The sequence below is a fragment of the Pseudophryne corroboree genome, chromosome 2, assembly GCF_028390025.1.
Source record: "Pseudophryne corroboree isolate aPseCor3 chromosome 2, aPseCor3.hap2, whole genome shotgun sequence".
Taxonomy (NCBI): Eukaryota; Metazoa; Chordata; class Amphibia; order Anura; family Myobatrachidae; genus Pseudophryne; species Pseudophryne corroboree.
The window spans coordinates 93,292,296-93,580,653 of record NC_086445.1 but is presented as its reverse complement, the minus strand read 5'-3'; the positions used below and the strand labels follow the sequence as shown (position 1 = coordinate 93,580,653).

The following is a 288,358-nucleotide window of genomic DNA, read 5'->3' as shown; positions in this document are numbered from 1 at the left end:
CCTACGGCGCGCGTCGCAAAAAGGGGCATGGTCTCAAAAAAGGGGCGTGTTACACAATAGTAATAACGCCCACAGTAGTAGCACCCCATAATACACATAATGCCTACAGCAGTAGAACCTCTTATACAATGCCCACAGTGGTAGCGCCCCTTATATAGAGCCCATAGTAGTGGTGCCCCTTATGCAATGCTCGCAATAGCAGTGCCCCTTATGACCCCAGGATTGATGCACCTTATGAAGTGCCCCCTTTACAATGCCCTCATTAGTAGTGCCCCCAGTAGTAATGCCCTTAATGGTAATGCCCCCAGTCGTTTAGCCCCTGTAGTTATGCCCCCTTGTAGTTTAGCCCCCAGTAGTAATGCCTCCAAGTAGTAATGCCCCCAGTAGTTTAACCCCTGTAGTTACGCCCCCAGTAGTAATGCCACTGTAGTTATGCCCCAAGTAGTAATGCCCTCCTGTAGTTTGCCCCCTGTAGTTTGCACCCAGTAGTAATGTCTCCCAGTAGTAATGCCCCCAGTAGTAATGCCCCCAGTAGATGCCCCTCTGTAGTTTGCCCCCCAGTAGTAATGCCCCCCCAGTAGTAATACCCTCCTGTAGTAATGTCCCCCAGTAGTAATGCCCCCCAGTAGTAATGTCCCCCAGTAAATGCCCCCCAGTAGATGCCCCTCAGTAGTAATGCCCTCCTGTAGTTTGCCCCCTTGTAGTAATGTCCCCCAGTAGTACTGCCCCTCAGTAGTCTGTCCCCCAGTAGTAATGCCCTTCTGTAGTAATGTCCCCCAGTAGTAATGCCCCCCAGTAGATGCCCCTCAGTAGCTTGCCCCCCAGTAGTAATGCCCTCCTGTAGTTTGCCCCCTTGTAGTAATGTCCCCCAGTAGTACTGCCCCTCAGTAGTCTGTCCCCTAGTAGTAATGCCCTTCTGTAGTTTGCCCCCTGTAGTTTGCTCCCAGTAGTAATGTCCCCCAGTAAATGCCCCCCAGTAGTAATGACCCCAGTTGATGCCCCTCTGTAGTTTGCCCACCAGTAGTAATGCCCCCCCCCAGTAGTAATACCCTCCTGTAGTAATGTCCCCCAGTAGTAATGCCCCCCAGTAGTAATGTCCCCCAGTAAATGCCCCCCAGTAGATGCCCCTCAGTAGTAATGCCATCCTGTAGTTTGCCCCCTTGTAGTAATGTCCCCCAGTAGTACTGCCCCTCAGTAGTCTGTCCCCCAGTAGTAATGCCCTTCTGTAGTAATGTCCCCCAGTAGTAATGCCCCCCAGTAAATGCCCCCCAGTAGATGCCCCTCAGTAGCTTGCCCCCCAGTAGTAATGCCCTCCTGTAGTTTGCCCCCTTGTAGTAATGTCCCCCAGTAGTACTGCCCCTCAGTAGTCTGTCCCCCAGTAGTAATGCCCTTCTGTAGTTTGCCCCCTGTAGTTTGCTCCCAGTAGTAATGTCCCCCAGTAAATGCCCCCCAGTAGTAATGACCCCAGTAGATGCCCCTCAGTAGTTTGCCCCCCCAGTAATAATGCCCCCGTAGTAATGACCTCTCAGTAGTTTGCCCCCCAGCTGCTACACAAATAAAAAAAATAAAAAAACACAGCACACACCATACTTACCAAGCCCCGCTCCGTGTCCGGCCGCTGCAGTCCTCTCGTCGCCCGCTCCTCTGCACTATGAGAGAGACGTCATGACGTCTCTCCCATAGCGCGCACTGACTGAGCCGGAAGGCGGAGCTCAGTACTGAGCTCCTGCCTCCGGCTGCCGCTGTGCGGGAAGACGGGCGCAGCGGGCGCCCGTCATCTCCCTGCAGCGACGGGGGACACATCGCCGGGTTAGGTGAGCCAGAGGAGGCGGAACTGCGTTCCGTCTCCAAGTGGAACTGACGGAACGCAGTTCCGCCCCGTTCCGGCTCACTTTAACCCCTGGTCAGGAGTGTCTAAAGAGTTAAACTCCCTGGCCAGGGAAGCATAGTTAAACCCTGATAAGAAATTTTAAATTCCTCAGAGGTTTTTAGCTACCTTTCCCCTTCCAGCTGAGAACAGGAAGGTATGGGAAAAACCCCCGTCAGTGGATACGTCTGTGTCCAGACTGTCTAAGAAGTTGGTACTGCCGGTGCCAGGGGCAATATCCCTAAAAGAGCCGGCTGACCGTAAAATTGAGACCATTCTCAAGGCAATTTATACAGCAGCAGGCGTAGCACAGCGCCCCACAATAGTTTCTGGGTGGATTTCCAGGGCAATGGTCAAGTGGTCCGATAATATTATTAATGGATTAGACAATCTGCCCAAGGATGAGGTCATTACTCTGCTGCAACACATACAGGATGCTGCAAATTTTATGAGCGAGGCTATAAAGGAATTGTGTAAGATAAATGGGCGCACTACTGTTATGCCAGTTTCGGCACGCAGAGCTCTGTGGTTGCGTCAATGGTCAGCGGATGCTGATTCCAAAAAGGGTGTAGAAAATCTTCCCATTACAGGTGATGCCTTGTTTGGGGATGACTTAAATAAATGGATTTCCCAGGCAACGGCGGGTAAGTCTATCTATCTGCCGTCGGCTGCGCCACCTGGAAAGGTTCAGAGGCAGGGGCCGGGGAGTCTCCACCATCCCGAGAGGATCTCATAGTAAGTCCTGTAACCCTACAACTGCTACATCCCTGGACCAGACCACCAGATCCCCTGCCGCTAAGCCTTCCGCGTGACGGTTGGCCCCAGCAGCAAGGCGACTTTCAGGTGAGTGCTCGCCTTCAACACTTCACCCACGTGTGGGCGAAGTCCTGCAAGGATCCTTGGGTGAGGGATCTCATTTCCCAGGAATACCGGCTGGAATTTCAAACACTTCCTCATCCCAGATTTTTCAAATCGGGCTTACCAGTTTTGCCCGCTGCAAAAGTTATCTTGCAAGAGGCAATTCAAAATCTTTTGCTGACACGGGTGGTGGTCCCAGTACCTCCTCCATTACACAAAAGGGGTTTTTACTCCAGTCTTTTTGTCATTTCAAAACCGGACAGTTCGGTGCGGCCCATCTTAAACCTGAAGTCTCTAAACCAGTATCTGCGGGTGTTCAAATTCAAGATGGAATCCCTACGGGCAGTGGTGTCCGGTCTGGAGGAGGGGGAATTATTGGTATCCCTAAATGTCAAGGATGCTTACCTACACATTCCCATTAGGCCCCCTCATCAGGCTTACCTCAGGTTCGCTATCTTGGATGACCACTTCCAGTTTCAGACCTGGCCCTTTGGCCTGTCCACAGCTCCGAGGGTCTTCACCAAAGTCATGGCGGAGATGATGCTGCAACTGCGCAGGATGGGAGTCAACATAGTCCCCTACCCAGATGATCTCCTGATAAAGGCTATGTCCAGGGAGCATGTATTGCACAGTATCGATCTGACGACTTGCCTGCTTACGGATCATGGGTGGATTCTAAACTTCCAGAAATCTCACCTGGAACCAACCCAACATCTCCAATTCCTGGGAATTATACTGGATACAGTGTCTCAAAAGGTATTTCTCCCGATGGACAAGGCCTTGGCTATCCAGGATTTGGTCCGCTCAGTGCTCTGCCCTCGCAAGGTGTCCATACGTCTTTGCATACATTTTCTGGGCAAGGTGGTTGCTGCTTACGAGGCAATCCAATACCGCAGATTTTGTGCCCGGCCATTTCAGCTGGATCTGCTGGACAAATGGTCAGGGTTTCACCTTCACATGATCAGGAAGTGACCTTATCTCCGAAAGCCCGGATTTCTCTATTATGGTGGCTACAAGTTTCTCACCTGGTAGAAGGCAGCATTTTCAATATCCAATCATGGATTCTGCTGCAATGGATGCCAGCCTCCGGGTTGGGGGTCTGTGACCCAAGGAGCCCAGTTCCAGGGGATATGGTCAATTCAGGAATCTGCTCTGCCGATAAACATCCTGGAACTCAGGGCAATTTACAATGCCCTTCTGCAAGCTTCCCATCTACTGAGGGATCGGGCGATCAAGGATCAATCAGTCAACGCCACGGCGGTGGCGTACATAAACCGACAGAGCTACGATGCGAGAAGTGTAAAAAAATAATCTTCTGGGTGGAGGCCAATGCAAGGGCCATCTCAGCCATATTCATTCTAGGAGGGGACAACTGGGAAGCGGACTTCCTCAGCAGACACGACCTCCATCCGGGGGAATGGGGCCTACATCCCCAGGTGTTTCAACAGTTAATTCACCGGTGGGACTGTCCGCAGATAGACCTGATGGCTTCTCGTCTCAACAATAAGCTATGCTGTTACTGTTCCAGAATGAGGGATCCGCAGGCTGTAGCAGTGGACGCGCTGACGACGCCTTGGACGTACCAGTTTGTGTACCTGTTCCCTCCTCTACCGCTAATCCCAAGGGTTCTAAAAAGACTAAGAAGGGAAAGCGTCCAAGCAATTCTAATTGCCCCGGATTGGCCTTGACAGGCGTGGTACTCGGACCTCCTAACAATGGCTCTGGAGGATCCCTGGAGGATCCCTGGCCTCTACCGCTCCAAAAGGATCTTCCCTCAACAAGGTCCGTTCGTCTATCCAGACTTACAGCGGCTACGTTTGGCGGCTCGGAAGTTGAGAGGGAGATTCTAGCAAGAAAAGGTCTTCCCTCCTGGGTTATTTCCACCATGGTCCAAGCCAGGAAGATGGTGACGTCAAAAAATTATCATCGTATGTGGAAAAAGTATGGTTCCTGGTGAGAGAGTAGAAAGGTGTCTTTTAGAATCAATTGTTTTCTACTTTTCCTGCAAGCGGGAGTGGATATGGGCCTACGTTTAGGCTCCATCAAAGTCCAGATTTCGGCACTTTCTATTTTCTTCCAGAAACAACTTGCCATGTTGCCGGAAGTACAAATTTTCCTAAAAGGAGTGCTTCATATGCAACCGCCCCTTCGTGCTTCCCACAGCTCCGTGGGATCTCAATGCGGTTCTGTCCTTTCTTCAGTCGGACTGGTTTGAACCCTTATATAGGGTGGAGTTAAAATTTCTCACGTGGAAAACGGTGATGCTTTTAGCATTGGCGTCTGCAAGACGTGTCTCTGAATTGGGGGCCTTATCCTGTAAGAGCCCTTATTTGGTTTTTCATGAAGACAGGGCGGAACTCAGGACCTGTCCTCAGTTTTTGCCAAAAGTGGTTTCAGCTTTTCATGTCAATCAACCCATTGTGGTTCCGGTGTTGTCTGACGCTTCCGTTGGGCCAGAGTTCTTCAATGTAGTGAGGGCTCTAAAGATTTATGTCAAGAGGACAGCTCGTCATCGGAAATCTAATTCGCTGTTTGTCTTTTAGGATGACACCAAGATTGGTTGTCCGGCTTCCAAGCAATCCATTGCTTGTTGGCTCAGGTTGACCATTCAACAGGCCTATACTTCGGCGGCTCTGCCTTTGCCGACATCTATTCGGGTCCACTCGACGAGGTCTGTGGGCTCTTCCTGGATGGCTGCCCAGGGTGTCTTGGCCTTACAGTTGTGCCGAGCTGCTACTTGGTCTTGTTTGAACACTTTTGTGAAATTCTATCGGTTCGACCGGATGACCTTCAGTTTGGTCAGGCGGTTTACAGGGGTCTCAGCACTCTCCCACCCATTTGGGAGCTTTGGGACTTCTCCATGGTACTAAAGTACAGACCCCCCAGTATCCACTAGGACAGGCTTTTTCAACCAGTGTGCCGTGGCACACTAGTGTGCCGCGACCAGTTGCAAGGTGTGCCGCGGAGCCAGAGCAGCTTCCTGCACCTTCAGAGTGAACTGTTGGCCGGGCTCTTTTTAGAGGATCAGTCGTGCTCTGGCCGTGACCTATGCCTTGAAGATGCGGCGGTGTGATATCATAGGTCACGGCCGCCGCATCTCACCACCCAGCCAGCCCACCTGCCTGCATACATATCTTCCAGTTCCCGCCTGCATACACAGCTTTCCTTTCCCACCCACATCCACACCTGCCCGACTGCCTGTTGCTCAGTATTCGCAGCACTCCACTATGAACCACTCCCGCCAATGAGGGATAGGGAGGAGGACAGCTGACCGGTAGGGGTCTAATATTTGTTATTTTATATCTCCTGTGGGGAACAATAAGATTTCAATAGGATTTATGGGGGGAACAATGTGAATAATTCATGTGGGGAGCAATAGGATTTATGTGGTGAGCAATGTGATTGTTTTTTCTGTGTAGGCCAATGTATGTGTGGATTTATTTTTTTTACTGTGAGGGCCAGTGTGTGTTTTTTTGTTTGTTTTTTCTGTGGGGAACTGATGGTGTGCCTTGGGAATTCTAAAATAATGTTTGGTGTGCCGTGAGTAAAAAAAGGTTGAAAATCACTGCACTAGGACGTTAGAGAAAATAAGAATTTAATACCTACTGATAATTCCTTTTCCCGTAGTCCGTAGTGGATACTGGGCGCTCGCCTCAGTGCTTTGATTCTTGCTTACTTGAGTAAGTATTTTGTTGGTCCGCCGTTGCGGTCCCTTTATGTTGTTGGTATAGTTGTGCTATCCTGGTTGGGTTGGTGTTGCTATCCTCTGTTCTGGTTAGCGCCTTTTGGTTATGGTTGAGTGTTGGCTTGTTGCCTCACCGCTGTTGTATTTATTCCTTCTCTCGTGGTATGTCCGTCTCCTCGGGCACAGTTTCCTAGACTAAGTCTGGTAGGAGGAGCATAGAGAGGAGGAGCCAGCACACACATACACACACTAAAAGTTTTAAAGTGCCAGGCTCCAGTGGACGCGATCTATACCCAATGGTACTAAAGTACAGATCTCCAGTATACACTATGGACTACAAGAAAAGGAATTACCAGTAGGTTTTAATTTCCTATTTTTACTTAACCAAAAATTACACATACTGTAGGTATCAACTGGGTATCATATGAATAAGTAACGTTTTCTTTTACTTCCCTTAACTATAGAAATAGAGACCAAAAAAAGCTAATATACTTTTCCTACAGTTCTATATTTATTATAATCCCAAAAATGACTGAAGTATAAAAATACCAAGTATGGGCTTTTAATATTGGTTTAGGAAGTACGTATTCACTAATATGCACTAATGTTTTGGACCCGTCACTAGCTATAGCACCATTAGGGTGTTCTTACAAGAACTTACACTATGGAGAAACTTTTGATAAAGAGGTCTTCATTCTGACCAAACAGTTGCGCCACCCAACAAAATATAATAAAATTATTGTTCACAACTTAATTTCATTAATCACATTGTGAGATTGTATTAAGCGATTAAAGATGGCCATATACCTACAGATTTATTGTCAGATCTGGCTGGTTGGAATGAAAATCTGGTACTGGATCAGAGCAAATGACAATTGACCATTTGCTCCCAAACACTGGAAAACAGACAAAAATGGTCAATCAGACAAATTGGTTAAATCCACGTCCATTTTTGTCAGTTTTACGGCATTTAGGAGCAAATGGCCAACTGTCATTTGCACTCATCAATTACCAGGTTTTCATTCCAACCGTCCAGATCTGACAATAAATCTTTAGGTGCATGTTGTGTGTTGCAGTTCATTAGTGAAAACTGTTTTGTATGTAACTTTGTAAAATAGGAACCAACTATGTGGTTGATGGAATGCCATCACATTAATTGTGGCCCCCATGGATTTGCCCCTGTGCAGGGTACCACCCCGCTTTTCTGCGTGTACAGTATTATTTTGTGAAGGTATTTTTTAAATAGGGGGCATGGTCGTGGCTCCTCATAATTAGGTCACACCGCCTGCATTACCCAGGGCTGGTCCCTCTCTACGCACCTGGGGGGTCATTCCGACCCGTTCGCACACAGCGGTTCATCGCTGTGGTGCGAATGGGTCAGAAATGTGCATGCGCGGCGCCCACAATGTGCAAGCGCGTCGTTGCTCAGCGACAGCCGTCGCCGGGCAACGACCAGAAGAAAGAAGAAAGTGATCGCTAGCGCGATTGCAAAAAGATTGACAGTGGGGAGGCATTCTGGGGCGGATACTCACCGTTTTCCGGGCGTGGATTTTCGAACGCAGGCGTGTCCAGGCGTTTGGAGGGCGGTTGTCTGACGTCAATTCCAGGACCTTCATCGCTGGATCCATCGCACAGGGTGAGTAACTGCAGGGCTGGTCTTGTTCTGCACAAAACTTTTTTAGCATATCAGGGCTGCACAAGCGATCACAGTCCTTCTATGCTAAAATACACTCCCCGATAGGCGGCGTCTAGTTGATCGCATGAGCAGCAAAAAGTTGCTACGTGCGATCAACTCGGAAAGACCCCCCTGATCGGGAAAACCTAATAAAGTGTAGGGAACTAGGAAATTAAAAGAAAGAAGAAAAAAAAGGAAAGCAGAAATGCAAGGAAGAGAGGTCTAAAAGGGGGATATGTGACACAGTGACAAAAAGGGAGGAGAGAAATTAGAAGGAAAAAGCTTGAGGGGAGAAAGGGAGGAGAGAAGAAGAGGTGGAAGAAGGAAATGTCACCTTTTTACTACATTGCATTTCATAAATCTCAGAAAATAATTACACATGTATAAACATGTATAAACAAAAATCAAAAAAGAGCCGTAGGATTCCCAAAAAAGGAACATGGAGAGACGGCTCATCGGCGCTCTGAGATTATATTATCTCCAAACGCCAGTAGAGGCATTAACACTTCCCCCGTGTACAGTGTGAACGGCACTGACCTGGGAATAACGGGAAAATGGTCTTGCCTCATTTTGGACTTATTCACATGAGTGAGGAGACATCCGGGATGGAATGTAATAGATTTCGAATTGTCTGCAATTTTGTGGTGGGGTTCTGGCGATTTACTCCTCAAAGCCGATATATGTAATAGAAGGTGTTTTTAAGACTCAGGCCACGATTCAATTAGCTGTGGTAGATCCTCCAGGGCTATCCAATTAGCTCCGAAGCCAGGAGTTATCAGGGATTTTTTTTTTCACCTGCCTCAGTGAGTTAATGGGTGCCGTGACCTTATTAATGCACAAATCTGTGAGCTTTTCACAGATTCTGTGTGTTTACGCCCATTAACCCATTTTAACGCCCGTTAACACATTAAGTTAACGGGCATTAATGAGGCTATCGGGAGAAGTTGGGAGTTCAGTTGAATACCCCCGGGGGTTAAAGCCCATGGCTACCTCCCGTTTTCACCCGCAGTAACTTAAAGCGGGTAGTTGAATATTGCCAAATGTATGAAACTGACGGCGAGTTTCAGGGGTTTGTGGCAGATGAGAAAGGACGGGACTGGCTGGTGATATTGCTCAGACTACATGCATTGTGAGATATCTGCCCGGGTAACATAGAAACATAGAAAGAGCCACATTAAATATATGTGTGTTAGGTGCCGCGGTCCGCGGCGCCGCTCGGTCTGCTTCCGAGCGACGCTCACGGCCGCCGCACCTCCCTCCCTGCTAGCCCGGCGCCTAGCAACGCCAGGACGCCGTGCGTACTGTAGCCGCCGGGTCCCTGGCAACGCTCGGATGCCGGGCGTCCTCAGCCGCTGGGTCCATAGCAACGGGGACGCCATTGACGGACCGCGTTCCCCGTTGCCAGATAGGATTGATTAGTTGCTCGTGCAGCAGGGCAGCTGCACGGCAACTAGTAATTAGGGTCTGGGGGCTGGTCTTGCTGGCCCTCCTGTCATTGGCCAGCAGGGTCTTTTTATGGGAGCCAGCACACTGCAGCCTCGCCGGTGATAGCTTCCTGTATGCTGTTCCTGCCTTGCAACGTCTGTTCCTGGTCAGCTGTATCTGGTCGATCCTGCTCCCCGTGCTCCTGAGTTCTGGAGTTCTGAAGCCGGTCTTGGGAATCCTTCCTGTCCAAGTAAATGTGTTGCGGTCATCTGGGGGTTCTCGCTTGTTGGGGTTCTCTCCCGGTTTCGTGAGTAGCGGCTTCTGCCGCATGTTGCGGCCTAGGCCGCTTAGTCCTTGTTTTACTTTTGTATTGGTGGTTTTTGCGGAGGTTTCCGCTTTTCACTGTCCTCCCTGGAACTCGGCGGTGCCGTGTGGGGGAGTGGACAGTGGTATCTTTTGTTGTTCTTTTCCTTTGGCGGCGTGCCGCACATATATTTACTTTTAGGGTAGTTAGTAGCCCCTAGCTGTTTGCTTTAGTTAGAGGTCCCCTTGTTATTATCCTGTCTCGGTTCACGCCTTGTCTCACTCTAAGACCTGGGGGCATCGGAGTTGGGCAGACCTAATCCGCCCTTCAAACGCGGCTGCCGTGGGCCCAAGAAACCATAGTCACTCAGGCGTGAACTGACCACACGGGTAAAACAACGGAGGTAGGGTGCTAGGGGCTATTCCCGTACCATCCCTTATTTCAGCGTCACGTCCTGGTGCTCTGGACTCTCTACACAAACATCTCTCCAGTTCTGAGCATCAGGAACGTAACATTATCACCGGCCCAAAAAAAAAAAAAAAAAGAATAATATTAAGAGTTATTTGTTTTTGGTGGGCCTTGAAATTCGTCCTCATGAATCCGGCAGTATTAGGACCGAATCCCAGCCAGCTTTTGGCCAACCAGATTCAGGAACTAACTCAGATGGTTCAGGATCTTACTCTTCGGGTGAGATCGCAGGAAGATCTTTTGCGAGCCTCCCCGAGTATGATTCCAGAACCAAAGATGCACCTTCCTGACCGTTTTTCAGGTAACCGAAAGGATTTTTTTAATTTCAAGGAAGCTTGTAAGCTTTATTTTCGTTTAAGGCCCCGATCCTCTGGTACTGAGTCTCAACGGGTCGGGATTGTGATGTCTTTACTACAAGGCGATCCGCAAACCTGGGCTTTTGGGCTAAAAGCCGATGATGTTGCCTTGCTATCTGTAGATGCCTTTTTTAAGTCTCTAGGCCTTTTGTACGATGACCCTGATAGAGAAGCGTCGGCTGAGAGCCACTTGCGTGCACTTAAGCAAGGGAAAAATCCAGCAGAGGCGTATTGTACCGAGTTTCGCCGTTGGTCGAACGACTGTGGCTGGAATGACCCGGCCCTGCGCAGTTTCGCCTCGGTTTGTCTGAAGTTATTAAAGACAGTCTCCTGCAGTACCCCGCTCCAGAGACTTTAGACAAACTCATGGAGCTTGCTATTAAAATTGATCGTCGTCTCCGGGAGCGGAGGGCTGAAAGAGGAGCTAGTTTCAGGCCTAGTCCATGTGTGTATACTTTCCCTGAGGACGTCGAGGAGCCCATGCAAATGGGTCTCTCCCGGCTGTCCCCAGAGGAAAGAACCAGAAGGCTAAATTCTGGTCTTTGCTTGTATTGTGGTGGCAAGGGACATATCGCACGTAATTGCCCGAATAAGCAGGGAAACGCTCTGACCCAGTGAATTGTGAGGGGTTCACTTGGGTCTGCAGTTGATCTCCTCTAATGATTCCTTATTAGTTCCTGTAAAAATTTCCTTTGGTAGCCTCAGTTCGTTGGTGTCGGCCTTCGTCGACAGTGGAGCTGCGGGAAATTTCATGGATCTTGGTTGGGCTCAGGCTTTGGGCGTTCCACAGATACCTTTGGATAAACGTATCACCATGCACGGCTTGGATGGTGGTCCGCTTTCTAATGGGGTAATCACTCACCACACACCTCCAGTACAACTGACAGTGGGGGCCCTACATTCGGAGAAAATCGAATTTTACCTTACCCATTGTCCGGCTGTCCCCGTAGTTTTGGGTCACCCCTGGCTTGCCTTTCATAATCCCACCATAGATTGGCGGTCTGGGGAAATTTCCTGATGGGGTCCCTTTTGTGTTAAAGAATGTATTTCCCGTCCAGTCCGGGTTGCGGCAGTCACCCCAGAACTTATTCCTTTGGAATATCAGGACTTTGCCGACGTTTTCTCCAAGGGTAATGCGGATATTCTGCCTCCTCATCGGTCCTATGACTGCGCTATCGACTTAGTTCCCGGTGCCTCTTTGCCTAAGGGGAGACTATATGCCCTGTCTGAGCCGGAAACTACGGCAATGAATGATTATGTACAGGAGAGCCTAAAAAAAGGCTTCATTAGGCCCTCGAAATCTCCATTGAGTGCAGGGTTCTTTTTTGTTGAGAAAAAAGATGGGTCGCTCAGACCATGTATTGATTATCGGGCTCTGAATAAAATTTCTGTTAAAAACACCTACCCCTTGCCACTGATTTCAGTACTGTTTGATCAGCTCCGGACTGCCGTTATCTTTTCCAAGATCGATCTTAGAGGGGCTTACAATCTCATCCGAATAAAATCTGGGGATGAGTGGAAGACGGCTTTCAGCACACAGTCGGGACATTATGAATACCTGGTGATGCCGTTTGGGCTGTCTAATGCTCCTGCTGTATTTCAAGATCTCATTAACGACGTCCTTCGCGACTTTCTAGGAAAGTTCGTAGTCATTTATTTAGACAACATTTTGATTTACTCTGAGTCTTTTGAACAACATATTACCCATGTGCGACTGGTCCTTCAGAAGTTACGGGAAAATCATTTATACGCCAAACTGGAGAAATGTGATTTCCACATCACAGAAGTGTCCTTCCTGGGGTATATTATTTCTCCTAAGGGGTTTTTCATGGAACCAAAAAAACTCCAGGCCATCCTATATTGGGCACAACCCACGAACTTAAAAGCAATTCAGCGCTTTTTAGGGTTTGCAAATTACTATAGGCGTTTTATTCATACCTTCTCAGATTTGGTTGGTCCTATTGTGGCATTGACTAAAAAAGGAGCGGATCCTTCCAATTGGTCGCCTGAAGCCAAGTCTGCCTTTCTGGCCTTAAAGCAGGCCTTTGTCTCAGCTCCAGTACTCAGACACCCTAACCCGGATCTCCCCTTTATTGTCGAGGTAGATGCCTCAGAGGTTGGAGTTGGGGCTATCCTTTCTCAGGAAGACCTGGAGTCTCAGGAATTACACCCATGTGCCTTCATGTCCAGAAAATTCTCCTCCGCAGAACCCAACTATGATGTTGGTAATCAAGAATTGTTGGCAGTTAAATGGGCTTTCGAGGAGTGGAGGCACTGGCTGGAAGGAGCAAGGCATACCATTACGGTGTTTACTGACCACAAGAACCTGCAGTATATTGAGTCAGCTAAACGGCTTAATGCTCGACAGGCACGTTGGGCGCTGTTTTTTACTTGTTTCAGGTTTATTATCACCTTCAGGCCCGGTTCCAAGAATACAAAAGCCATTGCCCTGTCACGTTGTTTTCTTCCGGTTCACAATAACCACCCGGCTACTACCCCCATAGTCCCATCGTCTGTCATCCGGGCTGGCCTCACACAGGATTTATTTACACAGCTAGTCCAGCTTCAGCAGCAGGCTCCCAAAGTCACTCCTGTAGATCGTCTCTTCGTCCCTGAATTTCTGAGAGGCACTGTTCTAGCTGAGTTTCATGATAATAAGGTTTCTGGTCATCCGGGTATCACTAAGACCTTGGAGTTAATCTCTCGCTTAGTGTGGTGGCCTAATCTTTCTAAAGATGTAAGGGAATTTGTCCGTTCCTGTCAGGTTTGTGCTCAGTACAAGGTATCTCGATCGTTGCCGGTCGGGCAACTCATGCCTTTAGCCGTTCCTCTCAGGCCATGGTCACATATATCCATGGATTTCGTGGTGGACCTTCCTCTTTCAGCTGGATTTCGAGTCATTTGGGTGGTAGTAGACCGTTTTAGTAAGATGGCCCACTTCATTGCTCTCCCCCGATTACCCTCTGCTCAAGGGTTGGCAGTTTTATTTCTCCGCCATGTGTTCAGGCTCCATGGTTTACCCAGGGATATTGTCTCTGATCGGGGACCGCAATTCATCGCCCGTTTCTGGAAATGTTTTTGTGCCTCATTAAATATGAAACTCTCTTTAACATCTGGGTACAATCCACAGTCTAACGGACAAACTGAACGTGTTAATCAGTCGTTAAAACAGTATTTACGGCTATATTCGGCCAAACTTCAGAATGATTGGTCTGAATTTCTTCCTTTGGCCGAGTTTGCCTATAATAACTCTTGTCATTCTTCCACCAAGGAGTCTCCATTCTTTTCGGTCTTGGGCTTTCATCCTAGAGCCAATTCTTTTTACCCTCATTTTCCAGTCTCCTCGTTGACCTTAACTTCCCGTCTCAGAATGATTTGGAAAAAGGTGCACTTTGCCCTTAAGAAGGCTGCCTTCCGAGAAAAAAAAATTTCTGATAGGTTCCGACGCCCATGCACTTTTAAGGTGGGAGATAAGGTGTGGTTGTCAACCCGCAACATCAAGCTCCGACAACCCTCGGCTAGATTGGGACCCAAATTTATTGGACCGTTCCTTATCGTTAAGAAGGTCAACCCAGTTGCTTTTCGGCTACGCTTGCCTAAATCACTCAAAATTGGCAATACTTTTCACTGTTCCCTTCTGAAGCAGTATTTTTCTTCCAGGAGATTCCCTCGGAAGACTTCCCAGGGTAGACCTCCGGTGGATGTTCAGGGGCAACAAGAGTTCTTGGTGGAGAAGGTTTTAGATTCCAAAGTTTCTCGGGGCCGACTTTATTTTTTGGTTCACTGGAAAGGCTATGGCCCGGAAGAAAGGTCTTGGGTCCTGGATAACGATTTACATGCCCCTAAACTTAAGAGATTATTCTTTTAGGAATTTCCTCAGAAACCCGGCTAAAGGGGTTCTTTAACCCCTCCTCAAGGGGGGGGGTACTGTTAGGTGCCGATGTCCACTGCGCCGCACGGTCTGCTTCCGAGCGACGCTCACGGGCGCCGCACCTCCCTCCCTGCCCGCCCAGTGCCTAGCAATGCCAGGACACCGTGCGTACTGTAGCCGCCGGGTCCCTGGCAACGCTAGGACGCCGGGCGTCCTCAGCCGCTGGGTCCATAGCAACGGGGACGCCATTGGCGGACCGCGTTCCCCGTTGCCAGATAGGATTGATTAGTTGCTCATGCAGCAGGGCAGCTGCACGGCAACTAGTAATTAGGGTCTGGGGGCTGGTCTTGCTGGCCCTCCTGTCATTGGCTAGCAGGGTCTTTTTATGGGAGCCAGCACACTGCAGCCTCGCCAGTGATAGCTTCCTGTATGCTGTTCCTGCCTTGCAACATCTGTTCCTGGTCAGCTGTATCTGGTCGATCCTGCTCCCCGTGCTCCTGAGTTCTGGAGTTCTGAAGCCGGTCCTGGGAATCCTTCCTGTCCAAGTGAACCTGTTGCGGTCATCTGGGGGTTCTCGCTTGTTGGGGTTCTCTCCAAGTTTCGTGAGTAGCGGCTTCTGCCGCATGTTGTGGCCTAGGCCGCTTAGTCCTTGTTTTACTTTTGTATTGGTGGTTTTTGCGGAGGTTTCTGCTTTTCACTGTCCTCCCCGGAACTCGGCGGTGCCGTGTGGGGGCGAGTGGACAGTGGTATCTTTTGTTGTTCTTTTCCTTTGGCGGCGTGCCGCACATATATTTACTTTTAGGGTAGTTAGTAGCCCCTAGCTTCTGTTTGCTTTAGTTAGAGGTCCCCTTGTTATTATCCTGTCTCGGTTCACGCATTGTCTCACTCTAAGACCTGGGGGCATCGGAGTTGGGCAGACCTAATCCGCCCTTCAAACGCGGCTGCCGTGGGCCCAAGAAACCATAGTCACTCAGGCGTGAACTGACCACACGGGTAAAACAACGGAGGTAGGGTGCTAGGGGCTATTCCCGTACCATCCCTTATTTCAGCGTCACGTCCTGGTGCTCTGGACTCTCTACACAAACATCTCTCCAGTTCTGAGCATCAGGAACATAACATTGTGTTCCTTTCAGTAATTAATAGTCAAATTAGAGTCCCCTAAATTAATAAAAATATAACTGAGCCATAATTATTTAAATATTTTATTTTATTTGGGCAGCCAGTAGACATTCAAATTGGGGATGCCTAATGGGTGTTGTTTAGTGGAGGGCAGGGGCCTAAGTGGCAGCCCAACACTTCATAAGTGTTCCAAAACAGCACTAGTATATGTATATTACCTCTTAATTATAGTGCAAGGCCAAAAACCTAAGCAGCTATGCCAGGACTCAGTGAATTGCAAATATCCCTATTGTCTTATCTGCATGTCTTTATTGGGAGTGTTCAGCTTATCTATGAATTTAATAGGCCCTACACACTGGCCGATTTGTTTGAAAGATATGAACGATCTCGTTCATATCTTTCAGTGTGGAGGCTCCAGCGATGAACGATGCGCGGCCCGCGCTCGTTCATCGCTGGTCCCCCGTCGGCTGTGCATGCAGGCCAATATGGACTATCTCGTCCATATTTGCCTGCACTTCAATGGAGCCGTGTGACGGGGGGAGTGAAGAAACTTCACTCCCCCCGTCACTGCCCCCCTGCCGCCGGGTCGCTCGTCGACCGTATCCTCCGTCGGGCAGCTCGGCGGCGGATCGGCCAGTGTGTAGGGCCCATTAGTCCTCTGCAGGCAGGGTTACCCAGAGTAGGAGTCACCAGCTTTTGCTGTCCTCTGGCCATCCAGGGAGAGAGGCTAGTAGATATTTTTCTCCTGTAGCAAAGCCTGCTGATTAGAGTTAGAATGTAAGCTCTCACAGGCAGGGCCCTCTTCCCTCGTTCCTTTACGTCTCTTACTTAACCTGTCTTCTTTTTAATACTCCCTTTGATGACACCAAATCCTTCGGTTTTCTGCCACCCTGATACTTATTTCAGTGCTGTTTACTGACGCAGCTATATTTATATATCCTGTACTTGTCCTACTGTATATTGTATTGAATTGCAAGTCACCATCTTCATGTTTTGCTTATTTGTTTACTCTGTAATTGGGCACTGAGGATCCCATGTGGCACCATATAAATAAAGGATAATAATTCTGGAGCTACAAACATTGCCTGGAGCTGGACAGTCTGGAGCATATAAACACATTATATATATACAGAATAAAGGGCACTTACACTGTACTCAACATACCCACATCAAGGAGCAGAGCCAGAACCAGAACCTGAATTTCAGTGAGTTCTCCCAGAACCCCTGGAGAGTAGAGCACCCTACTGCAGGGGCACCGGAATGGTTTGTGTTTGGGGGGAGCATAGTAAAAAAAATAGGATTTTAATTACCTACCGGTAAATCCTTTTCTCGTAGTCCGTAGAGGATACTGGGGTCCATTTAGTACCATGGGGTATACACGAGTCCACTAAGAGCCATGGGCACTTTAAGAATTTGATAGTGTGGGCTGGCTCCTCCCTCTATGCCCCTCCTACCAGACTCAGTCTAGGAAACTGTGCCCGAGGATATGGACATACTTCGAGAGAAGGATAGATAAGGATAGTGGTGAGATTCTAAACCAGCACACACAAACAGAGGAAAGCCATGCTAACCAAACTTGAAACAGCAACGGCTGAACCAACATTACTTAACCAAGTAACAGTGCAGGAAGAACGAAGCACTGGGCGGGCACCCAGTATCCTCTACGGACTACGAGAAAAGGATTTACAGGTAATTAAAATCCTATTTTATTTTACATCCAAGAGGATACTGGGGTACATTTAGTACCATGGGGATGTACCAAAGATTCCAAACCGGGTGGGAGAGTGCTGAGGTTCCTTCAGAACTGATTGGCCAAACTGAAGGTCCTCGGAGGCCAAAGTATTGAACTTGTAGAACTTTACAAATGTGTTCGAACCTGACCAAGTAGCTGCTTGGCAGAGATGTGAAGCAGAGACACCATGGGTAGCCACCCATCAAGAGCCCACCGACCTAGTAGAGTGGGCCTGTACAGATTTTGGACATGGCAAACTTGCCGTGGAATAAGCATGCTGGATAGTAAGTGATCCAGCGAGCAATTATCTGCTTTGAAGCAGGTCACCCAATCTTATTGGGATCATAAAGAACAAACAGCGAGTCCGTCTTTCTGTGACGAGCAGTTCTTTTCACATACACCTTCAAAGCCCTCACAACATCCAAAGGCCTTGAAGTAGCAGAGGTGTCGGTGACAACCGAAACCACAATAGGTTGGTTGATGTGAAACGCAGACACCACCTTAGGAAGAAATTGCTGACGAGTTCTGAGTTCGACTCTATACTCATGGAAAATTAAATAGGGACTTTTGTGAGACAAAGCCCCCAGCTCCGACACACGTCTTGCTGAAGCCAAGGCCAACAGTGTGACGGTCTTCCACGTAAGATATTTTACGTCCACCTTCAATTGGAGGAAATGCAGCACCACATCGAGATCCCAAGGTGCCGTGGGAGGCACAAAGGGAGGTTGGATGTGCAGAACACCTTTCAAGAACGTCTAGACCTCAGGGAGAGAAGCCAATTGTTTCTGAAAGAAAATGAACAAGGCCGAAATCTGTACTTTTATGGAGCCCAAGCATAGGCCCACATCCACTCCTGCTTGTAGAAAAAGCAGGAAACGTCCTAGATGGAATTCCACTGCAGAAAATTTTCTGCTCTCACACCAAGAGACATATTTCTTCCAAATACGATGGTAATGCTTAGACGTTACCCTCTTCCTGACTTGAATCATAGTCGGGATAACCTTGTTAGGGATGCCTCTCCTGGCTAGAATCAGCTGTTCAACTTCCATGCTGTGAAACGTAGCCGTGGTAAGTCCTGATAGAGGAATGGGCCCTGTTGCAGAAGATCCTCGTGAAGAGGAAGAGGCCACGGATCTTCAAGGAGCATCTCCAGAAGGTCCGCGTACCAGGCCCTTCTTGGCCAGTCCGGAGCAATTAGAATTGCTTGAACCTTTTCCCTTTTTATTCTCTTTAGAATTCTTGCGATCAGAGGAAGTGGAGGAAACATGTACACCTTCTGATAAACCCATGGAGTCATCAGGGCGTCTACCGCCACCGCCTGTGGGTCTCTCGACCTGGAACAATATCGCATGAGCTTCTTGTTAAGACGAGAGGCCATCATGTCAATCTGTGGATATCCCCATCGACTTGTCAAGCACCTGAACACTTCCGGGTGAAGGCCCCACTCCCCCGAGTGCAGGTCATGTCTGCTGAGGAAGTCTGCTTCCCAGTTGTCTACTCCCGGAATGAAGACCGCTGACAACGCCACATCGTTTCTCTCTGCCCAGAGGAGAATTCTTGACACCTCTGACATTGCTGCTCTGCTTTACGTTCCGCCCTGTCGGTTTATGTACGTTACTGCCGTCACATTGTCCGACTGGACCTGAATAGCCCGATCTTGAAGAAGATGTGAGGCCTGCAGAAGGGCGTTATATATGGCCCTGAGTTCCAGAATGTTGATTGGAAGGACAACTTCCTGACATGACAATCTTCCTTGAAACTGCACCCCCTGAGTGACTGCTCCCCAACCCCTGAGGCTTGCATCTGTGGTTAACAGAATCCAATTCTACATTCCGAACCTCCAACCCTCGACAAGGTGAGAAGTCTGTAGCCACCACAGAAGGGAGATCCTGGCTTTTGGCGACAGACGGATCCTCTGGTGCATGTGAAGATGCGATCCGGATCATTTGTCCAACAGATCGAGCTGGAAGGGTCTTGCGTGAAACCTTCCATATTGAACAGCCTCGTAAGAGGCCACCATTTTCCCCAGAAGGCGAATGCATAGATGCACCGATATCTGGGTTGGCTTTAGGACATCCCGAACCATTGACTGGATCACTAATGCCTTTTCCAATGGAAGGAACACCTTCTGTGACTCCGTATCCAGTATCATTCCCAGGAATGGGAGCCTCCGTGTTGGCTCTAGGTGAGATTTCGGAAGGTTCAGAATCCGCCCATGATCCTGGAAAAGTTTGGTTGAGAGAGCAATGCTGTCTAGCAACCTTTCCCTGGACGGTGCTTTTATCAGGAGATCGTCCAGGTACGGAATTATGTTCACTCCCTGTTTGCGGAGTAGAAACATCATCTCTGCCATCACCTTGGTGAACACCCTTGCTGCCGTGGAGAGACAAAATGGCAGGGCCTGGAACTGGTAGTGATAGTCCTGCAGAGCAAACCGTAGGTAAGCCTGATGAGGCGGCCAGACCGGAATGTGATGGTAAGCATCCTTGATATCCAGAGACACTACGAATTCCCCCTACTCCAGACCTGAGATCACCGCGCTCAGAGACTCCAGCTTGAATTTGAACACTTGTAAGTACGGGTTCAACGACTTGAGGTTCAGAATCGGTCTTACCGAACTGTCCGGCTTTGGTACTACAAACAAGTTGGAATAGTACCCCTTGTTTTGCAGATGAGGTAGAACTGGAACAAGGACGTGAGTCTGTACCAGTTTTTGGATGGCATGCCTCTTGTGAAATTGGCAAGCTTGATTTGAAGAATCTGTGAGGTGGGAGCTCTTGGAACTCCAGTTTGTAGACCTGGGAAATAAGATTTATGACCCAGGGACCCTGGCACGAATTTGATCAGATTTGACTGAAGAATTGTAGGCGAGCTCCAGGCATTGCGGTCCACCGTCATGCTGAAGTCTTTGAGGAAGCAGAGCCTGAGCTCTGGTCCTGAGCACCTGCTGTTGCTGGTTTGCATGGTTTACCTCTTGCGCCGCTGGAGGACATAGAAGCACATCTGGATTTCCCCTTGAACTTGGCTGTCCGGAAGAACTGTAACTTAGAAGCTCAATAAGTCTTCTCGGTTGGGAGGGCTGCGGAAGGAAGATACGTAGACTTATCCGCAATAGCTATGGAGATCCAGTTGTCTAATTCATCTCCCAACAAGGCCTCTCCTGTGAATTGTAGGCGTTCCACGCCTTTCCTGGAATCTGCGTCAGCAGTCCACTGGCGTAGCCACAAGCCTCTGCATGCCAACACTGCCATAGCGTTGGTGCGTGCATTAAGCACGCCTATTTCCTTTATAGCTTCCACCATAAAGTTCACAGAGTCCTGTATATGCTGCAGGAGTAAGACAACATCCCCCCTAGATAAGGAATCTAACCCCTCAATTAGGTTGCCTAACCATTTTGCAATGGCTTTAGTGATCCACGCACATGCAATAGTGGGTCTTTGGGCCACCCCAGCAGCTGTGTACAATGATTTGAGTGTAGTCTCAATTTTATGATCAGCCGTGTCTTTCAGGGAGGCTACACCAGGGACAGGCAATACAATTTTACGTGACAGCCTAGAGACTGATGCGTCCACTATCGGTGGATTTTCCCATTTTTTCCTATCCTCCAGAGGAAAAGGAAAAGATGAGAGCAACCTGTTAGGTATCTGAAAATCCTTATCAAGATTAACCCATGGTTCTTCAAACAGGGTATTCAATTCCTTTGACGTAGGAAAAGTGACTGAGGACTTCTTTTTTACATTAAAATAAGATTCTTCACACTCCTCTGACACCTTATCAGGAATATGCAGAACATCTCTGATAGCCTCTATAAGAGCCTCTATTCCCTGTGACAGAGCTGCATCACCCCCCCCCCCCCCTTCTGAGTCCTCCTCCCCATCCTCCATGTCTGATCTGTCAGAGTCAAACTGCAGGATATGGGCGTGAGATCGCTTTTGCGGACAAATGGGAGGGGATTGAGATGCTGTCGTGGGGACTGAGTCTCTGTTCATCCACAGTCTATTTTAAGTATTGCGTCTCTTTCTCATTGCGGGACAATTATGTAGAAAGAGTTGAGATCATTTCCTTAAGAGAATTAACCCATTTTGGTTCAGCCCCGCTAGTCTGTGAACCCTGAGTACCCAGTAGTGAGCCCCCTGGTGAAGAGGAACACTGCGGTACAAGACACACACTCTTTGCTTGACATAATGTAATGTGGCAGCACACACACACACACACACACACACACACACACACACACACACACACACTCACACACACACACACACACAAGGTTAAGCACAATTAACCCACAAAGAGCCCTTCAGGGAGACACAGATGTTTGGAGCCAGCCCCCACCGCGCCCTTATCGCTAATGCCAAGCTTAGTCGGGTCGCAGACTAAGTACCCTGATAGGGGACTTAGGGGGTCATTCCAAGTTGATCGTAGCCCTGCAAAATTTTGCAGGGCTATGATCATGACAATAGACATGCGGGGGGACGCCCAGCACAGGGCTATCCTGCCTCGCATGTCAGTACCGCCCCCCCTTTCCCCCGCAGAAGTGGAAAAGCATTGCACAGCGGCAATGCTTTTGCACTTTAGGAGTAGCTCCCGGCCAGCGCAGCTTTAGCGTGCAGGCCGGGAGCTACTCGTCGCTCCCCAGCCTGCAGCGACTGCTTGTAAGGTCACGCAGCCACTGCAGCCCGCCCCCCGCACAGCCGTGCCCACAAAACAACGGCCAAACGCCGCTGTTCCGGCCCCCCACTGAGGCGCCAGCACATGCGCAGTTCTGACCCGATCGCTGCGCTGCGATAAACTGCAGCATACGATCGGGTCAGAATGACCCCCTTAGCACACTAGTGATCATTTCACCCCAGTTATAACCCCCTGGAACCGCTGAGGTAATTTGGAGTCACACTGGAGGAGCTGCACGTCCCTGTCAGTCAGCGTCTGTGTCCACTGCAGAGGGAAAATGGCGCTGGTGAGCTGCTGGATCCACTCATAGACAAGCACCACCGCTTCAATGGCACGCGGTCTTCCCGCTTTTTTTATACTTGGTGAGGAATCTGGTGCTTAAAATGGAGAAAACCGTTTTAAGGCTGTTGTGCCAGTATGGGTACTGTGTACCAGGGACGTGCAGTCAGGGGAGGCAGGGGAGGCAGTGCCTCCCCTGTCATAATGATTAAAATAATAAAAAGAAAATATTTATAACACAGAGTCTGTTATAAATATCTTCTTCTATTATTTTAACCATTCCCCCCTGTTACTGTGGCTGTATCGTAGGGTTGGAGGCAGCGGGAGATGTGCCTCCCGCTGCTACCATTATAGTCCGGGCAGCGGGGGGCGGGCAGCAGGGCGGGGCGCAGCAAAGGGGGCTGTGACAGCCCATTGAAAATGCATGGGGAAGCGGCATCTTTACTGGTGCCGCAATGACAGGGGCGTGCATACAGCCCCGATGAATGCACGCCCCTGTCATTCCTCCAGATGTGATTGGCCCAGCGGATCCAGTGCTGGATCCGCTGTCCAATCACTAGCGAGCCCCCTTCCCGGCTGCAGCAGGCGCCGTGGGGCTGTGTGGGCGCCCGCTGCAGCCAGCGCCACTGACACTAGAGGTCATAATTGACCCCTGGTGTCTGAGCGGCGCTACTATGGGAGAGACGTCATGAGTCATGACATCTCTCCCATAGTTGAGAGGAGCCGGCGGACGGAGACGGAGGCAGCGCTGCAGGAGTGGTAAGTATTGTGTGTGTGGTTTTTTTTTTATGTGTCTGTGTTTGGGCTTTGGGGCACAGCCACAGGGGGCATAGCTATTGGGGGCAAAGCTACAAGGGGCACAGCTACAAGGGGCACAGTGACTGGGGGCACAACTACAGGGGGCACAGCGACTGGGGGCACAGCGACTGGGGGCACAACTACAAGGGGCACAACTACAAGGGGCACAGTGACTGGGGGCACAACTACAAGGGGCACAGTGACTGGGGGCACAACTACAGGGGGCACTGCTACAAGGGGCACAGCGACTGGGGGCACTGCTACTCAGGGCACAGCGACTGGGGGCACAGCGACTGAGGTCACAACTACTGGGGGCAGAGCCGGCCTTAGGCATAGGCAATCTAGGCAACTGCCTAGGGATTCTGGCATGCCTAGGGGCACAAGCAGCTTCTGCTGATTAAAATGATATGTGTGCCTATATTCTGTGTGTATCATTTCGTATGCAGATACAGCCACAGTTGCACACATTATATAGGCATGCTGCATATCATTTTAATCAGCAAAAGCTGCTTGTGCATCCTAGCCACATAGCAATGCAAATAAGATGCATTTTTATAGGCACCCAACGTTAGCAGAGCTGCCAGTTGACTCACGCCAGGAACTATATGTGTCATTATGTGTATAAGGGCATTAATAATGTGCAACATATGAGTAAGGGGCACTATGTGTGTCATCATTATGTGTATAAGGACACTAATAATGTGGCGCATATGTGTAAGAGACATTATGTGTGTCATTATGTGTATAAGGGCATTAACAATGTCTGACATATGTGTAAGGGAAATTATGTGTATAAGGGCATTAATAAGGGTTGCCATAATGTGTAAGGCGCATTATGTGTGTAAGGACATTAATAATGTGTGTCGTATGTGTAAGGGGCATTATGGTGTGGTATTATGTGTATAAATACATTACTAATGTGTGGCATTATGTGTATAAGGTGCTCTACTGTGTGGCGTAATGTATAGAAAGGGCACTACTGTGTGGTTTAATGTGAATAAAGAGCAATATGGTGTGGTGTAATGTGAATAAGTAGCAATATGGTGTAGTGTAATGAGAATAAAGAGCAATATGGTGTGGTGTAATGTGAATAAGGAGCAATTCAGTATGATGTTATGTGAATGAGGGGCACTACTGTGAGGAGTAACATATATAAGGTGAAGTGGTACTACTGTGTGATGTAATGTGAATAATGGACACTATCGCATTATAAATTGTGAATAAAGTTACACTATTGTGAGGCATAAATTGAATTGGGGGTACTATTGTGTGGCCATGCCCCTTGCCGGCAAAAACACATACGTTTTTGGGCTGTGCGCTGAATGTGCACACTGTTCTTATTTAAATTACAGGGGGTAGGGAAAAAAAAGGACTGCTATGGGTGGGGGGTGATGGTGCTGGGAAAGGGGTGCAGGGTCAGAGGCGGAACTAGCGGTGGTGCTAGGGGGCACCAGCCAAAATCTTGCCTAGGGCATCATATTGGTTAGGGCCGGCTCTGACTGGGGGCACAACCACAAGGGGCATAGCTACTGGGGGCAAAGCTACAAGGGGCACAGCGACTGGGGGCACAACTACTCGGGGCACAGCGACATGGGGCACAGCGACAGCGGGCACAACTACTCAGGCACTGTTACTGGGGGTACAGCTAGAGGGGTCACAACTACTGGGGGCACAACTACAGGGGTCACTGCTACAAGGGGCACAGCTATTGGGGGCACAGCGACTAGGGGCACAGCGACTGGGGGCACAATTACAGGGGTCACAACTACTGGGGGCACAGCCACAAGGGGCACAGCTACTGGCCGGCAAAGCTACAGGGGTCACAACTACTCGGGGCACAGCGACAGGGGGCTCAGCGACAGCGGGCACAACTACTCAGGCACTGCTACTGGGGGCACAGCTAGAGGGGTCACAACTACTGGGGGCGCCTGCTCCATCCTCCCAGCCAGCAGCAGCACTCTCCCCTGTCTGTGCTAACGCCTTCCCGCGTCAGCGAGTGCATAATATTCATTCATTTCTTTCTCTCTCTCTCTCTCTCTCCCCCCCCCCCCCCCTCCCTCCTGTGGATTACTTAGTTTGTAAGTTTAATGTTCATTTTTACAGGTACCGGCCCTATTGGATTCTACTGGACAAGTGGACGTGATCGTCGTGGGATGTAGGTAAGTAATTGCTCTCATTTTTACAGGTACCCCTATTGGATTCTACTGGACAAGCGGACGTGACCGGCGTGGGATGTAGGTAAGTATGTGTGAGTGTGTGTGTTTTAATAAATTTTTACTTTCACAGTCTGTGTGTTGTATTTTTATTTTGGTAGTTTTTTGTTGTTGTAGAACTACAGGTACCAGCGGACCCGTTATTTCCCCACATGCTGGTACTTGAGGTTCTCCAAGTACCAGCAAGCGGGGGAGGCTTGCTGGGCCTTGTAGTTCCACAACAACAATTATTATTTTTTTACACACTAATGGCTATCAGCCCAGCACCCACCGCCCAGGGGTGCTGGGGACAGCCTCCGGCTTCACCCCTGGCCCTTGGGTGCCTGGACGGGGGGGGGGGACCCCTTGATTTAAGGGGTCCCCACTTCTCCAGGGAACCTCAGCCAGGGGTGACTAGTTGGGGGGGGGTAATGCCACGGCCGCAGGGACCTACATAAATGTGTCCCCCGGCTGTGACATTATGTCCCTGGCTAGTGGAGCACGGTGCTGGTTTTAAAAATACGGGGGACCCCTACATCTTTTGTCCCCCATATTTTTGGAACCAGGACCGGACTAAGAGCCCGGTGCTGGTTATCTAAATACGGGGAACCCCTGTCCAATTTTTTCCCAGTATTTAAACAACCAGGACCGGCTCATAGAGCCCGAGGCTGGTTATACTTAGGAGGGGGAACCTCACGCATTTTTTTTTTTTTTTTACATTTTTTAACCCATTCAGACCTTTCTCCATTAAGTTAATGGAAGCCCTGGACAACAAAATTGCACTCATGTCCTCCTCCCACTCCCTTCCCAGTCCCAAACACTATTTTTTTTTTCTATAAAAATGTACAATATATCACAAGTATGATGAGCAGGCAGGCAACGGGCATTGGCGGCATCGGACTGAGATGCAAATTAGTAGCGGAGGGCTGGGTCAGTTGATGATGGGCAAGTTTGTAAGCCATTGGCGGTGGCAGCGGGCATCGGCTCAGAGGCAGTAGCGGGCATTGGCTTGGCGGCGGTAGGGGTCATCGGCAGGATCCAGCGAACATTATGGTTGTAGTGCCTCACCAGCCACTGACCTCACCGCACGCCACTACTGTGTACAGTGTACAGGGACGCAGTTGTGTACTGTGTCCGGAGATGCATTCCGCCCAGTTTAGAAGCCATGCGTTTCCGTACCCTCATGCCGCCATAATGGCCGGCGCCCCGCTTAGTACTCACCACTCTTCATTCTTCTGGCTCTGTTAGGGGTGGCGGCGTGCTGCGGGAATGTACGCTCGCCGTGGTGGGGCCTGCGAATAGGTCCCTCTTGAGCTCAGTGTCCTGTCAGCGGGGAATGGGACCATTAACCCTTCAAGGGGTTGGGCCGTTCCCCCCCTAAGTCCCACGAAGCAGGCAGGCTGGTGCTATCCAGCCCTGCCTGAAAATAACAAACACATAAAATAAATGCAGAAAACTCTTCAGGAGCTTCCACAAGCGTGACCGGCTCCTCCGGGCACATTTTCTAAACTGAGTCTGGTAGGAGGGGTATAAAGGGAGGAGCCAGCCCACACTATCAAATTCTTAAAGTGCCCATCGCTCCTAGTGAACTCGTCTATACCCCATGGTACTAAATGGACCCCAGTATCCTCTAGGACGTAAGAGAAATAAATGTTGGCGCCCCCCCGCACCTACCGATTCGCCACCCCCACTCCCCCCCTCATGCAGGGAGCGCTTACTTCCGGACCGATCCCTGCGGAGACTCCTACTTTAAAAAGGGTGACGCCGGCACCGCAGCGTGCTGCCCCATCCTGTGTCCTGGCTGGCTCTTCAGTTCACTCTTCAGGGATGCATTACTGGGAGGAAGCGTGTCCATGCTGGGCCTGCTGGGACATCCCCGCCTCCTCCCAGTAGTGCACCAGTCAAGAACCGGCTATAACAGGACAAGGAGCAGCACACAGCGTCGCCGCCGGCAGCTTTAAAGTAGGAGCCCCTCTGCGGGGAACCGGAGGTAAACGCTCCCCCTCCCCAGCGGCTGTGCCTCTTACATGTTTTGGGGGGGCATCCTTCTCCCTTGCCCCCCACCGCGTTCTGATGCCACTTCCCTCCTGTATCCTGTCCACTACACCATTTGTAGATAACTGCGTCATCATGGCTCTGCCGCGCCCAAGCAAATTGCTGATCATGTTGCCACGCCCCCTGCGCTTGCCCCTTGGGCCCTCCCTCCAAGATCTCCTGGAAGGCAGTCACAGAATGTAGGGAAGTATGTTAGTAAGATGAACGAATCTATATGCAAATGTGTCAGGAACTTATCAGTATTTAATGTATTGTATATGATAGAATGTAAGTAAATATGTTTCAAGGCTACTGGAGGACGCAGGGGAGTGTCCAAATTGTCTGCTGACATAGCTGAATACAGTAACATGTTACACAGAGTAAGAGCCAGGTGGTAACTGGAAGGTGATAATGCTCCGGCCAATCAGCTCCTGTTATTTTTCAAATCTGTAATGATTGGCTGGTGCGTTATCACCTTCCACTTATCACTGCTTTATCACTTCTCCAGACTTAATACATCTGCCCCTCAGTGATTTCAGGTGTCCGTGTACAGAGGAAAAAAGTAGCAGGTGCACTATCTCACACTAGCTCAACCTGTAATAACCAGAGGCGTTTAGCATATTCCTGGCCAGGGCTATGAGTTTACCCACCGCATCAAGGTAGCCTCTCATTGGGTAAGTCCCTAACACTAACTACAGGGGTTCAGGTCCAGGGGGCAGGACACCCCAAAGCCACCCAGCCAGACCACCCCAGGGCACCGCAAGAGTGATACAAACAAAGAGTTAAGTGGGTAGGAGCAGCTACTGCTGCATGTGTGCATAATGTGAAGAGTGAAAGAAATTAGTGTGAAAGTGTTACATATATATAAAACAAACTATAAGTGCCATAGTATATTGAATATACTATGGCACTTATAGTTTGTTTTATAATAAGAATTTACTTACCGATAATTCTATTTCTCGTAGTCCGTAGTGGATGCTGGGGACTCCGTAAGGACCATGGGGAATAGCGGCTCCGCAGGAGACTGGGCACAAAAGTAAAGCTTTAGAACTACCTGGTGTGCACTGGCTTCTCCCCCTATGACCCTCCTCCAAGCCTCAGTTAGGATACTGTGCCCGGACGAGCGTACACAATAAGGAAGGATTTTGAATCCCGGGTAAGACTCATACCAGCCACACCAATCACACCATATAACTTGTGATCTAAACCCAGTTAACAGCATGATAACAGAGGAGCCTCTAGAAAAGATGGCTCACTACAGCAATAACCCGATTTTTTGGTAACAATAACTATGTACCAGTATTGCAGACAATCCGCACTTGGGATGGGCGCCCAGCATCCACTACGGACTACGAGAAATAGAATTATCGGTAAGTAAATTCTTATTTTCTCTAACGTCCTAAGTGGATGCTGGGGACTCCGTAAGGACCATGGGGATTATACCAAAGCTCCCAAACGGGCGGGAGAGTGCGGATGACTCTGCAGCACCGAATGAGAGAACTCCAGGTCCTCCTCAGCCAGGGTATCAAATTTGTAGAATTTTGCAAACGTATTTGCCCCTGACCAAGTAGCTGCTCGGCAAAGTTGTAAAGCCGAGACCCCTCGGGCAGCCGCCCAAGATGAGCCCACCTTCCTTGTGGAATGGGCTTTTACAGATTTTGGCTGTGGCAGGCCTGCCACAGAATGTGCAAGCTGAATTGTACTACAAATCCAACGAGCAATAGTCTGCTTAGAAGCAGGATCACCCAGCTTGTTGGGTGCATACAGAATAAACAACGAGTCAGATTTTCTGACTCCAGACGTCCTGGAAACCTATATTTCCAGGGCTCTGACAACGTCTAGCAACTTGGAGTCCTCCAAGTCCCTAGTAGCCGCAGGCACCACAATAGGTTTATTCAGGTGAAACGCTGAAAACCACCTTAGGGAGAAACTAAGGACAAGTCCTCAATTCCGCCCTGTCCGAATGGAAAATCAGATGAGGGCTTTTACAGGATAAAGCCGCCAATTCTGACACGCACCTGGCCCAGGCCAGGGCCAACAGCATGACCACTTTCCATGTGAGATATTTTAACTCCACATATTTAAGTGGTTCAAACCAATGTGACTTTTGGAACCCAAAAACTACATTTAGATCCCAAGGTGCCACTGGAGGCACAAAAGGAGGCTGTATATACAGTACCCCTTTCACAAACGTCTGAACTTCAGGGACTGAAGCTAGTTCTTTTTGGAAGAAATTTGACAGGGCCAAAATTTTTACCTTAATGGACTCACATTTCAGGCCCATAGACACTCCTGTTTGCAGGAAATGTAGGAATCGACCTAGTTGAAAAATTCCTCCGTCGGGGCCTTACTGGCCTCGCACCACGCAACATATTTTCGCCAAATGCGGTGATAATGTTTTGCGGTTATATCTTTCCTGGCTTTGATCAGGATAGGAATGACTTCATCCGGAATGCCTTTCTCCTTCAGGATCCGGCGTTCAACCGCCATGCCGTCAAACGCAGCCGCGGTAAGTCTTGGAACAGACAGGGTCCTTGCTGGAGCAGGTCCCTTCTTAGAGGTAGAGGCCACGGATCCTCCGTGAGCATCTCTTGAAGTTCCGGTTACCAAGTCCTTCTTGGCCAATCCGGAGCCACGAATATAGTGCTTACTCCTCTCCATCTTATAATTCTCAGTACCTTGGGTATGAGAGGCAGAGGAGGGAACACATACACTGACTGGTACACCCACTGTGTTACCAGAGCGTCCACAGCTATTGCCTGAGGGTCCCTTGACCTGGCGCAATACTTGTCGAGTTTTATAAACATGTGGAAGACTTCTGGGTGAAGTCCCCACTCTCCCGGGTGGAGGTCGTGTCTGCTGAGGAAGTCTGCTTCCCAGTTGTCCACTCCCGGAATGAATACTGCTGACAGTGCTATCACATGATTTTCCGCCCAGCGAAGAATCCTTGCAGCTTCTGCCATTGCCCCCCCTGCTTCTTGTGTCACCCTGTCTATTTACGTGGGTGACTGCCGTGATGTTGTCCGAATGGATCAACTCCGGGTGACCTTGAAGCAGAGGTCTTGCTGAGCTTAGAGCATTGTAAATGGCCCTTAGCTTCAGGATATTTATGTGAAGTGATGTCTCCAGGCTTGACCATAAGCTCTGGAAATTCCTTCCCTGTGTGACTGCTCCCCAGCCTCGCAGGCTGGCATCCGTGGTCACCAGGACCCAGTCCTGAATGTGCGGCCCTCTAGAAGATGAGCACTCTGCAACCACCACAGGAGAGACACCCTTGTGCTTGGTGACAGGGTTATCCGCTGATGCATCTGAAGATGCGACCCGGACCATTTGTCCAGCAGGTCCCACTGGAAAGTTCTTGCGTAGAATCTGCCGAATGGGATTGCTTCGTAGGAAGCCACCATTTTTCCCAGAACCCTTTCATTGATGTACTGAGACTTGGCTCGGTTATAGGAGGTTCCCAACTAGCTCGGATAACTCCCTGACTTTCTCCTCCGGGAGAAACACCTTTTTCTGGACTGTGTCCAGGATCATCCCTAGGAACAGACGACGAGTCGTCGGAATCAGCTGCGATTTTGGAATATTGAGAATCCAATCGTGCTGCCGCAACACTACCTGAGATAGTGCTACACCGACCTCCAACTGTTCCCTGGATCTTACCCTTATCAGGGAATCGTCCAAGTAAGGGATAACTAAAATTCCCTTCCTTCGAAGGAGTATCATCATTTCGGCCATTACCTTGGTAAAGACCCGGGGTGCCGTGGACCATCCATACGGCAGCGTCTGAAACTGATAGTGACCGTTCTGTACCATAAACCTGAGGTACCCTTGGTGAGAAGGGTAAATTGGGACATGAAGGTAAGCATCCTTGATGTCCCGAGACATCATGTAGTCCCCTTCTTCCAGGTTCGCAATCACTGCTCTGAGTGACTCAATCTTGAATTTGAACCTCCGTATGTAAGTGTTCAAGATTTTAGATTTAGAATCGGTCTCACCGAGCCGTCCGGCTTCGGTACCACAACAGTGTGGAATAATACCCCGTTCCCTGTTGCAGGAGGGGTACCTTGATTATCACCTGCTGGGAATACAGCTTGTGAATGGCTTCCAAAACTGCCTCCCTGTCAGAAGGAGACATCGGTAAAGCCGACTTTAGAAAACGGCGAGGGGGAGACGTCTCGAATTCCAATTTGTACCCCTGAGATATCACCTGAAGGATCCAGGGGTCTACTTGCGAGTGAGCCCACTGCGCGCTGAAATTCATTGAGACGGGCCCCCACCGTGCCTGATTCTGCTTGTAAAGCCCCAGCGTCATACTGAGGGCTTGGCAGAGGCGGGAGAGGGCTTCTGTTCCTGGGAACTGGCTGATTTCTGCAGCCTTTTTCCTCTCCCTCTGTCACGGGGCAGAAATGAGGAACCTTTTGCCCGCTTGCCCACGAAAAGACTGCGCCTGATAATACGGCGTCTTCTTATGATGAGAGGCGACCTGGGGTACAAACGTGGATTTCCCAGCTGTTGCCGTGGCCACCAGGTCTGAAAGATCGACCCCAAATAACTCCTCCCCTTAATAAGGCAATACTTCCAAATGCCGTTTGGAATCCGCATCACCTGACCACTGTCGTGTCCATAACCCTCTACTGGCAGAAATGGACAACGCACTTAGACTTGATGCCAGTCGGCAAATATTCCGCTGTGCATCACGCATATATAGAAATGCATCTTTTAAATGCTCTATAGGCAATAATATACTGTCCCTATCTAGGGTATCAATATTTTCAGTCAGGGAATCCGACCACGCCAACCCAGCACTGCACATCCAGGCTGAGGCGATTGCTGGTCGCAGTATAACACCAGTATGTGTGTAAATACATTTTAGGATACCCTCCTGCTTTCTATCAGCAGGATCCTTAAGGGCGGCCATCTCAGGAGAGGGTAGAGCCCTTGTTCTTACAAGCGTGTGAGCGCTTTATCCACCCTAGGGGGTGTTTCCCAACGCACCCTAACCTCTGGCGGGAAAGGATATAATGCCAATAACATTTTAGAAATTATCAGTTGTTATCGGGGGAAACCCACGCATCATCACACACCTCATTTAATTTCTCAGATTCAGGAAAACTACAGGTAGTTTTTCCTCACCGAACATAATACCCCTTTTTGGTGGTACTCGTATTATCAGAAATGTGTAAAACATTTTTCATTGCCTCAATCATGTAACGTGTGGCCCTACTGGAAGTCACATTTGTCTCTTCACCGTCGACACTGGAGTCAGTATCCGTGTCGGCGTCTATATCTGCCATCTGAGGTAACGGGCGCTTTAGAGCCCCTGACGGCCTATGAGACGTCTGGACAGGCACAAGCTGAGTAGCCGGCTGTCTCATGTCAACCACTGTCTTTTATACAGAGCTGACACTGTCACGTAATTCCTTCCAACAGTTCATCCACTCAGGTGTCGACCCCCTAGGGGGTGACATCACTATTACAGGCAATCTGCTCCGTCTCCACATCATTTTTCTCCTCATACATGTCGACACAAACGTACCGACACACAGCACACACACAGGGAATGCTCTGATAGAGGACAGGACCCCACTAGCCCTTTGGGGAGACAGAGGGAGAGTTTGCCAGCACACACCAGAGCGCTATATATATATACAGGGATAACCTTATAAAAGTGTTTTTTCCCTTATAGCTGCTGTATTTTTTTAATACTGCGCGTAATTAGTGCCCCCCTCTCTTTTTTAACCCTTTCTGTAGTGTAGTGACTGCAGGGGAGAGCCAGGGAGCTTCCCTCCAACGGAGCTGTGAGGGAAAATGGCGCCAGTGTGCTGAGGAGATAGGCTCCGCCCCCTTCTCGGCGGCCTTATCTCCCGTTTTTCTGTGTATTCTGGCAGGGGTTAAATTCATCCATATAGCCCAGGAGCTATATGTGATGTATTTTTCGCCATCTAAGGTGTTTTTATTGCGTCTCAGGGCGCCCCCCCCCAGCGCCCTGCACCCTCAGTGACCGGAGTGTGAAGTGTGCTGAGAGCAATGGCGCACAGCTGCGGTGCTGTGCGCTACCTTATTGAAGACAGGACGTCTTCTGCCGCCGATTTCCCGGACCTCTTCTGTCTTCTGGCTCTGTAAGGGGGCCGGCGGCGCGGCTCTGGGACCCATCCATGGCTGGGCCTGTGATCGTCCCTCTGGAGCTAATGTCCAGTAGCCTAAGAAGCCCAATCCACTCTGCACGCAGGTGAGTTCGCTTCTTCTCCCCTTAGTCCCTCGATGCAGTGAGCCTGTTGCCAGCAGGTCTCACTGACAATAAAAAACCTAAAACTAAACTTTTCACTAAGCAGCTCAGGAGAGCCACCTAGTGTGCACCCTTCTCGTTCGGGCACAAAAATCTAACTGAGGCTTGGAGGAGGGTCATAGGGGGAGGAGCCAGTGCACACCAGGTAGTTCTAAAGCTTTACTTTTGTGCCCAGTCTCCTGCGGAGCCGCTATTCCCCATGGTCCTTACGTAGTCCCCAGCATCCACTTAGGACGTTAGAGAAATATATGTAACACTTTCACACTAATTTCTTTCACTCTTCACATTACTTACACATGCAGCAGTAGCTGCTCCTACTCACTTAACTCTTTGTTTGTATCACTCTTGCGGTGCCCTGGGGTGGTCTGGCTGGGTGGCTTTGGGGTGTCCTGCCCCCCGGACCTGAACCCCTATAGTTAGTGTTGGGGACTTACCCAGTGAGAGGCTACCTTGATGCGGTGGGTAAGCTCATAGCCCTGGCCAGGAATATGCTAAACGCCTCTGGCATACTTGCCGACATTCTGGCTGCTCTCTGCGGGAGAGAGCAGCCAGATCGGCTCAGCAGGGGGGCAGGGGAGGGTTGTGACGTGGGGAGGTGGACCGGAGGCGGGACGGGGGTGGAGCAGGGGCGGGCCGGCGGCGGAGTTTCGGTGGCACATCCTTTAAGCCACGCCCCCGCTCTGTAATGCCGCGATCCCCGGCATTACACTGCAGGGGGCGTGGCTATGATGACACGATTCAGCAAGAATCGCATCATCAACTGCCCGGACCGCCCACTTTACACACTAAGTGGGCGGACGGGCAGGGGGACCCCTGATTCCGGGAGACTTGCCTGCTCTTCCGGGGGGCCGGGAGGGTCACCCGATTTTCGGGAGCCTCCCGGCCATTCCGGGAGAGTAGGCAAGTATGTCTCTGGTTATTACAGGTTGAGCTAGTGTGAGACAGTGCACCTGCTACTTTTTTCCTCTGTACACTGTATTAAGTCTCAAGCAGAGTAGCACCTCATTACCTAATTATGGTGTGCAAATTAGGGTCCCCTTCCCTTTGTAACTTCAGGTGTCTGTGCTGGCCAGATTGTATCATTTTATAAAGGGGAGGAGAGCAGCTTAGCATGTGAGGGTGGTGGCTGCAGGGATACTACATGTGGCTCCTACTGACAGGAGAAGCAGGGCAGAAGAGGGCTCAATTTAGGCTAGGAAGTGGAAAGGGCATCACACTCTGCTCACATGCAGGACGAGTGGGAATAGTCCCTGCTGGTTGACATGCCAACCGTCGGGATTGTGAGGGGGCGGGATGTAGGGGGAGGTAATGTGACCAGCGGTCTCCTGATCGCCGGTCACTTACCTACATCCCACTGTGAGAAAGCTTTTTAATTATCCTTAAGTAAAAAAAAAAAAACACCTTCTGCACTAGTGTAATTATAGCAATAATAATTCTATTTACTGTATATAGCACTCACACCCGGCTTCCTCAGCCAATATTTACTGATACATGAACGGTGTTTATATACTACTAGGGCCTAGGGCAGTGGTTCCCAAACTTTTTGAAATCACAATGCCCTAGGGTATCAGAATTATATTCACGGCACCTCTTGGCAAAAAGGTTCTTATTGCGAAATTTAGAAAATAAATATTAAATAAAGTGAATTGTGTTTATATGTCAACCTTAGGTTTAATTATGTCTGTTTGTCCACATAGTTTATGACTGGAAGCCGCCAGCACTGGTTTACCTATTACATTGTCCATAGATAATTCAAATTGGTCCTGGACCAGCAACCAAAGGAACCCCTGCAAGTGCTCTGAGGGACGCCATGGCACACAGTTTGGGAATCACTGCCCTCGGGCCTCTTGGGTGTACATTTATTTAAAACAGTGCCCTGTGCTGGCCACGCCCCCTGAGTGCATGACATCATGCTATGGAGATGGGGCCGATAGACCAATGATGAATGATTGCAGGGACATGCATTGTTCATCGTCGGTGCCTCTACACTGAACGATATGGACAACATAGTGTTCATTTTTTAACAATATCGTCCATATCATTATTAAATATCTACCAGTGTGTAGGGCCCTTAAGTATTACCAAGGGTAGTTTTATATTGGTGCATTTGCATGCAAAAATGTATGCACTGCGCATGTACATGTCCTGTGCCCTATAAGCAGTGGCGACGGAATGGGGGAGGGAAGGCGCTGGGGAGGGGGAGCTCTTACCCCCAGATCACCGCGGAGACTCTGACTTCAAAACTCTGGCACCAAGGCGTGCTGCCCCAAGTCCTGTCCTAGCCGGCTCTCACAGATGCATTACTGGGAGGAGGTGGGGATGTCCCAGCAGGCTTATCATGGCCACGCCTCCTCCCAGTAATGGATCTGTGAGAGCGGCTAGGACAGGACATGGGGCAGCATGCTGCGGCGCCAGAGTTTTGGAGTCAGAGTCTCCGTGGTGATCTGGGGTAAGAGCACCCCGCATGAGATGGGGTGGGGTTGTGGGGGGGATGATCGTGGGGGGAGGCAAAACGTATTTTTATTTACGCCACCCAACCACAACACATTCTGGCGATCCTCCCTATAAGGATGACGTGTAGTGGGGTGGCAATCCCCATGATGGAAAAGATGGCTGGTTGAGGGAGCATCCATGCTACCCTAGCCTTGCCCCCAGGATGGTGGCACTGCTCGCACACTGCCCTGTTCCTGTAAGGTCAGAGCCGGCCTTAACCAATATGATGCCCTGACAAAATTTGGGCTGGTGCCCCCTAGTATCACCGCTAGTTCTGCCTCTGACCCTGCGCCCCTTTCCCAGCACTATCACCCCTCACCCATAGCAGTCCTCATTTTGGTCCCCCTACCCCTTATTTTTTAAATAGAAACAGTGCGCACATTCGGCACACAGCCCCAAAAAGGGCGTGTTATTGCTAGGAAGGGGCATGGCCACACAGTAGTACACCCAAATCCAAGTTACACCACGCAGTAATGCAACTTTATTCGCATTATGTGATGCAATAGTGTCCCTCATTCACATTACATCACACAGTAGTACCACTTTACCTTATATACGTTACTCCTCACAGTAGTGCTCCTTATTCACATTACATCACACAGTAGTACCACTTTACCTTATATACGTTACTCCTCACAGTAGTGCTCTTTATTCACATTAGACCACACAGTAATGCCCTTTTTATACATTACGCCACACAGTAGAGCACCTTATACACATAATGCCACACACTAGTAATGCCTTTATACACATAGTACCACACAGTAATGCCTTAGACATATGACACACATTATGCGCCATGCCTATATGTGCAACTGTTACTATATCTGCATGCGAAATGCTACATTACAGTGATTTCCAGGAATACACTGTAGCGTGGCATTTCGTATGCAGATACAACCGTAGTCACACACAGAATATAGGCATGCCGCATATAATTTTAATCAGCAGAAGCTGCTTGTGCTCCTAGGCATTCCAAATGCCCTAGACATTTTCCTAGTTAGCCTATGCCTAGGTGACGGCTCAGTGTAAGGTTAAGATCCTTTGTATTTGCATTATGATATATTACTGTATATACTGTAACTTTCAGAATCACTGAAGGAAACAACAGACCCAGATATATGGCCCAGTTTGTCTATAATAAGCATGACAGAATTAATATTAGTTCAACAATATGAACTAAGGGGAAGGATACATTGATCAACACTGTGTAAGGAGATCCTTATCTATACTGTGTAATCAGTCACTTTCTAAAAGATAGAAGTACTGCTATTTAGCCCTCCAGAGGGCTAAATAGCAATCAAACGTGTACAGTTGTAGACTTCAATTGCAAGTTTATCTTGGCCTCTTGTTAGAAGCCGTGTTGCACAATTGTGCACGCTTGTTACTGAGCAGTGATCTGCAGAAGTACATATCAAAGTGGTTTGTTTTTTGCCCTGCAGAAATGTCACTTGCAAGAATCTTGTCGATCAAGTTCCCTCTGTGAACCGAGGACCTGTTTTAAAATGACAACTGAGCATGAGGGAGGCCAGTGAAACGGGGAACATTTACTGACATTTATCAGTAGAAATCAACTTGGTCAGTTTCCCCCAATGCAGGAAAGAAGTCTTCCAAAGTTTATGCTTTTCCAATATCTTCTTTTATTAAATCCAAAACAGCTTTGTTTTAAGCTGTATTACATGTGTAATGAACATGAATGTTGTTCTGCAATGACAGTCAGGTTAAAGAGTGTCTGTCGCCTACATATTAAACAGATATCTGATCAAACAAGGCAAATAACTAAACATTAACATCACAGTCATTTCTGATTAACTTTTTGCATGTCTTCATGAAGCTAGCCATGTACCCAGCAGGTGTAAATATTCATGAGAAAGAGCTTTAGTTTCTCTTACGTCCTAGAGGATGCTGGGTTCCACATCAGTACCATGGGGTATAGACTGGTCCACTAGGAGCCACTGGCACTTTAAGAGTTTGAGAGTGTGGGCTGGCTCCTCCCTCTATGCCCCTCCAACCAGACTCAGTTTAGAAAATGTGCCCGGAGGAGACGGTCAAAGCTAGGGGAGCTCCATAGGAGTTCTTTTAGTTTTAGTATTTTATTAGAGTTTAGGCACAGGGAGGCTGCTGGCAACAGCCTTCCTGCTTCGAGGGACTAAGGGGGGGAGTAGTGTCCGCCCTGCGGGGTCTGAGCCACTATCTCCGCTGACAGGACACTGAGCTCCTGAGGGGATCGAACGTTCCCGGCCACAGGGGATCGCTCAGCCCAGCAGCATGCCGCCACCCCCTTACAGAGCCAGAAGATTTGTGGCGAGTTAGTCACCGGCCCCCCTGGCAAGCAGGGAGCTGGTGTGAAGATGGCAGCAACAGGGGCTCAGCGGTACATAGTGCGGCGATGTGAGGGGCGCCCTGAGCCAGCACCTATACCCTACACTGACCTCCAAGTCTGTCAGGGTCCCAGGATCGCTGCCAGCACAATTCCTCAGGCCAGTATAGTCTTCAGAAGAGCGGGAAGACAGCGCCATTGAAGGGGGCGGAGCTTCTCCTCAGAGCAGACCCAGTAGCATTTAGCGCCACTTTCCTGCCTGCAGAAGCGCTGTCAGTGAGAGCTGTCCCTCCAATTCAACTCCAGCTATCTTATACGATACAAGGGGGTTGTAGAAGGGACAGGGGGGGGGGGGGAGGGGGCTGTAAATCTGTACTGTGCAACCTATTAGGGTGCACAGTAAGCGCTGGATAAGGGTTTCCCTATATCCTGAAGCGCTGTGTGTGGGTTGGCTCCAATCTCTGTGTCTCTCTTGCCATTCTTAGGGGGGAAACTCTGTCTGCCCCTTACGTGTGTGTGTGTGTGTGTGTGTGTGTGTGTGTGTGTGTATGTGTATGTGTGTGTGTGTGTGTGTGTGTGTGGTGTTTGTGGTCTCCATTAATCTGTGTCATATGCTGCTGAGGATATGTCCTCTCAGGATGACCCCATTCCATGTAATCAGGATTGCACTGTGTTAGCGCAGGTCCCAGCAAGGGAGCCTGAGTGGTTAGCCTCTAGTAAAAGTATGATTTCTCAGATTTCTACTAGAGTTACACAAAATGAATCTGCAACTCAGGTTTTACAGAACTCTATGGCAGTTTGGTCCAGTTCTGTTACCTCAGGGGCCCCTACTGTATGCTCCCAAAAACGTGCTCTTGCCCAGATTATGCAAGATGACACGGATACCAATTCTGATGCGGCAGACGGTGATGGGGATGTGCTGAGGGGGGCCGCAACGTTTGCTAAAGGGGTGCAGTTGATAATAGAGGCCATTAGAGATGTGTTGAATATTGCTGATACAACACCTGAGCAGGTTGAGGAGGCTTACTTCACTGACAATAAGAAAGCCTCGCTAACCTTCCCTGCGTCTAAGGAATTAAATGCTATATTTGAGAAAGCCTGGGAAAACCCAGAGAAAAAATTTCAGATCCCTAGAAAGGTTCTGGTTGCTTTCCCTTTCCCTGAGGAGGATAGGAAAAAAATGGGAAAACCCACCCATAGTTGACGCGTCAAGACTCTCAAAAAAGGTGGTTTTACCAGTCCCTGGATCTACCGTGTTAAAAGAACTGGCTGATCGCAAAATTGACACTACGCTCAAATCCATATACACGGCTTCAGGGGTGATACTACGTCCTACTATTGCCTGTGCATGGATTTCCAATGCTATAGTAAAGTGGGTAGGCACATTACTTGAGGATTTGGATACACTGGATAAAAGTGACGTTGAATTGTTTTTACATTACATTCAGGATTCTGCAGGATTTATGGTGGAATCCATGAAAGACCTGGGTTCGATGGCTGCAGGGATATCTTCCATGTCTGTCTTAGCTCGTCGAGGACTGTGGCTGTGCCAGTGGTCTGCTGACGCGGAATCCAGAGGTGTGGAGACCCTACCCTACTGTCACACGCCATAGGCGGCGTTCACCACGCTTACCCCTGTGTGCCTGCTGGTCTGTGTTGCGGCCTCCGCCTTCGGTGGTCCACGGGCTCCGGCGTCTGGCTGGCGCGGCTCCCGGCGGTTCCCCGGGGCAGGGGCGCCGCCATGACATCCGGCATCACGTGGGCGGGGAGCGGGTGACGTCATCAGACTGTTCCGCCAATCCAGCGGAGGCGGGAGATTCAAAGTCAGACGCCGGGCAGAGCCTCGGCGCCTGAGTATCGTCTTTTCCCCTGAAGTGGATGCCAGTGCTCTCGTTCCCGCGAATCTCTCTGCAGTCGTACCCCAGTGTCTCCGGCACTTTCAGCTGTCAGTTGCTGCACAGTTCCAGCGTATCCAGCGGCTGATGTGTTCCTCTGCTATCCAGTCACCAGTGCTTCTTGGAGTCAGCATGGGCTGCGGGCTAAACGCCGCTCTCAAGTTCTACAAGTCATCAGTGTCTTTAAACGCCGCTCTCAAGTTCTACAAGTCATCAGTGTCTTTAAACACCGCTCCCAAGTTTTGCAAGTTACCAGTGTCTTTAACCATCGCTCTCAAGTTCTACAAATCATCAGTGTCTTTAACCACCGCTCTCAAGTTCTACAAATCATCAGTGTCTTTAATCACCGCTCTCAAGTCATACAAATCATCAGTGTCTTTAACCACCGCTCTCAAGTTCTACAAATCATCAGTGTCTTTAATCACCGGTCTCAAGTCATACAAATCACCAGTGTCTTTAACCACCGCTCTCAAGTTCCGCAAATCATCAGTGTCCTTAATCACCGTTCTCAAGTCATACAAATCATTAGTGTCTTTAACCACCGCTCTCAAGTTTTATAAATCATCAGTGTCTTTAATTACCGCTCTCAAGTCATACAAATCCTCAGTGTCTTTAACCACCGTTCACAAGTGTTTTAAATTATCAGAGTCTTTAACCACCGTTCACAAGTTCTTCAAATCATCCGTATCTTTAAAAACATCACTCACAAGTTCTTCAGTCACTATTATCTTGTACCAACACTCACAAGTACTTCTTTCTCTGGAATCTTTGACATTGCTTACAAGCTCTCCTATAAGCCTGGACATTTCCCCCATACGTTCCTTCTTTGCTATGTGACATTGTGTTGCTCCCTTCCTGCAAAGTTCTTTAATATTTTCACCAAGCTCTACTGTCAGAGTCCTGTATGAGGAAGACCTATATCAGGCCATCCCTGTTCCGACCCAACTGTGGTTCCTCTCCCCTACCATCGGGAGAACCCCCGAGTTCACAACACCCCCAACCTAGGTCAGTGACAGTATACTCAGGCCTCATGGACCCGGGGGATCGGAGCCCAGAGGCAAGTACCATCCAGGACTTGATTTCTCGAGTACAAAGTCAAGAAGCAGCTCAGGGCCAGGTGATGCATTATCTCCAGGAATTATCTGGTCGGCTGGATCAAATTCAGACTTCTCTGGCTACAGTAGTACCGGCCCCAGCTCCAGTACCCGCTCCAGTGGTTGTCTCTAGTAATGTTCCATCCTCCTCTGGAACCAGGTCACGCCTTCAGCTCCCTACTCCTTCTCGCTATAATGGGAATCCAAAGAATTGCCGTGGTTTTCTCAATCAGTGCGAGGTACATTTTGAACTTCTTTCACATAACTTCCCTACTGATCGGTCCAAGGTGGCATACATTATTTCTTTGCTCGAGGGTTCAGCGTTGGATTGGGTGTCTCCATTATGGGAGCGATCTGATCCATTGGTTTCTAGTTACACTAATTTCATTACGTCATTCCGGAGGATCTTTGATGAGCCCGGCAGGATGACCGCTGCCTCTGCAGACTTGCTTCGTGTCCGACAAGGCTCTCGTTCAGTGGGACAGTATGTGATTAACTTTCAGACCATAGCTTCAGAACTGCGCTGGAATAATGATGCCCTTCGGGCTGCCTTTTGGAACGGGCTCTCCGATCAACTAAAGGACGAGTTGGTCACTAGAGATTTGCCGGATTCTTTAGAACAGTTGATCTCGCTCTGTGTAAAGGTGGATCTTCGCATGCAGGAACGAGGTGGCGAACGTAGTCGGTCAGATCGATCAAGGGTCCGATCTCTTCCGTCTAAGCAAACGGTTATTCCAAGTCCTGATGAACCCATGCAGATTAATCGATCCCGGCTGTCCCCAGAAGAACGTCAGCGTCGTCGTGAGGGTAGACTCTGCCTCTACTGTGGAGCCGCGGATCATTTTCTCAAGTTTTGCAAGTCTCGCCCGGGAAACGGGCAGTCCTAGCTTGTTCCGGAGGAGTCGAGCTAGGGGTTTCTTCTAAACCTTCTCCGACAGTGGACTGTTTACTCTCCGTGTCTCTGTTCTCCGAGTCAATAGCCAAACCCGTTAAGGCTCTGCTGGACTCAGGGGCTGCAGGGAATTTTATTTCCCTTTCCTGTGCCCAGAATCTGGGTTTTCAGTTATGGTCGGTCGAACGACCTATTACGTTGACTGCTATCAATGGTACCCAAATGTCTAACGGTCTGATTTCAAGTTGCACAGTACCAATCACTGCAAGTGGTAGCTCTGCATCAAGAACACCTGGAGTTCCTAATTATTCGGGAGATGCCCCACGATCTGGTTCTTGGCCTTCCTTGGCTTAAACTTCACAACCCTCACCTCGACTGGAGTTCAACACAAGTAACATCTTGGAGACCTTTTTGTCATTCAAATTGTCTCACTCCTGTCTATCCGCTCCGTGTATCTTCCAAGTCAGATGAAGGGCTCATTCCGGAGGCCTATCGGGAGTTTTCTGATGTGTTCTCGGAGCAAGCGGCCGATCAGCTACCACCGCATAGACCCTGGGACTGCCCCATTGAGCTCATTCCGGGGAAAATGCCACCTCGGGGTCGCACTTATCCCTTATCATTACCCGAGACCCAAGCTATGTCGGACTATATCAAGTCTAATCTGCAGAAAGGATTCATCCGCCCCTCTACCTCCCCGGCGGGGGCGGGTTTCTTTTTTGTGAAGAAGAAGGACGGAGGGCTGAGACCATGTATTGACTATTGTGGTCTAAATGATGTCACCATTAAGAATAAGTATCCTTTGCCGCTCATTACGGAGCTTTTTGATAGAGTTCGCGGAGCCCGAGTTTTCACCAAGCTTGATTTAAGGGGAGCTTATAATTTGATACGTCTCCGACAGGGGGACGAATGGAAGACGGCCTTCAATACCAGGGACGGGCATTACGAGTATCTGGTAATGCCGTTTGGCCTCAGCAACGCCCCTGCCATCTTCCAGGGATTCATTAATGAAGTCTTTCGGGATATGCTATACCTAAGTGTAGTGGTATATTTGGATGACATTCTGATATTTTCTAAGAATCTCACAGAGCACAGAATACAGGTCAAAGAGGTACTTCTTCGGTTGCGAGAGAATCATCTTTATGGCAAGATTTCCAAATGTACCTTTTGAGGTTCCTACTATTCCATTTCTTGGGTACATTATTTCGGGCACGGAGCTTCGTATGGATCCAGAGAAACTCACTGCCATCCGGAACTGGACTCAGCCTCTTTCTTTGAAAGCGGTACAACTATTTCTGGGTTTTGCAAATTACTACCGGAAGTTCATAAAGGGATTCTCTACCATCGTGGCACCTATTACTGCCCTAACCAAGAAGGGTTCTGACCCAAGTCATTGGTCCTCCGAAGCTGTAACAGCGTTTGCTCAGTTGAAGGCAGCCTTTATGTCCGCTCCAGTACTTCAACAACCACATTTTTCAAAACCATTCTTTTTGGAGGTTGATGCTTCCACGGTAGGCATAGGTGCCGTGCTTTCGCAGTACGCTCCAGATGGGAAGTTACATCCATGTGGTTTCCATTCTCGCAAATTCTCTCCTGCGGAACAGAATTACACCATTGGAGACAAAGAGCTTTTGGCAATAAAATCTGCCTTGGAGGAATGGAGATATCTTTTGGAAGGTGCTAAACACCTAATTACAATTTTCACTGATCATAAGAATTTGCTGTACCTCAAGACGGCCCAGTGCTTGAATGCCCGTCAAGCTAGATGGGCGCTCTTCTTTACTCGGTTTTCGTTTGTTATTAAGTACCGGGCTGGGACTTTTAACACCAAGGCTGATGCTAGATCCCGTTCCTTAACAGCTTCGGATGAGGAGAATTCAGTTGAGAAGGCTTTAATTCTCAGTTCAGTTTCTATGTCAGCGGCTCCCACCGCTCTGGGTCCTCCTCCTGGGAGAATGTCTGTGCCAGCTAAATTTCGACCAAGGTTGTTGCAGTGGGCTCATATTTCCAAGTTTTCCGGTCATCCTGGAGTTCAAAAGATGTGGGAGTTTCTACGAAGGTCTTACTGGTGGGACTCTATGAAGAAGGATATTCAAGATTATGTCAACTCATGTCCTCAGTGTGCTCAGCACAAAATTCTTCGTTTGCCTCCTGCGGGGTTGCTGCATCCACTGTCCATTCCTCAGAGGCCTTGGACCCATATCTCTATGGACTTTGTCACCGAATTGCCCCTCTCCAAGGGTCACAATACTGTCTGGGTAATTATTGACCTTTTCTCTAAGATGGCACATTTTGTACCTTTGACCGGGTTACCATCAGCTCCCAAGTTGGCTTTGTTATTTATCCGAGAACATTTCCGCCTGCACGGCTTTCCTCAGGAAATCGTCTCTGACCGGGGGGTACAATTCACTGCAAGATTCTGGAGAGCTCTCTGTACGGCCTTACAAATGAAACTCAAGTTTTCATCCGCTTACCATCCACAAACCAATGGGCAAACTGATCGCGTCAATCAAGATTTAGAGACTTTTCTCCGTGTTTATCTCTCTCCCTCGCAAGATGATTGGGTGGAACTGTTGCCATGGGCCGAGTTTGCCCATAATCATCTGTACCACTCTTCGACTGGTGAGTCCCCATTTTTCATTAATTATGGGTTCCATCCTCAAATTCCTGAATTACCCATTTGTCCTCCGGAGGATGTTCCTGCTGCAGCCTCTACTCTCCGGCACTTCAGTCAAATTTGGAGTCGAGTTCATGCTAACCTCAAGAGAGTCTCCGGTCGCTATAAGTTCTTTGCGGATAGGAAGCGACGAGCAGCTCCTCAATACAAGGTTGGTGACTGGGTATGGCTCTCCACCCGCAACCTCCGGTTAAGGGTGCCTACTATGAAGTTCGCCCCAAAGTTTATTGGTCCTTACCCTGTGGTACAAGTCCTGAATCCGGTTGTCTGCAAATTGGGATTGCCTTCCCACCTCCGGATACCAAACTCCTTTCATGTCTCTCTCCTTCGCCCCCTTATTTTAAACCGGTTCCATTTAAAGTCCCCGAGGCCAACCTCTGCAGAGACTGAAGCTGGAACGGACTTTGAAATCAAAACTATTCTTGACTCTCGTTATCTTCACAAGAATCTACAGTATTTGGTGAAGTGGAAAGGTTTTGGCCCCGAGGAGAGGAGCTGGGTCAAGGCTACTGAAGTTATGGCTCCCCGACTGGTGCGGATTTTCCATTCCAAACATCCAACAAAACCTGGAAAGTGTCCGGGGGCCACTCCTGGAGGAGGGGGTACTGTCACACGGCATAGGCGGCGTTCACCGCGCTTACCCCTGCGTGCCTGCTGGTCTGTGTTGCGGCCTCCCCCTTCGGTGGTCCACGGGCTCCGGCGTCTGGCTGGCGCGGCTCCCGGCGGTTCCCCGGGGCAGGGGCGCCGCCATGACACCCGGCATCACGTGGGCGGGGAGCGGGTAACGTCATCAGACTGTTCCGCCAATCCAGCGGAGGCGGGAGATTCAAAGTCAGATGCCGGGCAGAGCCTCGGCGCCTGAGTATCGTCTTTACCCCTGAAGTGGATGCCAGTGCTCTCGTTCCCGCGAATCTCTCTGCAGTCGTACCCCAGTGTCTGCAGCACTTTCAGCTGTCAGTTGCTGCACAGTTCCAGCGTATCCAGCGGCTGGTGTGTTCCTCTGCTATCCAGTCACCAGTGCTTCTTGGAGTCAGCATGGGCTAGGGGCTAAACGCCGCTCTCAAGTTCTACAAGTCATCAGTGTCTTTAAACGCCGCTCTCAAGTTCTACAAGTCATCAGTGTCTTTAAACACCGCTCCCAAGTTTTGCAAGTTACCAGTGTCTTTAACCATCGCTCTCAAGTTCTACAAATCATCAGTGTCTTTAACCACCGCTCTCAAGTTCTACAAATCATCAGTGTCTTTAATCACCACTCTCAAGTCATACAAATCATCAGTGTCTTTAACCACCGCTCTCAAGTTCTACAAATCATCAGTGTCTTTAATCACCGCTCTCAAGTCATACAAATCACCAGTGTCTTTAACCACCACTCTCAAGTTCCGCAAATCATCAGTGTCCTTAATCACCGTTCTCAAGTCATACAAATCATTAGTGTCTTTAACCACCGCTCTCAAGTTTTATAAATCATCAGTGTCTTTAATTACCGCTCTCAAGTCATACAAATCCTCAGTGTCTTTAACCACCGTTCACAAGTGTTTCAAATCATCAGAGTCTTTAACCACCGTTCACAAGTTCTTCAAATCATCAGTATCTTTAAAAACATCACTCACAAGTTCTTCAGTCACTATTACCTAGTACCAACACTCACAAGTACTTCTTTCTCTGGAATCTTTGACATTGCTTACAAGCTCTCCTATAAACCTGGACATTTCCCCCATACGTTCCTTCTATTGCTATGTGACATTGTGTTGCTCCCTTCCTGCAATAAAGTTCTTTAATATTTTCACCAAGCTCTACTGTCAGAGTCCTGTATGAGGAAGACCTATATCAGGCCATCCCTGTTCCGACCCAACTGTGGTTCCTCTCCCCTACCATCGGGAGAACCCCCGAGTTCACAACACCCCCAACCTAGGTCAGTGACACCTACACAGGTCAGGCTCTCTTTGGAGAAGCGTTGGATGCGTGGATTTCCACGGCTACAGCGGGTAAGTCACTTTTTCTTCCCTCAGCTGCACCTACTCCGAAGAAACCTTTTTCTTCAGCTGCCTCACAGTCCTTTCGGGCTGCTAAAACAAGAAAGGCCAAGCCATCCAACACCTTCTTTAGAGGAGGTCGGCCAAAAGCCAAGAAACCTGCTGCAGTGGGTTCCCAGGAACAGAAGCCTGCTTCAGGTACGCCAAAGTCCTCAGGTGGACAGCGCGGCCTGGAGGTGGGGCCGGTGGGGGCGAGACACAGGCATTTCAGCCACGTCTGGGTGTCGTCCGGCCTGGATCCCTGGGTGCAAGATATTGTGTCCCAGGGATACAGGCTGGAGTTTCAAGATCTCCCTCCTCACCGATTATTCAAATCAGGCTTGCCAGCTTTGCTGGCGGACAGGGCTATCCTACAGGAAGCCATCCAGAAGTTGGTGGAGTCACAGGTCATTGTACTAGTTCCAACCCATTTGCGAAACAAAGGTTACTATTCGAACCTTTTCGTGGTACCGAAACCGGATGGTTTGGTCAGACCCATTTTGAACTTAAAATCGCTAAACCCCTTTCTGAGGGAGTTCAAATTCAAAATGGAGTCTCTGAGGGCGGTGATATCAGGTCTGGAGGAAGGGGAATTCCTGGTATCCCTGGATATCAAGGATGCGTACCTCCACATTCCGATTTGGCCGCTGCATCAAGCTTTTCTCCGATTCGCACTGTTAGACAGTCATTTTCAGCTCCAGGCCCTGCCATTCGGCCTGTTCACAGCACCGAGGGTATTCACCAAGGTCATGGCGGGGATGATGGTTCTCCTCTGCAGACAGGGGGTGAACATAATTCCGTATCTGGACGATCTGCTGATAAAAGCATCATCCTAGGAGAAGCTGTTACAGTCCATTGTTCTCACGACCCATCTACTCAGTGAACACGGTTGGATCCTGAATCTTCCAAAATCACATTTGGAGCCGACAAGGAGGTTGTCCTTTCTGGGAATGATCCTCGACACGGAAGTGCAGAGGGTGTTTCTCCCGGAGGAAAAAGCGTTGGTAATACAAGCAATGGTCCGGATGTCCTGAAGCCAGCCCGGGTGTCAGTTCATCAGTGCATTCGACTTCTGGGGAAGATAGTGGCCTCTTACGAGGCTCTGCAGTAGGGGAGGTTTCATGCTTGACCCTTCCAACTCGATCTCCTGGACAAATGGTTGGGATCTCATCTACACATGCACCAGAGAATTCGTCTGTCGCCAAAGGCCAGGATTTCACTCCATCTGGTGGCTGCAATTACCTCACCTTCTGGAGGGCCGCAGGTTCGGGATTCAGGACTTCTAACCACGGATGCAAGTCTCCGGGGTTGGGGCGCAGTCACTCAAGGGGAGACCTTCAAAGGACGGTGGTCAAGTCTGGAAGCCGGCCTACCTATAAACATTCTGGAACTAAGAGCCGTCTACAACGGCCTTCTCCAAGTGGCTCATCTTCTGTGAGATTTGAGCCATTCAAGTGCAGTCGGACAATGCAACGACAGTGGCTTACATAAACCAACAGGGCGGAACGAAGAGCAGAGCTGCAATGTCAGAGGTAACAAGAATCATCCTCTGGCCAGAAAAACACGCACTGGTGCTGTCAGCAATCTTCATTCCGGGAGTAGACAGCTGGGAAGCGGACTTCCTCAGCAGACACGATCTCCATCCAGGAGAGTGGGGACTCCATTCTTAGGTGTTCACGGAGGTAACAGATCTTTGGGGTGTACCTCAAATAGACATGATGGCCTGTTGTCTCAACAAGAAGCTTCAGCTGTATTGTTCCAGGTCAAGGGACCCACAAGCCGTGGCAGTGGACGCCCTAGTGACTCCGTGGGTGTTCCAGTCAGTGTACGTGTTTCCTCCACTTCCACTCATTCCAAAAGTTCTAAAACTCATAAGGAGAACAAAAGTTCAGGCAATCCTCATTGCTCCGGACTGGCCAAGAAGGGCTTGGTACGCGGATCTTCTGGATCTACTGCTAGAAGAGCCGAGGCCTCTTCCTCTTCGGGAGGACCTGCTGCAGGAGGGGCCGTTCGCTTATCAAGACTTACCGAGGCTACGTTTGACGGCATGGAGGTTGAACGCCAGACATTAGCATTTCGACCAAGGTTATTCCTACCCTGATACAGGCTAGGAAAGGAGAAACGTCTAAACATTACTATCATATTTTGAAAAAATATGTATCTTGGTGTGAGTCCAAGAAATTTCCTACGGTGGAGTTTCAACTGGGACGGTTTCTCCTCTTCCTGCAAGCAGGTGTGGATATGGGACTGAGGTTGGGATCCGTAAAGGTCCAGATTTCAGCCCTATCCATTTTCTTCCAGAATCAATTGGCTTCCCTCCCTGAGGTTCAGACTTTTCTGAAAGGGGTTCTGCACATCCAGCCTCCCTATGTGCCGCCTAGGGTGTCCTGAGATCTTAACGTGGTGTTACAGTTCCTCCAATCGGATTGGTTTGAACCTCTCACGTGGAAGGCTGTCACTTTGCTGGCCTTAGCTTCTGCTAGACGTGTGTCGGAGCTAGGGGCTTTGTCTTGTAAGAGCCCCTACTTGATCTTCCATGAAGATAGAGCTGAGCTCCGGACATGTCAGCAGTTCCTTCGGCTTTTCATATCAACCAACCTACTGTGGTGCCAGCTGCTACTGACTCCTCAATTTCATCAAAGTCCTTGGATGTTGTAAGGGCTCTCGAAATGTGAAGAGGACTGCTCGTCACAGAAAATTGGACTCTCTGTCTGTCCTGTATGATCCCAAGAAACTTGGGTGTCCTGCTTCTAAGCAGACAATCTCTCGCTGGATCAGGTTCACTATCCAGCATGCGTATTCTACTGCAGGATTGCCGTGTCCTACGTCTGTTAAGGCCCACTCTACTCGTAAGGTGGGTTCTTCCTGGGTGGCTGCCCGGGGTGTCTCGGCTTTACAGCTTTGCCGAGCGGCTACTTGGTCTTGGTCGAACACGTTTGCAAAGTTCTACAAGTTCGATACTTTGGCCTCTGAAGACCTGAAGTTTGGTCAATCAGTTCTGCAGGAGCCTCCGCGCTCTCCCTCCCGTTCTGGGAGGTTGGTACATCCCCATGGTACTAATGTGGATCCCAGCATCCTCTAGGACGTAAGAGAAAATAGGATTTTAATTACCTACCGGTAAATCCTTTTCTCGTAGTCCATAGAGGATGCTGGGCGCCCGCCTAGCGCTTCGTGATCATGCAGTGGTTACTTGGTTCAGTACTGCTTAGTTCTTGGTTAAGTACTGTTTTGTTACTTGGTAAGTAATGTTTCAAATTAGTTAGCTTGGTGTGCCTTGTGTGTGAGCTGGTGTGAATCTCACCACTATCTGTGTAAAATCCTTCTCTCGAAGATGTCCGTCTCCTCGAGCACAGTTTCTAGACTGAGTCTGGTAGGAGGGGCATAGAGGGAGGAGCCAGCCCACACTCTCAAACTCTTAAAGTGCCAGTGGCTCCTAGTGGACCAGTCTTTACCACCATGGTACTAATGTGGACCCCAGCATCCTCTACAGACTATGAGAAAAGGATTTACTGGTAATTAAAATCCTATTTTTGCACCCATGTACCTAGATGGTCTGTCCAGCGTACATCAAGGTACATGAGTATTAACGTAGAAACATAGAATTTGATGGCAGATAAGAGCCACTTGGCCCATCTAGTCTGCCCCTCTTTTACCATATTTTTACCTCAAACCTTATTTGAGCCTTATTTATTTGTAAGGATATCTATATGTCTATCCCATGCATGTTTAAATTGCTCTACTGTCTTAGCCTCTACCACCTCTGATGGGAGGCTATTCCACTTGTCCACTACCCTTTCTGTAAAGTAATGTTTCCTCAAATTTCCCCTGAACCCCCCCTCACCCCCCCTCCCCCTCCAGTCTCAGTGCATGTCCTCGTGTCCTATTACTTCTCTTCATTTGGAGAATGTATCCCTCCTGGACTTTGTTAAAACCCTTAATATATTTGAAATTTTCTATCATATCCCCCCTTTCCCTTCTCTGCTCCAAACTGTATATATTGAGTTTTTCTGGGTATGTTTTGTGATGTAGGCCATGCACCACTTTAGTTGCCCTTCTTTGTACAATCTCTAATGTATTAATATCCTTTTGAAGATATGGCCTCCAGAATTGAACACAGTATTCTAGATGAGGCCGTACCAATGACCTATACAGTGGCATTATTACTTCTTTCTTTCTGCTGCTGATTTCTCTCCCTATGTAGCTAAGCATCTGACTAGCCTTCCTCATTGGTTTGTTACATTGCTTACATGCCTTTAGTGACTCCTAGATCCCTTTCCTCCTCAGTAGTTTCCAGTATAGTGCCATTAATACTACATTTAGCATTTGGATTATTGAGACCCAAGTGAATGATTTTGCATTATTCCTGGCTAACTTGAGATGTCACCACAACTGGAAGTTGACCTTACTGTATATGCTGCAAAAGTGTAAACGCCACACTTAGAAGTCCAACCTTTTAATATGACCCAATTCATGAAAGTTTCTAATCTTTCTCCTACAAAACTTCTCAGTTTATCTTAAAGTATAGTTTAACTGAAATTTGACAGTTGGGGCAATGGGGCAGTTTTGATTAGATGTGACACTTATGTGTTTGAAGCAGCACTGTAACAGGACTACAGTGTGCCCTGTGCTGGCCCCAACCCCTAATCCTGCAACATCATGATGTCACATCTAGGGGGTGGCGCCTCCGGCCTTGGGAACTAGAGCTCTAAGGACACTCCGGGCAGCTTCACAGGCTGTCTGTGACTCTGGAATAGCGCTACTGGTTACGGGTGCCATTCCAGGCACTGTCCAAGCCACACGCAGGTGCTGTGGTGCAGTCTCTGTAGTTCTCCACTCAAGGCCTGCCTAACCTCTGGGCCTCTGCCAATATCATAGTCATCAAACCTATGCGGTTTGGTGGAAATATAGACATTCCAAAGCACATCAAGGAAAACATCACTTCCTGCTGCTACCTCGCATATCACAAAATGAGGCCAGAAGATGACGACTATCTGATTGTGTGTACAGTATTATTTATTCATTAACATTTTCTTATTTAGCGCCGGCTGTTGCGCTTTACAATTGGGAACAAACAGTAATAAAACAAGACTGAGTAATCGCAGACAGACATAAAGGTAGGAAGGCCCTGATTGCAAGCTTACAATCTATAGGGAAATGGGCAATGATACACAAGGATAGGTGCTACCGATTGCATAATGGTCCAGTCAGATTGCAGAGGCTCTTGGTGGGTTGTATGATATAGTCACGCAGGAATGTTGGCCAGGGGTCAGGGAGAAGTGAAAATGAAGAAAGAGACCATATGTAAAGCTATGTATGGACTGTATAGAGGGGATGTAACTGGGCTTGATAGCGTATGAAGGTTATGCGGGCAGTTCTCGAATCTGATAAGCTGCCTGTAGAGGTGCGTGTTCAGGGAAGGCTTGAAGGTTTGGAGACTAGAGGACAGTCTTATTGCACATGTGAGGGCATGCCACAGATATGCAGGTCTTGTACAGAGTGGAGAGGTTGGGTTATGGAGATATTTTGAAATAAACAAAGAGATGTACATTGGTGCAGTTTGGTTAAAAGCCTTGTGTGTGAGTAAAAGTATTTTTTATTGAATCTCTAAGAATAAAGGTAACCAATGGAGGGAATGGCAGAGCTGAGCAGCAGATGATGGAACATGCAGCGAGGAAGGTTAGATCTCAGTGGTGAGAGTCTGTTTTTGGTAAGACCAGTAAGAAGACCATTGCAATAACCAATGCAGGAGATAATGAGAGCATGAATTACAGTGTTTGCAGTGTCTCCTGTAAGATATGGGTGTACTCTGGATATGTTTTTCAGATGTATGTAACAGGATTTAAAAACAGAATGAATGTGGGGAAAAAAGGACAGTTCAGAGTGAAGGATAACACTTAGACAGCAAGCTTGTGGGATAGGATTGATTATCAAGTTACCAATTGGTTATCAGGTTGGTAATTACTACTGGCCAGTAGAAATATTATTCTATTTTGGAAAGATTAACTATGAGGGGGTGAGATGACATCCAAGATGAAATGGCAGAAAGACATTCAGTAGTCTTCTTATAGTCAGTTGCATGAATTGAAGGCATCCCTTGCGGAGTATAAATTAGGCGCAGTTTGGCTGGAAGGAATTATTTACATGAGATAATGGAATGGAGAGGTTAGATTTACAAAAAGGTTCCCTGATTTGTGAGAGGGAACACATCCTTTTCCTCTCTGGAAAGGGACTTATATTATCCGCCACTTCTAGAGGAGGGCCCAAAGATCTGATCTTGGCCTATACATATAATGGGGCACACTTTGCACATGACAGTAGCACCTCTGTGTGAAAGCAGAATCACAGGCACAGTTCTAATGTAGGTCAAAATAATTGCGACACCCAACATGGTAATATTCCAATTTCAATGTGTACCCAGAGCCGTTTTAACAATGGGGCGGATGGAGCTGCAGCTCCAAGTCTCCCATTGAGAATAGGCCCACAGAGCTCCGTGCAGTGCAGTGCAGCCAGTGGTGACAGGAAAAAAATATTTCCTGTCATCACACACAGCAGCTCACTCACCTCATTCACCCCACCACGAACTAAACCTGCTGCCTTTCCTTTCCTATCGATCTGAGGTTCCATCCCAGGGGCCGCCCGAAGCTTCACCCCAGTCCCATCTGAAGCTCCACTCATACGACCTGAGGCCCCGCCCCTTTGACAATCCAAAATAAATGATGCAGCTTGTTACCATTCCCACAGCAGCTTCCCAACAAGAAAACTCTTCATGAAAGATGGGAAGGGTCTGGGCAGGAGGCTGCTGTCTTAGGAGAGCTGGGTCCCTGGATGTCAGAGCTGAGGGGGCATGCAAAACGCGGTGAGTTGCACCTCACGCCAGGCCCTAAGGTCTCCTCTCCTCCTCAGTGGTGTCTGTGTCAGTAAGTTTTGTATGTGTGTGTCAGTAAGTAGTGTATGTCAGTAAGTGGTGTCTGTGGTAGTAAGTTTTGTGCTGTGTGTGTAGTGTCGGTCAGTAAGTGGTGTCTGTGTCAGTAATTGTGTGTGTGTCAGCAAGTAGTGTGTGTCAGTAAGTGGTGTCTGTGTCACTAAGTTTTGTGTTTGTGTGTATGTGTCAGCAAGTAGTGTCTGTCAGTAAGTGGTGTCTGTGTCAGTAAGTTTTGTGTTGTGTTAATGTTTGTGTGTCAGTAAGTAGTGTCTGTCAGTAAGTGGTGTCTGTGTCAGTAAGTTTTGTGTTGTGTCTGTGTCAGCAAGTAGTGTCTGTCAGTAAGTGGTGTCTGTGTAAGTTTTGTGTTGTGTGTGTGTCAGTAAAACCACTTTCACACCGCCAATACCGGATCCCACCCGGGAATTGGAAACAGTTCATTCCCGGGTGGGATCCAGCATTGGACGCTGCTGCTTGCTTCCCCGACCCAGCAATATGCCGGGCAGGTTGCCATAGCAGCAGGGGGCGGAGCCGGCAGCAGGGGCGGTACTGGGAGATGAGCTCATCTCCGCGCCGCCTCTCCCTGTCGCATCGACCCGGGAGCCCGTTTACGCTGCCATTGACCCGGTATTCAACCCGGGAATAACACTGCTTTATTCCTGGGTTGAATTGCCGGGTCAGGCGACCCAAGTTTTCAGCTTTGGCGCTTTCACACCGCACGCTGACCCGTGTCGACCCGGCAATATGTTGGGTCGATACCGGGTTATTTGTGCGGTGTGAAATGGGTATAAGTAGTGTCTGTCAGTAAGTGATGTCTGTGTCAGTAAGTTTTGTGTTGTGTGTGTAGTGTCTGTTAGTAAGTGGTGTCTGTGTCAATAAGTTTTGTTTTGTGCATCAGTAAGTAGTGTCTGTATCAGTAAGTGTTGTGTGTGTGTGTCAGTAAGTGGCATCTGTGCCAGTAAGGTTTGTGTTGTGTGTCAGTAAGTAGTGTCTGTAGTGTCTGTCATTAAGTGGTGTCTGTGTCACTAAGTTGTGTGTGCCAGTAGGTTTTGCGTTGTGTGTGCCAGTAAGTAGTGTCTGTCCGTAAGTGTCTGTGTGTATGTCGGTAAGTAGTGTCTGTAAGCATTGTGTTGTATCTGTGTGTATCAGTAAGTAGTGTCTGTGTCAGTAAGTTTATCTGTGTTAGTAAGTAATGTCTATCGGTAAGTGGTGACTGTGTCAGTAAGTTTGTGTTGTGTGTCAGTTAGTAGTGTCTGTCAGTAAGTGGTGTCTGGGGCTGTTAGTTTATCTGTGTTAGTAAGTGGTATATGTGTCGTGTGTGTGTCAGTAAGGGGTATCAGTAAGTTATATCTGTGTCAATAAGGGGTGTGTGTTAGTAAGTATGTATGTGCCAATAAGTGGTATCTGTCAGTCAGTAAAGTGGTGTCTGTGTCAGTAAAAGGTGTCGCAGTGTGTCTGTGTCAGTAAGGGATGTCTCAGTAAGTGGTCTGTGTCAGTAAGTTGTATCTGTGTCAGTAAGGCGTGTCTGTCAGCAAGTTTTAATGTTCCAATAAGTGGCATCTGTGTCAGTAAGGGGTCTGTGTTAGTAAGTGGTATCTGTCAGTAAATGTTTTTGTATCAGTAAGGAGTGTCTGTGTATGTAAGTGTGTGTGTCTTAGTAAGTGTATATCAGTGTGTTTCTGTCAGTAAGTGGTATCAGTAAGTAAGGGGTGTCTCTGTTAGTAAGGGGTGTCTGTCTGTCTGTAAAAGGTGTCTGTGTCCATAAGGGCTATCTGTGTCCATAAGAAATGTCTGTATAGGTAAGTGGTATCTGTGTCGGTAAATGGTATCTGTCAGTAAGGGGTGTCTGTTGGTAAGCGGTGTCGGTCTGCAAGTGTGCCTGTGTCAGTAAGGGATGTCGGTGTCGGTAAGTGGTATCTGTGTTAATAAGTATCTGTATCAATAACTGTGTCCCATGAGCCCTCAGTTCCCTGTTTGCTGTTTTGCCCCTATCTATGCTCCCCTTTCCCTGTCTCATCTGTATTGCCCCCATCTTTTCTACGCTTTCCACACCTGCTCTGTTTTGCCCCATTGTTTCTCCCCTTCCCACCTTCTTTGCATGTTAATACAACTCTCTGTACCATATGGTGGTCACTGTGATGCTCTTTGTATTAAATGCTGGTCACTGAGATGCTCTCGGTATCATATGGTGGTCACTGATGCTCTGTATCATATGGTGGTCACTGACACTCTGGTTTATATGGTGATAAACTTTTTCTTATATAGCACCACTATTAAGTGGTTTAAGGTAGGCACTAGCTTTGACCTCCATCAAGATAGCCACACATCCTATTTACACCACACCAACACCACACTGGCCACACCCCCACATCACTAATCACACCACCGCAGCGCTTGTCATACCTCCTGCTGAGGCACACAATAGGCCCTTTCTAAACTTCAGCTCCAGGCCCATGTAGACATTAATCTGGCACTGTGTGTACCACGTAGCTGCACACCAGGAAGAGGGACGCCAATCCTCTTACACAAAGTCCAAACTAAAGGGAAAAAACCCCAGATGGCTCTCAATTTCCAATGTAGTTCTGCTCCAAATCACTTAGTGACACATGTGGTTACCATACGTCCCCTCACACTCATGTACCTTAATGAGTCTAAGCAATATTTTAGGTATACAATCAGGGCCTAATTCAGACCTGATCGCAGCAGCAAATTTGTTAGCTAATGGCAGATGCTACATGTGCAGAGAGAGTTAGATTTGGGTGGGTTATATTGTTTCTGAGCAGGGTAAATACTGGCTGCTTTATTTTTACACTGCAATTTACATTTCAGTTTGAACAAACCCCACCCAACTCTAACTCTCTCTGCACATGTTACATCTGCCCCACCTGCAGTGCACATGGGGGGTCATTCCGAGTTGATCGCATGTAGCAACTTTTTGCTGCCTGTGCGATCAACTAGACGCTGCCTATGGGGGAGTGTATTTCTGCATAGCAGGGCTGCAACTTCTTGTGCAGCCCTGCTATGCAAAAAAAGGTTCCTGTAAAAGAAGACCAGGGTAAGAGTTACTTACCCTGTGCGATCGATCCAGCGATGTAGGTCCCGGAATTGACGTCAGATATCAGCCCTCCAAACGCCTGCACACGCCTGCGTTGGACTCACCACTCCCCGAAAACGGTGAGTTGCCGCCCGGATCCACCTTCCTCCTTTCAATCTTCTTGCAGTCGCCACTGCGAACGCTTTCTTCGCTCGTGGCGTCGCTGCCTGCGATGGCCGTCGCCGGGCAACGACGCAGCTGCGCAATGCGGCCGCCGCGTATACGCAGTTCCGGACAGATTGCACGGCTGCGAAGAAGCCCCATGGTTCTTCCATTAGCTAACAAATTTGCTGCTGCGATCAGGTCTTAGGCCCTTAGTTTGGTTTAAGTTAAAAAAAGGAGCCATGTTCCTAAAGTAGAAGTAGAAAAGAATATGATATCATAATTTACTGTTTCCACCCAATGTAGTTACTCTTACGTCCTAGAGGATGCTGGGGACTTCGTAAGGACCATGGGGTATAGACGGGCTCCGCAGGAGACATGGGCACTCTAAAGAACTTTTAGTATGGGTGTGCACTGGCTCCTCCCTCTATGCCCCTCCTCCAGACCTCAGTTAGATTCTGTGCCCAGAGGAGAATGGGTGCACTACAGGGGAGCTCTACTGAGTTTCTCTGATAAAAGAATTTTGTTAGGTTTTTTTATTTTCAGGGAGCACTGCTGGCAACAGGCTCCCTGCATCGTGGGACTGAGGAGAGAAAAGCAGACCTACTTAAATGATAGGCTCTGTTTCTTAGGCTACTGGACACCGTTAGCTCCAGAGGGATCGGAACGCAGGTCTCCCCCTGCCGTTCGTCTCAGAGCCGCGCCGCCGTCCTCCTCGCAGAGCCGGAAGATAGAAGCCGGGTGAGTATAAGAAGAAAGAAGACTTCTAAGGCGGCAGAAGACTTCAGATCTTCACTGAGGTAAGGCGCGCCATTGCTCCCACACATTACACACTGACAGGCACTGATGGGTGCAGAGCGCAGAGGGGGCGCCCTGGGCAGCAATATAAACTTCTGTTTTGGCATTTTTCACATATGGGCTGCGGAGTCAGTAGATATGTACATCCCCGCCATTAATTGTAATTTTGAGCGGGACCGAAGCCCGCCACTAGAGGGGGCGGAGCTTGGTCTCACAGCACTAACCAGCACCATTTTCTCCACAGTGATCTGAAGAGAAGCTGGCTCCCCGGACTCTCCCCTGCAGATCGGTGACAGGGCTGAAAAAGAGGGGGGGGGCACATTTAGGCGCAGTGAGTGTATTACACTGTTAATATATATATATATATATATATATATATATATAAAGCGCTATATCTGGGAATTGTTTCCAGTGTCTATTGGCGCTGGGTGTGTGCTGGCATACTCTCTCTCTGTCTCTCCAAAGGGCCCTGTTGGGGAACTGTCCCCTTATAGATATATCCCTGTGTGTGTGTACGGGTGTCGGTACGCGTGTGTCGGCATGTCTGAAGCGGAAGGCTCATCCAAAGAGGAGGTGGAGCAGATGATTGTGGTGTCTCCGTCGGCAACGCCGACTCATGATTGGTATGATATGTGGAATATTTTAAATGCTAATGTGACCTTATTACATAAGAGAATGGACAAAGCTGAGTCCAGGGAAACAGCAGGGAGTCAATCCGCAGATTTGACTGGGTCACAGGGCCCGTCAGGGTCTCAAAATCGTCCCCTATCACAAATAGCAGACACTGATACCGACACGGATTCTGACTCCAGTGTCGACTATGATGAGGCAAGGTTACACCCTAAGGTGGCCAAAAGTATTCATTATATGATTATGGCAATAAAAGATGTTTTGCATATCACAGATGACCCCTCTGTCCCTGACACGAGGGTACACATGTTTAAGGGAAAGAAACCTGAGGTAACATTTCCCCCATCCCATGAACTGAACGAATTATTTGAAAAAGCTTGGGAAACTCCAGACAAAAAACTGCAGATTCCCAAGAGGATTCTCATGGCGTATCCTTTCCCTGCAAAGGACAGGATACGGTGGGAATCCTCGCCCAGGGTGGACAAGGCGTTAACGCGTCTGTCCAAGAAGGTGGCGCTACCGTCTCAAGATACCGCGGCCCTTAAGGATCCCACGGATCGTAGACAGGAAACTACCGTAAAGTCTATTTATGCCCATACGGGCGTTTTACTCAGACCGGCAATAGCATCGGCATGGGTTTGTAGCGCTGTTGCAGCATGGGCAGATACCTTGTTGGCTGACATGGATACTCTGGACAAGGATACCATTTTACTGACTTTAGGTCACATTAAATACGCAGTCTTATATATGAGAGACACTCAAAGAGACGTGGGGCTGCTTGGGTCCAGAGCCAACGCCATGGCAGTTTCGGCAAGACGAGCTCTGTGGACCCGCCAATGGTCGGGTGATGCCGACTCAAAGAAACATATGGAGGTTTTACCTTACAAGGGTGAAGTTTTGTTTGGGGATGGTCTCGCGGACCTGGTTTCCACAGCTGCCGCGGGTAAATCTACATTTTTGCCTTTTGTTCCCCCACAGCAAAAGAAAACCCCACAATATCAGATGCAGTCCTTTCGGTCGCATAAGTCCAGAAGAGGTCGGGGGCTCCTCTTTCCTCACCAGAGGTAAGGGTAGAGGTAAGAGAACACCTGCTTCGGCTAGTTCCCAGGAGCAGAAGTCCTCCCCGGCTTCTGCTAAATCCACCGCATGACGCTGGGGCTCCACGGAGGGAGTCTGCACCGGTGGGGGAACATCTTCGACTCTTCAGCCAGGTCTGGGTTTTATCAGACGTGGATCCTTGGGCGTTGGAAATTGTATCCCAAGGTTACAAACTGGAGTTCAAAGAGGTGCCCCCTCGCCGATTTTTCAAGTCGGCTTTGCCAACCTCTTCCCCGGAGAGGGAAGTGGTATTAGATGCAATTCAAAAGCTGTGTCAACAGCAAGTGATTGTCAAGGTCCCCCTAGGCCAACTAGGAAACGGGTACTATTCAACACTGTTTGTGGTCCCGAAGCCGGATGGTTCGGTCAGACCCATTTTGAATCTAAAATCCCTGAACCTATACTTGAAAAAGTTCAAATTCAAGATGGAATCACTCCGGGCTGTGATATCCAGTCTGGAAGCAGGGGATTTTATGGTGTCGCTGGACGTGAAGGAAGCCTACCTTCATGTCCCCATATTTCCTCTTCATCAGGAATACCTGCGTTTCGCAGTACAGGACTGTCATTACCAGTTTGGGCTTTCCACGGCCCAGAGAATTTTCACTAAAGTAATGGTGGAAATGATGATGCTCCTGCGCAAGCAGGGGGTCACAATTATCCCGTACTTGAACGATCTCCTGATAAAGGCGAGATCAAGAGATCAATTGCTGAAAAGCGCGTCGCTCTCCCTGAGAGTGTTACATCAACACGGTTGGATTCTCAATCTGCCAAAGTCACAGTTGATTCCAACGACTCGAATATCATTCCTAGGCATGATCCTAGACACGGAACAAAAGAGGGTTTTTCTACCAATAGAAAAAGCCCAGGACCTCCAGAACATGGTCAGGGACCTGCTAAAACCAAAAAGAGTGTCTGTTCTTCAATGCACTCGAGTTATGGGAAAAATGGTGTCAGCCTACGAGGCCATCCCCTTCGGCATGTTCCATGCGAGGACGTTTCAGTGGGACCTTCTGGACAAATGGTCGGGGTCCCATCTACACCTACATCAAAAGATAAGCCTGTCCCCCAGGGCCAGGGTGTCTCTCCTGTGGTGGCTGCAGAGTGCTCACCTTCTAGAGGGTCGCAGGTTCGGCATTCAAGACTGGGTTCCTGGTGACCACGGACGCGAGCCTCCGAGGATGGGGAGCAGTCACAAAAGGAAGAAATTTTCAGGGACTATGGTCAAGCCAGGAGGCTTGTCTACACATCAACGTGCTGGAATTAAGGGCCATATACAACGGCCTACGACAAGCGGAGTATCTTCTTCGCGACCTACCGGTTCAGATTCAATCAGTGTCAGGATTCTGATTTTGTCTGTTCCCGGAGGGGGCACTAGTGGGTCAGTGTTGGAATGACGTATGAAGCGTGGAGACTGAATAAAGTCCTGCGCATATGTGCTGATATTTAATAAATACAAAGGTCACAGAACAATGATATAATAATAGATGGTACGAAGCATTGATAGTAGCAGAAATGAAATGATAAACGGTAACTGAATCCAAGATAGTAATAAAAAGTCTCTGGCAACACAAATATATATTGGTGACAAGTTGATGGCAGAATGCAGAAGGTTTAAAGCAAATAAAGTCACTGGTAACACAAATGTGAAATAACTTGGTAGCTGGATGTAAATGGATTTGTAAATAATAACTGAAACAAAGGAAAACTCCGGTAACGTGAAATAACTTGATGAATGCAAATGGTTTGGAAAACAGAACTCCGGTAATACTTGCAAAGCACACAGTCTCTGATAACTAAACGTGGAATGACTTGGTAAATAAATGTGAATGGTTTAGAAGACAGAACTCCGGTAATACTTGTAAAAGCACACAGTCTCTGTAACATAAAAGTTCTTTAGCCAAGCAAGGCCCAGTAAGGAGACAGTCCTAACTCAGCATGCTTGTTAAGTGCTGGATGCAATGCACAGAATGGAATGCTGGTAATAAGCAGGGCCGGAGCTTTCACTAGGCAGCTTTAGGCAGCTGCCTAGGTGCGCCGGGACCTAAGGGGGCGGACTGCTACAGATGCCTGAAAAAGGTAGCGTGGTCCTACCTCCCACAACCGCCACAATTGCCCCGGCACTCATATCTTACAGTAGCTGTGACTGCCAAGCTCCCGTATTGCAGCCTCCAGCTCCTGCTCCACTCGGCACAGGCAGTAACTTTGACAGTTCCTGGAGTCCTGGCTGAGGGTGACATGCGGCGCTGCTCTTCATTCCAGGCACTTTCACAGACTACTCAGTCCCAACTCTGCATCGCAGTCCGCAGGTAAGGTGGCTGCACAGTGCACTCTCTGCATTTGATAAGCAAAGAGGGGGAGAACAGCAGTCGGGAAGGGGGTGGGGGGTGGAGATGAGCAGCAGAATGCACACAGATAGTGGGGGGATAGAACAGCAGACATTTAACACAGTGGGGAGGGGGTGAGAGCAGCAGGCACCCACACGGACTGGGGAGATGGGGAGAAGAGAGCAGCCATGCAATAGACTGGGGGTGGGGGAGGGCAGCAGCATGCCTTTCACCTGAAGGATGGGTAGGGGGGAAAGCGCAGTAGGCAGAAGTTTTGCCTAGGGTGCCGAGAAACCTTGCACCGGCCCTGGTAATAAGGTGCACAAGTTCGGCAATTATTAACACCTGAGGAGAGTCTCTTACTGCTGATGAACTGTGGCAGGCTCGGGCTGGAGTCTGGAACAAGCAGGAGAAATGCAGAATGATGAATGGAATGAAATGATGAGAGTATCCACGGGGAACCACTGGAGACAGGAACACGGGGAACCACTGGAGAACTTGACACACCAAATGTGATTTGTTGTCCGAGGCGATGAGAATGAGCCAGGAACTGGAGTATATACCCCTTGCTCTGTGATGATTGGATGAATCTCTGTGAGAACACACCCTCCTGGATTGGGTGCCCAGATCAGCTGAGAGTTAACTGAAGCTGGTGATTAACCGGGAGAATAATTCTGTAGACAGTTAATGCAATGCACTGCTGGTCGCTGGCTGGGATCAGTAGTGCGCCGGGAGTTAATGCTGTTTAACTAGAAGCACTGTGTACTCCAGGCTGTTGGCTGAAACCAGTGGTTACCAAAAGATAGAACTGGTTAGGTGGAGCACAGTGAGCTGTAGGCTGCAGGAGACTGAAGACTGGAACTGCTGGGACCTGTAGTTCCACAGGTCCAATTCACAGGGAATACTCTGAAAACAGAGTACTGAAGCCAGGAGACGCCTGTTCACTGGAAGTGATGCGATGGAGAATGCAGATTCCTGACAGTACCCCCCCCCTTTTATGGGTGGGCACTGAACACCCACGCTGGAACTTGGAGGATCCTTGAAAAAGAACTTAGGAATACACAAAATCAGAGGTCCTCAAAAGTCTTCCCAACTTTCATCTTCAGAAGAAAGACTTTTCTCATCAGAACAAGTAGACCATTCATGGTCATTTGAGGCAGAATTTATTTCCTGGGAGAAGGCATAGCTAGGAAGGATAGAACTTCCCATAATGTAATTTGAGTCGTCATCAACAAACTCACTTTCAGAGTCAGAGTCCAGGTCTAGTGTGGTCATGGAAGCCTTTTGTTTAGGAACAACAGTATCTGAGACAACCTGTGGACCAGTGAATTTGAAGCTATACGAGACACCAGGACTAGGGTTAATGGCAGCATAGCCAACACTTACGTCAACAGATGGTAGACTTTGAACTGGTTTTGAAGCTCTCCAATTCTTGTAATTCTTGAAATCTCGGATGCATTGATTCGGCAATACCTGATTATGCTTGGAAATAGTTGGGTCAAGAAACTGAGAACTGGAAGACTGGTCAGAAGACTGAGCAGATGTTGAATCCGGGGAGTCAATACTTTCAGAAGTGTTGCTGTAGGATGGAGACACGGAAGTATATGCAACTTTCAAATCTAAAGTCTGAGAACCTTGTCTTGACTTTGCAGCTTGGAAATCTTCAGTAGCGGATCTTTAGACTCAATGAGAGGATTCGCCTAATCCAGTGCTTTACCTTTGAAAAACAGGAGGAAATATGTGATTGCATTGACTGGAGTAATACTCACTGAAGATCCTGAGTTAGTAAAAGCGAGATATTGGCTCGCTAATGCACGGAACTGAGCATAGTCACCATCAAAGTAGATTGGAGCTTGTGTATCAAGTGGACACTTGGAAGACTGAATGTCAATTGAAGTCTCAGAAGACAATGTAGGACACTTGAGAGTAGAGGACTGGAAAAAGCATTCAGAAGCAGGAGTAGAATCAACTTGAAATGCTCTAGGGTGGAGAGAGGACGTCATCTCCAGAATTCACTGACGGGAGTTCCCAGCTAAGGTTGACTGAACACTAGAAGCTTTATCTTGGGGTGAGATGCTTAGAGCCTCCATCTGGGTTGAGGCAACTGCAATATCTGCAAGAACTGTGGACTCTGGACATAGCGACAGGAGTTGCTTACTTGAAACACTGGAGAGAACCACACCGGGTTCAGAGGAACTGGAATCGGTAGGAACCGATGGCAACTCTGGACAAATGGATGGAACAGGGATTTGTCCAGGACCACTTGAATTGACCCGAACTGAAGGAGGCTGATCTGGACAGACGGATGGGACCGGATTGGGTCCAGAAAAGCTTGAACCGGAGGAGTCTTCGGACTGACGGCTAGGACCGGATTTGATCCGAAGATGCTGGAATCGGCTGGAACCGAATGAGGCTGATCCGGACAGACGGATGAGACCGGATTGGGTCCGGAAGAGCTTGAACCAGCTGGAACCGGAGGAGTCTTCGGACTGACGGCTAGGACCGGATTTGATCCAAAGATGAAGGAATCGGCTGGAACCGAAGGAGGTAGCTCAGCATTGGCAACGGAGCTACTCGGGCTGGCTGGAATCAGTGGAGTCTTTGGACCGACGGCTGGAACCGGGCTAGGTCCATTGACACTTGACTCTGTATAGACGGAATGGGGGAGGGAAGGGAGCTCTTACCCCCAGATCACCGTGGAGACTCTGACTTCAAAACTCTGGCACCAAGGCGTGCTGCCCTGTCCTAGCCGGCTCTCACAGATGCATTACTGGGAGGAGGTGGGGATGTCCCAGCAGGCTTAGTAATGGATCTGTGAGAGCGGCTAGGACAGAACATTTCCCTCTGTGTGACTGCTCCCCAGCCTCGGAAACTCGCATCCGTGGTTACTAGGATCCAGTCCTGGATCCCGAACCTGCGCCCCTCTAGGAGGTGCGAGCTGTGCAGCCACCACAGGAGTGAGATTCCGGTCTTGGAAGACAGGATTATTCTTTGGTGAATGTGCACATGGGATCCGGATCACTTATCCAACAGGTCCCACTGAAACACTCTGGCATGGAATCTGCCAAACTAAATGGCCTCGTAGGCCGCCACCATCTTCCCCAGAAACCGAGTGCATTGATGGATAGACACTCTTGCTGGTTTCAGAATTTGTTTGACCAGGTTCTGAATTTCCAGAGCCTTTTCAACTGGAAGAAAAACTCTGTAATTCTGTGTCCAGAATCATTCCCAAAAACGACAGCCGTGTGTCACAACTGAGGGCCTGAGCTGACGGAAGGCAGCCTCAGTTGTAGGGGCTGAGATGTACCGGAACCTGGGAGGTTGTATCAGACCCCTGGACATGTAAGTAACATGAAGAGAAACCGCCCGAAGGCGTGACCACGACAACTTGAGTAAAAGTCAATGATATTTATTTATGACAAACTCCATGCATCACAGTAGCAGTAAAAAGTAACATAAAAATCAGCAGAGAAATAATAATACAGTTCCTGGGTACTACAGGGTGGCAGGGGCCACAGAGCTCTGGTGGTATGAGACAGTTCTTATTATCTGCAAGTTGGAAAGTCCTTACCAGGCTCAACTGTAGCAATGAGGAAAGCCCAGGGTCGTACCAGCTGGTGTTCCAGGGAAAGCTGGACTGCTGTAGATAAAATGCTGCTGTGGGTACTGGTTAGAACCAGACAGGTGTTGGCACGGAGTGGATACTGGCTGGAACCAGTTAAATAATAAATAAAGCTTGAGAGCGATGCAATGTAGATGAAATGTAGAATTTGAGAGCGGATAAATAATAATACCGGTGGAGAGTGGTAAACTGCAGAAAGGACACCGGCCCTTTAAGAGAAGCTGTACACTGCTGGAAGCTGAGCTGGAAGCAGGTGATGTTGTAGCTGGAAACAGGTGAGTCCAGAATGGATCGGAGAGTCAGGCTACACCGCAGATGGAATGCTGGTGCGGGTCTCTATAGCAGAAGTCTGGAGACAGGAGCTGGAACCTGGAAGACATTCACAGAAGAGAGACAAACTGGAACTAGGTTTGACAACCAAAGCACTGACGCCTTCCTTGCTCAGGCACAACCTATTTATACCTGCAGCAAGGAAGGCATTGGCTAGGCAATTATGCAAATTAATAATACTGACAACGGATTGGTAGGAATGATCAGCTGACAGAATCCAAGATGGCTGCGCCCATGCAGACACTTGGAGGGAAGTTTGGATTGTAATCCATGTGGTCTGGAAAACAGTAATGGCGGCGCCGGCCACCGGAGACAGGAGACGCCAGGCTGACAGATGCACGTCCGACCACGCGGACACAGCGGAGGCCGCGGCTGACGTAATCGCCACTCTGAATGCAGAAGCTCAGGGACGGCGGCGGAGGCCGCGGGAGACGCCATGCCAGATGTATAAGGCGTTACTGTGACTGCGTCCAGAGAGACAGGAGAGGATGCGGGAATGTGCACATCAGGATAACAGATGGGATCCGGTCCTGGAGCGCTGAGCCAGCCTTAGGAGGCATCTGATAGGTAAGAAATGGCGTCCAGATACCCGGATCGTGACACCGTGTCGGAACCAACTGTGATTTTGGCAAGTTTAGGAGCCAACCATGTTGTTGCAGAATTGTCAGGGAGAGCGTAATGTTCTGCAGTAATTGGTCCCTGGATCTCGCCTTTATCAGGAGATCGTCCAAGTACAGGATAATTGTGACTCCTTGCTTGCGCAGGAGAACCATAATTTCCGCCATTACTTTGGTAAAAACCCTCGGAGCCGTGGACAGACCAAACGGCAACGTCTGAAATTGGTAATGACAATCCTGAACTGCAAACCTCAGGTAAGCCTGATGCGGAGGATAAATGGGAACATGTAAGTAGGCATCCTTTATGTCTACCGACACCATAAAATCCCCCTCCTCCAGATTGGAGATCACTGGCCGGAGACATTCCATCTTGAATTTGAATTTTCTCAGATAGAAATTGAGGGATTTTAGGTTCAGGATTGGTCTGACTGAACCGTCTGGCTTCGGGACCACGAACAGGCTCGAATAAAAGACTTCTCCCTGTTTAATGACTTGATTTTGACACAATTTTTGTATTGCGTCGCATACCACCCCCCTGTCCGGAAGAGAAGCTGGTAAGGCCGATTTGAAAAATCGGCGAGGGGGAACGTCTTAAAACTCTAGTTTGTACCCCTGGGACACTATTTCTAAAACCCATGGGTCTAGGGCCAAACGAGCCCAGAACTGACTGAAGAGTTTGAGACGTGCCCCCACTGGTGCGGGCTCCCGCAGAGGAGCTCCAGCATCATGCAGTGGATTTGGCAGAAGCCGGAGAGGACCTGCTCCTGGGAACCAGCCACGGCCGGTGATCTTTTACCCTTTCCCCTTCCTCTAGTATCAAGGAAGGAAGAACCTCGGCCTTTTCTGTATTTATTGGGCCGATAGGACTGCATTAGATAGTGGTATGCTTTCTTTTGTTGTGCAGGAACATAAGGCAAAAAGGATGACTTACCCACGGTAGCCATAGATACCAAATCAGCGAGGTCGTCACCAAACAAGACACCACCTTTATACGGTAGAGACTCCATATTTTACTTAGTGTCAGCATCAGCATTCCATTGATGATTCCACAATGCTCTCCTAGCTAAGACTGCCATGGCATTGGCCTTTGCAGCGTCCCTGATATAACCTAGTGTCAAAAGAATACTATCCCTGACCAGGGTATCTATATCAGATGACAAGTTATCTGCCCATTTTTCGATAGCACTACTCACCCACGCAGATGCAATGGCTGGTCTGAGCAGCGTACCTGTGGTGACATAAATGGATTTCAATGTATTTTCCTGCATACGATCCGCAGGATCCTTTAGGGCTGCCGTGTCAGGGGACGGAAGAGCCACCTTTTTGGACAGCCGTGATAGAGCCTTGTCCACAATGGGTGATGACTCCCACTTTTCGCTATCCCCAGAGGGAAACGGATACGCCACCGGAATCCTTTGGGAATCTGAAACTTTTTGTCAGAGTTCTCCCAAACCTTTTCAAAAAGAGTGTTCAGTTCATGAGATGGAGGAATTGTTACCTCAGGTTTCTTCCCCTTATACATACAGACCCTAGTATCAGGAACAGTAGGGTCCTCAGTGATATGTAATACGTCTTTTATCGCCACAATCATGTACTGAATGCTCTTTGCCAGTTTTGGATCTAATCTGGCATCACTATACTCGACACTGGAGTCAGTGTCCGTGTCGGTATCCGTGTCTGCCAGCTGGGCAAATGAACGCTTTTGTGACCCCGAGGGGGTCTGGACTTGTAACAACACATCCTCCACAGATTTCTTCCATGCCTGGTTCTGAAATTCAGATTTATCCAATCTCTTATTTATCAGAGCCACATTAGCATTCAAAGCATTCAACACATTTACCCAATCAGGGGTCGGCGGTGCCGACAGGGTCACTCCCACAGCCATTTGTGTCCCTAATACAGTCTCCTCCTGGGAAGAGCACTCAGCCTCAGACATGCCGACACACGTGTACCAAACACCCACAGACACACAGGGCATATAGGGGACAGACCCACAGTAAAGCCTGTCAGAGAGACACAGAGGGAGTTTGCCAGCCCACACCCCAGCGCTCAATCCCGGTTCTGAAACACTACAGAATGTCCCAGACCTGCAGCGCTTTTATAATAAACTTATATTGCACCAAAATAACTGTGCCCCCCCTCCTTCCCTGTTTTGCACCCTGATACTTGTTCAGCAGTGAGAGGAAGGACCAGCGTCTCTGCAGCCTATGTAGAGAAAATGGCGCTGGGCTGTGTGAGCTGTGAGGGCTAAGCTCCGACCCCGTAATGGCGCGCTTCAGTCCCGCTATTTTTAAACAAATCTTTAAACTGGCGGGGGTTAGGACAGTGCCCTGGCACTGGGTCCCCTGTTGCCAGTCTCATATAGAAGTCTATATGCTGCCCAGGGCGCCCCCCCCCCCCCGCACCCTGTAGTGCCGCTGTGTGTGGGAGCATGGCGCGCAGCGTGAGATCGCTGTGCGGTACCTCAGAAGCCGTCACTGAAGTCTTCTTTGCTTCTTTTACTCACCTGTCTTCTGACTTCTGGCTCTGCAATGGGGGTGACGGCCGGCTCTGGGAACGAGCATCTAGGCGTACCTAGCGATCAGACCCTCAGGAGCTATTGGTGTCCTGTAGCCAAGAAGCAGAGCCTTTAAACTCATAGAAGTAGGTCTAACTTCTCTCCCCTAAGTCCCACGAAGCAGGGAGACTGTTGCCAGCAGTTCTCCCTGAAAATAAAAAACCTAATATAAGTCTTTTCAGAGAAACTCAGTAGAGCTCCTCAGAGTGCATCCAGTCTCACTGGGCACAATTCTAAACTGGAGTCTGGAGGAGGGGCATAGAGGGAGGAGCCAGTTCACACCCTTTGAAAGTCTTACAGTGCCCATGTCTCCTGCGGATCCCGTCTATACCCCATGGTTCTTGATGTGACCCCAGCATCCTCTAAGACGTATGAGAAAAAAAATAATAATAACTGGATCACTCTACGCTTATGATCAGTAAATGTAAGTCAAGCAGGGTTCTATACCAAAGGGTGATTCCGACCTGATCGCACGCTACCTATTTTTTTGCAGAGCTGCGATCAGGTCAAAACGCCGCAAAACTGCGCATGCGTATGCACCACAATGCGCAGGCGCATCGTACGGGTACAAAGCGGATCGGTGCTGGGCGATGGATTTAACGAGAATCCATTTGCACAGCCGATCGCAAGGAGATTGACAGGAAGAAGGCGTTTATGGGTGTCAACTGACCGTTTTCTGGGAGTGGATGGAAAAACGCAGGTGTGTCCAACAGTTTGCAGGGCGGGTGTCTGACGTTAATTCCGGGAACGGACAGGCTGAAGTGATCGCATCGGCTGTGTAAGTTCAGACCTACTCAGAAACTGCACAAAACGTTTTTGTACCGCTCGGCTGCACAAGCGTTCGCACACTTGCAAAGCGAAAATACACTCCCCTATAGGCGGCGACTATCTGATCGCAGCGCTGCAAAAAATAGCTAGCGAGCGATTAACTCGGAATGACCTCCCAAGTTAAATGCAATATATTTGAATAAAACTATTCAAGAAAAATATATTTTATTATATTAATCATATTGGTTGGTCCTTTATGAAACAGTGCTGATAAATTGTGGGTTTTAATGCAGATAAATGGCTCAGTGGTAAAACACCTGTATATTTGTCAATGGAACTGGTACATTTTTATATCAAATGCAATAAACAACAATACGTGCTTTTAAATTATTCTTAAAATAAAAGCACCTTCCCGCGCTACTGTATCTACACCCAGTCACATACCACCTGTGAGGTGCAATCTATAACAGTCACAAAGAAATAAATACTAATGCTTGAAAAAAAAGGCAAATAGAAAACTGCTATGCGGCATTTTCCGGATCATCTGAATGTTACATGGTCAACAGACGTAGCTGCGTGTGTTAGTGACTCCATCACCTCTTCTCCAAGTCTCATGTTGGTTGTAGTTTGTGTCTTCAAAAGATCCCCCCACCAAAACAGTGATATAACACAGTCGCATGGCGTTTCAGCGGGTCCACAATCAGATAGGAAAACGTCTGCCCATGAGGAGTAACAGACGGATAGCACAATCCAGTCTCATCCTGTAAGTCATACAAAAGTAACACAACATAAAGCAACGTCAGCCATCAGCGGCTGTGTTCATGTGATATCACTACAGAAAACACAAAGCATGCGTCACACTCGGCTAACCATGACCACAATTTATACAGCCAAAAGTATAAATAAAAGTTTGGGGTTTTTAACTTCCTTGTGGGCAAATCACATATTGTTTTATTGAGGGCTTGTTCTAAAGTCTCCGGTCTGCTCGCCTAGGAAATCAGAGCTGGTTTTTGCATCCACTCTGTCTGTCACTTCCAAAGCAGTATTGGCAGCAGTGTCATGCAACTGGCCCAGCGTTGCAGTTCGTAAAGTGCCAAAATGATTATTATTATTATCCTTTATTTATATGGCGCCACAAGGGTTCCGCAGCGCCCAATTACAGAGTATATAAACAAATAATCAAAACAGGAAAACAGCAACTTACAGTTGATGACAGTATAGGACAAGTACAGGGTAAATAAACATAGTTACATCAGCAGATGACACTGGAATAAGTATCAGGTGGCAGAAGACTGATGGATTTGGTGCAGTTGAAGATTATTAAAGTAAGAAAAAGGATTAGCACATGAGGGAAGAGGACCCTGCTCGTGAGAGCTTACATTCTAAAGGGGAGGGGTAGACAGACAGTGGTGACACAGATGGGGTACATAGAGAGCGTAGAACAGAGGGTTAGGATGAGATTTGGCTGGGTTTGGTGAAGAAGTGGGTCTTGAGAGTCCGTTTGAAGTTTTGAGAGAGGTGGAGAGTCTGAGGGGGAGAGGTAGGGAATTCCAGAGAAGTGGTGCAGCACGTGAAAAATCCTGGAGGTAGGAGTGGGAGGAAGTAATCCGTAGGCAGGAGAGAAAATGATAATAATAGACTGACAAGATGTATGCTGTAAAATCTCTAAAAATGTCACATTGTAGCTCAGTACTTTGTACCAAACAAGTATTTCATAGAGAAGCATGAACAAATACATTTTTAGGGATGTAGTATGATTTAAGGGCGGACGGGATGCCGGCTGTCACTATCCCGACAGCAGCATCCCACCCTGCCGGCAGCAGGTTGAGCGCAAAGAGTCCCCTTGCGGGCTCGCTACACTCACTGCGCTCGCCACAGGAACTATTCCCACTCTGTGGGTGTCGTGGACACCCATGAGTGAGACTAGTCCTGTTGCGCCGGTATTGCGGCTAGCGGCGTTGTCGGCTGTCGGGATTCCGTCGCCGTAATCCTGACCGCCGGGATCCCGACAGCCAGCAAATTAAACGCATCCTATTTTTAGTTATGTATACTGATTTGCTGTAAGGTAATACCAGTGCAACCAGATACAAGGTACTATACAGACTTACGTATGCGGATACTTTGAAGACAGAGGAAATGATATTTATCTGCTTTGTCTCTGGATCCTTTTGAACACTAAAAAAATAAAAGAGAAACAGAAAAATCAACAAAAAGTGCAATATCAATAGACAATCTACTATCTTTAGATCTTAGAACCCGTAAAGCCTTCCCAAGGCAGCAGCTACACCATCCAGGGGGCCCAGGTCACATCCAGATAACTACACAAAGCCAGACTGCGGTCCCAGGCTGCTAATTATCTTGCTGCTGATTGTGAGATGAGAGGCTTCTATCTCTGTAGATAAACTAATGAATATTGGTTTTACAGTGGGCAATACACTAATGCACATGTTTATGTTAATGTGACGGATGGGAGGAGCACAGGTTCAGTATATAGCACCTACTAACAGTCCTGCTTGTTTGGGACAGTCCTGCCTTACTATAACATGGCCTAGGAATATGGGGGCGCTGATGAGAAGACCAGGGTTTGACTGTGGCAGAATGTGGTGTGGTTTAAAGTGTGGAATGGTGATGGGACACACGCCTGTGAATAACCATGTATAACATCTGGACTCTATGGCACTAATTTAGAAGGGGACCCACACTGCAGGTCTCCCAGATATAGCAAGACCAGCATAGCCTGGTGCTGGGTGCTGTTTTTGTAGAGAGACCACAAGACTCATTGTCCCATTGTTTTAGCGGTAACCAGTCCAGGTTATAGCACTAGTGATAATGATGGCCAGTACATCTGGATGCCCCACCTAATGCACATCAAGGTCTTCCCTCTGCTTCCAGGAGACACCATTGTTATATACTGTAGGTCCAATCACATGAGACACAATGGGGGTCATTCCGAGATGATCGTAGCTGTGCTAAATTTAGCACAGCTACGATCATTCACAGTGACATGTGGGGGGACGCCCAGCACAGGGCTATCCCGCCCCGCATGTCAGTGCCCCCCCCCTCGCAGAAGTACAAAGGCATCGCACAGTGGCGATGCCTTTGCACTTAAAGAGTAGCTCCCGACCATCGCAGCTTTAGCATGCTGGCCAGGAGCTACTCGTCGCTCCCCGGCTGGCAGCGGCTGTGTGTGACGTCACGCAGCCGCTGCGGCCCTGCCCCCCGTTCGGTCCGGCCACGCCTACTTTGGCTGGACCGCGCCCATGAAACGGGGGCCAAACGTCGCCGTCCCGCCCAGCGACCGCCTCTGCCTGATTGACAAGGTTGTCTGGCATGCGCTGGCGCACTGCGGCGCCGACGCATGCGCAGTTCTGACTTGATCGCACCGCTGCGATAAACTGCAGCGTGCGATCGGGTCAGAATGACCCCCAATGTGCATTAGCCTAAAGTCCAACCCCCAACAATTTTGGGATCAGTTCTTACAATAACAAACTTTTTTAGTTTTGACCTAAAATGATAATTATGTCTTAGATTAATAATGACAAAGTGGTCATATCAAGCCCAACTTCATTACATGTTCCAATTGTGTGTGCGTTTGTTGAAGTTTTTATTACAATGTTTCTCTGCTGGAGAGCTACATACAGGTATGAAGATCCTACTAAAAGCAAAGGACCTGACAGTTGTGATATGGTCCAAAAGTGGTCAATTTGCAGAGTGGAAATGGCTGTACACCCTCTGCAACTAAGAACATCCCTGAAAATACGCCCTATCCACCATCTCATTTCAATCAGTCTGAAAAAGGAGGATCCACCAAAGGTTATTTGGGTAATTATGCTTCCAAGAAAACACTAGGACAAACAGAGCTGCTGCTACAGATCTATTTACAAATTACCCCTGCCAACACTATAGCTCAAATGTCCATGGCCCTCACTCTGAGTTGTTCGCTCGCTAGCTGCTTTTAGCAGCTTTGCACACGCTAAGCCGCCGCCTACTGGGAGTGAATCTTAGCTTTGCAGAATTGCGAACGGAAGATTAGCTGAATTGCGAATAGAAATTTCTTAGCAGTTTCTGAGTAGCTCCAGACTTACTCAGCCACTGCGATCAGTTCAGTCAGTTTCGTTCCTGGTTTGACGTCACAAACACACCCAGCGTTTGCCCAGACACTCCCCCGTTTCTCCAGCCACTCCCGCATTTTTTCAAGAAACGGCAGTGTTTTTCCGCACACACCCATAAAACGTCCAGTTTCCGCCCAGAAACACCCACTTCCTGTCAATCACACTCCGATCACCAGAACGACGAAATTTCTTCGTTAAGCCGTGAGTAAAATACCTAACTTTTTTGCAAATTTACTTGGCGCAGACGCACTGCGAACATTGCGCATGCGCAGTTTGCGACAAATCGCTCCGTTGCGAAAAACACTAACGAGCGAACAACTCGGAATGAGGGCCAATATGTGGATCATGAGCATGCAGATTTCATTGCCCAATCTGGTCTTCCTATCAGATCTGATCATGCTGAGTGCAAGGATAGGTTTACTGATGTTCCGAATGGCCCACCGACACCTGTGGCTAATAATGAAGTGGAAGAAGGCATGTATGGACAATTGTATATTGATATATGGTTGTTTAACCTGGTGCATGTACTGAATCTACTCTATGCAATACTTTCTACTCTATGCATGGTCAAATATTTACCATTCAGTCCATTCATAAGATAGTGTATGTGATAATATCCAATAGACTTCTATAAGGGCCGCTAGTCAGTCTCCATTGTCTTTTCACTGTAGATGCAGCTATTCTGTGAAGCAATATTTGTGTGAATGCAGCCTTTCAGTTCACTAGGAACAAAGGGGGAGATTTATCAAAGCTTGGAGAGAGAACGTGGAGAGGGATAAAGTACCAACCAATCAGCTCCTGTCATTTTTCAGACACAGGGCCTGATTCAGTAAGGATTGCAGATTCTGCTTTTTAGCAGAATCTGCAATCCTTGCAAATGCATGCTGAGGGCCGCCCATCGCAAAGCAAGGCTGGCCAGCATGCGACCCACCGCCCACCCACTGCGATCACGCTCTAATTGGGGGGTCACAGAAGCTAGTGAAACCTCCTGCCAGCGCAGCCTGGCTGCGACAGCAGGAGTTCCGCCGACATTGTTTTGATTGGAGCGGCTGCGTGTGACGACACGCAGCAGCCCCTAAATCCAACCAACATGGCCCTGTTTCCCAGATGCCGTCCCAAAAACACTCGGACGCCGCCCCTGCCCCGCGAACGCCTCTGCCTGTCAATCAGGTAGAGGCGTTCACAGTTAATGCGGGACGACTGCATTAACTGCGAGCGCAGGACGGGACCTGCGCATGCTGATCCTGTCGCTTAAATTGCGGTCACATTGCGTTTGCAATGCGACCTGAATAAGGCCACAGCCTGTTAAATGACAGGAGACGATTGGTTGATACTTTATCTCTCTTAAAGCTTTGATAAATCTCTCCCAAAATGCTTCTGTGATGTCGCTGGTTTGGAGAAATGATAGCTGCCAGTATTACAAGTATTCCTTCTACCTTCACTATGAGTAGGTAACCGATGCTTCAGAAAGTGGCTGGAAATACACTATAACGGATGTTTTTATTGCTGCTCGTCACTTATTCCATTTGACTTTTCCATACCACTTCCATTTCTGACGGTGGCTTATAGCTTCAGATTTTTCTTATCTTATAAAACAGAGCAGGCTATGAAGTATAGTGACTGGAAAACTGGCAGTCCTAGTAGATAAGTTCCCCATTAGGTATCTGCTCCCCATTTGCTGCACTGCTCTGGGCCCACACCACAGAACAAAATGGCTTCCAGTTTTGCTCATAGCAGTAAATATGACAAGTTGCCACTTTGTGACTGACTCCTATAATGTTCCTGTGTTTAAAAAAAAAAAAAAAAACTCAGGATGCGCAGATGATGGTTTAGTCATATAGTAATTTGCCTTTAAATAATGATCTAGATCAATCCTCAATGTGACAAGAACATGTTAACAGCTTTATGAGGTGATAAATGCTCATTCCCATAACAAAGCCCATGATTTATCTTTGCACAGATATTTGTACAACGGGCACTTGATATGGAAGTTATTATTCTAGAATGGAATACGTCTGTTCCCAATTTACTTAAATGTTGTTAAAATAGGTTCACAAGTTACAAAGGTTTTGGATTTCATATCATCGGCTTTCCATCTGTCCACTTAATCAATTAACAGATCCCCCATATTAACATCTGATTTGGATTTTAAGTGCACCCATAACCTACATACACCCGTTATGGGCTGAACCAATGTTCAAACAATTTACTAGTAATCAGTCATGAAGGTTCCTGACAGCTGGAAACCATGGTAATGCGCCCTCTAACCAAGATACCAAAGCTAATGAGGCTCGCAGAGGACCGCTTCAGGCACAAAGTGGGATTCTTTCAAAATGGAGACTAAAGTGTGACATAATCGGACCTCTTCATTTCTGCACGTGATACAATTAATTTCTAAGAATCAAAACTTTCAGTAAAATAAGTAACCTCAATAATCTAAATTCTAGCATATATCGCATACCCCATTTAGCAGTTTCCCTATATTGCCATGAACAGGACCCCTGCATTGTGGAAGAAACTCACCCCTGCCTGTGCCTACCATGCCCCAGAGGCAGGACTCAAGCCTGCCTGGACTTTTACAGCAGATACAAGTTACTGACTAGGGGTCTATTAAGGATTGCAAATGCAATCACTAAAAATGCAAATGCAGTAGGAGGTGTTAAACACCTCCTTGCTGCATTTGCGATCCCATCATTGCGACCGCGTCGCAGCCTGGAATCAACATCGCAACTATATTTCCCCTGCAGACTACCAGCTTTTTGCAGGACCTATGTATTTTCACACAAAAAAATTGTGTTTTTCGCACAACCTAATTGGGTAGGGTTGATAAAAAAACGTCAGCAGCACTATCGCGGGAAATTGGATACCCCCCTAAATAATCCCACGAGTATATTTTCATCATGTTATAATATGAAAATGAGCAGTTTCCCGTGTAATGGGGGTCATTCCGAGTTGTTCGCTCGCAAGCGGATTTTAGCAGATTTGCTCATGCTAAGCCGCCGCCTACTGGGAGTGAATCTTAGCATCTTAAAATTGCGAACGATGTATTCGCAATATAGCGATTACACACCTCGTAGCAGTTTCTGAGTAGCTTCAGACTTACTCGGCATCTGCGATCATTTCAGTGCTTGTCGTTCCTGGTTTGACGTCACAAACACACCCAGCGTTCGCCCAGACACTCCCCCGTTTCTCCGGCCACTCCTGCATTTTTTCCGGAAACGGTAGCGTTTTTTCCCACACGCCCATAAAACGGCCTGTTTCCGCCCAGTAACACCCATTTCCTGTCAATCACATTACGATCGCCAGAACGATGAAAAAGCCGTGAGTAAAAATCCTAACTGCATAGCAAATTTACTTGGCGCAGTCGCAGTGCGGACATTGCGCATGCGCATTAAGCGGAAAATCGCTGCGATGCGAAGATTTTTACCGAGCGAACAACTCGGAATGACCCCCAATATTTCTAACGCTTATTTAGCACTGTAGGAAAAAGACACTTGTGCTTGTGCTCTTATGAACCAAATGGGAAATAACACACCCATAATAAGCAAACAGAAATAATAATGAGGGTGTGTTTTATTTAAAAGGGTGTTCAATCTAACAATTTCCTTCTAACCCTGTCCCTGTTGCAGGCACCTATAATGAGATCTACCATAAGGCCTTTTGCAATATTCAGGTGTGCCTTCCAAATGCGTAGTGCACAGAAGTGGAGATTCCAGTTTAGACAAAAGTCTAATATCTTACCAACGCCTGCTCTATAATAATCACCATCCTAGGCTAAACGTTCTAGAGGTATATTTATCAATATTTTTGTCCTTTCTTTTTTTGCAGATCATTGCAGCGACATTATCCATCAGAATAGATCAAATGTGTATTGCAAATGCAAAGCCATATTGTAATGTGCGCATATGTGGAATCAGAGGTCCGGCATCCATCTTTGCAAAGGCAATACCAAAAAAAAATTGTGATGTATCGGATGAACATTAATTAATTTTTATTTTTTTATTTTTTTTTAAATATCAAAGCTCAATGCCCATCCTTATGCCAAATCTTCTATGGGCATGCGCTTTGACTGGACAAGGCTGTCTGTGTCAACTTGGCTAGAAGGCACCAGAATGAACCCTTAAAGGTATGTTTAGTTCAATAATTCAGGATACAAAAACATATAAAAATAAAAGTGAATCTTCAGAATAACACAAACGTAGGTATTTTTTGTGTGCAAATGTGCAGTCCGGGCTAACAGCCAAACAAATACACAGATATGTCGAAGTCTTCATACACTCAATACTGTTGCCTTCAGAGGCATTCTTCCCATAAGCCCCATAGTGGGTACCGTTGCAGCCAGAGGCGGTCTTCCTCACCCTCTCTAACTTCCTCTCCTCCTGGTGCAAATAATGTGCCCATCACTCCACAGTACAATGCAACCTATGCAGATTGTTAGATCTTTTCCTCTTTCTCTTGCGCTGTCCTGCAATTACTAACTCTCCTCGGGTATTCCACAAGCATTGGGTTGGAGGCGTAAACGTAACCAGCACTAGCTCTCTACTCTTACTGGCTCTATAGGTGACACCAAGTGAAGGTACTATTTCTAAATGCAACTTCGTGGGGTTGGGTGGCTACAAGTGGCCTCCTTTACAAGTTCCTCTTTAGTACTTGGCTGCAATGTCCCTGTGATGTAACTCATTGCTGGACATCGCAGTTTAGAAACCTAAGTAGCTTCGTCACGTGCTCCATCAAGAGGTTGTTATTTTGTAAACAATTGTTGGCATCAGTAATTTTAGTTGCCATTGTGCATATCAGTTTAGTAAAAGGTTAGCTCGAGAGTTTCACCACCAACTTTTCTACAAAGGCCCATACAATTGTGAGGAAATGCAAATGTAATGCTGACCTTCTGTTCTCACATTTTTAACACAAAAACATATAATAAAAAAAGACACTAAGCAGCAATCGGAAGAAACTGGCCAGAAACTAGCTACAGAGTTAGGCTTTTATTTTAGCCCCCATTTTTCGGGACTACCCTAACAAGCTGTTGTTCCAAGAGCCTCTGAGTAAATCACTCTGACAGCACGGTTGGGTTCATGTCAGTACCACTCTGGAGATGAAGGTACCCATATGAATATAATGAGCTGCACATGTGGAATTCTAATAGTGGAGACAGCAGAGGCCATTCAACAATCTTTACTTGTACACCAGTAATGAGAAAAGTCCCAAAACAATCCTTACAACAACATATCCCTTCAAATACCTCCCTGCCACTCCAACAGAGAATACAACGCTTTTATGAGTTAAAAAAAAGGTTATGTGAGACTGCTGTGAAATTGAGAGGATTATGGAGAGACAAATGAGACATGTTAGCTTTTACGGTTACAAAAACCCACAAATTTAGATTTCAAAGACTACGGATGGAACAGCCAAATAAAGGTACCCTGGAGTGAAAGAGGAGGATGGTAGCTTAACGATTTCAAAGGGCAATTTAGGGGATTGCAGAAGACGAAACTGGCTACAAAAGTGACTCCTGAAAGAAACAAAAGGGAGATTTGTAGATGAGGACTACTGGAAATTAAGTTGCTCACAGAAGGTGTGAATACAAAATGGGTTTAGGGGGGAATAACCCAGTGTTGGGTTTAGGTAGCAAGAATACGGTGCAACATGGCACCTTGCAGAGAAGGAATGCAAGTGGGGGACTTGGGCAAAGTGAGGGAGTACCTTGCTAAGAACGTGAATGTGATAGTTATTAAGTATGGACTAAGGGCCTGATTCAGAGATGTATGCAAATGCATTAGTAGCTACAAATTTGTATGCAGCACCCATGCGAGCATATGCAAATGTTGCACCAGCCGGGAACTGTATAGAGACGCCAATAATCAATGTCTCTGATCCGCTGCTTGCGTATGAAGACACAACTATTGGATTCACACTGGGCAAACAACGACCATCCAATATAATTACAAAAAAATAAAATATATATATATATATAATGATGCGCCCTTCCTCATCTAGCCTCTGTACGTAATGGCGCATGAGAGTTGCCTGATCCTGTGCTGCATCACCCTCTCCCCCCAGAAATACATCTTATTCACATTGCTATGCGAATAAGATGCACAAGCAGACTTTGTTTATTACAATGATATGCGGCATGCTTATATTCTGTGTGCGACTGCGGCTGTATCTGCATACGGAATGCTAAGTTTTCTAGGTAAACACTGCAGTGTAGCATGTCATATGCAGCAGATTCAGCGTCAATCATACACAGAATATAGGCATGTTTCATATCGTTTTAATCACCAGAGTCTGCTTGTGCGTCTTATTCGCATGGGGGAAATAATCAAAAAGACGCTTGGCATTAGTAAACACGCTCAAGACTAGAAGTGAGACACCTTCATTCTTAGACTTGCACATGCCCACACCTGACCCTCATTTATTTTAACTAGGGTATCTAGCATGACTGCACTTGTGAATATGGCACAATTCTAGGTAAGTCCAATTATTCTGTACAATAAGTCAGCAATGGGGTGGCTCCTGGGGTGCGGGGCATCCTGGGCTGCCGTGGCTGGGTGACGACAGGGCATCGCAGCATTACATTTAATTTGGCACTTTCACTGTTTGTTTATTATACATGTCACACCTTTTTCACTTACATTAAATCACCCCATAACACTTTTTTTTTCTCACCTATTCCTTAATCCTTCTCACTACATATAATCATTCCCTGTGATGCCCTGGGGTCGCTTGGCTGTGGTGGTTTGGGGGGCCCTAGGTTTGAACCCCTATAGTGTTAGGTACTGCAACAGGGTGGAGTCCCTTGCCATGGGGCTGCAGCTACATGCATTGATCAATACATAACCAAACCCCACTATTCATTATATGCCAAGCTGTATGATATCAGTAATGCTAGAGACAGTACACCTACAACACCCCCCTTTTTTCTGTAGAACCTCACATTACTGGCAGCTATAGGTGTGCAGTCTAAGGCCCCTCCCTAATGCTCAAGATTAGGCACGACTAGTAAAGCGGTTTAACGTGACTGCAGCAAAGATGAGGGAGGACACATCTGTACATGGTAGTTGCTCGAAAACCAGTGCTGGACGTACCTGTACCTTAGTTGATGGGTGCAGCATACCTGATCAGAGTCACTAATTGGAAAAATAGTAAAGGGGGAGGGGATGATGGCATGGGCAGGGAAAAGAAGAGTACATGAGGGATGAGGGCCCTACTCGGTTGCAATCTATAAAGAGAGAGTGAGTCAAACATGGGGGACACAAAAGGGTGAGTCAGTGGTACCAGAAGGGTGAGTCCAGTGGCGTATTAAGAGAGGAGGAAGCCCTTGTGCAGTTTCCATCTGAGCCCCCTTCTCTCTAGCCGGCAGCACAGAGACTCTGGGCACTAGGGTCAAGTGTGCATGCGCAGGTCTGGGACCTGGTTATTTGATACGCGACTTTGTGAGTCAGTGTACAAGGACAAAGGCGTGAGTTAGGAAGAGAGCAGGTGAGCTCTTACAAAAGGATGGGTTTTCAGAGCCCGTATGAAGCTTTGGAGTAAGGTGGAGAGTCCGATAGGAAGGGAAAATGAATTCCAGTGGTTGAGAGCAGCATGGCCAAGTTTGGGAGGCAGGAGTGGGAAGAGGTAACGGTAAGAAAGAGTAGTGGCAGTAACTGGTAGATCAGAGGCTGGGACGGAGTGTGGAGGAGGTTGAGGTTAGAGATCTAGAAGGAAGAGGAAATTATATGGGCTTCTAAGTAAGTGTAAAGGTTTATAAATGAGAGAGAGGGGTTTGAAATGTACTTCACTTGGTTTTTGAGGTTGGGAACGCTGATATAGATAGACTTTTAATAGCCTACAGATAAGTCAGTCATTGTCAATTTACTGTAAGAGGACATTTGGAGACCCTGCCATATTCTTATGCTGTCATGGGACAGATAGCAAAGCTTCATAACAAGGTAACGGTGAGAAGAAAATTGCTTCTTTACATAATGACAGCTGGATTCATTTCTTGGATTAATCCCACCAACTGCTTATAAAATTTGTTATAATTCCCCATATTATTTTGTTAGGCAGGCAGACAATAATTGTTATCATCACCTAAAGAGTCTTATCGCCAACTGTGTAGAGAATCATAGTCCGAGTTACCATACAGGTGAAATGGCACTTTTTTATTATCATTATTATAGTTGCTTATTCGTACAGCACCAAAGTGCTCCGCGGTGCCAGACAGTAGTGAGAAACAGCGCACACATAAAACAGAGGCATACAGGGTAGGCAAGATAAAGGTAAAAACTATGCTCTAGTCACAGTGGATGTCTCTGTGTCATCTGCACAGTCAGAGCCGGCTCCAAGCCTAATAGCACTCTGTGTGAGAATTATTGGAGCTTCCCCCTCCAATATGTGTCTGTGAATGCAGGGGCGGATCCAGAATAATATGACTGTTAGGCACCATGACAGGGGAAGAGGAGGGGGTGTTATTTGCCTTCGGTGCGCGCTACTGAAAAATGGGCGTGACCTTGCAACAAGGAGAGTGGCCTCAAAGGGAATACCGTATCCGTATAATGGGGAGAGGGTGATGCCTTGGAGAGGAAGAGGTTACAGGAGAGAGAGGATAGTGACGCAGGGGAGAGGCACAGGGTTACTAGTCAGTGCATCATTAAATCACTCCACTTTATATGCTCTGTATAGTGTCACCGTCTACCATCTGGTACTATGAGTGCATTTACAGTGAAGGGCTCGCACAATCCAGGAAGATAGGGAACTTGGCTTATGGACTTATATGTGTAAAACCTCTTTAAGTCCATAGTTGAAGCTGACAAGTAGTGGGAGTGACAGAGGAAGAATGTTATAGAAGTCTAGTCTATTGTTCTGGTCTACAAGCTGAAGCCAAAGTAATGTCATTAAATGAGAGACTGACACTGCATGATTGACGATTGCTGATGGTAAATAAAGATCCATTAATTTTACTATTACCACTGGCGCCCTATGAGATGGACTCTACGTGGACTCTAGGCAAGCAGTCAAGGATCACTCCAAGGTTAAACATATGACTGCAACCAAGTGCATTCGTTATTCTCTGAGCAGTACAGGGATGTGTAGATAAATGTTAGTTAGGTTAGGTTTGTGGGTGCCCAAAACGTTCATTCCTGATTATTTCTCGCTCTATATGTAGAGAGAGAAATAACCACAAGGGGTTTAGGGCCACAAAAGGACTTGAATTCTGCTCTAGTTCAGAGCTGGCACATTTCAGGGGCATACCCTGCTTGATTTGTACAGCACCGCTGATGTGGCAGATAATAAGAATCAGCATGTATATTAAATGGGACACACGTTGCACCGTCATGTTGTACTTCAGCATAGAAAGTAGAAACGCATTTCTCTGCAAACTCCAACTCAACTCCATACAGAAAAGTGACCTCTTTTTCCTCTAATCCGTTTCACTGAGGCTTACCTTTGTTGGGTTCCAGTGGAATCAAAGGGACGGCACTGTGTAGGACTGCTTTAAAGGATGGATGTGTCACTTCATGCAAGGCCAGAGCATTCTAAGCCATGGCAGCAGCCTGACACAGACTGTTTCCCCATTGCAAACATGGTAAAAATGTATGTATGTAGTAACTGTTACAAAACTACAGTCATCATGACCTGGCCAACAGTATGTGTTCCCAGACGAAGCACAAATAATGGACATTTGCAGAGAAAACATCTACCGTAAACCACTGCAGATAAGTCTCTGGACTGCATGAGGGTGTGTTCATGACAGCAGATTCAGCTTTACTAGAGATCCCAATGTCCTCCACCACTGAATTAAGCCACCTGCAGACCCCAAACCATGGGTCCAGAAAAGAGGAGTCAGGGCATGACTTCTGAAGATCATCACTTTTAGCTCTTCTTACTTTTGGTTTATCAGAGCAGCAATGGGCAAGAACAATGAGAATGTTGGAGCTTGGAGCTTTTGAAGGTTCACCTGTGAAATACTATGACTGATGATCCGTATGCATCACCTGGACATGCTAAAAGTCTTTAAACTGTTGTATGATGGTCTTCATAGTAATGTCCTTGTTTATTTAAATATCACCAGCATAATCCAATGCGAGTCATTGCCATCAGGACTAGACTTGATCCCACGCTAACACCAACTTACAAGGCAGCGATAAGGAGATAGGAGAGATCCACACCTGTTCCTTTTATTGGCAAAAGTGCAGAAACACACAGAAGAAGTAGATCCATAGCCAGTACAGTAGGTGCAGAAAAAGCAACACGCAGAAGCAAGCACCTTATATGGTAATAGATTTCTAGATATTCAGGCCTAGTAAGCAGCATTGATAGAGGTTTACAGAACTCTGCAGACTGGCAGACTAATTCCCTTTGGGCTATCAGGCCTTAAAAAGACTAAGGGGCCCTACACATTTGACAATGCGCCGCCGAGGTGCCCGACGGCCGACGAGCGACCCGGCGGCAGTGACGGGGGGAGTGAAGTTTCTTCACTCCCCCCGTCACGCGGCTGCACTGAAGTGCAGGCAAATATGGACGAGATCGTCCATATTGGCCTGCATGCACAGCCGACGGGAGACCAGCGATGAACGAGCGCGGGGCCGCGCATCGTTCATCGCTGGAGTCTCCACACTGAAAGATATGAACGAGTTCTCGTTCATTTATGAACGAAATCGTTCATATCTTTCAGAAAATCGGCCAGTGTGTAGGGCCTATAATTCCCTTTGGGCTATCAGGCCTTAAAAAGACTATAACCCCGCCTCAGTATGTAAAGATAGGATGGAGCTAGCAACGTCCTTGAGAACTTAACCCTTTCCTTACATGTGGCAGATCTCCACATTGCCACACAAAGTAAACATAACGTAAAAAACCCACAAAACTTCAAATGAACATAAGTGATACAAAAAATAGAAATAAAAGTCCATATCTAGCCCTTACTCTAATGTTCCATTTAGGCACTATTTTAACAGAAAAATGAAAGGTATTACATGACGAAAGGGGTTGTCCTCAAGTGTTAGTGGTTGCATTTTGATGTGACCTTCACACATTTACAGTGTCAAACTGGTTAAAACTTTTGACAGGCACCAGGTCAACATCCTCAAACTGTCAACAGGTTCTCAATGTCGCCATGTGAAATGCCGACAATCTGAAAATGCCACTGGTTAGTGTTAGGTGGTTGGGCTTAGTCTGCGGCATAATGAAATGTCGACCATTCGAACTCAACCCTGTAAGTTTGTGCTGAGGGTCCATTTAAGGGCACAAGAAAAACCAGGGTATGAAATACAGGTGGTCACTCAGACCCGATCGCACGCTACCTTTTTTTGCAGCGGCGCAATCGTGTATGAACAGCGCATGCGTATGCTCCGAAATGCGCAGGCGCGTCGGCGACGGGAAACGTTGTACAGCGACGGATTTTACAAAGAAAGCGATCGCGCCGGCGATCGCAAGAAGATTGACAGGAAGAGGCCGTTTGTGGGTGTCAAGTCAACTGACCGTTTTTAAGGAGTGTCCGGGAGAACGCAGGCGTGTCCAGGGAGGGTTTGAAGGGAGGGTTCCTGACGTCAGCTACGGGCTGGATCGTCGCACTGGAAGAGTAAGTCCTGAGCTGTGCAGACACTGCACAAACCTTTGTTTGTGCAGCTCTCTGCACATGCATTCGCACCCCTGCACAGCGATTACCCCTCCCCCTGTAGGCGGCAACTACCTGATCGCAGCACTGCAAAAAAAACGCCTGCGTGCGATCAGGTCTGAATCACCCCCACAGTGCGCTTCATTTCAGGTTTGATTAGAGTTGGGCGCATTTGCATACTGAATATACGCAGAAAAAGACATACTGAATATGCATACAAGTCAGAAACAGTAGTACAGGTCGCTACACGTTATCCGGATGTCTGTTAACCAAAATATTCTGGAAACCGGAATATTTCGGCCCTGTAGTGATGCCATGGCGCGGCCGGCGTCATGACATCACTGGAGTTCACGGGCAATCAGAGGTGGGCGGAGTAGCTTGGCAGCCATTCTCACTCATACTACTCCCAGTACCTGCCGCAGACACGCTGGACTCCCCCGCCGTCCCGCCCGATTCCCACACCCCCCACCCACACGCCAAACCCCTGGGACCGACCAGATGACAGGTATTCTGTTATCTGGAAAAAGCCCATATCCGGAATGCTCGGGATATGGAATACTAGACCTGTATTTCCATTATGCGTACAAGTACGTATACCTCTGCCAAATGATAGCACAGGACTTCGGCTGGACACTTAATGCTAATTCCGTACTGTAACTCTATTTGTACACAATATAATAATGTAATGAAAAGTCATATATAAAAGAGAATAATGTCTTGATGTTTATTTTCATATAAAAGTTAATACATCACCTCTACAGCTGTTGTTTATCCCTATAAAAATCCAATGGCTATCTCATTTATGGCGGTAATCCAAATGGAAATGACAAATACGTTATTTGAATAGACGGACGCTCTTTGACATAGTATGGCAGCATCTAGCTCATCAGCGCTGCTATCAGATGGCTATATAGTGCTGTCATCAACACTGCCAAGCCTCAGAGTAGCTGCAAGAGACACGTCCCCTAAGAGGCATATATGGGCATATGTTGATACTTAATTATACCGCATTTAAATTATCCCTTAGAGCTGCATATTTGGTGCTGGCCAGACTATAAATGAGACCCGTTATGTGTGGACTTAGTTCTTGGTAGTATCATGGAGCTCTGCAGTGGGGATGGAATCAAAAGGTTGACAATAACATTCATAATGACAACACCAAAATATCAACAGTTATGATGTCGACATTGTTAAAATGTTGATAGGCCCCGCGTTCTAAGATGTTGATAGGTGATATGTCAGCATTGTCAGAATGTCGACATTAAGGTTAGGCTGCGTGCAGGAGGGTTAGGGTTGGGCTGCGGGGGAAGGGGAGATTGGAGTTAGGCACTAGACGGAGGATTAGGAGTTGGCTGTGGGCAGGAGGGTGAGGGTTACGCTGTGGAGGAAGGGGAGATTAGGGTTAGGCACTAAAAGGTTTAGGGTTAGGCTGCAGGAGGGAGGGTGAGGGTTAGGCTGCGGGGGAAGGGGAGATTAGGCTGCGGGAGGGAGGGTGAGGGTTGGGCTGTAGGGGAAGGGGAGATTAGGGTTAGGCACTAAAAGGTTTAGGGTTAGGCTGCAGGAGGGAGGGTGAGGGTTACGCTGTAGAGGAAGGGGAGATTAGGGTTAGACACTAGAAGGTTTAGGGTTAGGCTGCGGGAGGGAGGGGAGGGTTAGGCTGCGGGGGAAGGGGAGATTAGGGTTAGGCACTAGAAGGTTCAGGGTTAGGCTAAGGGAGGGAGGGTGAGGGTTGGGCTGTAGGGGAAGGGGAGATTAGGGTTAGGCACTAGAAGGAGGATTAGGGTTAGGCTGCAGGCGGGAGGGTGAGGGTTGGGCTGTAGGGGAAGGGGAGATTTTGGTTAAGCACTAGAAGGAGGATTAGGTGAAGGCTGCGAGCAGGAGGGTGAGGGTTAAGATGTGGGGAAAGGGTAGATTAGGGTTAGGCACTAGACGGAGGATTAGGAGTTGGCTGTGGGAGGAAGGGTGAGGGTTAGGCTGTGGGGAAAGGGTAGATTAGGGTTAGGCGCTAGACGGAGGATAAGGAGTTGGCTGTGGGAGGAAGGGTGAGGGTTAGGCTGTGGGGAAAGGGTAGATTAGGGTTAGGCGCTAGATGGAGGATTAGGAGTAGGCTGTGGGCAGGAGGGTGACGGTTAGGCTGTGGAGGAAGGGGAGATAAGGGTTAGGAACTAGAAGAATTAGGGTTAGGCTGCGGGAGGGAAGGTGAGGGTTGGGCTGTAGGGGAAGGGAAGATTAGGGTTAGGCACTAGAAGGAGGATTAGGGTTAAAATGCGGAAGGGAGGGTGAGGGTTAGGATGCGGGGCAAGGGGAGATTAAGGTTAGGCGCTAGAAGGAGGATTAGGGTTAGGCTGCGGGAGAGAGGGTGAGGGTTAGGCTATGGGGGAAGGGGAGATTAGGGTTAGGCACTAGAAGGAGGATTAGGTGAAGTATGCTTGCAGGAGGGTAAGGGTTAGGCCGCAGGTGAAGGGGAGATTAGGGTAAAGCACTAGAAGGAAGATTAGGGTTAGGCTGCGGGGGAAGGGTAAGGCTGCGGGGGAAGGGTGAGGGTACGGCTGTGGGAGAAGGGTAGATTAGGGTTAGGTACTAGACGGAGGAATAGGAGTAGGCTGTGGGTGGGAGGGTGAGGGTTAGGGTGTGGAGGAAAGGGAGATTAGGGTTAGGCACTAAAAGGAGGATTAGGTTGGAGGGCGTGGCCAGGACGGGCATGGAGTAGCACTTGCATTGTGCAGCTCTCCAGCCACAATATCCTATAGTTTCATCCTGTACTTTCCCTCTGGGGCTGCTTTTTGGACCATAGCTGTCTAAAAGATTGGTGCCCCCCCTGGTGTGGAATTTGACCGGTTGCTGCCGTTTGCTGACCTGTTTGGAGCAGTCTTGTAAAGGTCCCCTGGTGTGCGGTGGGCCCGCGTGTGACGCCACGGGCTCGCGCTTTCAGCTCCCCGGAGGTCCGGCTCTCCTGCTTCTCGCCGCCGCCCGCTGCAGCCTGCAGCGGCACTTGCGAGCGGGTGTGAGGAGGGAGCACCCGCCGCTCTGTCTAGCTGTGTGAGCACCTGAAGCGCTCTTTGAGCGGCCGCCCTGCCTGTCCTGCATTGTCTCTCACTGCCAGCCCGCGGACCGCTCCCTGGACCCCTGGGACCCTCTATGCAATTTGTCCATAAGTCCAGGTACTCAGGGCACTGAACTGTTGCAGTGGGGAGCGCTATTATTGGAGCCTATGCTGGGTGTACTGGGGGATAGTTGTGGTGCATGTGCCCTCTCCCCCCTCCTCTTGCTCTGGTTTATACAGCTCTCTGCTCCTGCCCATATTGCTGCAGGGAGTGTGCTCCCTTGCCAAGCCTGGGAGACGCTGTTGTGGAATTGGCTCTCCGTGCCTGACAGAAGCTGCTCGTTGGGATACTGCTTAGCTCTCTGGCCCATATCCACCAAGCTACACTGAGCCGATATTCTGCGATACAGTTGCAATACAGCCGGGTACTACCCTGTGTCTATATATATTTACTGCACCTGCTGGCCTTTTTATAGAGCGTTGGTGCACGCACGCACCTTCTTTGCCTGCCTTTGCTTTGATATATATTGCTGGTCGGTTGCTGCGGCATCGTATTATCCAAAATGGTGAAGGGCCGCCAGCACAGTGCGGCAGCGGGCGCGATGGAGAAGTTTGTCCGTAACCCCGGTCCTCAGAAGCAGAGGGGAGAGACTGTGAGATCTGAGGCATCACCCCCATCTCCTGCTTATAGTTCTGCCTCCTCTGATCCACCAGATGCTGCATTACAGAGAATATTGGACGCGGTGACTGCTAGTGAAGCTCGTTTGGCTGATAAAATCGGGCAGGTGCAGTCTGACCTTTCCATTATTCATCAGGATCTCCAGCGGGTGAGGGAGAGGGTTGGAGAGGCCGAGACCCGTATCTCTAATGTTGAGGATTCTCAGATGACTGATGTGCGCAAAAAGCTGACGGATATGGAGGGGCGTTTACGGCGCAACAATATCCGCTTCGTCGGCCTACCTGAGAAGGAGGAGGGCTCATCTCCTGAAGAGTTTCTCGAAAAATGGCTCCGGGACGCCTTTGGGTCTGAAAAATTTTCGCCTTACTTCACCGTAGAACGAGCTCATAGAGTTCCGATGCGCCCGTTGCCTCCGGGGGCCCCACCCCGTACCTTCATTGCCAAATTCCTACATTTCCGTGACCGGGACATTGTTCTGAAACTTGCTCGCACGAAAGGCCCTTTAAAATGGAACGGGTCGCCAATATCGGTCTTCCCGGACTTCGCGGTGGATGTACAAAAAGATAGGGCTCAATTCTTGCCTGTTAAAAGGAGGCTCCGTGAACTTGATTTGCCATATGCTATGCTCTTTCCATCGAGACTGCGGGTGGTGGCTGATGGTGAAACAAAATTTTTTGTGACTCCTCGTGAGGCTATGATGTGGCTGGACAGACGCTTCCCGGCAAGGCGTGCTCTTGCTGATCCTTGATTTTTCCGTGTAGCTCTGGTTGCAGGACTTTTGCTGTGTCGGATGTGGTTATATGCTATTTACTGTGGGGCTGCAGGATGAGGGAGTGTTTAACAGTTGCATGTTTCTTTCTCCTCTTCTGCTGCTCGGTTTCATTCGTTTAGTTATGTTAATTATATTTTTTTTGTTTAAATATTCTGACATGGGTTTTTTTTTGTTTTTTTTTGGGGGGGGGGGATATGTATGGTTCTACATTATCCGTATATGTTTTATTTTGTGTGTTACAGTCCCGGGGGGAGAATCTATATGATTCACCCTTAATTTTTTCTGGGGTGTTGTGGTTGGTGGCTGGAAGCTATCTCCTTTTTTTCCCCAAGTGCCATTATATTCTTGGCCTCGTTTAGGGTGTGCCTGCACCAATTAATGGTGCAACGGATTTTTGTTTGTTTTATTTTGTAGGAATTTGTATTTTGTTCTGGGATCCAAGTATGCTACTTGTTGGGGGTGGTATACAGGGTGGGGGGAGGAGGGTTGTTCCAGGTTGTGGTTATTTTATGTGTGGATGCTTAAGGTTTGATTGTATGTGGATTGCTGCTGTACTTTTTAGGCACTGGTGTCCGGCAACTGCACACTTGCATGGCGGATTTGGCTGGCTGCGGGGTATTGTCCTTATTATGTTTTTTTATTTCTTATGGCTGGGCTTAAAGTGATGTCGTGGAATGTGAGAGGGCTTAATGATACAATTAAGAGGTCCCTGGTACTTCGACAAATTAGACAATGTACTGCTGACGTTGTCTGTCTTATGAAAACTCATTTGGTGGGCGGTAAGATTCTGTCTTTAAAGAAACCCTGGGTGGGTTGGGCGTTCCATTCAATGCACACCTCTGCCTCTCGCGGAGTTTCGGTTCTTATTAGAAGGACCGTGCCCTTTGTGCTGGAGTCTATACACACAGATCCCTGGGGAAGATATGTATTTTTGAACTGTAGATTATATTATGTTCCTGTACTCCTCCTAGCTGTGTATGTGCCTCCCCCTTACTCTCCCGATGTTCTTAAGAAGGCGGCTGGGTTTATGGCCTCATTTCCGGGGACATCTGTTATCTGCCTGGGGGATTTCAATAATGTATTAGATGTGGCACTGGACAGATTCTCTGCTTCTTCTTCCACTGCGCATTCTAGGAAATCTGCTTTTGCTGATGTTGTGTTGGGGTTGGGCCTGGTTGATCCCTGGAGATTGAGACATCCGTTTCTTAAACCGTATTCCTGCTTCTCTCACTCTCACTCGTCGTTCTCTAGGATTGACCTGGCCCTCCTCTCGAGCGACATGGTTCCCCGGGTTAGTGATATTAGATATGAGACTAGGGGTATATCGGATCACTCCCCCTTGACCTTTACCCTGGATTTCCACTGTTCTAGGGGCCAGGCCGTATGGAAGTTTAATCCGTTTTGGCTTGCACATATGGGAGATGGCTCTGAACTGGTAGCCGCATGGCGGGAATATAATGCCGAAAACTCTATTTCTAATTAGTGGGACACGTTCAAGGCGTTTCTGAGGGGAACTCTGATCAAACGGGTGTCTAATTTGAAGTCCTTCTATAGGCGTCAGGGAGGCTGGATGGAGGACCAGAGTGCCGCTGCGGAAACACAATATTTGCGGGACTCCCTGGATAGTTCTAGATTAACCTGGCTCTCGGCCCAAAGGGAATGGAAAGATTATTTAATGGAAAAGACTCAGCATAGACTCCTTTTTTCTTCCCATACCTTTTATGCTACTGGCGATAGGCTTGGGTCGTATCTGGCTTCCCTGGCACGGGGTGACAGAACTGCTAATGTTGTGATTGAGATTATGGCCTCGGATGGTACTACTCTGACGCAGACTCCACAGATTGTGTCGGAGTTTGTGTCATATTATAGCTGTCTATATGGTTCCAAACTAGACTGTACTCCGTTGCAACTGGACGAATATTTAGATTCTGTTTGTTTCCCCTCTTTGTCCTGTGAGGCTTATGATCTTTTGGAGGCGCACATCTCGCCTGAGGAAATTATGGCCGCTGTTAAGGCCTCTCCTAGTGGTAAAGCTTCAGGGTCAGATGGTATACCATCTGAGTTATATAGGCAACATTTGGATTTTTTTGTTCCTCACCTACTTGAGTTGTATATCCAAATCTTTGCACAGGAGACTCTCCCTCCGTCTATGGTGGAGGCATTGATTGTGGTTCTTCCTAAACCTGACAAGGACCATAAGAAAGTTGAGTCCTATCACCCTATATCTCTTTTGCCCACTGATGTAAAAATTTTGGCCAAGGTACTGGCGGGTAGATAGAATACGGTTATCTCTCATATAATACACCCGGACCAGACAGGATTTATGCCCAATAAATCGACATCCATTAATCTTAGCCGTTTATTCACTCACTTGCAGATTCCCCGTGAAGACTCTTCCTCCTCCATAGTTGTTTCATTAGATGCCACTAAGGCTTTTGATTCTGTGGAGTGGGATTATTTGTGGGAAATCATGCGTAGACTTGGTATAGGCCCGAATTTTATTAAATATGTTCGTTTAATGTACTCCTCTCCCTCAGCCAGAGTGGCGGTGAATGGTTTTGTGTCTCCCTCCTTTCCGTTGTCCAGAGGTACATGACAGGGATGCCCATTGTCCCCTACCCTGTTTGCTATGGTTATTGAACCCCTTGCATGCCTCTTGAGGGCAGACGGGGGGATTTCTGGTTTTAAATTGGGCACTCGGGAGGATAGGGTAGCCATATATGCTGACGACATCCTGTTTGTGGATCGCTATGCTGAGTCTATGCCTAGGATTTTAGAAATTATTAACGAGTTTGGGCGGTACTCTGGGCTTCTAATTAATTGGGAGAAATCCTTTATTATCCCGCTTCGGGGTGAGATTCCTGCCTCCCCATTAATTACTCTTCCATTACGGTGGGTGGACTCCTTCAAATATCTGGGTATTTGGGTGTCTAATGATCCCCGGAAATTCACCTCCCTTAACATCACGCCTCAAATAACGTTCCTTCGTGATAGAGTGAAGACCTGGGGGAAGTGACCTTTGACGGTCACGGGGAGAGTCAATTTGATAAAAATGGTTTTCCAGCCAAAACTTCTATATATTTTACACCTGTTTATATCCCTCAGAAGATCTTTAAACAAATAGATGGTTTACTTTGTTCTTTGATTTGGGTTAGTAAGCGGGCACGTCTGAGACTTGATACCCTGACCAGGACACGGGAATTGGGGGGTTTGGCTCTTCCCAACTTCCGGTTTTACTATTACGCAGCGCAGTTGACGTATATCTGGGAATGGGTTAACGATCTTGATGCCTCGGCTTTGCACTCACTGATGCTGTTACAAGACTACCCTGGTGGTTCCCCACTACAACTACTCCTTTGCAGCAGCGTCAAAATGTCTGCACTGCCACTTATAAAACAATCCATTTTGATTTGGAAATTGGTGCACTCTGTGATGCAAGATCAAGGTATTGATCCTGACACCCCATTACATAATATTTATGGTCTGCCGGAACTGTGTCAGCTTCAAGTCCGGGAGGTCTGGGGGAGGTGGGGAGTGCACTCTTTGGGCCATCTGTATAATGATGGGACGCTTAAGTCATTTCAGCAACTTCAACAACAGTACAATGTCCCTCGAGGGTTTTTCTTTCGGTTCCTCCAGCTGCATGTCGCAGCTGGCTGCCCAATTTCCCGATGGCCCGCCAATCCTCGCTGACTCCCCAGTCAAATCAATGTTGCAGACACTAGAATCAGGGCACTTAGTTTCTAGGATATATGGCCGTATACTCCAGATGCACCATACTGACCCTCTTGCCTCTCTTAGGATTAAGTGGGAGTCAGATTTCGGGTTGTTGTCGGACGATATATGGAGGGATGCTTTGGGGTCCCATCGGATCTCAACTTCTTCCGTTAGATACCAGCAGATACAATTATATATATTACATAGGGTGTATATGACCCCAGTGAGACTGGCGCATATTGGGGGATCTCATAATTCGAAGTGCCCTAAATGTAGAAGCCTGGGGGCTGACTTTTGTCATCTACTTTGTCATGCCCTGCAATGTCGATGTTTTGGAAAGAAGTCATATGTGTCATAATTGATACAGGTATTCCCTCTCCCGTATTTACGCCTGTAACGTGTATTGTTGGTTATAGATGAGGAGGCTTTAGATCCACCCAGCAGACGTTATGTCATTAACTTATGTGCTCTGGCCAAGGTTTGCATAGCTAGGCTGTGGTTGGCTGGGGAGGCCCCGATTCTTAGGGCATGGGTCTCCTTGGTTAATGAAACTATTGCGCATGAAAAATTTGTGTTCCTGGCTAGGAATGCGGAAAAAAATTCTTTACGATATGGGGAAAGTGGATGGGCTCTAGATATTTTAAGGATAAATAAGGCCCAGATTTTTTTTTTTACTTTTATTTCTTCCTTTTGGAAGATGTGGATGTGGGTAGCCCGTAGCCGGCCATGTTGTGTTGTGCTATGTTATGGTACAATATGTATCTCTGCTATACCTCTGCTTATTTTATAAGTGGGATGCTGGGAGCGCTTTGTTCCTGGTCACCGGTGCGCTGTCAATGTATAGTTTTATTTGAATTTTTATCTGCTTGCTGCAATATATGTTTATTTCTTTTTCTGTATGCAGCTGTGTGTATGTTGTTATTATCACGTGTGTTTTCGTTGCTTTTAGTTATTGTGTAAGTTGTTCTAACAAAATTTGAAAAAACATCTAATAAAAATTCATTGAATTTAATTAAAAAAGGAGGATTAGGTTTAGGCTGCGGGAGGGAGGGTGAGGGTTAGGCTGCGGGGGAAGGAGAGATTAGGGTTAGGCACTAGAAGGATTAGGGTTAGGCTGCGGGAGGGAGGGTGAGGGTTAGGCTGCGGGGGAAGGGGAGATTAGGGTTAGGCACTAGAACAGAGGTTCCCAAACTGTGTGCCGTGGCTCCCTGGGGTGCCTCGAGACACTTACAGGGGTGCCCTGGGTTGGTGGTCCAGGACCAATTCAAATTATTCATGGTCAATATAAAAGGAAAAACCAGTGCTGGTGGCTGCCAGTCATAAAATATGTGGCCAAACAGAAGCAAATCTTGTCCCTCACCACACAACTGACCCTAAGGATGACATATAAACGCCATCTACTTAATGTAATATTTCTTTCTAAAGTTCTCAATAAGAAATTTTTGGCCTAGGGGTGCAGTGAAAAACATTCTGATATTCTAGGGCGCCGTGATTCAAAAAAGTTTGGAAACCACTGCACTAGAAGGATTAGGGTTAGGCTGCGGGAGGGAGTGTGAGGGTTAGGCTGTGGGGGAAGGGAAGATTATGGTTAGGCACTAGAAGGATTAGGTGTAGGCTGCAGACGGGAGGGTTAAAATGCGGGGGAAGGGGAGGTTACGACTAGTCACTAGAGGGAGGGATTGGGTAGAAATACTTGCCGGAATGCTGCAACATCGGAATTCTGACCCGGAAGTGATGGTCACATGACTGCAGGAACCCAAAAAATGCAGCTGGAGTTGCTACAGCTGGCAGGAAAAGGTATGTTACCACTGGGCTGCCAGGAACATGTTGACATTTCATCACTGTCTACAATGAAGTTGACATGGTTATCATCGACATAATGGTGCTGTCGACATAATGAATGCTGACATAATGACTGTCAACATATTATACACAATATCTCCAGTGGTGGCGGTTTCAGCAATCGGCAGCGCACACTGGAGGCTATGTTCCGGCTTGCCGCAGCCCATATCAGCTCTTTCCCCACAAGAGATCAGAAGAGGAAATTGTCCTAACAAGGACCTGCCTGCAGGACAACATGGCTGCTGTTACCATGGGGCATATGGGAAATGTTCCAGTGCTTATGGCCCCTAATACAGCAGAGACCCCTTCTAGCTTTTACAATGATTTACAGTCTGCATAGCTCCCATTGTTCTGTGATACTCTACAGCTTATTATAGCATAGTAAATCTACAGTGGGGCGTGTGAGCTGAGCAATAACACAGTGAATGCAGAGTAAATGGCAGGTGCATCTGCCCTAGATTTTTTTGCTGTGTGAGCCAAATCAGTGCTTTCTCACACCCTGTAATACTACATGTACAATGCATTCTGTGAGAAGGAAAGCAAATAGCAGAGGAAGGTCACTGTGCTGTAACATGCAAATAAAACAATGAACTACACACAACGTCAAATAGAGTAGATTAGGGATTCATTTTTGAGTTTATAAACACTGCTATTCTGCCCACCAATTGCAACTGGTTCCCGACTGAAGAGCGCATGTGACCAAAAAGATTGCTGAGCCGATCTGATGCCATCATACTATGATCAGACTTGCCAATCGTCATGGTGAACATTGGAAGCACAGGTTTGGATAGTCAGGTTTGACAGCGAGGATTGGTAAATCCGATCATAGAATGATGGCATCGGACCAGATTTCTACGGCAGCTACGGTTTCCTCCCTCGCTCCAAAAACATACCGGTAGGTTAATCGGCTTCTCGCAAAAGAAATAATTCAAGTGTATATGTGTGTTCGTCTGATAGGAAATATAGGGGTATATTCAATTGAAGTCGAAAGCTGCGGTCTGTCGAAAAGACGGCAGTTTTCGACTTTTTAAGGTCGAATTGTGATTCGACCTATTCAATCTAACCCTAAATTTTTTGACAAGTCGAGGAATTCGACTTGTCGAAAAGCACATGGATCGGTGGAATAGCTGCCGATCCACGTGCTTGTTTCGACCATCTCACTTCGACTTTAAAAAAAGTTGAGGTGAGATGGGGAGAACAGCGCCGGAGACTGGAGAGCCGAGAGGGGACGGGCAGAGCCGAAGCGGGGACCGAGTGAGCAGTGCTGGAGGATGTCACAGCCGCCGCTCACAGCAGCGTCCACCCGGCTCCAGCAAGCGAGACCTCGCTTGCTGGAGTTGGGTGGACGCTGCCGTGAGCGGTGGCTGTGATGCAGGGACAGAGGGGAGGGACTGGAGAGGCAGAGAGACTGGGGGGGAGACGGGGGAGAGCCGCGGGCAGACGGGGGAGAGCAGCGCTACAGCAGCAGCGCGACTCTCCCCCATCCCCCCCCAGCCGCATCTCAATTCGACTTTTATAAAAGTCGAATTGAGATGTCATTTGAATAGCCCAGGTTGGACCCATTCTGACAAATGAATGTCGGAATGGATCCGACTTCAATTGAATATACCCCATAGACTCCACTGGAGCAAGGACCGATGACTAAATTTTCTCTGTACAGCGCTGTGGAATATGTGTGCGCTACATAAATAACTGCTGATAATATTAAACAGTCCTGTCTTCATATAAAAGACAATGAAATCAAAACAAAGTCAAATTGTTCACTGCTTTATGTGACCCCACCAAAAATCTAATTCTATTTAATGACATGCCTTCTATTACATTAATAACAATGACACCTGCTGTCGGAAATGTCCCATGTACGGTCAGCAGGCCTGGCCTTCACAGCTCATGCGTCCACTGCACATGGTATGGTGGCTTTGGTATATTAGGTCTACATTTGTAATACGGATACGAAAATGCTGACATGGTCATTATGTCGGCACTGATCATGTTGATGTTAAGCATGTCAACAATGTTGAAGTGTCGACATGGTCAAAGTGTTGATAATGTGTTTTTTGACGCAAGTCTATCACTAACGCAAATCCTAAACCCCAATTCGACGTCATCATTTCAAATGTCGTCATTTTTCAGGTGTCAACATTTATGATGCTGACATTTTAGCCATGTGGACAATCTGACTGCATGGTATGGCGTTCTGATGGAGGAACACCTCCGTCAGATTCCAGCGCCTGGGCCATTGCACAAGGCTTATGGGGAACAGATGCTGCACAAGGCTGGGAAAATTTCTATCTGAATGGAAGCTATTATGTGTAGGTCTGTGTGTGACTGTGTACAAGGCAGGTTTGCTATAACACAGCACATACAGGGCTCGTACTGCCTGTTTCCGTCCCTCCTTTAATAACATTTGGAGAAAGAAGGATAAAAGTCAGCAGAACACGCGTCGATTTGTTTACTCCTATTTTCCAGCATAAAAGTAACTTATAGGTTTTTGTGTTTGTAATGAATGGGTCACTCCGAGGTCATGTTTGCTATATACCACAATGCGCTTTGTTCTAGCCAGCAATAGATTTGTTTTCTTAACTTAATAATTCCTAATGTTAAACCGCCTTCAATCACACAGGCGAAATCTGTATTAGAATAATAAACCTGATTTATAGCTAAAATATCCACAGGAATAACCTCACAATGTGATCAAGATTTACGCACCACTATACAAAGTTATCGTTTCACAGTCACATGACTTACATAAAGACCCCTTTATATTTAGTTTGGTCTGTTAGATCTTTAATTAGCCAAATTGTCCTCATTAAAAATCCTTGTCCCACTTTTTTCCATCTGTTTCCAGTTTCCCACATATATTGGGCTAGTAAAAGGCATTTGTCAAACCATATTATTAAATAGCATTTAGTCATGGTCTTAAACAATGTTTATTACAACCTAAGCAAAGACTTTTTTTTTCTTAACTATTTATAAATACTGCAGTCATGGGGAAGGAGGGGGGATTTATCAAACCTTGGAGTGAGATAAAGTACCAACCAATCAGCTTCTGTGTTTTACAGGCTGTGTTTGAATAATGACAGGAGGGAATTGGTTGGTACTTTGGGGGTCATTCCGACCTGATCGCAGAACTGTGCATGCACCGCAATGCGCAGGGGCATCGCACGGGTACAACGCGGAACGTTGCTGAGCGATGGATTGTACAAAGAATACATTCGCACAGCCGATCGCAAGGAGATTGACAAAGTGCAAAGTGCAATTGCAATTGAAGAAGGCGTTTGTGGGTGTCAACTGACCGTTTTCTGGGAGTGTTTGGAAAAACGCAGGCGTTTCTTAGGCTACTGGACACCATTAGATCCAGAGGGTTCGATCACTTGGTGCGCCTAGCTGCTTGTTCCCGGAGCCGAGCCGTCAACCCCCTCACAGAGCCAGAAGAAAGAAGCCGGGTGAGTATAAAGAAGATCAGAAGACTTCAGTGACGGCAGAAGAATTCAGTAATGAGGTACCGCGCAGCGGTCGCGCTGCGCGCCATGCTTCCACACACACTTCGGGCGGCACTTGCAGGGTGCAGGGCGCAGGGGGGGTGCCCTGGACAGCATGATTACTGAAGTTCAGCACTGGCCAGAACATATATATTAGAAGTGCCTAGGCACTAAATATAGCCCCCGCCAGTTTAAAGATTTAAATTTGAGCGGGACTGCAGCGCGCCGGTGAGGGGGCGTGGCTTAGCCCTCACAACTTACCAGCGCCATTTTCTCTTCACAGGAGCAGAGACGCTGGCCCGGACCTCCACTCTCCTGCACAAGTAACAGGGAGTAAATCGGGGGGGCACAGAAATTTGGTGCGATTAACCCATTAATAACGGTGCAAACAGGTCTGAGGCACTGTGTATTTGCTCTCAGTACCGGGGTAGGCGCTGGGGTGTGAGCTGGTAAACTCCCTCTGTGTTTCTCTAACAGGCTTTCCTGTAGGTCTGTCCCCTATAGCCAGTGTGTTTGTTCGTGTCGGTACGTGTGTGTCGACATGTCTGAGGCTGAGTGCTCCTCCCCGGAGGAAGTTGCAGTGGGGGCAGATAAGGCGCTGGGAGTGACTCTGTCGGCACCGCCGACTGCTGATTGGGTGGATATGTTGAGTACATTGAATGCAAATGTGGCTTTATTGACTAAGAGGCTGGATAAATCTGATTCTCAGACACAAACGTGGAGAAAATCCATGGAGGACGCCTTGTCTCAGGTACAGGCCCCTTCAGGGTCACAAAAGCGTTCATTTACCCAGATGGCGGATACTGATACCGACACGGACTCTGATTCCAGTGTATAGTGAGACCAGTTTAAATCCAAAGCTGGTTAAGAGTATTCAGTACATGATTGTGGCAATTAAAGACGTTTTACATATTTCAGAAGTACCTACTGTTCCTGATACAAGGGTTTGTTTGTATAAGGGAAAAAAGCCTGAGGTGACGTTTCCCCCCTCTCATGAGCTGAACACTCTTTGTGAAAAAGCTTGGGAATCTCCTGACAAAAGGTGGCAGATTCCCAAGAGAATTCTAATGGCATATCCTTTCCCCTCTGATGACAGGGAAAAGTGGGAGTCATCTCCCAATGTGGACAAGGCTCTATCACGACTGTCCAAGAAGGTGGCGCTTCCGTCTCCTGACACTGCTGCCCTAAAGGACCCTGCGGATCGTAAGCAGGAAACGACTTTAAAATCCATTTATGTCACTACGGGTGCGCTGCTCAGACCGGCCGTGGCGTCGGTATGGGCGAGTAGTGCTATTGGAAAGTGGGCAGATAATTTGGCATCTGACATGGATACCCTTGATAGGGATAGCATTCTTTTGACTCTCGGTTATATCAGGGACGCTGCTGCTTACCTAAAGGATGCGGCAAGGGATATTGGTCTCTTGGGATCAAGGGCCAATGCCATGGCAGTCTCAGCCAGGAGAGCACTGTAGATTCATCAATGTAATGCTGATGCAGACTCTAAGAAAGCTATGGAAGCTCTCCGTTATAAAGGTAGGGTCTTGTTTGGTGACGGACTCGCTGACCTGGTGTCTACAGCTACAACGGGTAAGTCATCCTTTCTTCCTTATGTTCCTGCACAACAGAAAAAGACGCTGCATTATCAGATGCAGTCCTTTCGGCCTAATAAATTCCTAGCCTCTAAAGGAAGAGGACGGGAAAAAGGTCTCCTGCTGTGCCAAGCTCCCAGGAGCAGAAGTCCTCCCCGGCTTCTGCCAAGTCCACCGCATGACGCTGGGGCTCCTCTATGGGAGTCCGTACCGGTGGGGGCGAGTCTCCGACTCTTCAGTCAGGTCTGGTTTCACTCGGGCCTGGATCCTTGGGTGTTAGACATAGTGTCCCAAGGGTACAAGCTGGAGTTTCAGGAGGTGCCCCCCCCCCCCCCCCACCGATTTTTCAAATCAGCCTTGCCAGTTTCTATCCCAGAAAGGGAAGTAGTGCGTGCTGCGATACAAAAGCTGTGTCAACAGCATGTCATTGTCACGGTACCCCCGTCTCAACGGGGAGAAGGGTTTTATTCGAGCCTTTTTGTCGTACCAAAGCCGGATGGCTCGGTCAGACCGATCCTGAACCTAAAATCCCTCAATCTGTATTTGAAAACGTTCAAGTTGGAATCTCTTCGGGCAGTGATCTCCAGTCTGGAAGGGGGGGATTTTATGGCGTCAGTCGACATAAAAGATGCCTACTTACATGTCCCAATATATCCTCCACATCAAGCTTTCCTGAGGTTTGCGGTTCAGGATTGTCATTACCAATTTCAGACGTTGCCGTTTGGACTTTCCACGGCCTCGACGATCTTCACCAAAGTAATGGCAGAAATGATGGTGCTCCTACGCAAGCAGGGTGTCACAATTATCCCGTACTTGGACGATCTCCTGATAAAGGCGAGATCAAAGGAGCAGTTGCTAAGAAGCGTGGCACTCTCCCTGACAGTGCTGCAACAACATGGTTGGATTCTAAATTTGCCAAAGTCACAGTTGATTCCGACAACTCGGCTGTCTTTCTTGGGCATGATCCTGGACACGGAACTGCAGAGAGTGTTTCTCCCTGCGGAAAAAGCTCTGGAAATCCGGACCATGGTCAAGGGGATTCTGAAACCGGCAAGAGTGTCGATCCATCAATGCACTCGGGTGCTGGGAAAGATGGTTGCAGCTTACGAAGCCATTCCGTTTGGCAGGTTTCATGCCCGGGTGTTTCAGTGGGATCTGTTGGACAAGTGGTCCAGGTCTCACCTGCACATGCACTGGAAAATAAGTCTATCTTCCAGGACCAGAATCTCTCTCCTGTGGTGGCTTCAAAGTTCTCCCCTCCTAGAGGGACGCAGGTTCGGGATCCAGGATTGGGTCTTGGTGAACACGGATGCAAGTCTCCGAGGCTGGGGAGCAGTCACACAGGGAGAAAAAATTTCCAGGGAAAATGGTCAAGCCAGGAAGCTTATCTGCACATAAACGTTCTGGAATTAAGAGCCATCTACAACGGCCTTCGGCAAGCGGAACACTTTCTTCAAAGTCTACCTGTCCTGATTCAGTCGGACAACGCAACAGCGGTGGCGTACATAAACCGCCAGGGCGGAACAAAGAGCAGAGCGGCAATGGCGGAGACCACAAAAGTACTCCGCTGGGCAGAAACACATGTAAGCACTCTGTCAGCGGTCTTCCTTCCGGGCGTGGACAACTGGGAAGCAGATTTCCTCAGCAGACACGATCTCCATCCAAGAGAGTGGGGTCTTCATCAAGAGGTTTTTGCAGAAGTGACAAGTCATTGTGGAATTCCTCAAATAGACATGATGGCGTCTCGCCTCAACAAAAAGCTTCAGAGATATTGTTCCAGGTCAAGGGACCCTCAAGCCAGTGCAGTGGACGCCCTGGTGACTCTGTGGGTGTTTCAGTCGGTATATATGTGTTCCCTCCACTTCCACTCATTCCAAAAGTGATAAGGAACATAAGAAGAACAAGGGTTCAGGCGGTACTCATTGTTCCAGATTGGCCACGGAGGGCCTGGTATCCGGATCTTCAGGAATTACTCATAGAAAATCCCTGGTCTCTTCCTCTCAGAGAGGATCTGTTGCTGCAGGGGCTGTGCGTCTTCCAGGACTTACTACGGTTGCGTTTGACGGCGTGGAAGTTGAACGCCAAATCCTAGCTCGAAAGGGTATTCCTGGGGAAGTCATCCCCACTCTTCTTAAGGCTAGAAAGGAGGTCACGGCGAAGCATTATCACCGTATTTGGAGAAAGTATGTGTCTTGGTGTGAAGCCAAGAAGGCTCCCACGGAGGAGTTTCAGCTGGGTTGTTTCCTCCATTTTTTGCAAGCAGGTGTGGATGCAGTCTTGAAATTAGGTTCCATTAAAGTGCAGGTTTCGGCTTTATCTATTTTCTTTCAGAAAGAATTGGCCACCCTTCCAGAAGTTCAGACTTTCGTGAAGGGAGTACTGCACATCCATCCTCCGTTTGTGCCACCCGTGGCACCGTGGGATCTTGACGTGGTGTTGCAATTTCTTATGTCTCACTGGTTTGAACCTTTACGAAAGGTTGAGCTGAAATTTCTCACTTGGAAGGTGGTCATGCTTTTGGCCTTGGCGTCTGCAAGACGGGTGTCGGAATTGGCGGCTTTGTCTCACAAGAGCCCCTATTTGATTTTCCATGAGGATAGAGCGGAATTGAGAACACATTAACAATTTCTGCCGAAGGTGGTTTCTTCGTTTCACATAAACCAACCTATTGTGGTACCTGTGGCTACGGATGCCTTGGCTGTTTCAAAATCTCTTGATGTAGTCAGAGCTTTGAAAATTTATGTCGCCAGAACAGCTCAAATTAGGAAATCAGAGGCTCTGTTTGTCCTATATGCTCCCAACAAAATTGGGGCTCCTGCTTCCAAGCAGACTATTGCCCGCTGGATCTGTAATACGATTCGGCATGCTCATTCTACGGCTGGATTGCCATTGCCGAAGTCAGTGAAAGCACATTCTACTAGGAAGGTGGGCTCATCTTGGGCGGCTGCCCGAGGAGTCTCGGCGCTTCAACTTTGCCGAGCAGCTACGTGGCCGGGTTCAAACACTTTTGTTAAGTTCTACAAGTTTGATACCCTGGCTGATGAGAACCTCATGTTTGCTCAATCGGTGCTGCAGAGTCGTTCGCACTCTCCCGCCCGGTCTGGAGCTTTGGTATAGACCCCATGGTCCTTTTGGAGTCCCCAGCATCCTCTAGGACGTAAGAGAAAATAGGATTTTAATACCTACTGGTAAATCCTTTTCTCCTAGTCCGTAGAGGATGCTGGGCGCCCGTCCCTGTGCGGACTGTTTTTGCAGTAGTATTGATAGTTATTGCTTCGGTTACACGGAGGTTGTGTATCGGTTATATTCAGCTTGTTGCTGTTTTTAGTTTATGCTGTTAACTGGTATTGCTTAAAAGCCATGTTGTACGGTGTGTTGTGGTGTGGGCTGGTGTGTTTCTCACCCTTGGTTAACAAAAATCCTTTTCCTCGAAATGTCCATCTCCCTGGGCACAGTTCCTATAACTGAGGTCTGGAGGAGAGGCATAGAGGGAGGAGCCAGTTCACACCCATTCAAAGTCTTATAGTGTGCCCATGTTTCCTGCGGATCCCGTCTATACCCCATGGTCCTTTTGGAGTCCCCAGCATCCTCTACAGACTAGGAGAAAAGGATTTACCGGTAGGTATTAAAATCCTATTATTCAATTAATGTCGGATCCTTTCCGACATGCATTTGTCGGAAAGGATCCGACATGGGTTATTCAATAGGACGGCCAAATTCTATCGGATTTGGCCATTCTCGACATGTCAATCCGACTTTTTACAAAGTCGGATTGACACTGTCTGAAACGGGACCAAAACCTATCAGATTTGGCCCCATTTCCGAAATCAGCACGCGGATCGGCGCCTATTCCGCCAATCTGCGTGCTTTCCGACAGCTTCCCGACAAGTCGGATTTCCCGACTTGTCGGAAAAGATAGGATTTTAATTACCTACCGGAAAATCCTTCTCTCATAGTCAGTAGAGGATGCTGGGTTTCCATTTAGTACCATGGGGTATAGACGGGTCCCTTGGGAGCCATGGGCACTTTAAGAGTTTAATAGTGTGGGCTGGCTCCTCCCTCTATGCCCCTCCTACCAGGCTCAGGGGCAGATTTATTAAGCTCGGTGAAGTGATAAATTGGAAGGTGATAAAGTACCAGCCAGTCACCTAACTGTCATTTTTCAAACCCAGCCTGTGACATAGTAGTTAAGATCTGGTTGGCTGGTCCTTTATCACCTTCCACTTTATCACTTCACTGAGCTTAATAAATCTGCCCCTAAGTCTAGAAACTGTGCCTGAGGAACGGACATACTTTGAGAGAAGGAATACACCGATAGTGGTGAGAATCACACCAGCTCACACCGAATTGAAAAACCATGCTGACCAGCATGCAACATGGAGAAACCATGCCAACCAGTAAGCAACATGAAGAAACCATGTTAACCAGCATGCAACTAACCAGCAGGAACTAGAAGAAACCCTGCTAACCAGCATGAAATAGGAAAAGCAACAGCTGAACCAATACTTAACCAAGCAACAATGCAGGAAGACGAAGTACTGGGCGGGCGCCCAGCATCCTCTACGGACTACGAAAAAAGGATTTACTGGTAGGTAATTAAAATCCTATTTTCTCTTATGTCCTAGAGGATGCTGGGGTTCCATTTAGTACCATAGGAATCTACCAAAGCTTCCAGTACGGGAGGGAGAGTGCTGAGGCACCTGCAGAACTGATTAACCAAACTTTAGGTCCTCAGAGGCCAAAGTATCAAACTTGTAGAACTTAGCAAATGTGTTCGACCCTGACCAAGTAGCTGCTCGGCAAAGCTGTAAAGCCGAGACACCCCGAGCAGCCACCCAGGAAGAATCCACTTTACGAGTAGATTTTGGACATGGCAAGCCTGCCGTAGAATAAGCATGCTGGATAGAAAACCTGATCCAGCGAGAAATGGTCTGCTTAGAAGCAGGACACCCAACCTTGTTGGGATCATAAAGGACAAACAGAGTGTCCGAATTTCTTGGACGAGAAGTTCTCTTCACATATATTTTCAAAGACCTCACAACATCCAAGGACTTTGTGTAATCGAGGTGTCAGTAGCTACTGGCACCACAATAGGTCGGTGGATATGAAAAGCTGACACAACCTTTGGAAGGAATCGCTGACGCGTTCTGGGCTCAGCTCTATTCTCATGGAAAATCAAGTAAGGGCTCTTGTGCGACAATGCCCCCTGAGACAGCCTTTCTAGTAAGAAACTTTACATCCACCTCCTGCATAGGTTCAAACCAATCCGATTTCAGGGACTGCAACACCACATTAAGATCCCAAGGTGCCGTAGGAGGCACAAAGGGTGGTTGGATGTGCAGAACTCCTTTCAAGAATGTCTGAACCTCAGGGAGGGCAGCCAATTGTTTCTGGAAGACAATGGACAAGGCCGAAATCTGGACTTTTATGGAGCCCAAGCGTAGGTCCACATCCACACCTGCTTGCAGAAAGAGGAGAAACCGTCCCAGATGAAACTCCACCGTAGGAAACTTCTTGGATTCACACCAAGACACATACTTTGTACCAAATCCGATGGTAATGTTTTGACGTTACTCCCTTCCTATAGGTCATTCCTGTAGGAATGACCTTTTTCGGAATGCCTTTCCGAGCTAAGATCTGGCGTTCAACCTCCATGCCGTCAAACGTAGCCGCGGTAAGTCTTGATAAGCAAACGGCCCCTGTTGAAGAAGGTCCTTGCGAAGAGGAAGAGGCCTCGGATCCTGCAAGAGAAATCCCAGAAGAACCGCGTACCAAGCCCTTCTTGGCCAGTCCGGAGCAAAGAGGATCGCCTGAACTCTTGTTCTTTTTATTAGTTTGAGAATACTTGGGATGAGTGGAAGTGGAGGGAACACATACACTGACTGGGACACCCACAGTAACCGCGGTAGCCGCGTTACCCAAATGTCTCTGTTTTTGAAATTGATAATGGGGCAAGGAATTGTTTTTGACCCAGGTGGGAATAAACCCCCCCCCCCCCATTGTGCCTGGGTTACAAAACATTTTCTGAATTGCTTCATGCTAATCCCTCGCCTATGCCTCTACCCGAGATGGGCTGAGACCGAAAACTTTTTAGGAGAATGGTTCAAGAAGGGAAAGTATAACCTTAGAAATACCGCTTTACGCACCCAGGAATCTATCTGTAGATTGCTATCAAATCTGTGCAAACTGAAGAAGTCGGCCCCTTATCCTTCTGGAATCTGCCAGAAGGAGACCCTCACCATCATGCTGATGGCCTCTGGTTTGGAAGCTGGCCTCTGGTTGCCTTTGCTTCTTTGCCTTACCAAATTTATTGTATTGGGGATGTTACGTTCCTTTATAAATCGACAAGGCCGTACCAGATCCCTAGATTTGGGGTTATATGTGGAAGGAAATGTGACCTTCTTGGAGCCTATTTCTGACTCCAGAAAAACTGTTAACTCAAACAGAAACTTCCAATCAAGGCAACAATTTCCAGAACCTTCTTAGATTCTGAATCAGCTTCCCATGTATGTGAACCAAGCTGTTCTTGAACAGTGATTATTATGCCGACGCCCTAGAACATTAGTGTCCATATGAGCTATATAGGATTCTTACTCCTTTGCAAGCGCTGAAAACCTGTCTTCCATTAACTCAGCCCAATGTACCTACAGCCCCTGGTATTTCAAGGTGGTCTCCCCACCAAGAACTAACCAGGCCGAACACTGCTTACTTCCAAAATCTAGTGAGATTGGGCCTATCCAGTGTGGTGTAGTCGTAGATTGCAAGGTGAAGTTCTGACTGGCCTTATGACTGCCCCAGACAAAGACAATATGGTCTTATTCTTTTGACGGCAGAGGCCCTATAGATATTTGCATTATCAATGACATGCATATCTATTTTGGGAGGTACTTCCCTATTTTAAACAGTCCCTAGGTTGAAAAAGATATTGGAATCCCATTTACCGGGCATTCTACTTTAATGGGTGTAACCTAAACCTTTTTCCTGAATTCTGCCCTCGTGCAGAGGCCCTTTTATGAAGTTTAAACATAAGTGCCTTATTTTTTACCCCAGGCTCTGCTGCCTCTATTGACATACTAGCCTATGTTTGCTCTCATTTATTCAGCTTATTTATTTAGCTGATATATATTACCTGTTCTTCGTATGCTGAAGTAGAGTATATAGAGCTTTCATCGTCTGATTATTATCATGTGTAGCCTGTGAAGTTGATGATTTATTTACATTCGGTTCATCAGCTTGTCTTATTGGAGACGCTGTTGGGGATATACCACAATCAGTGAGCAGCATGTGTTAATAATGTAAGAATTAACATTTCAGCTAAACTGTACAAGGTCTGTGCAAACATCAGTAGTGTGTGTGGCCTCCACGTGGCTGTATGACCTCCCTACAATGCCTGGGCATGCTCCTGATGAGGTGGCGGATGGTCTCCTGAGGGATCTCCTCCCAGACCTGGACTAAAGCATCCGCCAACTCCTGGACAGGCTGTGGTGCAACGTGGCGTTGGTGGATGGAGCGAGACATGATGTCCCAGATGTGCTCAATTGGATTCAGGTCTGGAGAACGGGCAGGCCAGTCCATAGCATCAATGCCTTCGTCTTGCAGGAACTGCTGACACACTCCAGCCACATGAGGTCTAGAATTGTCTTGCATTAGGAGGAACCCAGGGCCAACCGCACCAGCATATGGTCTCACAAGGTGTCAGACGGTTCTCTTCTCGGTACCTAATGGCAGTCAGGCTACCTCTGGCGAGCACATGGAGGGCTGTGCGGCCCCCCAAAGAAATGCCACCCCACACCATTACTGACCCACTGCCAAACCGGTCATGCTGGAGGATGTTGCAGGCAGCAGAACGTTCTCCTTGGCGTCTCCAGACTCTGTCACGTCTGTCACATGTGCTCAGTGACAACCTGCTTTCATCTGTAAAGAGCACAGGGTGCCAGTGGCGAATTTGCCAATCTTGGTGTTCTCTGGCAAATGCCAAACGTCCTGCACGGTGTTGGGCTGTAAGCACAACCCCCACCTGTGGACGTCGGACCCTCATACCACCCTCATGGAGTTCTGATCGTTTGAGTAGACACATGCACATTTGTGGCTTGCTGGAGGTCATTTTGCAGGGCTCTGGCAGTGCTCCTCCTGTTCCTCCTTGCACAAAGGCGGAGGTAGCGGTCCTGCTGCTGGGTTGTTGCCCTCCTACGGCCTCCTCCACGTCTCCTGATGTACTGGCCTGTCTCCTGGTAGCGCCTCCATGCTCTGGACACTACGCTGGCAGACACAGCAAACCTTCTTGCCACAGCTCACATTGATGTGCCATCCTGGATGAGCTGCACTACCTGAGCCACTTGTGTGGGTTGTAGACTCCGTCTCATGCTACCACTAGAGTGAAAGCACCGCCAGCTTTCAAAAGTGACCAAAACATCAGCCAGAAAGCATAGGAGCTGAGAAGTGGTCTCTGGTCACCGCCTGCAGAACAACTCCTTTATTGGGGGTGTCTTGCTAATTGCCTATAATTCCCACCTGTTGTCTATTCCATTTGCACAACAGCATGTGAAATTGATTGTCAATCAGTGTTGCTTCCTAAGTGGACAGTTTGATTTCACAGAAGTGTGATTGACTTGGAGTTACATTGTGTTGTTTAAGTGTTCCCTTTATTTTTTTGAGCAGTGTGTGTATATATATATATATATATATATATATATATATATATATACACACACATCATATGAGCAGATTATTAAACTACGAAAATATCTCAAAGCATGTAGGAGTACATACATATTACTGAATTCTGTTCTATACAGATCTTTAAAGTATTCAGACGCGAAGAAAACCACAGTAATGTACATAAAACTCATATGCAATAGGCACTAAAGTTAACTATTCATACTAACCAAAGTAGATAGAAATTTAGTGCTGTATAACCCGTACTCAGAGTGGGATACAGGGAGACTTACCCCACTTCCAGGATCGATCAATACGTTAGCGAAAGCTGAGTGGATCCAGACGCTACTAGTGTACAGTACCGCTCCGGTAATTTTTAGTGGACACAGACGCTCAGTGAACGTTAGTGCATGCAGACGCTCATATCTGCGACCCAGTCTCTAAGCGGTAAACCTTAGTGTATACAGACGCAGCGCCTATGCTGCGACCGAGTCCCCTCGTGGTAGCATCTGAGACGGAAGTGAGGAAATCAGTTCATGGCGGGAGACGCACGTTAACTAGTCATGAACTGGGGGGAGGGGCGACCAGGAGAGCGTCTGACTCCCCACTACTGACATCAACTGAGCCACTTGATACGGCCCGGCCAGGCTCACCTAGCCAGGCGCCCGCTGAGATTTTGTTACTAGTGGGCGCCTGGCTTCTTACCCTCAGTAGCAGCCGGAGGCCGGAGCTCTCTCCTGAGCTCCGGCTTCTGGTTTTGGCAGTGTGCGTGTGCTGCTGTGCGGTGTTATGGGAGAGATGTCATGACTTCTCTCCCATAGTTCTGAGGAGCGAGCGGCCAGGCGGAGGGCAACGGTCCGGAAGCAGGAGCGGGGCTGGTGAGTATTGTGTTTTTTTTTCTGTTAATGTGTGTGTGTAAGCGTCGCTACTAGGGGGCATATCTAATGGGTCATAACAAGTGACTGGGGGCATATCTAATAGGGTATAACAAGTGACAGGGCATATCTAATGGTGCATAACAAGTGACTGGGGCCATACTTACTGGGGACATATATAATGGGGCATAACAACTGACTGGTGGCATATCTAATGGGGCATAACAAGTGACGGGGCATATCTAATGGGGCATAACAAGTGACTGGGGGCATATCTATTGGGGCATAACAACTGACTGGGGGTATATTTACTGGGGGCAAAACTACTGACTGGGGGCAGGCTCATTTTTAAGTTGATAATTATTGTATGGCCCCCGAAGGATTTTATAAATATCCAAATGGCCCTTGGTAGAAAAAAGGTTCCCCACCCCTGTCCTAGAGGATGCTGGGTTCCACATTAGTACCATGGGGATGTACCAAAGCTTCCAGTACGGGAGGGAGAGCGCGGAGGCTCCTGCAGAACTGATTGACCAAACTTTAGGTCTTCAGAGGCCAAAGTATCGAACTTGTAGAACTTTGCAAATGTGTTCGACCCTGACCAAGTAGCCGCTCAGCAAAGCTGTAAAGCCGAGACACCCCGGGCAGCCGCCCAGGAAGAACCCACCTTACAAGCAGAGTGGACCTTAACAGATGGACATGGCAGGCCGACCGTAGAATAAGCATGCTGGATAGTGAACCTGATCCAGCGAGAAATCATCTGCTTAGAAGCAGGACACCCAATCTTGTTGGGATCATAAAGGACAAACAGAGTGTCCGACTTCCTGTGACGTGAAGTCCTCTTCACATAAATCCTCAAAGCCCTCACAGCATCCAAGGACCTTGAGGTAATTGAGGAGTCAGTAGCCACTGGCACCACAATAGGTTGGTTGATATGAAAAGCCGACACAACCTTTGGAAGAAACTGCTGAGGCGTCCTGAGCTCAGCTCTATCTTCATGGAAAATCAAGTAGGGGCTCTTGCAGGACAATGCCCCCAATTCCGACACACGCCTAGCCAAAGCTAATGCCAACAGTGTGACCGCCTTCCAAGTGAGAAACTGGACCTCAACCTCCTGTAGAGGCTCGAACCAATCCGATTGCAGGAACTGCAACTCCACGTTAAGATCCCAAAGGTGCCGTAGGAGGCACAAAGGGAGGCTGGATGTGCAGCACTCCTTTCAAGAAAGTCTGAACCTCAGGGAGGGAAGCCAACTGTTTCTGGGAGAAATTGGACAAGGCCGAAATCTGGACTTTTATGGAGCCCAAACGTAGGCCCACATCCACACCTGCTTGCAGGAAGAGGAGAAACCGCCCAAGTTGAAACTCCACCAAGAAACTTCTTGGATTCACACCAAGACACATACTTTTTCCAAATGCGATGGTAATGTTTAGACGTTACCCCTTTCCTAGCCTGTATCAGGGTAGGAATAACCTTTTTCGGAATGCCTTTCCAAGCTAAGATCTGGTGTTCAACCTCCATGCCGTCAAACGTAGCCGTGGTAAGTCTTGATAAGCGAACGGCCCCTGATGCAGAAGGTCCTCTTGAAGGGGAAGAGGCCTCGAATCTTCCAGCAGTAAATCCAGAAGATCCGCGTACCAAGCCCTTCTTGGCCAGTCCGGAGCAATGAGGATCGCCTGAGCTCTTGTTATTTTGATTATTTTGAGAATCCTTGGGATGAGTGGAAGTGGAGGGAACACATACACTGACTGGAACAACCACGGAGTTACCAGGGCGTCCACTGCCACTGCCTGCGGGTCCCTAGACCTGGAACAATACCTCTGAAGCTTCTTGTTGAGACGTGAGGCCATCATGTCTATTTGAGGTACGCCCCAAAGACTTGTCACCTTTGCAAACACCCCTGGGTGGAGGCCCCATTCTCCCGGATGGAGATTGTGTCTGATGAGGAAGTCCGCTTCCCAGTTGTCCACTCCCGGAATGAAGATAGCTGACAGCGCCACCACGTGTTTTTCCGCCCAGAGGATGATACTTGTTACCTCTGACATTGCAGCTCTGCTCTTCGCTCCGCCTTGTCGGTTTATGTAGACCACTGTCATTACATTGTCCGACTGCACTTGAATGGCCCGATCTTTTAGAAGATGACCCGCCTGTAGAAGACCGTTGTACACGGCTCTTAGTTCCAGAATGTTTATCGGAAGGCTGGCTTCCAGACTTGACCACCTTCTTTGGAAGTTTTCCCCTTGGGTGACTGCTCCCCAACCTCTGACACTTGCATCCGTGGTTAGAAGGATCCAATTCTGAATCCCGAACCTGCCGCCCTCCAGTAGGTGAGCAGTTTGCAGCCACCAGAGGAGTGAGATTCTGGCTTTCGGCGACATACGTATCCTCTGGTGCATGTGAAGATGAGACCCTGACCATTTGTCCAGGAGATTCAGCTGGATAGACAGTGCATGAAATCTTCCATACTGTAGAGCCTCGTAGGAGGCAACTGTCTTCCCCAGAAGGCGAATGCACTGAAGACCTGAAACTCGGGCTGGCTTCAGGACATCCCGGACCATTGATTGGATCACCAATGCTTTCTCCACCGGCAGAAACACCCTCTGCACTTCCGTTTCGAGAATCATCCCCAGGAAGGACAGTCTTCTCGTCGGCTCCAAATGTGACTTTGGAAGATTCAGGATCCAACCATGATCCTGGAGCAGTCGAGTTGTGAGAGCAATGGACTGCAACAACTTCTCCCTGGACGATGCTTTTATCAGCAGATCGTCCAGATATGGAATTATGGGGGTAATTCTGAGTTGATCGCAGCAGGAATTTTGTTAGCAGTTGGGCAAAACCATGTGCACTGCAGGGGGGGCAGATATAACATGTGCAGAGAGAGTTAGATTTGGGTGGGTTATTTTGTTTCTGTGCAGGGTAAATACTGGCTGCTTTATTTTTACACTGCAATTTAGATTGCAGATTGAACACACCCCACCCAAATCTAACTCTCTCTGCACGTTATATCTGCCCCACTTGCAGTGCACATGGTTTTGCCCAACTGCTAACAAAATTCCTGCTGCGATCAACTCAGAATTACCCCCTATGTTCACGCCCTGCTTGCGGAGTAGAAGCATCATCTTTGCCATTACCTTGGTAAACACCCTCGGTGCCGTGGATAGGCCGAATGGCAGCGCCTGGAACGGATAGTGACAGTCCAACAGCGCAAACCTGAGGTAAGCCTGGTGTGGCGGCCAAATAGGAATGTGAAGGTATGCATCCTTGATATTTAAGGACACCAGGAATTCCCCCTCCTCTAGACCTGAGATCACCGCGCTCAGAGATTCCATGTTAAACTTGAATTCCCTCAAATATGGATTTAACGAATTGAGGTTCAATATTGGTCTGACCGAACAGTCTGGCATCGGCACCACAAAAAGTAGTAACCTTCGTTTTCCAGGTGAGACGGAACTGGAACAATGACATCTGCCCTTTCCACGTTATGAATGGCTTCTTGTAAGATAGCCCTTTTTGTCAGCAAAGCTGGTGAGCTTGATTTGAAAAATCTGTGAGGTGGGAGCTCTTGAAACTCCAGTCTGTATCCCTGAGATACAATATCTTGAACCCAGGGGTCCAGGCCTGAGGACGCCCAAACCTGACTGTAATTTCGCAGACGTGCTCCCACTTGCCCGACCTCCAGGCTGGGAGGTCCACCGTCAGGCTGAGGATTTTGAGGAAACAGAACCCGGCTTCTGTTCCTGGGAACCTGCCAGTGCAGGTTTTATGGATTCTCCCCGACCACCTCTGAAGAAGGTGGAAGGGGACTTGGACTTCTTAACCTATGCGGTCCGAAAGGACTGCATTGTAGACGCAGAGAAGGATTTCTTTGGCGTCGGAGTGGCTGAGGGAAAAAAGGTTTACTTACCCGGGGTTGCCGTGGAGGTCCACGCATCCAAAGCTTCCCAAAATAGAGCCTGACCAGTGAAGGGTAGGTTCTCCACACTCTTCTTGGATTCCGCATCTGCAGACCATTGGCGCAGCCAGAGTCCCCTGCGTGCTGAGACAGCCATGGTAGACGTCCGTGCAGACAGATTACCAAGGTCCTTCATGGCCTCCACCATGAAACCCGCAGAATCCTGTATGTGATGTGAAAACATTTTTAATGTCACTTCTATCCATAGTATCTAAATCCTCTAGTAACGTGCCCGACCACTTTACTATGGCTTTAGAAATCCATGCACAAGCAATAGTGGGCCTAAGCGCCATGCCTGAAGCAGTGTATATGGATTTGAGCATAGTCTCAATCTTGCGGTCTGCCGGCTCTTTCAAAGCGGTAGACCCAGGGACAGGTAAAACCACCTTTTTAGACAATCTAGAAAGAGAAGCGTCTACTATAGGAGGGTTTTCCCACTTTTTCCTATCCTCTTTAGGGAAAGGAAAAGCAACCAGAACGCTCTTTGGAATATGGAATTTTTTCTCTGGGTTTTCCCAGGATTTTTCAAATATTGCGTTTAACTCCCTAGACGCAGGAAATGTAAGGGAGACTTTCTTATTGTCTGTAAAGAAAGCCTCCTCGACCTGTTCAGGTACCTTGTCAGTAATGTGTAAAACGTCCCGAACGGCCTCAATCATTAGCTGCACCCCTTTAGAAAGGGATGCATCTCCCCGCAGTATGTCCCCATCACCCGTATCAGAGTCGGTATCCGTGTCGACTTGCATTACCTGGGTAAGAGCACGCTTTTAGGGGCATATACCAGGGAACTTAGATGAAGTAGTAGGAGTTGAATATGACAAAATCTCTACAGATTGTTTTAAAACCTGTGTTTCAGTCTCATAATGAGCTACTGTATCCTAAATCGGGGATATCATCCCCTTAATAGAAGCCACCCACTTGGTTTCGGGTTCAGAGGGCTGAGACAGTGTATTGCATTCCTGAGTATATGGAATAGACTCTTCTGGAAAAAATACATACTCTGCAGCACAAGATACAGAGTCTCTAGACGTGGTAATGTGAGATATATAGCATACACACACACACACACACACACACACACACACACACACACACAGGAAAATGTCAGACAGTTTCCCCCAAGTACCTTCAGAGAGACACAGAGTTATGGAGCCAGCCCACACAGCGCCCCAGTAGACAGTTATATAATAAATGCCTGGCACTGACTGTGCAACCTTAATAGACTACACAGTAATGTGAATAAACACTCTCCCCCCTTCTATAACCCCCTGGTACCGCACAGGATAGCTGAAGTTATGTGGAGGGTCAGCGCTCCCTGTCAGCGTCTCTGTAGTGTGATCTGCAGGGAGAAAATGGCGCTGGTGAGTGCTGGATCTACTCTGAGGAGAAGCTCCGTCCCCTAAAATGGCGTGTCTTCCTGCACTTCTAGAGATTATACTGGCCTGATGTAATGGTTGCTAGCAGCAGTACAGTGTCCCTGATAGCTTCTATGACCAGTGTAAGGGTGTTTGCGCTGGCCCAGGGCGACCCTCACAGTGCCGCACTTTGTACCTCTGAGCCCTCCGGAGCGCAGCCTCTACGCTGCGCTCCCACTTTTATGCCGCCATTCTCACCGGATCCCCGCTTGTCGGGGCGCCGGTATCCAACTCACCACCGATGTCTTCTGGCTGTGTTAGGGGGTGGCGGCAGTGCTGCGGGAGCGAGCGGTCGCCTCGGGGGCTTGCTCAGTGTACTGTCAGCGGAGGTAATGACCATTAACCTCAGAGGGTTGGACACTACTCGCCCCCTAAGTCCCACGAAGCAGGGAGGCTGTTGCCAGCAGCCTCCCTGTGCCAAACTCTAAGAAAAACAATAAAACTAGAAAAACTCCTATGGAGCTCCCCTAGCTGTGACCGGCTCCACCGGGCACATTTTCTAAACTGAGTATGGTAGGAGGGGCATAGAGGGATGAGCCAGCCCACACTATTAAACTCTTACAGTGCCCATGGTACTAATGTGGACCCCAGCATCCCCTAGGATGTAAGAGAAAATCAATAACCACCTGCTGTGATAAAGAAACCGGTTATACTTATTTAAGAATTTCTTACCAGGTATGTTTTAGCAAAAAGGCAATAAAACAGTTGTAAAACCGATCAGCATACCAAGACACTTCTTTCTGTGAGATCACCAGGAAAAGGGAGGATTGGACAAGGAACATTGTTTAAAAATAATAAAATTGATGTATTTGTATTCTGAAACAATTCACGTGTCTGGATTGATTTTCCAAATGCTAAATTTATGCAAGGAATTATTTAGTTTATAGAATCTTTAATTCATTCAAGTTGTGATTGTATTGCGAGGGTAACAGAAAAGTCAGTTTTATGCAGACCAGGTAGTATGTTTTAATTTTGAAAAACACCCACATCATTAATGCCCAAGAGGGGGCGACATCTTAACCCAGACTGCCCCCAGCAGACTGTCCCTCTCATCTACAGCCTATTCTATACCCATATAATACTTCTGCTCTGCAAGTTCTAGCAGCTCCAGTTCCACGTGCACTCCTAGTCCCTCTTGCTTCTACAGTCTTAGCACGGCCCCCTCTCTCCAGACTGTAAGCTCTCAACAGTAGGCCCCCTACTCTACTCCACGTCTGACCTTCTTCATCAACCCCATCTGTTATTTGCAACTGTATACTGTATGATTGTTCGGACGGTCCAGCGCAGCGGAGCTTTGTGGTGCATTACAAATAAATTACAATAACTGTTCTTACCCTACACTTGCCTACAGCTTCCTCTAATCCTCATGAATAAATCATATATACACAAAAAACTTTATGGACGCATACATATTATTTGTGCCCCTGCCCAGTACTCAAGTGCATATGCTACACAAAAAAATAAGAATTTACTTACCGATAATTCTATTTCTCATAGTCCGTAGTGGATGCTGGGGACTCCGTAAGGACCAAGGGGAATAGCGGCTCCGCAGGAGACTGGGCACATCTAAAGAAAGCTTTAGGACTATCTGGTGTGCACTGGCTCCTCCCCCTATGACCCTCCTCCAAGCCTCAGTTAGGATACTGTGCCCGGACGAGCGTACACAATAAGGAAGGATTTTGAATCCCGGGTAAGACTCATACCAGCCACACCAATCACACCGTATAACCTGTGATCTGAACCCAGTTAACAGCATGATAACAGAGGAGCCTCTGAAAGATGGCTCACAACAATAATAACCCGATTTTTGTAACAATAACTATGTACAAGTATTGCAGACAATCCGCACTTGGGATGGGCGCCCAGCATCCACTACGGACTATGAGAAATAGAATTATCGGTAAGTAAATTCTTATTTTCTCTAACGTCCTAAGTGGATGCTGGGGACTCCGTAAGGACCATGGGGATTATACCAAAGCTCCCAAACGGGCGGGAGAGTGCGGATGACTCTGCAGCACCAAATGAGAGAACTCCAGGTCCTCCTCAGCCAGGATATCAATTTTGTAGAATTTTACAAACGTATTTGCTCCTGACCAAGTAGCTGCTCGGCAAAGTTGTAAAGCCGAGAACCCTCGGGCAGCCGCCCAAGATGAGCCCACCTTCCTTGTGGAGTGGGCATTTACAGATTTTTGGCTGTGGCAGGCCTGCCACAGAATGTGCAAGCTGAATTGTACTACAAATCCAACGAGCAATAGTCTGCTTAGAAGCAGGAGCACCCAGCTTGTTGGGTGCACACAGGATAAACAGCGAGTCAGATTTCCTGACTCCAGCCGTCCTGGAAACATATATTTTCAGGGCACTGACAACGTCTAGCAACTTGGAGGCCTCCAAGTCCCTAGTAGCCGCAGGCACCACCAATAGGTTGGTTCAGGTGAGACGCTGAAACCACCTTGGGGAGAAACTGAGGACGAGTCCTCAATTCCGCCCTGTCCGAATGGAAAATCAGATAAGGGCTTTTTCAGGATAAAGCCGCCAATTCTGACACGCGCCTGGCCCAGGCCAGGGCCAACAGCATGACCACTTTCCATGTGAGATATTTTAACTCCACAGATTTAAGTGGTTCAAACCAATGTGACTTTTGGAACCCAAAACTACATTGAGATCCCAAAGTGCCACTGGAGGCACAAAAGGAGGCTGTATATGCAGTACCCCTTTTACAACGTCTGAACTTCAGGGACTGAAGCTAGTTCTTTTTGGAAGAAAATTGACAGGGCCGAAATTTGAACCTTAATGGACCCCAATTTCAGGCCCATAGACACTCCTGTTTGCAGGAAATGTAGGAATCGACCCAGTTGAATTTCCTCCGTCGGGCCTTACTGGCCTCGCACCACGCAACATATTTTCGCCAATTGCGGTGATAATGTTTTTGCGGTTACATCCTTCCTGGCTTTGATCAGGATAGGGATGACTTCATCCGGAATGCCTTTTTTCCTTCAGGATCCGGCGTTCAACCGCCATGCCGTCAAACGCAGCCGCGGTAAGTCTTGGAACAGACAGGGTCCTTGCTGGAGCAGGTCCCTTCTTAGAGGTAGAGGCCACGGATCCTCCGTGAGCATCTCCTGAAGTTCCGGTTACCAAGTCCTTCTTGGCCAATCCGGAACCACGAATATAGTGCTTACTCCTCTCCATCTTATCAATCTCAGTACCTTGGGTATGAGAGGCAGAGGAGGGAACACATACCCTGACTGGTACACCCACGGTGTTACCAGAGCGTCTACAGCTTATTGCCTGAGGGTCCCTGGACCTGGCGCAATACCTGTCGAGTTTTTAATCATGTGGAAGACTTCTGGGTGAAGTCCCCACTCTCCCGGGTGGAGGTCGTGCTGAGGAAGTCTGCTTCCCAGTTGTCCACTCCCGGAATGAATACTGCTGACAGTGCTATCACATGATTTTCCGCCCAGCGAAGAATCCTTGCAGCTTCTGCCATTGCCCTCCTGCTTCTTGTGCCACCCTGTCTGTTTACGTGGGTGACTGCCGTGATGTTGTCCGACTGGATCAACACCGGCTGACCTTGAAGCAGAGGTCTTGCTAAGCTTAGAGCATTGTAAATGTCCCTTAGCTTCAGGATATTTATGTGAAGTGATGTCTCCAGGCTTGACCATAAGCCCTGGATATTCCTTCCCTGTGTGACTGCTCCCCAGCCTCGCAGGCTGGCATCCGTGGTCACCAGGACCCAGTCCTGAATGCCTAATCTGCGGCCCTCTAGAAGATGAGCACTCTGCAACCACCACAGGAGGGACACTCTTGTCCTTGGTGACAGGGTTATCCGCTGATGCATCTGAAGATGCGATCCGGACCATTTGTCCAGCAGGTCCCACTGGAAAGTTCTTGCGTGGAATCTGCCGAATGGGATTGCTTCGTAGGAAGCCACCATTTTACCCAGAACCCTTGTGCATTGATGCACTGAGACTTGGCTCGGTTTTAGGAGGTTCCTGACTAGCTCGGATAACTCCCTGGCTTTCTCCTCCGGGAGAAACACCTTTTTCTGGACTGTGTCCAGGATCATCCCTAGGAACAGAAGACACGTCGTCGGAACCAGGTGCGATTTTGGAATATTGAGAATCCAATCGTGCTGCCGCAACACTACCTGAGATAGTGCTACACCGACCTCCAACTGTTCCCTGGATCTTACCCTTATCAGGGAATTGTCCAAGGAAGGGATAACTAAAATTCACTTCCTTCGAAGGAATATCATCATTTCGGCCATTACCTTGGTAAAGACCCGGGGTGCCGTGTACCATCCATACGGCAGCGTCTGAACTGATAGTGACAGTTCTGTACCATAAACCTGAGGTACCCTTGGTGAGAAGGGTAAATTTTGACATGAAGGTAAGCATCCTTGATGTCCCGAGACATCATGTAGTCCCCTTCTTCCAGGTTCGCAATCACTGCTCTGAGTGACTTAATCTTGAATTTGAACCTCTGTACGTAAGTGTTCAAAGATTTTAGATTTAGAATCGGTCTCACCGAGCCGTCCGGCTTCGGTACCACAACAGTGTGGAATAATACCCCGTTCCCTGTTGCAGGAGGGGTATCTTGATTATCACCTGCTGGGAATACAGCTTGTGAATGGCTTCCAAAACTGTCTCCCTGTCAGAAGGAGACATCGGTAAAGCCGACTTTAGGAAACGGCGAGGGGGAGACGTCTCGAATTCTAATTTGTACCCCTGAGATATCACCTGAAGGATCCAGGGGTCTACTTGCGAGTGAGCCCACTGCGCGCTGAAATTCATTGAGACGGGCCCCCCACAGTGCCTGATTCTGCTTGTAAAGCCCCAGCGTATACTGAGGGCTTGGCAGAAGCGGGAGAGGGTTTCTGTTCCTGGAAACTGGCTGATTTCTGCAGCCTTTTTCCTCTCCCTCTGTCACGGGGCAGAAATGAGGAACCTTTTGCCCGCTTGTCCACGAAAAGACTGCGCCTGATAATACGGCGTCTTCTCATGTTGAGAGGCGACCTGGGGTACAAACGTGGAATTCCCAGCTGTTGCCGTGGCCACCAGGTCTGAAAGACTGACCCCAAATAACTCCTCCCTTAATAAAGCAATACTTCCAAATGCCGTTTGGAATACGCATCACCTGACCACTGACGTGTCCATAACCCTCTACTGGTAGAAATGGACAACGCGCTTAGACTTGATGCCAGTCGGCAAATATTCCGCTGTGCATCACGCATATATAAAAATGCATCTTTTAAATGCTCTATAGGCAAAAATATACTGTCCCTATCTAGGGTATCAATATTTTCAGTCAGGGAATCCGACCACGCCAACCCAGCACTGCACATCCAGGCTGAGGCGATTGCTGGTCGCAGTATAACACCAGTATGTGTGTAAATACCTTTTAGGATACCCTCCTGCTTTCTATCAGCAGGATCCTTAAGGGCGGCCATCTCAGGCGAAGGTAGAGCCCTTACAAGCGTGTGAGCGCTTTATCCCCCCTAGGGGGTGTTTCCCAACGCACCCTAACCTCTGGCGGGAAAGGATATAATGCCAATAACATTTTAGAAATTATCCGTTGTTATCGGGGGAAACCCACGCATCATCACACACCTCATTTAATTTCTCAGATTCAGGAAAACTACAGGTAGTTTTTCCTCACCGAACATAATACCCCTTTTTTGGTGGTACTCGTATTATCAGAAATGTGTAAAACATTTTTCATTGCCTCAATCATGTAACGTGTGGCCCTACTGGAAGTCACATTCGTCTCTTCACCGTCGACACTGGAGTCAGTATCCGTGTCGGCGTCTATATCTGCCATCTGAGGTAACGGGCGCTTTAGAGCCCCTGACGGCCTATGAGACGTCTGGACAGGCACAAGCTGAGTAGCCGGCTGTCTCATGTCAACCACTGTCTTTTATACAGAGCTGACACTGTCACGTAATTCCTTCCAACAGTTCATCCACTCAGGTGTCGACCCCCTAGGGGATGACATCACTATTACAGGCATCTGCTCCGTCTCCACATCATTTTTCTCCTCATACATGTCGACACAAAAGTACCGACATACAGCACACACACAGGGAATGCTCTGATAGAGGACAGGACCCCACTAGCCCTTTGGGGAGACAGAGGGAGAGTTTGCCAGCACACACCAGAGCGCTATATATATACAGGGATAACCTTATATAAGTGTTTTTCCCCTTATAGCTGCTGTATAGTTAATACTGCGCCTAATTAGTGCCCCCCTCTTTTTTTTTAACCCTTTCTGTAGTGTAGTGACTGCAGGGGAGAGACAGGGAGCTTCCCTCCTGTGAGGGAAAATGGCGCCAGTGTGCTGAGGAGATAGGCTCCGCCCCTTTTTCGCTGACTTTTCTCCTGCTTTTTTATGGATTCTGGCAGGGGTTAAATGCATCCATATAGCCCAGGAGCTATATGTGATGCATTTTTTTTGCCATCCAAGGTGTTTTTATTGCGTCTCAGGGCGCCCCCCCCCAGCGCCCTGCACCCTCAGTGACCGAAGTGTGAAGTGTGCTGAGAGCAATGGCGCACAGCTGCAGTGCTGTGCGCTACCTTGTTGAAGACAGGACGTCTTCTGCCGCCGATTTTCCGGACCTCTTCTGCCTTCTGGCTCTGTAAGGGGGCCGGCGGCGCGGCTCTGGGACCCATCCAAGCTGGGCCTGTGATCTTCCCTCTGGAGCTAATGTCCAGTAGCCTAAGAAGCCCAATCCACTCTGCACGCAGGTGAGTTCGCTTCTTCTCCCCTTAGTCCCTCGATGCAGTGAGCCTGTTGCCAGCAGGTCTCACTGAAAATAAAAAACCTAATCTAAAACTTTCACTAAGAAGCTCAGGAGAGCCCCTAGTGTGCACCCTTCTCGTTCGGGCACAGAGATCTAACTGAGGCTTGGAGGAGGGTCAAAGGGGGAGGAGCCAGTGCACACCAGATAGTCCTAAAGCTTTCTTTAGATGTGCCCAGTCTCCTGCGGAGCCGCTATTCCCCATGGTCCTTACGGAGTCCCCAGCATCCACTTAGGACGTTAGAGAAATACTAATGAACGTTCAACTCTAAATAAGTCCTATAATGTAACTCAACATATGGACAGCTGCACTGGCGCGACTCTTATTCAAAGTCATTGGAATTCAAATCAATGTTTTTTTCACACAGGTTGAATGAAGCATCTACGGTTAGTGGTGCCAAGAGGGGGGTGGTACTATTTTTCCAGGCCTGATGGAGGGCCCAAGTACCACTCCCGCTCCTTACCTGGCAGCAGCACTTGCAGCTCTTCTCCTCAACCCTGCTGTGTGCTGAGCTGCAGTGTGGTCAGCTAGGCACTTAAAGTACTATTTTTTCTGGGGGAGGAGGGGGTTCTAAGTGTGCAGGGCCACGCCTTCCATGATTAGGTCACACCCCTGAAAAGTACATGGGCCCAGACAGGTCCTTTACTGCCCCGTCTACAGTCCACAAAGATAGATTTTAACCCTTGTGCCTGCCGCATAAGCCTATATCCAGTCATTCTGGAAAAGATAGATTTAGCCCTAAATGGACAAATTTTGCAGATATGCTTTATTGGCAACTGTGCAGGAGGACCATTCTGATTGGCCAGTACTATCACACGCATGCAAAGAGGGTCATTAGCCAAAAAGATTTTCCAGCCAATAGGATTTACAGGTAAAAACATCAAACTCCATGATTAGCTGAGGAAAACTTATTATGGAATTTGAATATCAATAGCACTGCTAGACTAAAGGAAAATATACAAGGGGTAACCTACATGGCATATGATCGGTTTTTAGATGGATCTAAGGTCTGTATCTGCATGAAAATAGCCATTGGCCAACAATCACCTGAAAGCTGAAGTACAAATGCAGTTCCAGAAAGCTAAACGCGTTTCACATCTAGGGGGAGATGTCCAACCTTCTAAAGAAAAAGAGTGGAGAAGTTGCCCAAAGCAACCAATTCGCTTCTAGCTAACATCAAGTACATTCTATAAAATGATAGGTAAAAGCAGATAGGTTGCTATGGGCAACATCTCTACTCTTTGGATGATCTCTCGAAGGCTTTCCCCAGCTATTTACTGATTGGATATTCCCTCCATGAAGTATTGATTGGTTTAACACAATTAATAAGGGAACAATATACTAATCGAAATATTCTATTTGAATAATACCGCTTTTAAACAAAAGTCCCCGGTCTGACCCGGGATTTGGAACACGGTTTCAAGCTGGGGCAGACCCGGGATTTATCCTGTTTCCAAGCGACGCCGACCCTGGGATATACCCAGGTCGTCATCATTCACATTGCACATGGGTGGTCTCTTTTGGGCTGGTGCTTGGAGACGACATAATCTCCAAGCGTTGGGAAATCCACAGACCAAGACCCCAGGGCAGCACATAACGTGATGGTGGCAATCCCAGCACTATGGCAGCTGCTGGGCTGCCCACAGCCTCCGTCTCTGTGCACTGCGGCAATGCTGCTGTCTGGATAGCAGGGCAGAGAGCAGTGGAGACATCATGCACCATATCCACCAACCAGCCGACCACCCGCGGGACGCTGAGGTTGGGAGGTATGGGCTTTCTCATCGCTGTATATGGGTCCCGGGTCCCTCAATCCTCCAACCCGGGTCCTTCCCGAGTCCAACCCTGCAAGCTCTGTGGGTTGAATTCCCAGGAAACTGGACCCAGGATATTTTGCAGGGAACATTTTCCACTGCCAGAAATCCTGGGTTGATGCAAAACTCGTGTTTTTCAAAGCTGTGTAACAGGGGTACAAGTCACCCCTCATAACTTGCATAGATTATAGTTCATAGACCACACCTGCATTCTGGGGCAGATGTATTAAGCCTGGAGAAACGATAGAGCAGTGATTAGTGGAAGGTGATAACGCACCAGCCAATCAGCTCCTGTCATTTTACATATTGGAGCTGATTGGCTGGTGCGTTATCACCTTGCACTTATCACTGCTTTATCACTTCTCCAGGCTTAATACATCTGCTCCTCTGTCCCATAAAATGTACTGCTATCTCCTAGTTTTTCGGAGCATTTTCCATGGCCTGTATTAAAGCATGTAGATGCCACTGTCTTACCTCAGTAGCTCTTTGTATATTGATTTTGTGGTTTCCAAATATGGATCAATTGTATCTTCAAACTGGCAGACGGCTCCCCCAAGACACAGGTGCTTGAAAAGAAGGAAGAGAAACTCTTCTCTATCTGATGGGCTGAAAATGTCAAACTTTTCAGAGTCTTCCAGAAGTAGCACCTAATACAAACAGACACGGAGAAAACAATGGTAAGAGGGGAAATAATAGGATTTTAATACCAACCGATAAATCCTTTTCTCCTAGTCCGTAGAGGATGCTGGGGACACTTCAAGAACCATGTGGTATAGACGGGATCCACAGGAGACATGGGCACACTATAAGACTTTGAATGGGTGTGAACTGGCTCCTCCCTCTATGCCCCTCCCCCAGACTCCAGTTATAGGAACTGTGCCCAGGGAGACGGACATTTCGAGGAAAAGGATTTATATAATTATTTTAAAACTAAGGTGCGATACATACCAGCTCACACCTCAAACACGCCGTACAACATGGCAATCAATAACAACGCATGCAACGGCATGACCAACAACAGTCACAGACTGACTGAACTCAACGCAACATGAGCGTAACTATAACCAAACTGCAGATACAGCCCGCACTGGGACGGGCGCCCAGCATCCTCTACGGACTAAGAGAAAAGGATTTACCGGTAGGTATTAAAATCCTATTTTCTCATACATCCTAGAGCAGTGGTGGCCAACGCGTGGCTCTTGAGCCACATGCGGCTCTTTCTATATTCAAATGTGGCTCCCAACTCTCAAAGAGATCTGTAAACCGCTGCACTCCAGCCAGACATGCAGCAGCACTACGTAGACTGAGAACTGAGGGAGCCAAATACACACGGGGGAGCTGGCTGGAGTGACACAGGCGAGTGCTGGCTGGAGTGACACAGGCGGGTGCTGGCTGGAGTGACACAGGCGGGTGCTGGCTGGAGTGACACAGGCGGGTGCTGGCTGGAGTGACACAGGCGGGTGCTGGCTGGAGGGACACATGGGGGAACTGAAGTGTATTATGTGAATCTGGCTTTTCAATATATTTTATGCGGATTTGGCTTTATCAATTATTTGATGTAGAAGGGAAGTGGCTTTTTCATTGTATTTTATGTTGGATCTGGCTTTTTCGATGTATTTTATACCAGGGGCGTGGCCTAGCAGGCACAAGGTCACACCCCATTTTTGCAAGTGCGCCTTCGGCTCGAAGTTGGCTCTTTGATGTACCTAACATGATTTCTTGGCTCTTTGTCTCTGACTGGTTGGCCACCCGTCCTAGAGGATGCTGGGGACACTTCAAGAACCATGGGGTTTATACCAAAGCTCTAGAATGGGCGGGAGAGTGCGGATGACTCTGCATCACCGATTGACCAAACAAGAGGTCCGCCTCAGCCAGGGTATCAAACTTGTAGAACTTCGCAAAGGTGTTTGAACCCGACCAAGTAGCAGCTCGGCAAAGTTGTAACGCCAAGACCCCTCGGGCAGCCGCCCAGGAAGAGCCCACCTTTCTGGTAGAATGGGCCTTCACCGATTTCGGTAACGGCAATCCAGCCGTAGAATGAGCCTGCTGAATCATATTACAGATCCAGCGTGCAATAGTCTGCTTAGAAGCAGGAGCCCCAATTTTGTTGGGAGCCCACAGGACAAACAGAGCCTCTGTTTTCCTAATCTGAGCCGTTCTGGCGACATAGATTTTTAATGCTCTGACCATATCGAGAGACTTCGATTACGCCAAGGCGTCAGTAGCCACTGGCACCACAATAGGCTGGTTCACGTGAAATGATGAAACCACTTTTGGCAGAAATTGCTGACGAGTTCGCAACTCCGCTCTATCAGCATGGAAGATTAAATAGGGGCTTTTGTGAGACAAAGCCGCCAACTCAGACACCCGCCTTGTGGATACCAAGGCCAACAACATGACCACTTTCCAAGTAAGGAATTTCAAGTCAACCTTACGCAAAGGTTCAAACCAATGTGATTGCAGGAACTGCAATACCACATTAAGATCCCACGGTGCCACAGGAGGCACAAATGGAGGTTGGATGTGCAGCACGCCCTTCACGAAGGTCTGAACTTCTGGAAGGGAGGCCAATTCTTTCTGAAAAAAGATCGACAAGGCCGAAATCTGAACTTTAATGGAGCCTAACTTCAGGCCCGCATCCACACCTGCTTGCAAAAAATGGAGCAAACGCCCCAGTTGAAATTCTTCCGTAGGAGCCTTCTTGGATTCACACCAAGACACATATTTCCTCCAAATACGGTGGTAATGCTTTGCCGTTACTTCTTTTCTAGCCTGAAGAAGAGTGGGAATGACTTCGCTGGGAATACCCTTCCGGGCTAGGTCATGCCGTCAAACGCAGCCGCGGTAAGTCTTGATACACGCACGGCCCCTGTTGTAACAGGTCCTCCCGAAGAGGAAGAGGCCACGGATCTTCTATGAGCAACTCCTGAAAGATCTGGATACCAGGCCCTTTTTGGCCAATCCGGAACAATGAGTATCGCCTGAACCCTTGTTCTTCTTATAATCTTTATCACCCTTGGAATGAGTGGAAGTGGAGGGAACACATATACCATGGGTCTTCAACCTGCGACCCTCCAGCTGCTGTGGAACTACATATCCCAGCATGCCCTGCCTCAGTTTTAGCATACCTTAATAGCAAAACTGTGGCAGGGCATGCTGGGATGTGTAGTTTCACAGCAGCTGGAGGGCCACAGGATGAAGACCCATGACATATACCGACGGAAACACCCACGGTGTCACTAGGGCGTCCACCGCTATCGCTTGAGGGTCCCTTGACCTGGAACAATATCTCTGAACTTTCCTGTTGAGGTGGGACGCCATCATGTCTATTTGAGGAATTCCCCAACGACTTGTCACTTCTGCAAAGACCTCTTGATGAAGACCCCACTCTCCCGGATGGAGATCGTGTCTGCTGAGGAAGTCTGCTTCCCAGTTGTCCACTCCTGGAATGAAGACTGCTGACAGAGCGCTGGCATGTCTTTCCGCCCAGCAAAGAATCTTCGTGGCCTCGGCCATTGCCGCTCTGCTCCTTGTTCCGCCCTGGCGGTTTATGTACGCCACTGCTGTTACGTTGTCTGACTGAATCAAGACGGGCAGACCGCGAAGAAGATGTTCTGCTTGCAGAATGCCGTTGTAAATGGCCCTTAATTCCAGAATGTTTATGTGCAGACAAGCTTCCTGGCTTGACCATTTTCCCTGAAAATGTCTCCCCTGTGTGACTGCTCCCCAGCCTTGGAGGCTTGCATCTGTGGTCACCAGGATCCAATCCTGAATCCCGAACCTGCGTCCCTCCAGAAGATGAGAACTGTGCAACCACCACAGAAGGGAGATTCTGGTCCTGGAAGATAGGAATATTTTCCGGTGCATGTCCAGGTGAGACCTGGACCACTTGTCCAACAGGTCCCACTGAAACACCCTGGCATGGAACCTGCCATACGAAATGGCCTCGTAGGCCACCACCATCTTCCCCAGCAACCGAGTGCATTGAAGAACTGACACCCTTGCTGGTTTCAGAATCTGTTTTACCATGTTCTGTATTTCCAGAGCCTTTTCCACTGGAAGAAAAACTCTCTGCAATTCTGTATCCAGAATCATACCCAGGAACGACAGCCGTGTCGTCGGGACCAACTGTGATTTTGGCAAATTTAGGAGCCAACCATGGCCCTCATTCCGAGTTGTTCGCTCTGTAAATTTCATTGCATCGCAGCGATTTTCCGCTTAGTGCGCATGCGCAATGTCCGCACTGCGACTGCGCCAAGTAAATTTGCTATGAAGTTAGGATTTTTACTCACTGCTTTTTCTTCGCTCAGGCGATCGTAGTGTGATTGACAGGAAATGGGTGTTTCTGGGCGGAAACAGGCCGTTTTATGGGCGTGTGGGAAAAAACGCTACCGTTTCCGGAAAAAACGCAGGAGTGGCCGGAGAAACGGAGGAGTGTCTGGGCGAACGCTGGGAGTGTTTGTGACGTCAAACCAGGAACGACAAGCACTGAACTGATCGCAGATGCCGAGTAAGTCTGAAGCTACTCAGAAACTGCTACAAGGTGTGTAATCGCTATATTGCGAATACTTCGTTCGCAATTTTAAGATGCTAAGATTCACTCCCAGTAGGCGGCGGCTTAGCGTGAGCAACTCTGCTAAAATCGCCTTGCGAGCGAACAACTCGGAATGACCTCCCATGTTGTTGCAGAATCGTCAGTGAAAGGGCAACATTTTCCAGCAATTGTTCTTTGGACCTCGCCTTTATGAGATCGTCCAAGAACGGGATAATTGTGATTCCCTGCTTGCGCAGGAGAACCATAATTTCCGCCATTACTTTGGTGAAAATCCTCAGAGCCGTGGATAGACCAAATGGCAACGTCTGAAATTGGTAATGACAATCCTGAACAGCAAACCTCAGGTAAGCCTGATGTGGAGGATATATGGGGACGTGTAAGTAGGCATCCTTTATGTCGACTGACACCATAAAATCCCCCTCTTCCAGACTGGAGATCACTGCTCAGAGAGATTCCATCTTGAATTTGAATTTTTTTAGAAAGAAATTGAGGGATTTTAGGTTCAGAATCGGTCTGACTGAGCCATCCGGCTTTGGGACCACAAACAGGCTCGAATAAAAGCCTTCCCCCTGTTGTGACGAGGGTACCGGGACTATTACTTGATTTTGACACAACTTTAGTATCGCAGCGCATACTACCTCCCTTTCTAGAAGAGAAGCTGGCAAGGCCGATTTGAAAAATCGGTGAGGGGGCACGTCTTGAAACTCTAATTTGTACCCTTGGGTTACCATTTCTACTATCCTAGGATCCAGGTCCGAGTGCACCCAGACCTGACTGAAAAGTTTGAGATGTGCCCCCACCGATGCAGAGGAGCCCCAGCGTCATGCGGTGGATTTGGTAGAAGCCGGAGAGGACGTCTGCTCTTGGGAACTTGCCACAGCCTGTGACCTTTTTCCCCTTCCTCTTGCAGCAAGGAAGGAGGACCCTCGTCCTTTTTTGAATTTATTGGGCCGAAAGGACTGCATCTGATAGTAAGGCATTTTCTTCTGTTGTGCAGGAACATAAGGTAAAAATGACGACTTACCCGCGGTAGCCGTAGACACCAGGTCAGTGAGGCCGTCACCAAACAGGACACTACCGTTAAACGGTAACGACTCCATCGCCTTCTTAGAGTCAGCATCAGCATTCCATTGATGAATCCACAATGCTCTCCTTGCGGAGACTGCCATGGCATTGGCCCTTGATCCCAAAAGGCCAATATCCCTTACAGCTTCTTTCAAATATGCTGCAGCGTCCCTGATATGACCCCGAGTCAAAAGCACGCTATCCCTGTCTAAGGTATCTACCTCAGATGACAAGTTATCTGCCCACTTTTCAATAGCGCTACTCACCCATGCCGAAGCAACGGCAGGCCTGAGTAGTGCACCTGTAGTGACATAAATGGATTTTAATGTATTTTCCTGCTTACGATCCGCAGGATCCTTTAGGGCTGCCGTGTCAGGAGACGGAAGCGCCACCTTTTTTGGATAGACGCGATAAAGCTTTGTCTACTGTGGGGGTTGACTCCCAATTTTCCCTGTCCCCAAATGGAAACGGATATGCCACTGGAATTCTTTTGGGAACCTGTATCTTCTTGTCAGGATTTTCCCAAGCTTTTTCGAAAAGAGCGTTCAGTTCATGAGAGGGAGGAAACGTTACCTCAGGTTTCTTTCCTTTATACATACAGACCCTAGTATCAGGAACAGCAGGGTCCTCTATTATATGCAACACTTCTTTTATTGCCACAATCATGTACTGAATGCTCTTAGCCAGTTTTGGATTTAATCTGGCATCACTATAGTCGACACTGGAATCAGAGTCCGTGTCGGTATCTGTATCTGCTATCTGGGTAAATGCACGTTTCTGTGACCCCGAAGGGGCCTGAGCTTGTGACAATGCATCCTCCATGGATTTTCTCCATGTCTGGTTCTTAGACTCAGATTTATCAAATCTCTTAGTCAACCGAGTCACATTTGCATTCAAAACACTCAACATATTTACCCAATCATCCGTCGGTGGTGCCGACACGGTCACTCACAGTATTTTCAGTCCCCACTCCAGCCTCCTCCTGGGAAGAGCACTCAGCCTCAGACATGTCGACACACACGTACCGACACCCACAACTACACTGGGGCTATAGGAGACAGACCCACAACAAAGCCTGTAAGAGAGACCCAGAGGGAGTTCTGCCAGCTCACAACCCAGCGCCTATCCCGGTACTGCAGCGAGTAAAAGACTGCCCAGACCCGTTAGCTCTTTATATTTAAATAATTAGCACCAAATCACTTGTGCCCCCCGTTTTGCACCCTGTTATTTGTTACAGTAGTGTGGGAGGCCAGGCTCAGCGTCTTTGCAGCTTCTGTGAAGAGAAAATGGCGCTGGTCAGAGCTGTGAGGGCTAAGCCACGTCCCCTTCATGGCGCGCTTCAGTCCCGCTTAAAATACATATTTATACTAGCAGGGGTCCGTAATTAGTGCCTAGGCACTGTTTACACATCTGCCAGTGCTATTTGAGGGTCCTATGCTGCCCAGGGTGCACCCCCTGCGCCCTGCAGTGCCGTTCTTATGTGGGAGCATGGCGCGCAGCGCGGCCGCTGCGCGGTACCTCAAAAGCAGTCTTTTGCGTCACTGAAGTCTTCTGATCTTCCTATTCTCATCTGACTTCTGTCTTCTGGCTCTGTGAGGGGGGTGACGGCGTGGCTCCGGGAACAAGCAGCTAGGCATACCAAGTGATCGAACCCTCTGGAGCTAATGGTGTCCAGTAGCCTAAGAGGCAGAGCCTTTAAACTCAGAGAAGTGGGTCTGCTTCTCTCCCCTCAGTCCCACGATGCAGGGAGCCTGTTGCCAGCAGGTCTCCCTGAAAATAATAAACCTAAGTCTTTTTTCTGAGAAACTCTGGAGAGCTCCTCAGTGTGCATCCAGTCTCACTGGGCACAGAATCTAACTGGAGTCTGGGGGAGGGGCATAGAGGGAGGAGCCAGTTCACACCCATTCAAAGTCTTATAGTGTGCCCATGTCTCTTGCGGATCCCGTCTATACCCCATGGTTCTTGAAGTGTCCCCAGCATCCTCTAGGAAGTATGAGAAAATTTATGAGTACCCAAGTGATAACACTGACAAATGATGCAATTCCAGGGAAATTCCTGTTCTTAGACAGTATAAAAGTACTTAGAATGTATCCTCTTATACACTATACAACTGATAGTTGGTAATGTACAAATGGTCAGTTGCTTAAATCTTGGACATTTACAGCAGCAAATATAGGGGGTAATTCGGACCTGATCGCAGCAGCAAATTTGTTAGCTAGTGGGCAAACCATGTGCACTGCAGGATGGGGAGGGGGGGGGGGGATAAAACATGTGCAGAGAGAGTTAGATTTGGGTGGGGGGGTGTTCAAACTGAAATCTAAAATTGCAGTGTAAAAATAAAGCAGCCAGTATTTACCCTGCACAGAAACAATATAACCCACCCAAATCTAACTCTCTCTCTGCACATGGTTTTGCCCATTAGCTATCAAATTTGCTGCTGCGATCAGGTCTGAAAAAAAATTGTTCTCTACTGGGCAAAACCATGTTGCACTGCAGGTGGGGCAGATGTAACATGTGCAGAGAGATTTAGATTTGGGTGGGTTAGTTTATTTCTGTGTAGAGTAAATACTGGCTGCTTTATTTTTACACTGCATTTTAGATTTCAGTTTGAACACCCCCACCAAAATCTAACTCTCTCTGCACATGTTACATCTGCCCCACTCACAGTGCAACATGGTTTTGCCCATTAGAGAACAATTTTGCTGCTGCGATAAGGTTTGACTTAGGACCAATGTTTGGACAAACCTACTGATCAATATAAGAGCATATGTAGAAATGATTAGCCTAAATATTCCGTATGTCTGCCAGGTATTTACTCTGTGCTGAATTTGTGCGATTATATAATTTTGCAGATAAAGATTATGGTAAATCTATTGCTAATATCATTTAGAAAAGGATTTGGGTCTGATAATACTCCCATGTACCTTGCGAAGTTCGTCTGAAATAGTGAAGTCGTCCATATATTCATCCAGACACTTTGTAATACATCCGCCTTCCCGGACAATGTTCTCCTTGTACAAGCAATCAAACAAGGACATAGACAGCTGAGTGCATGGGATGTCTTCTGCTTTAATTGTTTTCACTTTCGTCCCTGCAATAAAATATCACTGTAACTAAAATGACATAATGTACTAACAGTATGTATTAATCTTGTTAAAATAGTAAAGAAACTATAATGGTATATTTATACAAGTATCATATACACATGCATACTTCTATACGGCCCGAGAAAAAAAGCCAGTACTCCATCTTTCAAATCTGCGTAGTGTTCACTCTAGGCTGTTTTAGCAGGGCGCCGCGCCCTGCCCGTTTTTTAACAGGCAATACCCGCCCTGCCCCTTTTGCGGCGCCCTGCTAGAACAGCCGCCCGCTCCATGCCCTCCCGGCGTGTATAGATGCCGTGCGCATGCGCGCGGCATCCATTCACGCATTGGGAGATGGCTGGGGGAAGCCCAACAGTGACGTCGCCGGCCACAGACGCTCTCTATAGTAGCGTTTGTGGGCCGCACCGCCCCCTAAAATGACGGAGGCGTGGCCACGCCCCCTAATTTGCGTGGCCGCGCCCCCATTTCGGACGCGCGCGCGGCGCACATGTGCCCCCGGAGTCCGGCGCCCTGCCCCTTTTCACTCCTAGAGTGAACACTATCTGCGCTTTCATGTATCGGTCATGATTCGGACACAAGTGCAATCAGTTTTTTGTATACCCATAGCAGTCTACTATCTTCCATATGCAAACGCGAGAATCTGCTGTAGTGTGCAGAAAACCCATGTGACTGACAGTGGAAGCCTGCCCCTCCCACTGGGGTTCCGTCTGCAGAAGCAGCTGTTATCACTGGGTGTGGTTCATCAAATCGACAGTGTCTAGGTCGACCACTATAGGTCGACAGTCACTAGGTCGACATGGATGGAAGGTCGACAGGGTTTCTAGGTCGACATGTGCTAGGTCGACAGGTCTAAAGGTCGACATGAGGATTTTTTATTTTTTTGGTGTCGTTTTCTTCGTAGAGTGACCGGGATCCCAAATTAGTGCACCGCGTCCCCACGCATGGCTCGCTTCGCTCGCCATGCTTCGGGCATGGTGCCTTCGCTCTGCTACCGCTTCGCTCGGCACACTTTACCGTTCCAATCGTAGTCCACGTGGATCGTTAAGTATGAAAAAATTCAAAAATATTTTTTTTTTAAAAAAAACTCATGTCGACCTTTAGACCTGTCGACCTAGCACATGTCGACCTAGAAACCCTGTCGACCTTCCGTCCATGTCGACCTAGTGACTGTCGACCTATAGTGGTCGACCTAAACATTGTCGACCTAGACACTGTCGATCTTCAGACCGGATCCCGTTATCACTAGTGTCTGGGCTTGCAGAAGCCCCTCAAAATGAGGCTTTTCTTTGCGAATGCATGGTCACAGCCCAAAGCACCCATTTCCCGAAAAAAAGTGTGGTCCGTCAGAACATAGGGAGTCATCCAGATCTGATTGGTGCTGTTCGTTTTCGCACATCTGGCGATCAGGTACTAAATGCGCATGCATATGCACCGCAATGTGCACGCGCACCAGACAACAACAACAACGGCATTACCGGGCAGCGATGGGGTGGTGCGAAAATTCCATTCGCACAGGTGTTTGCAAGGTGATTGACAAGAGGAAGCTGTTTGTGGGTGGGCAACTGACCGTTTACTGGGAATGTTCGGAAAAACGCAGGCGTGTCCAAGCTTTTTCAGGGAGGGTGTCGGATGTCAGCTCCGGCCCCGATCAGCCTGATGTGATCGCACTGGAGGAGTAAGTCCTGGGCTGCGCAGAGACTGCACAAAGTGGATTTTAGCAGCTCGGCATACACATAGGATTGCACACTTGCACAACGAATTTACACTCCCCCTGGAGGCGGCGACTATGTGAACATGGGATAGCAAAATTTGCAGCCCAGTGATTAGATCTGAATGACCCCCGTAGCTCATTCTGTACGCAGCGGCAATCTCTGTCAGTTATTGTACAGATGTGTCCTCATACATGTAGCCTCAACACGCCACGCAGCGGGAGATGCCTGGTGTGAGTGATCCGTCAGGTCCCATGCAACTCAGCTAGCGTTAGTGTTAGGCGTCTTTTTTTTTGGCTGAAAATGTGACTTAGCCGCAACGAGATACAACTAGGACGCACCAGGAGACTGTGCTGTTTCATAAGTGACACTTGTATATGTGTAAGACGGATACTGTATAAGAAGCACAGGGGACCTGGCATAGAAAAAAGCTGCGGCTGCTACATTGTAGCACTTAGGGGGTCATTCGAACCTGATCGTTGCTGTGCATTTTCGCACAGCAAGCGATCAGATCCAAACTGCGCATGCGTATGCTCCACAATGCGCAGGCGCGACAGACGGCTGCAAAGCGGATCGCCGGTCAGCTATGCGAAGGATCCATTTGCACGGGCGTTCGCAAGGAGATTGACAGGAAGAGGGCGTTTGTGGGTGGCAACTGACCGTTTTCAGAGAGTGTCTGGAAAAATGCAGGCGTGTCCAAGCGTTTGCAGGGCGGGTGTCTGACGTCAATTCCGGTCCTGGACAGCCTGATGTGATCACAGCGGCTGAGTAAGTCCTGGGCTGCGCAGAGACTGTACAAAATCAGTGTGTGCAGCTCTGCTATACATGCGATCGCACACTTACACAGCTAAAATGCACTCCCCTCGTGGTCGGCGACTATCTGATCGCAAGGCTGCAAAAATCGCTGCCCAGCGTTCAGGTCGGAATTACCCCAATAGTATGCAGATTCAGAGACACAGTCGCATCCAGATATAACAGTGTCACATAGCAAATTAATCAGCACAGTCTCCTGGTGCACCCTAGTCACAACGTTCGGAACCAGCACTGAACGCAGGTCACAGACAATGCATGGACCTCTGCCTGCACTACTTTCTCACATTGCCGTGTTTAGTACTTCATGTGCCCGCAGCACTTTGGGAGAGGTTTCCTTGTGTCAGCACTCAACATGGGAAAATGTCTGCAAACGTTTCTAACATCTTAATTGGAACAAGCCCTAAGGCGCATTACCAGAAGGTGAATGAAGCTTGAAAGCTTATCAAGAAGTGATGGACGTATCTATATGACGTGTTCAGTAACTATTCTCACGGAAGTTGTACAGACTGGGAGCTTAATTTACAGTTGGACAGGAATCCACTTGCACCATGTAATAATGCACTTTGGTGCACGGCTCATGCACTAAAACCTGCACCTGGAGTCTGTCGGCCTATCTTACATTGCGTCTGGAGAGGTGGATTGGGGACATTCACTTACAAGTGCTGCACAGCTAAGTTAAGCAAGCCCCTCAGAAATGCGGAGGTAGAATTAGAGGTACAGTAACACTAGATCTGCCTTTTAGGAGAAATACTTTTGCACATCGATAAGCTTGGTGCAGGTTTAGTCACGGATGATTCCAATGGTCACATCTTGTGTTTTAAAATATATAATAAAAAACCAAACAAAATAAAACACAGACCTCCCACCACCCCACCGCATAAAAAAACAACCAGCGCTACACAGTAGTTGCTGTTACACCCTAAAGCAGGGGGACGAAGGGGGTAATTCAGACCTGATCGCTGGGCAGCGATTTTTGCAGCCCTGCGATCGGATAGTCGGTGCCTACAGGGGGAGTGTATTTTAGCTGTGCAAGTGTGCGAACGCATGTGTAGCAGAGCTGTACAAACAGATCTTGTGCAGTCTCTGCGCAGCCCAGGACTTACTCAGCCGCTGCGATCACATCAGCCTGTCCAGGACCGGATTTGATGTCAGACACCCGCCCTGCAAATGCTTGGACACGCCTGTGTTATTCCAAACACTCCCTGAAAACGGTCAGTTACCACCCACAAACGCCTTCTTCCTCTCAATCTTCTTGCGAACGCCCGTGCGAATGGATCATTCGCACAAACCCATCGCTGAGCGGCGATCCGCTTTGTAGCCGTGCAACACGCCTGCCCATTGCGGTGCATACGCATGCGCAGTCTGTGTCTGATCGCCCGCTGTGCGAAATCGCACAGCAGCGATCAAGTCTGAATCACCCCAATGTCACCAGCCTATGTTGGTAGCTAGCATCAGACAGTGCTAAGGGGTCCACCTGTCATAAAGTTACCTGGCCCAGTATGTTTGGTGCAAAACACAAGCTCTATGGGGGTGATTCCGACCTGATCGCACGCTGCGCTTCCTCGCAGCCGTGCGATCGGCTCGGAACTGTGCATGCGCTGCGCCTGCATTGCGCAGGTGCGTCGTTGCCCGGCGACTGCAGCGACGCCGCTAGCGAAGAAAGCAGACGCAGCAGCGACCGCAAGAAGATTGACAGGAGGTAGGCGTTCCGTGGCGTCAACTCACCATTTTCTGGGCGTGAAAATCCGAAAGCAGGCGTGTCGAGGCGTTTGGAGGGCGGATGTCTGACGTCAATTCCGGGACCTGCAGCCCTGGATTGATCGCACAAGATAAGTAACTCTTACCCTGGTCTTGTTTTACACAAAACTGTTTTTGCATAGCAGGGCTGCACAAGCGATCGCAGCCCTGCTATGCAAAAAAAAACCTCCCCCATAGGCGGTGTCTAGTTGATCGCACAGGCAGCAAAAAGTTGCTACGTGCGATCAACTCGGAATGACCCCCTATGTGGGGAGTGGGGCTGCAAAAAAACCTCCAAAACACTGTATGTTCCCTCTCCTCTAAAAAGTAATGTCCCTGCATTGGAATGCAATGGGGCTCAACCCATACTTGCCTACTTTTGAAAACTAGAATCAGGGACGTACTACACTACGATGTGCCGCGCAAAGTATATATTAGTATATTTTGGAATGTTTTGCAAATATCCAAAAATATACTGGTAGGTTAATCATACCTCCCAACATCGGGAGATGGTAAGGAGGGACTTCAGACGAAAAGGGGCGTGGTCTACAGAAAGGGGACGTGTCTTCCCAAGAGTGCTGCGATCGTGAGCCATGCCCCCATTTTCTGTCACTGTGGGGTCATGCCCAGTGCTCTATGAGTTGCTGGCATGCCCCCAATCCCTTCGTCTCCCGTGTATAGACACTGCATGTGCACAGCGTCTATTCACCGTTGCTCAGCCAGAGCAGCGACTGACAGGAGCCTGCCAACTACCCCCTCCTTTCCCACTGTGGGACACTGCGGCCTGCAGGTGGGACAGCGGGACAGTCCCCCAAAAAATGGGACTGTCCCGCGAAAATCGGGACATTTGGGAGGTATGGGTTAATTGACTCACAACAAAAATAATCCTAGCATGAATGTGTGTACGTGTACATGTGATAGGGAATATAGATTGTAAGGTCTACTGGGGCAGGGACTGATGTGAATGGCCAAATATTCTCTGTAAAACACTGTGGAATATGTGTGCGCTAGATAAATAACTAGTAATAAATAAGTATTGATACTAACATTGTTGTCTGCAATACAGGGTTTCTTGTTTGCAACTAATGAAGTCTTCACTAAACATATAAGTAAATTAGGGTTTCAATGTAGTAAATGTTATTGTAAACACTGGACGTCTTCATCTTGTAGGCACTACCTTTATTTATTGAATGTGCTGTTTTCCATATCATTTCAGCATTAGCCAAATCATTATGGACACCAGATACTCTAATTAAACAAAAGTATTTAACTTCAGAAAAATAACTATCAATGCTCAGCAGCAGCAGCAGCATCAAGCTATGGATGAGTGCACAGTAGAACAGATAAGAAGACCCTATGGGGGTAATTCAGACCTGATCGTAGCAGCAAATTTTGTTAGCAGTTGGACAAAACCATGGTCCTCATTCTGAGTTGATCGCACCAAGCAACTTTTTGCTGCTGGTGCGATCAACTAATCTCCGCCTATGGGGGAGTGTATTTTAGCATAGCAGGGCTGCGATCGCTTGTGCTGCCCTGCTATGCTAAATAAGTTTCACACAAAACGAGACCAGCCCTGGACATACTTACCCTGTGCGACGGGTCCAGAGATGATGGTCACGGCTTTGACGTCAGACATCCGCCCTCCATTTGCCTGGACGTGCCTGCGTTTTTCTTACCACTCCCCGAAAATGGCTTCAAACGGTCAGTTGCAGTGTAAAAATAAAGCAGGCAGTATTTACTCTGCACAGAAACAAAATAACCTCCCCAAATCTAACTCTCTCTGCAACTGTTATATCTGCCACACCTGCAGAGCACATGGTATTGCCCAACTGCTAACAAATTTGCTGCTACAATCAGGTCTGAATTAGCCCCAATAACTCACAAATCATGTGCTGCTGTCTCTCTCTCCAGGGTACCCACAAGCGGCGATAATGAGAGTTGTCAGCAGTGACTACTGGGCAGCTACAGTAAATCACTGTTCTTGCAAAGAAACTCATTTGTGTCACTCCTGGCAGAATCGGAAGAATCCGGGAGATTTGACCTACAAAGCAGGGCAGCAGGAGATTTATGACTGAAACGAGAGCCTCCTGCATGATACGCGAGAGCAGGCAACTATGGCTCAACCTAACCCTACTGGAATTTGGATACTAGGGTGATGAGCGTTAAATAAAACTAAAACAAAAAAGTGAAAGAGCGAGAGAGAGAGAGCGAGAGAGAAAGAGAAACTGGAGTGGCATCGCTGCCATACCAGTATTGTCAGCATAATCACTCCTACATATTATATAACTAGATAATCAGTAAATCAAAATGCACGGTCAAGGGGTTAAACCATTTGTATTTAAAACATTTCAGACCCTCAGAAGAAACGCGTCAGCTGGGAGACACATATGGCAGACTGACAGGACTATACGATAGGTCCAATGGAGCAGAGTGGATCTACTCTGAAATCTTACTGGGTGAGTTACATTTTATACAGATACAGCATAGTGGTGACTTGTGTTATAGGGTCCGAGGCAAGGCTGCAGGATTCATATACTCATTGCCGGTAAGCCAGTGTTCCATAAGAAAGATCTTACAAACCACTTGGTAAGTGTGTACTGTACGCAAAAGTGGTCTGGGGGCACCTCTGGTTAACGTCATAATGTGGTTTACTGCAAATATGAAGGGAAAAACGTTTCCCTTTTTTAATATCTCTAATTCTGCAGTTGCACCAAACAGCTCCCGTGCAACTCTGCTAGGATGGACATCTTTTGTGTATATTTTTCCTCCGAAAATGCGTCTTAGTTGCAATGTGATGCGACTAGGATACACTAGAAGACTGTAACACTTGTATATCTGTGTGCAACTGTATATTAAGTGCTACGATGCAGTTGTGTTTTGTATACAGCCTCAGTCGCACACATATACGTGTCGCATATCAAATTTATCAATGCAGTCTCTGTGTGTCCTAGTTGCATCATATTGCGACTAAGGCACATTTTTGACCTAGCGGATCAATCGCGGCAGACATCTCACACTGCTACAGATGAATCCTCATACATATAGCCTCAATCCGCCATATAGTGCAAGATGCCTGGCGTGAGTGAGCCGCCAAGTCCTGTGCAACGCTGCTAATGTTGGATGTCTTTTTTTGCCAAAAATGCGTCTTAGTGGCAATGCAGTGCAACTAGGACGCATGTTGAGACTGTGCTGATAAATGTGATATATGACACTTGTATGTGTGTGTGGCTGAGTCTGTATATGGAGCAGAATAGAACTTGTATTGAAATAAAGTTGCGGCTGCTACATTGTAGCACTTCATATACAGATGCAGAGACTCAGTCACACTCAGATATACAAGTGTCATGTATCAAATTAATCAGTGTAGTCTCCTCGTGCCTCCTACTCACATTGTGTTGCAACGAAGACACATTTTCTGCAAAATATAAGCTAAAAAAAACGCCTGATGCTAGAAGATTCTCACGCGACCTGGCGTGTCAAGAGGGGTCCCTGTTGTGTTTGTTACATAAGACATGAAGTCTGCTGTGTATAAACTGCTTCATGTCCGTGATCACAGTTCTTGACAGTTCTGCATAAAATCTGATGTGACTAGGAGCTCATTCATATAAAATATATGTTAAGGCCTTGTGGTCATGTTGTAAGCAGTTCTATATATAAGCTGAATGATGTATTCAGAACAGGTCAAATGACAGAGGCACAGTGAGACACGTGCCAAAAAAAGGAATCCTATTTATAATTTGGCAAGAAACAACGGACAATTCAGAGTTCAGTGGATATGAGGGAAAGGATGTATGTGATATCATCTGTATAAACTGCAATATCATCTCTATAATCTACACACAATTGAAGCCTATGGGACAAAAAATAAATGCTTTATAAAACCTTAAACAAACGCTACAGTAGGGACAATTTAATGATAGTCCCTGAGATTTGGCTGATTATCCTTATCTATTGTGTCTGAAAGGCTGGGTCTGTCCTCAGGGAGTATTGCACAGAAGTATAGGGTTTCATCACCCGGGTGTGGGTGGCGACTGTCAGTGTGACTCAATCACCTGGAACACAGGATGCAGAAGGTGTGGGCCAACGTACATTTATAAACTCGCAAATAAAATGACAGATATTAATAGTCTAATGAGATATAAAATGACAGATATTAATAGTCTAATGAGAAGTAATACCTGCAAACTGATAGCCAATCACACACAGAGCCTGACTGTGACTCGAACGCAAAGCACACACAGGGCCTGACTGTGACTCGAACGCAAAGCACACACAGGGCCTGACTGTGACTCGAACGCAAAGAGGCCGCAAGCGCATATGGGCGTGGCAGACAGATTTACTACCTTATGCTAATGTGAGTATCCGTGCGATCGTGATGCCCAACGGTAATGCCCATCAGCAGTTGCAAATGTCAGAATAGAATCAGTGCTTACTCTTATCCAATGCTGGGTGCAAAAGATCCATCAGAAACAGGCATCTCTGTCACATGCTCACTTCCAACCTTCATGGATGTTTGGCTACAGTACTAAGAAAGGTCGTTTCTATGGTAGCTGCCTAGCTGCTACCCAGAAAAGGAGATTTATGGTAGACTTACCATGGCTAAATCTCTTTCTGTGATGTACACTGGGATTCCACAGGGAATACATTGGGGTGTAGAGTTGGATCTTGATCCGGGGCACCAACAGGCTAAAGCTTTGACTGTTCCCAGGATGCACTGCACCACCTCCTCTATAACCCCACCTCCAGGCACTGGAGCTCAGTTTCATTAACCAGTCCAATGCAGTAGCAGGTAAAAGAGGCGGCAGATGTTAGTCACATAGAACCACATTCTCTGGCAGGGTCCACATGTTATCCACAGGATAACAATGGGATATGATGGCGCGACAGCGGATTGGTACCAAACGATCACAAGCTTTCAGGCCTCCCAGGGAGAAGGGACTAGCGGCTAATGCCATACAATACCCAAAGAAGCTAAGTGCGTCAGGGTGGGCGCCCTGTGGAATCCAGTGTACCTTGCAGAAAGAGATTCAACCATGGTAAGTCTACCATAAATCTCCTTTTCTGCAGCGGGGTACACTGGGATTCCACAGGGAATACATCAGGGATGTCCTAAAGCAGTTCCTAATGGGGGGGACGCACCGTAGTGGGCACAAGAACCCGGCGTCCAAAGGAAGCATACTGGGAGGGGAGGAAGTATCAAAGGCATAGAACCTAATGAACGTGTTCACTGAGGACCACATATCCGCCTTGCACAATTGTTCAGCGGACGAGCCACGGCGGGCCGCCCAAGAAGGTCCAACAGACCAAGTAGAATGGGCTTTGATAGCAGCAGGAGTTGGGAGCCCAGCCTGCACATAGGCTTGTGCAATCACCATTCTAATCCATCTGGCCAAGGTTTGCTTATTCGCAGGTCAGCCACGTTTGTGAAAACCAAAAAGAACAAACAGGGTATCTGACTTCCTGATAGAGGCAGTCCTCTCCACGTAGATAAAGAGAGCCCGTACCACATCCAAAGACCGTTCTTTGGAAGACAAACCAGAAGAGATAAAAGCTAGAACCACAATCTCTTGGTTAAGATGGAAAGAAGATACCACTTTAGGGAGATAAGCGGGGCGAGTTCGAAGAACTGCCCGGTCACTGTGAAAAATCAAAAAGGGCGGACGACAGGACAAGGCGCCTAAGTCCGACACCCTCCTAGCTGAGGCAATAGCCAGCAGAAACACGACCCTAAGCGTAAGGCATTTAAGGTCCACAGACTCAAAAGGTTCAAATGGAGACTCTTGTAGGGCATTTAAGACAACAGACAGATCCCATGGAGCCACAGGAGGGACATAGGGAGGCTGAATCCGTAAAACACTCTGAGTGAAAGTATGAACGTCAGGAATAGACGCAATTTTTCTTGAAACCACACCGACAAGGCAAAAATATGAACCTTGAGGAAGGCCAGACGAAGGTCTAAATCTAGGCCTTATTGCAGAAAAGACAAAAGCCAGGAAGTTCTGAAGGAAAATGCATCATAATTTTTAGCAGCACACCATGTGAAGTAAGAGTTCCAGACCTGTAATAAATCTGTGTCGAAGCTGGTTTGCGGGCCTTCAACATAGTTTGAATAACCACCTCAGAGAATCCCTTGGCCCTCAGGAGTGAGGCTTCAAGAGCCACGCCGTTAAAGCCAGTCTGACCAGGTCCGGATAGACACAAAGGCCCTGAACGAGGAGGTCAGGGCATTGAGGAAGTAGAAGAGGACGCTCTATCGATAGACCCCGCAGGTCTGAGAACCAATGCCGTCTGGGCCATGCTGGAGCGACTAGAAGTAGTATTCCTCCTTCTTGCTTGAACTTCCGTAGTACCCTGGGCAGGAGTGACACTGGAGGGAACACATATGGCAGCCGAAAGTTCCATGGAATTGCCAGTGCGTCCACGAACACTGCTTGAGGATCCCTTGTCCTTGATCCGAAGACCGGAACCTTGTGATTGTGTCGAGACGCCATCAGGTCTACATCTGGTAGGCCCTGTCACAACTGAGGGCCTGAGCTGACGGGAGGCAGCCTCAGTTGTAGGGGCTGAGATGTATCGGAACCTGGGAGGTTGTATCAGAACCCTGGACATGTAAGTAACATGAATAATAACTGCCCGAAGGCGTGACCACGACAACTTGGATAAAAGTCAATGATGTTTATTATGACAACTCCGCAACACAGCAGCAGTAAAAGAAAACGTAAAAGTCAGCAAAGAATAAATACAGTTCCTGGGTACTACAGGATGGCAGGAGCCACAGGGCACTGGTAGTGTGAGATAGTTCTTATGATCTTCTAGATGGAAAGTCCTTACCAGGCCCGACTGTAGCAATGGAGATAACCCAGGATTGTGCCAGCTGGTGTTCCAGGAAAAGCTGGGTTGCTGAAGATAAAACAGCTGCTGTGGATACTGGCTGGAACCAGACTGTTGTTAGCACGGAGTGGATACTGGCTGGAACCAGTTAAATAATAAATGAACTTGGGAGCGATGAAATATGAACTGAAATGTAGAACTTGAGAGCGGAGAAATAATAATACCGGTGGAGAGTGGTAAAGTGTAGAAAGGACACCGGCCCTTTAAGGGAAGCTGTACTCTGCTGGAAGCTGAGCTGGAAGCAGGTAATGTTGTAGCTGGAAACAGATGAATCCACAATGGATTGGAGAGTCAGGCTACACCGCAGGTGGAATGCTGGTGCGGGTCTCTATGGTGGAAGTCTTGAGACAGGAGCTGGAACCTGGAAGACAATCACAGGAGAGAGACAAACAGGAACTAAGTTTGACAACCAAAGCACTGACGCCTTCCTTGCTCAGGCACAGTGTATTTATACCTGCAGCAAGGAAGGGATTGGCTAGGCAATTATGCAGATTATCAATACTGAGAACAGATTGGTGGAAATGATCAGCTGACAGAATCCAAGATGGCTGCGCCCATGCAGACACTTGGAGGGAAGTTTGGTTTGTAATCCATGTGGTAATGAAAACAGTAATGGCGGCGCCGGCCACCGGAGACAGGAGGCGCCAGGCTGACAGATGCACATCCAACCACGCGGACACAGCGGAGGCCGCGGCTGACGCAATCGCCACTCAGACACTCTGCATGCAGATGTTCAGGGACGGCGGCGGAGGCCGCGGGAGACGCCATGCCAGGTGCAATATGGCGTTTACTGTGACAGCGTCCCAGAGTGACAGGAGAGGATACAGGAATGTACACATCAGGATAACAGATGGAATCCGGTCCTGGAGCGCTGAGCCAGCCTTAGGAGGCATCTGATGGGTAAGAAATGGCGTCCAGATACCCGGATCGTGACAGGCCCCACTTGTCCACTAGAAGTTGAAAGACTTCCGGATGAAGACCGCACTCTCCGGCGTGTACGTCCTGACGACTGAGGAAATCCGCTTCCCAGTTGAGGACTCCGGGAAAGAACACTGCCGACATTGCTGGCAGATGGCGTTCCGCCCAACGGAGGATTTTTGATACTTCCAGCATTGCCCTGCGGCTTTGAGTGCCACCTTGATGATTTATGTACGCCCCCGTGGTGGCGTTGTCTGATTGGACTTGAACAGGCCTGTTCTATACTAGAGGCAGGGCCAGTGTCAACGCATTGAACACTGCCCGCAATTCCAGAATGTTTATTGGGAGGAGAGATTCCTCCCTGGTCCACCGACCCTGGAGAGAGTTTTGCTCCAACACCGCGCCCCAGCCCTGCAGACTGGCATCCGTTGTCAGGAGTACCCAGCTGGAGATCCAGAAGGGACGGCCCCTGCTCAGCTGTTGGTCCTGTAGCCACCAGCTCAGTGACAGACGAACCTCCGGAGTCAAGGAGATAATTTGAGACCTGATCCGATGCTGATCTGCAGAGGGCGAGAATGAAATTGAGTGTACTCTACCATGTCGAAAGCCGACACCATGAGGCCTTGTACTTGCATCGCCAAGTGTATAGAGACTCTTGGGGGAGAGAGGAAGTATCTGATCCTGTTCTGAAGTTTCTGGACTTTTTTTTGTAGACAGAAAAAAATCTTTGGCTGTGTGTGTCCAGCAGTGCCCCCAGGTGCACCATGCTCCAAGCAGGGACCAGTGTGGACTTTTTCCAGTTGATGGTCCAATTCCTACAAGCCCACGGGAGGCTCATCAGTTTCAGATGACTGAGGAGGATATCTTGCGAGTTTGCCAGGATCAGCAAGTGGTCCAGATACGGCAGGATCCTGATTCCCTGATGGCCATGACACCGAGGTGCCGTGGCCAGTCCAAATGGCAGGGCCTGGAATTGATAATGTAGGTTGCCAATAGCAAACCGCAGATATTTCTGATGCGACATGGCAATAGGTATGTGCAGGTAAGCATCCTGTATGTGCAGGGATACCATATAGTCTTCGGGATTCATGGCCAGCACAATAGAGCGCAGAGTTTCCATACGGAATTTGGATACTCTCACAAATTTGTTCAATGATTTGAGGTTGAGTATAGGACGGAAGGACCCATTTGGCTTCGGAACTAGAAACAGGGTCGAATAGTATCCTCTGCCTCTCTGAGACAGAGGTACCGGCACTACCACTCCTGTGTCCAGGAGGGATTGTACAACCAAGTGTAGAACTTGTGCTTTCAACGAATCCGAAAGGATAACCGTTGTGCAAAACTGGCGAGGGGGACGTCTCTTGAAAGAGATTGCGTACCCGTGAGAGACAAATTCCTGCACCCAGGAGTCCAAAGTGATCTTTAACCAGGCCTGGGCGAACTGCAGATGTAGGCCTCTTACCCTAGGGTCCCCCAGGGGGAGGCCTGCCCCGTCATGCAGCAGGCTTGTCTTGTTTGGAAGCAGGCTGACGAGCGGCCCAGGATTGTTTAGATTTGGGCTTAGTGGTTTTGGAAACATGAGCATGTCTCGGGTACGCCTGACCTTTTGCTTTCCCTGGAGGTTGAAAGGAAAGAAAAGTGGTACTCTTAGCCTTCGGAGCAGAAGGATTAGTACTTTGGAGAAACGTAGTCTTGGCAGTCGCCAAGTCCGTCACAATTTTGTTCAGATCCTCCCCAAATATGATGTCTCCCTTAAAAGGGAGCACCTCCAAGGTCTTTTTGGAGTCCAGGTCCACCTTCCAGGACCTCAACCACAGAATTCAGTGAGCCAGGATAGACGTAGTAGACGCCTTGGCCGCCATTACACCTGAATATAGTGGGAGGCTGTGGTAATATAAGACAGATATTGTCTAGCAGTGTCAGAAAAATCCTGAGGCAGCTCATCCTCAATTGCCTGAACCAATGCTTCAATTCCTTTCGCAGCCCAGGAGGCTACCATAGTGGGTCTATGTACCGCACTGGTAAGAGAGTAAATAGACTTCAGGCAACCCTCCACACGCTTATCCGTCGGTTCCTTCAGTGAGGTGACAGTGGTGACAGGCAGAGTAGATGACACCACAAGACAAGTTACTCAACTCCGCAGGGATAGGATAACAAGCTAGCATCTTTATAGGCAGGGAAAATTTATTTCCTGGAGACGACCAGGATTCCTGACGTATGTAAATTAGATGGTCAGAATGTGGTAAGACTACTTTAGCAACCTGACGTTTTAACTTATCAGGTTTCTTAGATGCAGTAGTAGGATCCATCTCATCATCAATTTGGAGAATCAGCTTAATAGCCTCCACTGGGTCAGGAACATCAACCTGGGTTGTAGATTCCTCATCAGAAGCAACTGTATTAGTGTCTGACGGATCAGTATATTCCCCATCTTCTTTTTTTTTTTATAAACTTTTTATTAGAGATCACAATGCGATATAAAGAAGTATACATAACAATGATACACAGTCACATGACTAAAAGAGTATGCAATAAAACTAAGTCAAAACAATCGACTGAATGATCCAATTTTGTCTATGAAGAGAGGAAAGTGTCCTCACAAAGGACGGTAGGTCAAACCGTAAGAGGACTAAGTATATAAAATAGACAGAAAAAGAGAAAGAAGAAAAAGAAGAAGAATAGAGTGATACCCTTGCGGGGCGGAGAGGGGGGGGGGGGGACCGCGTGAGGAAGGTCACGATCAACAGGGGAAGAAATATACATATATGTAAATATAAAATAAAAAAGTTAAATAAAAATAATTTTTCTTTTTAATATACTATGTCTATCCCGTGGAATTTATTAGCCAAGGAACGGGGAAAAGGCATGTTAGGATGTCAACCAAGGGCTCCAAATCTTCTCAAAGGGTTTGGCAGAGTGTTTAATTATGCTCGTCGTGTATTCCATCTTATAGTTAAACCAAATACGAGAAATATTAGAGTGTAAAGAGGGGGGGAGGGCTTCTTCCAATCAGTTGCTATTTGACATGTAGCATTTATAATATGTCGCGCTAGCATATTTTGATGTCTAGTTAAATTCGTAAACCCCAGTGGGAGAAGGAAATATTTAGGGTCATAGGGGACGGGAACCTCAAGAACACTGGAAATAAGAATTATCTCTTTCCAGAGTGTGGTGATTTTAGGGCATTGCCACCAAACATGCATAAAGGTACCTTCTTCAGAACATCCCCTCCAGCATCTATCATAGGTGTCGGGAAACATAGGGGGTCATTCCGAGTTGTTCGCTCGTTATTTTTTTGTCGCAATGGAGCGATTAGTCGCTAATGCGCATGCGCAATGTCCGCAGTGCGACTGCGCCAAGTAAATTTGCTATGCAGTTAGGTATTTTACTCACGGCATTACAAGGTTTTTTCTTCGTTCTGGTGATCGGAATGTGATTGACAGGAAGTGGGTGTTTCTGGGCGGAAACAGGCCGTTTTATGGGTGTGTGCGAAAAAACGCTACCGTTTCTGGGAAAAACGCGGGAGTGGCTGGAGAAACGGAGGAGTGTCTGGGCGAACGCTGGGTGTGTTTGTGACGTCAAACCAGGAACGAAACTGACTGAACTGATCGCAGATGCCGAGTAAGTGTGGAGCTACTCAGAAACTGCTAAGAAGTGTCTATTCGCAATTCTGCTAATCTTTCGTTCGCAATTTTGATAAGCTAAGATTCACTCCCAGTAGGCGGCGGCTTAGCGTGTGCAAAGCTGCTAAAAGCAGCTTGCGAGCGAACAACTCGGAATGACCCCCATAGCTCGCAGCTTGGAGGGTACATAATACCACCTGTAAATCAATTTGTATACGTTTTCCTTAATTTTGACACATATAGAGCTAGAGGCAGCGTTGTCCCATATCTCCGACCAATCTTCAGAGGTCAGGTCAGAACCTAAGTCCCTCCCCCACGCAATCTCGTAAGAGTCTCCTGTTGTAGAAGCCTCCCCGACCAGTAGTGCGGAAAGATTGGAAATTAAGCCTTTGGTTGAGGAGCGTTTCCAACAAAGTGTCTCAAAGCTCGTGAGTGGCCTTTGAATAAAGAGATTACCCATTTTAGAGTGGAAGTGTCTGATCTGTAGGTATTGATAAAAGTCTGCAGGGGGGAACCAAATCCGTTCCCAAATCTGGGAAAATTGGGGGAAGCTAACATCTGTAGTAATGTCATTGAGATATAAAATATTACCCCTCTTCCACTGAGAAAAAGCCGATCTAATCAAGCCCGGAGGGAAATCAGGATTATGGAATAGAGGGATTAAAGGGGATAGACTGTAAATTAATTTATATTTACTGTTGACATAGTCCCAAATGGATAAGGAGCGCATAAATATCGGGTGAGAGAGCATCGATCTGGGGCAACGTGTTTTAGGGAGCCATAGTAGGGAGGAGAGCGAAGAGAGGCCCAGATCATCTGCCTCGATATCAACCCAGACCTTTCTCGCCTCGGGATTGCACCATTGCACGCATTGAGCAAGTTGAGCTGCCAAGTAATATTTTTTGTAGTCGGGGATACCTAATCCTCCACTGCGGGAAGGACGTTGCAATACACTCAGTTTTACCCTAGGTTGTTTACCGGCCGAGACAAAGTGAGACGTATGAAATTGTAAGGATTTAAATACATAGGGAGGAATATATATAGGGAGGGTTTGAAAAAGGTATAGGAGCCGAGGGAGTACGTTCATTTTCGCCGAATTCACGCGGCCAATCCATGAGATAAATTGGTTGGACCAAGAGTGAAGATCTAACTTGATTTGGTCCAATAAACAGGGAAAATTAGCCTGAAAAAGCTGGTGGTGGTTGAGAGTCAGAAAAACTCCTAAATATTTAATCTTTTGTTTATGCCATGCGAATGGAAATGTAGCTTCTAAAGTGTGTTTAATAGTAGCAGGGACATAAAAATCAAGTACTTCCGTTTTACTAGTATTAATTTTGTAACCGGAGTGTGTAGAGTAGGTGTTAATTTCGGAGAAAAGTGGTGTCATAGAATGGGCAGGGTCAGAAAGAGAGATTAGGACATCATCCGCGTATAATGCTATTTTACGTTCTTTGAGGCCCGTCGTGACCCCCGTGATCACCGCATTACAGCGGATCCTCGCAGCTAGAGGTTCCATTATTAAAGCAAATATTAGGGGTGAAAGCGGGCAACCTTGTCTGGTACCGTTAGCAATCCCGAAGGTAGAAGAGGAGGATTGGTTGACAGAGACCCTCGCTGAAGGGGAACGGTACAATGCTGAGATCCCCTCATAGAATCTTCCAGAAAAGCCAAATTTTTGTAGAACTTCAAAGGCAAAAGACCATGAAATTCGGTCAAACGCCTTCTCGGCGTCTAATGCCAGTATAACTGCAGGCGATTTCTGTTTATTGATAGAATGAATTAGATCAATAGTTCTTCTAGGGTTGTCAGGCGCTTGGCGCCCTGGTATAAAACCCACCTGATCTGGGTGAATCAGGTGTGGAAGAAGAGGAGCCAATCGAGAAGACAAAACCTTGGCGTATATCTTTAGGTCGACATTTAGCAAGGAAATAGGCCTGTAGTTTTGACATAATGTAGGGTCTCTGTCAGGTTTCGGGATTACCACGATATCAGCCTGGGTTGTAGCTGGAGCAAACGATGTCCCTTCTAGAACATTATTAAAGAGGGAAGTAAGATGTAGGGCCAGGTCTGCGGCGAATAGTTTGTAATATTGGGCTGTGAACCCGTCAGGGCCCGGGGTTGCTGAGGACCTCATGGACTTAATAGCTGCAACAGTTTTATACACCGAGATGGCTTTATTTAAATCTAAGAGCTGGTCGTCTGTAATACAGGGTAGGGGAACCGTCGAGAGGTATGAACGCACACCCTCAGACCCAGTGGGGGAGGGAGAGGGAGATCCCGAAAGGTTATAAAGTGATTCATAATAGTCTTTAAATTCGTCCACCATTACCTTAGGATCATAAGTAAGGGACCCCAATTTGTTAGAGTATAATTTATCAATTGAACCTAATGTTCGTTTTCGTCTCAGTTTGTTCGCCAAGACTGCATCAATCTTGTCAGCTTTGTCATAAAAACGTTGGTGCAATTTTTGTAAAATAATTGCCGCGCGGTGGGAGAGAAGAGCATTTCATTGACCCTTAAGATTATCTATGCGTTGGAGTAAAGCGGTACATGGGGATTGTTTATGCTGGGAAGTCAAAGTGGCAATTTGAGATTCAAGCAACGCTATTTCCGGTGCAGTTTTCCTCCGAATGGCAGAGGACTTGGCCATCAATTGGCCCCTAAGTGTAGCCTTATGTGCCTCCCAGATTATTCCAGGGGAGATGTCGTGAGAGGCGTTTTCTACAAAGTAATGCTGAATGGCTACCCTTATTTCAGCTTGGGTGGATGGGTGCTGTAGAATAGAATCGTTCAGGCGCCATTTTCAATCTCCCCTGGGGGCATCGTATAGGTCTAATAAAATATATGTTCCTGAGTGATCAGTCCACGTGAATGGGACAATCCCGGCATCAGCGATCAGGGACGTTAAAGATTGGGATATGTGTATCATATCGATACGGGAGTAAAGCTGGTGTGGAGCAGAGAAATGAGTGTAGTCTTTTGCTAGGGCATGTTTTAGGCGCCAGGAGTCACAGAAGTTATACTGTTGGAGGGAGGAGAGAAGGGTACGAGAGGCCTTAATTAAGGGAGCGGCTATCTTACGGGGAGCGGGGGTAGATATCTATCAACATGAGGGTCAAGTACAGCATTAAAGTCTCCCCCTAAGATTATATGTCCTTGAGCGATCCTACCAACATGTCAAAACAATGATTGGAAGAACTGAGATTGGTCTTGATTAGGGGCGTAAACTGAAATTAAGGTCAAGGTTACATAGCGCAGAGTGCCAACTACCATTATATAGCGCCCCTCTGGGTCAGTCACCGTTTTAATGTGTACAAAAGGAATTTTACGATGTATTAGAACAGAGACACCCCGTTTTTTACAGTTAGCGGATGCAAAAAAGGATTGAGTGAATTGTTTACCCTGAAGTTTCGAGTGAAGGCCCGTAAAGTGAGTCTCTTGAAGACTCTATATACTATATTGGCCCCCTCCCTTCTGCACGCGCTCAGCAAAATGGTGCGTTTGTTGGGTGAGTTGAGTCCATTTACGTTCACAGATAACAACTTAAGGGCCATGGGATAACATTAATCGGGTCGCTTTGCAGAAAACATAGTAAGAAAAAACCCTGAATGAATACCAAACCTCTCGGGGACCATCCCGCAGGAGCAAGTGGAAAGAGAAAGGGAGAGAAGAATAACAAAGAAAAGAAACAAGAGAAAGACAAAAGAAGCAAAGGCGTCAACAAAGGCAAAAACCCTGTAAAGAAAGGTCTGTTTGTGGGACCGTACCTAAAATCTGAATATGGATAACAAGAAACATCAAAAGAGGGTGCATGGGGGTCGTGGAAGAAGTATATAACATGGCATTGTAAACCTGATCCTTAACAATCCGACGTGTGTCGGAACATCAAAACCAAGCCCTGCAATGAGGCCTTACACCTGTAACAATCCGGTGACTGGGGGGAGGGGAAGGGAAAGGGAATGAGGGAAGGGAGAAGGAGTAAAGGAGGGGAGGGGGAGGGAAGGGGAGACAAAAATAACAGTAGCAACATGTCCCAGCCGTAACACTTTTCTGCGGGACACTAATTATAAGGTTAAGAACATAATAACATATAAAGCTTAACATCCAACATTAATACTGAAAAAGGATATCATGAGTTGGGTCCAAATGAAGGTGAGGACAAGCCTGTCCACTGTATAAAGAAATCATCGGACTATCAAGTAACCTAATATGAAGAGGAACATAGGTCAGGAGGTAACCTCAGGTTTCAGGTAGAAGCACAGTCTGAGTTCTGGGTACGAGTCACTCTCGACCATTCAGGGAGCGGTGGTCTGGAACGTTGAGGTTTCGGAGAAACAGCGGCAGAGGTGGGAACAGCGGTCGCTTCAGGGAGGAGATCCAGTTTAGATAGCAGCTCCTGTCCTTGCGATAAAGTTTTAACAGCATGAACTGAGTTCTTGGCAAAGACTTGCAACATTAAAGGGAATCCCCAACGGTATCTTATTTGGTGGTGACGAAGGAGTTTCGTAACCGGTTGAAGATCCCGGCGTTTCTGGAGTGGCGACGGGGCTAGATCTTGAAAGATTTGCAATTGCATCTCCCGGAAAGATATGTCCTGGACGTCCCTAATTGCAGATAGGATTCTTTCTTTCGATCTATAGTAATGAAGGCGGACTATTATGTCTCTAGGTGGTTGAGAAGCAGAAGGCTTAGAGCGCAGGGCTCTGTGTGCCCTATCACAGAGACATTCCTCGTCTGTAAGGTCCGGCACTAAAGATTGAAAAAGGTCTTGTAAAAAGGCTGGCAATGCGGAACTCTGAATCGTCTCCATCACGTTGCGTATTCTGAGATTATTACGGCGAGAGCGATTCTCTTGGTCCTCTTGCCATTCCTTCAACAGTTCAACTTCCTCATGGAGCCTCGTGAGTTCCGTATCAAACCGCTGTTGCGACCGGCATAGATCATCTGTCTTTGTTTCCAAAGAGTCCGTCCTGTCGCCAAGAGACGTAATTTCTAATCTGAATTCCGAGATTGCCTTAGAAAGTTCTTGTTTAAAGGCCGTTTGAACACCTTCAAGGAGCCCCATCATAACTGCTTGAATCTGTGGGTCGATATCTGTGCCCGAAGACAGAGGGGAGGAAGGAGATGCAGGGGACGACATTTGGTTCTGAGCGCCTTTAGATTTATTCCCGAAAAAGTTTGCCGAAGCCTGTTGAGATTTCTTATTTTTTTGGGCCATAATGCCAGTGAGAAAAAAAAAAAAAAGGGGAGGACAGGCAAGTTGCAGGGATAAGGGAAGGAAATGGGAGTCCCAGTCGGAGACACAGGGTGGAGTATCAGTAGGACAGGTCAGCCATGTGACGATTTTCAAGTACGCCTCATAGCCACTTCAGAGCATCAATTGAACAATAAAAAGCACAGGTGTAGTCCCTTAGAGAATAAGTGGACAGACAGACAGATGGGGGTACCGATCACGGTCCAGCCAGTGACCCGGCGCATCTTCCCAAAAGGATAGCAGGAGTTTCTGGACACGGTGGCTTTGTGTTCTTCTTGGTTATTATTATTATTTATTTATTTATTTTTGAATTAGTAATTCTTATTATTTTTAATTATTTATTTATTGTAGTGTTGTCCACAAGACGCTACTGAGTGTGGGACTGCAGGGGCAGTATGGCTCACTGTAGTACTGAAACAATGAAAGGCGCTGTAGGAGCTGCAGGTAGCTAGTAAAAGGTAACAGGGAGATCCAGACAGTGGCTGCCCATACAGTGAGAGCAGCGCCACTAGCACTCTCACCCAGCAGCTGCTCCAGGGCTGAGAGAGAACAGCAGGACCAGGGGAGAGCAGCAGTAGCTCCGTGCGTCAGTGGTGGCAGCGGGTTAACTTTCTTCCGGCATGTCAGCGGGGCCAGAGAGCCGCGTCCGCCCGCCAGCCCGCCCCGCACAAGAGGCAGAAAGATCCGGCGGAAGGGAGGCAGACGGTGGCCACAAGCGGCCGACGGCTCCGGAGCACCGAAGCTCCGAACGCGGCCGTCACAGCCCGTCTTGCAAGGTACGGTGCGGGAGGGAGGGAGTCAGGCAGAAGGGCACGGCGCCACTCCGGGCGGGTCAAGGCCTGGGCGCCCGCACAATCTCACAGGCGGCACCGCTGATGTTACGGGGGCAGAGCACGGCGTGACGCCGGGTCCCCCACGGCTGCCGCTTCGGATATAGGTGCTGTGGCTCCCGGTGGTGAGGGTGCTCCGCGTCGCCGGAGCTCCGATCCTGGGTCGCGGGTGTAACTCCAGCCCCTGGCTTCACTGAGGGGGGAAGGCCGCAACCCGCAGGGACGTTAAAAAGCGTCCCCCGGCTCCGCAGCGTCCCCCACACGACCCCGAAGGATGACCTGCGAACCTCAGAGGGTATTTGGTGTCTGAGGGAGCCCCCAGAAAATGCGTGGTGCCCAGTAATAATCGGGGTATAAGGGAGCTCAGTAAGAAAGCTGCTGGTCGGCTTGCATGCTAGGCCACGCCCCCCATATTCCCCATCTTCATCGGAAGAATTATCTGAAATATTAGTGGATTGTGAGGAACAAATGGCCCGCTTAGATGACCCCTTGGCCCCAGAGGGGCTTGGGGTAGACTTTTGTCTAACCAAAGATTGATTTAATTGTTGTCATTGTGTAGACAGAGTGTCCGCCCAGGGCGGATTAACTACAGGGACAATATGTGGCTGTAATGGCACAGGAGGTCCCACAGGGGGTGTAAGACGTGTTACAAGTGTATTCAGCATACTTGAGAACGCTGCCCAAGGTGGGTTTTGATTAACCACAGGTGCTGTGGGTTGACTGGGAGGTGTATGGCATCCATCGCCTGAACCAGCAGCTAAAACTTCCCCCTCAGGTAAATCCGTGGTGCCCGCACTGCAGAATGCAGAAGCGTCCGTGGATTTCCCGCCCTGTGCGGCAGACATTATGGGGAATGTAGCCTTAGAGCATAACAGTACAATATAGCCAGACAAACACAATACCTGCAAATAGCCCCCGGTGTTATGTGACAGTAAATACAGGGCACAAACAGAGGATTATAGCGGAAACAGACTCCATGAGGGTGGTATGAGGGCCCCACGTCCACAGTTGGGGTTGTGCTTACAGCCCAACACCGTGCAGGACGTTTGGCATTTGCCAGAGAACACCAAGATTGGCAAATTCGCCACTGGCGCCCTGTGCTCTTCACAGATGAAAGCAGGTTCTCACTGAGCACATGTGACAGACGTGACAGAGTCTGGAGACGCCAAGGAGAACATTCTGCTGCCTGCAACACCCTCCAGCATGACCGGTTTGGCAGTGGGTCAGTAATGGTGTGGGGTGGCATTTCTTTGGGGGCTGCACAGCCCTCCATGTGCTCGCCAGAGGTAGCCTGACTGCCATTAGGTACCGAGATGAGATCCTCAGACTCCTTATGAGACCATATGCTGGTGCGCTTGGCCCTGGGTTCCTCCTAATGCAAGACCTCATGTGGCTGAAGTGTGTCAGCAGTTCCTGCAAGACGAAGGCATTGATGCTATGGACTGGGCCGCCTGTTCCCCAGACCTGAATCCAATTGAGCACATCTGGGACATCATGTCTTGCTCCATCCACCAACGTCACGTCGCACCACAGACTGTCCAGGAGTTGGCGGATGCTTTAGTCCAGGTCTGGGAGGAGATCCCTCAGGAGACCATCCGCCACCTCATCAGGAGCATGCCCAGGCTTTGTAGGGAGGTCATACAGGCACGTGTGTTAGGGTCTCCTGCCCTGTGCTGCCACGTCGTCATGGCAACCGGGAGACAAGTGCTAGTGGAGTAACCTGAGCGCAGCTGATACTCCGGTTCGGGTCTTTTGCTGTGCAGTGGTTATAGGCTCTGTGCACGGCAGGGGATCCGGTGCTGGTTTTTGTGCTCACAGTCTGTGAGGTCTGAGTGGGGCGTGGACAGCACCTGCTTTATAAGGCCTCTTTTCAGGGTAAGCAGATGCTGCTGAATCTTTGTTGGTTAGTCAGTTCATGAAAGTTAGCCAGTACTGTGTAGCTTTGTATTTGTTTGTTGCTTACTGCAATTAGGCCTGGGGATTTGGTATTACACTCTGCCAATCCAGACCTAGCAGTAAGACTGGAGTCAGTCGTTTAGCTTGCTGGGGTTCTGTTACTACTCTGTGAACCTAGCAAGTTTGCGGCTGTATTCTAAGACTTGCCTGTCTAATCCTGTCTCACTGTGCTAGGTGTCAGGGGTCAGTTTAGTGGCAGTAAGCTAAAACCTGTGCACTGCAAGTGAGAAATAGGATTGTGGAGACTCTTCTTGTGTCTATCATTCCATCTCTGACCAAGGAGTTTACTGCCACACCCGTTGGTAACCCTTTAGGGTTTTGCTGTTGCCCTTAGCAACATCATTTCAGGTTCTCTACGTATTAAAACACAACATCTTGCTTTTTACATCTGAGCAGTTCTAATACAAGGGAGATACCCAGTTCCTTAGCCTCTGGGCTTCTCTGTTCACTTTGTGTGTATTTTGTTACCCTATCACCTTCTGTGTACGTTATGTCATATTCCCCAGTTTGTCTGTGAGTCCATTTGTTTTGCATAACAGTTCAAACACCAGTACATTCCTGCAGACACTGGAGTGCATAACAGTTATGACACCAGTACTTTCCTGCAGGCACTGGTGTGCATAACATATTCAGCAGCCCAATACTCCTGTTGAAATTTTGTGGGAATATGGAGCATACCCCTCAAAATACGTTGCAACAGGTGGTCGATCAGGTGCAGGTCCTGACTCGACAATTTAATGATTTGTCCATTAAAATGCACACCTCCCAGGCTGCTGGCGGATCTCCCGCAGCAGCAGCACCTGCAGGGGTTAAGGAGCCGAAAGTAAATCTCCCGGATCGTTTTTCTGGAGATCGCTCGCAGTTCTTTTGTTTCAAGGAGAGCTGCAAGCTATACTTCCGGCTTAGGCCTCAGTCTTCTGGGTCGGAGATTCAGCGGGTGGGCATAGTGATTTCCTTGCTACAAGGAGACCCACAGGTCTGGGCATATGGGTTGCAGCCTGACTGTCCGTCGCTTAAAAGTGTTGATGCTTTTTTTACGGCACTGGGCATGTTGTATGATGACCCTGACAAGACGGCCTCAGCCGAGGCTCAGATTTCGATCCTTAAGCAAGGGCGAAGGCCAGTTGAGGTTTACTGTACGGAGTTTCGGAGGTTGGCCCATGATACCCAGTGGAATGACCCAGCCCTGAGACACCAGTACCGAAGAGGTCTTTCTAACCAGATAAAGGACCAACTGGTACAATATCCCTTGCCTGATAGCTTGGATCAGCTCATGCAGTTATCCATCCGGGTGGATAGACGGCTGAGAGAGCGTAGGCTTGAAAGGTAGACTGAGATTTCCTTCCTTCCCAAGGGAACCTCAGACTCTGAGGAATTTTCTGAGGAGCCTATGCAGATTGGGGCTACCCGCCTCTCCTCGCGTGAGAAGACGCGGAGGAGACAGCAGGGGTTGTGTTTGTACTGTGGGAATAAAGGTCATGTGGTAGTATCATGCCCAGAAAAGCCGGAAAACTTCAGGGCCTGAGGGTGATGGGAAGTATCCTGTCAGGCCAGAAGTCAGAATTTCCCAAGAAGACTTTTATCATTCCGGTGACCTTGAAGATCCTCGGTCAAACTGTCAAGACTGAGGCCTTTGTGGACAGTGGGGCCGACGGGGTTTTTATGGACCGCCAATTCGCCCTGAAACACTCTGTTCCCTTAGTACCCTTGGCATCGGAAATTGAGATTTGTGGGTTAAACGGGGAACCATTATCCCAAGGTAAAATTACCTCTTGCACTAGCCAGATTTCTTTGTTTATTGGAGCCACACACTCTGAAAAATTGTCCTTTTATGTGACTGTCTGTACTTTTGCCCCATTGGTGTTGGGGTTACCCTGGTTAAGGGCCCACAATCCTCAATTTGACTGGGTCTCTGGGGAGATTCTTAGTTGGGGTACTGATTGTTTCAGGAGTTGCTTGAGCCTTCCAGTCAGGCTCTCGCAGCTAAGTTTGCCAGGATTGCCAGGGTGTTATGCAGATTTTGCGGACGTGTTCTCCAAAAAAGTTGCAGAGGTACTACCTCCCCATCGCCCCTATGACCGTGCCATTGATTTGTCGCCAAATGCTAAGCTTCCCAAGAGCAGGTTGTACTCCCTGTCACGTCCTGAGACTCAGGCTATGGCAGAGTACATTCAGGAGAACTTGGCTAAGGGATTTATCAGACCTTCACAGTCTCCAGTTGGGTCGGGGTTCTTCTTCGTGGGTAAAAAGGACGGTTCGTTGCGACCCTGCATCGACTTCAGGGAATTGAACCGTATCACGATTAAAAACTCATACCCACTGCCTCTCATTTCGGTCTTGTTTGACCAGCTTCGTACTGCCACCATTTTTTCTAAGATTGACCTACGCGGTGCGTACAATCTAATCCGAATAAGAGAGGGGGATGAATGGAAGACTGCCTTTAATACCCACTCAGGGCATTATGAATATTTGGTGATGCCTTTTGGGCTCTGTAATGCCCCGGCAGTCTTCCAGGATTTCATGAATGATGTGCTCAGGGAATATTTGGATAGATTCTTAGTTGTATACTTAGATGACATCCTAATCTTCTCCCATTCCCTGGAGGAACATCGGAAGCATGTACGCTTAGTCCTCCAGAAACTCAGAGACCACCGGCTTGGGGCGAAGCTGGAGAAGTGCGAATTTGAAGTTCAGCAAATCGCATTTCTAGGATATATTATCTCCCCAGAAGGTTTCCAAATGGAGGGTTCCAAGGTACAGGCAGTCCTGGATTGGGTGCAGCCCACTAGTTTGAAGGCGCTTCAGCGTTTCCTGGGCTTTGCGAATTTTTATAGACGATTTATCGCTGGATTTTCGTCTATAGTGGCGCCCTTGGTGGCACTCACTAAGAAAGGGGCGGATGTTGCTCACTGGTCTTGTGAGGCTAAAGCGGCTTTTGCCCGTCTCAAAAGGGCATTTGTTTCGGCCAAGGTGCTGCGACACCCAGATCCAGAGCGTCCTTTTGTGGTGGAGGTGGATGCCTCTGAGATGGGTATTGGGGCAGTGCTTTCTCAGATGGGAGTGTCTGATAATCGCCTTCATCCCTGTGCTTACTTTTCCCGTAAATTTTCGCCTGCCGAGATGAATTATGACGTGGGTAACCGGGAATTGTTGGCTATTAAGGATGCACTGGAGGAGTGGAGACACTGGCTTGAGGGGGCTAAGTTTGTGGTCTCAATTCTCACTGACCATAAGAATCTGGCATATTTAGAGTCAGCGAAGCGTCTCAATGCCAGGCAGGCACGATGGGCTTTGTTTTTTGCTCGCTTTAATTTTTTGATAACATATCGCCCTGGGTCAAAAAACATCAAGGCTGATGCGCTCTCGCGGAGTTTTGCTCCAATCCAGGAGACCACCGAGGAGCCGTTGCCCATTGTTTCCCCATCATGTATTAAAGTGGGCATTACCCAGGACCTCTTATCATTAGTCCTTAGAGCACAGGAGCAGGCTCCTCCAGACCTTCCGGTAGGTCTTTTGTTTGTGCCTCCTAGGTTAAGACAGCGAGTGTTCCTGGAATTCCATGCCAAGAAGTCGGCAGGTCACCCGGGTATTGCCAGAACTCGGGAGTTGCTATCTAGGGCGGTGTGGTGGCCCTCGGTGGCTAAGGATGTGGATCAGTGGGTTCGGGCATGTGACATCTGTGCCCGAAATAAGACTCCTAGAGGGGTTCCTGTTGGCCCATTACATCCACTCTCTATCCCATCTAAGCCATGGACCCACATTTCAATGGATTTTGTGGTGGACTTGCCCAAATCCTCGGGGATGACAGCCATCTGGGTTGTCGTTGACAGGTTTTCGAAGATGGCGCACTTCGTTCCACTGGTTGGGCTGCCATCAGCCAGACGCCTGTCTGAATTATTTATGCTGCATGTTGTGCGTCTCCACGGGTTGCCACTTGATGTGGTCTCTGACCGCGGATCCCAGTTTGTGGCCAAATTCTGGAGGGCATTTTGTTCCGATCTCCAGATTTCTGTCAGCTTGTCGTCAGGCTACCATCCGCAGTCTAATGGGCAGACTGAAAGGGTGAACCAGTCCTTGGAGCAGTTCCTCAGGTGTTATGTCTCCAAGTGTCAGACTGACTGGGTTGCTCATCTGTCCATGGCGGAGTTTGCCTATAACAACGCGGCTCACTCTGCTACAGGGATCTCTCCCTTCCTTTGTGTGTATGGGCATCATCCTAAGGCCAATTCTTTTGACCCCCTGGACTCCACGCCTGGTGGTTCCTCTGTGGTTTCGGTCCTTAGAGGTATTTGGCGGAAAGTGAAGAAAGCCCTTGTGTCTGTGTCATTAGTGACCAAAAGGGTTTTTGATAAGCGGAAAAGACCCTGCAGCTTCAAATTAGGAGACTTCGTCTGGTTGTCTACCAAGAATTTGAAGTTGAGACAGCCATCTCATAAGTTAGGGCCCCGGTTCATCGGCCCTTATAAGATCACCAGGGTTATCAATCCGGTGGCATTTCAGTTAGATCTGCCCCGTTCTTTGGGTATCAATAAAACATTTCATTGTTCCCTTTTAAAATGGGCGATTAGTAATCCTTCTTCCAGTGGAAGACCTTCCCCTCTTCTGATACGTGGCCAGAGGGAGTTTGTTGTTGAAAGGATTCTTGACTCCAAGGTGGTTCGGGGTCGGCTGTCATTTTTGGTGCACTGGAAGGGGTATGGCCCGGAGGAGCGGTCGTGGGTGCGCAGTTGTGATCTTCATGCCCCCAGACTGATACGCTCTTTCTTCTCGCAGTTCCCCGATAAACCCGGTGGTAGGGGTTCTTTGACCCCTCGTCAGAGGGGGGGTACTGTTAGGGTCTCCTGCCCTGTGCTGCCACGTCGTCATGGCAACCGGGAGACAAGTGCTAGTGGAGTAACCTGAGCGCAGCTGATACTCCGGTTCGGGTCTTTTGCTGTGCAGTGGTTATAGGCTCTGTGCACGGCAGGGGATCCGGTGCTGGTTTTTGTGCTCACAGTCTGTGAGGTCTGAGTGGGGCGTGGACAGCACCTGCTTTATAAGGCCTCTTTTCAGGGTAAGCAGATGCTGCTGAATCTTTGTTGGTTAGTCAGTTCATGAAAGTTAGCCAGTACTGTGTAGCTTTGTATTTGTTTGTTGCTTACTGCAATTAGGCCTGGGGATTTGGTATTACACTCTGCCAATCCAGACCTAGCAGTAAGACTGGAGTCAGTCGTTTAGCTTGCTGGGGTTCTGTTACTACTCTGTGAACCTAGCAAGTTTGCGGCTGTATTCTAAGACTTGCCTGTCTAATCCTGTCTCACTGTGCTAGGTGTCAGGGGTCAGTTTAGTGGCAGTAAGCTAAAACCTGTGCACTGCAAGTGAGAAATAGGATTGTGGAGACTCTTCTTGTGTCTATCATTCCATCTCTGACCAAGGAGTTTACTGCCACACCCGTTGGTAACCCTTTAGGGTTTTGCTGTTGCCCTTAGCAACAGCATTTCAGGTTCTCTACGTATTAAAACACAACATCTTGCTTTTTACATCTGAGCAGTTCTAATACAAGGGAGATACCCAGTTCCTTAGCCTCTGGGCTTCTCTGTTCACTTTGTGTGTATTTTGTTACCCTATCACCTTCTGTGTACGTTATGTCATATTCCCCAGTTTGTCTGTGAGTCCATTTGTTTTGCATAACAGTTCAAACACCAGTACATTCCTGCAGACACTGGAGTGCATAACAGTTCTGACACCAGTACTTTCCTGCAGGCACTGGTGTGCATAACAACGTGGAGGCCACACACACTACTGAGCCTCATTTTGACTTGTTTTAAGGACATTACATCAAAGTTGGATCAGCCTGTAGTGTGTTTTTCCACTTTAATTTTGAGTGTGACTCCAAATCCAGACCTCCATGGGTTAATAAATTTGATTTCCATTGATAATTTTTGTGTGATTTTGTTGTCAGCACATCCAACAATGTAAAGTATTATATATATACTAGGTGATTCATCGCGCCCTACGGGCGCTCTTCACACTGTCGTCAGGGTCTACACCCCCTTAACCCATGCCTTGTGGCATGCAATATTTCTATTATATGGAGTATTACCTCCAATCATAATTGTGTGAGTGGTTAAATATTGCACGGACAAAGGGCGTGCAATGGTTTAGAGGTCGAAGCCCCTTGCAACGGCGTGAACAGCGCACACAGGGCCTGAATCATCTAGTAGGTGCTGTTGTTGGGGGAGTGACGTGGGTGGGAGTCTGGATACACCGCGTGTGGGGGAGGAGCGGTTGTGTGTGTGTGGGAGGGGGGGGGGGCTGGTGCGGTGTGTGGGGGAGGGGCGGGGGTACTGCAGGTGTTGGAGAGGTCCGGAGCCACCGCGGGTGGTGGAGGGGGAGTGTGTGGGTGCCGCGGATGGGTCCCGCAGGTACTGCGAGTGGGGAAGGGGCGGGTAATGCTTCTCCTCCTGGAAGCAGCTAAGCTGCTGTCCTCCCTTTGGCAGTGGCTCTCCCGGAGAATCGCACAGCAGCCAGTCACTATTGTTAGTGCCGGTGTACCAACGCGCCGCATTACAGGGAAGTAGATGCACTCAATAAACTACAGCTCCCAGCAGCCATAAAGGCCGGAATGCTCCTGCGCTAAGGGCTGCTGGGAGCTGTAGTTTATGTAGTGCGTCTACTTCCCTGTAATGCGGCGCGTTGGTACACCAGCGCTAACAATAGTGACTGGCTGGCAGAACTGACTGACTCGCTGAATCAATGTAAAAGGTGAGAGTGACACTGCACACCCACTGCACTGCACAGCACTGTCACCTTTTACATTGATTCAGCGTCCAGACATTACCCTCTGCGATATCACCCACTCCGTTACTTTAGCCATCTCGGGGCTTCCAGGCCGGCCGCCCAGTTGCTGTGTTGTGGAGTCAGGGCCTCTGGGGATCTGGGCATGGTTGTGGCGGGGAGGCAGTTCTGTGACATCACGCACAGAGGAGGCTCCGGGGCTCAGAGAGTATGCGGCGCAGGGAGGGCTATGAAAGTCTTCCGTTGCGTGGCTTTCTTACACATCCATGCCGGTGGCCGCAGCAGCTTTTGTTCCATGTGCGCCATGGCTAGGGAGTGGGGATAGTTGATGCCGGAGGGGGCAGGCGGACTGGCAGCAGGACATAGGGGGTCATTCCGACGTGAAAATTAGCACAGCTACAATCACTTACACTGACATACGGGGGGACGCCCAGCACAGGGCAAGTCCACCCTGCATGTCAGGCCCCCCCCCCCTATCCGTTGCACAAGTACAAAAGCATTGCACAGCGGCGATGCTATTGTACTTGAAGAGTAACCTCCAGCCAGCGCAGCTCCTGCGGCTGGCCGGGAGTTACTCTTCGCTGGCCGAGTCACAGCGGCTGCGTGTGACGACACACAGCCGCTTCCGCCTTTCCACCTCCCGTTCCTGCCATGCCTGCGTTGGCCGGACCACGCCCACAAAACAGCGGGCAAACGTCGCCGTGCCGCCTCCTCCCGCCCAGCGACCACCTCTGCCTGTCAATCAGGCAAAGGTGATCACTAGGCAACGACAGCCGTCGGCTGTCAGCAATGTGCCGGAGCACTGCGGCGCCGGCGCATGTGCAGTTCTCACCTGATCGCTGCGATGAACCAATTTTGGGGTGTGGGGCTGGAGCTGCAGCTCCATCAGTTCCAATGTTAATCCTGCTCTGGGAACACACAGCAGCCAAAGGGCAGAGCCTCCCATTGGATGTAACCTGTGTGGGAGGGCGTTTCTCGCCCAATCAGCTGTGTACTGGGTGTGATAGACCTGCTGCTAACCCAATGAGAGCTCCTAGCCACGCCCAGCGTTAGCCACACAGTCACAGACGGACAGATCTGTGTTGTAGATAGGGGAAAAAAAAACACTTTTACTGCAGCGTCATATGGGGGTCATTCTGACTTGATCGGAGTTACTCTACAAGTACAAATGCATCGCCGCTGTGCGGTGCTTTTGTACTTGTGCAGGGGCGGGGGGGGCTGACATGCGGGGCGACTAGCCCTGTGGTGGGCGTCCCCCCGCATGTCAGTGTAAGTGATCATAGCTGTGTGTAAATTTAGCACAGCTACAATCAGGTCGGAATGACCCCCTATGTCCTGCTGCCAGTCCGCCTGTCCCATGCGGCATCAACAATCCCCACTCCCTAACCGCGGCGCTGATGGAACAAAAGCTGCTGTGGCCACTGGCATAGATGTGTATGAAAGCGGCGCAGTGGAAGGCTTTCATAGCCCTCCCTGCGCCGCATACTCTCTGAGCCCCGGAGCCTGCTCTGCGTGTGATGTCACAGAAGTGCCTCCCCGCCACAGCCGCGCCCAGATCCCCAGGGGCCCTGACTCTGCAACACAGCACCTGGGCTGCCGGCCTGGAAGCCGCGAGATGGCTAATGTAATGGATAGAGTGGGTGATATCATGGAGGGTAATGTCTATACGCTGAATCAATGTAAAAGGTGACAGTGCTGTGCAGTGCAGTGGGTGTGCAGTGTCACTCTCACCTTTTACATTGATTCAGCGAGTCAGTCAGTTCTGCCAGCCAGTCACTATTGTTAGCGCCGGTGTCCCAACGCGCCGCATTACAGGGAAGTAGACGCACTACATAAACTATAGCTCCCAGCAGCCCTTAGCGCAGGAGCATTCCGGCCTTTATGGCTACTGGGAGCTGTAGTTTATTGAGTGCATCTTCTTCCCTGTAATGCGGCGCGTTGGTACACCGGCACTAACAATAGTGACTGGCTGCTTGGCTGCTGTGCGATTCTCCGGGAGAGCCACTGCCAAAGGGAGGACAGCAGCTTAGTTGCTTCCAGGAGGAGAAGCATTACCCGCCCCTCCCGCACTCGCAGTACCTCCGGGCCCCATCCGCGGCACCCGCACACCACCCCTCCACCACCCACGGTGGCTCCGGACCACTTCCCCCATCCGCAGCACCCCTGCACCGCCCCTCCCCGACCTGCTGCAGCTGCCCCTCCCTCACCCGCGTTGGCTCCGGACCCCCACCAGCAGCACTCGCCCCTCCCCCCACGTGCCACCCCCGAACCCCCTCCCCCATCCGCGTCTCCCCCGCACCCGCTACTCCCCCAACCACAGCACCTACTAGGTGATTCATCATGCCCTGCGTGCACTATTCACGCCGTTGCAAGGGGCTACGACCCCTTAACCATCGCACGCCCTTTGTCTGTGCAATATTTAACCACTCACACAATTATGATTGGAGGTAATTCTCCATGTAATACAAATATTGCATGCCACAAGGGTATGCAAGGGTTAAGGGGGCATAGCCCCTTACGACGGTGTGAAGAGTGCCCGTAGGGTGCGATGAATCACCTAGTATATATATATATATATATATATATATATAAGTGCTGCTATAATAAGTATACTTTGTTCATACCCCGGTGGGAATGCTGCTTGCTTTACAATATATGCTTATTTGATATTTGGGCCGCTGAAGGAATGTATTTTGCCCATCTACTTAGAGAAACGTACAAGTCACAACAAGCTTACCCAGTGTCGTCCACTGTCCGGAGCAGGAAAGTAACTTCAGGCGGGAAATCACATTGGGATCTTGGAAGAAGGCCTGGATAGGAAAATACATCTATTACTGTATTAGCAAAGCAGCGGATATCTAAGTGCAGACGTTCAGAATTCCCGGCGCAATACAGCAAGAACAACTGTATGTGCTGCATAAGTGCTACATACGCAGATTACTTCTGCCGGGATCCTGAACAGATCCCCTTACATAATGCTGAACGCCTACTGCCATCTGGTATCTTCCCTGTGGTGCGTTGAGTGCTTCTTTTTGAATTGGCAACAATGTTAATTGCTAATTGCAACTATTTAATAGTAAATCTATCACCTAAATGGGTTATTCCACTCTTAAACAAATTTTAAACATGACCAACTGCAACTAAAGGTGAATACACTGAATAATGTTTCTCTTCTGAGTTTTTCACCAAGTGATTTATATCATCCAGGTAAAGAGGCTGGGTTTTGTTTTTTTCCATTTTTGCAGTCGTTGTATCCAACGCAGAATTTAGCTATATCCAATGGCATCTGCCCACATAGGATGGTAGTGGGTAGTAACTAGAGTTGCACATTCCTGCCCCCGTTTTGGTATATCTTATGAGGGAGAGATAGATGTTGGAATCCATTTTATAATTGGACAAGCAATGTTTCCATGTCTACTGTTCCTGACCTGGACTTGCCACACGGTATAATGACACCTACTAGGGAGAAATGCGGAGAAATGCAGAGGACTGATGAAGGTTTAGTCAACAGGCTGCACAAATGTGATTAATAATAAGATTTTACTCACCGGTAAATCTATTTCTCGTAGTCCGTAGTGGATGCTGGGACTCCGTAAGGACCATGGGGAATAGCGGCTCCGCAGGAGACTGGGCACAACTAAAGAAAGCTTTAGGACTACCTGGTGTGCACTGGCTCCTCCCTCTATGACCCTCCTCCAGACCTCAGTTAGGAAACTGTGCCCGGAAGAGCTGACACAATAAGGAAAATAAGATTTTACTCACCGGTAAATCTATTTCTCGTAGTCCGTAGTGGATGCTGGGAACTCCGTAAGGACCATGGGGAATAGACGGGCTCCGCAGGAGACTGGGCACTCTAAAAGAAAGATTAGGTACTATCTGGTGTGCACTGGCTCCCCCCACTATGACCCTCCTCCAGACCTCAGTTAGGATACTGTGCCCGGAAGAGCTGACACAATAAGGAAGGATTTTGAATCCCGGGTAAGACTCATACCAGCCACACCAATCACACCGTATAACTTGTGATACTATACCCAGTTAACAGTATGAAATATAACTGAGCCTCTCAACAGATGGCTCAACAATAACCCTTAGTTAGGCAATAACTACATACAAGTATTGCAGACAATCCGCACTTGGGATGGGCGCCCAGCATCCACTACGGACTACGAGAAATAGATTTACCGGTGAGTAAAATCTTATTTTCTCTGACGTCCTAGTGGATGCTGGGAACTCCGTAAGGACCATGGGGATTATACCAAAGCTCCCAAACGGGCGGGAGAGTGCGGATGACTCTGCAGCACCGAATGAGAGAACTCAAGGTCCTCCTCAGCCAGGATATCAATTTTGTAGAATTTAGCAAACGTGTTTGCCCCTGACCAAGTTGCAGCTCGGCAAAATTGTAAAGCCGAGACCCCTCGGGCAGCCGCCCAAGATGAGCCCACTTTCCTCGTGGAATGGGCTTTTACTGATTTAGGATGCGGCAATCCAGCCGCAGAATGCTCCAGCTGAATTGTGCTACAAATTCAGCGAGCAATAGTCTGCTTAGAAGCAGGAGCACCTATTTTGTTGGGTGCCTACAGGATAAAAAGCGAGTCAGTTTTCCTGACTCCAGCCGTCCTGGAAATATAAATTTTTAAGGCCCTGACTACGTCCAGTAACTTGGAATCTTCCAAGTCCCTAGTAGCCGCAGGCACTACAATAGGTTGGTTCAAGTGAAAAGCTGATACCACCTCAGGGAGAAACTGGGGACGAGTCCTCAATTCTGCCCTATCCATATGGAAAATCAGATAAAGGCTTTTACATGACAAAGCCGCCAATTCTGACACACGCCTGGCCGAAGCCAAGGCCAATAACATGACCACTTTCCACGTGAGATATTTCAAATCCACAGTTTTAAGTGGCTCAAACCAATGTGATTTTAAGAAACTCAACACCACGTTGAGATCCCAAGGTGCCACAGGAGGCACAAAAGGGGGCTGAATATGTAGCACTCCCTTTACAAATGTCTGAACTCCAGGCAGTGAAGCCAGTTCTTTCTGGAAGAAAATCGACAGAGCCGAAATCTGGACCTTAATGGAACCCAATTTTAGGCCCATAGTCACCCCTGACTGTAGGAAGTGCAGAAAACGACCCAGCTGAAAATCCTCTGTTGGGGCCTTCCTGGCCTCACACCACGCAACATATTTTCGCCAAATACGGTGATAATGGTTTGCGGTTACTTCTTTCCTGGCTTTTATCAGCGTAGGAATGACTTCTTCCGGAATGCCCTTTTCCTTTAGGATCCGGAATTCAACCGCCATGCCGTCAAACGCAGCCATGGTAAGTCTTGGAACAGACAGGGCCCCTGCTGTAGCAGATCCTGTCTGAGCGGTAGAGGCCATGGGTCCTCTGATATCATTTCTTGAAGTTCTGGGTACCAAGCTCTTCTTGGCCCATCCGGAACCACGAGTATCGTTCTTACTCCTCGTTTTCTTATTATTCTCAGTACCTTTGGTATGAGAGGCAGAGGAGGGAATACATAAACCGACTGGTACACCCACGGTGTCACTAGAGCGTCCACAGCTATTGCCTGAGGGTCCCTTGACCTGGCGCAATATCTAGTTTTTTGTTTAGGCGGGACGCCATCATGTCCACCTGTGGCCTTTCCCAACGGTTTACCAACAGTTGGAAGACTTCTGGATGAAGTCCCCACTCTCCCGGGTGTAGGTCGTGTCTGCTGAGGAAGTCTGCTTCCCAGTTGTCCACTCCCGGAATGAACACTGCTGACAGTGCTAAGACGTGATTTTCCGCCCATCGGAGAATCCTTGTGGCTTCTGCCATCGCCATCTTGCTTCTTGTGCCGCCCTGTCGGTTTACATGGGCGACTGCCGTGATGTTGTCTGATTGGATCAGTACCGGCTGGTTTTGAAGCAGAGGCCTTGCCAGACTTAGGGCATTGTAAATGGCCCTCAGTTCCAAAATATTTATGTGTAGGGACGACTCCTGACTTGACCAAAGTCCTTGGAAATTTCTTCCCTGTGTGACTGCCCCCCAGCCTCGAAGGCTGGCATCCGTGGTTACCAGGACCCAGTCCTGTATGCCGAATCTGCGGCCCTCTTGAAGATGAGCACTCTGCAGCCACCACAGTAGAGATACCCTGGTCCTTGGAGACAGGGTTATCAGCCGATGCATCTGAAGATGCGATCCCGACCACTTGTCCAAGAGGTCCCACTGAAAGGTTCTTGCATGGAACCTGCCGAATGGAATTTTGCTTCGTAAGAAGCTACCATTTTTCCCAGGACTCGTGTGCAGTGATGCACCGATACCTGTTTTGGTTTCAGGAGGTCTCTGACTAGAGATGACAGCTCCTTGGCTTTCTCCTGCGGGAGAAACACTTTTTTCTGTTCTGTGTCCAGAACCATCCCCAGGAACAGTAGGCGTGTGGTAGGAACCAGCTGTGACTTTGGAATGTATAGAATCCATCCGTGCTGTTGTAGCACTTCCCGAGATAGTGCTACTCCGACCAACAACTGCTCCTTGGACCTCGCCTTTATAAGGAGATCGTCCAAGTACGGGATAATTAAAACTCCCTTTTTTCGAAGGAGTATCATCATTTCTGCCATTACCTTGGTAAAGACCCTCGGTTCCGTGGACAGTCCAAACGGCAGTGTTTGGAATTGGTAATGGCAATCCTGTACCACAAATCTGAGGTACTCATGGTGAGGATGGTAAATGGGGACATGTAGGTAAGCATCCTTGATGTCCAGGGATACCATGTAATCCCCCTCCTCCAGGCTTGCAATAACCGCCCTGAGCGATTCCATCTTGAACTTTAATTTTTTTATGTATGTGTTCAAGGATTTCAAATTTAAAATGGGTCTCACCTAGAGATGAGCGCCTGAAATTTTTCGGGTTTTGTGTTTTGGTTTTGGGTTCGGTTCCGCGGCCGTGTTTTGGGTTCGACCGCGTTTTGGCAAAACCTCACCGAATTTTTTTTGTCGGATTCGGGTGTGTTTTGGATTCGGGTGTTTTTTTCAAAAAACCCTAAAAAACAGCTTAAATCATAGAATTTGGGGGTCATTTTGATCCCATATTATTATTAACCTCAAAAACCATAATTTCCACTCATTTTCAGTCTATTCTGAATACCTCACACCTCACAATATTATTTTTAGTCCTAAAATTTGCACCGAGGTCGCTGGATGACTAAGCTAAGCGACCCTAGTGGCCGACACAAACACCTGGCCCATCTAGGAGTGGCACTGCAGTGTCACGCAGGATGGCCCTTCCAAAAAACACTCCCCAAACAGCACATGACGCAAAGAAAAAAAGAGGTGCAATGAGGTAGCTGTGTGACTAAGCTCAGCGACCCAAGTGCCCGACACAAACACCTGGCCCATCTAGGAGTGGCACTGCAGTGTCACGCAGGATGTCCCTTCCAAAAAACCCTCCCCAAACAGCACATGACGCAAAGAAAAAAAGAGGCGCAATGAGGTAGCTGTGTGAGTAAGATTAGCGACCCTAGTGGCCGACACAAACACCGGGCCCATCTAGGAGTGGCACTGCAGTGTCACGCAGGATGTCCCTTCCAAAAAACCCTCCCCAAACAGCACATGACGCAAAGAAAAATAAAAGAAAAAAGATGTGCAAGATGGAATTGTCCTTGGGCCCTCCCACCCACCCTTATGTTGTATAAACAGGACATGCACACTTTAACCAACCCATCATTTCAGTGACAGGGTCTGCCACACGACTGTGACTGATATGACGGGTTGGTTTGGACCCCCACCAAAAAAGAAGCAATTAATCTCTCCTTGCACAAACTGGCTCTACAGAGGCAAGATGTCCACCTCATCATCATCCTCCGATATATCACCGTGTACATCCCCCTCCTCACAGATTATCAATTCGTCCCCACTGGAATCCACCATCTCAGCTCCCTGTGTACTTTGTGGAGGCAATTGCTGCTGGTCAATGTCTCCGCGGAGGAATTGATTATAATTCATTTTAATGAACATCATCTTCTCCACATTTTCTGGATGTAACCTCGTACGCCGATTGCTGACAAGGTGAGCGGCGGCACTAAACACTCTTTCGGAGTACACACTTGTGGGAGGGCAACTTAGGTAGAATAAAGCCAGTTTGTGCAAGGGCCTCCAAATTGCCTCTTTTTCCTGCCAGTATAAGTACGGACTGTGTGACGTGCCTACTTGGATGCGGTCACTCATATAATCCTCCACCATTCTTTCAATGTTGAGAGAATCATATGCAGTGACAGTAGACGACATGTCCGTAATCGTTGTCAGGTCCTTCAGTCCGGACCAGATGTCAGCATCAGCAGTCGCTCCAGACTGCCCTGCATCACCGCCAGCGGGTGGGCTCGGAATTCTGAGCCTTTTCCTCGCACCCCCAGTTGCGGGAGAATGTGAAGGAGGAGATGATGACAGGTCGCGTTCCGCTTGACTTGACAATTTTGTCACCAGCAGGTCTTTGCACCCCAGCAGACTTGTGTCTGCCGGAAAGAGAGATCCAAGGTAGGTTTTAAATCTAGGATCGAGCACGGTGGCCAAAATGTAGTGCTCTGATTTCAACAGATTGACCACCCGTGAATCCTTGTTAAGCGAATTAAGGGCTGCATCCACAAGTCCCACATGCCTAGCGGAATCGCTCCCTTTTAGCTCCTTCTTCAATGCCTCCAGCTTCTTCTGCAAAAGCCTGATGAGGGGAAAGACCTGACTCAGGCTGGCAGTGTCTGAACTGACTTCACGTGTGGCAAGTTCAAAGGGCATCAGAACCTTGCACAACGTTGAAATCATTCTCCACTGCGCTTGAGACAGGTGCATTCCACCTCCTATATCGTGCTCAATTGTATAGGCTTGAATGGCCTTTTGCTGCTCCTCCAACCTCTGAAGCATATATAGAGGGTTGAATTCCACCTCGTTACCACTTCTTGCTTCAGATGATGGCAGGGCAGGTTCAGTAGTTTTTGGTGGTGCTCCAGTCTTCTGTACGTGGTGCCTGTACGCCGAAAGTGTCCCGCAATTCTTCTGGCCACCGACAGCATCTCTTGCACGCCCCTGTCGTTTTTTAAAAAATTCTGCACCACCAAATTCAAGGTATGTGCAAAACATGGGACGTGCTGGAATTTGCCCATATTTAATGCACACACAATATTGCTGGCGTTGTCCGATGCCACAAATCCACAGGAGAGTCCAATTGGGGTAAGCCATTCTGCGATGATCTTCCTCAGTTGCCGTAAGAGGTTTTCAGCTGTGTGCGTATTCTGGAAACCGGTGATACAAAGCGTAGCCTGCCTAGGAAAGAGTTGGCGTTTGCGAGATGCTGCTACTGGTGCCGCCGCTGCTGTTCTTGCGGCGGGAGTCCATACATCTACCCAGTGGGCTGTCACAGTCATATAGTCCTGACCCTGCCCTGCTCCACTTGTCCACATGTCCGTGGTTAAGTGGACATTGGGTACAACTGCATTTTTTAGGACACTGGTGAGTCTTTTTCTGACGTCCGTGTACATTCTCGGTATCGCCTGCCTACAGAAGTGGAACCTAGATGGTATTTGGTAACGGGGGCACACTGCCTCAATAAATTGTCTAGTTCCCTGTGAACTAACGGCGGATACCGGACGCACGTCTAACACCAACATAGTTGTCAAGGACTCAGTTATCCGCTTTGCAACAGGATTACTGCTGTGATATTTCATCTTCCTCGCAAAGGACTGTTGGACAGTCAATTGCTTACTGGAAGTAGTACAAGTGGGCTTACGACTTCCCCTCTGGGATGACCATCGACTCCCAGCAGCAACAACAGCAGCGCCAGCAGCAGTAGGCGTTACACGCAAGGATGCATCGGAGGAATCCCAGGCAGGAGAGGACTCGTCAGAATTGCCAGTGACATGGCCTGCAGGACTATTGGCATTCCTGGGGAAGGAGGAAATTGACACTGAGGGAGTTGGTGGGGTGGTTTGCGTGAGCTTGGTTACAAGAGGAAGGGATTTACTGGTCAGTGGACTGCTTCCGCTGTCGGCCCAAGTTTTTGAACTTGTCACTGACTTATTATGAATGCGCTGCAGGTGACGTATAAGGGAGGATGTTCCGAGGTGATTAACGTCCTTACCCCTACTTATTACAGCTTGACAAAGGGAACACACGGCTTGACACCTGTTGTCCGCATTTCTGGTGAAATACTTCCACACCGAAGAGCTGATTTTTTTGGTATTTTCACCAGGCATGTCAACGGCCCTATTCCTCCCACGGACAACAGGTGTCTCCCCGGGTGCCTGACTTAAACAAACCACCTCACCATCAGAATCCTCCTGGTCAATTTCCTCCCCAGCGCCAGCAACACCCATATCCTCCTCATCCTGGTGTACTTCAACACTGACATCTTCAATCTGACTATCAGGAACTGGACTGCGGGTGCTCCTTCCAGCACTTGCAGGGGGCGTGCAAATGGTGGAAGGCGCATGCTCTTCACGTCCAGTGTTGGGAAGGTCAGGCATCGCAACCGACACAATTGGACTCTCCTTGTGGATTTGGGATTTCGAAGAACGCACAGTTCTTTGCGGTGCTACTGCTTTTGCCAGCTTGAGTCTTTTCATTTTTCTAGCGAGAGGCTGAGTGCCTCCATCCTCATGTGAAGCTGAACCACTAGCCATGAACATAGGCCAGGGCCTCAGCCGTTCCTTGCCACTCCGTGTGGTAAATGGCATATTGGCAAGTTTACGCTTCTCCTCCGACAATTTTATTTTAGGTTTTGGAGTCCTTTTTTTACTGATATTTGGTGTTTTGGATTTGACATGCTCTGTACTATGACATTGGGCATCGGCCTTGGCAGACGACGTTGCTGGCATTTCATCGTCTCGGCCATGACTAGTGGCAGCAGCTTCAGCACGAGGTGGAAGTGGATCTTGATCTTTCCCTAATTTTGGAACCTCAACATTTTTGTTCTCCATATTTTAATAGGCACAACTAAAAGGCACCTCAGGTAAACAATGGAGATGGATGGATACTAGTATACAATTATGGATGGACTGCCGAGTGCCGACACAGAGGTAGCTACAGCCGTGGACTACCGTACTGTACTGTGTCTGCTGCTAATATAGACTGGTTGATAAAGAGATGTAGTAGTAGTATGTATGTATAAAGAAGAAAGAAAAAAAAAACACGGGTAGGTGGTATACAATTATGGACGGACTGCCGAGTGCCGACACAGAGGTAGCTACAGCCGTTGACTACCGTACTGTACTGTGTCTGCTGCTAATATAGACTGGTTGATAAAGAGATGTAGTAGTAGTATGTATGTATAAAGAAGAAAGAAAAAAAAAACCACGGGTAGGTGGTATACAATTATGGACGGACTGCCCAGTGCCGACACAGAGGTAGCTACAGCCGTGGACTACCGTACTGTACTGTGTCTGCTGCTAATATAGACTGGTTGATAAAGAGATGTAGTAGTAGTATGTATGTATAAAGAAGAAAGAAAAAAAAACCACGGGTAGGTGGTATACAATTATGGACGGACTGCCCAGTGCCGACACAGAGGTAGCTACAGCCGTGGACTACCGTACTGTACTGTGTCTGCTGCTAATATAGACTGGTTGATAAAGAGATGTAGTAGTAGTAGTATGTATGTATAAAGAAGAAAGAAAAAAAAACCACGGGTAGGTGGTATACAATTATGGACGGACTGCCCAGTGCCGACACAGAGGTAGCTACAGCCGTGGACTACCGTACTGTACGGTGTCTGCTGCTAATATAGACTGGTTGATAAAGAGATGTAGTAGTAGTAGTAGTATGTATGTATAAAGAAGAAAGAAAAAAAAACCACGGGTAGGTGGTATACAATTATGGACGGACTGCCCAGTGCCGACACAGAGGTAGCTACAGCCGTGGACTACCGTACTGTACTGTGTCTGCTGCTAATATAGACTGGTTGATAAAGAGATGTAGTAGTAGTATGTATGTATAAAGAAGAAAGAAAAAAAAACCACGGGTAGGTGGTATACAATTATGGACGGACTGCCCAGTGCCGACACAGAGGTAACTACAGCCGTGGACTACCGTACTGTACTGTGTCTGCTGCTAATATAGACTGGTTGATAAAGAGATGTAGTAGTAGTAGTATGTATGTATAAAGAAGAAAGAAAAAAAAACCACGGGTAGGTGGTATACAATTATGGACGGACTGCCGAGTGCCGACACAGAGGTAGCTACAGCCGTGAACTACCGTACTGTGTCTGCTGCGACTGGATGATAAATAATGATATAAAAAATATATATATATCACTACTGCAGCCGGACAGGTATATATTATATAATGACGGACCTGCTGGACACTGTCTGTCAGCAGAATGAGTTTTTTATAGAATAAAAAAAAAACACCACACAAGTGAAGTCACACGACGAGTGTTTAACTTTTTCAGGCAATCACAATATAGTATACTATACTACTAACTATACTGGTGGTCAGGTCACTGGTCAGTCACACTGGCAGTGGCACTCCTGCAGCAAAAGTGTGCACTGTTTAATTTTAATAATAATATGTACTCCTGGCTCCTGCTATAACCTATAACTGGCACTGCAGTGCTCCCCAGTCTCCCCCACAATTATAAGATGTGTGAGCTGAGCACAGTCAGATACGAGTGTTTAACTTTTTCAGGCAATCACAATATAGTATACTATACTACTAACTATACTGGTGGTCAGTGTGGTCAGGTCACTGGTCAGTCACACTGGCAGTGGCACTCCTGCAGCAAAAGTGTGCACTGTTTAATTTTAATAATAATATGTACTCCTGGCTCCTGCTATAACCTATAACTGGCACTGCAGTGCTCCCCAGTCTCCCCCACAATTATAAGATGTGTGAGCTGAGCACAGTCAGATATATACATAGATGATGCAGCACACTGGGCTGAGCAGTGCACACAGATATGGTATGTGACTGAGTCACTGTGTATCGTTTTTTTCAGGCAGAGAACGGATATATTAAATAAAACTGCACTGTCTGGTGGTCACTGTGGTCAGTCACTAGTAAACTCTGCACTCTCTACAGTTCTACAGTACTCCTAAGCTCCAGTAAATCAGGTCAATCTCTCTCTCTCTCTCTTCTAATCTAAATGGAGAGGACGCCAGCCACGTCCTCTCCCTATCAATCTCAATGCACGTGTGAAAATGGCGGCGACGCGCGGCTCCTTATATAGAATCCGAGTCTCGCGAGAATCCGACAGCGTCATGATGACGTTCGGGCGCGCTCGGGTTAACCGAGCAAGGCGGGAAGATCCGAGTCGCTCGGACCCGTGAAAAAAAACATGACGTTCGTGCGGGTTCGGATTCAGAGAAACCGAACCCGCTCATCTCTAGTCTCACCGAACCGTCCGGTTTCGGTACCACAAACAGTGTGGAATAGTAACCCCGTCCTTGTTGAAGTAGGGGCACCTTGACTATCACCTGCTGGGAATACAGCTTGTGAATTGCCTCTAGCACAGCCTCCCTGCCTGAGGGAGTTGTCGGCAAGGCAGATTTGAGGAAACGGCGGGGGGGAGACGCCTCGAATTCCAGCTTGTACCCTTGAGATACTACTTGAAGGATCCAGGGATCCACCTGTGAGCGAGCCCACTGATCGCTGAAATTTTTGAGGTGGCCCCCCACCGTACCTGGCTACGCCTGTGGAGCCCCCGCGTCATGCGGTGGACTCAGAGGAAGCAGGGGAAGAATTTTGATTCTGGGAACTGGCTGACTGGTGCAGCTTTTTCCCTCTTCCCTCGTCTCTGTGCAGAAAGGAAGCGCCTTTGACCCGCTTGCTTTTCTGAAGCCGAAAGGACTGTACCTGATAATACAGTGCTTTCTTAGGCTGCGAGGAAACCTGAGGTAAAAAAATTTCTTCCCAGCTGTTGCTGTGGATACGAGGTCCCAGAGACCATCCCCAAACAATTCCTCACCCTTATAAGGCTCTATGTGCCTTTTAAAGTCAGCATCACCTGTCCAGTGTCGGGTCTCTAATACCCTCCTGACAGAATGGACATTGCATTAATTCTGGATGCCAGCCGGCAAAATATCCCTCTGTGCATCCCTCATATATAAGACGACGTCTTATGTTCGCAAAATAGTGTCCCTGTTTGACAGGGTTACAGACCACGCTGCAGCAGCACTATCTGCAGGTCTCAGTCTAGTACCTGAGTGTGTAAATACAGACTTCAGGATAGCCTCCTGCTTTTTATCAGCAGGTACCTTCAAAGTGGCCGTATCCTAAGACGGCAGTGCCACCTTTTTTGACAAAAACGTGTGAGCGCCTTATCCACCCTAGGGGATATCTCCCAGCGTAACTTATCCTCTGGCGGGACAGGGTACGCCATCAGTAACTTTTTAGAAATTACCAGTTTCTTATCGGGGGAACCCACGCTTTTTCACACTTCATTCACTCATTTGATGGGGGAACAAAACACTGCCTGCTTTTTCTCCCCAAACATAAAATCCTTTTTTAGTGGTACTTGGGTTAATGTCAGAAATGTGTAACACATTTTTTATTGCCGGGATCATGTAACGGATGTTCCTAGTGGATTGTGTATATGTCTCAACCTCATCGACACTGGAGTCAGACTTCGTGTCGACATCTGTGTCTGCCATCTGAGGGAGCGGGCGTTTTTGAGCCCCTGATGGCCTTTGAGATGCCTGGGCAGGCGCGGGCTGAGAAGCCGGCTGTCCCACAGCTGTTACGTCATCCAGCCTTTTATGTAAGGAGTTGACACTGTCGGTTTATACCTTCCACCTATCCATCCACTCTGGTGTCGGACCGACAGGGGGCGACATCACATTTATCGGCATCTGCTCTGCCATCACATAAGCCTCCTCATCAAACGTGTCGACACAGCCGTACCGACACACCGCACACACACACAGGGAATGCTCTGACTGAGGACAGGACCCCACACAGCCCTTTGGGGAGACAGAGAGAGAGTATGCCAGCACACACCAGAGCGCTATCTAATTTTGGGATTAACACTATATTGAGTGAATTTTTCCCAATAGCTGCTTGTATATACAATATTGCGCCTAAATTTTGTGCCCCCCCTCTCTTTTTAACCCTTTGAGCCTGAAAACTATAGGGGAGAGCCTGGGGAGCTGTCTTCCAGCTGCACTGTGAAGAGAAAATGGCGCCAGTGTGCTGAGGGAGAAGCCACGCCCCTTTTTCAACTGACTTTCTCCCGCTTTTTCTAGAATACTGGCAGGGGTAATTTTACATCTATATAGCCTCTAGGACTATATATGATGTAGATTTGCCAGCCAAGGTGTCATATATTGCCCTCAGGGCGCCCCCCCCAGTGCCCTGCACCCTCAGTGACCGGAGTGTGAAGTGTGCATGAGGAGCAATGGCGCACAGCTGCAGTGCTGTGCGCTACCTTGGTGAAGACCGAAGTCTTCTGCCGGCGATTTTCCGGACCTCTTCTTGCTTCTGGTTCTGTAAGGGGGACGGCGGCGCGGCTCCGGGAACGAACACCAAGGCCAGTTCCATGCGGTCGATCCCTCTGGAGCTAATGGTGTCCAGTAGCCTAAGAAGCCCAAGCTAGCTGCAAGCAGGTAGGTTCGCTTCTTCTCCCCTTAGTCCCTCGATGCAGTGAGCCTGTTGCCAGCAGGTCTCACTGTAAAATAAAAAACCTAAAATAAACTTTCTTTCTAGGAGCTCAGGAGAGCCCCTAGTGTGCATCCAGCTCGGCTGGGCACAGAAATCTAACTGAGGTCTGGAGGAGGGTCATAGTGGGAGGAGCCAGTGCACACCAGATAGTACCTAATCTTTCTTTTAGAGTGCCCAGTCTCCTGCGGAGCCCGTCTATTCCCCATGGTCCTTACGGAGTTCCCAGCATCCACTAGGACGTCAGGGAAAGGATTTTGAATCCCGGGTAAGACTCATACCAGCCACACCAATCACACCGTATAACTCGTGATACTATACCCAGTTAACAGTATGAAATATATAACTGAGCCTCTCAACAGATGGTTCAACAATAACCCTTTAGTTAAACAATAACTATATACAAGTATTGCAGACAATCCGTACTTGGGACGGGCGCCCAGCATCCACTATGGACTACGAGAAATAGATTTACCGGTGAGTAAAATCTTATTTTCTCTGACGTCCTAGTGGATGCTGGGAACTCCGTAAGGACCATGGGGATTATACCAAATCTCCCAAACGGGCGGGAGAGTGCGGATGACTCTGCAGCACCGAATGAGCGAACTCTAGGTCCTCCTCAGCCAGGGTATCAAACTTATAGAATTTAGCAAATGTGTTTGACCCCGACCAAGTAGCTGCTCGGCAAAGTTGTAAAGCAGAGACCCCTCGGGCAGCCGCCCAAGAAGAGCCCACCTTCCTCGTGGAATGGGCTTTTACAGATTTTGGATGCGGCAGTCCAGCCGTAGAATGTGCAAGTTGAATCGTGCTACAGATCCAGCGAACAATAGTCTGCTTTGAAGCAGGCGCACCCAACTTGTTGGGCGCATGCAGGATAAATAGCGAGTCAGTCTTTCTGACTCCAGCTGTCCTGGAAACATAGATTTTTAGGGCCCGGACTGCGTCCAGCAACTTGGAGTCCTCCAAGTCACGAGTAGCCGCAGGCACCACAATAGGCTGGTTCAAATGAAACGCTGAAACAACCTTTGGGAGAAATTGGGGACGAGTCCTCAATTCCGCCCTATCCATATGGAAAATCAGATAAGGGCTTTTACAAGACAAAGCCGCCAATTCTGACACACGCCTGGCCGAAGCCAAGGCCAATAACATGACCACTTTCCACGTGAGATATTTTAGTTCCACGGTTTTAAGTGGTTCAAACCAATGCGACTTTAGGAAATCCAACACCACGTTGAGATCCCAAGGTGCCACTGGGGGTACAAAAGGGGGCTGAATATGGAGCACTCCCTTAACAAATGTCTGAACTTCAGGTAGTGAAGCCAGTTCTTTTTGGAAGAAAATCGATAGAGCCGAAATCTGGACCTTAATGGAACCCAATTTTAGGCCCATAGTCACCCCTGACTGTAGGAAGTGCAGAAATCGACCTAGCTGAAATTCCTCCGTTGGGGCCTTCCTGGCCTCACACCACGCAACATATTTCCGCCATATGCGGTGATAATGGTTTGCGGTCACTTCTTTCCTAGCTTTAATTAGCGTAGGGATAACTTCCTCCGGAATGCCCTTTTCCTTCAGGATCCGGCGTTCAACCGCCATGCCGTCAAACGCAGCCGCGGTAAGTCTTGGAACAGACAGGGCCCCTGCTGCAGCAGGTCCTGTCTGAGCGGCAGAGGCCATGGGTCCTCTGAGATCATTTCTTGAAGTTCTGGGTACCAAGCTCTTCTTGGCCAATCCGGAACAATGAGTATAGTTCTTACTCCTCTCCTTCTTATTATTCTCAGTACCTTGGGTATGAGAGGCAGAGGAGGGAACACATACACCGACTGGTACACCCACTGTGTTACCAGAGCGTCCACAGCTATCGCCTGAGGGTCCCTTGACCTGGCGCAATATCTTTTTAGCTTTTTGTTGAGGCGGGACGCCATCATGTCCACCTGTGGCCTTTCCCACCGGTGTACAACCATTTGGAAGACTTCTGGATGAAGTCCCCACTCTCCCGGGTGGAGGTCGTGTCTGCTGAGAAAGTCTGCTTCCCAGTTGTCCACTCTGGGAATGAACACTGCTGACAGTGCTAACACATGATTTTCCGCCCATCGGAGAGTCCTTGTGGCTTCTGCCATCGCCATCCTGCTTCTTGTGCCGCCCTGACGGTTTACATGGGCGACCGCCGTGATGTTGTCTGACTGGATCAGCACCGGCTGGTGTTGAAGCAGGGGTCTTGCCTGACTTAGGGCATTGTAAATGGCCCTTAGTTCCAGAATATTTATGTGTAGGGAAGTCTCCTGACTTGTCCATAGTCCTTGGAAGTTTCTTCCCTGTGTGACTGCCCCCCAACCTCGAAGGCTGGCATCCGTGGTCACCAGGATCCAGTCCTGTGTGCCGAATCTGCGGCCCTCTAGAAGATGAGCACTCTGCAGACACCACAACAGCGACACCCTGGTCCTTGGAGACAGGGTTATCAGCCGATGCATCTGAAGATGCGATCCGGACCACTTGTCCAACAGATCCCACTGAAAGATCCTTGCATGGAACCTTCCGAATGAAATTGCTTCGTAAGAAGCCACCATCTTTCCCAGGACTCGCGTGCAGTGGTGCACCGACACCTGTTTTGGTTTTAGGAGGTCTCTGACTAGAGATGACAACTCCTTGGCCTTCTCCTCCGGGAGAAACACTTTTTTCTGTTCTGTGTCCAGAACCATCCCCAGGAACAGTAGACGCGTTGTAGGAACCAGCTGCGACTTTGGAATATTCAGGATCCAGCCGTGCTGTTGTAGCACTTCCCGAGCTAGTGCTACACCGATCAACAACTGTTCCCTGGACCTCGCCTTTATAAGGAGATCGTCCAAGTACGGGATAATTAAAACTCCCTTTCTCCGAAGGAGTATCATCATTTCGGCCATTACCTTGGTAAATACCCGCGGTGCCGTGGACAGACCAAACGGCAACGTCTGGAATTGGTAATGACAGTCCTGTACCACAAATCTGAGGTACTCCTGGTGAGGAGGGTAAATGGGGACATGCAGGTAAGCATCCTTGATGTCCAGTGATACCATGTAATCCCCCTCGTCCAGGCTTGCAATCACCGCCCTGAGCGATTCCATCTTGAACTTGAACCTTCTTATATAAGTGTTCAGGGATTTTAAATTTAAAATGGGTCTCACCGAACCGTCTGGTTTCGGTACCACAAACATTGTGGAATAGTAACCCCGTCCTTGTTGAAGGAGGGGTACCTTGATTATCACGTGCTGAGAATACAGCTTGTGAATCGCCTCCAGCACTGCCTCCCTGTCCGGGGGAGCTGTCGGCAAGGCAGATTTGAGGAAACGGCGAGGGGGAGACGTCTCGAATTCCAGCTTGTACCCCTGAGATACTACTTGTAGAATCCAGGGATCCACCCGTGAGCGAGCCCACTGGTCGCTGAAGTTCTTGAGACGGGCCCCCACCGTACCTGGCTCCGCCTGTGGAGCTCCAGCGTCATGCGGTGGACTTAAAGGAAGCGGGGGAGGACTTTTGTTCCTGGGAACTGGCTGTATGTTGTAGCTTTTTCCCTCTACCTCTGCCTCTGGGCAGAAAGGACGCGCCTCTAACCCGCTTGCCCTTCTGGGGCCGAAAGGACTGTACCTGATAATACGGTGCTTTCTTTGGCTGTGAGGGAACATGGGGTAAAAATGCTGACTTCCCAGCTGTCGCTGTGGAAACGAGGTCCGAGAGACCATCCCCAAACAACTCCTCACCCTTGTAAGGCAATACTTTCATGTGCCTTTTAGAATCTGCATCTCCTGTCCACTGCCGAGCCCACAATCCTCTCCTGGCAGAAATGGACATTGCGTTTATTTTAGATGCCAGCCGGCAAATATCCCTCTGTGCATCTCTCATGTACAAGACAGCGTCTTTAATATGCTCTACGGTTAGCAATATAGTGTCCCTGTCTAGGGTATCAATGTTTTCCGACAGGGAATCTGACCACGCAGCTGCAGCACTGCACATCCATGCTGAAGCAATAGCCGGTCTCAGTATAATACCTGAGTGTGTATATACAGACTTCAGGATAGCCTCCTTGTCACGATCCGGGTATCTGGACGCCATTACTTACCCTTCAGATGCCTCCTAAGGCTGGCTCAGCGTTCCAGGACCGGATCCCGCTGTTCCTGAGTTTCCACATGCAGAATGTCAGAGTGGTGATTTCATCAGCCGCGGCCTCCGCTGTGCCCGCGTGGTTAAATGTGCGCTTGTCAGTCTGGCGTCTCCTGTCTCCTGTGGCCAGCGTCGCCATTACTGTTTCAATTCTCACATGGATTACAAACCAAACTTCCCTCCAAGTGTCTGCATGGGCGCAGCCATCTTGGATTTTGTCATCTGAGCATTTCCACCAATCTGCTGTCTGTATTGTTGATTTGCATAATTGCCTAGCCAACCCCTTCCTTGCTGCAGGTATAAGTAAGCTGTGCCTGAGCAAGGAAGGCGTCAGTGCTTTGGTTGTCTAACCTAGTTCCAGTTTGTCTCTCTCCTGTGGTTGTCTTCCAGGTTCCAGCTCCTGTCTCCAGACTTCTGCTATAGAGACCCGCACCAGCATTCCATCTGCGGTGTAGCCTGACTCTCCGATCCATTCTGGACTCACCTGTTTCCAGCTACAACAATCACCTGCTTCCAGCCCAGCTTCCAGCAGTGTACAGCTTCTCTTAAAGGGCCGGTGTCCTTTCTGCAGTTTACCACTCTCCACCGGTATTATTATTTCACCGCTCTCAAACAATCACCTGCTTCCAGCCCAGCTTCCAGCAGTGTACAGCTTCTCTTAAAGGGCCGGTGTCCTTTTCTGCAGTTTACCACTCTCCACCGGTATTATTATTTCACCGCTCTCAAACTCCAAACTTCATTATTATTTCATCGCTCTCAAGTTCGTTTATTATTTAACTGGTTCCAGCCAGTATCCACTCCGTACCAACAACAGTCTGGTTCCAGCCAGTATCCACAGCAGCCGTTTTACCTACAGCAGCCCAGCCTTTCCTGGAACATCAGCTGGTACGATCCTGGGTTCTCTCCATTGCTACAGTCAGGCCTGGTAAGGACTTTCCAACTAGAAGATTATAAGAACTGTCTCACACTACAAGTGCCTGTGGCCCTTGCCACCCTGTAGTACCCAGGAATTGTATTTATCCTCTGTTGACTTTTATGTTTCCTTTTACTGCTGCTGTGTTACGGAGTTTGTCATAATAAACATCATTGACTTTTATCCTGGTTGTCGTGGTCACGCCTTCGGGCAGTTATTCTACATGTTACTTACATGTCTAGGGGTCTGATACAACCGCCCAGGTTCCGTTACATCTCAGCCCCTACAACTGAGGCTGCCTCCCGTCAGCTCAGACCCTCAGTTGTGACAGTAAGCACTGACCTAATGAATCCAGCCGGAGACCAGGATCAAGCAGCCAGGCCGATGCAAGAACTGGCAGCCCGACTTGAACATCAGGAGGCTGCACAGGGCCACATCATCCGCTGTCTCCAGGATCTCTCTACACGGCTGGATGGGATTCAAACGACCCTCCGTGGACCTGGCACGTCCGGTGCGTCCACTACAGTGACACCAGCTGTAACCCCACCCACCTTACCCATTTCCAGTCCACATCTTCATCTTCCAACGCCAGCAAAATTTGATGGATCTCCAAGGTTCTGCAGGGGATTTCTCAATCAATGTGAAATCCACTTTGAGCTTCTACCTGGCAATTTCTTCAGTGACCGTACCAAAATTCCCTATATCATCTCCCTTCTCAGTGGCTCAGCCCTTGACTGGGCATCACCTTTATGGGAGAAGTCTGATCCCCTGCTATCCTCCTATACTGACTTTGTAGCTACATTCAGGCGCATCTTCGACGAGCCAGGCCGGATAACATCTGCTTCATCTGAGATTCTCCGTTTACGCCAGGGAACACGTACTGTGGGACAGTATCTTATACAGTTTAAAATCCTGGCATCCGAACTGGCATGGAACGACGAGGCCCTGTATGCTGCATTCTGGCATGGCTTATCAGAACGCATCAAGGATGAGTTAGCTACCAGAGACTTGCCCTCTAAGTTGGATGAGCTAATTTCTCTTTGCACGAAGGTTGATCTACGTTTCAGAGAGAGAGCAACCGAGCGAGGAAGATCATCTACTCCTAAATCTTCTGCTCCTCCTCCTCGTCAACCATCTCCATCCAAGGATGAGCCTATGCAAATTAGTCGTTCCCGTCTATCTCCCGCTGAGCGCCGAAGACGTCTCTCTGAGTCTCTCTGTCTCTACTGTGCAGCTCCGTCGCACACTATCAATGCCTGTCCCAAACGTCCGGGAAACTCCAGATCCTAGCTCGCCAAGGAGAGGGCCGGCTAGGAGTAATGATCTCCTCTCCATCTCCTCATGACTGTAACCTCCCAGTGTCGCTCCAAATTGCTCAACGTTACAGGAACGTCATTGCCCTCCTTGATTCCGGAGCAGCTGGGAATTTCATAACCGAAGCTTATGTTAAACGGTGGTCCCTACCCACCGAGAGACTGTCCTCGTCCATCTCTTTGACTGCCGTGGATGGCAGCAAGATTTTTGACGCAGTCATTTCCTTAAGGACTCTTCCAGTTCGTCTGAGAGTGGGAGTTCTTCATTCTGAGTATATTTCTTTTTTAGTGATTCCAAGAGCCACACATCTAGTGGTTTTAGGCCTTCCATGGCTCCGTCTCCACAACCCATCAATTGACTGGACGACTACGCAAATACTGGCATGGGGTCCCTCCTGTGCTGAGACTTGTTTAGCCAAAGTTCTTCCTGTTTGTTCTTCCTTCCCCAGGTCATCTGATGTTCCGCCTCCTCCATATCAAGACTTCACGGACGTGTTCAGTAAAGCCTCTGCTGATATCCTTCCTCCTCATAGAGAATGGGACTGCCCAATCGACCTCATTCCAGGGAAGGTTCCACCGCGAGGCCGAACTTATCCGTTGTCTCTGCCTGAGACACACTCCATGGAAGAGTACATCAAAGAGAACCTGGCGAAGGGTTTCATCCGACCATCTTCTTCTCCAGCCGGCGCAGGCTTCTTCTTCGTTAAGAAGACGGTGGTCTGCGTCCGTGCATCGACTACAGAGGTCTGAACGACATTACCGTCAAGAACCGATACCCTTTACCCCTGATTACCGAGCTCTTTGATAGAGTTAGTGGTGCAACTATTTTCACAAAGCTGGACTTGAGGGGTGCCTACAATCTCATCCGAATCCGTGAGGGTGACGAGTGGAAGACCGCCTTTAACACCCGTGACGGACATTATGAGTACCTCGTCATGCCCTTCGGATTGAGCAATGCTCCAGCAGTCTTCCAGCACTTCGTGAATGAGATTTTCAGGGACATCTTGTACCGCCATGTCGTGGTTTATCTAGACGACATCCTCATCTTTGCTAATAATCTCGAAGATCATCGTTTCTGGGTAAAAGAGGTTCTTTCCAGTCTCCGTGTCAATCACCTCTATTGTAAATTGGAGAAGTGTGTGTTTGAAGTTAAAACCATTCCGTTTCTAGGTTACATTGTGTCCGGTTCCGGACTAGAGATGGATCCTGAGAAACTCCAAGCAATCCAGAATTGGCCTATACCCTTAAGCCTCAAAGGGGTCCAGAGGTTCTTAGGGTTCGCCAATTATTATAGAAAATTTATACGAGACTTTTCCACCATTGTGGCGCCTATCACTGCATTAACCAAGAAAGGTGCTAATCCGTCCAAGTGGTCCGAGGAAGCTACACAGGCCTTTCACCTTCTGAAGCAACGGTTCATCTCTGCACCAGTTCTGAAACAGCCCGACACCGACTCTCCTTTTATCTTAGAGGTAGATGCCTCCTCCGTTGGAGTAGGAGCAGTGTTATCCCAGAGGGCCAAAGATGGACATCTACATCCTTGCAGTTTCTTCTCCCGGAAGTTCTCCCCAGCTGAGCGCAACTATGCCATTGGCGATCAGGAGTTGCTAGCCATCAAGCTCGCTCTGGAGGAGTGGAGATACCTGTTGGAGGGAGCTTCCCACTCAATCACCATTCTTACCGACCACAAAAATCTTTTATATCTCAAAGGCGCACAATGTCTGAATCCTCGTCAGGCCAGATGGGCACTTTTCTTCTCTAGGTTTGACTTTAAACTCCAGTTCTGTCCGGGTTCTCAGAATCGTAAGGCCGATGCCCTTTCCCGCTCATGGGAGCAAGAAAATGAGTCCGAGTCTGCAGACAAGCATCCTATTATTAATCCGTTGGCATTCTCCACGGTAGGGATGGACTCTACGCCTCCACCAGGGAAAAGTTTTGTTAAGCCAGTTCTAAGGAAGAAGCTCATGCATTGGGCCCATGCTTCCCGTTTTGCTGGACATACAGGCATTCAGAAAACCCTTGAATTTATTTCTAGGTCCTACTGGTGGCCAACTCTGAAGAAGGACGTTATGGAATTTATTGCCTCCTGCCCAAAGTGTGCCCAACACAAAGTCTCCCGCCAGTCGCCTGCGGGGCAACTGGTTCCATTATCTGTTCCCCGTCGACCTTGGACCCATTTGTCGATGGACTTTGTTTCCGATCTACCTATCTGCAACAAGTTTAATACCATCTGGGTGGTAGTTGACCGGTTCACCAAGATGGCACATTTCATCCCTCTCACCGGTCTTCCGTCAGCTTCCAAGTTGGCTCAAGTGTTTATACAAGAGATCTTCCGACTTCACGGTCTTCCTGAAGAGATCATCTCGGATCGTGGAGTACAATTTGTAGCCAAATTTTGGCGAAGTTTGTGTCAAGCCCTCCAAATCAAGTTAAAGTTTTCCACGGCTTACCATCCTCAGACCAATGGTCAAACCGAGAGGGTGAATCAGGACTTGGAGGCCTTCCTACGTATATATGTGTCTTCCTCTCAAGATGACTGGGTTCAACTCCTTCCTTGGGCCGAGTTCAGCCACAACAATCAATACCATTCCTCATCTTCTTCTACACCATTCTTCATTAATTATGGATTCCACCCTAAAGTCCCAGAATTCCAACCGCTTCCCGCAACTTCTGTTCCAGCAGTGGATGTCACCTTGCGTCAGTTTTCAAATAACTGGAGGAACGTCCGCGCAGCCCTGCTTAAAGCCTCATTCAGGTATAAGAAGTTTGCCGATAGAAAGCGTAGAGCGGTTCCTGCCCTCAAGGTGGGTGATCGTGTGTGGCTGTCCACGAAGAATTTGAGGTTGAGAGTTCCCAGCATGAAATTTGCACCTCGCTACATCGGACCCTTCAAGATTGAACAAGTCATCAATCCTGTTGCCTACAGGTTACAGTTACCATCCTTCTTGAAAATACCCAGGACATTTCATGTTTCTTTGTTGAAACCGCTGATCCTGAATCGGTTTCATTCCGCACTTCCTCCAGCTCCCAAAGTTCAGACTCAACGGGGAGTCGAGTACGAGGTGGCCAAGATTTTGGACTCACGTTTCCGTTACGGTCAGTTACAATACCTCATTGACTGGAAGGGCTATGGTCCTGAAGAACGCTCTTGGACCAATGCCTCAGACGTCCATGCTCCTGCCTTGGTCCGAAATTTCCACGCAAAGTTTCCTTTAAAGCCTAAGAAGTGTCCTGGGGCCACTCCTAAAGGGGGGGGGGGGGGTGCTGTCACGATCCGGGTATCTGGACGCCATTACTTACCCTTCAGATGCCTCCTAAGGCTGGCTCAGCGTTCCAGGACCGGATCCCGCTGTTCCTGAGTTTCCACATGCAGAATGTCAGAGTGGTGATTTCATCAGCCGCGGCCTCCGCTGTGCCCGCGTGGTTAAATGTGCGCTTGTCAGTCTGGCGTCTCCTGTCTCCTGTGGCCGGCGTCGCCATTACTGTTTCAATTCTCACATGGATTACAAACCAAACTTCCCTCCAAGTGTCTGCATGGGCGCAGCCATCTTGGATTTTGTCATCTGAGCATTTCCACCAATCTGCTGTCTGTATTGTTGATTTGCATAATTGCCTAGCCAACCCCTTCCTTGCTGCAGGTATAAGTAAGCTGTGCCTGAGCAAGGAAGGCGTCAGTGCTTTGGTTGTCTAACCTAGTTCCAGTTTGTCTCTCTCCTGTGGTTGTCTTCCAGGTTCCAGCTCCTGTCTCCAGACTTCTGCTATAGAGACCCGCACCAGCATTCCATCTGCGGTGTAGCCTGACTCTCCGATCCATTCTGGACTCACCTGTTTCCAGCTACAACAATCACCTGCTTCCAGCCCAGCTTCCAGCAGTGTACAGCTTCTCTTAAAGGGCCGGTGTCCTTTCTGCAGTTTACCACTCTCCACCGGTATTATTATTTCACCGCTCTCAAACAATCACCTGCTTCCAGCCCAGCTTCCAGCAGTGTACAGCTTCTCTTAAAGGGCCGGTGTCCTTTTCTGCAGTTTACCACTCTCCACCGGTATTATTATTTCACCGCTCTCAAACTCCAAACTTCATTATTATTTCATCGCTCTCAAGTTCGTTTATTATTTAACTGGTTCCAGCCAGTATCCACTCCGTACCAACAACAGTCTGGTTCCAGCCAGTATCCACAGCAGCCGTTTTACCTACAGCAGCCCAGCCTTTCCTGGAACATCAGCTGGTACGATCCTGGGTTCTCTCCATTGCTACAGTCAGGCCTGGTAAGGACTTTCCAACTAGAAGATTATAAGAACTGTCTCACACTACCAGTGCCTGTGGCCCTTGCCACCCTGTAGTACCCAGGAATTGTATTTATCCTCTGTTGACTTTTATGTTTCCTTTTACTGCTGCTGTGTTACGGAGTTTGTCATAATAAACATCATTGACTTTTATCCTGGTTGTCGTGGTCACGCCTTCGGGCAGTTATTCTACATGTTACTTACATGTCTAGGGGTCTGATACAACCGCCCAGGTTCCGTTACATCTCAGCCCCTACAACTGAGGCTGCCTCCCGTCAGCTCAGACCCTCAGTTGTGACACTCCTGCTTTCTATCTGCAGGCTCCTTTAGGGCGGCCGTGTCCGGAGACGGTAGTGCCACCTTTTTTGACAGACGTGTGAGCGCTTTATCCACCCTAGGGGATGTCTCCCAACGTGACCTGTCCTCTGGCGGGAAAGGGTACGCCATTAGTAACTTTTTAGAAATTACCAGTTTCTTATCGGGGGAAGCCCACGCTTCTTCACACACTTCATTTAATTCATCAGATGGGGGAAAAACTACCGGTAGTTTTTTCTCTCCAAACATAATACCCTTTTTTGTGGTACCTGGGGTAATATCAGAAATATGCAACACATTTTTCATTGCCGTAATCATGTAACGGGTGGCTCTATTGGAATGTACACTAGTCTCATCATCGTCGACACTGGAGTCAGTATCCGTGTCGACATCTGTGTCTGCCATCTGAGGTAGCGGGCGTTTTAGAGCCCCTGATGGCTTTTGAGACGTCTGGGCAGGCACAGGCTGAGAAGTCGGCTGCCCCACATCTGCTATGTCGTCAAACCTTTTATGTAAGGAGTTGACACAGTCGCGTAATTCCTGCCACATAACCATCCACTCAGGTGTCGACCCCGCAGGGGGTGACATCACATTTATCGGCACCTGCTCCGCCTCCACATAAGCCTCCTTATCAAACATGTCGACACAGCCGTACCGACACACGCACACACACAGGGAATGCTCTGACTGAGGACAGGACCCCACAAAGTCCTTTGGGGAGACAGAGAGAGAGTATGCCAGCACACACCAGAGCGCTATATATAATGTAGGGATTCACACTATACATACAGTGATTTTTCCCTTATAGCTGCTATTAGTATACAGATACTGCGCCTAAATTTAGTGCCCCCCCTCTCTTTTTTACCCTATGAAGTCTGGAAACTGCAGGGGAGAGCCTTGGGAGCGTCCTTCCAGCGGAGCTGTGAGAGGAAATGGCGCCAGTGTGCTGAGGGAGATAGCCCCGCCCCTTTCTCGGCGGGCTTCTCCCGCTTTTTATGGAATATATGTCAGGGGATTTTACACATATATAGTCTTAATGACTATATTATGTGTTATTTTGCCAGTAAGGTACTCTTATTGCAGCCCCAGGGCGCCCCCCCCAGCGCCCTGCACCCATCAGTGACCGGAGTGTGTGGTGTGCATGGGGAGCAATGGCGCACAGCTGCAGTGCTGTGCGCTACCTTAATGAAGACCGAAGTCTTCTGCCGCCGATTTTCAGGAACATCTTCTTGCTTCTGGCTTTGCAAGGGGGACGGCGGCGCGGCTCCGGGACCGGACGACCGAGGCTGGGCCTGTGTTCGATCCCTCTGGAGCTAATGGTGTCCAGTAGCCTAAGAAGCCCAAGCTAGCTGCAAGCAGGTAGGTCCGCTTCTCTCCCCTATGTCCCTCGTAGCAGTGAGTCTGTTGCCAGCAGATCTCACTGAAAATAAAAAACCTAAATATAACTTTCTTTTCTAAGAGCTCAGGAGAGCCCCTAGTGTGCATCCAGCTCGGCCGGGCACAAAATTCTAACTGAGGTCTGGAGGAGGGTCATAGAGGGAGGAGCCAGTGCACACCAGGTAGTCCTAAAGCTTTCTTTAGTTGTGCCAAGTCTCCTGCGGAGCCGCTATTCCCCATGGTCCTTACGGAGTTCCCAGCATCCACTAGGACGTCAGAGAAAAGGGGTATTACAGCTTGGCGTGTGATTTTACACCCCCACCACCTCGGTATACTGTGTGGTGTGCCATCCTTCCCTGGGACAAGTTCCATTTGTGTCATTATTTCTGAGTATAATATGGTTGTCCTCACTACTGGATTAGGATATTACCTGATTTGGCCTTAACACGGAGTACAGGGGTACTGCACTTAATAGAAGCTAGTTCCAACAAGTAGCACATAAATATATAAATATGGAAATGTCATCAACATACGTTATGTCTGCTGGACACAAAGTGGCTTTGCCCTGGCATCTGATAAAGTCATTTACAATCAATTTCCACTCTGTTACTATAAGTCTGCCACTAAATACATCTGCAGATCTCACATTTGCTGTAATTGCTGTACAGGCATTTCACCTTCTATGCCTCCTTGCAGTGTGCACTGGTATCGTGTACATTATATACAAATATACATGTACTGTATAAAAGGTAGAAGAAAACTGTAATAATTACAATAAGCACAATTTATATATGTAGCCCAAATATTCTAACACAGAGACCACTCTTTCAGAAGGCATCTACATACAGCAAGAAGTCCAGGAGACACTTATTAATATACATCCAGTCGGCCTTTTGATGCCTTCAGCATTGTTCTTCTCATACCCTTTACTTCAAAGACCTTTGTGGCACCGTATTCTTCTGGTTCTCTTCCTATCAATCCAATTGTCCCTTCAGTGTCTCTACCTCTGGCTCAACCTCAACTCCTTAGCTACTTTCCTGTTGGTCTTGTAGCTCAACTACCTTCCTGCTGGTCCTGTAGCTCAACTACCTTCCTGCTGGTCCTGTAGCTGGACCCACATCTCACCTATTCTGGGCACAAAGTGTTTGTATATTGCAACATCAGGTTTTTCCTGGTCCCCAAAGCAATTAACTCCACTCATGTCATCCGTATGCATCCTACCAAGATGTATTACATGGAAAATTTTGTTGCAAGGCTCAACGTCCATTGTGCAGGCTTGGAATCTGGTGACTTGAGAGACCAAACCACCCCCCAAACCGAGACCGTACTGCTCAGCTACACTCTAGTCCCTCTTGAGAGTAGATGATGCCAATCTGCACACTGGCCTCCCTGGGGCTACACCATTCACCCAGGCATCGTCCCAGCATCTGAACTGCATTGCGGTCTTAGTCTCATGACAGCGGGATATGCTATTAGCGGCCTAACTATCTTCCATTTAAAAGTGCCTCTGATGCTCCCCTGCTGGGTCTCCGTTGTTTAGGAAGGCAGCAACCCCAACACAAAGATTGAGATCTGTCTTATTCCAGACTCCTCTCGATTCCACAGCTTGTTCCATCGGCCTAGTATGTCATCAGCCCAGTGGTCTTCAGAGAGGCCAAACACATAACATCCTAGACAGTAGCTGCCCCATAGAGAACCTGAGAACTCACTTGCTCTCCTGGGGCTATCTGGCACCTTTACCCTTTGGGATCTTTGCTGACTCTCTACTGCGATCCTGGACAGCTACAAACTGACTGACCATCCTCCATACCAGGAAAGCTAGACTTGTAATAATTGTTATATAAAGTGGAGATATTATTTGCACTTACTAGTTATGTTATTTTCTGATCACTAATACAGCATGATAGATATTGTTCCCAGGAGGTGCACAAGACAATTTTGTAGTTTGACAATCTTTTTTTTTTTAAATCTGCTCATGATCTGGTCCTGTGGCGTAGATCGCAGTGTATTACAAGCTGCAGCATGGTTGACATGCTGCTGGTGTTTTGGGGCAGCATTCCAGAAAACAGGGGGGAACCGGTCACATTTTCTGGGAGTGCCAAACAAAGCTTCACTGGTCCCAGCAGCATGATTTTACTGGACATCCTAAGTAACCTGAGGGTTTACTCAGATGGGTTCGGTATGACACCCCAATCACCAACTTTTATTTAAAACACACACTATTGTCTGAACACGGAGCAAAATCCAGACACATTTGATAGGTAGTGCAGTGCAGCTATACGGAGAGATGTTCTGCTCACCGGACCTCCCAGACGGTAAGGATTTTTCTATATAGCGGTACCCACTCTATCGGGACTTTAGCTACCCGATGATATCCAAGATGTGTTTTAAAATAAGAATTTACTTACCGATAATTCTATTTCTCGGAGTCCGTAGTGGATGCTGGGGTTCCTGAAAGGACCATGGGGAATAGCGGCTCCGCAGGAGACAGGGCACAAAAAAGTAAAGCTTTTACCAGATCAGGTGGTGTGCACTGGCTCCTCCCCCTATGACCCTCCTCCAGACTCCAGTTAGGTACTGTGCCCGGACGAGCGTACACAATAAGGGAGGCAATTTGAATCCCGGGTAAGACTCATACCAGCCACACCAATCACACCGTACAACTTGTGATCTAGACCCAGTTAACAGTATGATAACAGAAAGAGCCTCTTAAAGATGGCTCCTTAACAATATAACCCGAATTTGTTAACAATAACTATGTACAGTATTGCAGATAATCCGCACTTGGGATGGGCGCCCAGCATCCACTACGGACTCCGAGAAATAGAATTATCGGTAAGTAAATTCTTATTTTCTCTATCGTCCTAAGTGGATGCTGGGGTTCCTGAAAGGACCATGGGGATTATACCAAAGCTCCCAAACGGGCGGGAGAGTGCGGATGACTCTGCAGCACCGAATGAGAGAATTCCAAGTCCTCTTTTGCCAGGGTATCAAATTTGTAGAATTTTACAAACGTGTTTTCCCCCGACCACGTAGCTGCTCGGCAGAATTGTAATGCCGAGACCCCTCGGGCAGCCGCCCAAGATGAGCCCACCTTCCTTGTGGAATGGGCCTTAACAGATTTAGGCTGTGGCAGGCCTGCCACAGAATGAGCAAGTTGAATTGTGTTACAAATCCAACGAGCAATCGTCTGCTTAGAAGCAGGGGCACCCAACTTGTTGGGTGCATATAGTATCAACAGCGAGTCAGATTTTCTGACTTCAGCCGTCCTTGAAATGTATATTTTTAAGGCTCTGACAACGTCCAACAACTTGGAGTCCTCCAAGTCGCCAGTGGCCGCAGGCACCACAATAGGTTGGTTCAGGCGAAACGCTGATACCACCTTAGGGAGAAAATGCGGACGAGTCCTCAGTTCTGCCCTATCCGAATGGAAGATTAGATAAGGGCTTTTATAAGATAAAGCCGCCAATTCAGATACTCTCCTGGCGGAAGCCAGGGCCAGTAACATAGTCACTTTCCATGTGAGATATTTAAAATCCACCTTTTTCAATGGTTCAAACCAATGGGATTTGAGGAAATCTAAAACTACATTTAGATCCCACGGTGCCACCGGAGGCACCACAGGAGGCTGTATATGCAGTACTCCTTTAACAAAAGTCTGTACCTCAGGAACTGAGGCCAATTCTTTTTGGAAGAATATTGACAGGGCCGAAATTTGAACCTTAATAGATCTCAATTTGAGACCCATAGACAATCCTGATTGTAGGAAATGTAGGAAACGACCCAGTTGAAATTCCTCCGTCGGAACACTCCGATCCTCGCACCACGCGACATATTTTCGCCAAATGCGGTGATAATGTTTCGCGGTGACTTCCTTCCTTGCCTTAATCAAGGTAGGAATGACTCCTTCTGGAATGCCTTTCCCTTTTAGGATCTGGCGTTCAACCGCCATGCCGTCAAACGCAGCCGCGGTAATTCTTGAAAGAGACAGGGACCCTGTTGTAGCAGGTCCCTTCTCAGAAGTAGAGGGCACGGGTCGTCCGTGACCAACTCTTGAAGTTCCGGGTACCAAGTCCTTCTTGGCCAATCCGGAGCCACTAGTATTGTTCTTACTCCTCCTCACCGTATAATCTTCAATACCTTTGGTATGAGAGGCAGAGGAGGAAACACATATACTGATTTGTACACCCAAGGTGTTACCAGTGCGTCCACAGCTATTGCCTGTGGATCTCTTGACCTGGCGCAATACTTGTCCAGTTTCTTGTTGAGGCGAGACGCCATCATGTCTACCATTGGTCTTTCCCAACAGTTTATTAGCATGTGGAAGACTTCTGGATGAAGACCCCCCTCTCCCGGGTGAATATCGTGTCTGCTGAGGAAGTCTGCTTCCCAGTTGTCCACGCCCGGGAAGAACACTGCTGACAGTGCTATTACGTGATTCTCCGCCCAGCGAAGAATCTTGGCAGCTTCTGCCATTGCACTCCTGCTTCTTGTGCCGCCCTGTCTGTTTACATGGGCGACCGCCGTGATGTTGTCCGACTGAATCAACACCGGTTTTCCTTGCAGGAGTGGTTCCGCCTGGCTTAGAGCATTTTAGATTGCTCTTAGTACCAGAATGTTTATGTGAAGAGACTTTTCCAGGTTCGTCCAACTTTCTCTAAGCAGCTCTTTAGGAGAGCCACCTAGATTGCACCCTTCTCGTTCGGGCACAAAATCTAACTGGAGTCTGGAGGAGGGTCATAGGGGGAGGAGCCAGTGCACACCACCTGATCTGGTAAAAGCTTTACTTTTTTGTGCCCTGTCTCCTGCGGAGCCGCTATTCCCCATGGTCCTTTCAGGAACCCCAGCATCCACTTAGGACGATAGAGAAATAAAAGTTGGTGATTTTTATCAAGTTTCCTTGGGACTTTTATGGATCTGACTGAAGAATTTTGGTGCAAGTTTTAATTAATTAATGAACATATATAAAAGGAATAAGAAGTGAGACTTTATTTGGAGTGACAGCGCTGCGGAGATATCAAAAGTTTTTCTCGTTTGCATATGTTCTACAGCTGATGGGCTGATCAGCATTTTGAAATTACAGCTGCAGTACACTGGGAGCACTTGAGAAGGGATCTTTGCTTTGTTTGTGTTGTCTAACCTGATACTTACCTTCGGGATGTTGGCTGTCAGTGTTCCGGTGCCGCTGTCCTGAGTGGTGACGGGATATCAGCATCAGTCACATGACAGCCAGCATCCTGACCGCCAGGATGCTAAATGTATACCACTTAGATGACTGATGTTCATGCACAGTGATCTGATGCTGCATCTTCGGCCCACAGAAGCTGGCAGTGGGTGTCTTTCTACTTAGGATGTCTCTTGCAGCTTTTTATAAAGATGAATACATTTCTGCAGGGGGGGCGGCACTGACATGCGGGGCGGACTAGCCCTGTGCTGGGCGTCACCCCGCATGTCTGAGTGCCTGATCGTAGCTGTGCTAAATTTAGCACAGCTACGATCAACTCGGAATGACCCCCTAAGTGCCTACTTCGTCAGCAGCATCCATGTCTAAGTGACCTTGAAATGGGTCCGTGCAGAACTTTAAACCATTAACACAAAAAGGCTGACTTAAAGCCAATACTACTAGTACTTCATGCACACAGTCAAGCTAAAAGGGCATTGTTTGAGTGCTAAGAAATGTTAACAATGTAACCATAAATTAATAATATAAAAATATGTTTAGATGGAGTTCTCCGTTAATGATGATGAAACCCAGCAGTAGCAGATGTACTGAGTTTGCCAGGTACAAGAAATGACAATGCAACAACAAAAGACTATTGGGATAACAGTTGGAATGGAAAGGGACGTATTTACCATCCATCTCCATACAGATATCCTAGTATTGCCCTTCAGGTAGCTCAGAGATGTAATGCACTGTGTGAGGAGACAGGTGGAATCCAATAGGGTGGTCAGCGCTATGGGATTTTCCAATCAGTATGGAGAGAACTATAGGGTGCTAGCAGTCTACAAGCAGGGAGGATGCCTTTTACCAGCATGGAGCATGAATTCCATAGAATTCAGTAACGTATATAGGGGGACATTTACTAAGCAGTGATAAGAGCGGAGAAGTGAGCCAGTGGAGAAGTTGCCCCATCAACCAATCAGCAGCTCTGTATAATTCTATAGTATGCAAATTATAGATGTTACTTCAGTGCTGATTGGTTGCCAAGGGCAACTTCTCCACTGGCTCACTTCTCTGCTCTTATCACTGCTTAGTAAATGTCCCCCATGGAAGGACACAGATTACTTACAAGGACAAAGTCATCCCTCTGGTAGGGCTGGAAATACTGGTCATAGCGGAAAGCTTGGGCTGTTATTCTTCCATTCATGGACCTGACATAGAGAAATGACAGAAACATGTAGCGCTACTGGTATGTACATCTTAGCAAATACATACTACACATACTGTAGCATTTACAATGAGTAACCCTTATGGTTCACTGTAGATCACAGGGGATGTAGTTCTGGAGCAGCAGGAGAGACAAATTAGAGCATCTTCCCATACAAGCCATACGTAATGCACAAATGATGAAACCTAAACAACCATACAATAAAACGTAAGTACAATATGGTGTAAAAATATTTAAAGCATAGTAAAGCAGTAATTAAAGTTTTCTAACTAGGGAACATAGGAGGATAATCATTACCATAAAATATTGGTTGGGAGTCAAACACACTGCATATGTAGTACATGCTGCTGTTGCCTATTGTCTAACGTCACAGAATTGTAACAGTTGGAGCCAAACGGCAACATTAATGACTGCTAGGTGTGTTATCGGCTACTAGAAGACTCCTGTCACCTAAACTCAGTTAAGGTGGCCATTTTGTAAGTACCAATGCTGATGAGTTTACTAGGAACTAGGGATAGCCTTGGTTCCTCCTAGTATATTAATCAGGTGCTAGATATTTCCTGCATGCTGCATTGTCATGAATTCTGGTTCAGCATACAAGATGGCTGCCTCTGCTGCATCACTTATTCCATGGTTCCAGTGAATTGATCGGCTGCAGTCTCATGAATATCAGCCAACATCAATTCTGCATATGGGTCATTTCATATGACTCACGTTACATTTCATGTTCATTCTTAGAAGTTTAAATACACCACACACAAAATTGAACCTGAAATGCAACATTTAAAAAATATAATAATAAAATGTGGGGTGGGTTGTCATTATTAATGCTTAGAAGCAAAAAAAAAAAAAGTACACTCTTAGGGGGGTACTTAATTACCCGCAATTCAGCATCGGGAGTGAAAAACTGAAGTTTTTCGCGATTTTTCCTGCTGTTTCTTAGATTTTTTTTGGCGTATGTAATTAGATCACCCCCCCAAAAAAATCATTTTCACTCGAAAACACCCTGGTTCAGTGAGACCTATGTGTTTTAAGTAGAATTAAATAAGCAAAATTTTCGAGGATTTTGCTTTGCCTGCAGGTGAAACAAAATCCCAGATAAGCTGTTTCTCGTGACGGCTTATCGGGGCGATCTCAATAGCCCCTGGCAAGACAATTACCCACGATCAATGATCGCGGACAATTGCATACCCCCCTTAGTAGTTACATTTTATTGTTTATATGCGTGACTTATGTTACAACAGAATGGACTTGGGAACTGAGGGGACTTACATATTTATTTAAACCTGCTCTATTAATTGTTTTTACGATATAATTGTTAAACTTATACTATACACTTTTAAGACCCTGAACTTGTGACTGACACAAACAAAAAACTGAACATTAACCAAACTATACCTTAAATCAGTTTTGACATGTGACTCACGTTATTTATATTACGTTACATTTCTGTCCCCAGTCAAAGGGCTCTGATACAAATCACTCAAACCTGTAGAATCCATGTGAATTGTTCAATGTAGGCCTGTTTATCTTCCTAATTAACTGATGTATAAAAGGGATTCGGTCTGAAGATCAACAGTGTCTAGGTCGACAATGTTTAGGTAGACCAATATAGGTCGACAGTCACTAGGTCGACAGGTCAAAAGGTCGACAGGTCAAAAGGTCGACAGTTCAAAAGGTCGACATGAGTTTTTCTAATTTTTTTCTCTTTTTGAACTTTTTCATACTTAACGATCCATGCGGACTACGATTGGGAATAGTAACCTGTGCAGAGTGCAGCGAGCCATGCGAGGGGACACGGTGCTCTAATTGGGCTTCCCGGTCACTTTACGGAGAGAAAGACACCAAAAAAACATGAAAAACGCATGTCGACTTTTTGACCTGTTGACCTAGAAACCCTGTCGACCTAGTGACTGTCGACCTATAGTGGTCGACCTAAACATTGTCAACCTAGACACTGTCGATCTAATGAACCACACCCGTATAAAATAATTCATATAGTGATGATGGCCATATAAAATACGTTTATAAAATACAGGGAAATTAGCCGTTTTCTACATTCACTTGAACAACTTAATTTTCAAGTATTGAGTCCATCTATTTTTTTTTTTTTTATTAACACATATGAGTAGATGTTACTCAGGGGGAGAAGTATCAAACCTTGGAGAGGGATAAAGTGGAAAGAGTTAAAAATGAGTTTTATGGTAAGAACTTACCTTTGTTAAAACTCTTTCTGCGAGGTACACTGGGCTCCACAAGGAAAGACATAGGGGGTGTAGAGTAGGATTTTGATCTGAGGCACCAACAGGCTCAAAAGCTTTGACTGTTCCCAGAATGCATAGCGCCGCCTCCTCTATAAACCCACCTACCTGCACAGGAGCTCAGTTTTTAGTTAACCAGCCCAATGCAGTAGCAGGAAAAGAGACGACAACGGTTAGTAGCCACATACACCACACTCTCACGACAGGAGAAGTGTCAGTGGCTAATGCCATACTAACCCAAAGAAGCTAAGTGCGTCAGGGTGTACCTCGCAGAAAGAGTTTTAACAAAGGTAAGTTCTTACCATAAAACTTGTTTTCTGCTGCGGGGTACACTGGGCTCCACAAGGAAAGACATAGGGGATGTCCTAAAGCAGTTCCTTATGGGAGGGGACGCACTGTAGCAGGCACAAGAACCCGGCGTCCAAAGGAAGCATCCTGGGAAGTGGCAGTATCGAAGGCAAAGAACCTTATGAAGGTGTTCACTGAAAACCACGTAGCCACCTTGCACAATTGTTCAAGGGTCGCACCACAGCGGGCCACCCAAGAAGGTCCAACAGACCGAGTAGAATGGGCCGTAATGTGAGCAGGAGCTGACAGACCAGCCCTCACATAAGCATGTGCAAACACCATTCTAATCCATCTGGCCAAAGTTTGCTTGTGAGCAGGCCAGCCCCGTTTGTGAAATCCAAACAGCACAAAGAGAGAATCAGATTTCCTAATAGAAGCAGTTCTCTTCACATAGATATGGAGAGCCCGTACCACATCCAAAGACCGCTCTTTGGGAGACAGATCAGGAGAAACAAATGCCGGAACCACAATCTCCTGGTTGAGGTGGAACGAAGAAACCACCTTAGGTAAATATCCGGGACGAGTCCTAAAAACCGTCCGGTCACGGTGAAATATCAGATATGGGGAACTACAAGACAAGGCACCCAAATCCGACACTCTTCTAGCTGAAGCAATAGCCAGCAGAAACACCATCTTAAGGGAAAGCCACTTAAGATCAGCCGAACCAAGAGGTTCAAACGGAGACTCTTGTAACGCCTCCAAAACCACCGACAAGTCCCAGGAGCCACAGGCGGGACATAGGGAGGTTGGATACGCAACACACCCTGAGTAAAGGTATGCACATCAGGTAAGGTCGCAATCTTTCTCTGAAACCACACTGACAAAGCAGATATTTGAACCTTAAGGGAGGCCAGACGCAGGCCTAAGTCCAGGCCCTGCTGAAGAAAGGCCAACAACTTGGCTGTACTAAACTTGGAAGCGTCATAATCATTAGATGTACACCAAATAAAGTAAGAATGCCAGACCCTATAGTAAATCCGAGCAGAAGCCGGTTTCCGGGCCCGTAACATAGTTTGAATGACCGCCTCAGAAAACCCTTTAGCCCTTAAGACGGAAGCTTCAAGAGCCACGCCGTCAAAGACAGCCGGGCTAGGTCCTGGTAGACACAGGGGCCCTGAACGAGGAGGTCTGGACATTGTGGAAGTAGAATTGGACGCTCTGACAATAGGCCCTGCAGGTCTGAGAACCAGTGCCGTCTGGGCCACGCTGGAGCTATGAGAAGCAGAATTCCTCTCTCTTGCTTGAACTTCCGAATTACCCTGGGCAGGAGTGACACTGGAGGGGACACGTATGGCAGTTGATACCTCCACGACACCGCCTGCGCATCCACGAATGCTGCTTGAGGATCCCTCGTCCTTGCTCCGAAGACCAGAACCTTGTGATTGTGTCGAGACGCCATCAGATCTACGTCTGGAAGGCCCACCTTTTCCACTAGGAGTTGAAACACTTCTGGATGGAGGCCCCACTCTCCGGCGTGTACGTCCTGACGACTGAGAAAGTCCGCTTCCCAATTCAGGACTCCCAGAATGAATATTGCCGATATGGCCGGTAGATGGCGTTCCGCCCAATGAAGAATCCGTGAGACTTCCTTCATTGCCAAACGGCTTCGAGTGCCGCCTTGATGATTTATGTAAGCCACTGTGGTGGCGTTGTCCGACTGAACTTGAACAGGACGGTTCTGAATTAAATGCTGGGCCAGGTTCAACGCATTGAAGACCGCCCGCAATTCCAGAATGTTGATCGAGAGGAGAGATTCCTCCTTGGTCCACCGACCCTGAAGGTAGTGTTGCTCCAGCACCGCTCCCCAACCTCTTAGACTGGCATCTGTCGTCAACAGGACCCAGTCGGATATCCAGAAGGGACGGCCTTTGCACAATCGTTGGTCCTGGAGCCACCAGTGCAGCGACAGACGGACCTCCGGAGTTAATGAGATCATTTGAGACCTGATCCGGTGAGGCAGGCCGTCCCACTTGGCTAGAATCAGCCTCTGGAGGGGGCGAGAATGGAATTGAGCATACTCCACCATGTCGAATGCTGATACCATGAGGCCCAGCACCTGCATCGCCGAATGTATCGACACTTGCAGACGAGAAAGGAAGCAACGAATCCTGTCCTGAAGCTTCAGGACTTTCTCCTGAGACAAGAACAACTGCTGGTTGTGAGTGTCCAATAGCGTTCCCAGGTGCACCATGCTCTGAGCAGGGACCAGGGAGGATTTCTTCTAGTTGATGAGCCACCCGTGGGCTTGTAGAAACTGGACCGTCATATCCAGATGACGTAGGAGAAGTTCTGGGGAATTTGCCAGTATCCTGACCCCTTGACGGCGGAGTACCACCGTCATCACCGCCATAACTTTGGTGAAGACTCGCGGAGCCGTTATTAAACCAAAAGGTAACGCCCGAAACTGGTAATGGAGGTTGCCAATCGCAAACCTTAGGTATTGCTGATGTGACACTACTATAGGAATATGCAGGTAAGCATCCTGTATGTCCAGGGAGACCATGTAGTCCCCAGGTTCCAAGGCCAGAACTATAGAGCAAAGGGTTTCCATACGGAACTTGGAAACTTTCACAAACCTGTTCAATGCCTTGAGGTTGAGAATGGGCCGGGAGGACCCATTCGGTTTCGGGACCAGAAACAGCGGAGAATAGTACCCCTGGCCCCTCTGAGCAAGAGGCACCTGTACTACGACTCCTGTATCCAGGAGGGTCTGTACCACCGAATGTAGAGTGTTTGCCTTTGTCTGTTCCAACGGGACGTCTGTCCGGCAAAATCGATGAGGGGGGCGGTTTTTGAAGGCTATGGCGTAACCTCGAGTGACGACTTCCCGTACCCAGGCATCCGAAGTGGTCTTCAACCATTCCTGGGTATACCCTAGAAGCCGGCCCCCCACCCTGGGATCCCCCAGGGGGAGGCCCACCCTGTCATGCGGCAGGCTTATCGGTCTTGGAAGCTGGCTGACGGGCAGCCCAGGCTCTTTTGGGCTTCGGCTTACCAGGTTTGGAAGTGCGGGCCTGCTTGTTGTACGCCTGACCTTTTGTTTTACCTGAAGGACGAAAGGGGCGAAAGGAAGTACCTTTAGCCTTCGACACAGAAGGAGCGGTACTTGGCAGACAGGCAGTTTTGGCAGTAGCCAAGTCAGCCACAATCTTATTTAAGTCCTCCCCAAACAGAATATCTCCCTTGAAAGGGAGTACCTCCAGGGTTTTTCTAGAGTCCAGATCCACAGACCAGGATCTCAGCCACAAAATCTAGCGAGCCAGGACTGATGTAGTAGAGGCCTTGGCTGCCAGGATACCGGCATCTGAAGCCGCCTCTTTAATATAGTGAGAAGCTGTGACAATATATGACAAGCATTGTCTAGCATGGTCAGAAGAGATTTCAGCTTCTAACTCTAGGGCCCAGGCTTCAATAGCCTCTGCAGCCCATGTTGCTGCAATAGTGGGCCTTTGTGCAGCACCCGTGAGGGTGTAAATCGCTTCCAGACAACCCTCCACACGTTTATCCGTAGGCTCTTTTAGAGACGTGACGGTAGTGACAGGTAGAGCTGAGGAAACCACCATCCTAGCCACATGTGAGTCCACTGGAGGTGGCGTTTCCCAATTTTTAGACAGCTCTGGCGCGAGGGGATAGCGAGCCAGCATCTTCTTTTGAGGCACAAACTTCTTACCTGGGTTTCCCCAGGGTTCCTGACGTATATCCACTAGGTGGTCAGAGTGAGGTAAAACATGTTTAACCACCTTCTGACTCTTGAACCTATCTGGTTTTCTTCGACAGTATATATCAAGAAAAACAGGGAAAGAATATAAAATAAATGGAAGAATTACCTGCAACACGAAAGGGGTGATTTATTTGCTAGTGTGCCCATGTGGGCTTCAATATGTAGGGAAGACGTATCGGAACCTACATATTAGAATTAATGAGCATCTAAATAATATAAAAAATAATAAAGAGAATCATAGCATCCCAGAACATTTCACCAAGGAACACAAAAGTGACCCTTCAGGTCTGAAGTTTATAGGTATACAAATGGTAAAGAAACCCTGGAGAGGTGGGAACTGGAATGATCTATTACTAAAGGAAGAAGCAAGAATGATATTTAAATTAGGAACATTGATACCGGGGGGGCTCAATGTAGAATGGGATCTCAATCCTTTTTTAAAGGAGAATTGAGAAAAGACCGATCCCCTAGCTCATTACATACCTCTACTGTCCGAGGATTTGATTCATTCTTTGAGAAAAAAAAAAAATATATATATATATATTTTTAATATAGATTAATAATTTTTAATTCACTGTGTTTTGTGTTGTTTTGTCTGTGTCTTTGCTATATTTAAAAGATAAATATAGAAATCCCCAGGTTTAGAGTAAATCTACTGTCAAATACATAAGAACTTGGATTATATGGACAATGAAAAAATAACATAAAAACAATGGGGATAGTTTTATAATAATAAAGAACTATATCAGTCCAAATATAGGAAATATAACTATCCACGATGCAGAATAAATGTGTGGGCGGAAGTCATGCGGCCGATCAGGGCGGAACTGATGGAGTTAGGAACTGACGTATGGCTACAAGGAGTCATGACAACGCTGGACGCCATATGAAAAGAACGAGGTGATGCGGCCAGGAGAGGAGGACCCCGTGGCCGAAGGGCGGAAGTTATAAATAGGAAGACTAAACGACACAACAGGAGTAAGGGCGGAAGTGATGACGGGAAATGGGAAGTAATCCCCACCCGTTGCTATGGTAACCGTAACCGAAGTGGGCGGTAGCGTTTACCCGTTTCTATGGGAACCGCAATCAGAGGGAGCATAAGAGGAGGAACAGAAGGTGCACTCAGTCATCCTGACGAAGCCTGCTAGACAGGCGAAACTAGTTGATGCTAGAGCACCACAACACGTCTGCCGGCGGACACCTGATGCTTTGCTCTCCTTACCACCTACGGATTTACAAGTAAGTTGCGGTGATTCCCAACTTTGAAGAACGAGTCAGGCTGTTATTGTATATGCTCTTGATTTAGATATGGACATTACCAGCCTGTTAGGATATTCCTGAGAAGGATACTGCAAACTATTCTGGACTTACCAGCTGATACACCAGAGAAGAGATTTAACATTCATATCCTTCAAGGTGTTAGACTTTTTTACATTCATTTTTTTTGGAGAATTTTTGTTTTATGTTGTATTGTCATGTATGTAGTATACCGGTATTAGGACTCACTTTACAATAGGTAGTAATTTGACTTTGTGTAGTAATGTTTTAAATTATATTTTAAATAAATATAGATTCATTCCAAATGGATGTGTGATTACTTGTTAACACAAATATCTGATACTAGTATGATTTAACAACTAAAATAGAAGTGTTATCATCAGATGACATAGCGCTTGGAGTTTTTTGTCTTTGTCGGGTCGGATGGCTCGGGATCATTCGTAATCTGTAAAATTAACTTAATAGCCTCCAAAAGATCAGGAACATCTACATGTGAACTACCCTCCCCATCAGCAGTATCTGTGTCAGAATCTGTGGGGTCAGTGTAAGCGCCATCTTCATCAGACGAGGTGTCAGTGACAGCAGTGGATTGTGAGGAGATAAGAGCTCGCTTAGAGGACCCCTTGGTTTTAGGCGAGCGAGAGTCAGACTTTTTATTAGTCAAGGACTGGTTCAACTTCTTCAATTGAGCAGGTAAATTATCTGCCCACGGCGGGTTAGCTGCGGGGACCACATACGGTTGCACCGGCATAGGAGGTCCCATAGGGGTTGTTAGTTTATTAACTAGCGTATGTAGAAGCGTGGAGAAAGTAGCCCATGGTGGGTCATTATGTACCCCCATTGCCACAGTCCCACTGGGGGGCAAGGATCCCCCAGAACCAGAGCCCACAGCTACTGTAGTCTCCTCATAGTGATCTGTGGCATCAGCAACACCGGCAGTGTTCAGCCCCGAAACCGTTGCCTTCAGAAGCAGACATGATATAACTTGCAGTATCAGGTAACACAGTACAAATGTCAGCAGCACAATACCTCTTGCCCAAACCCCTGCGCAGTGTAGTTAGCACAAGCAGAGATACAGAAGAGATATAGTGACTAAAATCACAGAGAAAAATACGTATTAAAGTATATCTTGTGAAAATCCTATATAAATATAAAACCTGACGCACCAAGCCCCCTCAGGTTATAGAATATAGGGATAGCAAGTTGAGTGAGAGACACGAAATGGAAACCACTCAGCAAGCTAATGCACACACATATAGTCACAGTTAAACAATGCAGAGGTTATTACTAACAATAATACTGCACTGGACTAGCTTATATATAGCTATGTAGTCAATAGATATAACTGCACAGTAAGAACTGGATGTATATCACAGGGTAATTGTACTAGAAAACCCTGACTAAATGCACTCTTTCTTAACTAACACTGTCTAATTGACATGTAGAATACTTAAGTGTCATGTAAAGTCACAGCGCTGACAACCAGGCGGCTTTACACAGGAGGATTTGCCCAAGCAGTCCCAGGAACAGTGTAGCTGAGAGAAATGGCGCCCAGACACTGACATGGAGTGAGGGAGAGACAGATATGCAGCTCCAGGGCGGGAACATTTGCTGGAAATGGCGCCCTGGGGCTGGGGCTCCAGGTCTAGGCCTTATCCGCTCTGCTGGCAAAACCACCAGGTACTGCGGGCTACACATAAAAAGGTTTTAAGGGAAAACCTGACCTGCATCCAATGCCTGGTGATCTAGTGGGATCGCCTGTACTGCCACAGTGTCCACCGCCAGCACGCGCGGCCCGCCTCCCACCGACCGCGCCGGATCGTGATAAAGCACGGGTCCCGCTAGCGGGACCCACTCACCACCTCCCGAAATGCGGCCACGCGATCCCGGAGAGCCCCCGTCATGTGTGCCTGACCAGAAGAGAACCGAAGCCTCCTGCTGTAGTTACCCGGCAACCAGGGCTCGGGAGTGTACAGCGCCGCTGGGGAGAGATGGAGCTGCAGCAGTGAATGTCACTAGACATGTTCACACTGCCACAGCCCTTGAAGTCTTCACTTTTCTTCAAAAAAGCTCTTCTTAGGGGTGCCCAGAGCAGACCTTCTGTTATGTGCCTGCTATCTGCGGCACCAACTACAAAACTGAGCTTCTATGCAGGGAGGCGGGGTTATAGAGGAGGCGGCGCTATGCATTCTGGGAACAGTCAAAGCTTTTGAGCCTGTTGGTGCCTCGGATCAAGATCCTACTCTACACCCCGTATGTCTTTCCTTGTGGAGCCCAGTTTACCCCGCAGCAGAAATACCAATCAGCTCCTAACTGCCGTGTTACAGGCTGTGTTTGAAAAAGGACAGAAGCTGACTGGTTGGTACTTTATCTCTCTCCAAGGTTTAATACATCTCCCCCTAAAACCCCTTTCACACCGCCTGAGGCGGGTCGCACCTGGGAGCCTGACACGAGTGCTTCCCGCATGCGACCTGCCTCAGGCCCCTCGCCGCCGCTGTCCCCAACCCAGCATATTGCTGGATTGGTGACTTCAGCAGTGACGTCACCAACCCGGTTCGCAGTATTGTGTGAACGGGAAGCCGGGTCGATGCAACCCGTTTCCCATTCACTCTGTGTGGACGGGCCCCCTTTGCCTCACTACCCAAGTTGGAATATCGGGTCGCTCAATCCGGAATATTCCATCTGGGCTCTTTCAGACTGCAAAGCAACACGGGTTATGCACGCTCATGTGGAATAACCTGTGTTAAAAGCTGGTGGTGTAAAAGGGATATAATTCTACTTTGTACTATATAAGACATTACACGATGGCAGAAAAAGCAATAAAACAAGGCATAAACATCTCTGCATAATATTTTATGTTTTTATATTTCATAGAAAATAATTGTATGCAATACAAAATACAAATGAAGGGGCTAATTCAGACCTGATTGCTAGGAAGCGAATTTTGCAGCCCTGCGATCAGATAGTCGCCGCCCATAGGGGAGTGTATGTTCACTGTGCAAGTGTGCGAACGCATGTGTAGCAGAGATGTACAAACAGATTTTGTGCAGTCTCTGAGTAGCCCAGGACTTACTCAACCGCTGCGATCACATCAGCCTGTCCGGGACCGAAATTGACGTCAGGAACCCTACCTGCAAACGCATGAACACGCCTGCGTTTTTACAGACACTCCCATAAAACGGTCAGTTGCCACCCACAAACAGCTTCTCCCTGTCAATCTCCTTGCGATCGCCCATGCGAACGGATCCGTCGCACAAACCCATCGCTGAGCGGCGATCCGCTTTGTAGCTGTGCGACGCACCTGCGCATTGCTGTGTATACACATGCGCAGTTTGCACCTGATCGCCTGTTTTGCGAAAACGCACAGCAGCGATCAGGTCTGAATTACCCCCTAAATCAATTAAATTATATAAAGTAAATCTAAATTACATAAATTCTTTAATAAAAATATAACAATGAGCCACTCAGACTATTTTGTTTTACTATAAGATAAGGTTCCTTTACATAAGATTTTGGCCATGACCCATGGTACTTTTTGACTACTGTAGGAAGGCTGCCAGGTGCCCATGAATTAAACCCTGGAATTATAAAGCAATATTAGATTTACAGAGTAGCCGGTATCCCCCATTTTAACAGGATCTCTCATTACATTACAGGCTAATCTCAGCAAATGTGAGAGCCGTGTGAAGGTGTCACATTGACTCCATACAAACAACCAGGCTGATCCCTCGTTTTTGATAAATCCGTTCCCCGTACTGTATGGGAAGAGGGGCGTCCCTACAGAGCAGCAGAGGTACAGACCAGTCATAGGACGGATTCATTAGAGGGCTGCCGATTTATTTACTGCGGTTTATGTACGTGTGAGACCTTCAGGCAGGGCGAGCGGCTCAGCTAATGTTATTTACCCGCTATTAGCAAGCACATAACAAGGTGATTGAAGTCAGGAAGAGAAGGAGCCAGTAAGGAACAGACAAGACTGTGGTAGGTCTCATCTGCCTGTGCTGCAGAAAAACTCACTATGGGGGGCATTCAATTGATGTTGTATCCTTTCCATTTCAGTATTCAATTAGCGGGCAAATCCGACAGGATTTGGCCTTTCTCGACAATGTCAATCCGACTTTTTTTAAAGTTGGATTGACATTGGCGGAAACGGGGCTAAAATCTGTCGGATTTGGCCTCGAATCCGACAAAACATGTGGATCCACGGCTAATCCGCCAATCCACGTGTTTTCCGACAAGTCGGAATTGCCGACCTGTCGGAAAAATGGCAGCCCAATTGAGTAGGTCGGAACACTATCTGACCTAAAAAAGACGGAAACTGCCATCTTTCCGTCAAGACGGCAGTTCGGACTTGAATTGAATACCCCCGTATACCCCATAAGAAAGAATTAACCCATGTATAACCATCTTGACATGGAGAAATATGTTCACTTAGACATTGCGCCTGATTCAGAGACGTATGCAAATCAGTCTTTGTAAGGAAGCAGCTGTGCCATAATATGCTAATGCTGCAGTAGGGATGTCTACTCTGGTCTGCTGCTTTGTCAGAGGACGCAGCATCGGATCATCTGTGTGACCATCGGTCATCTCAGTAAGTCTTGGGATACTCAGGATGACTGGTGAATTCACGCTGTTGAAGCCAGTGAAACTCCATCCAAGGAAGCAGTCATTAGCATCAGCATAGCCAGAAAACATGGCCGACTTACGCGTTTTCTGTAAAATAACACTGCCTGTAGACGCCCCCAAACAGCTGCTTCCTGTCCAGGGCACTTGGGGGGTCATTCCGACCTGATCGCACGCTAGGATTTTCACTGCGCTGCAATCAGGTCACTACTGCGCATGCGTATGCACCGCAATGCGCAGGCGCGTCGTACGTGTACAAAGCGGATCGTTGCTGAACGATGGATTTAACGAAGAAACCATTCGCACAGCTGATCGCAAGGAGATTGACAGGAAGAGGGTGTTTGTGGGTGTCAACTGACCGTTTTCTGGGAGTGGTTGGAAAAACGCAGGTGTGTCCAGGCGTTTGCAGGGCGGGTGTCTGACATCAATTCCGGGGCCAGACAGGCTGAAGTGATCGCAGCGGCTGAGTCATTTCTGGGCAACTCAGAAACTGCACAAAACTTTTTGTAGTGCTCTGCTGCACATGCGTTCGCACACTTGCAAAGCAAAAATACACTCCCTCATAGGCGGCGACTATCTGATCGCAGCAGTGCAAAGAATAGCTAGCGAGCGATCAACTCGGAATGACCCCCTAGAAGCGATCTCACACCATCGCGGATGCACGTAAACCATTGGGTTTATGTACGTCTCTGAAATAGGACCATTACTGCCACTCATATATCACTTTTACAGCAGATTCCAATATTGTGGGGGAGGAAAAACCCTATAGATGTAACATCTAATTTTTCATTCAATAAAGCACTTACCTGAGGTGCCAAAAAAGAAGCCTAGGCCGGTGGTGTAATGCTCCAATGTAGGGCTTTGTGGCACAGACCATGAAAGAGTATACAGCTATACACAGGACAGGGTTGTACATGAGCAGATATGTGATTGCACGAGCTAAGCATGAGCAGGAACTATTTCCACACATCTCCATGGATTCATCATACTGCACAAGCACACAGTACATTGCACGGGCACCAGAAGGTAACTTAGCATAACATCATCCTGAGATTGCGTTATGTATACTTCAGAAACTGCGATAAGACCAGCTTAATCCAGTTTAGTACACTGACCAAAGAATGAGATCCCATTAACTTCCTACAGGGACATGTATTATTTATTTATTAAGAGTTTCTTATATAGCGCAGCAAATTCTGTTGACCTTTACAATTGGAAACAATGATAAAACTAAACTGGGTAATAATAGACAGACAGAGAGGTAGGAAGGCCCTGCTTGAAGCTTACACTATAGGGAAATAGGCATTGATACTCAAGAACTGGTGCTATCTATTGCATAGTTGTCCACCAGATTGCAAAGGTTCTCGGTGGGCTGCATGATATGGCCACACAGCAATGATGAACTGAGGTCAGGAGGATGGGAAAGTGAAGGAAGAGACGATATGTGAGCATACCTCCCAACTTTCTCCATTGTAGAAGAGGGACATACGCGTGGCGAAGCTGTGCTCCTGAAAAGAGGGCATGGTTTCATGGTGATGCAGCGATTTAAGCCACGCCTCCCTTGCCCGTCACTGAAGGGGGCATGCCCAGCGCTCTATGAGCTGCTGGCATGCCCTCTCTCCCTCTGTCACGTGTGAATAGACGTTGTGCGCATGCGCACAGTGTCTATTTACCGCTGCAAGAGCAGGAGCCTCCCAACTGCCCCCCCCCCCCTCTCTCCCCCACTGTGGGACACTACGGCCCGCGGGCGGGACTGCGGGACAGCCACAAAAAAATGGGACTGTCCCACGAAAATCGGGACAGTTGGGAGGTATGTGTAGATTTTGTGAAGAGCGGAGAGGTCGGGTTGGGAGATATTTTGAGATAAGTTAAGGTATGTACATTGCTGTAGTTTGGTTAATGACCTTGTATGTGAGTAAAAGTATTTTATATTGAATACGGTAGAATACAGGTAACCAATGGAGGGACTGACAGAGTGGATCCGCAGACGATGAACGTCTAGTGAGGAAGATTAGCCTCGCAGCTGCATTCAGAATGGATTGTAGTAGTGAGAGTCTCTTCTTGGTAAGACCAGTAAGGAGACTATTGCAATAATCAATGCGGGAGATAATGAGAGCATGGATTAGAGTGCAGTGTCTTGTGTAAGATATGGTTGTATTTTGGATATGTTGTTTCAATGCATGTAACATGATTTTGAGATAGATTGAATGTGGGGCACAAAGAACGATTCAGAGTCAAGTATGACACCTAGGCAGCGAGCTTGTGGGAGTAGGATTGATTGGTAACTACTATTGGCCGGTGGAAATATAATTAACTCTGTTGTGGAATATTACGTTTGAGATGGTGAGATGGCATCCAAGATGAAACGGCAGAAAGGTATTCAGTGACACGGACCCGACCAATACAGATGGTGACAAATCAGGGGAGGATAGGTAGATTTGAGTATCATCTGCATACAGATGATAATTAATCCAAAAGAGCTGATTAGTTTACCAAGAGATGAGGTATAGACTGAAAGAAGCAGAGGAACTAAAGGTCCAGACACACTGAGCACTTTTCCCCGCTGCCCAGCGATGTCAGTGGGGGTGAGCGGCTTTCCATAGCAGGACGCTATGGAAAGCCGCTTAATCCGCCGGTCATCTACTGGTAATACCAGTAGATGAACGGCGGCTGCCAGCGATGAAGCGGAAGCGCGCATCAGCGCTCACCGCTTGCTCATACACACTGGGCGGCTTTGAGCTCAAAGCAGCTCAACACACCAAAAGTGATCTGCTTTCAGCTCAAAATCGCCCAGTGTGTATGAGCCGTAAGACTGAGCCCTGCAGTACTCCAACTGAATTAGGTAGCGAAGAGGAGGTGGAAGGAGACCTAGGGACTGTAGTGTTTGTATGAGAGGAGAGTAATCAACAGTGTCAAAAGCAGCAGAGAGATCTAGAAGAATGAGAAGTGAATAATGGCCTTTACCCTTCACAGTGACCAGATCATTCACTACTTTAGTCAGTGCTGTCTCTGTGGAGTGTTGTGAAGGAAATCCTGACTGAAGAGGGTGCAATAAATTGTGTAAGTTCAGAAAGTCCCTCAGGTATCTTGGAGAGACAAGGGAGCTGAGAGATGGGACAGTAGTTTGAGAGAGAGTTGGGGTCAGATTTTTTTTTTTTTTTTTACAGAATGGGAGTAATCACTGCATGCTTGTACAGAGAAGGGAAGATACCAGTAGAGAGAGATATTACAGCTGTTAGTTATGGCATACATGCCGACATCCTGGCTGCTCTCTCCGGGAGAGAGCAGCCAGGTCGGCTCAGCAGGGGGGCGGGCGGGGTTATGACACGGATAGGGGCGGGGCGGAGGCAAAACAGGGGCGGGCGGAGGCGGAACAGGGGAGGGGTTATCGCAGCACTTTATTTAAGCCACGCCCCGTGCTATGTAATGCTGCGATTACTGGCATTATACAGCAGGGGGCATTGCTATGATGACGCAATTCAGCAAGAATCGCGTCATCGACTGCCCGGACCGCCCACTTTACTCACTAAGTGGGCGGCCGGGCAGGGGGTCCCCTAAAAAATCGGGAGACTTGCCTGCTCTTCCGGGGGGGCGGGAGGGTCACCCGATTTTCGGGAGCCTCCCGCCCATTCCGGGAGCGTAGGAAAGTATGAGTTATGGTTGGTATGAGCACAAAAGACAAAGAGTTACTTATTTGTGAGGGTATAGGATAAAAAGGAGAGGTAGTAGAGTAGGCAGATGAGAAAAGTGTTGACACTTTATCTTCATTTGTAGGATCAAATGAAGAAAAAGTGCCAGAGGTTTCAGGTAGACATGGTAAACTATGACCCGTTTGGTAAAGTTGTTAAAACATTGCTAACCACTTATTTTTCCACATCACTGCTTAGTAAATACCCCAAAGTGAGGCTAAGCAAATAAGCATGAGAATACAGCGTAAGTGAAGCTTTAGGGAAAGCTCACAAAATGGCTGACTGCAGAGCTGGTCTTGTGTGCTAATGCCTGAGGTGTAACAAGCTTGTAGATGTAGTGTGTGTGTGTGTGTGTGTGTGTGTGTGTGTGTGTGTGTGTGTGTGTGTGTGTGTGTGTATAGATAGATAGATAGATAGATAGATAGATAGATAGATAGATAGATAGATAGATAGATAGATAGATATACACACTTTTAGCAGCAGGATGAAAAGATAACGGAACAGCACTCACATTTTAGCAGGGTTTATTGGTCCAACAGCATAACACAGTAATGATCAGCGGCGGCCCGATGACCGTTTCAACCACGCTTCTGTGGTTTTCCTCAGGGGCTAAAAGAGACTCATCACCAGGTGTGCTTATTTATAGAAAGAAAAGGCTCCAAAACAGCCAAACTACTTCCCATGTCACCAGCATGACCGGGAGCTGTCCACGCTCCCATTGGTTCAAGTGTTGTGACAGTGTGGGCGGAGACCAAAATGTAAACAAATCCGCCCCCAGCTTAAACACCAGGTGAGAGCAAGCCACATTATTACGGACTATTCGAAGAAAAGTATGATATCCAAGACATCTTGGTTGAAATTAAAGACAGGAGTATTCCGCTGCACGGGATGCTCCAACTGTCAATTTTTGTTGGTGGGTAATCATTTTTTGAACCCAAAGGACAATAAAAAATACACCATAAAACACAGACTTGACTGTAACAGCAGATTCGTGGTGTATGTTTTGATATGTCCGTGTAATCTACTTTATGTTGGCAAGACCAGCAGAATGATGAAAGAGAGATTAAGCCAACATCGCTCCTCCATCAAGAAAAGCCTTAACACCAGTACTGATTTGAAAGAAGTAATTAATTTACCAGTAGTAAGACACTTCAGAGCAGCTAATCACACTATTAATCAACTCATATGCTGCATTATTGACCATATACCTCCGCTCAGAAGGGGAGGGGACAGGGACAGGATCCTGATACAGAGGGAACTACAATGGATCCACAGGCAACGGTGCTTATCCCCCAATGGTCTGAATGAAGATTTCCGTCTTTGATGCTGTCTTTGAAGGGTTATACCCTATGTTTTGATGTTTCACCCTTGACGAATATGACTGTATTAACTATGATAATGCTCCACAAATGACTCTTTAACCCTATCCACAATTAGCAGTATTTAAAATCTTCATTGCGTATACGCCTGAATTGGATATATTGATGTGATGACATCGCCATGTGTCTAAGGTACTGCTTAATTGAAGTAGTTTTGCTATTTACATTGGGGCACCGCCGAGTGCCATTTATTTAGCTATATCTGGTGGTGGAGAACAGGAAGGTGCATGACCTACATACAGTCAATGTGTGCCTAGGATTTTGTTTCTGTTTACTACAGCCAGACCTTGCTGAAAATCCCTAATACCCATCCGATCTTGGAAGCTAAGCAGTGATGGGCCTGGCCAGTACCTGGATGGGAGACCTCCAGGAATGGACATTTATATTTGACTCCCAATCAGAGAAGGATAAAAGGTTCTCTGGGACATGCACCTACTTTGCATCTGCACCTGATAATCTTTTTATGTTTACTGTCTATGCTGGTGTTAGATGCATCACAGCCTTTTTCACGTCCCACCAACATTGCACTTTATAGAGCTGTTTTGCACTAAATGGTTTAGTTTGGCTTTGTGTATACTCCAAAGGTCCGGGAACTGGTGTTCTTTTTCACACTTCTGTAATATGCTAATCCGGGCATTGTTTACCTGTTCACAGTGATGTCACACCTCAGGGAGGTGTTATGTGATAGAAGTAATAATGTGGCTTGCTCTCACCTGGTGTTTAAGATGGGGGGCGGATTTGTTTACATTTTGGTCCGTTATCTTTTCATTCTGCTGTGAAAAGTGAGTGTGCATATTGCTGCAATATGGAACTGGCACCACTTATTAATAACATTTTTAGAGTGCTGTTTCTTTCCGGGATAGATCTATATATATATATATATATATATATATATATATATTATTTATTTATTACTTTACACCTGTAATAGCCGGCATTGCTGCAGCTCAACTTCGGCGATTCACACTTTGGGAGTCACTACACAGGAGTGTAAACACTTAAATTAGTGTATGTTAGATGTTCACCTAAAGTTGAGTACTCTATTGTGGGATATTCATTTGCGAATGGACCCGTTCACAGCATGAATGAGACCATTTCATTTAAATTTTGACTGTACAGATCAGCCCTCTGAAAAGTCCTTTCAGGACGAAACGCATCAGTGTTGTGAAGAGCAATACCCCACTGTTACTATCTGCTGACATATAATTATGTTCAATATTATGTGTATGTGAAAAAGGGTTTGCTGATCTATCAATGTAGAATTGAGCATATTTTTATAAAAAAAAAAAATTCTACTGAGACATATTGACTATCTGTATGGATTACTGGTCTATTAGAAAGCAATTAAGCGCCCTCTGATTCATTTGGTGGTGGTGATATATATATATACAGGTTGAGTATCCCATATCCAAATATTCCGAAATACGGAATATTCCGAAATACGGACTTTTTTTAGTGAGAGTGAGATAGTGAAACCTTTTTTTTTGATGGCTCAATGTATACAAACTTTGTTTAATACACAAAGTTATTAAAAATATTGTATTAAATGACCTTCAGGCTGTGTGTATAAGGTGTATATGAAACATAAATGAATTGTGTGAATGTACACACACTTTGTTTAATGCACAAAGTTACAAAAAATATTGGCTAAAATGACCTTCAGGCTGTGTGTATAAGGTGTATATGTAACATAAATGTATTCTGTGCTTAGATTTAGGTCCCATCACCATGTTATCTCATTATGGTATGCAGTTATTCCAAAATACGGAAAAATCCCACATCCAAAATACCTCTGGTCCCAAGCATTTTGGATAAGGGATACTCAACCTGTATATATATATATATATATAGATATATATATATATTTATTTATTACTTTACACCGTTAATAGCAGGCATTGCTGCAGCTCAACTTCGGCGATGCTCCAGTCTATTCATAGAGAATGAGACTGGATGCAGCAGCGGCGAACAAACGTGTCCAACTTTATAACTTATTTTCAAGATACGATCTAAGTATTTTATGCTCCCCGGTTTGTTTTTTTTAGCTTTTGCAGCAGCTGACAGACGTTAAATGCAACTACTAAGATGACTGCATGACTACTAGAGCCTTCAGAATGTTTGATCATATGATTGGTTTAGCATATTCACTGGTATGTAGCCCCTTAAATTAGTGTAAATCCCAAATCTACAGCACATGTAAGATTTCATGGTGTTAAGGCCCCAATACATCAGCAATCACACAAAGAAAAACAATTCTGTTATTCACCCCCCTCCAATTTAAAGATTACCCAATCCACCAATCTGCGCCCATACATTACAGATAGTTTCCAGTGATCTGCAGATCATTTTCAGTAATGTAGATCTGCCAAATCTTGAAAGGCCCATCAGTATAGTAGAAATGGTCTGGAAATCTGCAGATTGTTTCCATACACTAGCAATCTACAATCCAGATTGATCTGTGAAATCCAACATGTTGGGCAACCTGATTTAACAATCCCAATTGACTTTTGGTCTGAATCTGTGATCTCCATACATTGCAGATTTATTTGCACAATCATCTGCAAAACACCAAATTGCTCCAATTGATCGATGATGTATGGGGTTCTTTAGTGAAGCACATAACAATGATTATTTCTTTATAAACAGTTATTTTTATAGGGCACGTATATTCCGCAGTGCTTTACAGTGACTATGAGGGAGATGTACTAAACAGTGAAAAGAGTGAAGTGAGCCACTGTATAATTTTATAGTATGCAAATTATAAATGTTACTTCAATACTGATTGGTTGTTATGGGCAACTTCTCCACTGCTTAGTACAACTCCACCCCCCCCCCCCCCCTCCCCCCATTTTTTGCCAGTCAAATCAGACCCTGTCCCAGTGGTGCTTACAATCTGTGGTGAACATGTATCAAATCTTGGAGAGAGATCAAGTACCAACTAATCAGCTCCTAGCAATCACTTTACGGGCTGTTTGAAAAATGACTGAAGCTGATTGGTTGGTACTTTATCTCTCTGCACTTTATCTTTCTGCAAGATTTGATAAATCGCCCCTTATATTCCCTACTACATGCACACACACATATGTTCTAGGGTTATTTTGTTGTTCAGTGGCCAGTTAAACTACCCGTATGTTTTTTGATTGTGGGAGAAAACTGGAGTACCCGGAGGTGGACCCACACAAACACACAGAGAACATACAAACTCCACACCAATAGGGCCTTGGTGGAAACTGAGTTACTGTTTGGTTGTTGCATTTGAAAGTTATTGTAATTTGCGCATGTGTCAACTGATGTTCTTGCATGTGGGTGATGCTGATCCATGGAGGAAGGAAGATCACAAAAAGAAAAGAATCTGTGCATGTCCCAGAACAGATTAAGGTAATAAAGTAATGCTTATCCTCCCAGGTCAATCTATGAACTCCCCTACGCATATGGAGGGGGAGAGAGAGGCTTCTTTTGCAAAATACTGGGTTAGTATATTTCATTAATACTGAAAATAAGATTTTACTTACCGATAAATCTATTTCTCGGAGTCCGTAGTGGATGCTGGGGTTCCTGAAAGGACCATGGGGAATAGCGGCTCCGCAGGAGACAGGGCACAAAAAGTAAAGCTTTTTCCGATCAGGTGGTGTGCACTGGCTCCTCCCCCTATGACCCTCCTCCAGACTCCAGTTAGGTACTGTGCCCGGACGAGCGTACACAATAAGGGAGGATTTTGAATCCCGGGTAAGACTCATACCAGCCACACCAATCACACCGTACAACTTGTGATCTAAACCCAGTTAACAGTATGATAACAGCGGAGCCTCTGAAAGATGGCTTCCTTCAACAATAACCCGAATTAGTTAACAATAACTATGTACAATTTATGCAGATAATCCGCACTTGGGATGGGCGCCCAGCATCCACTACGGACTCCGAGAAATAGATTTATCGGTAAGTAAAATCTTATTTTCTCTATCGTCCTAGTGGATGCTGGGGTTCCTGAAAGGACCATGGGGATTATACCAAAGCTCCCAAACGGGCGGGAGAGTGCGGATGACTCTGCAGCACCGAATGAGAGAACTCCAGGTCCTCCTTAGCCAGAGTATCAAATTTGTAAAATTTTACAAACGTGTTCTCCCCTGACCACGTAGCTGCTCGGCAAAGTTGTAATGCCGAGACCCCTCGGGCAGCCGCCCAAGATGAGCCCACCTTCCTTGTGGAGTGGGCCTTTACAGATTTAGGCTGTGGCAGGCCTGCCACAGAATGTGCAAGTTGGATTGTGCTACAGATCCAACGAGCAATCGTCTGCTTAGACGCCGGAGCACCCATCTTGTTGGGTGCATACAATATAAACAACGAGTCAGATTTTCTGACTCCAGCTGTCCTTGCAATATATATTTTTAATGCTCTGACAACGTCCAGTAACTTGGAGTCCTCCAAGTCACTTGTAGCCGCAGGCACTACAATAGGCTGGTTCAGATGAAATGCTGACACCACCTTAGGGAGAAAATGCGGACGAGTCCGCAGTTCTGCCCTGTCCGAATGGAAAATCAGATATGGGCTTTTGTAAGATAAAGCTGCCAATTCTGACACTCTCCTGGCAGAAGCCAGGGCTAGAAGCATGGTCACTTTCCATGTGAGATATTTCAAATCCACCTTTTTTAGTGGTTCAAACCAATGAGATTTTAGGAAATCCAAAACCACATTGAGATCCCACGGTGCCACTGGAGGCACCACAGGAGGCTGTATATGCAGCACTCCCTTAACAAAGGTCTGGACTTCAGGGACTGAAGCCAATTCTTTTTGAAAGAAAATCGACAGGGCCGAAATTTGAACCTTAATAGATCCCAATTTGAGACCCATTGACAATCCTGATTGCAGGAAATGTAGGAATCGACCCAGTTGAAATTCCTCCGTCGGAGCACTCCGATCTTCGCACCACGCAACATATTTTCGCCAAATTCGGTGATAATGTTGCACGGTTACTTCCTTCCTTGCTTTAATCAAAGTAGGAATGACTTCTTCCGGCATGCCTTTTTCCTTTAGGATCCGGCGTTCAACCGCCATGCCGTCAAACGCAGCCGCGGTAAGTCTTGAAACAGACAGGGACCCTGCTGAAGCAAGTCCCTCCTTAGAGGTAGAGGCCACGGATCTTCCGTGATCATCTCTTGAAGTTCCGGGTACCAAGTCCTTCTTGGCCAATCCGGAACCACTAGTATCGTTCTTACGCCTCTTTGCCGTATAATTCTCAATACTTTTGGTATGAGAGGCAGAGGAGGAAACACATACACCGACTGGTACACCCAAGGCGTTACCAGCGCGTCCACAGCTATTGCCTGCGGATCTCTTGACCTGGCGCAATACCTGTCCAGTTTTTTGTTGAGGCGAGACGCCATCATGTCCACCATTGGTCTTTCCCAACGGGTTACCAGCATGTGGAAGACTTCTGGATGAAGTCCCCACTCTCCCGGGTGAAGATCGTGTCTGCTGAGGAAGTCTGCTTCCCAGTTGTCCACTCCCGGGATGAACACTGCTGACAGTGCTATCACATGATTCTCTGCCCAGCGAAGAATCCTTGCAGCTTCTGCCATTGCACTCCTGCTTCTTGTGCCGCCCTGTCTGTTCACATGGGCGACTGCCGTGATGTTGTCCGACTGGATCAACACCGGTTTTCCCTGAAGCAGAGGTTCTGCCTGGCTTAGAGCATTGTATATTGCTCTTAGTTCCAGAATGTTTATGTGAAGAGACGTTTCCAGGCTCGTCCATACTCCCTGGAAGTTTCTTCCTTGTGTGACTGCTCCCCAGCCTCTCAGGCTGGCGTCCGTGGTCACCAGGATCCAATCCTGTATGCCGAATCTGCGGCCCTCCAATAGATGAGCACTCTGCAACCACCACAGAAGAGACACCCTTGTCCTTGGAGACAGGGTTATCCGCAGGTGCATCTGAAGATGCGACCCTGACCATTTGTTCAACAGATCCCTTTGGAAAATTCTTGCGTGGAATCTGCCGAATGGAATTGCTTCGTAAGAAGCCACCATTTTTCCCAGGACTCTTGTGCATTGATGTACAGACACCTTTCCTGGTTTTAGGAGGTTCCTGACAAGCTCGGATAACTCCTTGGCTTTTTCCTCCGGGAGAAAAACCTTTTTCTGAACCGTGTCCAGAATCATCCCTAGGAACAGCAGACGAGTTGTCGGCATTAACTGGGATTTTGGAATATTCAGAATCCACCCGTGCTGTTTTAGCACTTCCTGAGACAGTGCTAATCCCATCTCTAGCTGTTCTCTGGACCTCGCCCTTATTAGGAGATCGTCCAAGTATGGGATAATTAATACGCCTTTTCTTCGAAGAAGAATCATCATCTCGGCCATTACCTTTGTAAAGATCCGAGGTGCCGTGGACAATCCGAACGGCAGCGTCTGAAACTGATAGTGACAGTTTTGTACAACGAACCTGAGGTACCCCTGGTGTGAGGGGTAAATTGGAACGTGGAGATACGCATCCTTGATGTCCAAGGATACCATAAAGTCCCCCTCTTCCAGGTTCGCTATCACTGCTCTGAGTGACTCCATTTTGAACTTGAACTTCTTTATGTACAGGTTCAAGGACTTCAGATTTAGAATAGGCCTTACCGAGCCATCCGGCTTCGGTACCACAAAAAGAGTGGAATAATACCCCTTCCCTTGTTGCAGAAGAGGTACCTTGACTATCACCTGCTGAGAGTACAGCTTGTGAATGGCTTCCAACACCGTCTCCCTTTCGGAGGGGGACGTTGGTAAAGCAGACTTCAGGAAACGGCGAGGTGGATCTGTCTCTAATTCCAACCTGTATCCCTGAGATATTATCTGCAGGATCCAGGGATCTACTTGCGAGTGAGCCCACTGCGCGCTGTAATTTTTGAGACGACCCCCCACGGTCCCCGAGTCCGCTTGAGAAGCCCCAGCGTCATGCTGAGGCTTTTGTAGAAGCCGGGGAGGGCTTCTGATCCTGGGAAGGAGCTGCGTGTTGCTGTCTCTTCCCTCGACCTTTGCCTCGTGGCAGATATGAATAGCCCTTTGCTCTCTTATTTTTAAAGGAACGAAAGGGCTGCGGTTGAAAAGTCGGTGCCTTTTTCTGTTGGGGAGTGACTTGAGGTAGAAAAGTGGATTTCCCGGCTGTAGCCGTGGCCACCAAATCTGATAGACCGACTCCAAATAACTCCTCCCCTTTATACGGCAAAACTTCCATATGCCGTTTTGAATCCGCATCGCCTGTCCACTGTCGCGTCCATAAAGCTCTTCTGGCCGAAATGGACATAGCACTTACCCGTGATGCCAGTGTGCATATATCCCTCTGTGCATCACGCATATAAAGAAATGCATCCTTTATTTGTTCTAACGACAGTAAAATATTGTCCCTGTCCAGGGTATCAATATTTTCAATCAGGGATTCTGACCAAACTACCCCCGCACTGCCCATCCAGGCAGTCGCTACAGCTGGTCGTAGTATAACACCTGCATGTGTGTATATACTTTTTTGGATATTTTCCATCCTCCTATCTGATGGATCTTTAAGTGCGGCCGTCTCAGGAGAGGGTAACGCCACTTGTTTAGATAAGCGATTTCAATATAGCTCTTGACAGTCCACAATCTGTTCATGCATCCAAACTCCTCTCTCTAACCTCCTCTCTTGGCCTAACCCAATGGTCCGACTCCTCTACTCACCATGAGGGCCACTGCCTTGATCTTGTGTTCACCAGGCTCTGCTCAGTTTCCGAATTCACTAACACTCCTTTCCCTCTCTCTGATCACAACCTGATCACCTTCACAATCTCTTCTATTACTTTAAATTCTAGGACACTAAAACCAAGCAAGCCTCCTCTAACCCGCAGAAATACTAACAATATACATTTTCAACAACTTTCCACTTCTCTGCAACAACTGCTCTCACCAATCTCGACATTTACTACACCTGACACTGCTGTATCACACCTGCACCAGACCCTAGAGAGTGCCCTTGATGAAGTGGCTCCAGCTACCCATCACACTCCACGTAGGCTTAGATGCCAACCATGGCACTCTAAATCAACAAGACACCTACAAAAACTGTCACGTAAAGTAGAACGTCAGTGGCGGAAATCTCAGAATCCAAGTGACTTTCTCACATATAAGACTACCTACCACTCCTATCGTCAGGCCCTGGACACTGCCAAACAAACATATTTCCAATCTCTCATCTCTTATCATGCCAACAACCCCAAGCGACTTTTTAATACATTTAAATCACTTCTTTACCCTCCCTCACCTCCCCCACTAGCTACTATCCGTGCACAAGAACTTGCTTCCTACTTCAAGGATAAGATTGATAAAATCCGAGATGAAATGGTATGCTCTAACTCAGCCAGTGACCTGCTCAATTCCCTACCTGAACCCTCTGGCACTTTCTCTTCATTTGATCCCACAAGTGAAGATGAAGTATCAACACTCTTTTCATCCTCCTACTCCACTACCTCTCCTCTTGATCCTATACCCTCACAGATCAGTAAAACTTTGTCTCCTGTGCTTATCCCAACCTTAACTAAAATCTGTAATCTCTCTCTCTCTACTGGTATCTTTCCCTCTCTGTTTAAACATGCAGTCATTACTCCCATTCTAAAAAAACACAACTCTGACCCAAACACACTCTCTAACTACCGTCCCATTTCTCAGCTACCCAGTCCCTCCAAGCTACTTGAGAGGCTTGCCTACACTCGCCTTACACACTTTCTTAACTCGCACAACTTATTGGATCCACTTCAGTCAGGCTTTCGTGCCCAACACTCCACAGAGACGGCACTGACCAAAGTAGTGAATGATCTAGTCACTGCTAGATCAAAAGGCCATTACACACTACTTATTCTTCTAGATCTCTCTGCTGCTTTTGACACTGTTGACCACTCTCTTCTCATACAAACACTACAATCCCTAGGTCTTCAGGACACTGCCCTTTCTTGGTTCTCATCCTACCTATCTAATCGCTCTTTCAGTGTTCACTTCTCTGATTCTACCTCCTCTTCTCTACCTCTATCAGTTGGAGTACCGCAAGGCTCAGTCTTAGGTCCTCTGCTTTTCTCAATCTATACCTCCTCTCTTGGTAAACTAATCAGCTCCTTTGGATTTCAGTATCATTTGTATGCTGATGATACTCAAATCTACCTATCCTCCCCAGATTTGTCACCACCAGTATTGGCTCGTGTCACTGGATGCCTGTCTGCCATTTCATCTTGGATGTCATCTCGCCACCTCAAACTCAACATTTCCAAAACCGAATTAATTATTTTCCCACCAGCTAAGAGTAGTTACCAACCTGATATCTCTATAACTGTTGACAATGCAACTATCCACCCCACCCCACAAGCTCGTTGCCTAGGTGTCACCCTTGACTCTGAACTGTCCTTTGTTCCACACATTCAATCTGTCTCTAAATCATGTTACATGCACCTTAAAAACATATCCAAAATACGCCCTTATCTTACACAAGACACTGCAAAAACTCTAATCCATGCACTCATCATCTCCCGCATTGATTATTGTAATAGTCTCCTTACTGGTCTTCCCAAACATAGGCTATCACCACTTCAATCCATTTTAAATGCAGCTGCGAGGCTAATCTTCCTCGCCAGACGTTCTTCATCTGCTGATCCGCTCTGTCAGTCCCTCCATTGGTTACCGGTATTCTACCGTGTCAAATATAAAATACTTTTACTTACATACAAGGCTATTAACCAAACTGCACCATCATACATCTCCTCACTCATCTCAAAATATCTCCCTACCAGACCTCTCCGCTCTGCACAAGATCTGCGTCTCTCATCCACATGCATTACCTGTTCCCTCTCAAAATTACAGGACTTTACCCGGGCTTCACCCACTCTGTGGAATGCACTCCCACGCACAATAAGACTCTCCTCTAGTCTCCAAACCTTTAAACGTTCTCTGAAAACTCATCTCTTCAGACAAGCCTACCAAATTTCAGACCCACACACATAACCTTCACAGCTTCCCTATCAAGTTACATCCCCTCTGTACAGTCCACATAAACTCACATTTTGTCTTCCAACATTGCTGGGTGATCATATCATATAAGAACCTAGCAACCTGGGGAACCATTATGTGACAGGTAGCATCTATCCTTGTGTATCAATGCCTATTTCCCTATAGATTGTAAGCTTGCGAGCAGGGCCTTCCTACCTCTGTCTGTCTGTCTGTCTGTCTTTGCCCAGTTTTGTTCTATAATTGTTGTTCTAATTGTAAAGCGCAACGGAATATGCTGCGCTATATAAGAAACTGCTAATAAATAAATAATAAATAAATAAGCGTGTTAGCGCCTTGTCCACCCTAGGAGGTGTTTCCCAGCGCTCCCTAACCTCTGGCGGGAAAGGGTATAATGCCAATAATTTCTTTGAAATTATCAGCTTTTTATCAGGGGCAACCCACGCTTCATTACACACGTCATTTAGTTCTTCTGATTCAGGAAAAACTATAGGTAGTTTTTTCATACCCCACATAATACCCTGTTTAGTGGTACCTGTAGTATCAGCTAAATGTAACGCCTCCTTCATTGCCAAAATCATATAACGTGTGGCCCTACTGGAAAATACGGTTGATTCGTCACCGTCACCACTGGAGTCATCGCCTGTGTCTGGGTCTGTGTCGACCGACTGAGGCAAAGGGCGTTTCACAGCCCCTGACGGTGTTTGAGTCGCCTGGACAGGCACTAATTGATTGTCCGGCCGTCTCATGTCGTCAAACGACTGCTTTAGCGTGTTGACACTATCCCGTAGTTCCATAAATAAAGGCATCCATTCTGGTGTCGACTCCCTAGGGGGTGACATCCTCATATTTGGCAATTGCTCCGCCTCCACACCAATATCGTCCTCATACATGTCGACACACACGTACCGACACACAGCAGACACACAGGGAATGCTCCTAACGAAGACAGGACCCACTAGCCCTTTGGGGAGACAGAGGGAGAGTTTGCCAGCACACACCAAAAGCGCTATATATATATATCAGGGATAGCCTTATAATAAGTGCTCCCTTATAGCTGCTTTGTTATATCAAAATATCGCCATAAATGTGCCCCCCCCTCTCTGTTTTACCCTGTTTCTGTAGTGCAGTGCAGGGGAGAGACTTGGGAGCCGTCCTGACCAGCGGAGCTGTGAGAGGAAATGGCGCCGTGTGCTGAGGAGATAGGCCCCGCCCCTTTTCCGGCGGGCTCGTCTCCCGCTATTTAGAAAAATTAGGCAGGGGTTAAATATCTCCATATAGCCTCTAGGGCTATATGTGAGGTATTTTTAGCCTTTATAGGTACTCATTTGCCTCCCAGGGCGCCCCCCTCCCAGCGCCCTGCACCCTCAGTGACTGCCGTGTGAAGTGTGCTGAGAGGAAAATGGCGCACAGCTGCAGTGCTGTGCGCTACCTTTAGAAGACTGCAGGAGTCTTCAGCCGCCGATTCTGGACCTCTTCTGATTTCAGCATCTGCAAGGGGGCCGGCGGCGTGGCTCCGGTGACCATCCAGGCTGTACCTGTGATCGTCCCTCTGGAGCTTGATGTCCAGTAGCCAAGAAACCAATCCATCCTGCACGCAGGTGAGTTGACTCCTTCTCCCCTCAGTCCCTCGCTGCAGTGATCCTGTTGCCAGCAGGAATCACTGTAAAATAAAAAACCTAGCTAAACTTTCTCTAAGCAGCTCTTTAGGAGAGCCACCTAGATTGCACCCTTCTCGGCCGGGCACAAAAATCTAACTGGAGTCTGGAGGAGGGTCATAGGGGGAGGAGCCAGTGCACACCACCTGATCGGAAAAAGCTTTACTTTTTGTGCCCTGTCTCCTGCGGAGCCGCTATTCCCCATGGTCCTTTCAGGAACCCCAGCATCCACTAGGACGATAGAGAAATTACCATAGGCTTTTACGGTTCTGGCGATGTTATGTGAAAAATCCATATTTTTATATTTCAGTAGACAGGGTCACCCATTTTATGAGAGTAGGGTGCACTTGTGCAATCACCATGCAGGACCCGCCTCCCTGGTGCCGGCACATGTGCTGTGAAGAATGTGGCACTATGCCAAAGACTACAGCACTTGCGTATATGTACAGCAGGGGTGGGGAACCTGCGGCCCTCCAGCTGTTGTTGAACTACACATCCCAGCATACCGTGCAACAGTTTTAGCATTGTCAAATAGTAAAACTGTAGAAAGGCATGCTGGTATGTGTAGTTCAACAACAGCTGGAGGGCCAAAGGTTACCCACCCCTGATGTACAGGAACAGAGGGGGTAATTCAGACTGGATCGCTGAATTACTTTGTGGAGTGGGCACGCGCAGCGGCTACACTGCGCGTGTGCACCCCGGGAGCCCAGTGATATAAAGCATCTCAGGGCTGCGATCGCCTCTGCCTGACTGACAGGCAGAGGCGGTCGCAGGGCGGGAGGGGGCGTGCCAACTGCGTTAGAACACGCAGCTGCTGCAACTGGGGACGCGGCAGTTAGCCCCCTGCCAGGGAGCTACTCAGCAGGTGCAAACGCATCGCCACTGTACAATGCTTTTGCACCCTTGCGGGTGGGGGGAGGGGTAGTGCCTGACTTGCGGGGCAGACTAGCCCTGTGCTGGGCGTTCCCCCGCATGTCAGAGAAACTGATCGTAGATGTGCTAAATTTAGGCCGATAGTGCCTACTGCACCATTTTCCTGAGATGTGTCTGTAAGGCAAATACAGAATATTTGATGGGAGCAGGTATGAGGTGTGGCCACCACACACCCTGCACCCATTATAGATAGGCCAGTGTCTTCAGGAGATACTTGTGACTCCTGTGACATCGCCGGGTAAAATACATTGGATAACTGTATCCACTGATAGAAATCAGGGGCAGGCAAGGTGGGTGGGGCACATCAGCTGCTGTGGAACTACATATACCAGCATGCCTCGCCCGTTTCAGCATGCCCAAAAAGCGTAACAGTGGCAGGGCATGCTGTGAGGTGTAGTTCCACAGCAGCTGGAGCACTCCCACGATGGCTGGCCCTAGTATAGACAGAAAAAAGGCAGAGGAGGGGAGACATTTGGAGCAGGGATCGGCTGTGGTGCAGGTCAGGTACGGGGTATAGCACTGCTAGTTACCATTTGATCAGCAGCTCCCGGGTGTCCCTGCTCCCCAGGAAGCTGAAGGCTCGCTCAGGCAGGAGGCTGAAGGTGAATGCGGCCGCTCCGGAGCGCTCATCTCCAGGTGACATCTTCCCTGGGTTAGCTGATCACAGTACCAGCGCTTCGCCGTCCCTATGGCAACCGAGAACGGCCGGTGCAAGAGAATAGAGTTCCCTCCGCAAACTAGAGACATCATCTAAACGTTCCGCTCACTAATCAGCCCAGCAACAGACTCCCTGCCCTGTCCACGCAATGCCATTGTTTTTCCTCCCGCCAGTTTATGATTACTATATGTGCCATGAGACATTTGCAAATGTTATCACTTCCACAGGTGGTAACTTCTGCCTATGTGTGCAGAACATCAACTACATCAATAAAGAAGAATGATAAAAATAATAACATAAACCAGTTGTAACTCTTTTTATTAGGATAAATATTATTGTATGTTGAATGTTGCATAAAAATGAGCAAACACAGCATGGAAATGCAGGGTTCCAGCCCTTGGTATTTTTTTGCAGCCAGTGTGTAACCCTACACTTACAGGAGGACTGGGTACAAAATGTCAACATGAGAATATCTGCGTGGTCATGATCTTGATTATGTCGACATTCATCATGTAGACACGTGATGAAATGTCTTCATGTGACCGTCACTTCCAGGTCAGACCTCCATACTTCTGGCATTCCGGCAAGTATTATTCCATACCTCCCAACATGACCCTCTCCAGGGCAGATGCTCTGCTTCTCATCTTTTCTCTTAATGTACGATTGCCGGCACCTGTGTTGAACAGGTTAATAGATAAGAAAGGTGTTTCAGCCCAGGTGATAGCAATCATAAATGAAGAGAAAAGTCCAGGAGCAGAGCATTGTGTCCCTCCTGGAGAGGGTCATGTTGGGAGGTATGATTATTCCACTATCACTAACCCTCCCTCTAATGCAGAGGTTCTCAAACTCGGTCCTCGGGGGCCCACACAGTGCATGTTTTGCAGGTCTCCTCACAAAATCACAAGTGAAATAATTAGTTCCACCTGTGGACCTTTTAAAATGTGTCAGTGAGTAATTAATACACCTGTGCACCTGCTGGGTTACCTGCAATACATGCACTGTGTGGGCTCCCGAGGACCGAGTTTGAGAACCTCTGCTCTAATGCCTACCCACAGCCCCACCCGGCATCCTTAGCCTAACACCCCCACGGCTTAGCCCTAACCCTCCCACAGCCTAACTATAATGTCAACATTCTGACCATATCGGCATGTTGCAGGGGGGTACATCACTTCCCATGCACAGCTTTCTTATATATGCTACCGCTAACTTCACAGGCATTACAAAACTAATGCAGGGCCCAGTGCAGGACAGCCAGGAATCGCTGAAAGTGCGCTATAATCTGTTGGTCCCTGGAACACTGTGCTCCGCTGCTGCGCTTGGCTTCCTGGAAGTTCCAGAATGTCGCACTACTTCTGGACTCATTAACACTCTTCCATAACTGCACTCCAGTCCTTGGATGTGCAGACCCTCCAACATGACCCGCCCCACTAGGTACAAAATGCTCTGTTTCTGGACTTCCCTCTTAATTTATGATTTCCATCACCTGTGTTGAACTAGTTAAATGATAAGAAAGCTGTTTCTTCACAGGTGATGGCAATAATAAATTAAGAGGGAAGTCCAGAAACAGAGCATTTTGTACCTAGTGGGGCGGGTCATGTTGGAGGGTATGCATGTGGTACCAGCTATCAGGAGCGGATTGGGATCGAACACCAGACCGGGAAATTTATGGAAGCAGCCCTAATAGGGGTGGAGTCTGTTGAGGGGACGGGCCTGTCAAGAGGGCGGGGTCACTCATCAGAGGTTCTGACTCTGAGATAGACACAGTTGGGCCTCCTATGCTTTACATTATGCTAATGTTTACCTGCGACTTTATGCATTTGCTGCTACAATGCCCTTCCCTGATGTACAGTACATCTGCACGCAGTGACGGATACAGGGGAGGGGGGGCACCAAGGAAGGGGCCCGGAGGAAGTGGACCCAGTGCTGCTCAGGGACAGCGAAGCACAGCGCTGCTGCAAGGACTTCCAGCCAGTTCAGCCACCATGACCACGAGAACGCCGGTCCCGCGGTCCGGGTGCCCAGCAGGCCACGAGGTGAGAGCTGACCTGAATCAGAAGATGACGCCCTGGCCCTGCTTTCATTAGTCCGGGATTTGGGAGTAGGGTGCTGCTGTGTGCAGGGAGAAGGCCCAAGAGGTGGAAGTTAAGAGGCTGCTGAGGTGAGGAGTGGATGAGGACGGAGGTCTGCTGCTGCTGAGGGCTGGGCCGCGGTGCTGTGAGGAGCAGAGTCGCAGTGCTGGATGGGCTGGGTGTGGAGCGGGTGGGTTGAACTTAGAGACAGGAGAAAGGTCAGGACAGAGGTGGAAGTAAGGAGACTGCTGCCACCTCTGTCATCCACTCCACAGTCACCCACTAACTCCCTATCACCCTCAGTCTAACTCTCTGTCACACACTTACTCCCTATCACATACCTCCCAACATGACCCTCTCCAGGAGGGACAAAATGCTCTGCTTCTCATCTTTTCTCTTAATGTATGATTGCCGGCACCTGTGTTGAACAGGTTAATAGATAAGAAAGGTGTTTCAGCCCAGGTGATAGTAATCATAAATGAAGAAAAAAGTCTAGGAGCAGAGCATTGTGTCCCTCCTGGAGAGGGTCATGTTGGGAGGTATGCTATCACCCTCACCCTCAGTCTCTCTCTCTGTCACCCACTTACTCCCTATCACCCTCAGCCTCTCTCTCTCTGTCACCCACTTACTCCCTGTCACGCTCAGTCTCTATCTGTCACACTCTTACTCCCTATCACCCTCAGTCTCTCTCTCTGTCACCCACTTACTCGCTATCACCCTCAGCCTCTCTCTCTCTCTGTCACCCACTTACTCCCTATCACCCTCCGTCTCTCTCTCTGTCACCCACTTACTCCCTGTCACCCTCAGTCTCTCTCTCTCTGTCACCCACTTACTCCGTCACCCTCAGCCTCTCTCTGTCACCCACTTACTCCCTGTCACCCTCAGTCTCTCCCTCTGTCACCCACTTACTCCCTGTCACCCTCAGTCTCTCTCTGTCACCCACTTACTCCCTGTCACCCTCAGTCTCTCTGTCACCCACTTACTCCCTGTCACCCTCAGTCTCTCTGTCACCCACTTACTCCCTGTCACCCTCAGTCTCTCTCTGTCACCCACTTACTCCCTGTCACCCTCAGCCTCTCTCTGTGTCACCCACTTACTCCCTGTCACCCGCAGCCTCTCTCTCTGTTACCCACTTACTCCCTGTCACACTCAGTCTCTCCCTGTCACCCTCAGTCTCTCTCTCTCTCTCTCACCCACTTACTCCCTGTCACCCTCAGTCTCTCCCTCTGTCACCCACTTACTCCCTGTCACCCTCAGTCTCTCTCTGTCACCCACTTACTCCCTGTCACCCTCAGTCTCTCTGTCACCCACTTACTCCCTGTCACCCTCAGTCTCTCTGTCACCCACTTACTCCCTGTCACCCTCAGTCTCTCTGTCACCCACTTACTCCCTGTCACCCTCAGCCTCTCTCTGTGTCACCCACTTACTCCCTGTCACCCGCAGCCTCTCTCTCTGTTACCCACTTACTCCCTGTCACACTCAGTCTCTCCCTGTCACCCTCAGTCTCTCTCTCTCTCTCTCTCTCACCCACTTACTCCCTGTCACCCTCAGTCTCTATCTCTCTCTGTCACCCACTTACTCCCTGTCACCCTCAGTCTCTCTCTCTCTGTCACCCACTTACTCCCTGTCACCTTCAGTCTCTCTCTCTCTCCCTGTCACCCACTTACTCCCTGTCACCCACTTACTCCCTGTCACCCTCAGTCTCTCTCTGTCACCCACTTACTCCCTGTCACCCTCAGCCTCTCTGTCACCCACTTACTCCCTGTCACCACCTTTCTCCCTGTCACCCTCAGTCTCTCTCTCTGTCATCCACTTACTCCCTGTCACCCTCAGTCTCTCTCTCTGTCACCCACTTACTCCCTGTCACCCTCGGTCTCTCTCTGTCACCCACTTACTCCCTGTCACCCTCAGTCTTTCTCTCTCTCTGTCGCCAACTTACTCCCTGTCACCCTCAGTCTCTCTCTCTCTGTCACCCACTTACTCCCTGTCACCCTCAGCCTCTCTCTCTGTCACCCACTTACTCCCTGTCACCCTCAGTCTCTCTGTCACCCACTTACTCCGTCACCCTCAGTCTCTCTCTCTCTGTCACTCACTCCCTGTCACCCTCAGTCTCTCTCTGTCACCCACTTACTCCCTGTCACCCTCAGTCTCTCTCTGTCACCCACTTACTCCCTGTCACCCTCAGCCTCCCTCTCTGTCACCCACTTACTCCCTGTCACCCGCAGCCTCTCTCTCTGTCATTCAATTTCTCCCTTCACCCTCAGTCTCTCTCTCTGTCGCCAACTCACTCCCTGTCACCCGCAGCCTCTCTCTCTGTCATCAACTTACTCCGTCACCCTCAGTCTCTCTCTCTGTCATCCACTTACTCCCCGTCACCCTCAGTCTATCTCTCTGTCACCCACTTACTCCGTCACCCTGTCTCTCTCTCTGTCACCCACTTACTCCCTGTCACCCTCAGTCTCTCTCTCTCTGTCACCCACTTACTCCCTGTCACCCTCAGTCTCTCTCTGTCACCCACTTAGTCCCTGTCACACTCAGTCTCTCTCTGTCACCCACTTACCCCCTGTCACCCTCAGTCTCTCTCTCTGTCACCCACTTACCCCCTGTCACCCTCAGCCTCTCTCTCTGTCACCGACTTACTCCCTGTCACCCTCAGCCTCTCTCTCTGTCACCCACTTACTCCCTGTCACCCTCAGTCTCTCTCTCTGTCACCCACTTACTCCCTGTCACCCTCAGTCTCTCTCTGTCACCCACTTACCCCCTGTCACCCTCAGTCTCTCTCTCTGTCACCCACTTACCCCCTGTCACCCTCAGCCTCTCTCTCTGTCACCGACTTACTCCCTGTCACCCTCAGCCTCTCTCTCTGTCACCCACTTACTCCCTGTCACCCTCAGTCTCTCTCTGTCACCCACTTAGTCCCTGTCACACTCAGCCTCTCTCTCTCTGTCACCCACTTACTCCCTGTCACCCTCAGTCTCTCTCTCTGTCACCCACTTACTCCCTGTCACCCTCAGTCTCTCTCTGTCACCCACTTACTCCTTGTCACCCTCAGTCTCTCTCTGTCACCCACTTACCACCTGTCACCCTCAGTCTCTCTCTCTGTCACCCACTTACCCCCTGTCACCCTCAGCCTCTCTCTCTGTCACCGACTTACTCCCTGTCACCCTCAGCCTCTCTCTCTGTCACCGACTTACTCCCTGTCACCCTCAGCCTCTCTCTCTGTCACCCACTTACTCCCTGTCACCCTCAGTCTCTCTCTGTCACCCACTTACTCCCTGTCACCCTCAGTCTCTCTCTCTGTCACCCACTTACTCGCTGTCACCAACTTACTCCCTGTCACCCGCAGCCTCTCTCTCTGTCACCCACTTACTCCCTGTCACCCTCAGTCTCTCTCTCTGTCATCCACTTACTCCCTGTCACCCTCAGTCTCTCTCTGTCACCCACTTAGTCCCTGTCACACTCAGCCTCTCTCTCTGTCACCCACTTAGTCCCTGTCACACTCAGCCTCTCTCTCTGTCACCCACTTACTCCCTGTCACCCTCAGTCTCTCTCTCTGTCACCCACTTACTCCCTGTCACCCTCAGTCTCTCTCTCTCTGTCACCCACTTACTCCCTGTCACCATCAGTCTCTCTCTGTCACCCAATTACTCCCTGTCACCCGCAGCCTCTCGCTCTGTCATCCACTTACTCCGTCACCCTCAGTCTCTCTGTCATCCACTTACTCCCTGTCACCCTCAGTCTCTCTCTCTCTGTCACCCACTTACTCCCTGTCAGTCTCTCTCTCTATCACCCACTTACTCCCTGTCACCCTCAGTCTCTCTCTCTCTCTCTGTCACCCACTTACTCCCTGTCACCCTCAGTCTCTCTCTCTCTCTGTCACCCACTTAGTGCCTGTCACCCTCAGTCTCTCTCTCTGTCATTCAATTTCTCCCTTCACCCTCAGTCTCTCTCTCTGTCGCCCACTCACTCCCTGTTACCCTCAGTCTCTCTCTCTGTCACCCACTTACTCCCTGTCACCCTCAGTCTCTCTCTCTGTCACCCACTTTCTCCCTCAGTCTCTCTCTCTGTCGCCCACTCACTCCCTGTCACCCTCAGTCTCTCTCTCTGTAACCCACTTACTCCCTGTCACCCTCAGTCTCTCTCTCACCCACTTACTCCCTGTCACCATCAGTCTCTCTCTCTGTCACCCACTTACTTCCTGTCACCCTCAGTCTCTCTCTATCACCCACTTACTCCCTGTCATCCTCAGTGTCTCTCTCTGTCACCCACTTACTCGCTGTCACCCGCAGCCTCTCTCTCTGTCACCCACTTACTCCCTGTCACCCGCAGCCTCTCTCTCTCTGTCACCCCCTTACTCCCTGTCACCCGCAGCCTCTCGCTCTCTGTCATCCACTTACTCCGTCACCTTCAGTCTCTCTCTGTCACCCACTTACTCCCTGTCACCCTCAGTCTCTCTCTCTCTGTCATCCACTTACTCCCTGTCACCCTCAGTCTCTCTCTCTCTGTCACCCACTTACTCCCTGTCACCCTCAGTCTCTCTCTCTCTCTCTGTCACCCACTTACTCCCTGTCACCCTCAGTCTCTCTCTCTCTATGTCACCCACTTACTCCCTGTCACCCTCAGTCTCTCTCTCTATCACCCACTTACTCCCTGTCACCCTCAGTCTCTCTCTCTGTCACCCACTTACTCCCTGTCACCCTCAGTCTCTCTCTCTCCCTGTCACCCACTTACTCCCTGTCACCATCAGTCTCTCTCTCTGTCACTCACTTACTCCCTGTCACCATCAGTCTCTATCTGTCACCCACTTACCCCCTGTCACCCTCAGTCTCTCTCTCTGTCACCCACTTACTCCCTGTCACCCTCAGCCTCTCTCTCTCTCTGTCACCCACTTACTCCCTGTCACCCTCAGCCTCTCTCTGTCACCCACTTACTCCCTGTCACCCCCCGTCTCTCTCTCTGTCACCCACTTACTCCCTGTCACCCTCAGTCTCTCTCTGTCACCCACTTACTCCCTGTCACCCTCAGTCTCTCTTTCCCTGTCACCCACTTACTCCCTGTCACCATCAGTCTCTCTCTGTCACCCACTTACTCCCTGTCACCCTCAGTCTCTCTCTCTGTCACCCACTTACTCCCTCTCACCCTCAGTCTCTCTCTCTCTTTGTCACCCACTTACTCCCTGTCACCCTCAGTCTCTCTGTCACCCACTTACCCCCTGTCACCCTCAGTCTCTCTCTCTCTCTGTCACCCACTTTCTCCCTGTCACCCTCAGTCTCTCTCTCTGTCGCCCACTCACTCCCTGTCACCCTCAGTCTCTCTCTGTCACCCGCTTACTCCGTCACCCTCAGTCTCTCTCTCTCTGTCACCCACTAATTCCCTATCACCATCAGTCTCTCTCTCTGTCACCCACTTACTCGCTGTCACCCGCAGCCTCTCTCTCTGTCACTCACTTACTCCCTGTCACCCGCAGCCTCTCTCTCTCTGTCATCCACTTACTCCGTCACCCTCAGTCTCTCTCTCTGTCATCCACTTACTCCCTGTCACGCTGTTACAATCCTGAGCACTCATGTTTTGTTATTGTTATAAATTACCTTTGCTTCAGTTTGTGGAACTACAGGTCACAGCTAGCTCCTGCATAGTTGTCTCCCAGTGCCTTTGCTCCTGCACTCAGCAACTGACTTCACAGGTGTCTGGATTCTGTAATTACAGCTCGTTACCTGAAAACTACTATTCAGCTTGTCAGCCTGCTCAGTCTGCACTGCAGCTGCATGTTATATCAATTACTGGGGGCCTGTCTGGTGCTCACAACTGATTGGTCCTGCCTGTTCTTTTAAGCCTCTCAATCCCAAGAAGCTTTGCCAGTTATAGCTACTCCATGTGGTGTTCTGCCCTCTGGTTCCTCTCTGGTCTCAGTTCATCTGTCCAGTGGGTATTGCCTTGTTCCAGTATTGAACTCCAGCTTCAACATCTTGCTGACGACTTTAGTCTGCCGACTGCCGTTACCCTGTCTCCAAGTGTCTGCACCCCAGTCCGTCCGTGTGCCGCTACCTCCTGTGTCACCCCTGGAGTGCCTGCTGCTGTTCCATCTCCACAGCCCCAGCGTACCATCTGGCCGTGTGCACCCTGCCACCTTCTCAAGTTCCTGTTTGTTCCTGTGTATCCCTGCGGCTGATCATATACAACACCTCTACCATAACTCTAGTCCAGTTCAGGTATCAAGTGACCCAGACAGGGGGCCGCGACCTGCACGTCGGAAGCCGCGAAGCCCATATCCCCTTGCGGGGTTCCCTGGTGAAAACCTTCCGGCGTGTTAGACTCCGCGCCTCTGTTCTTGGTAACGTCAACCACTTGGTACCTGATCCCGGATTCTGCACCAGTTCCTGACACACCCTCAGTCTCTCTCTCTCTGTCATCCCCTTACTTCCTGTCACCCTCAGTCTCTCTCTCTGTCACCCACTTATTCCCTGTCACCCTCAGTCTCTCTCTCTCTGTCCCCCACTTACTCCCTGTCACCCTCAGTTTCTCTCTATCACCCACTTACTCCCTTTCACTCTCAGGGGGTAATTCTAAGTTGATCGCAGCAGCAAGTTTGTTAGCAATTGGGCAAAACCATGTGCACTGCAGGGGAAGGGGGGGGGGGGGTTGCAGATATAACATTTCTCCTGCGTTTTTATCCGTCACGCCTGCGCTTTTACACACACTCCCCGAAAACGGTCAGTTACCACCTAGAAACACCCACTTCCTGTCAATCACTCAACAATCAGCAGTGCGACTGAAAAGCGTAGCTAGACCTTGTGTGAAACTGCATCGGCTTTTGTGAAAGTACAACGCGCGTGCGCACTGCGCCCCATACGCATGCGCAGAAATGCCGATTTTTAGCCTGATCGCTGCGCTGCGAACAACGGCAGCTAGCGATCAATTCGGAATGACACCCTCAGTCTCTAAATTACCACCAAAAAAAAAAGATCACGCAGTGTAATATTGAATTATAATAGTATTAAAAAGTAAAAATGCCAGTGGTTTTCAGTAGAATAATTGATGCTTTATTACAGTTTAAAAAACACATACAAATACATTACAACAAATTATAAAAGGAATTGATTATATCTGAATATATTCATCACTTCAATATATCCAATTCATAGTTTTAGCACAAATGTTAGCACATAGGCCCTCATTCAGAGTTGTTCGCTCGCTAGCTGCTTTTAGCAGCATTGCACACGCTAGGCCGCCGCCCTGTGGGAGTGTATCTTAGCTTAGTAGAATTGCGAACGAAAGGATAGCAGAACTGCTCAGAAAAAATATCATGCCGTTTCTGAGTAGCTCCAGACCTACTCCTATCTTGCGATGAATGCATTCTGTTTAGTTCCTGGTTTGACGTCACAAACATGCCCTGCGTTCGGCCAGCCACTCCCCCGTTTCTCCAGCCACTCTTGCCTTTTTGCCTGGCACGCCTGCGTTTTTTAGCACACTCCCTGAAAACGCCAAGTTGCCGCCCAGAAACACCCACTTCCTGTCAATCATACTACATGGGTAAAACTACAAAGTTTTGTGTGAAAGTACTTAGCGCATACGCGCTGCATACCATGCGCATAAAAGCATTTCTTTCACCTAATCGCTGCGCTGCGAAAATCGTCAGCGAGCGATCAACTCGGAATGAGGGCCATAGTTTTAGCACATACTTGTTGCCAAATTGTAACTATATTGCAGAGTGTCAGTCACAAATGTAACAACTGTGTGGATGTCCAGACACTTTTGGTGTCATTCTGAGTTGATCGCTAGCTGCCGTTGTTCACAGCACAGCGATCAGGCTAAAAATAGGCATTTCTGCGCATGCGTATGCACCGCAATGCGCAGGCGCATCGTATGGGTACAATGAGCATCGTGGGTTTGCACAGAGTGTAACGAACATTCCAGTCGCACGGCTGAACGCAGGAAGATTGATATGAAGTGGGCGTTTCTGGGTGTCAACTGACCGTTTTCAGTGAGTGCGTAGAAAAACGCAGGCGTGGCTGGGCGTTCGCTGGGCGGGTGTGTGACGTCAAAAGCCGTCCCTCTGTCATTAGAGTCAATGCACACGGAGAGTAACTACAGGGCTGGTCTTGTTTTGCACAAAATGGTTTTGCAGGCACTCTGCTGCACAAGCGTTCGCACTTCTGCAAAGCGAAAATACACTCCCCAGTGTGCGGCGACAATGCGTTTGCACAGCTGCTAAAAGTAGCCAGCGTGCGATCAACTCGGAATGACCACCTTTGTATCTTATTACAATGGCTCTCCTGCTGGGTGGGTGGGATGAGCTGTAAATCAGTGAATATGGGCTATAAATATACTTTGTATTACCAGCTGATCAACATACTCACAGCACCAGTTAGCAGTCCCGCTATTATCACATATATGAATAAGTCGCCGCTCTGCTCGTATGGAGCCCCAGTTGGAATTGCCGCTTGTTCCGCTTGTGTGTTTTGTCAACACTTGGCCCTCACACGGAATGGGCTACCTTAATTAGGTCAGAGACTCCCCCTGCAGTGAGCGGTGTCTTGATGTTGTGCACAGTTCTGAGAGCCGGGCGTCCCCGGCTGTCTCAACTACCGCTATCCTTACTGCTCAGGCCACGGGAATTGTCGGCAGTCTCTCTGTCACCCACTATCTTCCGGTCACCATCAGTATTTCTCTCGTGTCACCCACTATCTCCCTGTCACCATCATATTATTTTATTTATTATTTATTACCAGTTATTTATATAGCACACACATATTCCGCAGCGCTTTACAGAGAATATTTGGCCATTCACATCAGTCCCTGCCCCAGTGGAGCTTACAATCTAGATTCCCTACCACATGTACACTCACACACATTCATTTCATGCTAGGGTTAATTTTGTTGGGAGCCAATTAACCTACCAGTATATTTTTGGATTGTGGGAGGAAACCGGAGTACCCGGAGGAAAGTCTCTGTCACCCACTATCACCCTGTCAGCCTCAGTCTCTCTGTCACCCTCAGTCTCTCTGTCACCCAGTATCTCCCTGTAACCCTCAGTCTCTCTCGCTTTCTCTCTTTGTCACCGACTATCTCCCTGTCATCCGCTAACTCCCCAGTCACCCACTATCTCCCTGTCACCCTCTGCCTCTCTGTCACCCTTGCTTCTCTATCACCCACTGCCTCCATGTTACCCACTATCTCCCTGTCACCCTCTTCCTTTCACTATCACCTCTGCCACCCATGTTACCCACTGCCTCCCTAGTCATCCACTATCTGCCTGTCACCCCTGCCTCTCCCTGTCACCCACTCCGAGAGCTTGATCACATGGTCGCCTGCTCCTCAGGTTACAGCATTTATTAGACTATATCGAGGTAGTGACCTCACTCATACAAAATTCTGACCATAGAGGATATACAGGTATATGATTTATTTTTTTGAATGAGACTTTATTTATTTTCGCTCACTTAAATCTTGCCTATGACAGGTACATTAGTACCTATGAACACCTCTGTTCTTTAATTATTGACGCCAGCTCTCGCTTTTTCTTAGAGTATACATTAATAAAAGTTATGTCTTAATAATTTCATCATTTCAATTTTTTTCAAGTGTGCCCAGGAAAAGGCTTATAGTTGCTTTTTTTGGTCCATTGTTCTCTTTAAAGCACCATATGTGTTGATTCATAGTTGTCATAACAATCTTCTGGGAGCACCACCAACCATTTGCTGAACGCATCATTCTAGTAGGCTCTCATGTTGGTTTAACTATAATGGGGGTAATTCCAAGTTGATCGCAGCAGGAATTTAGTTAGCAATTGGGCAAAACCATGTGCACTGCAGGGGAGGCAGATATAACATGTGCAGAGAGAGTTAGATTTGGGTGGGTTATTTTATTTCTGTGCAGGGTAAATACTGGCTGCTTTATTTTTACACTGCAAATTAGATTGCAGATTGAACACACCCCACCCAAATCTAACTCTCTCTGCACATGTTAAATCTGCCTCCCCTGCAGTGCACATGGGCCCTCATTCCGAGTCGTTCGCTCTGTAATTTTCTTCGCATCGCAGCGTTTTTCTGCTTAGTACGCATGCGCAATGTTCGCACTGCGACTGCGCCAAGTAATTTTGCTATGAAGATAGTTTTTTTACTCACGGCTTTTTCTTCGCTCCGGCGAACGTAATGTGATTGACAGGAAATGGGTGTTACTGGACGGAAACACGGCGTTTTATGGGCGTGTGGATGAAAACGCTACCGTTTCCGGAAAAAACGCAGGAGTGGCTGGAGAAACGGGGGAGTGTCTGGGCGAACGCTGGGTGTGTTTGTGACGTCAAACCAGGAACGACAAGCACTGAACTGATCGCAGATGCCGAGTAAGTCTGAAGCTACTCTGAAACTGCTAAGTAGTGTGTAATCGCAATATTGCGAATACATAGTTCGCAATTTTAAGAAGCTAAGATTCACTCCCAGTAGGCGGCGGCTTAGCGTGTGTAACTCTGCTAAAATCGCCTTGCGAGCGAACAACTCGGAATGACCTCCATGGTTTTGCCCAATTGCTAACTAAATTCCTGCTGCGATCAACTTGGAATTACCCCCAATATTTCTAACTCATCTCCTATATAATAGCCCTATTCTGTGACCTTGTGATTCATTTGCTAACGCTGGGCGGAGTTACAACACTGGGCGGAGTTAGTCAAATGAGTCACAGAGATCTGGCCAAATCTACAGGAGACTAGGAGCAGAAGCAGATAGCATGGGCATTGGGCATGTCACAGGCAGGGGTGCAGACCTCCCAGCTTTCTGCAGGAGCTTTCGCCAGGCAGAAGGAGGGAAACACACTCGGCGAAAAGGGGGCGTGGCTTCACGGGAGGGTCCCCGTTTTCGTCAGTGAGGGAGCATGCCCAGCGCTCTGTGAGCTGCTGGCATGCTCCCAGGGGCTGATTATGAGTCCGGGGGGCCCAGGGCACTTGTGACAGGGGAGCCCTATCTCATTGCTGTGCCTGCTGTGGGTTGGGGGCGTGGCCTAATCGCGGCCCGCTCGGCCACGCCCCTTATGCAAATTTCGATTTTTATTTTTTTGATGGGATTTTGGCCCCTCAGCTAGGGCTAAATCCAGAGGAGGTGGTCGCTCCCCCCTACACACCCGCACAGGGAGAAGAAAGCAGGGAGACTGCTGCCTCCCTGCAACACCACAGACCTGCCAATATGCAGCAGCGTGTGCTGACTGTAGCACAATGCTGCCGCTGTTGCTGGCAGGACGGGGGGGGAGCTTCTGAGCTGGGACAGAGCTACTCCAGCCGGGGGGTCCCCTAAAACTGTGGGGCCAACGGTACGTATCCCCTGCCCCCCCCACCTTAATCAGGCTCTGCTGCTGGAACCCCCCCATTAATCCGTACCCCCTGATGCCCCCTCTCCCTCTGTCTCCACTATTCACCGCTGCTCTGCTAAGCAGAACAGCGAGTACAGGAGCTTTCCAACTGCCCCCCCCCCCCCCCACCGCCGGACACTGCGACCCGCTGGTGGGACAGCGGGACAGACCCCAAAAAATGGGACTGTCCCGCGAAAATCGGGACATTTGGGAGGTATGGGGGTGTGTGAGGGGTATGTCATACAGACAGACGGGCACCGGCTCACTGTGTGCTTGACCCCCCACATCGGCATACTCAGCAGGGTCTCTCTGATGCGGAGGAGCGTCACTTTCTGGCACACTCCACGCTTCTTAGCTGCAGTTTAGTGGGGCACCTGCCGCTGTGCAGGTTCCATACTGCCTCTGTTATCTCCAGCCCCGGCAACCCCACCGCTAGCTGCAGCGCTGCCACCCGCAGTGGAGTGCGCCCAGCTCATTCACACACTTTAGCTGGCGGGTAGCGCTGCAGAAATCCGAGCTGCTTGCAGGCTCTGACCCACTCCTCCCTCCAGCCGCAGCGTCTCCTGGGAGCTAACCAGTCACTCCCAGTCTCCCCTTACCACAGTGCCCGGAAGCCGTGAGGTCCGCGCCACGTGCATGCTATGACCCCCTCCTCCCTCCAGCCGCAGCATCTCCTGGGGGCTAACCAGTCATTTCCAGTCTCACCTTACCACAGTGCCCGGCAGCTGCGCGAGGTCTGCGGTGTGTGACTGAGGAGGGGGGGAGGGATGCGGACGGGCAGAGGAAGCAGGACTCCAGCCTGAGAGAGTCAGCCATGCCAAGTCTCCAGCAGCAGCAGATCCCAACAGGTTGGAGTGGAACAGCAGCAGCCAGCAGCAGTGACTCCGGTAAGACACATCTGTCTGTCACCACTGTTTTGTCCCTAATACCAATCTCTCCCGTGCCCTGTGTTCTGTCATGTCCCTGTCACCCCTGGCCTTGCCCTGCCACCCTTATCCTGGCCCTTTCACCCTTATCCTGGCCCTGTCACCCTTATCCTGTCCCTATCATTTCTGTCCTGGCCCCGTCACCCCTGTCCGGCCCCGTCACCCCTGTCCTGACACCGTCACCCCTGTTCTGACCCTGTCACCCCTGTCCTGGCCACGTCAACCCTGTACTGACCCTGTCACCCCTGTCCTGGCTCTGTTACTGTATACCCTCCAACTACCTTTTTATGGCATGTACAGTACCCGCAGCGCCTCCAGACCTCTCCCCAATGCACCACACCTCCGCACCTTCCCCTCCACCACATGCGGCACTCCACCCCTCCCCCACATGCTGTGACTCCAAACCCCCTACACCACCCGTGGCTCCCACTCCTCCACCCCTTCACCACCCACAGCACCTCCAGGCCCCTTCCACCATTCACCCCCCTTATATGTCTCCCACCACACCTGCCCCCCTCCACCCGCAGCATCTGCAGACACCCTCCTCCATCAGCGGTCCCCCTCTCACCCACCCCTCCCCCACCAATGGCACCCCCGCACCTGCCCCTCCACCACCTGCAGCACCTCCGGACCTCCTTTCCCATCCGCCGCAACACCCGTACCTGCCCCTACCCTACCCATGGTGCCTGCGGTCCCCTACCCCACCCCCGGCACTCCCGTCCCTTCCCATCCAACAGCACCTCCGGAACCCTTCATCCATCCACAACATCCCCACACCTGCCCCTCTCCCACCCGTGGCACCCCTGCCCCTCCCCCACCTTCAGTGCCTTTCGGACCCCTCCCCCATCTGCATCCCCCACTCCTCTGCCCCTCCCCCACGCGCAGCACCTCCCGAACCTTCCCCATCCGGGCCCCACCCCCACTTCTGCCTCCCTCCACCCGCAGCATCTACAGACACCATCCGCAGTCCCCCCCGCACCCGCTACATTCTGTACATCGTGCCCTGCAGGTGCTGTTCACGCCGTCGCAAGGGGCTGCGCCTCCTTCACCATCGCACGCCCTTTCATTGTGCAATATTTAACAACTAACAAAGGAATGCAGGTAATACTCCATATAATACAAATATTAAACCCCAGAAAGGCATGCAAGGGTTAAGGGGGCGTAGCCCCTTGCGACGGTGTGAAGAGCGCCCGTAGGGCGCGATGAAGCACCTAGTTGTAAAATAATTGCTATATCCTGTGCAGATTTACTTTTTTTTGTTAGAAAAAATAATAGCCACACTTTTTTGCCTGTCATGGTGCCCCCCCTGTCATTTTGTCCTGGATAAGCCCCTGTCTGTACGTCTGAATATACAAGGACTGATATGCCCACTTTCAGTGTCTACTGACACTGCTGTCATGCCTTTACTCTACTTCTGATTTTATTGATTTTTCATTCTACAAACCCATTATTTTTAACCTTATATGTTTCAAAGTACAGGGAGGGGGAGCACACACTACATACAGCACAGTACAGGGAGGGAGCACACACTACATACAGCACAGTACAAGGAGGGGGAGCACACACTACATACAACACAGTACAGGGAGGGGGAGCACATACTACATACAGGACAGTACAGGGGGGGAGCACACACTACAAACAGCACAGTACAGGGAGGGAGCACACACTACATACAGCACAGTACAGGGAGGGGGAGCACACACTACATACAGCACAGTACAGGGAGGGAGCACACACTACATACAGCAAAGTACAGAGAGGGAGCACACACTACATACAGCACAGTACAGGGAGGGGGAGCACACACTACATACAGCATAGTACGGGGAGGGGGAGCACACACTACATACAGCACAGTACAGGGAGGGAGCACACACTGCATACAGCACAGTACAGGGAGGGGGAGCACACACTACATACAGCACAGTACAGGGAGGGAGCACACACATTACATACAGCACAGTACAGGGAGGGAGCACACACTGCATACAGCACAGTACAGGGAGGGAGCACACACATTGCATACAGTACAGGGAGGGAGCACACACTACATACAGCAAAGTACAGGGAGGGAGCACACACTACATACAGCACAGTACAGGGAGGGAGCACACACTACATACAGCACAGTACAGGGAGGGGGAGCACATACTACATACAGGACAGTACAGGGGGGGAGCACACACTACATACAGCACAGTACAGGGAGGGAGCACACACTACATACAGCACAGTACAGGGAGGGGGAGCACACACTACATACAGCACAGCACAGGGAGGGAGCACACACTACATACAGCAAAGTACAGAGAGGGAGCACACACTACATACAGCACAGTACAGGGAGGGGGAGCACACACTACATACAGCACAGTACAGGGAAGGAGCACACACTACATACAGCACAGCACAGGGAGGGAGCACACACTACATACAGCAAAGTACAGAGAGGGAGCACACACTACATACAGCACAGTACAGGGAGGAGGAGCACACACTACATACAGCACAGTACAGGGAGGGGGAGCACACACTACATACAGCACAGTACAGGGTGGGAGCACACACTACATACAGCACAGTACAGGAAGGGGCAGCACACACTACATACAGCACAGTACAGGGAGGGGCAGCACACACTACATACAGCACAGTACAGGGAGGGGGAGCACACACTACATACAGCACAGTACAGGGAGGGAGCACACACTACATACAGCACAGTACAGGGAGGGAACACACACTACATACAGCACAGTACAGGGAGGGGGAGCACACAATGCATACAGCACAGTACAGGGAGGGGGAGCACACATTACATACAGCACAGTACAGGGAGGGGGAGCACACACTACATACAGCACAGTACAGGGAGGGAGCACACACTACATACAGCACAGTACAGGGAGAAGGAGCACACACTACATACAGCACAGTACAGGGAGGGGGAGCACACACTACATACAGCACAGTACAGGGAGGGAGCACACACTACATACAGCACAGTACAGGGAGGGGGAGCACACACTACATACAGCACAGTACAGGGAGGGAGCACACACATTACATACAGCACAGTACAGGGAGGGAGCACACACTACATACAGCACAGTACAGGGAGGGAGCACACACATACATACAGCACAGTACAGGGAGGGAGCACACACTACATACAGCTCAGTACAGGGAGAGGGAGCACACACTATATACAGCAAAGTACAGGGAGGGAGCACACACTACATACAGCACAGTACAGGGAGGGAGCACACACTACATACAGCACAGTACAGGGAGGGAGCACACACTACATACAGCAAAGTACAGGGAGGGAGCACACACTACATACAGCACAGTACAGGGAGCACACTACATACAGCATACATAGCCACCACATTATTACATGAATAGCACCACATTACACGTATAGCACCGCATTACATGTATAGCACCGCACTACACGTATAGCACCGCACTACACGTATAGCACCGCATTATACGAATAGCACCGCATTATACGAATAGCACCGCATTACGCGTATAGCACCACATTACACAAATAGCACCACATTACACGTATAGCACCGCATTATACGAATAGCACCGCATTATACGAATAGCACCGCATTATACGAATAGCACCACATTACACAAATAGCACCGCACTACACGTATAGCACCGCATTATACGAATAGCACCACATTACACGTATAGCACCTCATTACATACGTAGCCCCTGCATTACACAAATAGTCTCATCATCATGGACAGACATTGGGCAGCTATAGGGCTGAAGGACTTTGCATTAGAGATTGTCCCAGGGCTGGCTGTGAGTGAAGCCTGATCAGCTGGCATCCTGAGAACAAGGTACATCCTGCTCCTGTCCCATCCCCAAACCATACACTGTGACCGGGGACGCCCTAACCCATACACCAGGGGTGGGGAACTTTTCTTCTACCAAGGGCCATTTGGATATTTATAAAATTCTTCGGGGGGGCCATACAAAAAATAGGATTTAATACCTACCGGTAAATCCTTTTTTTCTTAGTCCGTAGAGGATGCTGGGGACTCCGTAAGGACCATGGGGTATAGACGGGATTCGCAGGAGACATGGGCACACTATAAGACTTTGAATAGGTGTGAACTGGCTCCTCCCTCTTTGCCCCTCCTCCAGACTCCAGTTAGATAACTGTGCCCAGGTAGACGGACATTTCGAGGAAAGAATTTAATGTTTAAACACGCTGAGTGTTATACCAGCTCACACCTCGAACATGCCGCAGAACGTGGCATTCAATAGAACGCCAGTCAACGGCATGAAAAATATAAAGCCATATGCTGAGAGAATATGTATCACAACCTGTGTGTCAACACAACCAATAACAAGATACCGCTTGCCAGGGCATGAATAACGTCAGCAACAGCCTGACTGAAAAGAAACACCACAAGAGTGTAACCATAACCAAGAACTGCAGACACAGTACGGACTGGGACGGGCGCCCAGCATCCTCTACGGACTAAGAGACAAGGATTTACTGGTAGGTGTTAAAATCCTATTTTCTCAAACGTCCTAGAGGATGCTGGGGACTCCGTAAGGACCATGGGGTTTATACCAAAGCTCCAGACCGGGCGGGAGAGTGCGGACGACTCTGCAGCACCGATTGAGCAAACATGAGGTCCTCATCAGCCAGGGTATCAAACTTGTAGAACTTAGCAAAAGTTTTTGAACCCGACCAAGTAGCCGCTCGGCAAGCCGAACCGCCGAGACTCCTCGGGCATCCGCCCAAGAAGAGCCCATCCTAGTAGAATGGGTCTCCCCTGACTTCGGTAACTGCAATCCAGCCGTAGCACGAGCATGCCGAATTGTATCACAGATCCAGCATGTAACAGACTGCATAGAAGCAGGGGCCCCAATTTTGCTGGGAGCATACAGGATAAACAGAGCCTCAGTTTCCTCAAGCTGAGCCGATCTGGCGACATAAATATTCAAAGCACTGACTACATCGAGAGACTTTAAATCAGCCAATGCTTAAGTAACCACAGGCATCAAATAGGCTGGTTTATGTGAAACAGAGAAACCACCTTTGGCAGAACTATTTTCCGAGTTCTCAATTCCGCTCTATCCACATGGAAGATTAAATAGGGGCTCTTGTGAGACAAAGCCGCTACTTCCGACACCCGCCTTGCGGACGCCAAGGCCAATAGTATGACCACTTTCCAAGAGAGAAATTTTAACACAACCTTTCATAAAGGTTCCAACTCGTGTGACATAAGAAACTGCAACACCACGTTAAGATCCCACGGTGCCAGTGGGGGCACAAATGGAGGTTGGATGTGCAGCACTCCTTTCACAAAAGTCTGAACGTCTGGAAAGGTGGTCAAGTCTTTTTTGAAAGAAAATTTATAAGGCCGAAAACTGCACTTAAATGTAGCCTAACTTTAGGCCTGCATCCACACCTGCTTGCAAAGAATGGAGATAAACGACCCAGTTGAAATTCTTCCGTAGGAGCCTTCTTGGATTCACACCAAGACACATACTTCCTCCAAATATGGAGGTAAAGCTTCGCCGTTACTCCTTTCCTGGCTGGAAGCAACGTGGGAATAACTTCACCGGAAATACCCGTTCGGGCTAGGATATGGCGTACAAACCCCATGCCGTCAAACGCAGCCGCGGTAAGTCTTGATACACGCCCGGGTCCCCGCTGCAACAGGTCCTCTCGTAGAAGAAAAAAGCCATGGAACTTCTATGAGTAAGTCTTGAAGATCTGGATACCAAGCCCTCCTTGACTAGACCGGAACAATGAGGATCGCCTGAACCTTAGTTCTTCTTATGTTTTTCGGAAAGAGAGAAAGTGGAGGGAACACATAGACCGACTGAAAACACCCAAGGTGTCACAAGGGCGTCCACTGCTATAGCTCGAGTGTCCCTTGACCTGGAACAATATCCCTGAGATCTCTCGTTGAGGCGAGACGCCATCATGTCCAATTGAGGCATTCCTCAAAGACTTGTCACTTCTGCGAAAACTTCTCGATGACGACTGCATTTCTCCTGGATGGAGATCGCGTCTGCAGAGGAAATCTATTTCTCCGTCGTCAACATCCGGAATGAAGACTGCTAATATAGTGTTTACATGCCTTTCCGCCCAGCGGAAAACTTTTGCGGCTTCTGCCATTGCCGCTTTTCTCCTTGATCCGCCCTAGCGGCTGACTTACGCCACTGTCGTTAAGTCGTCCGACAGAATTAAGACGGGCAGATCACGAAGATGTTCGTTGAAAATAGTTCTTAATTCAAGAATGCTTATTGCAGACAAGCTTCCCAGCTTGACCTTTTCCCTGGAAATTCTTCCCCTGGAAAGACTTCTCCCCAGCTCGGAGACCTGCATCCATGGACACCCGGATCTAATCCTGGATCCCGAACCTTCGTCCCTCTAGGAGGTGAGAACTGTGCAGACACCACAGGAGCGATATCCTGGTCCTTAGGATTATTTTCCGGTGCATGTGCAGGTGAGCCCCAGACCACATGTCCAACTGGTCCCGTGAAAACCACTCTGGCATTTGACCTGCTCACCGAAAAGGCCTCTTAGGCCGCAACCATCTTCTTCATCAACGGAACATATTGATGGGTTGTCACTGCAAATCTGATCTGACTCTGGATTCTCAGATCTCTTTCCACAGGAAAAAACGACTCTCAACAGTTCAGTATCTAATCTTATTTCCACCTCCGACATCTGCGTCGATGGGAACAACAGCGATTCTCTGTTGAAGAACTGTCAGAGAGAAACAACGATTTGTACCACTTGTTTCTTGACCTCGCCGTAGTCAGGAGAGCGTCCCAGTACCGAATAATAACGGCTCTTACTATTGAAGGAAAACCATCATACTGCCATCACTCTGGTGAAATGGCAATGACAGTCCTGGCTAGCAAACCCAGGTAAGCTTAATGCGGATGAAACCGCATTTAAACCCCTTTCTACTTTTACGGGTTGGAGATCCCTTGCCTGAGAGATTCCATCTTGTAGTTCCACTTCTTAAGTAGAAATATATATATATTTTTTTTAGGACAGGGACAGCAGGACAATGTCCTGATCCTGACGCAACTCTGGTATGGCGTTGCATACTACCTCCCCTTCCGGAGGAGAATCGGTAAGATCTATTTGAAAAATCAGTGAGGGGAATCATCTGGAAACTCCAGTATGTCCCCCTTTGGATTCCATTTTTTTTTCTTTTAACACTGGTCCGAGTCCCTTCCAGGACTGACTGAAGAGTAGTAGATGAGTTCCCACCGGTGTGGGCTCCAGCAAGATAGACCCAGCGACATGCGGTGGATGTGGTAGAAACAGATGACGGTATCTGCTTCTGCTAACCTGAAAAGGCTTCAGACCTCTTACCTTATCACCTTCCACTATCTGCAAAGACGGGGAAAAAAGAACGGTATCCAACCGGTTAAAATGACTGCATCCCACAAGAGAATGCGTCATCAACCGTTGTGAGGGAACCTATCTCAAGAAGGTAGACTTACCAGTGGTATCAGCCGAGATTAACTTAACCAAGGCATCCCCAAACACCGGTTACACCTTCCTAGGGAAGATACTCCAGTATCTCTCGGAGTCAGCCTCAGCATTCCCATGGTGAATCCACAACGCCCTCCCAGTCGAGAGGGCCATGGAAGTGGCCCGCCAACCCAAGAGTCCCATACCTCCTGTAGTCGCACGGCAGCATGCTGCAATGTTCTAGAGAAGACCCAACTTAAGAAATATTCTATCGGATGCCAAGGTAACCGACCATTTCTGAATGCAAGCACTCCCCCATGCGTATGTAATGTAAATATCATCAAAGCATATAATTAAAATATCACTTAGCTTCCTGTATACGATCCTTTGTGACAGGGCCCCGTGTAGACCAGGGGTTGACTTTCACTGTATTCTATCCACGGCGGGAAAATAATAAATACTCGGACTCCTCGTGAGGATTTGAGACCATCTCGTCACGGCTGACCTAGAGCTTTATCAATAGAGCGACCAGCACATGAGAAGGAGTAACTTTATTTCAGCATTCATTAGAAATTGTAATATGAATATACATATTTTAATACACATATACACACATATCCTATATATATATATATATATATATATGCTCTAGTGGTAAATCGGTTGCGCCTTCAGTGTTCGTGAATAATACGTTGTAAATCCTTAAGTGGTAATTAAAATATGCGTACCAGACATACGTAGAACGTTCGCCTTATTTAGGGTGTCTTTGCATCTGGATATTCCTTACTCGTACTGATTCTCCGTTCCCATCCGTCCAGGCATTGGTGTGGAGTTTGTACGTATATGCAAGACAGTGTGTCAATATACTGCTCTTAAAAAGTGACTTGGTGCTATTATTGTGCAAAGTTTGCAATAAAGTGAATATGTGCAGAAGAAGTGCTGTAAGTGCTTGTTAGAAATATATATAATATAGATAAAAATGAATAAAAATAAATATGTTACTGGCAGTGTGCTGATTCCCTTTTTTCTTAGGTACTGTGCTTAAATACCATTTATTAAGGGTGCAACACCATATAGCTCAGTAATTAAGAGGAGATCTAGAGAGGAGGTATATTTAATATGAGGCACTTACATCTAAAGTTGCAATTAATTAAAAAGATGCTGCCGTCATTTCGTCATCAGACTTATATACCTTTAAAAAAGTCCCATGCGGGAAGGAAAAGCCTCTGATAGTGTAGTATTATTTAAAAAAACATTTTAATAATACATAAAGCGACAAAAAAACATATAGGTGGACTCGTACAATTTAAAAGATGCATATAAGCTTATCTGTTATATCCTCAGATAGGAGCGGAGTGCCGGTAGGTGCCCAACGCGTTTCGTCTTTTAGTTCATCTCTGGGACTTTTTTAAATAATACTACACTATCAGAGGATGGGACTTTTTTAAAGGTATATAAGTCTGATGACGAAATGACGGCAGCATCTTTTTAATTCATTGCAACTTTAGATGTAAGTGCCTCATATTAATATACCTCCTCTCTAGATCTCCTCTTAATTACTGAGCTATATGGTGTTGCACCCTTAATAAATGGTATTTAAGCACAGTACCTAAGAAAAAAGGGAATCAGCACACTGCCAGTAACATATTTATTTTTATTCATTTTTATCTATATTATATATATTTCTAACAAGCACTTACAGCACTTCTTCTGCACATATTCACTTTATTGCAAACTTTGCACAATAATAGCACCAAGTCACTTTTTAAGAGCAGTATATTGACACACTGTCTTGCATATACGTACAAACTCCACACCAATGCCTGGACGGATGGGAACGGAGAATCAGTACGAGTAAGGAATATCCAGATGCAAAGACACCCTAAATAAGGCGAACGTTCTACGTATGTCTGGTACGCATATTTTAATTACCACTTAAGGATTTACAACGTATTATTCACGAACACTGAAGGCGCAACCGATTTACCACTAGAGCAAATTTGAGAATTAAGTTCCCCTGGGAATTGGACATTTTGAAATCTGGTTGCGACACCATTTACTTTGGGAGTGTTTTTTAAGTAATTTAAACTTTGCACTATTTTATGTATAATTTATAATCTCCCGTCTCAGGGATATCTGGTTATAGAATATTCAGGTTGTAGCGCTATCTGCACCTTTTGTACACAATATATATATATATATATATATATATACACACACACATCATACATATATGCATTTTGGGGGTCATTCCGAGTTGTTCGCTCGCTAGCAGATTTTAGCAGCATTGCACACGCTAGGCCGCCGCCCTCTGGGAGTGTATCTTAGCTTAGCAGAATTGCGAACGAAAGATTAGCAGAATTGCGAATAAATAATTCTTAGCAGTTTCTGAGTAGCTCGAGACTCACTCCTACACTGCGATCAGCTCAGCCCGTTTCGTTCCTGGTTTGACGTCACAAACACGCCCTGCGTTCGGCCAGCCACTCCCCCGTTTCTCCAGACACTCCTGCGTTTTATCCCGGCACGCCTGCGTTTTTCTGCACACTCCCAGAAACGGCAAGTTTCCACCCAGAAACACCCACTTCCTGTCAATCACACTCCGATCACTTCAACGATGAAAATTCTGCGTTCGGACGCGAGTAAATCTACTAAGTTTTGAGCATAAATACTTAGCGCATGCGCACTGCGTACCATGCGCATGCACATTTTCGCCTTAATCGCTCCGTTGCGAAAATCGTCAACGAGCAAACAACTCGGAATGACCCCCTTTGTCCGGAACCGCAGGGTCCCTAGTGACATCTGAATGTGTATGAACATGTACTGAATGCCCAAGTTGTGGATCGAACCAGGAAACCTTATGGTCGACATAACACATAGTATTCGTCGACAACAGGGAGTAGTAACCAGGCCCATAGCTGTTTTCGGCAGAGCACTCACACATGTCGACACACGTGTACTAAAAAGCTATAATGGGTATATCTGACAGGGAAAACACAGAAACTTATTCACAACTCATTAAGTACACACACATTATAGTATATAGTGCTACATTTCACCTATATTGCACTAAATCACTGTGCCCCCCCCCCCCTCGTTTTACACTGCTAGCTGTCTAACAGTGCTTTGACGGGGTCTGAGGAGAAAATGGAGCTGTATCGAGTTGTGAGGGCTAAGCCACGCCCCCTTCTCGGCGCGCTCCAGCCCCGCTATTTTATATTTTTATACTGGCGGGGGTCCGTATACAGTGCCTATGCACTGTATACATCTTTTGCCAGGCTTATTGAAGAGGTATATTGCTGCCCAGGGCGCCCCCCCCTGCGCCCTGCACCCTTGTAGTGCCGCATGTGTGTGGGAGCAATGGCGCGCAGTGCGACCGCTGCGCTGTACCTCCGAGACTCTGAAGTCTTCTGCCGTCACTGAAGTCTCCTGTTCTTCTAATACTCACCCAGATTCTTTCTTCTGGCTTCTGTGAGGGGGATGACGGCGCGGCTTCGGGAACAAGCAGCTAGGCGCACCAAGTGATCGAACCCTCTGGAGCTAATGGTGTCCAGTAGCCTAAGAAGCAGAGCCTTGAAACTCACAGAAGTAGGTCTGCTTCTCTCCCCTCACTCCCACGAAGCAGGGAGCCTGTAGCCAGCAGGTCTCCCTGAAAATAAAAAAACTAACATAAAGTCTTTTAGAGAAACTCAGGAGAGCTCCCCTAGTGTGTGTCCAGTCTCTCTGGGCACAGAGTCTAACCGGAGTCTGGAGGAGGGGCATAGACGGAGGAGCCAGTTCACACCCATTCAAAGTCTTATAGTGTGCCCATGTCTCCTGCGGATCCCGTCTATACCCCATGGTCCTTACGGAGTCCCCAGCATCCTCTAGGACGTTTGAGAAATGTTCAACTTAAAATTTAGCCTGCCCCCATTAGATATGACCCCTAGAAGCGCCGCTTACACACACACATTAAAAGAAAGAAAAAACACAATACTCACCAGCCCCGCTCCTGCTTCCGGACCCTTGCCCTCTGCCTGGCTGCCCGCTCCTCAGAACTATGGGAGAGACGTCATGACATCTCTCCCATAGCACCGCACAGGCACACACGCACACTGCCAGAGCCGGAAGTCGGAGCTCAGGAGTGAGCTCCTACCTCCGGCTCCTGGTGAGGGGAAGAAGCCGGGCGACCGCTAATAACAAAATCTCAGCGAGCGCCCGGCATCTCCCTTGGTTAGGTGAGCCTGGGAGGGCTGGATCAAGTGGCTTTGCGGGCCTTATACAGCCCGCGGGCCTGAGGTTCCCCACCCCTGCCTTACACCATCATGATTATGCGAATAATGTAATTAAAAATAACCCTTCAGTGCTCAGTTGCCTCTCTGCTCAGTTCAGTGAGAGTGCGGGAGCTAGGGTGGCGGTGGGTGTAGTGAACCCGGCTCCGACCGTCGCTATGCTGCTGCTCCCGGGCCGGGCTCATTGAAGAGACCTTTGGCCGGGACCAGAGAGAGAGGGCTGCTGGGCAGGTTAACTTTCTCCAGGTCCCCATTTGGTAGAATAGCTTCACCACATTTCACGGTTAGCGGAACCTGGAAGTGCCCGCTAGCCTAACTTCCGGACTGCATTCCAATGAACCACAAGTACTGGAAGCAGTGTGAGCCAGCCCAGCCTGAGTGTGAATCGGCCTGGCTGAGGGGGATATGGGACCGACCCATCAGAATCTGTCAATGTGTCCTGGTGGGCCAATCCGCCCCTGCCAGCTGTAGAAGCTACCCAGCCTCAATCAGTTATGTACAACATGGGGTATGTTTAGCGCTGATTCTCTGAGGACTGGATATAAAAGGGCAATAGTAATACATGAAAAACTCGTGCTTGTTTTACTTGTGTTATTACTAGCGATGCTGCCAAAATGTCGACAGTCACCATGTCAGCAGTCTTAGGGCGGAATTTATTATTGTTCCCGATCTCCCGTATAATGTGACAGGAGATCGTGGGGGCGATATTTAATTGAGTCCCGTTATCACGCTAATCACACCCATAGAGGTTGACCAAAGTGTTGGGCACGAGCGCGAAAAGTGCCGTTTGGGCGCCCAAACTGATCACTTTTCTCACATTTCAACACACCACTCCCGGGGGTATGAGCTGAAATGCAGACACCAGGATAAGATTAGAATTCCGCCCATAATGTCGACATCTGCAGAATATCTACATGTTTACAATGTCAACATTCTGTAAAATATCAAAATTATGGCTGGGCTACGTAAGCGGAGGGTAAGGATTTGGCTGCAGGAGTGGGGGATTCAGCATTAGGAGATAGGTTAGCGGGGTTACTCACTGCCAGATGACAGCCAGAACATGCTATCATGTGAGCGCCAGACCCAGAAGACACCACTGCAGCCGCCGGACACACTGTTTTGTCAACATTCAAATCATGTTGACATTTCATCTGTGATAACATGATGAATATTGACATGTAACCAATGTCGACATGTTAACATGTAACCAATGTCCCCATAGATCGCAACCATATTTTGCAGGCACTAGACTGTGGAGAAATTTGAAGTCTACACTAAATGATTGAAGGGTGCCTTATGGTGCGTAGACACTGGCCGATATATCGTCCGTTCTCTTGAATGGCCGATATATCGCGGGTCCGTCGGCCAGTGCGCATGTGCGATATGTCTGTGAACTCCATAGATCACAGACATATCGCGTCGGCCCTGCTGCACAGCCGACGGTATATTGGCACGTCGGTGTGTGTGTACGGGCGGTCAGCCGACCCCCCGTACACAAGCTGCAGCAGACGGCGGTGACTGACAGCTGAACTGGGTGAGCGTGTGTAAATGCCCGCCCAGTTCATGACATCACTCACCGACGGTTTTGGGCAGTGTGTGTGCACAGCACACTGTTAGATACATTTACAGATCAATTGATCTGCAGATATATCTGTAGGTGTGTACCCAGCATTAAATATACAATAACAAGGATAAGCAGAAATTGTGATGAGGATAATTATATCAGTATACTAGTGAGAAAAATGTCCACTTTCACTTGGTGCTCTACCTAGGACTTCCTACAGTGCCATTCCTAATTTGAATAATGCTTTCATTCGTATAATTGCTGAAAGGAAATTGCTTTCCAGTGATACATGACTAAAACTGACCATTCCCTCTGCCTTGCTGACAGGGTGACCTTACATAATTTGGGGGTGTCACACAGGCGTGCACTAACGACTCTCATCTATTCTTGAGTCAGCTGCTTTAAAGGGAGTGATGGATTTCATAACTACACTTACACCAAGAAGAACTGGAATATCTTGAATTTCGTAAAAGGCTGCCTCCTGTAGCAGGTTCTGGGCCGGTTCTTCAAAGGCAGATATGTGACTAAACACACAGTGGAGTAATGTGTTAGCTTTCTCTCTGTCATGCTTAGAGATAAGAGAAAGACATGGTTTTCTGGAGAGCAATCAATGTGATTTTATAGACAGATCACCTGTGCCAGGCATTTCACTGTCTATGTAGACAGGGGCGGATCCAGAAAAAAATTACAGGGGGGGCACCATAAGTGGTTGCGCTATCAAGGAGGGGTGGAGTTAGAAGTGGAGTAGGCGTGACCAAGTTTCAGTGGGTGTGACCAATTGTGTGAGGGGTATGGTCAAGTGCTCAATGTGAGTATCGAGTGTGTCTGTGGTCGAAATGCACTGCCAATGCCCGCTGCTTGCTCATCATACTTGTGATATATTGTACATTTTTATAGAAAAAAATAAAAATTAGTGTTTGGGACTGGGAAGGGAGTGGGAAGAGGACATGAATGCAATTTTGTTGTCCAGGGCCTCCATTAACTTAATGGAAAAGGGTCTGAATGGGTTAAAAAATTGTAAAAAAAAAATGTGTGAGGTCCCCCCTCCTAAGGATAACCAGCTTCGGGCTCTTTGAGCTGGTCCTGGTTGTTTAAATACTGGGAAAAAATTGGACAGGGGTTCCCCGTATTTAGACAACCAGCACCGGGCTCTTCGACCGGTCCTGGTTCCAAAAATACGGGGGACAAAAGATGTAGGGGTCCCCCGTATTTTTAAAACCAGCACCGGGCTCCACTAGCCAGGGACATAATGCCACAGCCGGGGGACACATTTATGGAGGTCCCTGCGGCCGTGGCATTACCCCCCCAACTAGTCACCACTGGCCGGGGTTCCCTGGAGGAGTGGGGACCCCTTAAATCAAGGGGTCCCCCCCTCCAGGCACCCAAGGGCCAGGGGTGAAGCCCGAGGCTGTCCCCAGCACCCCTGGGCGGTGGGTGCCGGGCTGATAGCCATAAGTGTGTAAAAAAAGAACATTGTTTTTTGTTGTGGAACTACAAGGCTCAGCAAGCCTCCCCCGCTTGCTGGTACTTGGTGAACCTCAAGTACCAGCATGTGGGGAAATAATGGGCCCGCTGGTACCTGTAGTTCTACAACAAAAAAAATACCCAAATAAAAACACAACACGCACACCGTGAAAGTAAAACTTTATTAAAACACACTTACACACTCACACATACTTACCTACATCCCACGCCGAGAATCACGTCCACTTGTCCAGTAGAATCCAATAGGGTTTCCTGTAAAAATGAGAGAGAGATTACTTACCTACATCCCACGCCGGTCACGTCCACTTGTCCAGTAGAATCCAATAGGGACACCCGGCACCTGCAAAAATTAAAATAAGTACAGAGGGGGGAAAATCATGAGAGAGAGATTCCTTACCTACATCCCACAACGATCACGTCCACTTGTCCATGTAGAATCCAATAGTACCTGTAAAAAAATATATATATATATAACTTATACTTAGAAACAATCCAGTGGTCCATGAATTTATACACAGGGGGGAAAAGACCTTTCATGTATCGACCTTTTGTCCACGTCGACCATGTGACTGTCGACCATTAGACCCCCCCCCCAGGACAAGACTCACCCGAAAGGGCCAGGCACTGGGCAGCTCTCCCCCTCACAGCCCCCCCCGGACCAGGAAAAGACTCAGTAAGCAGGGCCAGGCACTGGACAGCTCTCCCCCCTCCCCCCCCCCCCCAGGACTAGACTCCCCAGAAAGGGCCAGGGCCAACCAGGCACTGGACAGCTCTCCCCCTCTCAGACCCCCCCCCCCCCCCCCCCCCCGGACCAGGAAAAGACTCGGTAAGCAGGGCCAGGCTTTGGACAGGGTTGGTTCTATATCGGAGGGGCTGAAGGGACCTTGTGACGTTTTGAGGGGAGGAGCAACGTCACCAGGGGGAGGAGCTACGGGCGAACAGGGTACCCGAAAAGTACCCTCGCGGGCTCGCTTCGCTCGCCACGCTTCGGGCACGGTGGCTCGCTCCGCTCCGCTTCGCTCACCACCTAATTACTAAAGGTAATAGTTGGTGGCGTGGATAGTAGAGGAACTATCCCGCTGGCCTAGCTCCTCCCCCTTGCGCCGTAACTCCTCCCCCTTACGGAAAAGGTCCCTTAGCCCACTTGATTCTAGCATCTACCCTTTGGACAGCTCTCCTCGCTCTCTCCCCCCCCCCCCAAGGACAAGACTCACCAGAAAGGGCCAGGCGTCTTCCTCTTGCAAGTTGGACTGGCAGCTGGCGGGTGCGCTGTCCCTCGTTGGCGGCTGATGTCCGGTGCGCAGCGCTGTGCCTGTGTGAGGCTGGTTCAGCGGCGGCGGCGGGCGGAAGCTGGGACCTCCTACTGCTCGGCTCCTCTGCACAGACAGAAACGTGACATGCACTGACTGACTGCATGTCACGTTTCTCAAAGGAGCCAATCCTGGACATGCAGCAGCTGCAGCAGCCTCATCAGGTCGGGCGGGCGCACCGCGCCGCCCCGGGCAAAAAAAAAAAAAAAAAAAAAAGCAAAAATCTATTTAAAATGACAGGGGGGGCACGTGCCTTGGTGCCCCCCCCCTAAATCCGCCACTGTATGTAGACCAATGAAGAACAATGGTGGCTACTCTGTAGGTCAGGGATAAACTCCCTGGTTTATTAAACAGTACAGTATTTGGTTGCCAGGAAGGGGAAGAAAATATCTGCTTAGTATCGGGGGTTCTGCATGGGCTCCAAGAGGAGCCTGGATTAGTTATCAGCAGTGAAAAAATTATCTTTGCTGACTTCTCGGCAGGGATCTCCAAGAGGAGGGCGGGTGGCACAATCGGTCCTATACAAAGCTGCAATTACTGGCTTAGTAAAGCGGATGGGGTGGGGGGCATCATCAAACTGCACGGACCACCGACTTCATTTTTGAAGTGGATGGTTGCAGGTAGCAGCATCAGCATTGTGGGAGATTTTCCTGGTCTTTCCAGAGTCGGGGAGAGACACCCAAGATTTGGGAGCCTCCTGGATGTTCTGGCAGAATAGGCAAATATGGATAAAAAGGAAAAAAAAAACATTTAAAATTGCCACAGTATGGACTGTAAAATGTTGTGGGTCTTCAGAAACCAAGTCTGCTACATCTATTGAATTCCACATTTAGTAATAATACGGTGCCCTTGCTTATCTCCAACCCAACGCAGTGGCTGGCTAGCTGCTCACAGTAACACTTGTGTTTGCATTTCTTTGTTAATGGCATGCTTATGGGGTTTGGCAGTGGTTATTTAAAATGTTTCTCAAACTTAACACACACAGCGATCAAAGCACTTGCATCTCCTAAGGAATTATTTTAATAAAATGCACACAGTCTGTGGACAGGAAAACATAGATAGCCTGAGGCTGTATAACAAACATACTGCACGAAAGAGTGATTCAAGTGTCCAACCAGTGTTGTTACTAGTGTCATTTCTGGAGGGCAGACAATTTGTTAACTATTGCTTAATATTTGACAAAGTTTACATTGAATCATACCATTGCTTGTAGGCTGCATTCCAGTTCCGTTCGGATTTATGCAGTGTGTAATCGATAGAGTCGGACTGCGGCATAAAGAGCCCACCAGGGAATGCGGTGGTAGGGGCCCAAGCTTAAGGGGTGTGGCCAACCTTCAGAGGGAGAGTAGCCAGCCACCACAGAGGGACTTGGACAACCATTAGAGTCTCTCTAATTTAGAGAGGATATGCAACGAACAGGGCCCTTTTCAAAGGAGGGTGCTGGGGTGTGTCAGGAACACCTACTTTCATTGGAAGGAGGGTTAATCTTGGTTTAGTTTCCATAGAAAGAAACCAAGCACCCAATCCATGATCCTTCTCCACCACGTTACTGACCCCTAGAGGTGGGGCCCTGGGTTAGTGGAGCCCACCGGGTATTTCACCTGTGCACCTCTGGCCCAGTCCAGCCCTGTTTATGCATACTAGAATAATATGTATTTACCCAATCAAATCCAGTGGTTCCAAAAGTTGAGTCTTAAAAGCACTCTAACAGTTCAGGTTTTAAGGTCAGTTCCTCACAAGGCACTGTATTGTGTGGAGTTTGTATGTTCTCACCACATTTGTGTCGGTATCCAGGATCTCCAGTTTCTTCCCACTCTAAAACATTCTGGTAGGTTAATTGGCTTCTGACAAGAACATTAACCCAAGTGTACAGTATTTATAGGTGTACATGTGGTAATATAGGGCCTAATTTATGTTTGTACGCAATGGCGATGTTCACACAACTGAGTGATTATCAGCAGACTGTGCATGTACAGCAATCGCACTGCGCACGTGACAAGGTACCTTTGTGATGCCGCTCACAGCCATGATTTCATTGCAGACTGATTGACAGGAAGGGACCGTTTGAGGAAGGTAATGGGGAGTGGTGGCAAAAACGCAGGCATGTCATGATTTTGGGGTGTGTATCTTCCTTTAGCTGCAATTATGTATGTAAAGAAACATGGCGTCAGTGTCGCTTGTCCTCATTGTTGCGACGATGCTGCGTATGTGTGTGCAGGTGCTGAGGGCTTTGTGATGGCTTCGGTGGGCATCTACATTCTTTTCTGGGTGGCAGCTTCACTGGCGATGATTAGCAAGGCCGTGGCCTGAAAAATTCCAGACATGTGTGTACAAACATGAATTAGGCCCACAGACTGTAAGCTCTACTGGAGCAAGTACTGAATAAAGGACTAAAATATTCTCTGTAAAGCGCTGCGGAATATGCAGTGCAATATATATAACTGGTAATAAATAATACATTGCTGGCAATGATGTGTGTGCAGGTGCTGATATTGCAGTTACATAGGCACACACCAGTGGGTGACTGAAACTATGAACAGCCCAGTTCTTAACCAATGGTGTTGGTTTATTGATAGATAACAGATACAGCCGTACTCACTTTTACACACTTTTTGTCCTGGAGTTGCGCAGGGCGTCATATAGCTCACCACCCGTGAGTGCGTGTAGGCTGTGGGTAGATGTGCTGGAATCATTGTGGATTGCAGGTAATCGCAGGTCTGTCTGGAGCTAAGCAGGAGACTTCTGTCTCCCACCATTTCACTATACACAAGGCAGTCCTTGCACATGCTCATCAGATACTTCGGTGGCCATTTTGGGATAGGGCATAAAACACTAGTCTGGAGAACAGCAAGACTGGAGTATGGGGGTCATTCCGAGTTGATCGCTCGCTAGCTAGTTTTAGCAGTGCAAACGCTATGCCTCCGCCCACTGGGGAGTGTATTTTAGCTTAGCAGAAGTGCGAACACTTGTGCAGCCGAGCTCTGCAAAAACAGTTTGTGCAGTTTGAGTTGCTCTGAACCTAATCAGCGCTTGCGATCACTTCAGCCTATTCGTGTCCGGATTTGACGTCATACACCCACCCAGCCACGCCTGCGTTTTTTCAGACACGCCTGCGTTTTTGCAAACACTCCCTGAAAACGGTCAGTTGACACCCAGAAACGCCCCCTTCCTGTCAATCTTCTTGCGGCCGTCAGTGCGACTGAAAACTTCGCTAGAACCTGAGCACAACCACAAAGGGCTTTGTACCCATACGACGCGCGTGCGCATTGCAGCCCAAACACATGCGCAGAAATGCAGATTTTTCTCCTGATAGCTGCGCTGCGAAAATCGGCAGCGCGCGATCAACTCGGAATGACCCCCTATGTGCAGTAGTGCACTCCTCTTTCAACATTAATAAGGCTGCTAGACAGCCAAGACTGGCATCACGATCACTGCCATAAAATCTGTGAGCTGTTCTAACGGTATTACGATGTACAGATGCACCGTGCTGAAAACGAAACCCAGTGATTCCAATAACCCTGATTTCCAGGAGTATTACGGATCTCCAATCACTACCTTCTCCACTCGGTGCGGTGACCTCCATTATCCTTCCAAACAGATTAGAACCACATGTTAAATGTTTTTTCAAATCCAGTTTCATTGGCATTTCACATTACATTATTCAAATGCCAGTGGCACCCTGCCATACACACAGCCAAAGCATCCATTTTGTTGACTCACGAATCAGCCTATCAATTTGCTCAGAGCCAGTGACGTCACTAATACACCAGCTGACTAACATTCATTAGGTACTGCTGAAGTTTCATGAGCCTACAAAATGGCCACTGTGTGTAGGTGACGTGGTGCTGTTTACAGTGCATCTCACCAATAAATTACATATATTTTTACATTCAATACCTCTAGAACTATGTATCTATAATGCAGCAGGAGACCCACATCTTGTCTATCCCTGTTTGACCAGCACATTAGCCCTAATGCCTTTTGGTAGCAGGCCATTTAAAATGTCTATATTTAGAGCCATTATCTTTGAATGATGTCATGACCTTTGTTAATTCTATCTTTTATATTCCTTATGTTGACGTCAATCAAAAGTTAACTGGTGAATGATTATGAAGAATGAAGGTGCTTGAAGTGTAAAGCAGTAACTTGCTGAGCTGGATTCTAGACTCAAAGACTGTGTGCTGTAGTGTGAATTTACCATGGAGAGATTGCTTTGTTACCAGAATGACATGAATTAACACCATTCGTTAATGATGTCAGGTTAAAATCTAATGATTATTTGCCTGGCTAGTGTTGTTTTTATGTCTTCTGATTATTCTGCATAAGTCAAAACACTGTTCCCAAAGACATAGATTACTCGGTTAGCATATGCATAAGAGAAACTAGGAACGAGTGACCAGGGGTGTATTAAGAACTGGGAGGGCCCGTGTACATATGACCCCACCACCCACCGTGCAGCAATGACATGTGACTAACCCACTGTGACATCACCAATGTCCTATGACATCACCATAGCTCCCCCACTTCAGGAGACACTCAGGCTAAGGAGACTCATTTCCTATTGAAAAGCCGACTTATCAGGATGCAAACCAAAGGAGACTAATATTATTATTATTATTATTATCTGTTATTTTCTTCTGTGCGGCCAGATACCATGGCAGCACAGCGCAGTGTGCTACTGCTCTGCATCCTGTACCTTCTCTGTGGTGCAGAGCTGTGTAGTAGCTGCTTCACCTGTCTAAGGACAGCTACGGAAAGGGCAAGCATTTGCCGATATGCACAATCTATGGAGAAGATGGACGGCGTTGAATGCCTGGAAAAGATACGGAAAGGGTTTAAACCTTTGGAAAACATCCCACTACCGTTTTCACAGATGAGCAAGATTAGAGAGCATCTGGGAGGCTTTGATGAAGCAGTCAGAGAGATCAGACCATCGCTCTCTGCAAAGGACTGGACAGTGGCATTTGAGCTAAAGAAGAAGATTTAAGGTAAGAACTTACCTTTGTTAAATCTCTTTCTGCGAGGTACACTGGATTCCACAGGAAATTACATCAGGGTGTAGAGTTATATCTTGATCCGAGGCACCAACAGGCTAAAAGCTTTGACTGTTCCCAGGATGCATAGCACTGCCTTCTCTATATCCCCGGCTCCAGGCACTGGAGCTCAGTTTTGTTAACCAGTACAATGCAGTAGCAGGTAAGAGAGACGACAACAGTTAGTAGCCACATACAACTACATTCTCACGACAGGAGAAGGTAACAGCGGCTAATGCCATACAAACCCAAAGAAGCTAAGTGCATCAGGGTGGACACCCTGTGGAATCCAGTGTACCTCGCAGAAAGAGATTTAACAAAGGTAAGTTCTTACCATAAATCTCCTCCTTTTCTGCAGCGGGGTACACTGTGATTCCACAGGGAATTACATCGGGACTGTCCTAAAGCAGTTCCTCGTGGGAGGGGACGCACTGTAGCGGGCACAAGAACCCAGCATCCAAAGGAGACATCTTGGGAGACGGAAGTATCGAAGGCATAGAACCTTATGAACGTGTTCACTGAGGACCACGTAGCCGCCTTGCACAATTGTTCAAGGGTCGCACCACGGCGGGCCTCCCAAGAAGGTCCAATAGACCGAGTAGAATAGGCTTTGATGGTAGCAGGAGCTGGAAGGCCAGCCTGTACATAAGCATGTGCAATCACCATTCTAATCCATCTGGCCAAGGTCTGCTTATTAGCAGGCCAGCTACGTTTGTGAAAACCAAAAAGAACAAAGAGAGAATCAGTTCTCCTAAGCGAAGCTGTTCTCTTCACATAAATACGGAGAGCCCGTACCACATCCAAAAACCACTCTTTGGAGGATAAACAAGGAGAGGTAAAGGCCGGAACCACAATCTCTTGGTTAAGGTGGAAAGATGACACCACCTTAGGCAGATAACCAGGGCGTGTTCTAAGAACCGCCCGGTCACGGTGAAAAATCAGAAAGGGTGACCAACAGGACAAGGCACCCAAGTCGGAAACCCGTCTAGCAGAGGCAATAGCCAGCAAAAACGAGACCTTAAGAGGAAGCCGCTTAAGGTCCACAGACTCAAGTGGTTCAAACGGAGACTCTTGTAAGGCATCCAGAACAACCGACAAATCCCAAGGAGCCACAGGGGGAACATAGGGAGGTTGAATCCGTAAAACACCCTGAGTGAATGTATGAACGTCAGGCAGAGTCGCAATTTTTCTCTGAAACCATATCGACAAGGCAGAAATATGAACTTTGAGGGAGGCCAGACGAAGGCCTAAGTCCAGGCCCTGTTGCAGGAAAGCCAAGAGTTTTGGCAGTACTGAACTTGTATGCATCATAATACTTAGCCGCACACCAGGTGAAGTTCCAGACCCTATGATAAATCCGAGCAGAAGCCGGTTTACGGGTCTTCAACATAGTTTGAATAACCGCCTCAGAAAATCCTTTGGCCCTCAGAACTGAAGCTTCAAGAGCCACACCGTCAAAGCCAGTCGGGCCAGATCCTGGTAGACACAAGGGCCCTGAACGATGAGTTCTGGGCATTGCGGAAGTAGAAGAGGACGCTCGATCGAGAGACCCTGTAGGTCTGAGGACCAATGCCGTCTGGGCCACACTGGAGCGATTAGAAGTAGTATTCCTCCTTCTTGCTTGAACTTCCTTATTACCCTGGAGTAACACCGGAGGGAACACATACGGCAGCCGAAAGTTCCATGGAATTACCAGCGCGTCCACGAATGCTGCTTAAGGATCCCTTGTCCTTGCTCCGAAGCTCAAAACCTTGTGATTGTGTCGAGACGCCATCAAATCCACGAAAAGAAAAGTGTATGGTTCTTGTATAGTACAGGAGCCAAAAAAGAAAAAAAGAAAAACTATGTGTCTCTTCTGGGGCACACTTTTATTGAAAATTATGTGGTCTTGTAATATTTAAAATATAACTTTTATTAGTAATCCTCTTATAAAAATAGCTATGAGGCAAAGGACAGAATAATAGTAATAGTAATGATGGCAACAATTGTCATAAAGTTTGTCTATCCGAATGGAAATTAAATTTAGTGATACAAATTAAACATGATAGCTCTTTGGGCGAAATTATGTATGTGTCTCTGATGTTAGAGAGAATAAATATATTGCCTTCTTCCGAATTTGTGATAAAATTACTGGGAGCACCGCCAACCCAGTGCCAAATACTAATTATTTGTTCGCCATCAAGTCCACATCTGGTAGGCCCCACTTGTCCACTAGAAGTTGAAAGACTTCTAGATGAAGGCTCCACTCCTGTACGTCCTGACGACTGAGGAAGCCCGCTTCCCAGTTGAGGACCCCCGGAATAAACACTGTCGATATGGCTGGCAGATGGCATTCTGCCCAAAGAAGAATCTTTGACACTTCTATCATTGCCATGGGCTTGGAGTGCCGCCTTGATGATTTTATGTACGCCACCGTAGTGGCGTTGTCCGACTGTACTTGAGCAGGCCCGTTCTGTACCAGAGGCAGGGCCAGTTTCAAAACATTGAACACTGCCCGCAACTCCACAATGTTCATCGGGAGGAGAGGTTCCTCCCTGGTCCACCGACCCTGAAGAGAGTGCTGCTCGAACACCGCGCCCCAACCCCGCAGACTGGCATCCATCGTCAGAAGGACCCAGTTGGAGATCCAGAAGGGACGACCCCTGCTCAATTGCTGGTCTGGTAGCCACCAGGTCAGTGACAGATGAACCTCCAGAGTCAAGGAGATCATGTGAGTCCTGATCCGGTGAGGCAGGCCGTCCCATTTGGAAAGGATTAACCTCTGCAGAGTGTGGGAATGAAATTGAGCATACTCTACCATGTCCAAAGCCGACACCATGAGGCGTAGTACTTGCATCGCCGAGTGTATCGACACACGTGGGCAAGATAGGAAGCATCTTATCTTGTCCTGAAGTTTCAGGACTTTCTCTGGAGACCAGAACAACCGTTGGTTGTGGGTGTCCAATAATGCTCCCAGGTGCACCATGCTCTGAGCAGGGACCAGTGAGGATTTCTTCAGGTTGATGAGCCACCCGTGGGCTTGCAGGAATTGGACCGTTAGTTCCAGATGACAGAGGAGAACCTCTGGAGAGTTTGCCAGGATCAATAAGTCGTCCAGATACGGCAGGATCCGGATACCCTGACGGCAGAGCAGAGCCGTCATGACCTTGGTGAAGATTCTCAGAGCCGTGGTCAGACCAAAAGGTAAGGAATGGAACTGAAAATGTAGGTTGCCAATAGCAAATCGCAGGTATTGCTTATGCGACATGGCAATAGGTATATGCAGGTAAGCATCCTGTATGTCCAGAGATACCATATATAGTCCGTGGGCTCCGAGGCCAGAATAATAGAGTGAAGAGTTTCCATACGGAATTTGGAAACCTTCACAAATTAGTTCAAAGACTTATGGTTGAGAATGGGCCGGAAGGACCCATTTGGTTTCGGAACTAGGAACAACGTTGAATAGTACCCACTGCCTCTCTGAGCCAGAGGCACCGACACTATCACCCCTGTGTCCAGGAGGGATTGTACCAGCAAATGGAGATTTTTTGCTTTTACCGGATCCGAAGGGATGTTTATTGAGCAAAACTGGCGAGGGGTACGTTTCTTGAAAGAGATGGTGTAATCGTGAGTGACGACTTCCTTTACCCAGGCGTCTGAAGTGGTCTGTAACCATACCTGAGCAAACCGCAGAAGTCGAACTCCCACCATGTGGTCCCCCAGGGGGAGACCCGCCCCGTCTTGCAGCAGGCTTGTCTGTTTTGGAAGCAGGCTGACCGGCAGCCCAGGAACATTTAGGTTTGGGTTTAGTGGATTTGGAATTGCGAGCCTGTTTCGGGTACGCCTGACCCTTTGCTTTACTTGGGTGATCGAAATGAGCGAAAGGAAGTACCTTTAGCCTTCGGAGCCGAAGGATTAGTACTAGGCGGATGCTAAGTCAGCAACAATCTTGTTGCGATCTCCCCCAAAAAGGATGTTTCCCTTAAAGGGGATCACCTCCAAGGTCTACTTAGAGTCCAGATCTACAGACCAGGAATGCAACCAGAGAATCTGACGAGCCAGAATGGACGTAGTAGACGCTTTGGCCGCCAGGACACCGGCATTAGATGCCGCCTCCTGACTATAATGAGAGGCTGTAATAATATATAAAAGACACTGTCTAGCATTATCAGGAAAATCAGACGGTAGCTCCGCTTCAACTTCCTGAACCCAGGCTTCAATAGATTTTACAGCCCAAGAAGCCGCAATAGTGGGCCTATGTACAGCTCCTGCAAGAGTGTAAACAGACTTATAGCAACCCTCCACATGCTTATCTGTTGGTTCCTTCAGAGAGGTGACGGTAGTGACAGGCAGAGCAGATGACACCACCAGACGCGTGACCTGTGAGTCCACCGGTGGCGGTGCTTCCCAATTTTTACTTAACTCCGCAGCGAGGGGATAACGAGCTAGCATCTTCTTAGACAGGGAGAATTTCTTTACAGGATATTCCCAGGATTCCTGACGTATGTCAACCAAATGGTCAGAATGGGGTAAAACTAATTTAGTAACCTTCTGACGCTTGAACTTATCAGGTTTCTTAGAGGTACAGTATCTGGAGGTTCTGTGTCATCATCAATTTGAAGAATCAGTCTGATAGCCTCCAAGACGTCAGGAATATCCACCTGTGTAATAGATTCCCCATCAGAAGCATCTACATCAGTGTCTGAGGGGTCAGTATATACGCCATCTTCATCGGATGAAGTATCCGAAACGTGTGGATTGTGAGGAAGTAATGGCCCGCATAGAGGACCCCTTGGTCCTAGGCGGGCGAGGGTTAGGTTTTTGCTTAGCCAAAGACTGATTTAATTGTTGCAACTGAGTGGACAGATTATCTGCCCGTGACGGATTAACTGCAGGGACAATACGTGGCTGTAATGGCACAGGAGGTCCCACAGGGGGCGCAAGTCTAGCTACTAGCGTAGTCAGCAAATTAGAAAAAGCAGCCCAAGGTGGGTCTTGGTGTGCCCCCGGTGCTGCAGACTGACTGAGGGGTATAGAACCCCCGGTACCTGAACTCTCAGCTGCAATTTTTTCCTCCGAGCAATCCGTTGCGTCAGCACTGCATGGCGCAGGATCAGCCATGGATCTACCGCCCTGTTTAGCAGACATTATTGGGAAGCGTAACCTTAGTGCGTAATAGTGCAATATAAACAGACAAAGGGGGTCACTCCGAGTTGATCGCTAGCTGCCGTTGTTCGCAGCGCAGCGATCAGTGAAAAAAATGGCTAATCTGCGCATGCGTATGCACGGCAATGCGCACGCACGACGTACGGATACAAAGTCCTTTGTGGTTTTGCACAGGTTCTAGCGAAGCTTTCAGTCGCACGGCCGAATGCAGGAAGATTGACATGAAGTGGGCGTTTCTGGGTGTCAACCGACCGTTTTCAGGCATTGCTTAGAAAAACGCAGGCGTGTCGGGGAAAACGCAGGCGTGGCTGGGCGAACGCTGGGCGGGTGTGTGACATCAAAAGCCGTCCCTCCGTCGTTAGAATCAACGCACACCAAGAGTAACAACAGGGCTGGTCTTGTTTTGCACAAAATGATTTTGCAGGCGCTCTGCTGCACAAGCGTTTGCACTTCTGCAAAATGAAAATACACTCCCCAGTGGGCGGCGACAATGTATTTGCACGGCTGCTAAAAGTAGCTAGCGAGCGATCAACTTGGAATGACCCCCAAAGTACCTGACAAAAAAAAACCTGTATAGTGTGACTGCAAAGCAGAGCACAAACAGAGAATTTAAGAGGTATATGGTGACTGAAACAGAGAAAAATACCACTATATTATATGAGAACCCTGATGCACTTTGCCCCCCTCAGGGTACAGAATATAGGGATAGCGATATGTGTGAGATACAAGGAATAGAGACCACACAGCAGCTATTGGCACACACAGTCACATGTACATTGCAGAAACTATTACAAACAACAATAAAACTGCACTGGACTAGCAATACTAAGTAACTGGACTACTAAGTAAAGCTATGTATGTATACAGATATAACAATGCACAGTAAAGATTGGATGTATATCACAGGATACTTGTACTAAATATCCCTGTAGTTATGCACTTGTTCTTTACTAACACTGTCTAAACAAAATGTAGAATACTTAAGTGTCCTGTAAATGCACAGCGCTGATGAGGCAGGCGGCTTTACAGAGGAGACAATGCCCAGCAGTCCCAGGATCAGCGCAGCTCTGTGTAATGGCGCCCAAACGCTGACAGGGAGTGAGGGAGAAGAGAGATGCAGCTCCAGGGCGGGAACATTTGCAGTAAATGGCGCCTGGGGCTGGGGGAGGGTCTACAGGTCACCGCCCTTTTCCCTTTGCTGGACTTCACCACCAGGTAATGCGGGGCCTATAGAAAACGGATTATGAGAAATCCGACCTGTGCCCCTTGCCCTGGTGGTCTAGTGGGGTCCCTGTATGGCCACAGTGTCCACGCCAGCGTATTCGGTTCGTCTTCGGAGACCGTGCCAGATCGCGATTTCAGCGGGTCCCGCCTGGGGGACCCTCTTACCTCCTCCCAAAGATGCGGCCACGCGATCCAGGAGAGCAGCGGCGAGTGTGCCTGAAGTGGTCGGAGCCCTCCGCTGTAAGTACCCGGCAACCAGGGCGCGGCAGTATACAGCGCCGCTGGGGGAAGTGAGGGAGCCACAACACGATGTCAGACTGACAGATAGCACTTCTAAGTGCCTGTGCTGCGGCCCTTGAAGTCTTCTTTTCTTCAAAAAGCTCTTTTCAGGGCTACCTAGTGCAGCCCCCCTGTTAGCAGCCTGCATTGCAGGCACCAACTTACAAACTGAGGTCCAGTGCCTGGAGGCGGGGATATGGAGGAGGCGGCGCTATGCATCCTGGGAACAGTCAAAGCTTTTAGCTTGTTGGTGCCTCGGATCAAGATCCAACTCTACACCCCAATGTAATTCTCTGTGGAATCACTCTGTACCCCACTGCAGAAAATAAGATTTTAAACCTACCGGTAAATCTTTTTCTCCTAGTCCGTAGAGGATGCTGGGGACTCCGTAAGGTCCATGGGGTATAGACGGGCTCCGCAGGAGACATGGGCACTATAAAGAACTTTTAGTATGGGTGTGCACTGGCTCCTCCCTCTATGCCCCTCCTCCAGACCTCAGTTAGAGAACTGTGCCCAGAGGAGATGGACAATATGAGGAAAATAAGAATTTACTCACCGGTAATTCTATTTCTCGTAGTCCGTAGTGGATGCTGGGAACTCCGTAAGGACCATGGGGAATAGACGGGCTCCGCAGGAGACTGGGCACTCTAAAGAAAAGATTAGGTACTATCTGGTGTGCACTGGCTCCTCCCTCTATGCCCCTCCTCCAGACCTCAGTTAGGGAAACTGTGCCCGGAAGAGCTGACATTACAAGGAAAGGATTTTTGGAAACCAGGGTAAGACTCATACCAGCCACACCGTACAACTTGTGATAACCTTACCCAGTTAACAGTATGAACAACAACTGAGCCTCACTCAACGGATGGCTCATAACAGTAACCCTTATTTAAGCAATAACTATATACACGTATTGCAGAAAGTCCGCACTTGGGACGGGCGCCCAGCATCCACTACGGACTACGAGAAATAGAATTACCGGTGAGTAAATTCTTATTTTCTCTGACGTCCTAGTGGATGCTGGGAACTCCGTAAGGACCATGGGGATTATACCAAAGCTCCCAAACGGGCGGGAGAGTGCGGATGACTCTGCAGCACCGAATGAGCAAACTCTAGGTCCTCCTCAGCCAGGGTATCAAACTTGTAGAACTTTGCAAAAGTATTTGAACCCGACCAAGTAGCCGCTCGGCAAAGCTGTAAAGCCGAGACCCCTCGGGCAGCCGCCCAAGAAGAGCCCACCTTCCTTGTGGAATGGGCTTTTACTGATTTTGGATGCGGCAATCCAGCCGCAGAATGAGCCAGCTGAATCGTGCTACAGATCCAGCAAGCAATAGTTTGCTTTGAAGCAGGAGCACCCAGCTTGTTGTGTGCATGCAGGATAAACAGCGAGTCAGTCTTCCTGACTCCAGCCGTTCTGGAAACATATATTTTCAAAGCCCTGACTACGTCCAGCAACTTGGAGTCCTCCAAGTCCAGAGTAGCCGCAGGCACCACAATAGGTTGGTTCAAATGAAACGATGATACCACCTTTGGGAGAAATTGGGGACGAGTCCTCAATTCTGCCCTGTCCATATGGAAGATCAGATATGGGCTTTTACATGACAAAGCCGCCAATTTCGACACACGCCTAGCCGATGCTAAGGCCAACAGCATGACCACTTTCCACGTGAGATACTTTAGTTCCACGGTCATAAGTGGCTCAAACCAGTGGGATTTCAGGAAATCCAACACAACGTTAAGATCCCAGGGTGCCACTGGTGGCACAAAAAGGGGCTGAATATGCAGCACTCCCTTAACAAACGTCTGAACCTCAGGCAGTGAAGCCAGTTCTTTTTGAAAGAAAATGGATAGGGCCGAAATCTGGACCTTTATGGACCCCAATTTTAGGCCCATAGTCACCTCTGACTGTAGGAAGTGCAGGAATCGACCCAGCTGGAATTCCTCTGTAGGGGCCGTCCTGGCCTCACACCAAGCAACATATTTTCGCCATATACGGTGATAATGCTTTGCTGTCACGTCCTTCCTAGCCTTTATCAGCGTAGGAATAACTTCATCCGGAATGCCTTTTTCCGCTAGGATCCGGCGTTCAACCGCCATGCCGTCAAACGCAGCCGCGGTAAGTCTTGGAACAGACAGGGCCCTTGTTGCAGCAGGTCCTGTCGGAGAGGCAGAGGCCATGGGTCCTCTGTGCGCATTTCTTGCAGTTCCGGGTACCAAATCCTTCTTGGGCAATCCGGAACAATGAGTATTGTTCTTATTCCTCTCTTTCTTACTATTCTCAGTACCTTGGGTATGAGAGGAAGAGGAGGAAACACATATACCGACTGGTACACCCACGGTGTCACTAGGGCGTCCACAGCTATCGCCTGAGGGTCCCTTGACCTGGCGCAATATCTTTTTAGCTTTTTGTTGAGGCGGGACGCCATCATGTCCACCTGTGGCAGTTCCCATCGCTTTGCAATCTGTGTGAAGACTTCTTGATGAAGTCCCCACTCTCCCGGGTGGAGGTCGTGTCTGCTGAGGAAGTCTGCTTCCCAGTTGTCCACTCCCGGAATGAACACTGCTGACAGTGCTTGCACGTGATTCTCCGCCCATCGAAGAATCTTTGTGGCTTCCGCCATTGCCATCCTGCTTCTTGTGCCGCCCTGGCGGTTTACATGGGCGACCGCCGTGATGTTGTCTGACTGAATCAGCACTGGCCGGTTTTGAAGCAGGGGCTCTGCTTGACTCAGGGCGTTGTAAATGGCCCTTAGTTCCAGTATATTTATGTGTAGAGAAGTCTCCAGACTTGACCACAGCCCTTGGAAGTTTCTTCCCTGAGTGACTGCCCCCCATCCTCGGAGGCTTGCATCCGTGGTCAACAGGACCCAGTCCTGTATGCCGAACCTACGGCCCTCGAGAAGGTGAGCACTCTGCAGCCACCACAGAAGAGACACCCTGGCCCTAGGGGACAGGGTGATCAGCCGATGCATCTGAAGATGCGATCCGGACCACTTGTCCAACAGATCCCACTGAAAGATCCTTGCATGGAACCTGCCGAAGGGAATGGCTTCGTATGAAGCCACCATCTTTCCCAGGACTCGCGTGCAGTGATGCACCGATACCTGTTTTGGTTTCAGGAGGTCCCTGACCAGAGATGCTAATTCCTGGGCCTTCTCCACCGGGAGAAACACCTTCTTCTGTTCTGTGTCCAGAATCATGCCCAGGAAAAGCAGACGCGTCGTAGAATCAGCTGCGACTTAGGAACATTCAGAATCCAGCCGTGCTGTTGCAACACTTCTTGAGAGAGTGCTACGCTGATCAACAACTGCTCCCTGGACCTCGCCTTTATGAGGAGATCGTCTAAGTACGGGATAATTATAACTCCCTTCTTCCGAAGGAGTATCATCATTTCGGCCATTACCTTGGTAAATATCCTCGGTGCCGTGGACAAGCCAAACGGCAACGTCTGGAACTGGTAATGACAGTCCTGTACCACAAACCTGAGGTACTCCTGGTGAGGTGGGTAAATGTGGACATGCAAGTAAGCATCCTTGATGTCCAGCGACACCATAAAATCCCCCTCTTCCAGGCTTGCAATAACCGCTCTGAGCGATTCCATTTTGAACTTTAATTTCTTTATATAAGTGTTCAAGGATTTTAAATTCAGAATGGGTCTCACCGAACCGTCCGGTTTCGGTACCACAAACATTGTGGAATAGTAACCCCTTCCCTGTTGAAGGAGGGGGACCCTGATAATCACTTGCTGGAGGTACAGCTTGTGAATTGCCGCCAGTACAACCTCCCTTTCCATGGGGGAAGCTGGCAAGGCTGATTTGAGGTAACGGCGGGGGGGAGTCGCTTCGAATTCCAGCTTGTATCCCTGAGATACAATTTGTACAGCCCAGAGATCCACCTGTGAGCGAACCCACTGGTTGCTGAAGTTTCGGAGACGCGCCCCCACCGCACCTGGCTCCGCCTGTGGAGCCCCAACGTCATGCGGTGGACTTAGTGGAAGCAGGGGAGGACTTTTGTTCCTGGGAACTGGCTGCATGGTGCAGCTTCTTACCTCTACCCCTGCCTCTGGCAAGAAAGGATGCGTCCCTGACCCTCTTGCCTTTCTGAGAACGAAAGGACTGCATTTGATAATACGGTGCTTTCTTAGGCTGTGAGGAAACCTGAGGCAAGAAAGTCGACTTTCCAGCTGTCGCTGTGGACACGAGGTCCGATAGACCGTCCCCAAACAATTCCTCACCCTTATAAGGCAAAACCTCCATGTGTTTTTTAGAATCAGCATCTCCTGTCCATTGCCGAGTCCATAAGACTCTCCTGGCAGAAATGGACATAGCATTAATTCTAGAGCCCAGCAGGCAAATGTCCCTCTGAGCATCCCGCATATATAAGATGACGTCTTTTATATGGCCCAGGGTTAGCAAAACAGTATCCCTGTCGAGGGAATCTATGTCGTCTGACAGAGTATCTGTCCATGCTGCTACAGCACTACACATCCAGGCTGAAGCAATAGCAGGTCTCAGTAGAGTACCAGAGTGTGTATACACTGACTTCAGGATAGCTTCCTGCTTTCTATCCGCAGGCTCCTTTAGGGCGGCCGTATCCTGAGACGGCAGGGCCACCTTTTTAGATAAGCGTGTACGCGCCTTGTCCACCCTAGGGGATGTTTCCCAACGTAACCTGTCCGTTGGCGGGAAAGGGTACGCCATCAGTAACCTCTTAGAAATCACTAGTTTCTTATCAGGGGAACTCCACGCTTCTTCACACAATTCATTTAATTCATCAGATGGGGGAAAAGTCACTGGCTGCTTTTTCTCCCCAAACATATAAACCCTCTTGGTATTAACAGGGTTAATCTCAGAAATGTGTAATACATCTTTCATTGCAATAATCATGTATCGGATGGCCTTGGTCATTTTAGACTGTAAATGTGCCTCATCATCGTCGACACTGGAGTCGGACTCCGTGTCGACATCTGTGTCAACCATCTGAGATAGAGGGCGTTTATGAGCCCCTGACGGTTTCTGAGTCGCCTGGGCAGGCGCGGGCTGAGACCCCGGCTGTCCCAAGGCTGCAGCGTCATCAAACCTTTTATGTAAGGAGCTTACATTGTCGTTTAAGACCTTCCACATATCCATCCAGTCAGGTGTCGGCCCCGACAGGGGCGACACCACACTTATCTGCCCTTGCTCCGCCTCCACGTAACCCTCCTCATCAAACATGTCGACACACCGCACACACACAGGGAATGCTCAGACTGAGGACAGGACCCCACAAAGTCCTTTGGGGAGACAGAGAGAGAGTATGCCAGAACACACCACAGCGCTATATAACACAGGGATTTTCACTTATAATAAGTGATTTACCCAATAGCTGCTTTATACAGTATGTCTTATTTGCGCCTAAATTTATGTGCCCCCCCTCTCTTTTTAACCCGTCTTGTACCTGGATACTGCAGGGGAGAGCCTGGGGAGCTGCTTCCAGCGGAGCTGTGAAGAGAAAATGGCGCTGGTGTGCTGAGGAAGAAGGCCCCGCCCCCTCAGTGGCGGGCTTCTGTCCCGCTTTCTGTGTAAAAAAATGGCGGGGGTTTTTGCATATATACAGTGCCAGACTGTATATATGTATTTTTATTGCCAAAAGGTACTTCAATTGCTGCCTAGGGCGCCCCCCCCCCCCCCAGCGCCCTGCACCCTACAGTGACCGGAGTGTGTAAGTGTGCTGGGAGCAATGGCGCACAGCTGCGGTGCTGTGCGCTACCTTAAATGAAGACAGGAGTCTTCTGCCGCCGATTTCGTCGTCTTCCAGCTTTTGTTCTTCTGGCTCTGGGAGGGGGACGGCGGCGCGGCTCCGGGAACGGACGATCGAGGACAGGTGCCTGTGTTCGAACCCTCTGGAGCTAATGGTGTCCAGTAGCCTAAGAAGCACAAGCTAGCTGCAAGCAGGTAGGTTTGCTTCTCTCCCCTTAGTCCCACGTAGCAGTGAGTCTGTTGCCAGCAGAAGCTCACTGAAAATAAAAATAAATACTTTCTTTACTAGTAAGCTCAGGAGAGTCCACTAGGAGCACCCAGCTCTGGCCAGGCACAGATTCTAACTGGGGTCTGGAGGAGGGGCCTTAGAGGGAGGAGCCAGTGCACACCAGATAGTACCTAATCTTTTCTTTAGAGTGCCCAGTCTCCTGCGGAGCCCGTCTATTCCCCATGGTCCTTACGGAGTTCCCAGCATCCACTAGGACGTCAGAGAAAGGATTTTGTTAATCTAAGGGCAAGATTCATACCAGCCCACACCAATCATACCATATAACCTGGAATACACATAACCAGTTAACAGTATGAACAAATAACAGCCTCGGTCCAAGACCGATACCAACTGTGACATAACCCTTATGTAAGCAACAACTATATACAAGTCTTGCAGATTTTCCGCACTGGGACGGGCGCCCAGCATCCTCTACGGACTAGGAGAAAAAGATTTACCGGTAGGTTTAAAAATCTTATTTTCTCTTACGTCCTAGAGCAGTGGTTCTCAAACTCGGACCTCAGGACCCCACACAGTGCATGTTTTGCAGGTAACCCAGCAAGTGCACAGATGTATTAATTACTCACTGACACATTTTAAAAGGTCCACAGGTGGAGCTGATTATTTCACTTGTAATTCTGTGAGGAGACCTGCAAAACATGAACCGTGTGGGGTCCTGAGGACCGAGTTTGAGAACCTGTGTCCTAGAGGATGCTGGGGACTCCGTAAGGACCATGGGGTTTATACCAAAGCTCCAGACCGGGCGGGAGAGTGCGGATGACTCTGCAGCACCGACTGAGCAAATGCGAGGTCCTCGTCAGCCAGGGTATCAAACTTGTAGAATTTAGCAAAGGTGTTTGAACCCGACCAAGTGGCTGCTCAGCACAACTGTAAAGCCGAGACGCCTTGGGCAGCCGCCCAATAAGAGCCCACCTTCCTAGTGGAATGGGCCTTTACCGAATTTGGTAACGGCAACCCAGCCGTAGAATAAGCCTGCTGAATCGTGGTACAGATCCAGCGAGCAATTGTCTGCTTTGAAGCAGGCGCGCCAATCTTGTTGGCTGCATACAGGACAAACAGAGCCTCTGTTTTCCTAACCCTAGCCGTTCTGGCTACATACATTTTTAAGGCCCTGACTACATCCAAGGACTTGGAGTCCTCCAAGTCGCCCGTAGTCACAGGCACCACGATAGGTTGGTTCATATGAAATGAAGACACCACCTTAGGTAGAAATTGAGGACGAGTCCTTAACTCTGCTCGATCCACATGAAAAATCAAGTAGGGGCTCTTGTGAGACAAGGCCGCCAATTCTGATACACGCCTTGCAGATGCCAAGGCCAATAACATGACCACCTTCAAGGTGAGAAATTTCAATTCAACCGTTTGAATGGGCTCAAACCAGTGAGATTTAAGGAACCGTAACACCACGTTAAGGTCCCAGGGCGCCACTGGGGGCACAAAAGGAGGCTGGATGTGCAGCACTCCCTTTACAAAAGTCTGGACTTCTGGTAGAGAAGCCAATTCCTTCTGAAAGACTATAGATAGGGCCGAAATCTGTACATTAACAGAGCCTAACTTTAGGCCTATATCCACTCCTGTCTGTAGGAAGTAGAGAAAACGGCCCAGATGGAAATCTTCCGTAGGAGCATTCTTGGTTTCACACCAAGAGACATATTTCCGCCAGATACGGTGATAGTGTTTCGCTGTCACCTCCTTCCTAGCCTCAGAGTAGGTATGACCTCCTCCGGAATACCTTTCTCAGCTAGGATTCGGCGTTCAACCGCCATGCCGTCAAACGCAACCGCGGTAAGTCTTGGAATACGCAGGGCCCCTGCTGCAACAGGTCCTCCCTGAGAGGAAGAGGCTAACGATCTTCTGTGAGCATTTCCTGAAGATCTGAGTACCAGGCCCTTCGAGGCCAGTCTGGAACAATGAGTATTGACTGTACTCTTTTTTTGTCTTATTATCCTCAAAATCTTTGCTATGAGAGGCAGAGGAGGGAACACATAGACCGACTGAAACACCCATGGTGTCATCAGGGCGTCTACTGCTACTGCCTGAGGGTCCCGAGACCTGGCACAGTACCTCCGAAGCTTCTTGTTGAGGCGTGACGCCATCATGTCTATTTGAGGAATTCCCCAGAGATCTGTTATATCTGCAAAGACTTCTTGATGAAGTCCCCACTCTCCTGGATGGAGATCGTGTCTGCTGAGGAAGTCTGCTTCCCAGTTGTCCACTCCCGGAATGAAGACAGCTGACAGAGCGCTGACGTGATTTTCCACCCAGCGAAGAATCCTGGTGGCTTCCGCCATTGCGACTCTGCTCCTTGTCCCGCCTTGGCGGTTCACATGTGCCACGGCTGTGACATTGTCTGATTGGATCAGAACCGGTAGTTTTCGAAGAAGACTCTCTGCTTGCCGAAGGCCGTTGTATATGGCCCTTAATTCCAGCACATTGATGTGCAGATAGGACTCCTGGTTTGACCATAGTCCCTGAAAATTTCTTCCTTGGATGACTGCTCCCCATCCTCGGAGGCTCGCGTCCGTGGTTACCAGAACCCAGTCTTGAATGCCGAACCTGCAACCCTCTGGAAGGTGAGCACTTTGCAGCCACCATAGAAGAGACCCTGGGGGAAAGTGTTATTTTTTTATGTATTTGTAGATGGGACCCGAACCACTTGTCCAGGAGGTCCCATTGAAACGTCCTCGCGTGAAACCTGCCGAAGGGGATGGCCTCGTAAGCGGCCACCATCTTTCCCAGAACTCGAGTGCATTGATGAACTGACACTCTTTTTGGCTTTAGCAGGTCTCGGACCATGTTCTGTAGGTCCTGGGCTTTTTCTAACGGGAGAAAAACCTTCTTTCGTTCCGTGTCCAGAATCATGCCTAGGAACGATAGTCGAGTTGTTGGAACCAATTGCGACTTTGGCAGATTGAGAATCCACCCGTGCTGTTGGAACACTCTCAGGGAGAGCGACACGTTCTTCAGCAATTTATATCTTGATCTCACCTTTATCAGGAGATCGTCCAAGTATGGGATAATTGTGACACCCTGCTTGCGCAGGAGCACCATCATTTCCGCCATTACCTTGGTGAAAATCCTCGGGGCCGTGGAAAGCCCAAACGGCAACGTCTGAAACTGGTAATGACAATCCTGTACAGCGAATCTCAGGTACTCCTGATGAGAGGGATAAATGGGGACATGAAGGTAAGCATCCTTTATGTCTAGCGACACCATAAAATCCCCCCCTTCCAGGCTGGATATTACCGCTCGGAGCGATTCCATCTTGAATCTGAACTGTTTTAAGTACAGGTTTAGGGATTTTAGATTTAAAATGGGTCTGACCGAACCATCCGGCTTCGGGACCACAAACAGGGTCGAATAATACCCTTTTCCCTGGTGGCTCAGGGGAACCCTGACAATCACTTGCTGTTGACACAGCGTTTGAATTGCAGATAATACTACTTCCCTCTCTGGGGAAGAAGCTGGTAAGGCCGACTTGAAAAACCGGCGCGGGGGCACCTCCTCGAATTCTAGCTTGTAGCCCTGGGAAACAATTTCCCTCGCCCAAGGATCCACGTCTGACTGAACCCAGACTTGGCTGAAAAGTCGAAGGCGTGCCCCCACCGGTGCGGACTCCCGTAGGGGAGCCCCAGCATCATGCGGTGGACTTAGCGGAAGCCGGGGAGGACTTCTGCTCCTGGGAACTAGCTGAAGCAGGTGTTCTCTTACCTCTACCCTTGCCTCTGGCGAGGAAAGAGGAGCCCCGACCTCTTCTGGACTTATGCGACCGAAAGGACTGCATCTGATACTGTGGAGGTTTTTTTTGCTGTGTGAGAACAAAAGGCAAAAAGGTAGATTTACTAGCGGTAGCTGTGGAAACCAGGTCCGCGAGACCATCCCCAAACAACACATCACCCTTGTAAGGTAAAACCTCCATATGCTTTTTTGAGTCCGCATCATCCGTCCATTGGCGGGTCCATAAGGATCGTCTCGCTGAAATAGCCATGGCATTGGCTCTGGAACCCAGCAATCCAATGTCTCTTTGAGCGTCTCTCATATATAAGACCGCGTCCTTAATGTGTGCTAATGTTAACAAAATGGTATCCCTATCTAGGGTATCAAGGTCAGCTGACAGGGTATCTGTCCAAGCTGCTACTGCGCTACATACCCATGCCGATGCAATTGCCGGTCTAAGTAAAGTACCAGTATGTGTATAAATAGACTTTAACGTAGTCTCCTGCCTGCGGTCCGCAGGATCCTTGAGGGCCGCCGTATCAGGAGACGGCAGCGCTACCTTCTTAGACAGGCATGTTAAAGCCTTGTCCACTGTGGGAGAGGATTCCCAACGTACCCTGTCCTGTGTAGGGAAAGGGTATGCCATAATAATCCTTTTGGGAATCTGCAGTTTCTTATCTGGAGTTTCCCAAACTTTTTCATATAACTCGTTAAGTTCATGCGATGTGGAAAAGTTTACTACCTGCTTCTTTCCCTTAAACATGTGTACCCTCGTGTCGGGCACAGAGGGTTCATCAGTTATATGCAAAACATCTTTTATTGCAATAATCATACACTGAATACTTTTTGTCACCCTATGGTGCAATCTTGCTTCATCATAGTCGACACTGTAATCAGATTCCGTGTCGGTATCTGTGTCCATTATTTGTGACAAGGGACGCTTTTGAGACCCTGAGGGGCACTGTGAGTCGGTCCAATCCGTCGATTGACCCCCTGTCGACTCCCTGGACTCTGCTTTGTCCAGTCTCTTGTGTAATGATGCTACACTTGCATTCAACATCTGCCACATATCCATCCATTCCTGAGTCGGCACCACCGACGGGGACACACCACTCATTTGCTCAACCTCCTCCCTGGATAAGCCTTCCGCTTCAGACATGCCTACACGCACGTACCGACACCCCACACACACAGGGATATAACTATAAGGGGACAATTCCCCAACCAGGCCCTTAGGAGAGGCAGAGAGAGAGTATGCCAGCACACACCCAGCGCCAAACTGACACTGGAATAACCCAGATAGCGCATATATATATATATATATATATATATATATATATATATATATATATATATATATAAATAAATCACTGATTTTCCCACTCACTGCGCCTGTAATGTGCCCCCCTCCTCTTTTTCAGCCCTCTGAGCCTTGTTCATCAGGGGAGAGTCCGGGGAGCCAGCGTCTCTGCAGCTTCTGTGGAGAAAATGGCGCTGGTTAGTGCTGAGGATCAAGCTCCGCCCCCTCCAGCGGCGGGTTTCGGTCCCACTCTGTTTTACAAAAAATTGTGGGGGTTACTTTATTTACTGCCTCAGCAGTCTAATAAACTGTATAATGCCAGTGGTGAGGTTTATTGCTGCCCAGGGTGCCCCCCCTGCGCCCTGCACCCATCTGTGCCTGCTCTGTGTGTGTCGTGTCTGGGAGCAATGGCGCGCAGCGTTACCGCTGCGCGCTTACCTCAGGAAGATCTGAAGTCTTCTGCCACCTTGAAGTCTTCTTTTCTTCACATACTCACCCGGCTTCTATCTTCCGGCTCTGCGAGGAGGACGGCGGCGCGGCTCCGGGACGAACTCCAGGGTGAGACCTGTGTTCCGACTCCCTCTGGAGCTAATGGTGTCCAGTAGCCTAAGAAGCAGAGCCTATTACTTAAGTAGGTCTGCTTCTCTCTCCTCAGTCCTACGATGCAGGGAGCCTGTTGCCAGCAGAGCTCCCTGAAAATAAAAACCTAACAAAATACTTTTAAACAGAAAGCTCAGGAGAGCTCCATGTAATGCACCCTATCTCCTCTGGGCACAAGATCTAACTGAGGTCTGGAGGAGGGGCATAGAGGGAGGAGCCAGTGCACACCCATACTAAAAGTTCTTTATAGTGCCCATGTCATACCCCATGGTCCTTACGGAGTCCCCAGCATCCTCTAGGACGTAAGAGAAATGAAGGATTACACCAAGGACGTGAAAGTGATCACAGCCAAGAACCCAGCTGAGAAATGTGTACCCAGGTGCGGGATACAGAAAGCGGCACGGGTGTTTCGGTGTGATGAGTGCATAGTGCAAGACTGCAATGCGGCTGCAGAGTGTCCCCTGGAGGACATCTATGCGAAGGAGCGCGAACTGACCAACATTTTGTGCGTTCCACCTTTCCCCCTTCCCAGCACAATAACGGTAACATGGATGCTGGCCCGGAACCTCAGGGTGGCGGACATCAGTTATTGTAAAACCATATATACGGGGGAAGATCTGCACATCCTGATTAATCCCACTCGTAAACACCACGAGGGAACGTACGCCTGTCAATCAGGGATGCGGACGACGATGTGATAGCGGAGATGTTTTATTTCCTGAATGTCACCCGTAAAGCAATCGAATACTCCGAGCTGGAGGACGCTTTCAACGAGGTCCTGAATTCAGAAATCAGTCCTGAGCAGGAGCCACCGCCGGAATGCACCAGTATTGGGGATATGATCAAGAACAAGATATTAACAAGCACTAAATTCTGCATCATCCTCACAATCGCCTTGGCACTGGTAGTCATGGTGCTGACTATAGTGTCTGTACATCTGTGCTCTCGTCGGGGATTCAGATTATGTGTGAAGGAGCTGCGCAGCTGGACCCCCGGAACTGGTCTATTCTCCTGCCCTGGCCACTGGGCAACTCGGCTGCTGTACTGCCTGCAGTCTGGGACTTTCCAAATCTGACACAGCAAGCAGTGATGCCCCCAGAAAACAGCATTGCTCCAAGTAGTATGGGATGCCTCCAGCAAATAGAGACGCCTCCAGTACTCCACCACACCTCCAGTTAGAATGCCATCTGAGAGAGAGCAACTGGGGGTGTAGGGACCCACCTGATAAAGGTTCACCTTGACGTGGTAGGTGGGCTCACATGTTTGGCCAAACATGTACTAAGAAACCTTTTTATAACTCCATGTTAAATTGTAAAGTTTATTATAATTGTTCTGATTGAATATCATTAGTCTTAGTGTTTGAAGCGTGCGCCTGCATATTTCCTTTTTCTGTGTGGCAGAAAAGTATCAGCTTGGTAGCACCTCTTATTATGTTTGAAATTTGGGTGTGCAGACATCGATATGCAGCAGCTCACCCAGACTAACATTTACTGCACTGCGCCTTTTCCTCTTCCCGACATAATAAGGGTCACATGGAGGTTTGCCCGGAACACCAGGGTGGTGGACGACATCAGTTATTTCACCCTGATATATATATATTTTGAGACCTGCACATCCTACCTCTCGTACTTACCAACAGGGGACATATGCCTATGAGATAAGAGATGAGGAGAATGATGTCATAGCTCAGACATTTTGGGTCATATGTATTAAGCCTGGAGAAGTGATAAAGCAGTGATAAAGAAGTGATGAGTGCAAGGTCAAAATATGACAAAATCTTGTTTTATTTGCTACATACACACAGATCTGCAGCATATTATTGTTAGCGCTGAATGGACGCTGCCATTACATAGATCAATGGGATGTTATTGACGTCAGTACTGTGTAGGTCCACCACATGCAGTGATTACGGCAGACACCCTACTTGGCAAACTGCCCCCAAGTTCCAGGACAACAGCAGGCCGTATGATTTGCCATTCCACCTTAAGTACAGTGACCACCTGCAACACTGAAGAAGGTCGAGTCGGTCTAGAACGCACCCGTCACTCCAATTTGTCCCAAAGCTTCTCAATGGAGTTAAGATCTGGACTCTGAGCTGGCCAGTCCATCCAGGTTACCGAAACTTCTTACCAGTCCAGCGTCACCCTGGAAACAAGACATTGCGCAGCCCATGATGATCCCCTATTCAAACTCGGTTGTCTCCTTTCAGCAAGCCATTTCGTTAGCAAATAATCTAATTGGGTTACATACGATATACCGGCAGACAGGATGCCGGCTGTCAATATCCCGACGGTGGTATCCCGCCCGCCAGAATGCCGCTCACCACAGGATCTATTCCCACTCTATGGGTGTCATGGAATAGCCCCGGCTGGCGGCATTGTCGTCTCTCGTGATTTTGGTGTCGGTATCCTGAACTCCAGGATCCTGACAGCCGGCATTTTAACTGCATCCCGAAATAATCAGTGCCCCTCTATATGTTGTGCATCTCACAAACAGTTGTCTGCTGCAGGGGCACACCATGTCACTTGTGGGGGTCCAATCGCTTTTATCTACATAGTGTATTTTTGTGCTTACTGAATTATGGCAACTAGCTAGGTTTTTATTGTTGTTGTTTTTTTTATTCTATCAATTGTTTCTTTTCTTCTCTAACCACGGACTTATCTTTGGCGCCGAATCAGCATTTAAGTCAGTAATACCCCTTTCAGGTGTGAAAGGGGTATGTTCCTATTTTCTGGGTGACCCGGTATTTCAACACGGGAATAAAGCGTGTACAAGTCATAGGTGTGACCCGCTTTAGCGATCTGAAAGAGGTACTGTATAAGAAAAGCACAGCTACTGTAAAAGTAACACTAATAGCTGTACAACACAGAACACTGGAAAATGGCACGCTGACTTGCTGATCCGTGCTGTCAGTGTGCACTGGGACCACCATGAATCTTATGTATATAGGGGGTAATTCAGACCTGATTACTAGGGTGCGTTTTTTTATTACCTGCGATCAGGTAGTCGCCGCCTACACGGGGAGGGTATTAGCAGCAGAACTGCATGTCTCTGCTCAGCCAGTAGCGGATCTTGCCACGGGCAAGCAGGACTTTTGCCCGGAGGGCGCCGGCGCCATCCGGAGGGCGCCGCACCATGGCAAGATCTGCTGCTGCTGTGCCGTGTGCCCCCCGCTGCGAAGGGAACTAGACGCATAGCGTCTAGTTTCCCTTCGTGGAGAGGACCTTTACTGTGCGGTGCGCGATGACGTCATCGCGCACCGCACAGCAAAGGTCCTCTCCACGAAGGGAACTAGACACGAAGCGTCTAGTTTCCCTTCGTGGAGAGGACCTTTGCTGTGCGGTGCGCGATGACGTCATCGCGCACCGCACATCATTTAATCGACGCTACTACTGTACAGGGGGCGTAAGTGACCACGCCCCCTGTATGAAGCCACGCCCCCATTGCCCGCCCGGGGCGCTCAAAACCCTCGAGCCGGCCCTGTGCTCAGCCCAGGACTTACTCAGCCGCTGCGATGATCGGGGCCGGAGCCGACGTCAGAAACCCTCCCGCCAAACACCTGGTCCCTCCTGCGTTTTCCCGGACACTCCTCTGAAACGATCAGTTGCCACCCACAAATGGCCTCTTCCTCTCATTCACCTTGCGATCGCTTTTTTTCCGCACCATCCTGTTGCTAGGCACCGATACACAGTGCAGTCGTCTGACACGCCGGCGCAATACGGTGCATGTGCAGTACAGGCCTGATTGCCCGCTGTGTTAAAACGCACAGCAGCGATCAGGTCTGAATGACCCCCATAGTGAGGCTGCAGTCAGCGTGGCTAGGGGAATATACACAGCAGATGCATAGCAATTACACTCGTGTATTTCCCCATGTAGGTTACAGACTCGCCAACAGCGACGAGTCTTCCTTCAACGTGCGAAACACTCTTCTCCACAGCTTACACCTTATTTTCCTATTACAATTACTCAGCTTGAATTTATTAATTGATGTTTTCTTGTCAATTTACTGGTGTAGCTTAACCAGAATGGTAAGGGTAAGTGTGAGTCAATAACCACCTCCAATATATTTTGTTGCACCTAACGACCTGAAGAACGTTACTAAAACTGGTAAGATGATTTTCAAATAATTGTTGTAGGAAAATAAAAACATATTGGGGCTCATTCAGAGTTGCACCCAAGTCCAGGTTTGCAGGCTATTTTGCGTAATGTATCCAAGGAAGGGAAGTGGGGCAATGTTGGGGCACATTCCAGGGGAAGAAGGGAGAAGATGATCATAAAGTTGTTACTTGTCTCTAATATGCAGTAAACGAGACCTGGCTAGCAACCTATATATACTGTACAGCTTGCAACCCATACTGTACAGAGTTACCCGCTTCTTTCACTATTAAGATGTGGGCAACAGATCCTGCTGGTACTTTACATGTTTTCCATTTTTCTTTTCCGGCTCCCTTTAGTAGATTGCATTTAGCTCATCACACAGTATAAACAGAAGGAAAGACATGCAGGAGAGATACAGTTACAACATTGGATGTCGTAATCCCATCCCTTGACCATCCTCTGGCTGATCTGGAATTAGTTATAAATGTCATTGACTGATGCAAACTAAGTGATATGTTTACAAACTCTCTCTGGCCGCCGTCCACTACAACAGCTGGCTGCAGGCGGTCGTGCGATACTGGGATCTGTCTGCAGCAGTTATGGCTGTCCTATAGTCACTAATATAGGGTCGCCACCTTGTGGTTCCCTCATGGAATCACAGCTACCAGGCTAACAAAGCACACTTATCGCGCAGTACAGGTACACCATTGTAGGCTCTCGCATACACCACACTGTAACACTTCCAACTCAATAGGGCTGATTTACCAAGATTACAGCACAAATGCTGTTTTCAGACGTCCCACACCAGTTTGTGCACAAATGTCACAGATTTGGACATATGTTATCATAAATGTAAGGGATGTTCCTGGATGGTGATTAGGAGGTAACAGGGGTGGAATAGAAGACGTGCGGAGATGTTACCTCTTTCTAGCCAGTGTTTCAGGCGTTTCTCTGAAAGTGATTGCGTACAGAGACAAAGGAGGTTATAATCGGTTGGAGAAACAGCACCTGCCATAAGCAAAACATTAAATCGTCGGATGGGAAACCACCTTCAGTGCATTGAGAGACTGGAAGCAGCAACCACTGCAGGGGAGGGCTTTTCTGAATTATTCCCAAATGTAAACTCAAACATCATCTGACATTAGCAGCTGCACACTGCTCAGCAAGGGTATGGGGTTGCAGCATTTTATGATGCAGGTGGTGGGCACGGTAGGACCCAGTTGCAGAATTACTACCCCATTACAGGCGGTGCTGCAGCTCTGGGGCCTAGAGCCATAGCACTCTGTGCAACAGCAGCAGCTCTGCCACTACTCCCCACACCCACCGTTATCTGAGAGCAATGTAGCCTGACATGGCCTCTCTGTGACTGCGTAGTCCTCTGTGATAAGTGGGGGCTTCATTGTTATGGATTGTATCACAACACCCCACCCAAATATTGTTGGGGCCCAGCGTTTTAGTCTTCTGCCCCACTTAGGGACCAAAGCACTTTCTTTGATCATGCGCCATGCTTGCTCTGGGATGTGAATCCCAGGCAGATGTACTAAACCTTGGAGAGTGATAAAGTGGAGAGAGATAATGGGGTCTACTCACTAATTCTTGGAGTGAGATAAGGTGGATGGAGATAAAGTATCAATCAATCAATCAATCAATCAGCTTCTGTCATTTTTTAAACACAGCCTGTAACATGGCAGTTAGTAGCTGATTGGCTTGAACTTTCTCTCTATCTACTTTATCTCTCTCCAAGGCTTAGTAAATAGACCCCAAAGTACCAACCAATCAGCTTTTAATTGCATACCTCCCAACTGTCCCGATTCCAGCAGGACAGTCCCGCTATTCAGACACTGTCGCCCTGTCCCTCATGCGGGCAGCAGTGACCCCCGGGCGGGGCGCGGGGGGGGGGGGGGGAGCAGCAGTTAGTTGGGGGATCCTTTGATCACCCGCTGCTCTGCAAAGCCTTTATTCAGTGCTAGGAGGGGAGCAGGGAGCTGCTCGGGGAGCGCTAGGCACGCCCCCGAAAGGCTGGAAAATGGTTCGTTAGGCTAGGTCACGCCCACTCGGGTGAGGCCATGCCCCTTGCAGTCGAGGCCGCACCCCCTTTTCGAATCAAAGCTAAAGTAAATGTAATTGTAATGTTTCAAACACAGCCTGTAACATGACAGTTAGGAGGTGATTGGTACTTT

The 288,358-nt window shown here is 48.3% G+C and overlaps 1 protein-coding gene across 1 annotated transcript; it reads right to left on the bottom strand.

The window, feature by feature from the left end:
- Positions 1-70,067: 70,067 nt before the first annotated feature.
- Positions 70,068-228,434, bottom strand: CFAP300 (cilia and flagella associated protein 300). The gene is made up of 7 exons (XM_063957013.1): positions 228,184-228,434; positions 197,670-197,751; positions 166,166-166,238; positions 132,741-132,907; positions 124,671-124,843; positions 71,968-72,034; positions 70,068-70,620 (listed from the first exon to the last, which is right to left on the bottom strand). Exons 1-7 carry the CDS (start codon positions 228,294-228,296, stop codon positions 70,495-70,497), a joined length of 801 nt encoding a protein of 266 aa, XP_063813083.1. The 5' UTR covers positions 228,297-228,434; the 3' UTR covers positions 70,068-70,494.
- Positions 228,435-288,358: the final 59,924 nt, after the last annotated feature.

Excerpts from the sequence above, each read along its gene's own strand:
- CFAP300 (XM_063957013.1), bottom strand. The coding sequence starts at position 228,296 with ATGTCACCTGGAGATGAGCGCTCCGGAGCGGCCGCATTCACCTTCAGC. Across the intron at positions 166,239-197,669 it reads AGAGGGATGACTTTGTCCTT|GCCTTCTTCCAAGATCCCAA; the intron begins GTAAGTAATCTG and ends TTTCCTATCCAG. Across the intron at positions 70,621-71,967 it reads TCTTCAAAGTATCCGCATAC|GATGAGACTGGATTGTGCTA; the intron begins GTAAGTCTGTAT and ends TATGACTTACAG.